General features: G+C 45.8%; 5 protein-coding genes and 4 pseudogenes across 10 annotated transcripts; 5 read left to right on the top strand and 4 right to left on the bottom strand.

The window, feature by feature from the left end:
* Window positions 1-14,833: 14,833 nt before the first annotated feature.
* LOC104672497 lies at window positions 14,834-15,360 on the top strand (annotated as a pseudogene).
* A 212-nt stretch (window positions 15,361-15,572) lies between these two features.
* LOC104672513 lies at window positions 15,573-26,120 on the top strand (annotated as a pseudogene).
* Window positions 26,121-61,868: 35,748 nt separating this feature from the next.
* On the top strand, window positions 61,869-65,702 carry LOC104672514 (annotated as a pseudogene).
* A 3,126-nt stretch (window positions 65,703-68,828) lies between these two features.
* Window positions 68,829-71,156, bottom strand: LOC115892856 (coiled-coil domain-containing protein 188). Its single transcript, XM_030915360.1, is given in 11 exon segments — window positions 68,829-69,003; window positions 69,079-69,128; window positions 69,377-69,434; window positions 69,598-69,663; window positions 69,767-69,840; window positions 69,899-69,949; window positions 70,174-70,278; window positions 70,351-70,464; window positions 70,637-70,947; window positions 70,950-71,106; window positions 71,109-71,156. Coding segments are annotated over 11 exon segments (1,209 nt in total).
* Window positions 71,157-99,822: 28,666 nt separating this feature from the next.
* On the top strand, window positions 99,823-101,305 carry LOC104672515 (putative POM121-like protein 1). The gene has a single exon (XM_010376315.2). It carries the CDS (start codon window positions 100,382-100,384, stop codon window positions 101,285-101,287), a length of 906 nt encoding a protein of 301 aa, XP_010374617.2. The 5' UTR covers window positions 99,823-100,381; the 3' UTR covers window positions 101,288-101,305.
* Window positions 101,306-108,194: 6,889 nt separating this feature from the next.
* On the bottom strand, window positions 108,195-114,680 carry LOC104672516 (breakpoint cluster region protein). The gene is made up of 5 exons (XM_010376316.2): window positions 114,392-114,680; window positions 113,203-113,337; window positions 112,153-112,258; window positions 111,514-111,675; window positions 108,195-109,666 (listed from the first exon to the last, which is right to left on the bottom strand). The coding sequence occupies exons 1-5, from the start codon at window positions 114,678-114,680 to the stop codon at window positions 109,624-109,626; spliced, it is 735 nt and encodes a 244-aa protein (XP_010374618.2). The 3' UTR covers window positions 108,195-109,623.
* A 5,426-nt stretch (window positions 114,681-120,106) lies between these two features.
* Window positions 120,107-120,915, bottom strand: LOC104672517 (annotated as a pseudogene).
* Window positions 120,916-121,432: 517 nt separating this feature from the next.
* On the top strand, window positions 121,433-267,754 carry SPECC1L (sperm antigen with calponin homology and coiled-coil domains 1 like). 6 transcript variants are annotated; one of them, XM_030914076.1, is made up of 18 exons: window positions 121,450-121,598; window positions 126,011-126,159; window positions 127,619-127,722; window positions 159,912-160,101; window positions 168,969-169,122; window positions 174,651-176,281; window positions 177,580-177,787; window positions 183,078-183,151; window positions 184,481-184,656; window positions 188,357-188,520; window positions 192,204-192,295; window positions 201,132-201,222; window positions 214,590-214,673; window positions 216,756-216,912; window positions 220,795-220,897; window positions 260,681-260,797; window positions 261,754-261,813; window positions 264,557-267,754. In XM_030914076.1, exons 4-18 carry the CDS (start codon window positions 159,949-159,951, stop codon window positions 264,644-264,646), a joined length of 3,354 nt encoding a protein of 1,117 aa, XP_030769936.1. In that variant the 5' UTR covers window positions 121,450-121,598; window positions 126,011-126,159; window positions 127,619-127,722; window positions 159,912-159,948; the 3' UTR covers window positions 264,647-267,754. The 6 variants fall into 6 exon arrangements, with proteins under 6 accessions (XP_030769935.1, XP_010374607.1, XP_030769938.1 ...); XM_030914075.1 differs by lacking the exon at window positions 126,011-126,159 and having other exon boundaries at window positions 121,433-121,598; XM_030914078.1 differs by lacking the exons at window positions 126,011-126,159; window positions 127,619-127,722 and having other exon boundaries at window positions 121,437-121,598; window positions 174,651-174,686; window positions 174,768-176,281.
* LOC104658131 (histone H3.3) lies at window positions 181,423-181,881 on the bottom strand. The gene has a single exon (XM_010358066.2). It carries the CDS (start codon window positions 181,879-181,881, stop codon window positions 181,471-181,473), a length of 411 nt encoding a protein of 136 aa, XP_010356368.2. The 3' UTR covers window positions 181,423-181,470.
* Window positions 267,755-270,418: the final 2,664 nt, after the last annotated feature.

Raw genomic sequence — 270,418 nt, 5'->3', positions numbered from 1 at the left:
CTCTCCAGGTCAATTCATTCTTGAGGAACAATAGTCTGAATTCAAACCCTACTTTGCTTCTGCCACTCCATATGTCCTCCAATACACACATAACACAAGTTAGGGATGCGAGATTTTGATCTCAACGAATATTGCACAATTTCACAGGCTGAAGTGTGATGGGGCGATCTCAGCTCACTGCAGCCTCTGCCTCCTGGGTGCAAGTGATTCTCCAGCCTCAGCCTCCCGAGTACCTGGGATTACAGGCGACTTCCACCATGCCTGGCTAATTTTTGTATTTTTAGTAGAGACGGGGTTTCACCATGTTGGCCAGGCTGGTCTCAAACTCCTGACCTTAGGTGATCCGCCCTTGGCCTCCCAAAGTGCTGGGATTACAGGCGTGAGCCACTGCTCCGGGCCTGTGCTGGTATTTTTTTTTTTTTTTTTTTTTTTTTGAGATGGAGTCTCGCTCTGTCACCCAAACTGGAGTGCAGTGGCCGGATCTCAGCTCACTGCAAGCTCCGCCTTTCGGGTTCATGCCATTCTCCTGCCTCAGCCTCCCCAGTAGCTGGGACTACAGGCGCCCGCCACCTCGCCCGGCTAGTTTTTTTGTATTTTTTAGTAGAGACGGGGTTTCACCGGGTGAGCCAGGATGGTCTCGATCTCCTGACCTCGTGATCCGCCCGTCTCGGCCTCCCAAAGTGCTGGGATTACAGGCTTGAGCCACCGCGCCCGGCCTGTGCTGGTATTCTTAATCAAAATTTTTCATTCTGAAGGGACCATGTTATTTAACATAAAGCCTTTCTGGCTGGGCACGGTGGCTCAAGCCTGTAATCCCAGCACTTTGGAAGGCCAAGGCAGGTGGATCACGAGGTCAGGAGATGGAGACCATCCTCACTAACACAGTGAAAACCTGTCTCTACTAAAAATACAAAAAATTAGCCGGGCTTTGTGGTGGGCGCCTGTAGTCCCAGCTACTTGGGAGGCTGAGGCAGGAGAATGGTGTGAACGTGGGAGACAGAGCTTGCAGTGAGCCAAGATCGTGCCACTGCACTCCAGCCTGGGTGACAGAGTGAGACTCCATCTCAAAAAAAAAAAAAAAAAAAAAAAAAAAAAAAAAAAAAAAACCTTTCTTAGAGCAGAATGTTTATTGCGAGGTCTAGATCAATATGTATTAAATTAGAGCTGTAAAAGTAAAATTCTTAGTTATAATCGTACTAATTGAAAGGAGGGAATGATGGATGGGCATGAGTTGAAAAACTATGCTCACTACCTGAGTGACGGGATCCGTACCCCAAACCTCAGCATCCTGCAACATATCCATGCAACAAACCTACACATGCACCCCTTGAGTCTACACTAAATTATTCAAATGTATTAAAATTACTTCTTTAAACATTTATTGAAATTATTTTTTAAAATCATATTAATTTATAGATACCTATTTTTAAATTTAAAATATTTGTCGTAATTTTATAATAAAATAATACTTGGGTGAAGACACAAACCACTCTCATTACAGAAATAAACCCTTCGTTTTACGAGGCTGCAATCTGGGTGGCCTGAACTCTCACCAGAATGTCCCAGTGCGCCACAGGACAGGGTTCACAGCTCTGGGAGCCCTGCCCAAAGTTAATTACACATTCACAGCCATACAGGAAGCTCCAGAGTTTACTTCTACAAGGAGATCACATAATTAAAACCTACTGAGGAAAACGAAGGGCTATCTCTTACCTTCCACATAAGGTAGACGCAATACTATTTAAAAATCAGGATGGGGCCGGGCGCGATGGCTCAGGTCTGTAATCCCAGCACTTTGGGAGGCCAAGGCAGGTGGATCACAAGGGCAGGAGATTAAGACCATCCTGGCTAACGTGGTGAAACCTCGTCTCTACTAAAACTACAAAAAAAAAATTAGCCAGGCGTGGTCGTGCGCACCTATAGTCCCAGCTACTCGGGAGGCTGAGGCAGGAGAATGGAGTGAACCCGGGAGGCAGAGCTTGCACTTGCAGTGAGCCGAGATCGCACCACTGCACTCCAGCCTGGGCGACAGAGCGAGACTGCCGTCTCAAAAAACACAAAAAGAAAGAAAATCAACTCACAGACTCTTTACTAGAAATGAAAATATTGGAAGCCATTTTATTTGTTTTTTTTTTTTTTCCCCAAGGGAACTGCGGAGGATATGCAAAGACCACCTAGGGTCCTACCTGGGGACTTTCTCCTGACCACACACTCTGCGATTTGTTCCCAACCTCCAAAGTTTCTAAAGTCAGTGTCTAATGGGCCCAGAGTGTTTGTGTGAAGTGGTGAAAAAGCTCTGCAGATGAATAATGGTTGTGGCTGCGAAACATTCTGAATGTACTGACTGTTGCTGAATCGCACTTACAAATAATTAAAACGGTAAGGAAAATGTTTATTTTACCTGCCTCCTCTATGTCACTTTTTCTGTCAACATTTTGAAGAGCAAGTTGGTTTACTCCTCATCCCATAATAAAAATACTGCATACTCTCGATAAAAGTGAACCTAGTTTAATTTTGAAATCGTTTAATTAATAACAATGAGAGAATAAGAATAGTATAGCAAGCACCATTTTCCCTCTCACTGTAGCAGCAACTCATTCCCTTGTGCTCTTGGGCCTCTCTATCCCTCCCTCTCCCTCTCAATAATGAACAACAATCTTCTCTCCAGTCCAAGCTCACACTTCCCCAGTTGTGCATGAATGTCTATTATAGCTGTTAATCTGTTTTCCAGGCAGAGTCTTCAAGATTCCCATGCTCCCATTTGGCTGTCAGCTGTCTGGAGCCAGCATTTCTCAATCCCATCATTTGTCATGAGAGATTTCTGTAAAACTTTGCACAAAGTTCCCCAAGCAAGGACAGTGCTCACTGTAGGCAGTAGAACTATTTCCACACAGTAGGACCGTGCTGAGTGTGTGTGTTGGGGGGGAGGGCAATGCACACCATGCCCACTGCTGGGCTCTGTATGCTGCTGACTCTGATCCTGTGCTTACTAGGACCATGTCCACAGCTGAGTCCACTGCAAATCTGACTCTCGGCGGGAAGGTCGGTCATAGCTTCTGGGCACTGAGTCTCACAGAGGGACAAGCATTGAGGATGCCCGATCCTAGATGTGCATATAGGTCAGTATCTGCTGATGGAACAGGAAGATAAAGGAAGCTGTGGCTGTAACGGAGGGGTCTCCAGCCCTCAGTCTCAGCTGCCTCCTCCTCCAAAACCTGCCCTGGGCTCTCAGGCTTCCTCCTTGCTCTGAAGATGCTTCCTCACCCTGTGCAAGGGGCTTCCTGCAGCACAGCCTCGAGAATTCTTCTCTCTCGGCTCCTCTCCTTTCCCACCATGAAGTCCAAAAGGAAACCTGCTCTGTGGTTTCTCATCCAGCACAGGGAAAGCTTCCTGTTGCTTTGTGCTGTGGTCCCTGAATGTGCAACTCTTCCTAGCTCTTCAAATGCAGGGACAGTGACAAGGAGCTTCCTGACTGACGCAGTCCCTGCTGTTTTGAGGAACACCCTCAGTCTAACTGCACCCCCATCTCCCATGCTGTGCAGGCCAATCTGGATGGAAGCCATTACGAGGAGTTTCCAGAAACAGCATCTTTATTAACCAACTAAATGGTAAGAATCTAGAAAATATTCAGACAAGAGCTGGGTTCAAAATTTATATTTTCTGAGCCAGTTGTTAAGCATAGCCATTATTACATTAGATTTGCACAAAAGTTAATGCAGTTTTTGTCATTACTATCAATGGCAAAAACCACAATTACCTGCATACCAACCTCATATATAGTTTGGCTTTTATGAACTTTTTTTCTTTTTTTTTTTTGGAGACGGAGTCTTGCTCTGTCACCCAGGCTGGCGTGCAGTGGCGCGATCTCGGCTCACTGTAACCTCCGCCTCCCGGGTTTAAGCAATTCTCCTCCTGCCTCAGCCTCCTGAGTAGCTGGGACTACAGGTGCCCACCACCATGCCTGGTTAATTTTTGTATTTTTAGTAGAGATGGGGTTTCACCATATTGACCAGGCTGATCTCGAACTCCTGACCTTGTGATCCACCCATCTTGGCCTCCCGAAGTGCTGGGATTACAGGCGTGAGTCACCGCCCAGCCCATGAACTTCAATTATATAGATTATATTGCAAACAAAGTAACCATTTTAATATATTTGTATCCAATAACACCATGTTGTGTACCTGAAACATACACAATTAAATTTACTTTAAAACCCAAAGGGTATTGTCTATTGTTGCATAAAAATCATTCCTAATATTCAGCATGTTAAGAGAACACGTTTGTGATTTTGATACTTTGGTGCACTTAGAATTGCTGAGCCACTTAGTTCAGTGGTTCTGGCTGTGTGTTGGTCATAAAGTTGCAGCCAAGCTGTCGGGCTGGGATGCATCCAGAGGCCAGAGAAGGTGGCCAGGCCCAACCGGAGGGAGGCTGCCACTGTCCCTAACCTCTTTGGCAGATGTAGATGAGCTCAGCGGAAAAGGAGAGAGTGAAGTGTAAGGTTAAAGAGCATCCCATGCATGCACCATTTCTTCTTTCCTGAGACACCCTAGGCATAGAGCACTGCCCCATTCATTCTAAGGCTACAGAGTATTCCACAGTAGAATTTTAGCCAACTCGACTCCAATGGTTATCGCCATGATTTTCATCTCACAAATAACACTGCAGTGAACATCCTTATGCAGACTTCTTTGGGTTCATGCGTGAATATGAACATATGATAAATTAAATTTCTAGAAGCCGAATTTCTGAGTCAAAAGGATGTGCACTTGTAATTTTTACTCATTATTCTCAGATTCCTCTCCAGAGGGGTTCTACCAGTTTATAATGCCAGCCAGAAATACCTGGTCAGAGTACAGTGTCGAAAGTTTGAATTTTTGCCAATATTTCAGATTTTAAAATGTTACTTGTTACACTTTTATTTTTGATTCCACCTATTCTGCTTGAAGTGGAGCATTTTCTCAAATGTTTCAGCGCTGTGTATTTTTTAGGATTCGGTAAACTTTTTCTTAAATATCCAGATAAGAAGGATTTTAGTCTTTGGTGCCCAAGACTCAACTCTGAGACTATTATGCAGGTACTTACACCATTCATGATGTAACCATTTAAAACTATAGAAACCACTCTGAGTTCTGTGGCCATAGAAACACATGTGGCAGGCAAGGGAAGGCCTATAGAATGTGGTCCCTTGTTTGCACAGTCATTTGAAATTTGAAAAGTCCACCAGCACATTTTCTAGGTGGAGGTCTCTTTGAGGGCAACCCTGTATTTCACCTCCCATAGTGGCCTGGGTCTCCATATATATATATATATATATATACACACACACATATGTACATATATATGAACATATGTGTATCATCTATTTGATTGGATCTTAGGTCTGCCCAAGCCAGCCCTGTGTCACAATCTCACTACTTTTATTTCTATCCATTTGCTTTGAGTTTCGGGAGAGCTTTAGTATACGAGGAATAGACTACCTCTATACGAGGAATAGACTCCAGGAGGCAAAACAGAGGAAGAAGGAGGGGCAAATGGGCAAGGAGGCTTGTACCAAGTCACGAATAATCCAGCGTAGGCTCAGAGAAAAAAGTCCTAAGATGAGCCTTGTATCTGAAACCAAAACATACAAGATCATTAAAGTTCTGGGGATTATAACAGGTAAGTAAATGAAGTTTAAGTTTTAAATGTATTGGACATTTATATAAAGCATGAAGACTGTAAAATTCAGAATATAACAAGGGAATAAAGAATTTGAGATTTTAAGATGTAAAGACCCCAAAGCAAGTTTCCAGGAAAAGTGTTTATGCTTCAAATTATTTTCTGTAAAAGCCTTTTTTTCCCTTTTCTTAGGTATAAGGAAACCTCTCATGGAACATTCTTTTTTATCCACTGTCAAGAACAATGTGACCCCATAAAGGAATTCTAACATTAAGTAGAAGACAATTGCACTTTTTTGTAATCAGTGAGAAGTTTCCTATTTGTACATAAAAATATTGATGCATAAATCACCCATCTTCTGACTTACATGTTAGACCTAAAACCATGAAAACCCTAGAAGAAAACCTAGACAATACCATTCAGGAAATAGGCATAAGCAAGGACTTCATGACTAAAACACCAAAAGCAATGGCAACAAAAGCCAAAATAGACAAATGGGATAGACAATAAAACTAAAGACAATTAAACTAAATAGACAATTAAACTAAACAGCTTCTGCATAGCAAAAGAAACTACCACCAGAGTGAACAGGCAACCTACCGAATGGGAGAAAAGTTTTGCAATCCATGCATCCGACAAAGGGCTAATATCCAGAATCTACAAAGAACTTACACAAATTTACAAGAAAAAAATCCAACAACCCTATCAAAAAGTGGGCAAAGGATATGAACAGACTCTTCTCAAAAGAAGACATTTATGCGGCTAACAGACACATGAAAACATGCTCATCGTCACTGGTCATTAGAGAAATGCAAATCAAAACCACAATGAGACACCATCTCACAACAGTTAGAATGGCAATCATTAAAAAGTCAGGAAACAACAGGTGCTGGACAGGATGTGGAGAAATAGGAACACATTTACACTGCTAGTGGGAGTGTAAACTAGTTCAACCATTGTGGAAGACAGTGTGGTGATTCCTCAAGGATCTAGAACTAGAAATACCATTTGACTAAGCCATACCATTACTGGGTATATACCCAAAGGATTATAAATCATGCTACTATACAGACACATGCACTTGTATGTTTATTGCAGCACTATTCACAATAGCAAAGTCTTGGAACCAACCCAAATGTCCATCAATGATAGACTGGATTAAGAAAATGAGGTACATATACACCATGGAATACTATGCAGCCTTAAAAAAGGATGAGTTCATGTCCTTTGTAGGGACATGGATGAAGCTGCAAACAATCATTCTGAGCAAACTATCACAAGGACAGAAAACCAAACACTGCATGTTCTCACTCATAAGTGGTAATTGAACAATGAGGACACTTGGACACAGGGCGGGGAACATCACACACCAGGGCCTGTTGTGGGGTGGGGGGAGGGGGGAGGGATAGCATTAAGAGAAGTACCTAATGTAAATGACGAGTTAATCGGTGCAGCACACCAATGTGGCACATGTATACACATGTAACAAACCTGCATGTTGTATACATGTACCCTAAAACTTAAAGTAAAAAAATAAATAATATTTTAAAAAATATATTGATGCTTAATGCTAAAATTGGAATTAGTAGTTTAATATCCGTACAAGTGATTTTCTTTGGACTAAACCATTTCTGTTTATGATTCATCATAGTTAACTTGGATGTATTCTACTCTGAAAACAATTCAACTTTTGGTATATTTTGTTTTCTGTATCAACCATTGCTCTTTTCTAAACACTAACAGAGATATTCCATACCTACTGATTATTAAATTTAATTTCATGGGCATTGGGATTATTATTTCAAGAATGCACAGACAGGACTTCCCCCACATTGAACTCACAAATGTTGCTGATGCTGACTCACGCTTTTCTTTCAAACTTAGCAAATAAAGTAGGCATTTTATTCTCTAGACACCCAGATGACAGCAGCAGAGAGAAGGAAACTCCCCAAAGCTGTTATCCTTTAAATTCTCAGGATGAATTACACCTGGAGAATCACTCACACTTGATTTACATTTATACAAATGAGAGTTGGGTCTTAGAGCTGATGCTGAGTTAGTGAAGGACTTGGGCTGTTGGGATGGGGTGAATGTGTTTCACAAGTGAGGAAGACACGAATTTTTGGAGTCCATAGGGTAGGCGATTATTGACTACATTGTGTCCCCAAAATTCGTACAATGAAACTCTAACACACAGTATATGACTAAGTTTGGGGATACGATCTTTAAAGAGAGGAGTGAAATTGAGGTCGTGAGAGTGGCTTCTTATCCAATCTGGCTGGTTTCCTCCTAAGAAAAGGAATTTGCACACACAGAAATGAGACAACAGAGACAAGCCTGCAGAGGGAAGATCACGTGAGGACACAGCAAGGAGGTAGTGACCTGCAAGCCAAGCAGAGAGGCCTCAGGGAAAACCAAACCCACCAACAGCTTTATCTTGACTCCCCAGCTTCAGAACTGTGAGAAAATATGTCCACTCTTTAGGCCAGCAGGTCTTTGGTATCTCATTAAGGAAGCACTAGCAAATGAAAACAAAACGGACCCCAAAGACCTTGGATGTGGGAGGAGAAGGAGACGGAGCAGGGTGCAGGAGGCAGGGTATGGAGGGGCTGGAAGTTCAGGCTCTGATGTGCATCTCCTGGATGGAATCTGGACTCCACTCAGTACTGTTTGGGGGACACTTGGGAAAACATTTAACCTCCCAATACTGATTTCCTAATAAACACTGGGCCTTGAGCACAGGGCTTGGCATCATCCTATTCCATGTTATGAAAGTCTTCTTGGGGTAATGTTTGTAAAACAATCACCAAGGCATCTGGCATATATTAAGGGTTCATACATAGTCACTGTGATTTAGTTATTTATAGAAAATTGCATTCATTCTATGGACACCAGGGGGCACTGTGAACCTTGGTCTGGGGACCCTAATGAGTCCAAGTTCCCCTGTGGTTCTCAAGTGCACAGGGTCTAACTGTTGCTTCCTTTGAAACTCCTCCTATTGGGCAAAATTCTGAAACCCACCTGGCCCTTCTGATCTGGAGAAATTACCCAGAGAAGGCCCTCAGGCTCAGGGCTCAGACAAGAACTGGGGCAAATATTTTAGGGAATGGAGAACAGATTTGCATCCACTATCCAAGAATTTCAGTACTGGGGAAAATGTCACACAAGACTGCTCAATTCTCTAAGACAGTGTAAAAGCGAGGTGAGGAAAGTTCAAACAGTTTTCAAATATTTTTTACTGGATCCAAAAATAAAAGACAAAAATAGAGAAAGAAATGCAAAAATATTTTGAGTCCAACAAGGACAAACGTACACGGTCTGCATCCAATCAACACTGTCTGCAAAGAAACAAACAAACAAAACATGCTATAAGAAACAAAAAGAAAAATTAATCCAAAGTGGCCTTTAAATTTGACAGATGATAAACTTTGCAGGCAGGAGCACAACAGCAATTCTCATAACTATATTCCACTTGATTATGAGGGTAGAGGATGGATTTACCAGGTTAAGTAGAGATATAGAAGACATAAGACCCAAGTTAAACTTTCAGAAATGATGCCTAAAATGTCCCTTTTAACACATAGACTGAATGAGCTTGATTACAGATTAAATGCTATCAATGAATAGATGAGTGAACTTAATGATGTAGCAATGGAAGCTATCCCCCAAAAAATCACCAAAAAAAAAGAAAAGATGAGAAAAGTAAATACAGTATGTGTGAGATTTCGGACATTATTAAACTGCCATAATGGTATAATTAGAGGCATAAAAGGAGATAAGATTACTGTGGTGAGAGGGAGGGTAGAAAAACAATTTAAATAGTGACCCAAGTGTTCCAAGTTTGGTTAAAAATATATACACACTATCCAAGAAGCTGAACAAATCCCAGACACACACACACACACAAAGAAAAAAACACACATAAAGAAAACAACACTCACTGTAATCAAATTGGGGGGGAAAATCTGTGATAAAATACTCTTAAAAGTAGAGAGAAAAGACGTGTTAGACTCAGGTGAACAACATAATGATAAAAGCAGATTTCTTATTAGAAACAATGCGGCCGGGTGCGGAGGCTCACGCCTGTAATCCAAGCACTTTGGGAGGCCCAGGTGGGCGGATCACGAGGTCAGGAGATCGAGATCATCTGGGCTAACACAGTGAAACCCCATCTCTACTAAAAATAGAAAATATTAGCCGGCGTGGTGGGGAACACCTGTAGTCCCAGCTACTCATGAGGCTGAAGCAGGAGAATGGCGTGAACCCGGGAGGCAGTGCCTGCAGTGAGCCGAGATCACACCACTGCACTCTAGTCTGGGCGACAGAGTTAGACTACCTCTCTCAAAAAAAAAAAAAAAAAAAAAAAAAAAAAAAAAAAAAAAAGCAGCATGCAAACAGGAGGCAGTGGATCTATATTTATACAACACTAAGAGAAACAACTTTTTTATTCAAAAATCTTGAATAAAAAGAAAAGCTGGCGGCATCACACTACCTGATTTCAAAATGTACTACAAAATATACTATAAATCCATAGTAACTGCAAATCTATACTATAATATCGAAACAGCATGGCACTGCCAAAAAAAAGGGGCAGGGGAGAGACAGAGACAGACAAATGACAGACATAAATCAAACAGAATAGAGAACTCAGAAATAAATTCACGCATTTACAGTCACCTCATTTTTAACCTAGGCATCAAGAACACACCTTCCAGAAGGACAATCTCTTCAATAAACTGTGCTAGGAAACACCCAACACCCACATGTAGAAGAATAAATCTAGACCGTTATCTTATCGTATACAAAAATCAACTCAAAATAAAGAGTTAAATGTAGGACCTGAAACTATGACACTACTAGAGAAGAAAACATAGGATAAATACTTAATGAAATAGTTAGGACAAGGAATTTTCAAATAGACATCAAAAGTACAAGCAACAAAAGCAAAAATAGACAAATATCATTACATTAAACATAAAAGCTTCTGCAAAGCAGAAGCAGCAATCAGTGGAAGAAACAATCCAGAGAATGGAAGAAAGTATTAGCAAACTATGCATCAGGCAAGCGGTTAATACATAAAATACAGAAAGCAAGACTACTCAAAAGCAAAAATACAAATAATCTAATTTAAAAATCAGAAAAAGATCTACCCCAAACCCTTTTCCCCCACCATTACTTCCCCACCTTCTTTTCCCGACTGCCTTCAGCCCCCTCCCTGTCAACACTCTTCTTTCTCCATCTACCCTAAAACTTTTCCCCCACCACTTCTCCCCCACCACCTTCTCACAAAGCCCTTCTCTCTACTCTACCACTCACTACCCTTTTCCCCACCATCTCTTCCCCTCTCCCTGGCCACCCTCTTTCCCCTCTCGCGCTCTCATCACCCTATTTTGCTCCTTCATTCACCCGAAAACATTTTACCCCATCTTTTCCCAAAGCCTTCTCCCCACTCCTGCTGCTCACCACCCTCCTTTCCCCTCTCCATCTACCCAAATACTTATTTTCCCACCATCTTTTCCCCACCGTCCCACCGTCTGTCTGCAACGCCTTCTCCTCCTTGCCATCCTTTTTTCCCTTCAGCACTCATCACTTTCTTTACCCCTCCATCTATCCCAAAACGATTTTCTCCCCTCCTACCACTTCAGCTGAGCTGCCGTCTCCATGGCCGCCACCAACTCCAGCAAGGCGAGGTGCGTCCTCACAGGCCCCAGCTTCCAACATGGGGCATGTAGTTCTCCCATCTCCCCGTCCTCTAGCCGGACAGGAGCAGCTCCCGCTGCCAGTGGCGCTCCTACTGTTCCAGCGGCCCTGCGATCTCGGTCACCACCACCTACCACAGCGAGGCGAAGCCAGAGGAAAGCCACAGTACCACGGGCTCCGGGCTCCAACCTCCAGCCTCCAGCGTGTAGTAGGTAGCTTCCTAAGGTAGCACGTAACACCTCCGCAGGTATACGCAGACAACTCTAGAATGGCCTGACTGCCCGCCTCAACATGCTTTATATACTGAGGTTAGGCAATGCGGTTCCTGGACTACATGTTCTGATTGGATGAGAGAAAACCTGTAGGCCTACTCTGATTGGACTTTATTATGATGTTCTGATTGGATGAGAGACAGTACTAGAACAAGCAATCAGAGCATGAAGATAAAGTCCAATCAGAGTAGGCCTAGAGGTTTTTCTCTCATCCAATCAGAACACGTAGTCCAGGAACCTCCCCCCGCCCCCTCCCATTGCGAAACCTCAGTATATAAAGCATGCTGCAGTGGGAAGGCCAGTCATTACGGGATTTTCTGCGTGTGTGTCCTTGTCAGTTTCTTGCTGGGTTAGGAAGCCACTTACTGCACGCTGGAGGCTGGAGGCCGGAGGCCGGAGGCTGGAGGCTGGAGCCCGCGGTATTGTGGCTCTCCTCTGGCTTCGCCTCGCTGTGGTAAGTCGTGGTGACCGAGACCTCAGCGCCGCGGAGTGGTAGGAGGACCACCGGCAGCGGGAGCTGCTCCTGTCCGGCTAGAGGACGAGATGGGAGAGCTAAGTGCCCTGTGTTGGAGGCTGGGGCCTGTGACATTGCACCTCTCCTCGCCTCGGTTGGTGGCGGCCACGGAGACAGCAGCAGCAGCTGAAGTGGTAGGAGGGGAAAAAACAGTTTTGGGGTAGGTGGAAGGGTGAAGAGGGCGGTGCATGCCAAATGGAAAAAAGGATGGCGAGCAGGAGAAGGCGTTGCAGACAGAGGGTGGGGAAAAAGATGGTGGGAAAATAAGTTTTTGGGTAGATGGGGAAAAGAGGGTGGTGAGCAGCAGGAGTGGGAAGAAGGCGTTGGGAAAAATGGGAGGAAAAGGTTTTGGGTAGATGGAGGAGCCAAATGGGGATGAGAGCGCTGGTGGGGAAAAGGGTGGTGAGTGAGGGAGTAGAGAGGGCTTTGCAAAGGGATGGTGTGGGAAAAATGGTGGGGAAAAAGTTTTGGGGGGTAGATGGAGAAACAAAAAAGGGTGGCGAGAGGAAGGGGGCCAAAGGCAGTTGGGAAAAGAAGTTGGGGAAATGGCGGAGACAAACGTTTTGGGTAGATCTTTTTCTGATTTTTAAATTAGATTATTTGTATTTTTGCCTTTGAGAAGTCTTTCTATATTTTGTGTATTAACTGCTTGCCTGATGTATAGTTTGCAAATACTTTCTACCATTATCTAGATTGTTTCTTCATTCTACTGATTGCTTCCTCTGCTTTGCAGAAGCTTTTAAGTTTAATGTAATTTCATTTGTCTTTTTTTGCTTTTGTTGCTTGTACTTTTGATGTCTATTTGAAAATTCCTTGTCCTAACCAATTTCTTTTTTTTTTTTTTTTTTTTTTTTTTTTTTTTTTTTTTTTGAGGCGGAGTCTCGCTCTGTCGCCCGGACTGGAGTGCAGTGGCCAGATCTCAGCTCACTGCAAGCTCCGCCTCCCGAGTTTACGCCATTCTCCTGCCTCAGCCTCCCGAGTAGCTGGGACTACAGGCGCCCGCCACTTCGCCCGGCTAGTTTTTGTATTTTTAGTAGAGACGGGGTTTCACCGTGTTAGCCAGGATGGTCTCGATCTCCTGACCTGGTGATCCGCCCGTCTCGGCCTCCCAAAGTGCTGGGATTACAGGCTTGAGCCACCGCGCCCGGCCTACCAATTTCATTAAGCATTTATCCTATGTTTTCTTCTCTGGTAGTGTCATAATTTCAAGTCCTACATTTAAATCTTTATTTTGAGTTCATTTTTGTTTATGATAATTGTCTAGATTTATTCTACATGTGGGTGTTGGGTATTTCCCAGCACAGTTTATTGACACAGTTTATTTATTGCCCTTCTAGAAGGTGTGTTCTTGATGCCTAGGTTAAAAATGAGTTGACCGTAAATGTGTGAATTTATTTCTGAGTTCTCTATTCCGTTTGATTTATGTCTGTCATTTTTCTGTCTGTCTCTGTCTCTGCCCTGCCCCCGCTGCCCCTGGATGGAGTTAATTCTCCATCCAGTTTTCCACATTGGTTACTTACTACCACCAGTTCGAGGCCATTTTTCATTTATATTACCCGATCATTTTATTCATTGTCACATTTCCAACAGTATATGCTGTTTCCAAAGCATACCATGTGAACAGTTTAAAATTCTCAAACTATAATTCTTCGTTGAAGCATTTGTAAGTTTCATACAAGCCCTCATATGATCTGTGTTTTGATTTTTAAGTCGTCTCTTCTATTTTATTTATATTTACTTTTCTTCTTGTGAGATTTAATCTTATACAAACTTTATAGATAGAAAGATGTTGGGAAACTATCATATGGTCTGTTACGTTTATTGTGTTATTTTAATAGGCCAAATTCATTGATGAAAAGAGAAATCTTGATAGTTTTTTAATTATGTAGGACGCTTGACTTTTTATCAGAAAACTATGTTGAAAATTGCTATGTTATGTATAGAGTGGCATGGATTCAACTTTGTATACGTGAATTCTATTTGTAATGTTTGAATAGTGGATTGCAGTTTTTTTTTTTTTTTTTTTTTTTTTTTTGAGACGGAGTCTCGCTCTGTCGCCCAGGCTGGAGTGCAGTGGCGCAATCTCGGCTCACTGCAAGCTCCGCCTCCCGGGTTTACGCCATTCTCCTGCCTCAGCCTCCCCAGTAGCTGGGACTACAGGCGCCCGCCATCTCGCCCGGCTAGTTTTTTGTATTTTTTTTTTTTAGTAGAGACGGGGTTTCACCGTGTAGGCCAGGATGGTCTCAATCTCCTGACCTCGTGATCCACCTGTCTCGGCCTCGCAAAGTGCTGGGATTACAGGCTTGAGCCACCGCGCCCGGCCGGATTACAGTTTTAACATGCTTTCGTTTCATTTGGTCCTGTTAGGTAAGCAAAGGACCTTGTGTGTTGGAAAAGAATTACTTTGGTGCAGCTGCCCGAGAGGAGCTGAGGGAGGACGTTGGCCCGCGATGCTCGTCGCAGACAACGTGGCTGCGATGTCCGCGAGCCAGGCGAGTGCCGCGGCGACAGCGGCGGGACTTCTGACGTGGCAGGGCGACATGGGCTTCGGCCTCCCTCCGGTTCCCTGGAAGCGGGCCCGCAGCAGCAGAGATGAAGGCTTCAGTGCCTGTCTCTCTTCCCCGTCAGCCTGAGCCAGGGGAGGCCAGGCGGCCCAGGTGTCTGGAGCGGGGGTCCGTGCCCGAGAATGAGAATTTTTTTCACCAGAACATGGAGACTGTTCAATCACCAGGAGCACAAAGTTTTCATTGTTGGGCTGGATAATGCAGGGGAAACTACCATTCTTTACCAGTTTTCTGTGAATGAAGTTGTACATACATCTCCTACAAGAGGAAGTCATGTGGAAGAGAGAGCGATTAATATACACGTTTCCAATGTGGGATATTGGTGGCCAAGAATCTTTTCATTCTTTCTGTAACACGTACTATACTAACACAGTTTGTAATAGTTGTTGTGGACAGTACAGATAGAGGATTTCTGTAACTAGAGAAGAACTCTAAAATGTTAGCGCGAGAAGACCTAAGAAAAGCTGGATTGGTAAGATTTGCTAATAAACAAGATGTTAAAGAATGCATGACCGTAGCAGAAATCGCCCAGTTTTTGAAGCTACCTTCTATTAAAGATCACCAGTGGCATATCCAGGCATGCTGTGCTCTAACTGGCGAGGGATTGTGCCAAAGACTTGAATGGATATCACGACTTAAGATTAGATGATCTCTACTGACCTCATAGACTTTGTATAAATGAAGTGCTGGACTTTACCTGAAAGCTGCAAAAATTAATGGTTTAGATATATTTATAATAAACTGATTTAAATTTTCTCTATAGGAGGACAAATTAAGACCACTTATTTGAAAGCAAAGATGGAGAAGGAGGAGGGAGAAGAGAAAATGGCCCAGCGGCGGCGGCTCTCCCTGTGGCGGACGATGGACAGCCAGGACAGGAAGGTGGTGGTGTGCGACAACAGCACCGGGTTTGTGAAGTGTGGATATGCAGGCTCTAACTTTCCAGAACACATCTTCCCAGCTTTGGTTGGAAGACCTGTTTCCAGATCAACCACCAAAGTGGGAAACATTGAACAAGGATCTTACAGTTGGTGATGAGGTAAGTGAATTACGATCAATGTTAGAAGTTAACTACCCTATGGGAAATGGCATAGTATGAAATTGGGATGACATGAAACACCTGTGGGACTATACGTTTGGACCAGAGAAACTTAATACAGATACCAGAAATTGTAAAATCTTGCTCACAGAACCTCCTATGGACCCAACCAAAACAAAGAGAGGACTGTACTGGTAATGTTTGAAACTTAGCAGTTTTCTGGTGTATATGCAGGCATCCAGATAGTTCTGGCTTTGTACGCTCAAGGTTTATTGATTGATGTAGTGGTAGACTCTGGAGATGGTGTGACTCACATTTGCCCAATCTATGAAGGTTTTTCTCTCCCTCATCTTACCAGGAGACTGGATATTGCCGGGAGGGATATAACTAGACAGCAAGTTGCTTCTATTGCGAAGATATGCCTTAAACCACCCTGCTGATTTTGAAACGGTTCGCATGATTAAAGAAAAACTGCTTTACATGGGATATAATATTGAGCAAGAGCAGAAACTGGCGTTAGAAACCAAAGTATTGGTTGAATCAGATACACTCCCAGATGGACATATCTTCGAAGTTGGGGGAGAGAGATTTGAAGCACCAGAAATTTTATTAGATCAATGTTGAAGGAGCTGGTGTTGCTGATTTGCTTTTTAACACAATTCAGGCAGCTGACACGGATACCAGATCTGAATCCTACAAATACATTGTGCTTTCTGGAGGGTCTGCTATGTATCGTGGCCTGCCCTCACCGTTGGAACGAGAACTTAAACAGCTTTACTTAGAATGAGTTTTAAAGGGTGATGTGGAAAAACTTTCTAAATTTGAGATCTGCCTTGGAGACACACCCCGCAGAAAGCACATGGTATTCTGGGTGGTGCAGTTCTAGCAGATACCATGAAAGACAAAGACAACTTTTGGATGACCCGACAAGAGTACCAGGAAAAGGGTGTCCGTGTGCTGGAGAAACTTGCTGTGACTGTTGGAAAAACTGCAAAGCTTGTTCCCATCATACCCGTAATGCTTTCTTTTTTCCTTTATTGCCAATCTTTGAACTTATTCAACTCCAGGACATGGTAGAGGCCCCTCTCTGCCTTTTAGACTGGAAGGGTCAAGTTTTATTCTGGTGTCTTGGGGAAGCTTTGTTAAATTTTTGTTAATGTGGATAAATCTGAGTTTCATTCAACTGCTTCCCTACATAGACAAGAGGGCTAAGGGTCCTGTCTGCTGCTTTGTTTCTTCAAAGTGGGCATTTAGATCATTCCTGTAGGCTTCCTATTTTCACTTTACTGCTCTAATGCTGCTAGTTGTAATCTTTAGCACACTAGGTAGTATGCCTTTATTACCATAAGAAAAAAAACAGGAGCTTTTACATAGTACTGAGATGGGGGGTGGTTCGGGATGGGTGGGAAGCTGCTGAACCCTTTAGGGCATTTTCCTCTGCAGTGTGGCACTTTCAGCTGTACTGCTGCGGCTTTAAGTACCTTAAAGCTTCTCCTGTGAACATCTTAGGGAAATGTTAAGTTCAAAACGAAAATGTTTTGGGTGGTTTTTGTTGGGGTGGGGGGTAACAGTGGGTGGTCTTCTGATTTTTGAGTTTTTCTCCCTGGAGTACATAAAGGAACTTTATTTACTGTACTTTGATTTGGCAGGTTTTCTTCTTGTGCTCTGCCTGGAGCTGTTTCCATGTGATATAAAAAGCACAAGTGTAGTATTCCATTACTGTGTGGCTTAGGGATTTATGTGTTTTTAAAAATCAACTGTTAGCTGGAACTAGACTTCCTACAACCTATCAGTGGAAAAGTAACATTTAAAAATCATTTTGGTAATTCAAGTTACAGATTCAAAAGTGCTTACGATCTGGTGTTTTGTTAATGCTTCTGTTTATCCCAGAAGCATTAAGGTGACATTGTCAAGTGTCATTCTTGCAAATTATTCTTTTATGTAACTGACCAGTGCTTAATAAAAGAAGCAGATACTTACAAGTAATTACTGGCAGTAGGTTATAATTGGTTTAAAAATAACGTTGGAATACGGGACTTGTTGCTAGTTGCGTAATTTTCATTAGTTTTTTTTGTTTGTTTTGGTCTGAAAACTGGAAGTAGAGTAAAATTTGACTGTTTAAAATGTTGGCCAAGGGGCCGGGCGCAGTGGCTCAAGCCTGTAATCCCAGCACTTTGGGAGGCCGAGACGGGTGGATCACGAGGTCAGGAGATCGAGACCATCATGGCTAACACGGTGAAACCCCGTCTCTACTAAAAAAAATACAAAAAGCTAGCCGGGCGAGGTGGCGGGCGCCTGTAGTCCCAGCTACTCGGGAGGCTGAGGCAGGAGAATGGCGTAAACCCGGAAGGCGGAGCTTGCAGTGAGCTGAGATCCGGCCACTGCACTCCAGCCTGGGAGACAGAGCGAGACTCCGTCTCAAAAAAAAAAAAAAAAAAGTTGGCCAAAAAAAAAAAAAATCAAGATTTAAATTTGTTATTTGTACTAAAAAACTAATCATAACTGTTAATTCTCAGCCATGTTTGAAATTTCAAAGAAGAGTCTTTGGTATTTTGTAAATGTTAGCAGACTTTCCTGCCAGTGTCAGATAATCCTATTTATGAATCCTGTAGGTATTCCTTGGTTCTGAAAAAAATATGAAATAGTACTCATATATGAGTTATTTCTACATTTGAAAAATAAAAAGAAATTGTATCACACTAATTATAAAATACAGGTTCTGGAAAAAATATTTTTCTTTTAAAACTTTTGTTAACTAATAATGGCTTTGAAAGAAGAGGCTTACTTAATTTGGGGGTGACTAAAATCAAAGACATTATTGACCTGAGGGTCTCTGTTTTGTAAGAATACATAATTAGATTAAATAAGCAGCAAAAGGTTAGTTTTAATTGTGTAGCTTCTGTTAATACTGTGTTTTTTGTCTGTTTTACCTCAATATGAACACATAAGTTTACCTGCATGTTGGACATGCCTCAGAACACATGAACAGCCCATAGTAGATCTTGGGAATGTGGATTTTAGAGTCACTTTGGAATAAGTTCTTATATAAATACCCCCAGCCTTTTGAGAACGGGGCTTGTTAAAGGACGTGTATGTAAGGCCAGCACCTACTGGCAGTTGAGTTCAAGGAAATGGGGTTGACTTGGCCTTTGGTCCTTTGGTCATAATTTTAAAATATGGGAGTAGAAAACAACAAAGAATGGAATGGACTCCTAAAACAATGAAAGAGCATTTATCATTTGTCCCTTGAATGTAGAATTTGTTTTTGATTTAATAATTCTGGTAAATGTGACAATTAAAATGGTGTATTATGTGTATATATATAGTAATTTAGAAATTCCATTTTATAATGTTACTATTTCAATAATGCATTTGAATTTGGGATTTGGGTGAAGTATTACGTTTCACTGGAGTTGTTGTCAAGTATGAATCCCTCGGAAAAAAAAAGTTCTGTTGTTAAAAAGCAATCTGATTCTTAGCTCTTGAAACTATTGTTACTTAAATTTCCAGTAATTGGCCGGGCATGGTGGCTCAAGCCTGTAATCCCAGCACTTTGGGAGGCCGAGACGGGCGGATCACGAGGTCAGGAGATCGAGACCATCCTGGCTCACCCGGTGAAACCCCATCTCTACTAAAAAATACAAAAAAAAACTAGCCAGGTGAGGTGGCGGGCGCCTGTAGTCCCAGCTACTCTGGAGGCTGAGGCAGGAGAATGGTGTGAACCCAGGAGGCGGAGCTTGCAGTGAGCTGAGATCCGGCCACTGCACTCCAGCCTGGGCAACAGAGCAAGACTCTGTCTCAAAAAAAAAAAAAAAAATTTTTCCAGTAATTACAAATTCTAAATTTTTAAATTAGAATTGCCAATACTTTGACCTTTGAGAAGGGTTTCTTAGAAATACGTTTAGTAATGTCCCCAAGAGTTAGTCTTACATTTAAACTTTTTTCTTTAAAACATGGTATTGGTTGTTCACTTTTACACAGTTCTGAGTACTGTTAGTATCTGGAAAGTATCTTGAGATACTTTCTCAAGATACTTTCTCAAGACTGTTGGAAAGCTCAACAGTCTAAATTTAACATGAAATACTTCTTTTTGATTCAGAAAATAAAATCAGATTTTTTCAAAGTCAAAAAAAAGCAAAGATGAAGTCTCACCTTCCAATTTGCCTTCTTGTTTGTTTTTTCCAAAGTAAGTTATTAAAGCTGTGATATTTTTCGCATAATGAATCCTCTCTGGGCATTGTGTAGCCTGTGGTAAGTACAAAGGGAGAGGAAGACGTTTTGAATTTTAAGAGCTTTTTTATCAGTATAACCCTCCCTAGTTGAATGTTGTTTTCTTCTTGTTCCATTAAGTCAAAATACAAATCAGCACAGATACTCAGTTTTCAATATTTTAAAATGTGATGTTACTTACGAAAAGTATCTTGGTTAAGGTTGTGGGTGTATTCTGTATATACCTCAATTTCAAGTTAATGGCATTGATTTATGTTCTAAAAATATATATATTAATAATAATCTTTGTTATAACCATAATGAGATAAGTACTGGCATCGGTGTTCAGTGCCATTTTATGCTTTCTCCCTATGTTCTCTGTATTGTACTAACCAACCTCCCAAATCATTGAGCTGTGTGTTTAAAAAAAAAAGGAAAAGGAAATAATCTGACATCATAATAATCTGACATTGTGTATCGATTTTTTGTTGTTGACCAAAATCACACACATGGAAACATGTAATTCAACAGAGTGGGATAGCGATCAGATTCTTGGCTTAGTATTACTAATGGGCAGGATTGTACAACGAGCAGCTGTCAGATTATTCCTTTGTGTTTCATATGGCATCTAAGTTACTGAATAAATTATTAATCCATTAATCATGGAATCAAATTATGATTGAAATTATTAAATGAATGCTCAACATTAATCGAAAACTGCTGTTTGAAACATGTCTACCCAGAAAAGTAACATTCTATAAATACTATTAAACAACTTAGGTATATGATTTTTAAGTATTCAATTATATGTCAAGCAGTTAAAGTGAATTCCAGAGTAAAAGTAAGGCATGTTTTTGAGCAACATTAATAATTCCTTAATTTGCAAATTTCTGCCTTCTTATTTGGGTACTTGGAATATAGTGTGAGATTTTTTATTTCTAAATTTTGTTGCATCTTCTATTACCTAAATGCATTGTTTGACAACTATAAAATGCAAGTGTTTTTTGAATGATTTTAAGAATTTGGCTTAAAAATTGATTGACACAATGTATTATTTGTACTAAGAAGTAACTTGACCCAGAACACCCTTTATGTTTACTTAGGGTATTTTTCTTCAGTGCCTGAAACTCAAAGGTATTCCTGTCACAGCTGGAAACAAGCTTATCCTAAATGTGTTAAAACATATTCTTGGGTACTCTATTTGTGTATCTTTCGTGCCTTGAAAATCTGAAGGTTAATCCAAGCTCACATGTTTTAGCATATTTGAGGAAGGAAAAAAACTACTTTTAGTAGCAGCCTTTTAAATTTCATGAAGATTTTGGTGAGGAATAATAGTATATACTTAAGTATTGACAAAACTTTGAAAGTTTCTTTCTATAAAATAGGAAATACTCAATATCTAAACCCAGGTCAGGCAGGGAGATCAGTATGTAACATTGTATGTTTTATATTTATAATGCTCAAAATGCAAGCGTAACATTTAATCTTTGTCCACATGGTTTTAGAAAAGTAAATCTTAAATTACCAAGCTTCTCTCATGTGTTCTCATACTTTCTCAAATTACTATAAAGAATTACTTGTTATCTATTGAAAAATCCCCTTCACTCAAATCTGTATTACGGTTTCACCAGACAAATATTCTGTGATGTAGTCCAGAAAATCCACACCTTTTGTCCTTTTTAATTTTTAATTTGAATAAACATGTGCTTAGTCCCTTGGATTGCTGCCACATCAGTTTAACACGGTATCAGCACATTCCCATATCATCAAGGTGTTGGCTCAGATTTATTCTTTTTTTTTTTTTTTTTTTTTTGAGGCGGAGTCTCGCTCTGTCGCCCGGACTGGAGTGCAGTGGCCCCATCTCAGCTCACTGCAAGCTCCGCCTCCCGGGTTTGCGCCATTCTCCCGCCTCAGCCTCCCGAGTAGCTGGGACTACAGGCGCCCGCCACCTCGCCCGGCTAGTTTTTGTATTTTTAGTAGAGACGGGGTTTCACTGCGTTAGCCATGATGGTCTCGATCTCCTGACCTCGTGATCCGCCCGTCTCGGCCTCCCAAAGTGCTGGGATTACAGGCTTGAGCCACTGCGCCGCCTGGCTCAGATTTATTCTTAATTGGATGTTTAAAGCTTGCACTACCTTGTTACAGTTGGTTTAGTGTTACATGACACTATGAGAAGATGTGGAGTTTTATACCACATTTATAAAACATGATTTTGTTTTCTACCCTTCAAGGTAAACATGAAAAATAAGGTGGTATCTGTGTACTTGTACATAAATCCAAAATTATAGTTGAGAAAAAAGAAATTGATATATGAAAATGTCAAAAAAAATTACTTTGGTGCAAGAAAGAAGGTTAATTGATGATTAGGGCTTTTGATAAGTTAGCAAATTGGATACTGTATTCAAATCTTGGATTCAATATTGGGCTGACAATAGTACTATTTTAAGGTTTCTATGAGTACTAAGTGAGAGAACTTACTAAAAATGCATTCAGTATATGTTTATTATGTCATTATCTCTTTACTCCCTTTGTGGAGTTTATGAATCCAGTCTCACAGAAGATTAAATCACTTGTCAAATGTAACCTATTTCAGAATCCCCGAGGACTTATGCTTTTTATTCTAAAAAGTGTTTTGTAAAATGTGGAATAAATGACCAGTGCCATCGTCCAGTCCAATTTGTTTATTTTACATCAGAAAAATCTGAGTCACAGAAGGCTTACTGTATCAGCCCATGGCCAGGCCATTAGGTTTTGAGTAGGTCAGAAATTGTGATGATGCCTACTTTTGTATTTTGAGATGTATTGATATTGTGAGTACAAAAATGATGATTTCATAGCAGAGTGTGGTAATCCAGCAAAATGCATTATAATTGTAAATATTGAAGAATATTACTGATTAAGTTTCTGTTTTGTTTTAATCTATGAGAAATATTGCATCTTACATTTGCCGTGTTTAAAAATGTGTGCGTATATACTCAAACATTTATTTTTTTCTCCTCCGAATAGCATCAGGTCATCTAACACAGGTGCTGTTCAGAGAAGAAACAAATAAATGTTTGAGTGAATGAATATTTCTACAAGATTAATATTTTAATATAATTTCTGAAATTAAAGAAAACAGTGTTACATAGATTAATCCATGCTTTCCATAACGATTAACCTGTATGCTTACGTTTCAAAGCAGAGAACCAAAACAAGATGAAAGCTGTTTATTCTTGGCAGTGTATGATTGATCAATCTAAGTGCTAGATGCCTTTTCTAGCGTTCATTAACCTTATCCTTTTTATAAAAATTCCTATGAGATGAACTGATAATTTGGAGCCTGTTACTTGCACAAAAGCGACACTTCTTGCCCTGTTGAAAGAACTAGACATGCAGTTATGTGAGAAGTAAAATAACCTTATATGTCTTTACAGAAAATGTATTCTGAGAAGAAACAATGTTTTGAATTAATGGTAAATTATTGAAGTATTCACCAGCTTTTCAGTTAAGCAATAAACAATACATTAGAATTGCTTTTGTTTATAATACAAATTTACAAATAATCATATGTGGAGAGAGTTATAGAAAGCACCTTAAGTAGACCAACAATTATAACGTGATATCAAAATACTGCCTTATAACTTATTATTCCAAACATAATTTGATACAATAGAGCAAATTTAGAGGAAAGAGCTTTATTCATATAGTAAGAGTTCTTTTTTTTTTTTTTTTTTTTTTTTTTTTTTTTTTTTGAGGCGGAGTCTCGCTCTGTCGCCCAGACTGGAGTGCAGTGGCTCAATCTCGGCTCACTGCAAGCTCCGCCTCCCGGGTTCACGCCATTCTCCTGCCTCAGCCTCCCCAGTAGCTGGGACTACAGGCGCCCGCCACCTCGCCCGGCTAGTTTTTTGTATTTTTAGTAGAGACGGGGTTTCACCGTGTTAGCCAGGATGGTCTCGATCTCCTGACCTCGTGATCCGCCCGTCTCGGCCTCCCAAAGTGCTGGGATTACAGGCTTGAGCCACCGCGCCCGGCCAGTAAGAGTTCTTAAAGGAATTTTTATAAGAATCATTAGGGATATTTTTGAAATTATTTTAAAAATTATTAATAGCTGTGTTAAAATACTCATAAAATAAAATTTATCATGTTAATGTTTAAGCGCACCATTCAGTGTTGTTAAGCCTATTAATGGCACTGTGCGCTCAGTCTCCAGAGCTCTTTTCATCCTGCAAAACAGACTCTGAACTCGTTATACAACTGTTCATTCCCTTCCCACCTTCAGTTCCTGCCAATCACCCTTCTTTCTGTCTCTAGATACCCCATGTTTAAGTGGAATTGTACAGTATGTGTCTTTTTGTGACTGGTTTAACATAGCATAAGGTATTTCATGTTGTTGGATGTGTCAGTATTTTTGACCTTTATAGCTGAGTGACATGCCATTGTGTATCTATACTATGTTTTTTTTTCTTTCTCTTTGAGATGAAGTCTCTGTCGCCCAGGCTGGAGTGTAGTGGCACAATCTTGGCTCACTGCAAGCTCCGCCTCCCAGATTCACGCCTTTCTCCTGCCTCAGCCTCCCGAGTAGCTGGGACTACAGGTTCTCGCCACCTTGCCCAGCTAATTTTTTGTATTTTTAGTAGAGATGGCGTTTCACCGTGTTAGCCAGGATGGTCTCGATCTCCTGACCTCTTTTGAACCGCCTGCCTCAGCCTCCCAAAGTGCTGGGATTACAGGCGTGAGCCCCTGTACCCGGCCTCCATGTTTTGTTTATGCATTCATCCATTGGTGGTTACATAGTTGCATCCACTTTCCCACCATGGTGAGTACTATTGCTATTAACATTGTGAACACTGTTGCTATTAATATGGAGGTACAAATATTCTGAGACTCTGCTTTCAGGGGTAGATTCCCAGAAGTAGAACTGCTGGATCAACAGTTGATTCTATATTCAGCAGAACTTCCTGGTGTCCTGCTGGGGCCTGGTTTCTGCCTGGGGCCGGGTTTCTACCTGGGGTGTGGGTATCTACTTGGTTGCTGTTGTTTACCTTGGTCCTAGATATCCTCCTGGGACCTGGTGTGCACCTGGGGCCTATGTCCATCTTGGACCTGTTGTTTCTCTGGGGCCTTGTGCCGCCGTGGGTGTCAGCCTGGTTTCTGATACCCACCTGGGGCCTCATAAGCCACCTGGGACCTGCTGGTCACTTGAAGCCTGGCATTCTGGGTCCTGATGTCAACCTGAGGTGTAGGTATCCACCTGGGTCCCAGGTGTCCACCTAGGGCCACAGGTCCAGCTCTGGTCTGAGTGTCCCTGTGGGACCTGATACTTACCAGGGGCCTAGGCATTTATTTGATGCCTGGTGTCCATGTGGAGCATGCCATCCCATGAGGATTGATGATCAGGTGGGGACTAGGTATCCACCTCGGGCCTATTGTCCTCCTGGCGCCTGAGTGTTTACCTGAGTCTGATATCCATCCTGTGCCTGCTGCCTACATAGGGCCTCATGTTCCCCTTGACGCTGGATGATGACCCGAGTCCTTGGTATCGTTTGTGGCACAACTGTCCACCTATGAGTTTGCATCCAGCTGTGGCCTGGGTATCACCCTAGTGCTTGATGTACAGCTTGAGACCGTGTCCACCAGAGGCTTGATGTCCATCTGGGGGCCGGTGTCTACTTGGGGCCTGATGTCTACATGGGGACTGAGCGCTTACTTGGGGCCTGATGTCCATCTGGGGCCTCCTGTTCACCTTGGGCCTGATATTTACCTGGGGTCTGGACATCCACTAGGAACCTGGAGTTCAAGTGGGGCCTGGTGTTCCACTGGGGCCTGTTTGTCAATCTGGGAGCTGACATACACCAAGACACCTGATGTCCCAGCTGGGATCTGGTTTTGGCCTGGGACCTGGTATGTACGTGGGGCCTCGTGTCCACCTGGGGCCTGATATTTAGCTGGGGGCCTGGTGTCCACCTCAGACCTGCGTATGTGCCAAACTGTGACCTAATTTGTCTACTTGGGGCCTGATGTCTATGCGGGGACTGGAGTCCCCTTGGGACCTTGTGTCCACCCGGGACCTGCTGTCAACGTGGTGTCTGATGTCCAGTGTCTGTCTGTGGCCTGATGTTTTCCTGGCCAAGCCGGCTGTCAACGTGGTGTCTGATGTCCAGTGTCTGTTTGTGGCCTGATGTTTTCCTGGCTCCTTGGCATCCACTGGGGCCTTATGTCCACCTGAAAGGGGTGTGTCCTCATGCACTGGCCCTTGCCCTGGGGAGAATGGGTGGGGAGTTTCCCTGGCCCTGCCCTTCATCATCTAAGAACTCTCTGTCCTACATGTTTTATGGGGAGATTACTGTGTTGCATTTGGCCAGAGTATACGTTACCTTTCGGTTGTAGAGGACTGGTGTTTCCAACTGGGGGCTCAGGATCCACTTGGAGGTTGGGTGTCCATGTGTAACCTGATGTACCTCTGGATCTGGTTACCCACATGGGTCCTGGTGTCCACCTGGAGCCTGATGTTTTCCAGGGGCCTGGCTAACCACTTGGGTCTCCATGTTCATCTAGGACTTGGTGTTCACCTAGGGCCTGATAGTCACCTGGAGACTGATTATGTACCTGGAGCTTCATGTCCACCTGTGGAGTAGGTATCTATGTGGGGCCTGTGTGTCAACATGGTGCCAGATGCCCACCTCTGGATTAGATGCCCCAGACGAATATCCAGTCCTAGGTTGACACACAGGCCTCAGGTGGACACCAGGCCCTAGGAGCACTCCAGGCCCCAGCTGAAGATCGGTGCCCTAGGTGAATGCTCAGGCCCTAGCTAACTACCAGTCACCAGGATTCCATCAGGCTCCAGGTTTTCATCAGGCCCCAGGTGGATACTAAACTGTAGGTGGACATCAGCAAATGCCCAGCTCCTAGGTCAAAACCAAGCCCCTGATGAACATCCCGAGCCCACATAAACATGAGGCTTCAGGTGGACACGTGACTCTAACTGGACACCAGGCGCCATATGGATAGCTAAAGCCCCGGTGAACATCAAGCCCCAGGTGCACATCTAGGTCCCAAGCAAACACCTAGGCTTCAGAAGTCCAGACATCAGGCCCCATGTGGAAATATGGGTCCCAGGAAGTCCTTAAGCACCAGGAAACACGCAGGCCTCAGTTGGGTATCCGGTCCCAAGTTGATAGCCAAGCCTTCTATGGCTCACGTGGACACAAGGTGCCAAGAAAAGATCAGGCCCCAGCTGAGGTCAACTCCTGGGTGGTTCGCCCACGACCTACCTAAATACCAAGCCCCAGGTTTATAGAGGGCCCTGGGTCACATTAGGCTCCAGGTAGACACTGGACTCCAAGTAGACCCAGAGTCACCTAAAACTCAACCCAGACACCAGTCCCCAGGTGGAGAATCTAGGCCCCAGCTGGACATCAGTTTCCAAGGAAACACCAGGCCTGATGACTTCCTGGGTTGTACTTGTCCATATGGGACCCAGTGACCTGATGTCTGGGGCTGGGAGTTTCCCTGGGGCCTGGGTGTCCAGCTGAGGTCTGATGTTCACCAGGGGCCTACATATCTACCTGGTCCTGCTGTCTCCCTGTGGCCTGGGTATCAGCTGGGAGCCTGATACCACCTGCAGTCTGGTATCGGCCTGGAGCCTCATCAGGCTGCCCGGTCTCTGGTGTCCACCTGGGGACTGGGTGTCTACTTGAGACTTTGTGTCCACCTGGTGGCTGCTGTCTACCTTCAGACTGGGTATTCACCTGGGAGCTGATGTAGACCTGGAGTCTGGTGTCCACCTGAGGCCTGATGTCCATTTGTATCTTGGTCTTGTCCTGGGGCCTGGTGTCTGCCTGGGGCTTGGTGCTCTCCTGGAGACTGAATGTTCACCTTGGGCCTGTTGTTCACCCAGGTCCTAGATACCCACATGGGATCTATTGTGCACCTGGGGTCTGTGTCTACCTTGTGCCTGTAATTCTTCTGGGGCCTGGTGTTTACCTGGGCCTCGTTTGTCCTGGTACCTGCTCTCCACCTGGGGCCCACATAGCCACCTGGGGCGTGGTTGTCACTTGCAGTCTGGTGTCCTCCTTGGACCTGATTTCAGCCTGAGGCCTAGTGTTTATTTGAATCTTCGTATCGTTGCAAGGCCCAGTGTCCGTCTGTGGTCCGGGTGTCCATATGGGGCCTGATGTTCAGCAGGGTCTCATGTATCCACCTGGGCGCCTTGTGTCCACCTGGATCCTGCTGTCCACCCAGGGCCTGCTCTTCACCTGGGGCCTGAAATTCTCCTGGCCTGCTCTTCACCGGAGGCCTGGGTGTCAACCTGGGACTGAATGTCCACCTGGGGGCCTGAGTGTCCGCTGGGTCCTGATGACTTCCTGGGGCCTGGATGTCCACATGGGATCTGATGTCTGGACCTCTGGGGTTTTGGTTTTGACTCGGGGCCTGCGTGTTCACCGCGGGCCTGATGTTCACGAGGGGCCTGGAGTTCATCTGGGGCCAGGTGTCCACTTGGAGCCTGGTGAACATTGGACAGCCAACACCAGGTTGACACTGTGTCTTAGGTGTATGCCAGTTCCCAGGTGGACTCCAGATTCCACATGGACATCGAGCATCAGGTGGACTTCAGGTTCCCAGTTAACAGATAGGTTCCAGGTGTACACCAGGCTCCAGTTGAACATCAGGTGCCAGGTGGATGCCCAGGCCCCACATTGACACCTACTCCCCAGGAAGACATGAGGCCCCAGGTGGATACTTACGTTTCTGGTGAATGTTAGGCCCTACATGGACACCCTGGCTCCAGGTGGATCTCGGGCCTCAGGTGTCCCTCAGGTCCCAGCTGGGTGCACACTGGACTTGAGGTATACATCAGGCACTGGGTTTACACCCGGGCCCCAGTTGGACAGAATGTCACAGATGGACTTCAGGCCCAAGGAGGATACCAGAGCTGCAGGCAGATACCCAGGCCTCATGTGGACCCTAGGCCTCAGATGAAAATTGGCCCTCGTTGAATACTTAGTCTTCAAGTGACATAATAATGCCCCAGGCAGACCGCAGGCTTTAGATGGGTACCAGGCTCCAGGTGGACAGCAAGCCCCAGGTGAACCCCAGACCTTAGGTGGACATCAGGCCCCAGGGGGACAGCAGGCCTCAAGTGACCACGAGGCCCCCAGGTGGCTATGTTGGCCCCAGGTTGACTCTAAGGGCCCAGGTGAATACCAGACTGCAGATGAACAACACACCCAGTGTCAGTGGACATCAGCCCCCATCCTGTGAACACCATGTCCCAGGTGGATACCCAGCCTGATGTCCACCTGCAGACCAGCGTTCACCTAGGGTCTGATTTCTTCTTGGGCCCTGGGTGTTTTTTTGGGACCTGTAATCTGCCTGAGGTCTGGTGTTTACCTGGGGATGATGTTTACCTTGGGTCTGGTGTCCACCTGGGGCCTGATGTTCGCCTACAGCCTGGTTTCAGCTTGGGGACTGGTATGTACGTGGGGCCTTGTGTCTGCCTAGGACCTGGTATTTACCTGAGGCCTGGTCATTCATCCACCTGGGTCCTGATATTTAGCTGGGGCCTTGGGTCCACCTGGGGCCTGTGTGCCAAACTGTGACCTGATTTGTGCACCTGGGACCTGATGTCTGTGCAGGGACTAGGGTTCCCCTTGGGATCTGGTGTCCACCCGGCACGTGGTGTCAACCTGGTGTCTGATGTCCAGTGTCTGTTTGAGGCCTGATGTTTTCCTGTGGCCTCTGTGTCCACTGGGGCCTTAAGTTCACCTGCAGGGGGTGTGCTCCCATGCACCTGTCCTCTTCCTGGGGAGAATGGGTGGGGAGTTTCCCTGACCCCGCCCCTCATCATCCAGGACATCAACCTCTCACCCTCCCGCACAGGCTGTGAGGAAGGCGCCATCGTGGCTCAGGTGGTGCCTGGGTAAGTTGCCCCTAGTGCTTTGCCCATGGCATGAAGATCTCAGCCGGGTGCTGACGTTGGGGTCCTGGAGCTGTGCCCCGCCAGACTGTCGGTGCCCAACAGTGAGAGGACCACACTGCCAGCCACCAGGACCATTTGTGAGCACGCAGGGTGGCTCCTCGAGAGTGCCAGGATCCCGGCCCAGGCCGCTCAGGTTGTCAGCGGCCACGCACCAGAGCTGAGGGAGGGGGAAGGGCTGATGCCTCGGGCCCTCCGGGAAAGCCGCAGAGCCAGCCAGTGGTGCCCAGGGACTGCAGGAAGCTTCTCCAAGGTAAGTTCCGGAATTGCACTGGTTTCTGTATCTTTTCCCAGTGGTGAATTTCTGCAAGGTGGGTCGGACATGTTGAGGGTGGCCTTTGCAATTTGTGGGCTTTTAAGTCATCTGGGAGAGACCCACACTTGAAAATCTAGAGAGATAAGGGCTTGATTCGGCCTGCCACATCATTTTGCAGTGTGGTTTCTAATGTTTCTTTGGAAACCGGGCCTGGGTTAGTTATTTCTCCATGTCACCCTTTCTTTCTTGGGTTTCTTGGCATGCATGGTTGCCTTTTCCTCTTTTCTTTCATTGCAATCCCAGGTCCCACATTTCCATTCTTGCCTTGTAATCTGTGCATCCTCCATGCAAAGCCTGTGGCGGGTCCTGCTCTGGGGCTAGTTGAGCAGTATTGCACTCGCGTTGGATGCGGAAGTTTCGTGGTTCTTTTGGTGTGTCTTTGGCTTCTATTAAGACTGTCTTGACGCGAGAATGATTGAGAAGTGTAGTTTTCAGGTTCCCAAATACATATTTTTTGGGGAGATGACTGTACTGCATTTGAGCCAAGAATATGTATGTCCTTTTGGTATTTGAGGGACTGGTGTGTACACCTAGGGGCTCAGTATCCCCTCGAAAGTTGGGTGTCCATGTGGAACCTGATGTACCTCTGGACTTGGTTGCCCACACATGGATCCTGGTGTCTACCTGGAGCCTGATGTGACCTGGGGCCCTATGTAAACTTGGGGCTTGGTATTTTGGTCCAGTTCGGGCGACCACCAAGGGGTTGATCTCAGTTGGGGCCTGACGTTTTCTTAGCGCCTGATGTTCACCTGAGGCCTGCGTGTCAACTTCGGACTGGATATCCAGCTGAGGCCTGGGAGTTTCCTAGTGACTGAGGACTTTCTGGGACCTGGATTTTCACATGGGGCCTGATGTCTGGAGTTCTGAGTCCTAGGTGTTTACTTGGGACCTAGATGTGCAGTTTGGCAGAGCCTCCCTAACAAAGGTCTGGGGCCACCAGGAGGCTGTGAAAAAGAAGCAGGGCACCTGTTTCCCCAGGTGCTTGTGAGTTTGTCAGAGCCTTCAGTGACAGAGCAGGTGCCCTGCACATAGGATCCGGGGCTCCGACCTCACCCCAAGGCCCACTTGTGCTCTAGGCTAGACTCTCCTGAGCCACCAGGGGGTGCGCGGAGTGGGGAGGGCATCCATTCATGTGCGGCGGCCTCTCACTCAACACCGCCATCCCTCTCCACAGCTGAGGTGCGGGACCTGTGGGAAGGAGGGGGAGGGCAAAGGTCATTGTCACACCACCTGGGCCGCAGGTGACAGACAAGTTCCCACTGAGGCTGCATGGAGGGCCCCACCACAACCCTGGTGGAGGGTAGGTTCCAAGGTGCAGCCCAGCCCCGCCCCAGCCTGGGGTGTTCACCTGGGCCCAGGGATGGGGGCAGCAGTCTGTGGGGCTGCTGTGTCCCAAGGGCTCAGGAAGCCCAGGGCTCCTTGTGGGTGGAGGAATGAAAACGATATACCTGAGTTTTCAGAACAGTCCCGGGCTTGCCCCAAGTTCTCGAATAAAGGTAGTTTCCCCGTTCCAAGACATAGCTAGTCAGGGCTGAGGGAAATGGAGGCAGGAAGGCACCAGCACACAGAGGCCCCCAAATCCCCAGCAAGGCCTCCTTACACAGGCCTCTGCCCCAGAGCCAGGGTCTCCCAGGCACCTCTGATTCAAGCGCAGGCTCCTGACCCCACGCAGGCTCCTGCCCTCGCCCTGCCGTCCTCCAGGCCGGCCCTCCTGCAGCATTCTTGCCCCTGACACTTCTTTTCCAAGCAACAACCAGAAGCACTCATTTAAAGTGGAGAAGATCTTATCTTCTCATCTTGTTTAACGCCACCCCACCCTGGGTTCCCATCATTTCACAGGAATGCCCAAAGTCCTGGGCCCCTGGCTTGGGCACGTCAAGACCAGTGAATCCAGGACGCTGGCTGCTCTCGGTAGGCTGGCCATGGTCTGCTCAGCCAAGCCCCTGTCCTTCCTGCAGGTGCCAGTCCATCCCCTCCTGACCATCACCCCCATGCCCACCGGCTCCTCCCTCCCTCTAGGGTGCCTGGCTCTAGGGAGCCTTGCAGCTCTGCCACAGCCACTACTAACACTCTCCTCCTCCTCCTCCTCTTCATCCTCCCCTTCCTCCTCACCCTCCCCCCTGCTTCCTGGTATTTGGTTTCAGTGCTGTGTCATTCAGAGCAGCAAGAGTTGCTGAGGCTAAGTCTACTGTGATAAAGTCACCACGGTCTCCCTGGCCCCGGGAGCAGCTCTGTGGGTCACCTGACTATATTCAAAGCCTGATTAAGTCAGTGACCATGGAGAGAGCTCGGCTGTATGGCCAACAGCATCCAGAGCCTCCCTGGGACTCCCCAGAGGTGCTTGGACCCTCAGGGGCAGCTCTTCGAAGCCTCCCTCACAGGAAAGGACAGGGTCTTCCTCAGGTCCCAGGAAGGGTAAAGGCAGAGCAGTGGTCGGTGAGCCGCATCCCAGAGGCCTCTGTATGAAGGGTCCTCAGCTGCCCTCTTTCCACCTGACTGCTCAAAGAGGAAACCCTGGGCCAGGACCTCTGCCAGGTGGCCTTCCCTCCCACTCGCTCCTGGGCAGCCCCACATGGGCCAGGGACTCCACACGTGCTGCCTGGGCCCCTGAGGCTGCAGCCCAGGGATGGGAACTGGCAGCCAGATATGCTCTGGCTGCCTTGTGCTGACCCAAAGATGTGACAGAGGAGGGTGGAATGTCACCATGTGACTAGGGAACAGGCAGGCAGCTCATGACCCCCGGCCTGCGACAGGGAGCTCCTGGGTCCCTGGCTTGGGCACCTCAAGACCAGTCATGAGGTCGGCCCCAGGACCTTCACGCCGAGACTCGTCTACAGCCAAGCAAAAGCCATCCCCAAGGGGGACTCACTCTCTATGCTAGGGCCGGGGCGGCAGCTAGGACTGTGCCCAGGGCAGAAACCCTCATGGCAAGGAACAGCAGACAGTGGGGACGGGGCCTCACGGGCCTCCATGACCCTGATGAGAAGGTCCTGTTCTGAAACCGCACAGCATACAGTTTGGATAACATGGGCCATGACCACACAGGTGTCTGTGAGGCAGCCCGTCTTCATGAAACAGGATCGTTATCTGAGAGGTCACCAGGCAGATGAGTTTCCGCTCAGCATTCCCACAGCTGTTGTGTTCATCCTCCAAGGTGGGCCACGCAGGAGAGACCGGGGAAGCCAGGGCCGCTCCCTCTCCTGCTCTGACACTCTCAGAGGCAGAACACCAAAGGCTGCTGCTGCGCTTTCCCTCCGTGAATCTCCACAGCACAGACTAGGCTCACACAGCCAAGCAGAGTGGCCAAGACAACCGCAGAGCACATGGCAGTGGCCAGAGGGGCAGCCGCGTCTCAGGGTGGACGGCCACGCGGCAAGGACAGGGCCACATCTCCAGCAGGCATCATGGGTTAGTCACAAGGAGACACAAATGGTGGTTCCCAGGCAGGTCAGGGATCCTGTTTCCACTGGAGGGGAGAAAGAACGCAGCTGATTCAGAACTGCCAGTGCCACACAGGAAATCTGGCTTTTGCCACCTGGGACGTTGCCACATCATGGCTCAAGGCACCACAGGGAAGGGGGGGATACATGGCACTGGCAGCCGTGGGGTGTTAGAGGAGGAAGGGCGAACCGGTGGATGTGGGGCCCTGATCAGGGTGGGGACCACATGCCCATGCCTCTGTAAAGCCGGGATCTGCTTCGTGCGCTCCCATCCCCACCTCGTCATCATGCCCAGGACATAGCGTGTGGAAGGGCACATGCTCATACACGTGGGCACAGCCCAGGACACAGGGGAAGGAAGAGCATCAAGGGGACGTGTGACAGAGAGGGGACAAGCACGAGTCCCCAAGGGGTCTTCAAAGACAGCAGGAAAACCCTGACCACCCACTCAGCCTCTACCGAGCTCAGCCCTAGGTGGCTTTCCCTGGGGACGTGATGCCTGTTTGAAACAAGCAGAGCATGGGGGTCCACGCCCCGCCCTTGTCCAACTCTTCCCTGAAGGGAAGCCTGGCAAGACCCTTCCTACTTGTACCCCCCCTACCCAGGTCCCCCAGTCCCTGCCTCCTCAGCCCCTCGCTCAGGACACAAACTGCACACACATCCCAAGTGAGCTGCCCCAGCCTGGAGACCAAGGCCCAGACCCCGCCTCCAGCCAGCCCTGGGCCTGCACAGCCCGACCGATGTCCCCATCCACCCGCTAGGAGTCGCCTCATGGCCCAGTCAAGAAGATACCTTGGGCCTTTCCCGTTCCCCAAGTCCTCAGCCTGCTTGGGGGATCCCTGGGACTCCTCTCCTGGGGTCAGGTGGGGCCCTGGCCTCGGGGAAGCAAGGTCCCACCCCTCCTCTGGGTGGGCACTGCCCTGTTGCACCTCCAGGCTCCCACCTCCTCCTTTCTTGGGAGGACTACTGAGACTTGCTTCGCCATGCACTCAGACGCCTCCATCCTCCCTGGACCTCTCACGGTTAGGCCAACACCACTCCCCATGGCCTTTATTTGGGACGGTGGCCTCAGCGCCTCAACCCACAATAGAGCCCATGGCCCTTGTGACAGGAAGCTAGGTTAGGAAGGTAGATCTCTAAGCAGTTCCCTGCACTAGAGTCTATGACTGGTCACTCCTGGCCAGGCAGGCCATGCTGCAGTGTGGACATCAGACCAGCGCTTGCAAGCCCAGCTCTATCCTCATGGCTCAGGCCCCTCTGAAGGCACAGTGCAACAGAGCTGGGTGGGTGTCCTCATCACACACTCCTGTGAGGACAGGAGGGAACCCTGCTTAATTCCCAGAGCTGGAGCAGGGACCATGCAGACAGTAGCTGCCAGCGTTAAGAGAGGTGCAGCCTTTGCAGGGCAAGGGACTCAGGCTCCTAAGGACACAGGTGCCCAGGACCACCCTTGGAGAGGAATTTTTCATACCAGAGGCGCCTGAGAGGAAAACCCCATTGTGAAACCAAGCCCCAATCCAGACTCCTTCTGAGGACACACAGGCCCATTGGTTATTCAACTGGCAGCTCAGCGAAGGCTGCAGTCAAGGGCCCAGGCAGCTGCGAGGCCCACAGGGCCTGCTAGGAACATGGGGGTGCTGGAACTGGAACACCCCACCTTCAAAACAGCCAATCGCAAGGCAGGGGCTGGGCTCCCCTGGCCATTCCTCCCCGGGCAGCTGGCAGCCGGCATGCTGAGACACGGCATGGACATTTCTTTCCTGGAGCTGGAGGCCTCATGTGACTGCCTTTCCCTCCCCTTCCCAGGCCAGCCACCTAGGGAGGGGCAGAGCAAACACCAAGGCCTGACAAGGTCCACAGAGGGCCTGTCCCGAGCCTCACGTGGGTCAGGCCCAGCTGCTGTTAGGGTGCAGGGGACCCAAATACATACGGAGACATAGGGACATCCTATCTTTACAAAAAAATTTGAAAATTAGCCAGGTATGGTGGTGCATGCCTGTATTCCCACCTACTTAGGAGGCTGAGATGGGAGGAGCACTTGACAAGCCTGCAAGGTTGAGGCTGCAGTGAACCATGACACCACTGCACTCCAGCCTGGGCAACAGAGCAAAACCCTACTTTAAAAAAAATGTTTGAAGGAAATCGAGAATATTTTGTGACACAAAAAAACTATATGAAATTCAAATTACTGTGGCCCTACTGAGGCAGAGTGAAGCCATTGTGGCAGGGAGGGTGTGTCTTAAGGCTGAGTCTGTGCTACCTGGCTGTTTACACAAACATTTGCTGAGCCGATGGGGGAGGTTCTGCTACAGCCTCTCTTCTGCAGGGACTCCTGAACCCCAGGCAGATCCCAGTGCCTGACCCTTGCCTGGCCTCTCAGCCTGCCCTGCAGGTGTGGTACCTCCCAGGCCTGGCCCCTGATCCAGTGTTAGTGGAAGAGGGAATTCAAGCCAGGAGCAGTGTGGCAGGCTGGCCTGGATTCGGCTCCTGGAGGTCACTAACCTGATACAGAGCCTCTTCCCTGGGCAGTGAGTGTAGAGGGCAGTTGGTACCACCCTGACGTGCCCTCCAGGACATCAGGACAGAACAAGAACATGGCTCTCCGCTTCCTGGAGATGAGGCTCATGGGAGATCCAGGCAAGACCAACCATTCTTTGCAGAGTGCAGACCAATCATTCTTTGCAGAGTTCATGTGCTGGTGCTTGTGCTCCATATTTGGTTGCTAGATGTACTTCTCAGGTCAGAAATCTGACCCCAGATTGTTCGAGTTCTATAGTGAATTTTGCTTGTGTTCCAGGTTTTAAAAGTTTTAAATCTTTTTTATAGTGTATTCAGTAGCGTGAGTTAATTTCTTAATTATAGGAAAGACGTGGTTTGTGTGTTCCTCCTGTAAAGGATGTTTCAGTACTTAGACCTGTTCCTCAGTCACGGTTGTTTATTCTTGTTCATAATGCTAACATTTGAAACATCTTAAACTTGACTACATACTGTGATTCTTTCCCCCACCCTCCACATGCGATGATCCTGTTCCGTGGTGGTTATTCCATGGTGTTACTAGGCATGGAAGAGAAAATGGGCTTTGGAAATAATGTGTGTGAAGAACTTAGCACAGTACTTGGCACATAGCAGATGTTCAATAAACATAAAAGTAAATTTTCCCACTCTTCATTGGGTTTGAGAGACCTGGGGATGATGAAATTGGTTGCAGTTTTGGTTGCATGCTCCGTTTTTAAATTAGGGAGATGAGATTGCCTCATTCCTCCTCCAATTCAAACTTCCAGCTCTCTAGACATTTCCGTGGCAGATTAAAAATGAAACTCACGTCTTGGACCTAGAAGTAAAAATAAGGAAAAATTGAGCTCTTCCTCCTGGATCATGCATTGCACTTTAAAGGAAGGATGGCAAGGATGGCACATGCCCTGGAAGAGTGGTACACCATTCAGTACAGAAGAGCAGAGGGTCAAAGTGGACCCTTTCCTGCATCTGTCAAGTAGTCCTGCAGGTGAGGATTTTGGTTGTCGTTGGTTTCACATGTCCAACTGGAACCAGATGAATTACCTAATTTCTCCTGGCACTGGCATCTGAGAAGTGGCCCAGGATGGTTGAAGCCTGACCATTGGCAGAGTGCTAGCTTTGCTGGGCCATGCCTCTAAACTGGGATCTGCTAGAAGCAGCCATTTGCCTCCTCCGGCTTGTAGCAGGTTCCATGTGAACAGACAAAAGAGCCCTCAAACCTAATGTTCTAGAAAAAGAGTCATCATTGGCTTATTTATGTTCCATAATATTATGGGGCCTGGCATTTTAATAATAATTATGCTTTGGATTTACTACTTGTTGCTTTTTATTGAGGAAGTGAAAGCTTTTTCATGACCTGTTATCTCATTGATTCTTTCTCGTCTCTGAGGTCGTCAAAGTTTAATAGGGTTTCTTATTCCCATTTTATAGGCAAAGAAATGGAGGTGACATAATTTTCTTTAAGTTGCAAGTGAGTTGGTCCCTGAATTGGGATTTGAATTGGATTTTTCTTTTTCTTTTTCTTTTTGAGATGGAATCTCGCTCTGTTGCACCCAGGCTAGAGTGCAGTGGCGCGATCTTGGCTCACTGCAAACTGTGCCTCCTGGGTTCAAGTGATTCTCCTGCCTCAGCCTCCCAAGTAGCTGGGACTACAGGCGCCCATCACAACACCTGGTTAATTTTTTGTATTTTTAGTAGAGACAGGGTTTCACCATGTTGGTCAGGCTGGTCTTGAACTCCTGACCTTAGGTGATCCGCCCACCTTGACCTTCCAAAGTGCTGAAATTACAGGTGTGAACCACCGCGCCTGGCCCAGGTTTTCCTTAAGTTTCACTTCGCTGATACCTTTAGGGGAAAAAAAATCCACACATCTTTTTCTTTTTACTTTCTTTTTTTAGAAGCGGAAGGACTTAAAGATACCAGATCATTGTGGTTTTCTGATGACTAGATAGTGGATGATAGTTAACATTTATTGTTTATCTGTAGGAATAGGTGCTGCATAGACATTACCTCTTTTATTCCTCACAGCAGCATTCAAGCTAGAACTTTTTATCCCCCGTTTTACAGATGACAAGGTTTTGTGAGGTCCTAGGTCAATGGAGTGATAGTGAGTGACAAAGCCTTGACTGAAAGCAGGGCTGGGCTCAATCCTGGGCTTTCTGATTCCAGAGTGTGTGCTCCTCCTAACCCGTGTGCTAACGGGCCTTAGGGATGACTAATGGGCAAGCCTGAGAGCCCCGACGCCTGCTGCTGCCACCACCCCAGGTCTGATGGGTAGTGGGAGTTGGACCGGGCTTTATGTTCTATTGCAGTACAGTTTTCACACCCTGGTCTTTGCGTTTGCTAGAAGCATTCGTCTAGCCAGGTGGAGGGTCATTACTTTAGAAAAAATAATCAGAACTGAGAAAACATCTGCATTTGCAGAGAATGAAGTATTTAATAAGACCAGATGGGCCGGCGCAGTGGCTCATGCCTGTAATCGCAATACTTTGGGAGGTTGAGGTGGGCAGATTGCTTGAGCCCAGTAGTTTGAGAGCAGTCTGGGCAACATAGCTAAACCCCGTCTCTACAAAAAGGACAAAAATTAGCTGGGCATGGTGGTGTGCACCTGTGGTCCCAGCTACTCTGGAGGCTGAGGTGGGAGGATTGCCTGAGCTCAGGTGGCCGAGGTTGTAGTGAGCCGAGATCACACCACTGTATTCTAGCCTGGGTGACAGAGCAAGACTCTGTCTCAAAAAAAAAAAAAAAAAAAAAATAGATGGGGAGATTAGGGACAGAGAGAACCAAAGAGAATCAAAGTGGTTTGTGGACAGAGGAAATTAGCGATACTCTGACCCAGAGGTCATCTTTAGTTTCCAGGCCATTTTGCTTAAGTTGCTGGTGGAATTGTGAAACTTGGAGGCAAGTAAATAAGGCTCTCAGTTTCTACTTTAGGTGGCAGAGTTGAAAATCTGATTCCTTTTTGGCCTTTAGCTTCCAGTGTACTTTAATGCAGTACCTTGTGGGCATGGTGGGCATGTGGTTCAGAAATTTACCTAAACTCTGTGGCGTTCCCCTTCTCTCCAGCCATGCCGTCTGTCATCTTTGGTCCCACTCTTCAGAATTCAGCTCTAATCCCATGGAGTTGGGGGGTGATGGGTGGTGTCAGACACTCAAGTGCTTGGGTTGCTCCGATGGAGAAAACAGCATTCTGCCTCCATGGGCCTCAGTTTTACGTGACTTGTTGTTTTCTTGAGGGTGGCCTTTAGCCATCTCTAGCTCTAAAGACACCAAGAGACTGGAAGGAATGACCAGGAAACTGTCACCCCAAACCCTGCAGCAGATAACGTTTTTTTTTTTTTAATTGAGACAGCATCTCACTCTGCCGCCTAGGCCGGAGTGCAGTGGTGCGATCATGGTTCACTGCAACCTTGACCGCCTGAGTAACTGAGACTACAGGCATGCACCACCAAGCCTGGCTAATTTTTTTACCAGAATGGTAATGGCGTGAACCTGGGAATGGCGTGAACCTGGGAGGCGTAGCTTTCAGTGAGCCAAGATTGCACCACTGCACTCCAGCCTGGGTGACAGAGCGAGACTCCGTCTCAAAAAAAAAAAGAAAAGAAAAGAAAAGGCTGGGTGCAATGGCTCACATCTGTAATCCCAGCACTTTAAGAGGCAAAGGTAGGAGTATAGCTTGAGACCAGGAGTTTGAGACCAGCCTGGGCAACATAGTGAGACCCTGTCTCTACAAAAATTTTAAAAATTAGCTGGGCATGGTGGTGTACACCTATAGTCCCAGCTGCTCAGACGGCTGAGGTGGGAGGATCACTTGAGGCCAGGAGTTTGAGGCTGCAGTGAGATATAATCATGCCGCTGCATTCCAGCCTGGGTGAGAGTGAGACCCTGTCTCTCAAAAGAAAAAAGGAAGACAGAAATCAGATTAAAGAAGAGAGAAGAAGTGAGACTGTTGGCTTATACCTTGATGAAAGGTGGAAGTGGAAGGGCAAGAGCTTCTCCTAAGTAGTGAGTATCTTGGCAAGGACAACAGTATCTTTTTCGTGTTCTGTTAGGCCATGTCTCCTTAGCGCCCAGCTCAGAGTGCACGTATGTTATGTATAAGGGAATGTAACAGAGGAGTCTTCCTGCATTAGGCACATTTGCAGGTGTCTGTTGAATTGTACATCTGCTGAAGGATTCAGTCTGGTTAACTCTGGCAGGAGAGGGACGGACAGCACAGCCACGTGGTTAACTAGTAGCTTTTATTGACTTTTCTTGTGTAAAGGCAAAATGAAACCTTGGTCGCAGCCTTCTCCTCTCTCCTGTCCATGTTTCTTTTTTTTTTTTTTTGGGTGGGGGGGATAGTGTCTTGCTGTGTGGCCCCAGCCGGAGCTGGAGTGGCGTGATCTCGGCTCACTGCAGCCTTGACCTCCCGGTCCCAGGCCATCTCCCCAACCTCAGCCACCTGAGTAGCTGGGACTATAGGCCCACACCTCCACACCCGACTAATTTTTAAATTTTGCGTAGAGACAAACTCTCTCTGTGTTGCTCAGTCTGGTCTTGAACTGCTGGGCTCAAGCAATCCTCCTGCCTCAGCCTCCCAAAGTGCTGGGATTATGGGCACCCCACTGCACCCAGCCCCCTGTCTCTTTTCGGTTGCCAGTTGAAGTCTGGAGGTGGCATGGGTCCCAGGAGGCCGGTGCCAGTGTTGGAAGCTTGAGAAGAGAGGAGGAGCAGCTTGGTCGGGGGGAAGATGGAGAGTGCTCACTCCCGGCACCTGCAGCCCCCGGGGGAATGGCAGCTACCCTTTAGCGTGGACTGTCCCCAGCCCACAGAAAGTCAGCTTGCAAAGGTTCTAGCATATTCCTTCCTCCCTCCTCCACCACCAAAGCTCCTTGCTGTGGCTGAGAATTGTCGGGCTGTGAGGGGACAGGGACGGGTGGGAACAAAGCCCCTTGCTGTGGCTGAGAATTGTCGGGCTGTGAGGGCACAGGGACGGGTGGGAGAGCAGCACCTGGCACTGATGAGCACCACAGCAACAGCAGCAGCAGAGATGCTTAGAGACCACTGGCCGTGCCACACTCTGTCCTGAGTGCCCATGTGTCTTAACACGCTCAGTCCTCACCACAGCGGACAGGCTGGGTGCTGTTATGATCCCTGCTTTTCACACTAGGAAGTGGGGCACAGAAGGCTAAAAAATGTGGTGGCAGCAGGATTTAGATGAAGGCATTGGGTTTTGGACTCGTGCTCTCGCAGGCCAGTTGAGGGCAGCTGACTTGGGTGTATTTCACAGGGTTACCTCCATCCTGGGGGTCACCCCTTCCTGTCTTCAGACCCGTCCTCCATACTTCCCTCTCTTCACTCTGGAGTTATCTCTGAAATGCTGGGAGAGGTGCATTGAGGTGAATTGGCGTATTCCTTGAAATATTCCTGGCCTGTTTCTCAGGGGGTGGAGTCAGGAGGTAATTCTGAAGCACTGGGAGGAGAACGTGGGTACAGTGGGGCTTCCCAGGGGGTCACTTAGGACACTGTATGTTCAGGGACCTGGGGCTGTACCTTGGGATCCAGAGAGTGCTGAGGGCAGCCCTGCTCCTGGAAAAGGTGAGGAAGCCCTTCCCTTCCTTCTGATACCCAAGTTGTGGAACCCAAGCAGATCCATTATTGCCCCAGCTAAACTCCTTTGTGATGATTCTTTTAAGAGAAGGAGCTGGGCTGCAGGTGGAGGAAGGTAAGAGGAGGGAGAGCATTAGGACAAATAACTAATGCATGTGGGGCTTCAAACCTAGATGACAGGTTGATAGGTGCAGCAGACCACCATGGCACACGTATACCTATGTAACAAACCCACACATTCTGCACATGTATCCCAGAACTTAAAATTAAAAAAAAAAAAAGAACAAGCCATCTGGGAATCCTAATCACTGTATATAATTGGAACATGAACTTATAGAACAGAACCTTTTACCCAGTTTGGCCATGACTAGTCAGAGTCATTTCCCTGAGAAAAAAGAAAAAATAAGTTTTTTGTTTTTTTTTTTGAGACGGAGTCTCACTCTGTGTCCAAGGCTGGAGTGCAGTGGCCGAATCTCAGCTCTCTGCAAGCTCCGCCTCCCGGGTTCATGCCATTCTCCTGCCTCAGCCTCCCGAGTAGCTGGGACTACAGGCGCCCGCCACCTCGCCTGGCTAGTTTTTTGTATTTTTTAGTAGAGACAGGGTTTCACCATGTTAGCCAGGATGGTCTCGATCTCCTGACCTTGTGATCCACCCATTTCGGCCTCCCAAAGTGCTGGGATTACAGGCTTGAGCCACCACGCCCGGCCAAGGAAATGTTTCAACTAGTGACATGGGCTTGGGTCAGTTTCTTTCCAAAACAGATAGGCTTTCTCAAAACCACCCTTGCAGGGGTAGGAAAAACAAACTTTCTGCTTTTGGTATTAAGCACCTTTAGACAGTGGGGCGTGTGGACAGTTACGTAAGAAAGTCGTAACAGTGATCGCTTCGCCTTCCCGTGGCCAGACTGCGCACACTTCATTTCTCATCTTCAGGTAGGGTCCTTTCACCCCGTTTTACAGCAGGGAAACTGTTCCAGTGAGGTAAAGGGCCAGAAACCCAATAATTTGCAAAGCTAATGACTCCAAATCCCATGAGATAAATGTTAAGGGAGCAAAAGGAAGAAGAATGGGGCAGAAAAAGATAGTATGAGGCAGGGAAAAAATTCACAGGTGGCAGCTTGAACTGGCCCTTAGGGTGTAGTGAGCACCGTGCTAGGCCCCTAGCAGAAGGTGGGGACACAAGCAAGCCCCTGGGCCTCAACCACCCTCAGGGAGCCAGGGAGCAGGGGGGATTCCTACTTTAGGAATGCTTTACACACTGACTTTTTTCAGCACATTTATTGAGCACCTGTTGTATGTAAGTTCCACGTGGTAAGACAGCCTGCGTCTGCAAGAGGTTGATATTTCTAAGAGGTTAGATGCATTGTCAACCATGCAAGTGCAGTAATCTGGATTTAACTGGCCAGGAAGCCCTGGACATAGAGTGCTAAGCAAATTTATGCTAACTAGTAAAATATTCTTCAAATGCACCTAAGACTGAGAATTTCTAGAATTTACCTATCCCTGTGGCTGCTGTTTGTGGAGTGTTTGTGTTTTGCAAATAGGATCATTTTGCAACTCCTTTCTGAGGACCAGCCCTGCAGTTTGGCTGCAGGAAAGGCTGGGACCATTTCCCTTGCCTGCAGGTTGCCCTCCGGCCCATCACTGCTTTGGATCTGGTGCCCTCAATGTGCTTGTCCTTGCCCAGCTACTCATCGAGAGGTGTAGGTGCCCCAAGTGGACTGGGCAGCCCTTCCTAGAGGAGTGTTTTGCGGGCTATGCCCTTTCCTAGGTGCTCTAGCAGCGGTGGATGGGAGCAGTCCTGGGCATGGAGGTGCCTCTTCCATGCTTTGGGCATTAGATTGTCCATGCTGCTTCTAGGGCTCCTTTCTAACTCTAGGACCATGGTGCTGTGTCTACCATGGCCTTGGAGCTGGTTGGAGCCTTGTAATGTCATCAGCCAGCACGGTAACAAGTCCCCCATTCCTCCATCTTCCTGACGTATTTCTTTGTCATGTGCTGTATTTGGAAGCTGATGTATTGTGGGAAAAGGCCTAATAGGACTTCTTACTACTGGATATATTGAGTGAGATCTAGTTTTTGCTTGGGTTTTAACCTTTTATTTTCTAAGACTTTGTATCTGTTTGATCAGGTCCATTCAAATGGAAATTACTTATATCTTCTAGAAACTTGAGTTAAACACCTGACTTCTGCTCCCTGCTGTATTAACTGAGCTGACTTGCTAACATGAAGGAAACTTTCGTTTTTTGAGATGGAGTCTCGCTATGTCACCCAGGCTGGAGTGCAGTGGCTCAATCTCAGCTCACTGCAACCTCCACCTGCCAGGTTCAAGCAATTCTCCTGTCTCAGCCTCCCAAGTAGCTGGGACTACAGGCACGAACCACCATGCCCGGCTAATGTTTTGTGTTTTTAGTAGAGATGGGGTTTCACCATGTTAGCCAGGCTCGCCTCGAATTCTTGACGTCGTGATCCGCCCACCTCAACCTCCCAAAGTGCTGGGATTACGGGCGTGAGCCACCGTGCCTGGCCCTGAAGGACACTTTTACGTGCTGCTCATGACAAGTTCCGTCTGTACATGACCACCAGCCCAGGGGAAGGGTTCATGGATTAAAGGTATCTCTTACCCTTCAAGCAAACTTGATGTATGGAAACGTGGATTTACCTTCAAAATAAACTAGTGTGTATCTGTACTTCTTGGCTTGAAATTAAATTCTTCACAGTAAAGGAATTTTGCAACAGAATTCCTTCTGTAGGAATTTAAAAATTTACCATGCTATAGACAACATTTTAGGCAATCTGATATCCCGCCATTGGTGGGAATGACTGCCTGTCACTTTCACTTGTCTGCCACTCTTTGTCCGCCTACAGCACATACACACATGCAGGCTCAGAGGCACAGGTGCTCCTGGCTCTGCCTGCAGCCTCCCAGCCCGGTCATCTGGGACTGTTGGTGCGGCTCTTGGATCTAAGTGCTGTCATGGGCTGTCAGTTGTAGCGCGTCCTGGCAGGGCCCGGCTGACCCAACCTCTGCTCATGCAGTATTCGTCTGCACGCCAGGAGCCGTCTGGACCATCTCTGCTGCGCTGCCCCACTCAGCTCCATGTGCAGTTGCTTTCCTTTCTTGCTTGTCTCCAGGCCATTTTTGTAAGCTTTTATGAGGTCCAGATGCTTAGGCACAGGCAGGAGGCAGGAAAATCCAGCAGGATATATATAGATCATTTCTAGTAGTAAAAGAGGTCAAGGGGTTTGGCTGAAAAGCTCACTTATATTGGGATATGGAAAAAGTGGAAGGGAACTGATTTCTCAGGAGTCCGCTTCATAATACGTGTCATGGCATGTTTGCTTTCAATTCTCATGACAGTCTTACAAAGTGACCCATGTGAGGCCCACTTGAAAGATGAGGCACAGTGAGGTTAGATGACTTGCTTGAGATCTCTCACCTGGTAAATGGCGGAGCTCAATCAGAGTAAGACAGTGAAAATGCGTTGTGGTTAAGAGCTTGGACTCTGGAAGCAGACTGTGCTGTACTATACCAGTTACTAGAGTGTGTGACCGGGAGTGTGTTCCTTATCCTCCCGAGACTCAGTTTCCTCATCTGTGCAATGAAGGACATAATGGTCCTACTCACCTCATATGGTCGTAAGCACTTAGAATCCTCCCAGGCACGTGGTAAGCATGCAGCGAGCACCCCAAGCATCAGCTGGTACTGTCACTGACTGGGGCTCCTGAAACTTGGAATTCTGAGGCTTGGGTCTGCCTCTCCTCCAGAAACAGTCTTCAGGGGAGCATGCTGGGTCCACACTATCCAGTGAGTCAGCACGGGTTTCTTTGCAGTGTTTGGATGGGTGAGAATGAACAGTACCACCTCCAAGAGGGAGTTCTTTCCTGTCTTGCTGGTCCTCTCCTCATCCCAGTTGCTCCCGCTCTCTAACTGCCTTTCTCATCAGTGTGAAAGCATCTGCAGAAGCCTGCTCTCTAGCTCACCCATGATCCCTTGGGGCTGTGCATTTTTTTAATTAGCAATTCTTTAAACCTCCTGAAATAACTTATTTATTAAAGTTGTATCCCTTGGTCCCTTCCTCCACGTGCTGTGTTGTCCTGGGCTTTAGGGCAGGGGTGGCTTCATGGAAGTGTACTACGACCTTGTCTCTGCTCATGACAAACCTGCCTGCTTCAGGAGAGCCAGGAGTAATGTACACAACAGTCATGGGGAAGGAAAGGGCCGAAATACCCAGATGGCATAGACAGTGTGATTGGAGAAAACAAGCGCACTGTTGCTTCTTAAAAATCTACTATACACCAGGCGTCGGTTCAGAAGCTTTGTATGCGTTGTCAGCTCTGCAAGTTAGGGGGTACTGAGTCATTCCCTCCTTACAGATGAGGACCCAGAGACAGAAGCAACTTGTGCAGGGGCACTTGGCAGATGGGTGAGAGGAGCTGAGGGTTTGAACCTGCGACCATGTTGACTTCCATGGGCCGACGGAGGAGATGCAATTTGAACTGTGCCCAGGCCATGGTGGGATTGTCTAAGTGAGATGTGGGGGTGCTGCGGTGAGTGCAGGCTCAGGGCTGAGAGTGAGCAGCATGCGTTCAGGGGCAGGGAGGAGGCCAGCCTGACTAGGCCAGGCTGGGGTCGTGTTCAGCGTTGGTTCTGTCTGTGTGATGGGAGATAAGTAAGGTGTGTTCCTTGCCCTCTGGGATCTTGCCGCAACTGGCAAGACAGACACACAACTAGATGATTTCAGTGCTGTGTGGTAAGAGCTATGATGAGGATAGGTATGGGGAGCTGTGGGAGCAGAGCAGAGGGAGCCGGGAGCGTTTCCAGAGCCTTGCCCTGACTGCAAGGGCGAGGTAAGGTAGCGGCAGGCTTAGTTGGAAGGCAGGAAGGGCTTCCTGAAAGGCAGAGAACAGCATGAGCAAAGGCATGGCCTTGAAGGCTTTTCTTGTTTATTCTCATGGTCGAATGGATGTCAGGGTACAGTGTGTGGGCTTTATGGGCATTGGGAAATCTGTCAGGGGTTTGAACACAGAGTGATGGCATGGAAGTCGAGGTTTAGGTCAGTTAATCTTGTGGAGGTGGGAGAACTGCGTCAAGCAAGATCAGCTGGGGAGGAGTCAGCAAACTTCTTTTCTGTAAAAGGCCAGGAGGTAAATGTTTTAGGTTCCACGAGCTGGTTGGACTCCGTGGCTGCCCCCCTCTGCTGTTGTGTGAAGGCAGCCACAGAGAGCACAGAAGTGGATGGCTGTGGCTGGATTCCAGTAATGCTTTTATTTGTGGCCTCTGAAATTTAAATTTTATGTCATTTTTTCATGTCACAAAATAGCCTCCTTTTAATTTTTTTTTACCAGGCCGAGTGCGGTGGCTCACGCCTGTATTCCTAGCACTTTGGGAGTCCGAGGTGGGTGGATCACGAGGTCAAGAGTTCAAGACCAGCCTGGCCAAGATGGTGAAACCTGCGTCTTTACTAAAAATACAAGAAATTAGCCAGGCACGGTGGCAGGTGCCTGTAATCCCAGCTACTTGGGAGGCTGAGGCAGGAGAACTGCTTGAACTCAGAGAGCAGAGCTTGCAGTGAGCCGAAATCGCGCCACTGCACTTCAGCCTGGGCGACAGAGAGACTCCGTCTCAAAAAACAAAACAAAACAGAAATGTTAGCACCATTCTTGGCCTGCAGGCTGGATCTGGCGCGTGGCTGGTGGTGTGCCCACCCCTGGGTCTGGCGTGTGGGTGGTTGTGTGTCCACCCCTGGCAGGTGGGGATGATTCAGGTGTGTGTGACACGACAAGGAACTGGAACAGGATGTTGGCAGTGGATGTGGAGAGGAAGGGACCTGATGCCAGATACATTTTTGGGAAGAGGACACTGATTAAGTAGAAGGAATAAGGAAAGCGCAGCACCCCAGATAATGCTGGGCAGGTGCCTTCCCAGCCCCCGTTGGTAAAGCTGGCCTTGTTTTCCAAGTGTCAGCAGTATGACTTGGTTCTGAAGAAAAACCCAGAGATGGCAGATGCCGCAGACTTCCCTCAGCATCGTTAGCTGTCCCCATCGTCTCCCTGGGAGCGGTGCTGTGCCGGTTTCTCTGCTGCCTTGGCCTCAGGTGGGATGGGCAGCAGGTGCCCCCCACTGTGACTGGGGCAGCATGCCCGCCTGTTTTTTGGGCCACAGGTAGTCACCTTTAGGGCAACTCTATTTTGATATAATTTCCTGTTTACAGAGAAGTTGCAGGAGGAGTACTAGGCACTCCCCATGTACTACCTGAATTTATTAGATTTGATCGTTTGACCCTCTTTGCTTTATCATTCTCCCAGTGTGTAGATGCATTTTTTTCCAGAGCAATTTGAAAGTTGAAGGCATTGTGCCTCTTTACCCTAATAATTCAGTGTGGGTTTATCAAGAATAAGGATATTCTTGTCCACATGACAGGATAGTGATCAGGCAAGTTCCCAGTGATAGTGCTGTTTCTGTCTTTGAAGCTAGCATCCCGGATTGCCCTTGCTCACAGAGTACCTGCCATAGGTAAATAGTGGCGTGGCAGCTGTTCCATACAGGTGGGAAGGTACCTGCCCATCTCTGCACACACACGCCTGCAGCGGTTCCCCAGCACCTATGCTAAGGCTGCCCAGAGGGCAGCAGACACAGCAGCGGCCTAAAGGGAGAGCAGGCCTAGGGCTCACGGATCACTTGTCTGGCGTGTCTGAGTTGCAGTGGGTGGGGACCGTGCTTTCCTACACAGAGCTCCTGCCAGTCCCTGCTGCCTCCAGGAAGAAGGCCATCTCCTGAACAGAACAGCCGCTCAGTTAGAGTTTCAAACACCTTCTCTTTCACCTTTCCTCTCCTCCATTGCCTATCAGTCTATGGAAGATGATTCTTCTTGTTTTTTTCTTTCTTCTTTTTTTTTTTTTTCAAGACAGGGTCTTGCTCTCTCACGCAGGCCAGAGTGCAGTAGCATGATCATAACTCACTGCAGCCTGGAACTCCTGGGCTCTAGCAATCCCCTCGTTCCTCAGTCTCCTGAGTAGCTGGGACTACAGGCGTGCACCCCTATACCTGGCCAATTTTTCTTTTATTTTAGTAGAGATGGGGTCTTGCTGTGTTGCTCAGGCTGGCCTGGAACTCCTAGTCTCGATGATTCTCCTGCCTCAGCCTCCCAAAGCGTTGGAATTACAGATATGAGCCACCACGCCCAGTTGAAAATGATTCTTCCAGGATGGATTTTTTTGTATGCTTATTCTGGAAAATAAAATGGAATTAAATTGGTGTAATCTACTTTGGAAATAAATGGGAGGAAAGAGGTGTCCTACCATTTTTGATGTAGGGACAAAAAGGCATTTTCTTTGGCTACTTAAAAGACTGAAACTAGAAATAGAGAAGTGTCTGATGCATATTCCTTAATTCCTTATGAGTAGCATACATAGTTCAAGGGGAACCATGGGAAAGAAATCTGGGCATTCTGCGCGTGATGAGACAGGAGTAGAGGGATGCATTTTTCTCTGTGAAGTGGGTGACTCACTGCATTTAGCTAAATTCTCTGTGACTTAACTAAATGCTCAGTCTTTGCCTTAAGCCTACTTAGATGGGATCGGGACCCTGTACTGTTCGGTCATTACTCACCTTTTTTTTTTTTTTTTTTTTTTTTTTTTTGAGACAGAGTCTCACTCTGTTGCCCAGGCTGGCGTTCAGTGGTACCATCTCAGCTCACTGCAACTTGCGCCTCCTGGGTTCAAGCGATTCTCTTGCCTTAGCCTCCCCAGTAGCTGGGACTACAGGCGTGTGCCACTACACTTGGCTAATTTTTGTATTTTTAGTAGAGACGGGGTTTCACTGTCTTGGCCAGGCTGGTCTTGAACTCCTGACCTCAGGTGATCCACCTACCTTGGCCTCTCAAAGTGCTGGAATTACAGGCATGAGCCACCGCACCTGGCCAGGTCATTACTCACCTCTTAAGAGTCATTCTTGAAGCCAGGCACGGTGGCTCACGCCTGTAATCCCAGCACTTTGGGAGGCTGAGGGGGGTGGGTCACGAGATCAGGAGTTCAAGACCAGCCTGGCCAAGATGGTGAAACCCCATCTCTACTAAAAATACAAAAATTAGCCACGCCATAGTGGCGGGTGCCTGTAACCCCAGCTACTCGGGAGGCTGAGGCAGAGAATTGTTTGAACCTGGGAGGTAGAGGTTGCAGTGAGCTGAGATCGCACCACTGCACTCCAGCCTGGACGACAGAGCGAGACTCCGTCCAAAAAAAAAAAAAAGTGATTCTTGCGTCCCAACATGTCTGAAATTCAAGAGTCATGAGTCCTCAGTGACTTCATTCCCCAGGGCCTGGGGCTGGGCCTGAGAGAAGGCGGGTGGGTCATAAAGGAGGGTGAAGATGCGAGTGGCCTCTGCAGGCCCTGATCTCTCAGTCTAGATGAGAAAGCCTCGATTCTGCTGCTGCGCAGTGAGCTCAGGTGAGTTACCTGATGGTTTTGCCATTTGTCAAGTAGGGTGGAATTGGCTGCCTACCAGTTTAAAGGGGCCTACTGAGAATAGAATTTGAATATAGAATTGGGCAGGCATGCTTTGAAAATACAGAATACAAGTGCCGTTTACTTACTGCTGCCTCCCCGCCCCAGGCAGAGGCTACTGCTCACCACTAGTGTAGGAGGACCAGTGACAGAGGTGTCAGAAGCTTCCCTGGCAGGACCTGCTCATCCTCCTGGACCTTGTAGTTTTGTGGAATCCACAAGGCAAGGCAGACAGATCCAGCAAACATCAGCTTGAAAGTACCAGGGACAAGCAGAGGGAGTAGAGGTCACGGGCTCTGTTCTCAAGAGTTCACGATTCACTTTGGAAGTCAAGCACAGCATGCGTGGGCATTCTGCTGCGCAAAAGGCAGGGGCTGTTCCCTCCCTCGCTGGACCTTCCTCCCATGCTCCAGGCATGCCCTGCCTCAGGGCTGTGGGACAGGCTCCCCCTCCCTGAAACACTCTTTCCTGCAATATTGCTTGCGAACTCCCTCAACCCTTCATGCCTTTGCTCAGATGTTACCTCCTCCAGGAATCCTCATGCCTCCCAGTTTAAAATTTCAGTGTGTCTCCTTCCCTCAGTGCTCCGGATTCCCTGTACTCTGCTTTGCTCTCCATTTTTCCGGAGCACTGACCGCTCTAGCATGCTGTGTTGCTCACTCATGCTTACTGAGAGGTGGCAGGGCCCGGGCTCTGGAGCCAGGCTGCCTGGGGTTGAGTTGTGGCTTCACTACTTGCTACTCACATGGCTTTGGGTGGATTATTTAATCCCTTTGGCCTTGGTTTCCTCATTTGTATGAACAATACCTAACTCAGAATTTTTGTGAGGATCAAGTGAATTTATATTTATAAAATTCATAGCATAACACCTGCCATGGAGTCAGTGTTATGTGTTTAATAAATACAGCTTTTATTGTCTATCTCCTTCCACAAAAATGGAAGCTTCATGAAGTCAGAAACCCTATTTGTTTTGTTCTCTGATGGATCCCTAAGCATTTTGAGCAGGACCTGGGGCAAAGCTGGCCATCTGTGCTCACCGAGTGAGTGACTGGGTCAGGGGAGGGTGTGGTCTGGGACAGTGCCAGGGAGCAGTGAGGTGTGGGTCAGTGCTGTGCACAGGTCTGCCCTGGGTCAGCTGGCTGAAGAGGCTGAAGCTGCTGTGTGCCAGTGTGTTTGTACACAGTCCGGGGGAGTGGGAGGGACAGTGCCGGGCTGGGGCGGAGGGCCTGGTTGCATTTGGAGAGTGCTGGGCTGGGTCCTACTGCAAGAGGAGAGAGAGGGTCTGACTGTCAAGGGCACAAAGAAGCCTACAGGGCCCAGTGTTTCCAAGTGCTCTTCCATCCACCTCCTATCCTGGCCTGAGCCCTCTTTGCTTGGGAGAGCAGAGGAGACCTTGTGCATTTAGCAGGGAGGGCATGTCCAGAGGCCTTGGTGAGGCTGCCTACACTGGGGAGGAACCTGGGCCCAGGTGCTCCAGGCTGCGGCTGGAGCCGGTGGAGCGCAGCCAGCCAGGCTACACAGACCAGTCGCTGCCCACCGGCCCTCCCCTTCCTGCCTACGGCCACCCCTCTGCCACCTGGCATCTTGCACTCTCCTGCCATGGACAGCAACCAGCCCGGCAGTGCCCTGCTGTGCTAACCGGGACCAGGAGGCCCAGCCCATCCTCCCTGACCACCTCACAGAGTCAGAGGACTGCGTAAGAAATGGATGCAGAAGCCAGTGCGGTGGCTATGCCTGTGGTCCCAGCTATGAGAAAGATCCACCTCCGGTGGCGTTCTCAGCCCAGGGTGATGGAGGATGTCCAGCACCCATAGGGGGCATCAGCCTTGGAGTTCCCGGCGGCCACTGCCAGGCACAGTGCGACCCAGCAGGAGAAGGGGGACTTGGGACACTTTTACATGCAGTCCCTGTGACCTCTGTTCACCGCCAGGGATGGCTGCCAGTAAGGGGACCAACTCCCTGACCAACTCCCTGCACGACTCCCGGTCCACACCGGCACGGCCCAAGCTCCAGAGGGGTGGGGACCTTTCCCAGAGGTGTGGAGTCCGGGGCGCCTTGCCGGGACCTCCTCGGCGGCACCAGCAGCTCCAGGGCTCGAGCAGTGGTAGATCCAGAAAACAGACCACGAAAGGAGTCGCAGAAACATGAATGTGACACTTTCAATTCCATTTAATTCCACTACTCTGAAGAATGCAGGTCTTTCTAAATCATAAAACAAAGCCCAGAAGCCATCAAGTAAATAACCTGACCACATAAAGTTCAAACAGAATTTATCTTTGCATACTGCATGACTGAGTGGAATGACAACAAACGGGTGTAGGGGCGCATTTGTGCAAGTATATTCGTGATGAGAACATCGTTCTCAGGCCAGCGTGGTGGCTCCCGCCTGTAACCCTAGTGCTTTAGGAGGAGGAAGAAGGATTGCTTGAGGCCAGGAGTTTTAGACCAGCCTAGGCAACATACTGAGACCCCATCTCCATAAAAACACACACGAAAAACAACAAAATCGATTTTGCATTACTTACTGTAATCACAAAAAAACGAAGAAGAAACCAGAGGCATTGAGAGGGGCCTAGTTAAATAAGTTCCAGTACACCCAAACAATGAAATACCATGAATTTGTGGGTTTTAAAAAATAGGATAAATGTTGAGGATGAACTCGTCCATGAAATACACTTCACCTCGCTCATACAAACAGTAACTGAAAATGGGTCATTGGCCGGGCGCGGTGGCTCAAGCCTGTAATCCCAGCACTTTGGGAGGCCGAGGCGGGCGGATCACGAGGTCAGGAGATCGAGACCATCCTGGCTAACACGGTGAAACCCCGTCTCTACTAAAAATACAAAAAACTAGCCGGGCGAGGTGGTGGGCGCCTGTAGTCCCAGCTACTCGGGAGGCTGAGGCAGGAGAATGGCGTAAACCCGGGAGGCGGAGCTTGCAGTGAGCTGAGATCCGGCCACTGCACTCCAGCCTGGGTGACAGAGCGAGACTCCGTCTCAAAAAAAAAAAAAAAAAAAAAAAAAAAAAAAAAAAAAAAAAAAAAAAAAAGAAAATGGGTCACTCACATGTTAAACATAAAACTATAAAACTTTAGGGGAGAAATTCTAAGAGAAAAAATGGAGCCCTAGAACTAGGTAGAGATTTGAGACTTGACACCAAAAGCGTGACCCATCCAAGTATGGATACATCAGAATTCGCCAACATTTAAAACCCAGGCTCTGGGAAACACTGGCTTAAGAGGATGAAATGAAAAAGTACAGACCAGGAGAGAAGACAGGCATTCCTGGGAGATATTGCGGGTTCAGTTCCAGGCTCCCACAATCAAAGCAAATAGGGAAATAAACTCCGTTACCCAATGTTTTCGTTTCCCAGTGCATATACACGTTATGTTCACACTATGGTGTAATCTATTAAGTATGCAATAGCATTATGTCTAAAAACCATGCACATTCCTTAATTTAAAAATACTCTCTTGGGCAGGATGTGGTGGCTCACGCCTATAATCCCAGCACTTAGGGAGGCCAGGGCAGGTGGCTCTCTTGAACTCAGGAGGTCAAGACCCGCCTTGGCAGTGTGGCAAAACCCTGTCTCCACAAAAAAAATTAGCCGGGTGTGGTGGTACATGTCTGTAGTCCCAGCTACTAGGGAATATAAGATAGGAGGATCGCTTGAGCCTGAGACGTCGATGCTGCAGTGAACCATGTTTGTGCCACTGCTCTCCGGCTTGAGTGACAGCACAAGACCCTGTCTCAAAAAAAGAAAAAAGAATATTGGTTTGCTTAATGAATTGTGATACAAAAAAAACTTTGCTAAAAAAATGCTAAGGATTATCTGAGCCTTTAGAGACCCCCTACATAATCTTTTTGATCTTTTTGCTGGTGGAATCATGCCATGAAACTGGCTGCTGACTGATGGGGATGGCGGTTGCTGAAGGATTGTAGGGGGAGGGGGTGCTGTGGCAATTTCTTAAAATAAGACAACAATGAAGTTTGCCACATCGCTTGACTCTCTTTCACAAAAGATTGATCTGTAGCTTTGTAATGCTGTAGAACTCCTTTCAAAATTGAAGTCAGTGCTCTCAGATCCTGGTGCGGCTTTATTAACTAAGTTTATGCACTATTCTAAATCCTTTGTTGTCATTTCGACAATGTTCGCAGCATCTTCCCCAGGAGTAGATCCTATCTCAGGAAACCACTTTATTTGCTCATCCCTAAGAAACAACTCCTCATCTGTTCAAGTTTGATCATGAAATCACAGCAATTCAATACCATCTCCAGGCTCTACTTCTAATTCTTGTTCTCTTGCTATTTCCCCCACATCTACAGTGACTTTCTCCACTAAGTCCTGAACCCCTCAAAGTCATCCATGAGGGTTGGAATCCACTTCTTCCAAATTCCTGTTAATGTGGCTAGTTTGACTTCATCCTATTTGATTACAGATGTTCTTAATGGCATCTAGAATGGTGAATCCTTTTGAGAAGGTTTTCATTTTACTTTGACCAGGTCCATCAGAGGAATCACCATGTATTGTAGCTACAGCATTATGAAGTATAATTTTTTAAATAACAAGGTTTGAAAGTCTTTGATCCATGGGCTGCCGAATGGATGTTGTCTTAGCAGGCATGAAAAAACACTCATCTCCTTGTACATCTCCAGCAGAGCTCTTGGGTGACCAGGTGCGTTGTCAGTGAGCAGTAATCTTTTGAAAGGTATCCTTTTTTCTGAGCAGTGGGTCTCAGAGTGGGCTTACAGAAAACCATGCTGTAAACAGATGTGCTGTCATCCAGGCTTTGTTGATTATTTATAGAGCACAGGCAGAGTGGATCTGGCACAATTCTTAAGGGCCCTAGAATTTTGGGAATGGTGGATAAGAATTGGCTTCCATTTAAAGTCACCAGCTGCATTGACCCCTAACAAGAGAATCAGCCTATCCTTTGAAGCTTTGAAGCCAGGCATTGACTTTCCTTCTCTAGCTAGGAAAGTCCTAGATTGCATCTTCTTCCAACAGAAGGCTGTTTTGTCTGCATTGAAAATCTGTTGTTCAGTGTCACCACTTCATCAGTGAACTCAGCTAGATCTTTTGGGTAATTTACTGCAGCTTCTACATTAGCACTTGCTGCTTCATCTTGTATTTTTATGTTACTGAGATGGTTTCCTTCCTTCATCTCATAAGCCAACCTCCTCTGCTAGCTTCAAACACTTCTGCAGCTTCCTTGCCTCTCTCAGCCTTCATAGAATTGAAGACAGTTAATGCTTTGTTCTGGATTAGGCTTTGTCTTAAGGGAACGTTGTGTCTGGTTTTATCTTCTAACCAGACCACTAAAACAAAACCTTTTCCATATCAGAAATAAGCTGTTTCACTTTATTACCATTTGTGTGTTCACTGGAGTAGGACTTAATTTCTTTCAAGAACTTTTCCTTTGCATTCACAACTTGGCTAGCTGTTTAGTGCAAAAGGCCTAGATTTTGGCCTCTCTCAGCTCTCAACATGCCTTCCTGGCTAAGCTTAATTATTTCTAGTTTTAGATTTGAAGTGAGGGATGCACACTTGAACACTCAAGAGGCCACTGTAGGGTTATTGATTGGCCTGGTTTCAATATTGTGTGTCAGAGAATAGGGAAGCCCAAGGAGAGAGAGAGACGTGAGGGAACAGCTAGTTGGTGGAGCATTCAGAGCACACACAATATTTATCCATTAGTTCACGGTCGTATAGGAGTGCAGTTCGTGGTACCCCAAAACAATGACAATAGTGATGTCAAAGATCATTGATCACAGATGATCATAATACATATCATTATAATGAAGAAGTTTGAAATGTGAGAATCACCAAAATGTGACAGAGACCCAGAGTGATCACATGCTGGCGGGACGATGGCGCCAGAAGGTTTCCTTGATGCAGGATTACCACGGCCTTCAATTTGTGAAAAGCAGATTGTACAATACAGCAAAGTACAATGAAACAAAGCATAATAAGATGAGGGCTGCTTGGATTTGCAGATTTCAGGTCCAACCAAGTGCTAGTATCTAGAATGTACCAAGAACTCTCAAAATGCAACAGCATTTTTTGAAAATCCAAATACAAAATAGACAAAGGACACTAATAGGCATTTCACCAAGAGTATATACAGATGTCAAGTAAGCACATGAAAAGATGGCCGCCGTCTCACGGGAAGGTGTCGTTATGAAGCGAATGTATATATCCCCCAGATTCATATGTAAAAGTCCTAACCCCCTGTGTGGCTGAACTTGGAGTAAGAAATAATTCATTAAGGTTGAATGAGGTCATAAGTTGGGGTCTTGATAAGACAGGATTTGTGTCCTTGTTAGAGGAGACCCCAGGGAGTTGGCTCCCATTCTCTCCACCTGCACACCACATCCTTACCAACGCTTGTAATTTCTGTTTTTGTTTTTGTTTTTTTTTTAAATAGTATTCATCCTAATGGGTGTGGTGTCATGTCTCATTGCAGTTTTGGTTTGCATTTCCCTAATGATTCATGATGTTAAGCATCCTTTGAAGTGCTTGCTGGCCATTTGTATACCTTTAGAAAAATGTCTACTTAAGTACTTTGCTTTTTTTTTTTTTTTTGAGACAGAGTCTCACTCTATCACCCAGGCTGGAGGGCAGTGCTGTGATCTCGGCTCACTGCAATATCCGCCTCCCAGGTTCAAGTAATTCTCATGCCTCAGCCTTCCAAGTAGCTGGGACTACAGTCATGCACCACCATGCCCTGCTAATTTTTGTGTTTTGTGTAGAGATGGGGTTTTGCCATGTTGACTAGGCTGGTCTTGAACTTCTGACCTCAAGTGATCCATCCTCCTCGGCCTCCCAAAGTACTGGGATTACAGGTATGAGCCACAGTGCCTGGCTGCTTTGCTCATTTTTTAAATTGGGTTGGTGGATTTTTTGTTGTTGAGTTTTAGTAGTTCTCTTTATATTCTGTTTATTAATCCTTTATCAGGTATATGATTTTAAAATATTTTCTTCCATTCTGTGGGTTGCCTTTTTACTCTGTTAATAGTGTATTTTGATGCACATAAAAATTTAATTTTCTTGAAGTCTAATTTGTCTACTTTTTCTTTTGCTATTAGTGCTTTTGGTGTCATATGCAAGAAATCATTGCCAAATCCAATGTCATGAAGCTTTTCCTCTAGAAGTTTTATTGTTTCAGTCTTACATTTGTATCTTTGTTCCACTTTGAGTGAATTTTTGTATATGCTATTAGGTAAAGATCCAGCTTCATTCTTTTGCATGTGTATGTTCAGTTTTCCCAGCACCAGTTGTTGAAAAGATTGTTCTTTCCCCCATTAAATGGTCTTGGTACCCTCATCAGAAATCATTTGACTACAAATCTGGGCTCTCTATCGGTCTCTATGTCTATCTTTATGCCAGTACCACACTGTTTAAATTACAGTAGCTTTGTAGTAAGTTTTGAAATCAGAAAATGTGAGTTTTCTAGCTCTGTTCTTCTTTTTCAAGATTGCTTTAGCTATTCAGGGCCTTTTGATATTTCATATGAATTTAGGAGAGGTTTTCCTATTTCTGCAAAAAAAAAAAAAACATGGTATTTTGGTAGGGATTGCATTACATTTATAGATTGTTTTGGGTATTATTGATATCTTAACAATATAAGGTCTTCCAATCCATGAACATGGAATATGTTTCCATTTATTTATGTCTAATATTCTAAGTTTTGTACTTTTCATTGTACAAGTCCTTCTCCTCCTCAGTTAATTCTTACTTTCTTTTTTTTTGGAGATGGAGTTTCGCTCTTGTTGCCCAGGCTGGACCCCATCCGGGGTCACTGGGCTGGAGGGTCCCATCTTTGGAACAGAGTGGGACTAGGGGCCATTCCAGAACAGTGCCCAGGAGAGAATGGGCTCTGAACCGGCCACCCAGCCCCCTCCTGCTGTGTGTGACTCTGTGCGGAGTGTATGGCCTCCCACCTCCCGGCCTGTTTGAGGGCTTCTCCCCTCCCCTCTCTGCTGCCTGGTCCCCTGGAGCTCTCCCTTTGCCGCCATGGGACTCAGTTAAAGAAAAAAACTGATCCCAGCAGATGAGGGGAGGAACAGCCTGGCTGGGAACAGAGGTGGGCATGGGGGGATGTTGTCTCCCCTGATGCGCAGGCGGTGGCTGGGGGAGCGTCAGGGGGGCGTGGATGAAAGCTCAGAATCCAGCTTGTGGGTCCCAGCTCTAGACTTCCCGACTCCCAGTTTCCCCAAAAGGTCTGTAGTGTCCTGGGCACCCAGGCCCCGATCTCAGATGGAGGGGGCACAGTGTCTCCCACAAGTGGCTCCGCCCAGCCTCAGGGCTCCTCACACACACCCAGGGCCTCTGGAGTGGGCAACTCGTGCATCCTCCACCTCCCTCAGCTCAAAACCAGGGCAGGTTCGAAATGCCTGCTCACCCTTCTTGATGCCTGCTCAGCGGAGCCCCAGGTTGGGGGTGGGGGTTGGAGGTGAGGCAGCCTCTGGCCTCACTGGAGGGAGGTGGTGGGCTGAACAAGCTGGCAAAGGACATGACCTACAGGGTGGGTTTGAGGTGGGGAGCGATTCAGGCAGATGCCTGTGTGGCCCTGCTGACCTAGCCCAGGCAGGGTGTGACAGGTCTGCCCAGCTCTGAGGGCACAGCTGTCTCCAGTCTCCAGCTCACTCCTGATCCCCAGGGCTACGTGTCCAGAAAGCCTGGGAGCTTGGATCAGCTGGACACAGATGGCCTGTCCTTCCAGCACCCTTGCTAGGAACTGGTTGGTGTAGACTCTGGGCAGCAGATGGCCAGGCTTTGCCCACAGGGTCCCTGGCTCCTCCCATGAGGTCACCCCATAGAACTGACTGTGCCCCTATCGAGCCCTCCCCGCTAGCCCCTCACTAGCCATCAGCTGCTCCCCCCCTCTCTTGCCCTTGCCCGTTGGGCCCTGGGGGTGATGGCTCTGCGGTCGCCTGCCCAGAGAGAGCACCACTCCCCATGCTGCCCCCCACCTGGCTACACCCTGAAAAATGTACCTTACCAAACCCTCCCACATGCACAGCCTGAGAAGTGGACTGTGCCTTGCTGGCAGCAGACTAACCAGCTGCCTAGCCCTGCTCAACTCTGCTTCTGCACCCCTGTAACTCCCTGTCAGCGCTGGCCCACACCTAACCAGCCAGCCAGCACCCAGAAGGGCGCCCAGCTTCCAGAGAGGAGGGCGCTGACCAGGGTGCTGACCGAGGTGGCAGACACAGCCGACCAGCCCGTCCCTCAGCGCTCCCTCTGCAGGCCTCCGCCCTGTTCCCACTGCACAGAACTGTAGGCAGGTGGAGGCCCAGGCCTCAGCCCAGAGCAACAGGGAACAGCTGGGCTTGGTGGCTGGAGAGGGTTCCGGTGCCAGAAGCCTCCAGGACAGCCCTGGCTCCCCATTTTCTCCCATGCCCATCCCATGCCCCAGAATGGCTACTTTGGCTGCTGCAGGAGGGGTGGGAGGGGCTTCAAACCTATGAGAGAGGGGGTGGGGTCACAATCTTCAGCTGTAGTGGGCCGCTCTGGGTCACTGATAATTGAAGTGACGCCTGTGCAGTAAGCACAGAAGTGTCTCTCAAGGCCTCTCTGTGAGCACGGAGCAGCCTGAGACTGGAGCCTGGTCCATCCCAGCGCTGTCCTCAGACTGATGGCCAATGCCACATGACTCGTCTGAGGATGTGAGCTATCCCTGTGGTGAGAGCTCAGTTCCTAGTCCGGGGGCTGCTGTGTGTAGGGACCCTGGAGGAAGAATCTTGTTTGGGGGTCAGGCCTTAGCCTCCCACTGGCTCTGTGAGCTTTGCCTGAGGTTCCCCATCTGTGCAATGGGTGACGACGTCTTGATGTGGCTATGGGAGGACCCGTTGAGCCACAGCAGGGGCTGAGATAGTGGCACTTGGCAGCCAGTACCCCCTGGGGAGGTGGCAGTGTGTGCACAGCCCACCCCTTCAAGAGGCTGGGGGCAGAGTGGCTGGGGGTGTCTGGGCCCCACCTCACCTTCTGTGTGGCTGGGAATGGCATGCACTCCGCAATGCCCTGGTAAGCCTAGGCTGGGACAAGGGTGATAGGGATAAAGCAGGCCAAGGTGATGAGGGCCACAGAGCAGCAACCAGAGATGTGTGGGCACACCAGGCAGAGGGCCCGGCCTGCCCAGCATGTCTCCGCCCTGCGAAGCTGCCTACCACTGGGCTGAGATGGGAGCACCAGGGCTCTGGTAGGTCCTCACTTCCTCTGGACAAGGTAGACAGGCCACCAGTCTTGTACCCTGCTCATCTCACTCAGGGCCACCTCCACTGCCAGGGTCAGGGCAGAGAGCACAGGGCTGCCCAGTCACCAGGTCTCTGTTTCATATCAGCAGACCTGGGCTCTGAGGAGGGCCATCAAGGCCTCAGGCTGGCCCACTCCATCCTTGAGTCAGGGTTCTTCAGACTGACACAGGCTGGCCTGCAAGACGTTCATCTGCATGGTCCTCTCATGCAGGGTGGGCCTGGGGAGGACCCAGCCCATCTGAGCTGACTTCCAGCACTCCTCCAGGTACGGGGCAGCCTGGCAGTTGTCTGAAGACCCCGGGATGCACTTAGGAGCTCATCAGTGAGGCCTGGTGGGTGCCCCAAGCAGAAAGCAGAGAAGGGACACCTGCACCCCTTGGGGTGTGTGCAGGGGCATCACTGGGTTCTCTGGCCCCATACGCCCCCTCCCCTGCCCCGTGGGGGTTGGCTTGATAGAGTGGGGGATACCAAGCAGGTGACCTCCAAGAGCCTCTTCTGGGTTTGGAGTCCACATTCCGCAGGAGGGGAGAGGTGGGGAACCCCTGAAGAGTTACAGGTAACATCAGGTCTGGATCCCTTCCCTGGGATGGTGCAGAGAGGACCACAAGGCCCAGGAGGCCCCCAGAACTCTCTTAAGCCTTGAGCCTGTTTCTTAGTGAAAAATGGGGTGATTGTGCTCCAGAAAGGGGTTTCTGTGCAGGGGGCCGGGGGAGGGGTTCATGGGTTTAGTGAGACCAGGAAGGGAGTGGGTAGGCAGAGGCCATCCCCAGGCCTCGGGACAAAGCACTTGCCCGCTTGAGGAGCAGGTCAACTTAGGCCGCCTCACCTCGGGCCTGCGCCCTGGTCCACTGCAGCCCAGGCCGCCATCCCCTTGGCCTCCTGCAGGGGCCGCCGCCTCTTCAGGAATCCACCGCCTTTGGGGCCGCGCCACCAGGGTGCACTGGGCTGGCTGAGCGCCTCCTGCCGCCTGGCCTGCAGCGCGCCCCGCTCCTGACGGCCAATGCCCCCGAGCTCCCAGCCTGCCGCAAGGTCCATTCCCGGCCTGTCGCCGACCCGCCCCAGCTAGCGGGCGGGGCAACTGGGCGGATTCCTTGCACCTCAAACCACCTGATCCCAGACGACTTTCATCCTGCTGGCGATCCAGGCTGCTGGCGACCTCGCCCTGCAGGCACGTGGCTAAGCCCAGCCGGAGCCAGGAGGAGGGGAGCGCGCCTAGCCTTGTCCCACGGCCAGACTGGAGCGGCTGGCGCCTGGATGTAGACCCAGTGGTGGGGAGACCCAAGGCGATTTTCGGTCCCCAAGGCGCCCGCCCGATCCCTACGATGAAGAGGGCGTCTGCTGGAGGTGAGTGTCCGTGGTGGGGGCCTGGGCTGGCAGTCAGGCTCTTGGATGGGGAAACGGGCAGGTTAGTGGGAGCCTGGAAGAGGCGGATGGGGCAGGTAGAACCATAGAGATTCCTGGTAGGACCTTGCCTGTGTGCACCCACAACTGGGAGCCACGGAGGGGAGCAGGGTGTCCTGGAAGGGGCTGACATGGGACGTCCAGGCTTGGCGTCTGTCCCTTGGCCAGCATTGACCTAGGCCAGGTGGGCATCTGCCCCCAGGAGCACTGTGTACCGGGATGCCTGGAATTCCACCTTACAGAGTGGAATTAGTCACTCTGTAAGGCCTGTGGGAAGACTTTGGAAGATTTGAGACCTGCTTGAGAAAGCACATTTTTCTTCCTTGGGTTGCATGAGTGCTCTGTGGTCACTGGAATGGTGGGCCACGCAGGGCGGTCTGTGATCACGAACGCTGAACAGCCCCAGGGTGCCATCCTTTCTTCTGGGCCACCCTGAGAGGCAGGCCTGTGGCTGGACCCCATGCACCTAGACCAGCCCCATCCTTAGGGTCTTCTCCTCTCAAGACTGATGTTCTTCCTAGAGAGTGTCACATGGTGGAGCAGTAAGTCTGGGCCTTCTTGGCCAAGGGTCTGAGTCTGCAGGTATGCAGGGGCGGTGCCTCTCAGGAGGAGGCAGCTCTGCTTGGAGATGAGGGCTCTGGGTACGTCATGTTCCTGGGACTCTTGGGTCCAGTGGGGGACTTGGGTCTGGTTGGCCAAGTCCATTGAGCCCACATTTGCCCTGATCCCTTTCTGGCTTGGTGGTTCCTGAGGCTCTTGTCCCTAGCCCAAGCCCAAGCCCATGCCCATATGCCCATCGCAGAGGCTAGACGAGGCTCATCCTCCCTGTGGCTGCCCTGAGTGGTGGGCCCCTGGGGCTGCATGGCTCAAAGGGTGGAGCCCTGGGTGTCTGCAGTAGCCAGCTGTGGCCTCCCTCCTGCTGCAGAGCCCCTGCCCCTCAGCCATGGATGCTCAGGGACAGGGCCGTGGGTCACTGTGTGGCTCTTATGGCTCCTTGAGGCCCAGTTCCTGAGGCCACGGTGCCAGGTGTGGCCCATGTGGGTGCTGACTGGCAGCTGCAGGCAGGGTGGCAGGTGGGCAGTGGTGAGAATGCCTTCTCTTTACAGGTTCCAGGCCCTGATGCCCTGACCCTGGGGGACGACAGCATCTGTAGCCTGAACTTTGTGTCTGAGCCAAGGCTGGACGTCCCTGACTATGGGCCCGGGGACCTGCACGCAGCCTACCAGCCATCCCTGTCACTTAGCGCCTCTGATGCCTTCTCAGCACTTTGCACTCCCTGAGCCTCAAGGCCTCAAGCTGGTGGGGCGGGGACCATGTGGCTCTGCAGCCCCTGCGCTCCGAGGGTGGACCCCCCCACGCCCCACTGTAGCATCTTTGCCCCCCATGCACTGCCCAACCGCAACAGCAGTCTGTCCTATGATAGTGTGCTCAACCCTGACCCACCTGGTGGCCACGCCTGCCCCACCCATCCAGCAGTTGGCGTGGCCAGATACCACTCACCCTACCTGCACCCTGGGGCAACGGGCGACCCACCATGGCCCCTGCCCCGCAGCTTCAGCCCTGTGCTGGGCCGCCAGCCCCCGGAGCCCTCGCCTGTGCACTACAACAACCTGTCCAGGGCCATCATGGCATCCATCCAGGAGCGCAAGGACAGGGAGGAGCATGAGCGCCTGCTGCGCTCCCGGACAACTCACTCTTCGGCGACTCGGGCGTCTGTGACGCACCCAGCTTCTACACCCTGCAGCAGGCCAGTGTGCCGTCCCAGGGCCCCCAAGGTTCCACGCTGCGTTACCGCTCCTGAGAGGACCTCGTGGCTGGGCCCGGCTTCGGCGGTGCCCGCAACCCTGCCCTACAGACATCCCTGTCCTTGCTGTCCAGCTCCATGAGCTGTGCAACTCGGATGTCGTCCTCCCTGCAGGCTGATAAGGCCAGCAGCAACACCCTGGGGCCCCGGTCCAGCAGTGACTCACACAGGTCAGTCACACTCCAGGGCCTGCCCTCCCTGACAGGCACTCCTGACTCACCGTCCTACGTGGGCCCCAGAAGTGTCGCTTTCATCCACATGGACCTCCCAGAGCCACTGCCCTCGCTGGCCGTGCAGAGGTGGGTGCCAGGAGGTGCGGGTGGGCTTCCTGGCACAGGGCAGCTGTCCACCCGTCTGCAGGGCCCCTCTTGGCTGGGCACTCGTAGGTCATCCCAGGGGCCTGAGTTTTTCTCTGGTGACGGGACAGGGAGGATGTGCCTCACCCTGCCTTGAAGGCCCTGGCTAGCCCGTGTGGCCCAGCTCTGAGGATGTCCTGGGCACGCTCTGGGGACAGGGTATGAGAATTTGTGTCCTCATGCCAACAACTCGTTCCCCCAGAGCTGGCGTAGACCCAGCATGTGGGAGGCCGTGGGGCTTTCTCCTTGGGGCAGGTGTCATGCGGCAACCTGGGCCTCCTTTAGGCCGTGGCTCTGGCTTCCTGGATCACAGTGGCCCTGTCCACCCAGGGTTCTCCCTGGGTCTGCTTTGCTGCATCTCTTGGAGGCTGGGGCTGAGGACATTACCTAGCTGCAAAATGTGCCACCCTGGGTGGCCAGGCCCTGGCCCAGGGCCCTGTGGGACATAGTTCCAGGAAGCAGGGACTTCCCTGTTCGTAGGTGGGGAAACTGAGGACTGGAGAAAGCAGGTGTGCTCCAGGCACCCAGTAGGTTGTTAACTGAGAAAGCAGGGTCAGCTGGCTCGCAGGCCCAGGTCCAGGTAGGAGAACTGCACACCTGCTGGGGACAGGACCCAGGCCGCGGTGCATGGTGTCCTCATGGCGTCTGTTGCCCCATCTGGGCCTGGAAACTTCAAGCACAGGCTCAGGTGTTTCCCATCGTCAGATGCAGCCCCAGGGGGAGAGCCCAGCCCAGCCTAGGCCAGGCCACTTGGCCACAAAGGGGCTGAGGGCACAGCAGTCCATCCAGCCCTGAGCAGACCTCCCCTACCCCACAGGGTGGGAGTCTGTTCAGCTTTTGTGGAGTTGGGGAGGAGGCTGCCATTGGCAGTGATAAATGGGGAGCCCGAGACCTAGAAGTGGGCAGCATTGCAGCCAGACAGGGATCGCAGCCCTGGGACAAAGGGCTCTCGCCTCGAGAAGGTTTAAGCAGCAAGGGTAGAGCTGCTGTTGGTCAGCACTGGTGGGCAGGAGGGCAGCCCCTCGTTTTCCTGAGAGAGAGCAGGAATGAGGCCAGGCAGAGTGACCAGGGTCCCAGGGCAGGGCAGGAGCTCCGGCCAGTGCCCACCTGGCTGCCCCATGCTCTCTGTGGCCAGTGCTGCCAGCTAGGAGGGACCCAGGGACCCGGGAAGGTGGTAGCAGTTCTGACGACATCTGTCTGTCCTGTGATGGCACAGCTGCTCCCCAGGCAGGCTCTGCATCTCCCACCTGCTTTCCAGGTGAACCCTCTGAGCCCAGAAGGCAGGGACTGCACTGGGCCCCCACGACATGGTTACACCAGTCCACGTCCGTGTCGTCTGTGTCCTGCTGCCTCCTCTGTTCTCTGTCCCGATGCATTCCTGTGTTCACCGTGTGCATGCGTGGATGTGCTTGTTTTGATGCAGGAACCACCCTCAGCTGAAGACTCCCCTAGGTAAGCTTAATGGGCAGTCCCCGGGTCTGGCCTAGCTGGAACCTGCCACGGGCCCCCCAGGGCCCTCTGCCAGCCCTATGCGGCACACGCTGGTTAAGAAGGTGTCTGGCGTGGGTGGGACCACGTACGAGATCTCGGTGTGAGGACTAACCACCACCCATCTGCTGTGGTGCCACAGGGACCAGGACCCCACAGCGCACCCCCCCCCCCCACCAACTTCTCTGCCCCAGGGACAAGAGGCCACCCTAGCCTGGTGTGGACCCATTGGCGGGAGAGAGTGCCATGCCTCCACACCTTGCCCCAGGCGCCCTGCCTGCCTGTCCACTCATCTGCCCATGGGGAAGTCGGCTCACTGGGAGAAGGGCCGCAGGGCTGGTCTGCGTCTGGGCCCATCCCATGGCTAGGGCAGTGCAGGGGCCTAGTCAGCCTCTTTGGGGCACCCTCTCTCAGCCAGGCTTGGCCCACTCCCATCACCCATGCACCCCAGATCATCGCCAGGCCAGTCCCCAACGGTCCCTTTACAGACGGGTCCCAGAGATGGACAGAGGCATCCAGGGCCTCTGCCATCCTTCCGACACAGCCTGTGGGCTCCCGGACCGAGTGTCCCCCACCAGGCTACTCCTAACTAACGCATTGCCTTTCACCGACCCCACTGGGAGCTCGTAGCTTAGCAAGGCCGATGCTTCTGCTCTGGCCTGTTCTGGGTGGTGCTGGATAGGTAGACAGATGGCCAGCCATGTGTCAGTGCTCCAGCTGCCACTGTCCCTTTCATCAAAGCCTAGACCTTTGCTTTATGCTCTTGTGGGAAGTGACAGGACAGGTGGGAGCAGGCATGGGGATGCTGCTGCCACGGGGCCTATGACACCCAGAGCCCCCTCCCCAGCCCTCAGGCCCTCCCTGCCAAACTGGAGAACCCTGCCCCAAGGCATGCCATGTCCCCAACCCTGCCCTGGCTGCGGTGCTCACGCCGTGGGAAAGCACACTGGGGAGGAGTCCGTGCTTCCCTTGGCGTCAGGGACCTGAGAGTAAGCACACGACAGCATCCACCTGCGTTGTGTCTGTTTTGTTTTTATATCTACATCTATATAGCTATAATTTTATTAAAAAAGAAAAACTTATTTTGATTCTTCCCTTGGGCAAGACCAGGGCTGTTGCTGCAGGACCCCCAGAGTTACGGGAGGGCAGAGGCCGGGCCCCGGAAGGGGGGTTGGCTGCTGTCTGGTGTGCAGGGGTAGGTGGATTCCTCAGGGGCATTTCTGTGGACTTGGGCTGAGTCAGAGGCTTGGGAAGAGGGCGTGGCCGATGGTCTGTGGCTAGGAAGTGTGAGGGTCTCTTGCCTTGGGTCTGCATCAGTTCTGGCAGTGATAGGGTGGGGGAAAGACTTTGGTCTGCCGCTACCCACAGGGGAATCCCAGGAACCCAAGAGCTTGGCGAAATGAAGTGTGGGTGCATAGGGGCCACATGCTGGCTCAGGGCCACGTGGGGGCCGCTGAAACTGCTGGAACTCTCCTGCCTGACAAATGCCAGGGGCAGGGCTGAGGGAGTGTGAGGGATGCGCAGCTGTTCAGGGCTGAGACAACCTGGGCTGGGGCTGTCCCATTGTGGGAGGGGTGCGGGCTGTAGGGCCCCGAAGCTGGTCCTGTGCTGACCACCTTTCTGCTTCTCTCTCACGGACGCTGCAGCCCACAGGGAGCGGATTGGCACCTGTACCCGTGGATGGGGGCAACGTGACCAGCCTTGGGTGTCTCCTGGGCTGCACCTATGCCACCTTGGCCACCTGGAAGACCGCCCAGCACTGCGGGCCCCCTGGAGCCCGACCACCTGGGGTGCCCCCACGTGGGGCCATGTGCCGCCTGCACTTGGCTACCTAGTCTTTTCCCCCAGCCTCCCCGGGCCCTAGCAGGATGACAAGTAGGCAGCTCTGGGGCCTGGGACAGCCCAGCTGGGGACCCAGGAGGTCAGACTGCCATGGATCCTAGGGCAGGGCTGGAGGTGAGCTGGGCTTTCTTCTCCACCAGCCACAGCTTGACAGACTCCCAGCCTGCCAAGGTCTGAGACCCTGTGTCCACGTGACCTCAGTGAGTCGTCCCCCACCTGCTGCAAGGGGTCCAGCACCCTACAGGGGGCAGCACCAGAACCTGCGGAGACCAGCACAAACTTTGCTGAGCCTCCCTGTCCAACCAAGCTCTTTAGACCAAGCCACTTCCTCCTCGGGGAGCCCAGGCCTCCGTGGGTTGGGCTGGGTGGGGGGTTTCAGGTTGCCCCCGAAGGTCTCTGCACTCCTGCCCTTCGCCTGACACATGAACAGATGCCTTAATTTCCTGGAGCCACCAGCATGGTGAGCCATTGGCTCCTGCCTGCCTCCAGGGTCCTATGGTCATGGCCAGCTCTGCTTGGGCCCCACTGGGGCTGCCTGCACCCAGAGACGATGCTGCCGGGCGCTCAGAGGGCCCGAGGCCTAAGCCCTGTGTCCTCCAGCAGAGGTATGGCCTGTGGCAGGGTGGCACTCCAGCCAGCCCTTCTCCAGCACAGGGTCCCTGTCCCTGGTTTACCCTGGGCTGCGGCTATTATTTCTCCCATTTTGGGATGAGAAAGCCACAGAACTCTCCTGCATTGTTCTTAAGGGCACCCCTGCTAATTCATTCCCCAAATAAAATTTTCGGTGTTGATCTCCACAGCTCTGTCTACCAATGTGGTGCCCTGTACCGGACAGGGCCCTGGGTTGGGAAGGTGACAGGACCTGGGCAGGGAGGGTGGTGGCCAGGAAGGGAGGGGAGTTGCATGAGGGGCATGAGGTCAGTGGATCAGCAGGTTCAGTGCTGAAAACCTGACCTCTGAGGTCCACGGGAGGGCCTGGCCCAGGGGGCAAGACCTGAGGACCCCCTAGTCCTTACTGCTGTTGCCTTTCAGTGGAAACCCTCCTAAGACCCCTTGGGGGTCAGAGCCCTGTGCAGAGGGGCTGACTTCTGGAGGGCAGGTGGGATGTGGGGTGAGAAGCCAGCCCTGAGGCTGGGGTCTCCACCCTGAGGGACCTTCGCTGTCGGATGGCCTGGGTGTCCCTTCCCCAATTTCCACAGAGACGTGCTTGCCGGTCATGTATGTCATGACTCTATGTCCAGCCACAGGCCCAGCCCTCAGGACAGACCCCGCCTCCACCCTTCTCTGCACCTCCTGGCAGGGATGGTGTGTAGTGGTGCCGACATGGCCACTGGGCATCTGGGGCAGTGCTGGTCGCCTGGCCTCCTCGCTGGAACCGCTGGGCCCCCAGCCTAGGACAGGAGGCCATCCACCTCAAGGTGCAGGAAGGGGTCCAGCAGGGCCTGGAGCTTCCAGATGGTGGCATGGCTCAGCAGGGGTGGCACCAGCCCCTCGAAGGGCCTGGGGTTCACCATGTACACGTAGGCGCCCAGCAGGGCACCCAGCAGCAGCCTCAGGGTCAGTAGCCTACAGGTGGTGGCAGTCAGGGGCAGGGGTACGCAGGGGGCCTGGGGAGCTGGGCTCTGCCGGACAGTAACCTACCAGAGCTGGCCTGCCAGGCCCTTGGAGCTTTCCAGCTTTGGCCTCCCTTTCTGTTGGGGAGCCCACCCTGATGGTCCAGGCTGAGGCCGGGGATCCCTGACTTTGGGAAACCCTCCTCAGACAGGGCTCCCCCCACCACAGCCCTGGCCCCTTCCTCCTGGACAGGTTCCTGCAGCCACTTTTCAGATGCCCCCTGCCCTGAACCTGCTCTGCTGGAGCCCATTTCTCCCCCTCGCCCAAGCAGAGCCCTGGGTGGGGGGCTGGTCTCCAGACCCAGAGGGGGGCATGGGGGGCTCACTGCCATGCTTGCCATCTGCAGCTCCTTCCTGGCCTGAGTGCGGCACTGGGCCCGCTCCCTGCAGAGGCCTGTCAGGACCCCACGCGCTCCACCCCCAGCCTGGCACCCACCCCCTGGCTCAGTGCTATGGAGGTGGGGGATCAAGGATGGATCTGCCCTGTCCTGACCAGGACTCCTTCCGAGACCCTACTCAGCCGACCCGGTCCCTGCCTCCATGTTACCTGAGAATCCCCAGCTAGATGTTCTTTTTCTGGTCCAGCATGCCCCGGATGTCCTTCTTGAGGTGTTGGGGGCCAGAGGAGGTAAGCACAGCAGGCCCCAGCCCCGCCCTACCCGGCCTCTCGCCTGCCCGGCCCCATCCTTCTGGGTGCTGCTCTGTGGGGACCTACCAGGAGCCTGGTGGCCTGGTTGTTCAGGGCCATGTACATCTCAGCCATGCTGTCGGGAGGATGGTGGGGTCACACCTGAGGAGGACCCACTGGGTGGGCCCCCAGCACCCCTCCCCCTCAGCCAGGCGGGCACCTCTGTGATGACCGTCTTCTCAAAGCACAGGCAGATCTGCTGCAGCTCGTTCTGAGGGTGGGGCCCAGGGTGGGCTTGGGCAGCATCAGCAGGGTGGCCAGTACCTCCCTGCCGGGCCCACCGGCCTGCTGCACGAAGGTTCCTCCCCTGACAGCCCTCCCCCAGGCCCACCGGCCTGCTGCATGAAGGTTCCTCCCTCCTCACTGAACACCCCCAGGCCCACCTGGAGTGTTGCATGACGGTTCCTCCCCCCACAGCCCCTCCTCCAGGCCCACCTGGGACTGGTGCACGAAAGCCTCTTGCCCCTAGCACAGTTCCTGCCACACCAGCTGCAGAGGTGCCCTGTTCCCCAAGGGCTGCATGCTAGCTGGGTCGGGGGGCTGTGGGAGAACCCCCAGATCAGTCCCAAGGCTGTGGGCTAGTGAGGCGTTGGCTGCAGGGGGTCCCTGGGCTCTGTACCAGGCCAGGGGAGTGCAGCTTGAGTGTTCGGAACACAGGGGCAGGAACTGCTGCCCCGGCCCCAGGAGGGCCCCTAGCTGCTCCCAAAGGTCCTGGTTCTGCCTCTTCTGGGGGTAGGGGGCAAAGAGAGGGGACTGGCTGTCATGGCTGCTCCTGGGGCTGGGGCAGGGGCACCAGGCAGTGGGTGGGTTGGGGGTGGGGGGCAGAGAGAGGGGACTGCCTGTCATGGCCGCTCCTGGGGCTGGGGCAGGGGTGCCAGGCGGTGGGTGGGGTGCTCACCAGACTGCGGTTCTCCTGCTCCAGCAGCAGGAAGGACTGTTCTGCAGAGCCCAGCGGCCTGCACTGCAGCTGGGACAGGGCTGCCCTGGGCGAGGCCAGGGCCCTTCTCTCCGGCGACAGGGATGGGCATGGACAGGGTCTGGGCCCTGAGCCAGTGCATCCCTCCTGCCTGGAAGCCCCCTGATTTGACCCTGGGTGCAGGGGCCAGCCCCACCTGAGCCTTGCCTCCAGGCTTCCTTGTCTCAGCCCCTCAGGGTTTCTTGCTGTCTGCTCCTTACTGGACAGAAAGATCGTGGGAGCCTCGCTCTCCACCCTGGGCCCCCTGCCCCTGGATCTGGGTAAGGTCTCTGGGACTGAACTGAGTGAGCAGAGGAGATGGGGACCAGACAGGGCCACCCTACAAATCCCTGTCAGTGCTAGTCCAGGCATCCTGCATGGCTGCTGGAGGCTGCGGCTGGCGGACATGGTGGGGGTGGGGGTAGGGGTGGCCGCAGGGGCCCAGGGTTTTCAGCCCCTCCATCCCTCCCTGCAACCCCTTCCTGACCCCAGGTCCAGGCTCTGGCCTGGCCCGACCTACTGCCCTCTTATTGAGGGCTCTGGGCGACCCACTGGCTCCCAGGCTGCCCCAGGCAACAGTCACAAAGGCCTGGGTGCAGCCAGGGAGGTCACAATGGGCCCCTTCCACCTGGTCCTGAAGCTGCCCCACCTGATGACCTCACTGTCTCTGACCCACTGACCCACCATGTGAATTTTCTTTTTTTCTTTTTATGGGAAGGGGCCTTGCTCTGTCACCCAGGCTGGAGTGCAGTGATGCAATGATGTCTCATTGCAGCCTCCAACTCCTGGGCTCAGGCAATCCTCCCACCTCAGCCTCCCAAGTAGCTAGGACTACAGGTGCATGCAACCATGCCCGGCTCATTTTTAAATTTTTTGCAGAGATGGGAGTCTCACTGTGTTGCCCAGGCTGGTCTCAAACTCCTGGCCTCAAGCGATCTCTTTGCCTCAGCGTCTGAAAGTGTTGGGATTACAGATGTGAGCCACTGTGCCCAGCCTCGTTATTTTTCTTAAGTTGTAAAACAGATAATACACACACAGTGTGGATTCAAAAAATATCAAACAATAAAAATGGCTTCCAAGCCTTTCCCACCTCTGTCTCCTGTCCCTGCAGCCAGGAGCCCTCCTCTTTAAGCTCCTCCTGGAGGTGGGCTGCCATCCCCTGCCCCTCGTTCCCACTGAAGAGGTCATCCCGTAGCCCAGCTTTTCTTTTCACCTGATGGATCTCTGAGGTTTTAAAACATTCTTTTCTAGCTATGTATTGAACACTTACTTTCTGCCAGATCCAGTACATGCCATTGTTACCCTCTGTTTACAGGTGGGGAAGCTGAGGCAGGAAGCCCTTTAGTCATTTGCCAAAGGCCCTGCTGTTACCAGTGGGACCGGATTTGGATGGCTGAAGAGCACTCATCCAACAGTGGGGTCAGATTCATGCCCCGGGCCCGTTCCCTCCTGCTCCCTGGTGCTCCTCACACCATCTGCCCTGCTGCCCCTCACTGCCCCTGAGTCCCAGTGCCCATGTCCTCCTCCTTGAACCCCTCAACCCTCAGTTAACCCTCAGAAAGCTGGCTTGGAGAAGTCCTCATGTGGTAGGAACAGAGCTGTTCCCTCCTCTCCCAGTGTCCTGGCCCCACTGCAAGGTAACTTCAACTCCTACATCAAGATGCGGGTCCCAGTCTCCACCGCTGGGCTCTGGGCCAGCGCACTTGACCAGTGGGCTGCTCCTAAGCTGCTGTGGGCAGAGGTTGGCACAACAGTTGTGCGCTGGGCCTGGACCTTTCTTGCTTGGCTCTGGGGACTGTCTTCCATGCAGGAGGCCTGGGCTGGGCTGCAGGATGAGAGACCATGGGGCAGGAGAGGCTTCTGTTGTCCCAGCCAGTCCCCAGCTGCCTGAAGATGGGTGGACAAGCCAAGACCCCCAGAGAACCAGCCCAGACGGCCAGCCAAGTGGCTGGCCATGTACTGCTGAGCCCCAGGCTGTCATGGTGGTTTTGCCACTGAGTTTTGGAGTGGGCTGTGACGTGGGAGGAAACACTGAGAGCCTTGCCAGGCGTGGCGGCTCATGCCTGTAATCCCAGCACTTTGGGAGGCCAAGACAGGCGGATCATGAGGTCAGGAGATCGAGACCACCCTGGATAATAACATGGTGAAACCCCGTCGTGGGAAGTCAGGGACTCTGAATGGAGGAACCAGCTGAAGCCACAGCAGAAGAACATAAATTGTGAAGATTGAGAATGTATGTTGCCTCAGGACCCTGTGATGATTGCGTTATCCGTACAAATTATTTGTAAAACATGTTTGAACAATATGAAATCTGGGCACCCTGAAAAGGAACGGGGTAACAGCGATTTTCAGGGAACAAGGGAGATAACCATAAGGTCTGACTCCCTGTGGGGCCGGGCAGAACAGAGTCGTCTTTTTCTTATTGCAGAAAGCAAATAGGAGAAATATCACTGAATTCTTTTCCCAGCCAGGAATAACCCTGGGAAAGGAATGCATTTCCAGGGGTAGGTCTATTGATGGCTGCTCTGGGAGTGTCTGTCTTATGTGGTTGAAGATAAGGGATGAAATATGCCCTGGTCTCCTGCAGCGCCCTCAGGCTTGCCAGGATTAGGAAACTCCAGCCCAGCGAATTCTAGTCAGACTGGTTGTCTGCTCTCGAACCCTGTTTCCTGTTAAGATGTTTATCAATGACAATGCGTGCCCAGCAGGACATAGACCCGCATCAGTAATTCTAATTTTGCCTTGGTCTTGTGATCTTACTCTGCCTCTCTGCCCTTGTGATCTTTTATTGCCCTTGGAAGCATGTGATCTTTGTGACCCACTCTATTCATACACCCCCCCACTTCTGAAATCCCTAATAAAAGCTTGCTGGTTTTGCAGCTCAGGTCACCATCACGGTCCTACCAATATGTGATGACCACCGGAGGCCCAGCTGTAAAATTTCTCTCTTTGTGCTCTTTCTCTTTATTGATCAGAATGGCTAACACTTAGGGAAAATGGAAAAGAACCTATGTTGAAATACTGGGGGCTGATTCCCCCAATACCCTGTCTCTACTAAAAATACAAAAAATTAGCTGGGCGTGGTGGCGGGCACCTGTAGTCCCAGCTACTCAGGAGGCTGAGGCAGGAGAATGGCATGAACCCAGGAGGCAGAGGTTGCCGTGAGCCGAGATTGCACCACTGGACTCCAGCCTGGGCAACAGAGCAAGACTCTGTCTCAATAAAAAAAAAAGAGAGAGAGGCCTCACAGGCCTAAAAGCATCTTATCCTGACCTCACGCCTGCTGGACATCGGGCTGGGGAGAGAATCAGGGCTGAGGGCATTTTCCCACAGGACTGGAAAGCCGGTCATGGTCCTCAGTGGTGAGATCTGGCCAGGCTGCCAGCCTTCTCTCTGTAAGCCTGCAGGGTCCCCTCTGATCCCTGCGCCTCTGGGGGTCACACCAACAGCAGGTGTTTCCTTCCTCACCGTGCTGGGCGCTTGGTGAGCATGTTCTGCCTTGAGACCTGGCATTTCTTTGATAACATTTCTTCTCATTTCCTGCTCATTCTGGAACTCCTGTCAGTCAGATGTTGGGCCCTTTGAATTGATCCTGTGAGTCCTTTCTACTTTTGCTTGTAGGTAGACTTCCTTCAATACAAACACACACTCTCTCTCTGCTTTTTAAAAAGTTGGTTTTGGAGCCGGACATAGTGGCTCACATCTGTAATCCCAGCACTTTGGGAGGCCAAGGCAGGCAGATCACTTGAGGTCAGGGGTTCCAGACCAGCCTGGCCAACATAGTGAAACCCCGTCTCTAGTAAAAATACAAAAATTAGCTGGATGTGGTGGTGTGCACTTGTAATCCCAACTACTCAGGAGGCTGAGGCAGGAGAATGGCTTGAACCCAGGAGGGGGAGGTTGCAGTGAACCGAGATTATGCCACTGGACTCCAGCCTGGCGACAGAGCTAGACTCTGTTTAAAATAAATAAATAAATAAAAATTACAAATTGGTTTTGGATTTTAGCAATCCTGTTTTTCATATCCAAGACATCTCCATCATTCCCCAACCTCTCCTCCTCTTGTTCCAGAGAATTCTGTTCTGCTCTTAGGGATAAAGTGGGTTTGGGGGAAGATGAATCTTTTGCTTTCCGCATTTTCTCTCTTGTTCTTTTTTGTTTTGGAACTTCCCATGAGACTCAGTGCTCAAATGTCTAGCTTTTCTTTCTTTTTGATCCCTGTTTATAGGGGAGGCAGGCAGAGCTGCCAGGCACTCCTCTCTTTAACTTGAGGAAGCTGGACAGCCAGGTCTTGGAAGGGAGGCCTCCTGCCTCCAGGCGGTGTCTCAGGCTGCAGGGCCGCAGTCTGGAGTGGGGACAGTACCGGCTCCCACTCATCTCTGGCTGCAGGGCTGCAGTCTAGAGTGGGGACAGTACCAGCTCCCACTGCTGTCCTGCCATGCTTGTTCGCAGCATACCACTGGTCTCTTCATACCAGTGACGAGGCCACTGCTTGCCAGCCACTTGCCTTCTTCCTGCCAGGCTGTCCTGTTATGTCAGCCTCCGCTCACCACCTCAAGAAGTGTCTCGAAATATTTTGTCTGCAGATGACCTCTCTCCTGTTCTCGGTGCCACGTGGGGCCTCCCCAGCAGAGGTGGCTGGACACCTGGTCCTGGCTGCTGGAGGCTGTCTTTTTAGCTGCCAGAAGGCAGCGGTAGCCTTCAGAACCCTCCTCTGGCCTCTGCCCTGTTGCCTTGCTGGAATGTCATGGGTCTCAGGATGTGCTGAACTCAGAGACCCCATGGGACAACTTGGTATAGGGGCTAAGGAAGGCCTCTTGGAGGAGCCCTGAGGCAAGATGGCCCTGGGGTGGGGTGGAGGAGGCCCTGAGCAGCAGGGGAGGGGACTGCCTCCTCCTCTGTGTCCCTGAGTGAGTGGGGTGGGGCTGCACCTCTTCTGTGTGTCCCCAGCCTGCCAGGTGCCCCACAGGGGCCAGGATGATGAAGAGGGAGAGATCATGGAGACAGGTGGCTCCTGTAATAAGGAAGGCAACACTGGCTTCCTGGGCGAACAGCAGGGTGGGGTCCTTAGATCCCACCACAGGTGCCCAGGCCCGGATGAGATTCCCCAGTGGCCCCAAGGAGGCACCTAGGACACCCTGAATGGCCCAGTGTCCTCCCGTCACCCTTGACCCTGGGCACTACCCTCCTTGGCCTGGAAACCCCAAGCTCCCTGACGTCCCAGCCCCTCTCCCCGCCTGTGCAGGGGATGGAGGCTGCTGCTCTGCCAGTCAGCCCTAGAGCCCCTCCTCGTCCAGCCCCTCGCCCCTCCCTGTAGTCCTTGCCAATCTCCCTGAGCCTAAGAAGGTGGGGGACTCTTGGAGAGATGGGGCCCTGGATCCCCAGCCCGGGGGTCCCCCACTCACAAGATCAGATATGCTAGCTTAACTGATCCAGGCCAAGTGCCCTGCCAAGCAGTGTCTTGGATTGCGGTGGGCATGGGGGTTTGTCTCAGGTCCAGGCTCTGGGATGTCGTGCAGGACAGAGCGTGGCTGCGGCAGGGGCACTGGCTGGAAGCCGGAACTCCCAGTCTCGAGGGAGGAATGTGTGGCCAGTGCAGCTTGCTGGGAGGGCCGTGGCCCCGTTGCCAGGCTGGCACCTCCCTGGACATCAGTTGCCATGGAAGCCGCTTCCTGCCCATGTTGCCATGGTGTCCAGATGGCCTTGGGGAGCCTGGTTCAGAGGAGCTGCCCTGTGCCCTTACCCCTTCTCTGCTGCCCAGGAATGGATTAGGAGGGCAAAGAGGAGGAGAGGCTGGGACGTCCAGCATGGAGACCTGAGTCCTTCCTGCTGGAGCCAGGCTGCAGCCCAGGGCAGGGGCCAGAAGGGGCTGTTCTGCTGTCCACACTGCAGCCTTGATGTTCCACGCCCTAAGCTCATTTTATTTATTTTCTATTTTTATGTTTTAAGACAGGATCTCACTCTGTTGCCCAGGCTGGAATGCAGTGGTGCAGTCACAGCATATTGAACCTCCACCTGAGCTTGAGGAATCCTCCCACCTCAGCCTCCTGTGTATTGGGAACCACAGGTATGCGCCACCATGCTGAGCTAATTCTTTATTATTTTATTTCTGTAGAGATGGTCTCGCCATGTTGCCCAGGATGGTCTTGAATTCCTGGCTCAAGTGATCTGCCTGCCTCAGCCTCTCAAAATGCTAGGATTACAGGTGTGAGCCACCTCGCCCGTGCTTGGCTATGCCCAAGCATATCTCAAAAGCCAAGAAACAGGCCCTGAGTGGGTGGAACTCGGGGTCACTGAGCCGGCCACAGCCCTCAGAGGACCCCATCTCTGTGCCCCCTAACCTGGGCTCCTGGCCCACACCCACCCAGGCTGCCTGGCAGGGTCTGCTCCCTCTCCAGCCCTCAGAGCTGCCCTACATGGAGGGTTGGGGGGTCCCAGAAAACTTGGGAGAAATGGCCGTGGGCCCTGGCGTGGGCACTACCCTTCATGTCCTCCCAGGGTCTGGGCTGTGGCCTGAGGTGTGAGCACTCCTTTGCCTCAGGAGGGGAAGAGGTGCGTGGTGGCCTTCGGTCTGGGCCCGTGGGGTTCCAAGAGTGGTCTTGGGCCTCCCAATTTCCCCTAGACTCACAGCCAAGAGGACAGGTCTACTGGGGCTATGTGAGGGATGTGGTGGCCTGCAGAGTGCCCCGCCCTGTCCAGGGCCAGGGTGGCGAGTGGACACATGCCCTGAGTGCCGGGCAGCCTCCTCTGCCTTCCCACCCTGTGGGGCACCCCTGAGGGGACAAAGGACAGATGGTGCCTGGGGCCTGGGAACAGGGTGTCGGGGAAGGGCAGAATGCTGGGGATGCTGGGCCCACGACCTCCCTGTCCCTGGGGCTTCCCCATGTCAGAGGCAAGGCTCAGAGAGGTAAGGGCTCACCCTTTGTCTGCCCTGTCCCCAATATGGCTAAGCCGTTCCCAGGGTGAAGGCAATGGCAGGCCATTTGTCTTCCTCCTGGGTGAGTCTCTGGACACGGCTTCTCACATTTTTTATTTAAGAATAAGAGAAATATAAGAATGTCAAGGAAAAATCCTCTCATGGACAATGCAACCCCAGTAAATGACTGTCAGCTGGGGTGTCCAGGGCTCCAAGGCTCCAGGAGGTGGCTGTGCTGGGGCTGCCAGGCCCCTGACTCCAGGGTCACCGGGGCTGAACTGAACATGCCCACCCCTGCCCAGGCCCAGAGACACCCTGCCCCTGAGGAGCCCACGGGTGTGGCCAGTCCACCTTCTTGGCACTCATTGCCCACCTGCCCCTTCTAGTCAGACAGCTGAGCCTGGGGGGACAGTGTGGCAGAGTGCCTGATTGTCGGTGCCAAGGTTATCTCCCAGGTCCTTGCTGGGGCCAAGAGCCAGGACTCCTTGCCCGTCCCCGTCACTGCCCTGTGCCCGCCCAGCACCTGCTGGGGACTAGGCTGCCCATTGGAGCAGGAAACAGTGCTGGGCTGTGAGCTCCTGGGGCCTGTCTCTGTGTCCTAGTACCAGGCTCCTGGGTTGAGCGAGAGACGGGGGGCGGGGCAGGTGAGGAACGGAGCGGCAGGGCCCGGAATCCCTCCATGCCCGCCCCTCCTTCTCCCGGACTTGTGTGCAGGTACAGGCTGGAGCTGTGGTGCAGTTCCCAGTCTCACCACCAGATAGCACCACGCCCCTGCAGACGCAGTGCCCAGAGCAGGCCAAGTGGTTCTCAGGAGCTGCAGCCAGCGCATCCAGCAGGGCAGGAAGCTCTGTCAGGGAAGGGGCAGTACTGGGGGAGCCCCCTCCCGGGGAGCCCCCTCCCCACTTGGATCCGAAGTTCCCATGGGGGCCTAGGGCAGGGGCTGGCCAGGAACTCAGAAATTCCCTTGCTGAGTCGAGGGTGTCTAGCCCACATTTCACGTGGTGACGAATCATCCCAGACACCCCGGCACTGTCCCGGGGCTGTTTGCTACCCCTCCCAAGGGGCAGGGCTCCTGTCTGGGGGCCTTCTCAAGCATAGTAGCCTTCGGGCAGCCCCGGCCTGGCCCCAAGTTGTCCCACTTGTCAGTGGGCAGCGGGCTCTGGGGGAGGGGTCCCAGCTCCTGTCCAAGGTCATGACTGCCCCTGACCAGGGTGTGGCAGCCACTGTGGCCTGGGTCAGCGAGGCTGTGGCCAGGGAGTGGCCTGGGTGTAGGTGCTGCTCTCAGCTAAGAGACAGCCCATCTAGAGAAAGAACCAGGAATCAGAGGGAGGGCCAGGTTCCCAGCCCACAGGAGGCCAGCTTAGGGTCAACAGGGGTCCCCTGCAGGGACTCCAAGAGGCAAACCACATGGAGAGTCACCTGAGAGGGAATGATGGAGGCTGGGGGAGGTGGAGACCCCACGAGTTCTACAAATATGGAAGGCTCAGTGACAAGGAAAGCAGGTGTTTAGCAATGGGCCAGGCATGGAAGGTGGGGAACATCGAGCTTATAGGAGATTGGATGAGGAAGGGGTTTCTGGGGGCTGCAATGCCCCGAAAGGACATCGTGGAGGGAAGGACTTGGGCTTTAAAGAATGAGAAGGACTGGTATAGAGGCAGGAAAAAAGACAGGTAAGACATTCCAGGCTGTGAGTGGGCCTGGGCTTGGGCAGGGCTGACCAGCTGAGAATCTGATCTGGAGCCCTGCCTCTACTGACAAGGAAGGAGCTTGCAAAGCTGCTCCTCACTCTTGGTGTTTCTGTCTTCATTTAGCACCTCAAGGTTGAGCTTCTAGACTCCGGAGGGACCAAGTACCAATGCAGCCAAGCTCACGGACTGATCTGTTTGTGACCAGGAATCTTGATTCCATTCCATGGCCACAGACTGACAAACACCCATCCCCAGATGTGGTGTTTGCTAAAGATGACAAGGAGAGGCAGGCAAGAGAGTGAGGGTGATGTAGTGGCAACCTGTGTGCCATGTGCACCTTCCGTTATAGGGGTATCGGGCTAGGCAGGGGTAGCAGGATGGACTCATATATGGAGGACCAATCTGTGGCTGATTGGAGGGCATTTTCCAGCTTTCATTTTCCTAGATGCTTTCAATATCATGCTCTGACCTGGTCCTTCTCTGAAAATAGCTGCAGGTGGTTGCACATTTCTGTGGGAACAATGCCTTAGACTCTGAGGCCCTGCTGAGGTGCCTGAGGACAAAATCCTCCAAGGAGCTGCTGACCCTCAGCTAGGTGAGGACGGAGGGGGCAGTTTTGGGGGCAGGGTTGCCCTTTGAATGGAGAGGTGAACAAATCCTACTGGTGTGTTATTTATTTGGATTTGGAACATGGAAAAGAGGAGGATTGGGGATACTTGATAACAGCTATAAAAAAATAAGTAGGGGTATAGAACCCTTGCAGGTAATTTAAGAAAATTGTTGGGGCAGGGGTGCAACTTAGCCTGGAGAAGATTCAGCAAAGTACAAGGCTTGTCTCTAAGTCCCTGAAGGCATCTCACTGGAGAGAGGGCCCACACTTGTTACGCATGCTTCCAGAAGCTGAAGTCAAGATCAGAAGCTGGAAGTTCTATTAGGAAGTCATTTCAGTTTTGTGTAACTAAAAGCTTTTCAAGACCTCAGTTGTCTGGAAAAGGACTGGGCTCCTTTAGAAGGTGGTGAGATGCTCACCTTTCCAGGTATTTAAGCAAAATCTAGCTGACCCAGGCTGACAAACTCAATCAGTGAAAGTTAATTGGACCGGGTGATCTTTTATGTCCCTTCCAATCTTGAGAGCCTTTGATGACAGTCTTTGAATGAACAAGATCATTATCTTTCAGATTTCAACATTTGCTAGTTATGTGGTGTGTACTCAATGTCCACTCTGAGCCATGCTAGAGACTCAGTGAAATGGATAATAAGTCCTGGACCCGATGTTGTGTTGAACTCTTTCATGTGCTCCTTACTACCCAAATCCCAAAACAGAAACCTAAAGAAACCGTGATTAGAGCTGAGTGTTGCTTTCTGAGACCCAAAAAATATCCAGGCATGTCCAAGGCACTGTGTCTCAGGGAGACATCTGAGGAAGGTGTTAACACCAACCTCTACAGTCCTGGCCACTCCATCTGCCACCATTTTTCCCTTTGCATTTGGTCAGTGGTTCACAAACTTGAACATGCATCGGGATCACCTGGAGGACTGGCTACAAGAAGGTTCCTGGGCTACACTCCAACCACAGAGTTTCTTATTGAGGACCTGAAGTGGGCCTGAGAATGTGCATTTCTAACAAGTTCCCAGATGATGCTGATGCTGCTGGTCTAGGAACCACACTTTGAGAATCTCTGTGCTAGGCTGTATTAGTCTTTTCTCATGCTGCTAATAAAGACATACCTGAGACTGGGTAATTTATAAAGGAAAGAGGTTTAATAAACTCACAGTTCCACATGGCTAGGGAGGCCTCACATCATGGTGGAGGGTGAAGGAAGAGCAAAGGCACATCTTACATGGCAGTGGGCAAAAAAAAAAAAAAAAAAAAAATCTTGTGCAGAGGAGCTCCCCTTTATAAAAACCATCAGATCTCATGAGATTTATTCACTATCATGCAAATAGCATGAGAAAGACCTGCTCCCATGATTCAATTACCTCCCACCAGGTCCCTCCCAAATATGTGGGAATTATGGGAGCTATAATTTGAGATTTGGGTGGGGACACAGCCAAACCATATCACAGGCCACTGTTTTTCTGAGGTGGATATTATTATTCCCATTTAGCAGATAAGAAAATAAGGCACAGACAAGTTTAGCCCCCTTGCCCAAGTACATGGCAGAGCTGCCAGGAACTGATATATTGAGCTGGGCCCATAGTGTTTGCTTTTACTTTTTTAGCACATTTAAGCCAGTGCTAGACTGGGTTGGCTTTGCTTGGCCAGGATTTGGGACAGCAGATTTTGTGAACAGAAATAGCTGCTGATTTTTTTTTTTTCCTTATTACAGAAAAAGGCTTTCCCTCAAGTGGTTGATGGTGCTTTCTTTCCTAATGAGCCTCTAGATCTATTGTCTCAGAAAGCATTTAAAGCAATTCCTTCCATCATCGGAGTCAATAGCCACAAGTGTGGCTTCCCGCTGCCTATGGTAAGAATTCCGGCTGTCCATGCTGCCACTCCCTCAAACTGATGCAGCTCTTGGCTTCAACAACTGGGCATTTCCACAGATGACATCAGCTGTTGTAAGTGCTGGAGCCCACCAGCCAAGCACACAGTGATCACCTTTCCTCTCTCTGAAAAAGGGTAAGTGAGGACCAGGCCAGTCACAGCAAGTGTCTGCCTTGCTCCTCATGTGATGAGGTTTAGGGTGGAAGAAACAACTACATAAAAAGGAAAGAGGGGATGGGTCCATTTGGTCTTTGTTCAAAAAATATTACAAATGATTGTTTCCAAAAAATGCAGTTACTACTTCAGAGTTGACATTCAGATAGGTTTGAAAGACTTCAGTTCTTTAAACATGTCATGTCTAGCCTTGGTACTGGCACCTTGACATCCAAGAATGCTGAGGTTGTATAAGTTGCAAAATTGTTGAATAATTTTATTTATTCAACAAATATGTACTAAGTATTTATTACAAGCTTATAAAAACTGAGCAGTTGGCAGCGAGCATGGTACCAGCTTTCTGGGAGCGCACACTCTAGTGGGGAGAGACAGATGAGACACAAGGTTGAGATGATGATTTCGGAGAGTGATAGATGCTATGAAGGGCCAAGTGGGGAGAGAAGGTATATTTAGGGAGACAACAGGTGGTTAGGAAAGGCTCCTCTGGGGAGAGATTGTTGAGTTGAGGCCCGGGTGCCAGGAAAGACCTATTATTTTTTTATTCCATGGTTTAGAAAGACTCTCTTCAATGGAAATAAACTTTTCATCTGTCCTCAGAAGAGTGGAAGCTTCAAATTCCTAATACTGTTGAAGCTCATGTAGACAGACTGACCTCCTCATTTTAAGCTGGAGGAAGTGGGTTTATGAAATAAAGAGGTTTGTCAAATTACAAAGCTAGCTGATGGCTGTGTAGAACCAGAATCCCGAGTTCATTGGGTTGTGAAAGCATGTTCTATCATTATTAATTTGACCTCCAGGGCAATGTTTTGAAGTGGGACTAGGGATTTTTGTCCTCATGTTGCAGATGAGGCCACTGAATCACAGCTCATGGCTTAAGTAAGTGCTTTCAGTGATTTCTGGGTGTGTATTAGAAAGAAGAAGGCAGGTGCTAGTGATGACAACCACCACTGTAACTACTATAGCCAGTGCCCCATGCCTTCCAGTGCCAAGCACAGGCCATCCAAGCAACAACTTGAAAACAGGCATGATTATCCCTATTTTAAAGAAACTGAGGCTCAGAGCAGCTAAAGTGGCTTTCCAACATCTCCCAGCTAATAAGGAGACACTGGTATATAATTTTTTTGCATTTAGGCTGTATCTTTTATTTTATTTTATTTTATTTTATTATTTTATTTTATTTTATTTTACTTTTGAGTCAGAGTCTCACTCTGTTGCCAGGGCTGGAGTGCAGTGGCACAATCTCGGCTCACTGAAACCTCCACCTCACGGGTTCAAGCAATTCTCCTGCCTCAGCCTCTAGAGTAGCTGGGATTACAGGTGCCTGCCACCATGCCCAGCTAATATTTTTTGTATTTTTAGCAGAGACAGGGTTTCACCATGTTGGCCAGGCTGGTTTCGAACTCCTGTCCTCAAGTGATCCACCCTCCTTGGCCTCCCAAAGTGCGAGATTACAGGCATGAGCCTGTGCCCAGCCTAGCCTCTGCCTTTAAATGCCGAGTTCTCTGCTTACCTGCTGTGTGACATTGGGGAAGTTGCCTATCCTCTCTGAGCCTGCATTCCTTCATCTGTGAAATAGGGTTATTTTTAGCACCTGCCTCACAGGTATACATCAAACAGCCTGGCATACAGTCAGTACTCAGTAAATGTTAGATATTGGAGTTACTCAAGTGACAGAATTTGTAGAGCTCAAAAGTCTGTGTGGGTGCTGAAATTCCATGTGAATTTGCAGTTAAACCCATTGCTAGCTGTTAGAAACCACAGGAAATTCCCCAGAAACAAATCCCAGCTCCTTAATGTACAGAGAAAGTTTTTAGTAGTTAAAATATGCTTGTGAGTAACTTGAATGACTCTGAGGGTCCCCTGAGATTCCAGGAGCTAGGTATGGTCCTAGTATTCATTTAAGTATTGGCCATAGTGATTCATTACCCCAAGATTTTCAGCAGAAAACATACCAAGAAAATTCATTTGTCAGATGGATAGTATTTCTGCTGCCACATGTCTTAAAGCTGTAGTTTCGCCAGAAAATGGTAATTTAACAAATAATCACATGAAGCACTTACTACATACCAAGTACCATTGTAAGAGCTTTACAAATGTCAACTCTCTCAGTTCTCATCACCACCCTGGGAGGAGGTACTTGTTGCAAACTCCATCTTACAGATGAGGAGCCTGAGGCAGGAAAAGTTGAGTCCCTTGCCAAGTTCTCAGCTGGTGAGGGCAGCAAAGGGAGCCTGTACTTTCAGCCACCAGCCTCACCACCACTGCCTGACCTCCCCCTGTGGCTTCTCAGAGGCCCAACCCACAAAGGTCTTTAGAAGGAGAACAACAAACACCAGTTTCAAAATTTTCTGGCTTCTCTTTGAACTTGGTGCCAAAGCTCAGTTGGGGCCTCTTAGGCAGTCAGGGCTGCCATAATTAAATACCACAGACTGGGAGGCTTAAAGGACAGACATTTATATTCTCACAGTTCTGGTGGCTGGAAGTTCAAGATCAAGGTGCTAATATTGGTTTGTTTGTCTAAGCTTTCCTTTCTCATGAGGACATCAGCCAGATTGGATTAGGGCCCACTCTAACGCTGCATTTTAACATAATCACCCCTTTAAAAGTACTATCTCCAAATAGTCACATTCTGAAGTGCAGGGGGTTAAGGTTGAATGTGTGAATTTTAAGGGGGCCACAACTTAGCCCATAGCGGAAGCCTTCCCACAAGGTGGCCACTCGGGCCCTACAAGGCTGCAGATGGAATGACAGGGAACAGCTGCCTTTTATCAAAAGTGAGAAGAAGAAATTAACTGACCAGCACATTGAAGCCACTTCCACACATGGCTGCCTGGGCTCAAGGGCTCCTGACCTTCCCAGCGTCCCCTGTGAAAGTCAGGTGCCCAGGCCCTCTGGGAGATGGGTTTACCTTCTGATGACCAGATGGCTTATGGAGGGCACTGCTTCTCTCCACAGAAGGAGGCTCCTGAGATCCTCAGTGGCTCCAACAATCCCTTGCCTCCGTCTGATACAAAACATCCTGGTGAGTAGCTTGGGAGGCTGCAGTACTCTAGAGACACATGCACTTAACGGACAGCCCTGGGTAACACTCAGCGGGAGCAGCCAGGCGCACTCACTCAGTCATTCAACAGCCCTTTACTAAGCATAAGTGTATTAGTCCCCTCCTGCACTGCTATTAAGAAACACTGGAGACTTGGTAATTTATAAAGAAAAGAGGTTTAATTGGCTCATGGTGCTGCAGGCTGTACAGGAAGCATGATGCTGGCATCTGCTTAGCTTCTGGGGAGGCCTCAGGGAACTTACAATCATGGTGGAAGGTGAAGGGGAAGAAGGCACGTCTTACATGGCCAGAGCAGGAGGAAGAGAGAGACGGAGGAGGTGCCACACACTTTTAAACAACCAAATCTCGTGAGAACTCTAAGACGAGAACAGTACCAAAGGGATGGTGCTAACCATTCATGAGAAACCGCCCCTATGATCCAATCACCTCCTACCAGGCCCCACCTCCAACATCTAAGGATTACAATTCAACATGAGATTTGGTGGGGCACACAGGTCCAACCTATATCAATAGACCCACAATCCCAATACACAATCCCCAACCTGGAAGAGTTCCAAAAACCCAGAGGCTTTTTGTAACCCACCCAGCAGCCAAACGGGACCTTGACTGATTTGTGGCTATCAGTCATTTTTGTTCTCACACATTCATTCATTTTATTTATCCCAGTATTCAGATGTTTCTCTGTGGATGCATTAATGTGGGTGTCGGGGTGTTGCCCCCACCCTGAGCTTGTGTGATAACATGCAACATAGGTGCTGCATTGTCTACCTACAGTCTGAAAAGCTCTGAATGCTGAAACACACATGGGACTGGGGACCTGTATTCACTACACACCAGCCAGGCATTGGGCCAGGTTCTGGCAAGACCCGTCATTCACTCATTTATTGTTCTATCAATAATTCATTCATTCACTGCACAAACTTAGCAGTATCTGGTCTTACTCTAGATACTTGGATATAGAGATGGATTGCTTTCCTTCCTTTCTTTTCTCCTTTTTCCATCTTCCTCATTTCCATAAACATGTATTCAGTGTGGACTCAGTGCCAACGTTCATTTTGTTCATTTGTCCATGGAACACATGTTTAGTGAGATTCCACATTCCCTCACATTTCCCTGGGCACTGGGGTGCGATGTGACATGGACAGAGATGACAAGACACTTCAATACAGCACACACAAAGCAGAGGAATGTCTAAGGCCCTGTGGTGCCCACAGAAGGGGACAGGTGGCTCCCTTAGAGAGAAGGGTTTGGAAGATTAATGGAGCTTGTCTGGTGATGGAAGGGATGGGTGGAGAAACTGGGAAAAAACAAGAGTACCAACTGGGAGCAGAGGAGTGTGAAGAGATCAGCTGAGGGTTGGCTGCAGCAGGAAAGAATGCTTTCAGCTGTTGTAAGCTGTGTAATGAGCATGAACTTCATCCTAAAGACTGAGAACAGAAGGAAGAAGGACATTCTTTTATTTCTACTTTTAGACAAAGCCCTCTGAAACTGGGCACAGTGGCTCACACCTGTAATCCCAACACTTTGGGAGACCAAGGCAGGAGGATTGCTTGAATCCAGGAGTTCAAGACCAGACTGGGCAACATAGGGAGACCTTGTCTCTACAAAAAATAAATAATTAGCCAGGCGTGGTGGTGTGCGTTTGTGATGCCAGCTACTTGGGAGGCCAAGGCAGAAGGACTGTTGAGCCTGGGAGTTTGAGGCTGCAGGATCTCACCACTGTACTCCAGCCTGGGCAAGAGAACAAGAGACTATGTCAAAAAAAAAAAAAAAAGAAAAGAAAAAGAAAAAAGAAAAAAAAGAAAAAGAAAACAGAAAGAAACACTACGGGCAGAGATCCCTCAGACCCCCTTGGTGGAAGGATGTTTGATGAGTTGCAGCTGTCTGATGATGAACTGGGACTAAGGTTTGAGAGATATTGATGATATAAGTCATATAGTGGAATTCTCAGGTGGATTGGAGATGGCCTCATGGAGAAGATGCTCATTGATCTGAGCCTTAGGGGAGGGGAACAACTGAGCAGAAGGATATTTCAAGTAGAGTGGAAAGTAGGTTGTGCCAGAAAGTGCAAGAGGAACGGAAGGGCATGTGTCTCTCCTAGGCGCGGTAGCATGCTAGGGGCTGCATTTCAAACAGTAAGTAGTTCTCTGATACAGAAGGCATAGCGTTGCTCCAGAACCCTAGGACTTTGCACTCTGACTGTCCTATGGGGGCTCACCTGAGACTCCACACAGCATCTATACCTACCTTGGACACCTCCAGCACCACGGGGTCTGCTGGTTATATGGCCAAAGAGGCCAGGCCCTTACGCCATAGACTGGACCTGCTGCAGAGGCCTCCCTTGCTGTGGCCTGATTAAAAACCACCAGTCTCCTGAGGACCCGATAAACGAGTCTGAGCAGCATTCCCCAATGTGATGTACACTGCCTCGCCTCCAAATTCCAAAGAAACCTATCAAGGGCTGTGCTGCTGTCTTAGTGGTAGGGGTTTGAGCTGCAGCACCTTTCCAGCATTTCCCAGAGCACCAGATCCCTGAATCTTCATAGAATTTACCATGCTGTCTTTGCCATTTGTGCTTGGGAAAAGCTGAGAGGGAGAAGCCTGGGAGGCAGGCTGGTGCCAGGTCAGAGAAGCATCAAATGTCCTATTAAGGCACTCAGCAGTGGGGCCTGGATGAACCGACAGGACTGAAGACCTGCTCTGGGCCAAGCTGCATGCTTTTTTCTTCATATCTTGTATAATCCTCCACATCCCTACAGATGAGGAAACTGGGGCTCCAAGAGACCAACTAGCTTAGGTACGATAATAGCTAAGGGCTGGAAGCAGCGCTGGTACCAGAGCAGGAGTGGTTTCATGGATGTTCTGCCTGTGTAGTCACAGAGGATCTTGTTGCTCAGAAGCGTCCTACATTTGGTTTAATGCTCCGCTGTCACCATCTTGACATTCTTAATGATTTTTGAATAAGGAGCCTATGTTTTTACTTTGCACTGAGCCCCACAGATGATGCAGCCAGTTCTGCGCATGAGTGACTCATTCTGCGACACAAGAGAAAGGCCTGTGGTCAGCAGCATGAGACTTGGATGCAAATACACTTGCAAAAGAATCATGGTTCTTCCAGTTGGTCACAACCACTTCACCTCTCTAAGCCTCAGTTTCTTAATCTGTGAATGGGGCTAGTTTTGATATTTGCCTCATAGGGTTGCTGTGTGGGTAAAATGAAGCAATGCGGGTAAAGCATTCAGAATCATACCTGCACAGGTGAGTGTTTATCGTATTGGCCATTGTGGTTGACCTGCATCTCTTATGATTACGACTTTTTCACAGCACGTCCTGCCCCAGTATTTGCACCTTGTGGCTAGTGAATACTTCCATGGCAAGCACTCCCTGACTGAAATCTGAGACAGTCTTCTGGACTTGCTTGGAGATGTGTTCTTTGTGGTCCATGGGCTGATCACAGCTCGATATCATAGAAGTGAGTCTCTGAGCACCCTGCTTCAGGTCCACAGCCCAGCGAGGCTGGCGGCCAAGGGGAGCTATGTTGTCTACTGACTGGCTGCCTCCTCTGCCTCTGTTTCCTCATGGAGAGGGCGTTCCCAGGTGTGCCTGGATGGAACTGTACCATGATGACCTGCGCCATTCACCCGCCTTTCAGAGTCTGGGAATGTTAATCAGTTGTTTCTGTTCCTGCCCCTTCCTCAGGACCAGATAGAAAATTCCCATTTCTCTATAATTTTCTGGGGGCCATCCCCCAAGAGTTTTTCTTTCTAGAAATGTCTTCCCCAGCTTCTTAGCCATACATAGTAATGGAACAAACATTTTAGCTATAGGAAGTAATGGAACTCTTAAAGTAATAGACTTTAAATCAACTATTTTAAATGCAGCCAAATATTCCACCCTGTAATATTAGATTCCACATTCTTCTCAAGTGCACATGCAACATCCTCCAGAACAAACCATATGTTACGCCACTAAACAAATCCCAATAAATGTAAAAGGATGGAAATCATGCAGAGTATCTTCTTCAACCACAAGGGAATGAAATTAGAAATCAATAACAAAAGGAAATCTAGAAAATTCACAAGTATTTATAAATAAAATGGTATACTCTTTTTTAAATTTTAAAAATTGTGGTTAAATATGCTTCATAAAAAATTTACCATTTTAACCATTTTAAGTGTATAGTTCAGTGGCATTAAGTACATTCATGTTGTTGTAAAAACACCACCACTATACATCTTCAGAATGTTTTTATCATCCCAAACGGAAACTTAGTACCTATTAAAAATAACTCCCACCCCTCTTTCCCCCAGACCCCAATAACCACCATTCTACTTTCTGTCTCTATGACTGAGTTTTTAGTTACTTTAATGACTTTGGTTACTCAATGTAAATGAAATCATACAAATATTTGTCCTTTTGTCTGGCTTATTTCACATAGCATAAGTTCTCAGGGTTCCTATACGCTGTACTATACATTAGAATTTCCTTCTTTGTTAAGGCCGAACAATGTTCTATTGTATGTATATATCACATTTTGTGTATCCATTATTCATTAATGGACATTTGTGTTGTTTCCACCCTTTGGCTATTGTGCAACAAATAAATGGGCTATTAACTACAATTGGCTATTGTCTATAATGCTGCAATAAACATAGTTGTAGAAATATCTGTTCAAGTCCCTGTTTTCAGTTATTTGGGGTATATGCCAGAGGTAGAATTGCTAGATCATATGTAATTCTATGTTTAATTTTTTGAAGCATTGTCATATTCTCCACTGTGTCTACACCATTTTACATTCCTACCAGCAATGCACAAGGGTTGCAATTTCTCCACATCTTTACCAACATTTGTTATTTTCTGTTGTTGCTGTTTTTTAAATAATGACTATTCTAATGGATTTGAAGTAGTATCGCATTATGGTGTTTTTGTTGTTGTTGTTGTTGTTGTTGTTTTAGAGACAGAGTTTTGCTCTTGTCACCCAAGCTGGAGTGCAATGGTGTAATCTTGGCTCACTGCAACCTCCGCCTTTTTGGATTCAAGCGATTCTTCTGCCTCAGTCTTCTGAGTAGCTGGGACTACAGGCATGCGCCACCATGGCTGGATAATTTTTTTAATTTTTAGTAGAGATGGGGTTTCATCATGTTGGCCAGGCTGGTTTCAAACTCCAGACCTCATGATCCACCTGCCTCAGCCTCCGCAACTGCTTTTCTAGCCATCCTGTAAAGGGGTCACTTACCCCTGAGTTGCTGGCTAACTCATTGGATAGAGCAGTCAGCCCTTGCAATGCCTTTGTCATACTTCCCTTAGGGGTAGTGTGGTTTGGGATGAAGGTGCAACATTGAGTTTTAATCATGATGCAAACTCCTCCTCTTTCTGCTAATATCATGTCTAAGACTATCCTATTTTCCCAAGCCATCTGGCTAGTAGCCCCTAATTGCTCAGCTATTCCTTTAACAGCATCTCTAGTGTAGTTAATAAATCGCTGTTGGTTGTAATAGATGTAGTTTATCCAATCTACATTTTTATTGTCACCCACCAAAATATTGACTCAAATCCTGCAGCTATTTGATTTCGGGCTTTAAACTGATCTGGTACTCCCCGTGGGACTCCAATTGCATCTAATTAGACATCAGAGTGGAAAGACCCATAAGAGGCTTCTCTCACTTTACGATGTCTTATTTTTCCTTCCTCTGGTTGATGAATTGCCAGGGTGAAAGGGATAGCCAATTGGACTAAAGCACAAGTGCCACTCCAGTTATCCGGCGGAGTGTCCAGTAGAGGTCCACCACAATACCACCACACATCCACCAGGCTAGTCCCATTCACTCAGCATAATACACACATGCACGCATGCACATGCCTGTTAACCATCCTGCCTGTTTCCCTAGCCAGCTGACCTTTGCAACCCTGGAAACAGCCCTGGCTCTTGGCCTATGAAGATTTTACGGTGCTCTGCTCCCAAAATATAAAAGGTAAGGATTAGTTATTCTCCTGATCCACAGATCAAACACATGCCCGCGTGTGACACCTGCCAATTCTGCAGACAGAGAATTTTTTGGCCACTCCTAGGTTTTGCCAGGGTCTGGCTGCAGCCTCTGAAGCCCATTTCTGGTTCATGACGACTTGCATATTTAATATATAGTTGCATTGTGAACTCATTAAGTATTTGCATAATTATAAATAGAAAACACATGAAAATAAAAGGAAAGGTTACAATATAAACAAACAAATGTAACTGACATTTAATTCACTGCTCTGATTAGCAGTGCACTTATTTATATCCGTAATTGAGTTTAAGACCATATGCATGCTTTTTTTCTTTGTCTCACATTTTTATTTTATTTTTTATTTTTATTTTTAAAATAAAATTCAGGCCGGGCACGGTGGCTCAAGCCTGTAATCCCAGCACTTTGGGAGGCCGAGACAGGCGGATCACGAGGTCAGGAGATCGAGACCATCCTGGCTAACACGGTGACACCCTGTCTCTACTAAAAAATACAAAAAACTAGCCAGGCGAGGTGGCGAGCGCCTGTAGTCCCAGCTACTTGGGAGGCTGAGGCAGGAGAATGGCGTGAACCTGGGAGGCGGAGCTTGCAGTGAGCTGAGATCAGGCCACTGCACTCCAGCCTGGGCGACAGAGCGAGACTCCGCCTCAAAAGAAATAAATAAATAAATAAATAAAATTGAATGTATTTAAGTGGACAGCCTGTTTTGATTCATATATATGAAAATCTACATATGTGTTTGTATATATATGCACACATAGTTAAAAAGTACTACAGTCAAACTAATGAACTCATCTATCTTCTCATATAGTTAGATGACAGCACTTGAAATACACTCTTCACAAATTTCTAGTATACAGTATTATTAACTATAATCACATAACCGCAACTTTGTACTCTTGGACTGATGATCCCCTTTTCTCCCACCTCCCTGTCCCTGGTAACCACCATTCTACCCTACTTCCATGTATTAAACTTTTTAAGATTCCGGCCGAGTGTGGTTGCTCATGCCTGTAATCCCAGCACTTTGGGAGGTCAAGGCAGGTGGATCACCTGAGGTCAGGAGTTCCAGACCAGCCTGACCAACATGGAGAAACCCAGTCTTTACTAAAAATACAAAAAATTAGCAGGGCATGGTGGAACATGCCTGTAATCCCAGTTACTCGGGAGGCTGAGGCAGGAGAATCGCTTGAACCCAGGAGGTGCAGGTTACAGTGAGCTGAGATTGTGCCATTGCACTCCAGGCTGGGCAACAAGAGAGAAACTCCATCTCAAAAAAAAAGAAAAAGCAATTAATAATAATAGTAGAGTACCTCAACACTCCACTATAATCAACACACCACTATCGTCAATGGGCAGATCATCCAGACAACAAAATATCATCATTTAAGCTGCACTCTATACCGAATGGACCTAACAGAAATTTACACAGCTTTGTACGACTCCACGACCTCACAACGCACATTCTACTCAGTAGCACGTGGATTATTTTCCAGGATAGGCTGTGTGTTAGGCCGAAAAGCAAGTAATGGCACATGTTTAAAAACTGAAATCATATCAACTATCTTTTCTGATCACAGTGGAATATTACTAGAAATCAGTAACAGCAGGAACTTTAAAAATTGTACAAATACATGAAAATTAAAACATGCTCACAAACCACCAATAAATGAAAAAATTCAAAATTCATTGAAACGAATAAGGGAAAGTAAAAATTAATTGAAACAAGAATAGAAACACAACAAAACAAAACCTGTGAGATGTGGCAAAAGCAGTTGTTAAGAGGTAAAGTGCATAGCCATAAATGCCTAATCAGTAAAGTAGAAAGATCTCAAATAGCCAACCTAACAGTACACTTCAAGTAATGAGAAAAACAAGAAAAATCAAATGCTAAAATTCATAAAAAGAAATACATCATGAAGATTAGAGATTTTAAAAATACTAATGAAAAAAATTACAAAAAGACAAAGGAACAAAGAAGTGGGGGATTTGTTTTTGAAAAAAAAAATTGAAAAGCTATAATGAGACTAGGAAAAAGAGAAAGAAAACTGCAGTAAAATCACACATGAAAAAGGAGACATTACAATTGATAACACAGAAACACAAAGGATCGTAAGAGATTCCTAAAAAAACCTATATATAAACAAATTGAAAAGATCTAGGAGAAATGGATAAATTTCTGGAAACATAGCAATTTCACAAGCTAGAAAAATAAAAAACCCAAACAGACTAATAATGAGTAATGAAATTAAAGCGGTAATAAAAATCTGCCATCAAAGAAAAACAGAAAAATTATGGTTTTACTGCTGAATTCTACCAAACATTTTTAAAAGAGATAATACCAATTTTATTCAAAATATTCCCCAAAAAATGAAGAGGAAGGAGTACTTCCAAACTCGTTCTATGAGGTCAGCATTACCCTGCTACAAAAAAAAAAAAAACAGACCAGGACACAACACAGAAAGAAAACCGCAGGCAAATATCCCTGATGAACACAGATGTAAAAATCCTCAAGAAAATACTTGGGGATTCTACTGAAAAAAAAAAAAAAAAAGAAAGAAAAAAAAAAAGACCCTCTTTGGGTCCTCTCCCTTTATATGAGAGCTCTGTCTTCACTCTATTAAATCTTGCAACTGAAAAAAAAAAAAAAGAAAAGAAAATACTTGGGGATTCATCGGAGGAATATGAGAATGATTCAATAAACACAAATAAATAAATGTCATACATCACATTCAGCGAATCATGAACAAAATCCATATAATCATTTCAGTAGATGCTGAAAAAATAAAATTCAACATTCTTTCATGATCAAAACTCAAAATGAGTACAGAAGGAACATAGCACAATAAAGGCAATATATGACAAACTCACGGCTAACATCGTAATCAGTGGGGAAAAGTTAAAAGCTCTTCCTCTAAGATCTTGTTCAAGTGTGGCTACTTTTACCACTTTTATTCGTCATGGTACTGCAAGCCCTAGCTAGAGCAATTAGACAGGAGAATGCAATAAAACCCATCCAAACTGGGGGGAAAAGAAGTCAAATTGTTCCTGTTTGCAGGTGACATGATCATATATACATAGAGAACCCTAAAGATTCCACAAAAAAACCTACTAGAAATAATGAATTTAGTAAAGTTGCAAAATACAATATCAATATATAAAAATGAGTAGCACACACATGCACCGATAGTGAAACACATAAAACAGAAATCAAGAAAGCTGTTTCATTACAGTAGCTAGCCCCCCCCCAAATAATGATACCAACGGATAAACATAACCAAGAAAGATCCTACAATGAAAACTATAAAACAGATCAAAGCAGACACAAGTAAATGGAAAGATACCTCTTGTCCATGCACTAGAAGAATATTGTTAAAATATCTCTATCACTCAATGTGATCTACAGAATCAATGCAATCCATGTTAAACTACAGGCATTCTTCATAGAAATAGACAACAAAAGATTCTAAAATTCACATGGAAATGCAAAACACCTCAAAGAGACAAAAGAATCTTGAATAAAAAGAAAAACTGGAGGCATCACACTTATTTCAAAATACACTACAAAATATACTATAAATCCATAGTAACTGCAAATCTATAGTATATCAAAACAGCATGGCACTGTCAAAAAAAGGGGCAGGGGAAGAGAGAGAAAGACAAATGACAGACAGACATAAATAAATGAAACAAAATAGAGAACTCAGAAATAAATTCAGGTATTTACAGTCACCTCATTTTTAACCTAGGCACCGAGAGCACACCCTCTGGAATAACAATCTTTTCAATAAACTGTGCTAGGAAAATCCAACACCCACATGTAGAAGAATAAATCTACATCGTTATTTTATCATATACAAAATTCAACTCAACATAAAGATTTAAATGTAGGACCTGAAACTATGAAAGTACTAGAGAAGAAAACAGGATAATGAAATTGGTTAGGACAAGATAGGATATGAAATTGGTTAGGACAATCTTAGGATAATGAAATTGGTTAGGACAATCTTAATGAAATTGGCTAGGACAAGGAATTATCAAACAGACATCAAAAGTGCAAGCAACAAAAGCAAAAAATAGACAAATGTAATTACATTAAACTTAAAAGCTTCTGCAAAGCAGAGGAAGCAATCAGTGGAATGAAGAAACAATCCAGAGAATGGAAGAAAGTATTAGCAAACTATGCATCAGGCAAGCGGTTAATACACAAAATATAGAAAGCAAGACTACTCAAAAGCAAAAATACAAATAATCGAATTTAAAAATCAGAAAAAGATCTACCCAAAACTATTGTCCCCCACCATTATTTACCCACCTTCTTTTCCCTACTGCTTTCGGCCCCCTCCCTCTCGCCAACCCTTTTTCTTTCGCCATCCACCCCAAAACTTTTTCCCCACCATTCTTCCCCCACCAACTTTTCGCAAAGCCCTCTCCACTCTACCGCTCACCACCATCTTTTCCCGTCTCCCTGGCCACCCTCTTTCCCCCACCGCGCTCTCATCACCCTCTTTTGCTCCTGCATCCACCCAAAAACATTTTCCCCCATCTTTTTCCAAAGCTTTCTCCCCACTCCTGCTGCTCACCACCCTCTTTTCCCCCTCCATCTACCCAAAAACTTATTTTCCCACCATCTTCTTCACCACCTTATGTCTGCAACGCCTTCTCCTGCTCGCCGTCCTTTTTTTCCCTTTGACACTCACCACCCTCTTTACCCCTTCATTTACCCCAAAACTATTTTCTCCCCTCCTACCTCTTCAGCTGCGCTGCCATCTCCGTGGCAGCCACCAACGGCAGCGAGGCGAGGTGCGCTGTCACAGGCCCCAGCCTCCAACGTGGGGCACGTTGCTCTCCCATCTCCTCATCCTCTAGCCGGACAGAAGCAGCTCTCCCTGCCGGCAGCCATCCTATCGCTCCCAGGACGCTGCAGTCTCGGTAGCTGCCACCTACCACAGCGAGGCGAGGCGTGAGCAGAGCCACAGTGCCCGTGGGCTCCAGCCTCCGGCCTCCAGCCTCCAGCGTGTAGTAGGCGACTTCCTAAGCTAGCATGGAACAGCTTGGCGGGCATAGGCAGGAAAGCATGGAGTGGCCTCACTCCCCACCTCAGCAGGCGTCCTATATTGATGTTAGGCAATGGGGTTCCTGGACTACATGTTCTGATTGGATGAGAGAAAAACCTCTAGGCCTACTCTGATTGGACTTTATTTTCATGCTCTGATTGGTTGTCCTGATGCTTGCTCTCATCCAATCAGAACATGATAGTAAAGTCCAATCCAGCTTGAGTTAATTTTTTATAAGGTGTAAAGAAGAGGTCTAGTTTCAGTTTTCTGCATACGACTCGCCAGTTTTCCCAGCACCATTTAATGAATAGAAGATCCTTTCTCCATTGTTTGTTTTTTGTCAGGTTTGTCAAAGATCCGATGGTTGCAGATGTGTGGTGTTATTTCTGAGGTCTCCGTTCTGTTCCATTGGTCTATATATCAACATCACTGATCATCAGAGAAATGCAAATCAAAACCACGATGAGATAACATCTCATGCCAGTAGGAATTGCAATGATTAAAAAGTTGAGAAAGAATAGATGCTGTCAAGGCTGTAGAGAAACAGGAATGCTTTTACACTGTTGCTGGAAATGTAAATTACTTCAACCATTGTGGAAGACAGTATGGCGATTCCTCAAGGATTTACAACCAGAAATATCCCAGCAATCCCATTACTGGGTATATACTCAAGGGAATACAAATCGTTCTACTATAAAGACATATGCACACAGTATGTTTATTGCAGCACTGTTTACGATAGCAAAGACACGGAACCAACCGAAATGCCCATCAATGATAGAATGGATGAAGAAAATATGGTACATATACACCATCGAATACTATGCAGCCATAAAAAGGAATGAGATCATGTCCTTTGGAGGAACATGGATGAAGCTGGAAGCCATCATCCTCAGCAAACACAGGAACAGAAAACCAAACACTGCATGTTCCTACTCATAAGTGGAGTTGAACAATGAGAATACAAGAACACAGAGAAGGGAACAACACACACCAGGGCCTGTTGAGGAATGGGGACCGAGGGAAGAGAACTTAGAGGATGGGTCAGTAGGTGCAGAAAACCACCATGGCACACGTATACCTATGTAACAAACCTACAAGTTCTGCACATGTATCCTGCTTGTTTTTTTAAAATAAAGAACAAAAAAAAAAAACAGAAAGGCCACAAAGGACCATGTATTATATGATTTCATTTATAGAAATTATCTAGCAGAAACAAATCTATAGAGATAAAAAGAATATTAGTGATTACCAGGGATTGGGGTAGGGAGTATAGAGGCTGGCTATTAGTGGATACAGGGCTTCTTTTTGGAGTGATGCAAAGTTCTAACATTAGATTATGGTGATAGTTGCACAATCTTGTGAATACATTTAAAAGCACTGAGTTTTACACTTTAAATAAGTGAATTGTATGACATATCAATTACATATCAATAAAGCTAAATATTAAAAAAAAAAACAACCTATTGAACAATATTGAACAAGGACTTCTGGAAAAAATATCCCAACACTGTAAAATACCTGATAAGGAGAAAGATTATGGTTTTGCAGAGGTCCAAGGGGGGAAAAGAAACACAGTCAAAGCTTTAAAGATGCTGAGCCTGGCGCGGTGGCTCAAGCCTGTAATCCCAGCACTTTGGGAGGCCGAGACGGGCGGATCACGAGGTCAGGAGATCGAGACCATCCTGGCTAACACGGTGAAACCCCGTCTCTACTAAAAAATACAAAAAACTAGCCGGGCGACGTGGCGAGCGCCTGTAGTCCCAGCTACTCGGGAGGCTGAGGCAGGAGAATGGCGTAAAACCCGGGAGGCGGAGCTTGCAGTGAGCTGAGATCGGGCCACTGCACTCCAGCCTGGGCGGCAGAGCGAGACTCCGTCTCAACAAAAAATAAAAATTAAAAATTAAAAAAAAACACAAAAAATTAGCCAGGCGTGATGGCGTCCGCCTGTAGTCCCAGCTACTCCAGAAGCTGAGGCAGGAGAAAGCCTAGGGAGACTCCGTCTCAAAAAAAAAAAAAAAAAAAACAGAGTCTAGCTCTTTTGCCCAGGCTGGAGTGCAGTTGCCTGATCTCGGTCCACCACAACCCCTGCCTCCCGGGTTCAAATGAATCTCCTGCCTCAACTGCCCAAGTAGCTGTGACTACAGGCGCGTGCCACCATGCCTGGCTAATTTTTGTATTTTTAGTAGAGATGAGGTTTCACCGTACTGGCCAGGCCGGTCTCCAACTCCCGATCTCGTGATCCGCCTGTACCAACCTCCCAAAGTGCTGGGATGCATAAGCCACCACGCCTGGCCTCTTTTTTTCTTTTCTTTTCTTTTTTCTTTTTCTTTTTTTCTTTGTAGACGGAGTTTCACTCTTGCTGCCCAGACTGAAGTGCAATAGTGCGATCTCAGCTCACTGCAATCTCCACCTCAGCAGGGCAGCAGGAATCTTCAGTGATCCACTGGCGGATCTGCAGCCATTGAGCACCCCTCCTCTTAGGATGTCTTTTGTGCTCGCGCCTCTCTTTCCAGTACCTACTGCAGTAGCGTCCCCCAGCCTCCTGCTATTGCCAGCAAGTGCTGAGATCCGCCATTGCACTCTAGCCTGGGCGACAAGATCGAAATTCCGTCTGAAAAAAAAAAAGAAAGAAAGAAAGAAAAAAAAAAAGGATGAAAATTTTGGAAAAATACGGAAGAAACCGAATGGATTTCTAGTTCAACTAAATCGTGATTATTCAGTATCTATTTTTTGCAAGAAACCATGTATTTCCTGTCCACAGTCAGGGCCACAGTCCCAACTCTCAAATGTGAGTGTTTCCTAAGCAAATTGAAGAACACAGGCATAAAAGTGCATTAAGTTAATAACCATTTACCTCTTTTTTTTGTTGTTGTTTTTAAGAGGGAGCCTGCCTCGCTCTGTTGTCCAGGCTGCAGTGCAGTGGCGCGATCTCGGCGCACAACCACCTCTGCCTTGCGGGTTCAAGTGATTCTCCTGCCTCAGCCGCCCGAGTAGTTGGGACTACAGGCGCGTGCCACCATGCCTGACTAAATTTGTATTTTTAGTAGAGACTCGGTTTCAGTATGTTGGCCGGGCTGGTCTCCAACACCTGATCTCCTGATCTGTCTGCCCGACCTCCCAAAGTGCTAGGATTACAGGCATAAGCCACCACGCTCGGTCTCTTTTTTTCTTTTTCTTTTTTTTTATTTTGAGACGGAGTTTTGCTCTTGTTGCCCAGGCTGGAGTGCAATGGTGTGATCTCAGCTCACTACAATCTCCACTTCAGCAGGAGAGCAGGAATCTTCAGTGATCCACTGGCGGATCTGCAGCCACTGTGGGCGCTTGTTCTTCCTGCGACCTTTGTGCGGGAGTCTCTCCTTCCACTACCTATTGCGTACCCACCCCCACGCCCGCCTCGCGCCATTGCCAGCAGGTATCTTGCACAGGTACCTTCCCGCGCTAATCCGTTAAGGTCGCTCTGTCACTGGCAGCATTCTGTGCAGGCCACCCACTCCCTCAGGTTTAAAAGATGCGTTGCCTGGCAACCAGCAGGTGCCTTTCCCGCTATTATCTTGCCAGGCTAATCCCTTAAGGTCCTTCTATGACTCGCGCCATTCTGTGCAGGCTCACCCACTCCCTCAGGTTTCAAAGGCGCGATGCCCGGCAACAGAAGAAACTGCTCACTTAGCCTTTGGCGGAGTTGGCAGTTCCACGAGGACCTCAGAGCCCAGTTCTTGAGAGTTCAAGCGTTGGACGGTTCCCCACTGCTCCCAGGAGCGGTTACCTGGGCACTCTGTGCCCCTTATTCCTGTCCCAGCCTGGGGCTGAGGACCTGCTGGTAGGGCTCAGTTACTTGGAGCCCGTTCAGCCCATCCCACAGTTCACTTTGTTTGTGGGATCTCCCCGTTGCTCCTGTCCCTGGACGGAGTGGCAGGCCATCGTACAAGCATCCAGACACTTGGCATCAGTGGTGTCAAGACAACTCCAAGAAGGTTTTCCGTGATCCTGCAAGCCCTGTGTTCCTTCCTGGTGATCCTGCCTTCAATTTGATCGTACAGGTACCACAGCAAGCCAGTGCTGTGTGCTCCAAATTCCAGGGCGTCCTGCAGCTCAGCCACTGCACTGAGCACAAGGAATCTCTGTGGGGCCCAGGAGCAGGGAGTCACCCCTTTGGGACCCGCAACACCCGGCTGTCCCCAGACTCGTGTCCAGGGAAGATCTTGTTGAGGGGACCTCAAGGAGAGCGGGTCAGGGATGCCTGAGTAGGACAAGGACCCCAGAGACCAAGAGAGTCCTGATGATCAGAGAAGGGTCCCCATGGTCACTGGAGATGCACGGTCTGCATTTCAGCCCCTGCGGGACAATGGAGGCCCCTCTCCTTTTGTGCCCAGGCCTGGGCCACTGCAGAGAGACCTCCATGCCCAGAGGTCAGAAATCAGATATAAACAGAGATCCCAGACCTCCTGGACGAGCTCGTGCACCAAACGAAATGCCATCTCAAGCTCCTACAGCTCCACGGGAGGCTTCCCGTGGCTAAAGCGGAGGAGGACGGAGGGGCCAGCCTCATCCCACTGTCAGCTGACCCTCAGTTCCTCAAAGACAGTGAGTGAGGCCAGGCCTCAGGCTGTCCCTTCGGGTCACACCCAGTGTGAAAAGGCAGCAGATACAACACCAGGGCAGACACTCGCCCCCAGGAATGGCTCCCCCAGATCCCAGGCCTCTAGACCCCGTAGACGCAAGTTTCCCCTGCTGCCACGCAGGCGAGGGCAGCCTCTGATGCTGCCACCTCCCTTAGAGCTGGGGTTCCGGGTCACTGCTGAAGACCTGGACCTGGAGAAGGAGGCGGCATTCCAGTGTATCAACAGTGTACTGCGGGGTGAGACCAAGGCCATCTGGGACTGCAGACCCTCCTGGCCTTCCCACACTTTGTCCTCACTTGCAACAGGGACTTGTGGTCTGTCTGCTGTTTCTAAAGCACCCAGGATGGATGCACAGCAGGAGAGAGACAAGTCCCAAGATTCCTGGGGCCCAATGGCCCCCCTAGCATCTGCTGCAGAGGCTCCCTCTACAGCACCTGTGTCTGGGAAGAAACATAGACCACCAGACCCCCTGTTCTTCTCGGATCCCTTTCCTGCCACTTCTTCCCACTCCCAGGACTCAGCCCAGGTCACTTTGCTGATTCCTGCCCCCCCTTGCCAGCTGCAAGCATGGAGGGCAGCATGAGAAGCCCAAGGCCTGGCACTTCTGGAGCCAGTTCCACCCCTGCAGCCACACCCACGGGCTTTGGGAGCAGAGAGGCAGCCCCAGCTCCGAGTTCCCTCAGAAGAAAACAGGCAAAGAGAAAGGCCCTGAGCACCACACATGGCAATGGGGCATGAGGGGGCCTGAACACCAGGGGGCCCCCAGGCTGAGCACATCCATGGTGACTGTGGGACCTGGCGCAGGGAGCAACTCTGTTGGGTGGCACTTTTGTCTTTACTTTCCATCACATCCCTGGGGGACCATTTAAGCAGACACCCCCAGTTGCAAGTCGGGGACCCAGTGCCATTGCAAATAAGGCAGGCTGCACGTGCAAGTCTGGGCCGGCCTCTCACCCTAGCAACACCACTTCCTGCGTGGGCACAGCAAGGGGGAACCTGGCCTCTAAGGTTCCCTCGTGCGCTGTCAGGGGGTCTGCTGGACACAGGTCCAAAGGACCATCGTCCCGCTCATCCTTCTCCATGTTGGGCTTTTGAGCCCGTCATAAATTCCTTGCCTAGAGTGAGGTCTAGAAGAGTTTTCTCCTTCCAGTGTTTTTGTAATTTTGTATCTTAACATTCAAGTCTTGGATCTATCTTGAGGTGACTTTTGTATATGCTGAGAGATAAGGGTCCAGGTTCATTCTTCTACATGTGGCTATCCAACCCTCCCAGTACCATTCATTGAAGAGGGGGTCCTTTCCCCAGTGTGTGTTTCTGTCAACTCTGTCAAAGATCAATTGGCTGTGAACATGTGGCTGTCTTTCTGGGCTCTCTCATCTGTCCCATTGATCTAAATGTCTAGTTTTATGCTAGGATTATACTATTTTGGTAACTATACACTTGTCAAACATTTTGTAGTTGCAATTTGCAGTGAAATGGAATGCCTCTAGTTTTGCTGTTTTTGCTGAGGATGACTTTGAGTCTTTGAGCTCTTTTTTTTTTTAGTTCTTTTTTTGTGAATTTTAGGACTTTCTAATTCTGTGAATGGTGACATTGGTATTTTGGTAGGGGTTGTATTGAGTCTCCAGACTGCTTTGGGCAGTGTGGTCATTTTGATGCTATGAATTCCTACCATGAGCATGAAATGATTGTCCATTTCTTTCTCTCCTCTTAAACATTTTCTCAGTGTTTTGTAGTTTTCCTTGTAGAAATCTTTCACCTCCTTGGTAGAATTTCTTCTGTGGCGTACATTTTTCCATTTTGTTGCTATTGTAAATGGGATTGCCTTCTTAATTCTTTCCCAACCAGACCATTATTGGTGTCTAGAAGTGCTGCTGATTTTTGTCGTCGTCGTCGTTGATTCTGTATCCTGCAAATAGCTGTATTAATTTATTAAGTCTAGGAGTTTTCTGGTGGAGCCTTTACATGTTTCTAGATCTTAATCACATCTTCATCAGACAAGGATAATTTGATGTCCTCTTTTCCAATGTGGATGCCTTTTACTGTTTTCTCTTGCCTGATTGTGTGATGTCGAATAGGAGTGGTGAGAACCGGCATCTTCATCTTGTTCCTGTTTACAGAGAAAATGCTTTCAACTTTTCCCATTGTGTAGTAGGTTAGCTATGGCTTTGCCATATGCAGCTTTTATTGTTTTCACGTATTTTTTTTTTATTTTTGTTTTTTGAGACAATATCTCACTCTTGCTGCCCAGGCTAGAGTGCAGTGGCATGATTTCGGCTCACTGCAAGCTCCACCTCTGTGGTTCACCCATTCTCCTGCCTCAGCCTTCCGAGTAGCTGGGATTACAGGCGCCCACCACCACACCAGGCTAATTTTTGTACTTTTAGTAGAGATGGGGTTTCACCACCTTGGTCAGGCTAGTCTCGAACTCCTGACCTCAGGTGATCCACCCACCTCAGCCTCCCAAAGTGTTGGGATTACAGGCATGAGGCACTGCGCCCAGCCCAGCCATTTTCAGATATGTTTCTTCTATGCCTAATTTGTTTGTTCCTTCTTTCAAGACATGGTCTCACTCTGTCTTTCATGTTGGAATATAGTGGCACCATCAGAGCTGCAGCTTTTAACTCCTGGGCTCAAGCCACTTCAGCCTTCTGAGTAGCTGAGACTACAGGTGCACGTCACCAGAGCGGGCTAGTTTTTATTTTTATTTTTTTTGTAGAGATCTCTGTTCCTCAGGTTGGCCTTGAACTGTTGACCTCAATTGATCCTCCCAGCTCAGCTTCCCAAAAGCACTGGGTGGACAAGCATGAGCCACCGCCTGACCCAGAGTTACTTTTTAACATCACATCCTCACTGCTGGGCTCAAGTTTTGGCAGTGACTGAAAACCCTCAAGGAGAGTTTCTGGTCAGGCCCTGCCCAGTCTGTGCATAGGAGGGGAATGGAAAAATGGCCTGTGGATGGTTCTTTTGGAGAACTGGCCAGACAAGCGCTGAGATGCCATTTCCTGGAATACAGGGCCGTGTGATGTCCAGCCCAGCTGCAAGGTCCAGGGCCCTCGGCACCATCTAGTTTGGGAGCTCATCCAGAAGTGGCCTCGTTTGCCCAAACCAGCTTGTCTCCCTTCCAATCTGGTCCCATTTGAGAGATGCAACTGGGCTCTGTCTTCCAGGAAAACATTTCAGTGTGTGCCTGTCTTTGTCCCTGCACTGGCTGGCCTCTCTGTACCGTGAGAACTTGGGTTATGCAAGGCTCTGCCAGTCAGTTAAGTATCATGAAGCAGCTCTCTTCTGTTCCAATGAGGCCGACCAGGCTCCAACACCCCTGCCCCGGGTCTGACCATTCTCCCCTTCACCCAGAAGCGACCCCCAACCTGATCCTGCTCCCTGTCTTCTGGCAGCTGCTCTGGGGAAGGGCATTTTGGCCTCAAGGGCTTAGCGTGTCATTTTCTGTTTTCTGTTTATCTTTCCAGAGCTGTCTGGGACAGCCCATGCATTAGTCCATGTACTGCTTCTTTGGAAGGCAATCGGGGCTTTCTTTCAGGGGTGGGTATAAAAGTTCTTGTGGCTGGGCACGGTGACTCACGCCTGTGATCCCAGCACTTTGGGAGACCGAGATAGGCAGATCGTGAGGTCAGGAGATCGAGACCATCCTGGCTAACATGGTGAAATTCCTCTACTAAAAATACAAAAAAATTAGCTGGGCATGGTGGTGGGCACCTGTAGTCCCAGCTACTTGGGAGGCTGAGGCAGAAGAATGGCAAGAACCTAGGAGGCGGAGCTTGCAGTGAGCCGAGATCATGCCACTGCACTCCAGCCTGGCAACCGAGCAAGACTCTGTCTCAAAAACAACAACAACAACAAAAAGAAAACAGTTATTGTGATATTTGTGTATGAAATCAACCTTTGCTACATGGATAGGACCAGCACGCTTCTGCGGCACGACTCTGCAATCTTACTTATCTATTTTTTTATTTTGTATTTTATTTATTGATTTCTTTTGAGACAAAGTCTCACTCTGTTGCCCAGGCTGAAGTGCTGTGGCACAATCTCGGCTCACTGCAACCTCCATTCCTAGGTACAAGCAATTCTCATGTCCCAGCCTCCCAAGTAGCTGGGACTACAGGTGCACATCACAACACCCGGCTAATTTTTGTATTTTTAGTAGAGATGGGGTTTTGCCACATTGGCGAGGCTGATTTCGAACTTCTGACCTCAGATAACCAACCTGTCTTAACCTCCCAAAGTGCTAAGATTACAGGCGTAGGTTTATTTATTTATTTGAGATGGACTCTTGCTCCACTGCCCAGGCTAGAGTGCAGTGGCATGATCTCAGCTCACTGCAACCTCAGTCTCCCAGCTTCAAGTAATTCTCCTTCTTCAGTGTCCTGAGTAGCTGGGATTACAAATGCCCGCCACTGCACCTGGCTAATTTTTGTATTTTCAGTAGAAATGGGGTTTCACTGTCTTGACCAGGCTGGTCTTGAACTCCTGACCTCATAATCCACCTGCCTTGGCCTGTCAAAGTTTTGGGATTACAGGCCTAAGGCACTGTGCCTGGTCACATTTATTTGTTTGTTATATAGAGACAGTGTCTCTCTCTGCCACCCAGGCTGGTGTGCAGTGGCACCATGTCAGCTCACTGCAGCCTCTGCCTCTGGGGTTCAAGCGATTCTCATGCATCAGCCTCCTGAGTAACTTGGACTACAGGCATGTGCCACCAAGCAGGGATAGTTTTTTCAGTTTTTTTGTAGAGACAGGGTTTCACCATGTTGACCAGGCTGGTCTCAAACTCTTGAGCTCAGGTGATCTGCCTTCCTCGTCCTCTCAAAGTACTAAGATTACAGGCATGAGCCACTGTGCCCAGCCTCTCACTACATTTAAATGATGCAGTGGTTCACGCCTGTAATTCTAGCACTTTGGGAGACCAAGGCAGGTGGATCACTTAAGGTCAGGAGTTCAACACGAGCCTGACCAACACGGGGAAACCCTGTCTCTACTAAAAATACAAAAATTAGCCAGTTGTGGTGGCATGAGCCTGTAGTCCCAGCTACTTGGAAGGCTGAGGCAGGAGAATCACTTTAACTGGGAGGTGGAAGTTGCAGTGAGCCAAGATCACACCACTGGACTCCAGTCTGGGCGACAGAGTGAGACTCCATCTCAAAATAATAATAATAATAAAATGCCTGATGCCAGGGCATCTCGGCCTGGGTGCCTGCACGAGCACAGCCATGTCCAGGCCAGGGCTGCCGGTCAATGTCCAGCCCCTTCTTGTCCAGCAGAAATGGAGCGAGCTTGCAGGACCCAGGCTGGGGTACAAGATCCTAGGATCTCAGCCTCTGCTCATGGATCAGCTCTGAGACCCTGAGTAAGCTGGGGGTGCTCTGTGCTCATTGGTTTTCCCGGCTGTCAAGTAAAGGGATTGGATGAGGAAGTCTTGTCAAGGTGGAATGATCTCAGATTTGGGGCAGCAGTGAATGATCCTGCTCCCCGGGTCATGCCAGTGGTCCGGCCTCGGCTGAACACAGCCCCAACATCTGGAATGGGGATGAGGGGGCAGTCAACTCTTGCTCCTAGTAAGAGAGATGCAATAGGGCTCTGTGGCTGAGCTGGCTGCATTTCCTTACACCTGTAATCCCAACTCTTTGAGAGGCCATGGCGAGAGGATTGCTTGAGGCCGGGAATTTTGAGAATAGCCTGGACAACATAGCCAGACCCCATGTCTACAAAATAACAATAATAATAAAACAGGTGCAATGGCACACAGCTCTAGTCCAAGCTACTTGGCAGGCTGAGGCAGGAGGGTCCCTTGAGTCCTGGGATTGGAGGCTTCATTGAGCTATGATGGCACCACTGCACTCCAGCTTGGGTGACAAAGTGAGATCCTGTCTCTAAAAAAAAAAAATTGTCCTGTGAGTGTGGGTTTGATTTTCTTTTTTCTTTTCTTTTTTTGAGATGGGTTCATGCCATTCTCCTGCCTCAGCCTCCTGAGTAGGTGGGACTACAGGCGGCTGCCACCACGCCCAGCTAATTTTTTGTATTTTTTTGGTAGAGATGGGGTTTCACCATGTTAGCCAGGATGGTCTCAATCTCCTGACCTTGTGATCCGCCTGCCTCGGCCTCCCAAAGTGCTGGGATTACAGGCATAAGCCACTGCGCCTGGCCGGGTTTGATTTTCAAACAGGACCCGGAAGGTAGGGGACAGAGAGTGCGGTCACCCTTAGGTGCTGAACACTCAGAAATGGGCCAGCAGCAGCCCTCAACTTGCCTGCAGACACCAGATTGGGCAGAACAGCACACGGCACTCGCAGCTCTTGCAGCGAGGGCAGAATCCAGTGTCGACCCTTCTGCCTGTGGGAGGGGCTGCTGAGGCCTGCCAAGAGGCCAGGGTGGAGGCTCGTCCCCTTGTCCAGCCCTTGGTGTGGTCTCTGCCAGGTCCCCAGCCCACCAGTGCAGGGCGCCCCTGGGCCTGCTGCTGCCACGGGCACTGTCTCTACCCAGGACGTCCCCACACCCTCGCAGTGTCAGGAAAATGGTCATGGTGGGGGTAATACTCCCCAGGCAGGACTGTTGAGAGAAGCTGAGAAGGGTCACACTGCAGGCAGGGGCACGTGTGACAAGCCCCTCTCACCCCGAGAGAGCTGACCAGGCAGCTCACGAGCAGAGCCACGTCCCGAGAGTATGAGAAAGGTTCTGGCTGTGCTCAGCCACCTCACTGGCCACCGGCAGCCTTTGTCATGTGAGCCTTGCTCTCCTGGGGAGGCTGAGGCTGACGGCTGATGTGGGCGTTGCTGAGGGTAACCTGTGGCCCAGTGGATGTGGTCGGGTCTCCTCAAGCTGCGCTCATAGGACCCAGGCTGCACGCCCATCTCCAGCCCAGGGCAGCTCCCCTGTAAGCTGAGTGAGCTACTGAAGCCAAGGCGGGAGGCGGCTGACAACACCCATAGCCCATGCAGAGGTGGTGGAAAGGCTGGACTCAGCAGCAACACCAAATCCCAGACCAAGCAGAAACCACCCAAGACTGAAGGGCTTGTGCCAGAGCGGCTGCCACAGGTAAGAACCCGGGGCCAGGCTGTGTGTGGTGGGAGTCCTCCCTGTCCCAGGGCTCAGCACAGCAAAGGAAGACCAGCTGGGTCACCCTGGAGGCCATCTGTCTCTGTCCCACCTGCAGAGTCAGAACAGCCTCTCCCCAGTGGGGATGGTCTTTCTCTGCCAAAGCAACAGTGGTCCCTGCCCCAACCAGACTGCCCCACTCCGTGGAGTTAGGCTGCTGCTCCAGCGTCCTAACGCTGCCCAGCTGGCACTGCCTGTGCTCACCCACACCCCCCAGGCCGGCCTTCCCTGCAGCCTGGGCTTGGCCACCTTGGCCTGATTGAGCACTTAGGCCTCCTGGGCACCCAGCCCCATCACTGCACCTGCTGCTTCCAGCCCCACCCCACCGGCTCAGGGATTCTTCCCAGCGGCACTGATCATGAAATCACCATGCACGCAAGTCGTCTCAGGGAACTTTATTGAAAGTGTCGGCAGTTCTTTCCCCCACGGTGGTGCATAGGTGGCTGAGCTCAGATTGCAGCTGCTAAGACACCAGCCACTTACTGAGAGAAAGCCAGGCTGCTTCAAACCCAGGGCCCGAGGCAAAAAAGCATCACTTCTGGTCAGGGAGTCTTGAAGCCATGCCTTGTGGGAGGTCACACTGGCATCTAGGCCTTTGTCTGCATTGCAGAAGGAAAGCCGGGTCCCCTCCTGGAGAACACTGCATTTCCCAGTCCCATACTGGTTTTGCCACCACACAGGCTTTTGAGGCAGAAGCTGTAGACCCAAAGCGACCATCAGCTCTGAGGCCCTGCAGGAGAGGAGCACTTTTAGAACATGGAAAAGTGTGGTCATCTCATCATTAGACAGCACACATCGTACATAAATAAAAAGTCACATGGGGAAGGAGGTTGGGGAGGGAACAAAAAATTGGCACAGACACTAATAGATTGGTTTCCAGTTTCAAGGTGACAGATGCACATCATGAGACCAGAGGAGACCGAGACAAGCGCTGGATTTGGCTTTTCTAAGAAAGATGTGTTCCGTTGCAGGGCTGGATGGTCACTGAGACAGAGATGGAAGCCAGGACAGGGGAGCCCACAGGGCCCAGATAGGTACAGAGAGCAGAGGCTCCTATTCTGTCCTCACCACCCATGAGGGTGACACTGCTTACAAATGGTGGCCGTGCTCTCCCAGCAAGAAAAAAGCACAACAAAATCCCCACCGCACACAGACACAGACAGAAAACCTTCAAGTGACTCTGTTTTCTGCTCCCTGCCTCACCAGGTCCACAAGCAGAGAGGAGTGTCAGGTGCACGGCCCCGCTGTCAGCCTCCCCGATGAGCTGCAGGCTCAGCAGGAGCTGCCCATTGACACACAGGGGAAACCCACTGCTTCCACCTTGGGAGCGGTCGCCAGACAGAGCCACACTGGGTGCTGGTGTCATCCACGGACCCCACACACTCTCTTGAATTTGATCCTGCTTCCCTCTGGGCAGCTGCATCCTTTCCACCTGCAGGACCATCAGGAAACTCGACTCTGCTCTCCCTTCTCTCCTCTCCCTGCCCCAAACCACTCTTTCTAAAAAAGTGATGCAGTGTTCATGGGGTTACTTCTTGAAAATACTTGGTGGTCTCCACGCTTCTGTTTTCTTTGAGCCAGGTGGTCATGAGGATTTACAAAGAATGCCTGGGCTCCCCCGCAGGTGCCGGCAGAAGGGGTAACGAATGGTCCTGTGCCTCCACCTGCTCTGGGAGGGAGTCTTCCATCTCTAAGGCTGGCCCCTTCCTAACCCTCCACGTATCCTGTTCTCCAGAGGCTTCGGAACCCACTCCTAAGAGCAGTGGGGCCAGGCGCTTAGAGGAAGAGCAAACGCTGCCAGGACACGGATTATCCCCAGAGTACATTCCAGCATTGTATTAGGTATCTGGATCTGTTAGGAAAAAAAAATTAGAAACTATGCATAAAACTTGAAAATATTCAAGTATCAAAAGGTTATTTAGGTTGAAAGTTTTAAAACAAGTCATCAGCAAGCTGCTACCACCAAGTGGAGACTTTTACAAAAGTTGAGCGAGTCTGCTGAGCTGAGAGGACAGAAATGAAGTCACCTGTGCTGGGGCAGGGGCAGGGACACCTGTGGCAGGGAGTGTGTGGGCAGAGAGAAGCCAGAGAAGTCCAGGCCTGTGGAAGCCAAACAGAAGAGCGTGCGCCGGAAGGGTGGTCAGGATCCCGGGACGAGGTCGCTCTCCCTGCAGAACGAACCCTAAAGTGCGTAGCCTGGGACTCCCTCCCTGGGGGTCCTGTCCCCCAACATTTCACAGCCTGCCTGGAGCTGCCTTCCAAGGAGGACAAACACGGCAACAAAAGACCCATTTCTGCACAACAATCCTTCTGGAAAGAAAAAGAAGCCAAGAATGGAGTCAAAACACTACCCAGTGCTGACTAAGCCTCTCAAAGCCTGTTCTAAATGGAGTGTGGTTTCTAAGTCAGGGAAATGGAAGAGGCCCCACCCACACAGGGACAGGGCCATGGCCCCACAGGATGAAGCAGCAGCGTTTATTCAAGATACAACAGTGAGGGAATCTGGTCACGTTCCCTTCTCCCTTGAGAGGGCGCATCTTGACAAGTGATCCAGTAGACACCTTTTAAACTCTGTAAGTTAAGTTCATAAAAACCACTGTCTTCACCCTGTCTCCCAGGGCCCGGCCTGGACTCTGAGATGCACTGGCTTGGCGCGCCCTCAGGTGGCCACACACACAAAAAAACACAGTCTGAGGGCAGCCTGGGGTTTTCAGACTTGGACGGGATTTGCCCAGGCCCAATGTCCTTCTGCTTCGGGCCACTCTCTCTTGGCAGATGGCCTGACAGGCCCAAGGATACCTCAGAAAATCTTGATTCCCATTCTATGGATGGCCCTATTAGCCAGAGGTTTCCAGGCCGTCTGTCCGCCTCCTGGAGATGGACTGGGGCCTTTAGACTTCAGTGGAGAAGGGGATGCTCTGTCTCTTGCTGTCCAGGGCAGGGATGGCCTCCAGCTGCAGGAAGTACAGCAGCACCTGGACCTGCCCAGGCAGAGTGGGGAAGAGGAGAGCGGCTCAGAGGGGAGCTCACAGCAGCTGGTGGGGAGGTCTGTGGGGCCTAAGCCTCCAAGTCCACCTCAGGTGCTGGAAACCCCTGCTGGTGTCATGAACCCCTTACAGTGAGACGGGGGTGGGGTGGGGTCCTGACAAGGCATGACTTGGTGGGGGGGGGTGTTTATTTCAGAGATGCACAGGGCCTTGCTCTATCCCCCAGGCTGGAGTACAGTGGCTCCATCATGGATCTCTGCAGCCTCTAACTCCTGGGCTCAAGCGATCCTCCTGTGTCAGCCTCCCAGGTAGCTAGGACTACAGGTGTATGCCACAATGCCTGGCTAATTTTTCTTTGTATTTTTTCTAGAGGTGGGATTGCTACATTGCCCAGATTGGTCTCAAACACCTGGGTTCGGTTATCTTGCCTTGGCCTCCCAAAGTGCTGGGATTACAGGCATGAGCCACCACCACACCCGAACACTTGAGGTGATTTTAAGCTTCCAGCAAAGTGCACCAGCAGGACCAGGAGGTGGCCTGGGCCCGGCCGCATCACTCCCATCCATGCAGACCTAGGCAAGTCCCTCTATCTGGATCTCTGCCACCACTACATACAATGCAAGTAGAAAGATGGGCAGGACTGGGGGTGGAGAAGGTAGAGGCCATATCTGTCAGACTGGGGTGACATGGGCTGGAGCCTGTCTTCCCATACCTGGGACTGACCTCCAAGGACCAGCTGTCAGTCATGATGATGGGCTGGCTTGGATTGGCAGGGAGTTTGCTCTCCTTCTCGGAGGGATGGAGCAGTGTGGGGCCAAAGACAGTGGCGAGGTTGTGCAGGGACATCTTATTGACTGCCTCCTTCTCTGCCACCCTGTAGAGGACTGAAACAGCGGGTGCTGTTTCAATACCACCACCAGGAGAGAGACAGAGGGTCTGTGCCATGCTAGAGTCCTCAGGGACGGAGCAACCTTGATCCTGGCTGTGCTGCAAGCTGACTCCAGCCCTGGTACTTCTGAGTCTCAGCGGCCCAGGAAAAAGGGCCAGCTCTGGGCTGGTGGAGAGGTCTCCTCTATGATGTGACTGGGAGGGAAGAGGGGGGTTCAAGTGCACTGCTGGCCATGGCCAAAGCTCTGAGTTCTTTGTTAAGGCCACAGTGCAGAGGGAGGAGGGTAGCAAAGAGGAGAGGCAGGGGCAGGGGTGGCAGTGGTGCTAGTCCTTGGAGGCAGTAAGTGACTGCAGACAGGGATCAGGGGAAAAGGTCCTCAGTCTGGAGGTCTGGTGGGAGCAGAGGGGCACCCCATGACCTGGAGACCTGGAGGCCCCCGCAGCCATGGGAGAGCTGGGCTACCTTTTCAGGTGGTCCAGAAGGAAAAGGAAGGTGAGCAGGTTGGCCTCCGGCAGGGACAGCAGCAAGTTGAGCATGCAGCTCTCCTTTGCAACTGGGTCTGAAAGAGCTGCAGGAGGCGAAGGGTTACTCTTCTGGGTCACAACCAGCCAGAGACCTCTCCCGAGGTGGTCACATGGAGCCCCTGGGGCATGAGTCTCTGCGCAGTTTAGGCTCGTCATCATCCCCACACCCACAGCGCTGGCTCCCAGTGAGGACTCTGTGAGGGGCACCTGTGTGGGATGTGAACCACCTGAACACCTTTTCTCTACCTCACAGGGGTCAGCAGCACCCAGCAAACAGCAGCAGGAGGAGCCATGAGAACAGCCGCTCATGGGCAGAGCTGCCCTTGGGCAACTCCCGCCACCACCCCCTCCCCAGGGGAGCCCAACGCAGGGGAGGCTCGGGCGTGCAATGAAGCAGAGGAGTGAGGGACACAAGGAGGTGGGAAGTGGGAGGGCCCCAGCCCCACCAAGTACGCAGAGACTGCCTCATCGTCCTGGACACCACGGCCATCTGCATGCTGGTAAAGCAGGTCTTCTGTGCATGGGCCTGGGGGCAGACTTGCCCTAAGGGTCATGGAGAGGCTACAGGTGCTGCATGTGTCAGCGCCTGCTTTAGACATCAGCCTGCAGGTTGACTAAGGGTCAGGCCATGTTTGAACCCATGCTTGACTGGACCAGGACCCGTGGCTAGAGCACCTGGTCACCAGCGTTTAGCCCTGGTCTGCAGGAAGGAGGACAGCAGACTTTAGGACCCCACAGCACAGCAGTGATGACCATTTCACCCTCTTGGTCTCCTTGAGGAAAAGGGACGGGGAGCCCTCTGGGGATGGGCGAGGCCTTCCAGGACAGGCTTGATTTTGGTCCCCTGCTTTCTGAGTTTGGGTTAAAACACCGACCATGGCAGAGGGGGCACAGCTCGGGTTCCCACACCTCACTTTTCACAGCCTCCAAGGGCAGCAGTGCACGTGGAGGAGACGTCTCCCACAAGGCCAAGGCCTCCAGTGCTCACCGATGCCCTCGGCGAAGTTGGGGTAGAACTCATCAGTGAAGAGGGGCTCGGGCAGCTCACGGAAGTACAGCTTCAGCGTGCCTGCGATGGCGTTCACGTCCATCTCGCTCATCATCACTGACACGTCCTTGTTATCCGGAAAGAGCACGGAAATGCAGCGGCCTCCTTCAGGATCCCAAGTGAGTCTCCCACCATCCCTGCCTTGGCTAAAGCACCATCCCTGGCATGCTGACCACTGTGCAGGTCTCTCCCGGGCTTTGAGCAGCTCATCTGACCCCTCCCAAGAGCTGTGCATAGTTCTGTGTCTGCAGAGTTGATGGGGGTGCATGGGCATTCCCATTCCTCTCCCCTGCTTGGCCGGATGTGACAGCCAGGAGGAGGCCAGCACAGCAGGACACAGCACCTTCATGGGAATGGGGTGGCTCTGCCCTGTACATAGTAATCACCCTTGCACCAGTGTCTTCTGATGGCAGGAAGACTGTGGGAGAATCTGATTGGTTTCAGTGTTTGAACCGGTGTCTTCCTTTGGACCCAATTGGCCACTGGTGCTTACGTCCTCACCACAGGCCAGGTCTATTCTGGGCCCCTAGAGGGAGCTGAAACTACCACAGGCCCTCCCAGGGGTGCTGGGCATTCTAGGGGTCCTGTTCAGGGTCGGTGGTGAGTGCTGCAAAGAAGGGTCTTCAGGCACAAAATCCTGTTGCTTTGAAGATGCTGGGAAGGACCCTCTGGGGTCTCGGTGCCCTCCCCTGGCATTTGAGGCAGGTCCAGGTCCTTCAAAGCCTGTGAGAGTTTGTGAGATGGAGGCGGGGATGCTGCAGCCCTGGCCTGAGCTGGGTCCCATCAGTGCCCTCTTCACATCGCATCCTCACACAGGGCAGTGGACAGACCACACTGAGTCCTGGGCTTCCACCTCCTGTCCACCCCCAAGGCAGGAAGGCCAAGGCCCCACAGAAGCCCCTGGTTCACCCCAGCAAGTGGCATGAGTGGGTACGATGGTGTAAAAACTGGCTTCTATAGAAGCTTTTTCTACAACTCTTGTTTTCTCTTTTTTAAAAATAATAAAACAGTAAATGAAGAAAAGATACAGAGAAGGATGTGACATGCCCAGGCCTTGGAGCACTCTGAGATCTCATCGCCAACACCACCGCCCACACCTCCATCCCGTCCTGCGCAGGCCGACACTCACTGACGTCAAAGGCTGCCTTCAGTGCCTGGATGTCCGTGGCCACTCCGGACACGCGGTAGATGCCCACCTCCTCCATGCCTCGGTGCTCGATCTCCTCCACACACTGGCGTACAATGTAGGGCACCTTGGACCTCTCTCTCCTGCGGGAGGAGGAAATGTTCTCAGTGTCCTGACAGCCCTGCTTGGGCCACAACACAGGAGACCTGCCCCCTCTCTGCATACCCAGAGGTGGGGTGAGGATGGTGACAAAGGCGCCCAGGTCTGGGGCTGCACACAGAGCCTTCTGCATGTCTGTGCTCCCTCTGCAAGCTCTGTCCTCATTGCATATACTTTCTCAGGAACCTGTCAAGCAGCTAGAATCCCTGAGAGTCACACATGATCTTCGTGGGAAGGTCAGGAGGCCTGTCTAAGTAAAGTCAGCACAGGAAGGGCATCTGACTGATTCCAGGCCTGGGGTTAGCAGCCTGTGCCCTCAGCTGGGAGATCAGACCTGGTGTTGGTCCTGCCACCCATGTGCTTTGTGAGAGGAGAATCTCTGACCCCTGCTCTGGGCGTGGGCCTTGACACACATCCGACGAATGAATGAAGCACTCAGCACCAGTGCTCCAAGTCCTGTGATGCTAAGTGCTTTTCTCATCTGAGTCTCAGCACTGAACAATTCCAATACTGCCACACAGGACACTAGAGTAAGAATACTTCAAAGTGAGTGCTGTGCTGAGGTCTTAACTTTACTTTTGTTTTGCAACTAGATTTATCAGCACATCAAAGCTGCTTCTCAAGCCACCCTCATTAGCAGGTGCTTATTTGGGGGAGCTGCTGCTGGAGTCCTGGATGCTCATGCCCAGAGCCCTCCCAGAGTGCTACGCAAGTGGCTGCTGTGCAGTTGGGGGTGGGTAGTGGTGTTTAGACACAGAAAAGAGTGCGGGGTATGATTGATGGATACCCCAGCCTACATGACTGGCAAGTTCAGGGACCCAACTGGATTCCATCCTAGGGAAGCAAATGAATTCTCAGAGTAAGTGGTCTGTGGCTGCAAGAACTGCTCTCAAACCCAACAGGCTTCTCTTGGCAACTGACTCATGACAAAGGATTCAAGATCATTTGAAAAAAAAAAAGGGGGAGCGGGGAGGCAGTGGGTCCTGGAAAAGTAAATTGTTTATTTTACAGTAAGAAAGTGATTAAATATATATTTTTTTACAATGGTGGAAAATTAGAAGTGATTGTGAAAATGATGTCTACCCATGTTGCTGATGAGTAGGATGTGATCTGGCTCTTTAGGAAAGTGAATATGTAGAACTTAAGAATATTGATTTATAAAGGACATGGCCTTTGACCCAGTCCATCTTATGCAAATCTGGATGCCATAAATAATATTTAAAAATAAAAGTATTGGGGTGGAGGTTGTAGTGAGCGGAGATCACGCCACTACACTCCAGCCTGGTCGACAGAGTGACCTGTCTGTCTCAAAACAAACAAACAAACAAAAATAAAGAAGTCATTCCCAATGTTGCTCATCACATTATCACCGTAAATATCCAGGATCAGACTAATGGCTAAAGAGACGGTGACGCATCAACACCAGGCAGAGAACAAAGCAGATTTTTTTTTTTTGGAGAGCCTCTAGGAACTTGAAAAATACATATGCCACATTCTTAAGACCCAGTGGTTCTTAATCAGGAGTGTTCATTAAAATGCCAGAAAGCTGAAAAGACTTCTAGGTCCCATCCAAAGAGATTTTGCTTCTGATTGGCTAGTGGCCTGGCCACTGGTATTTTGAAAAAGCCCTCCAAGTGATTCTTTTACTTACACCCCAGATAGAAAACCCTAAATTAAAGGTGGAAAAAAACTAGACACCAAGTGGCATTTAAATAAATGTCAACTTTAATGCCACAAAGCATCTTATTGCATGTGGACAGAAAGAGAAGGAAAGAGGGCCCTATATCTGGATAACTTAGAAATATGCTCCCCTAGCAAGATATCTACCAAAATTAGAACCACATTTGAGGATGCTAGTACTGCGAGCAATATATAAATGATGCGTGTAATGCCATTTAATATGATCGTATTTTTAAAAATGAGTTGAGTGGTGTTTTCTAGCTGTTAGTTTTTCCAAACATCAATATAGAAATTAGTCTTCTGCAGCTGCAGAGGCAATTCAGTTTCCAGCTTGCTTGCATGTGGCCTAGAGCCATAATGTGGCCCAGAGCATCTCTGATCCACCCCTCCCACAACCACCAAAGCCAGAGACAACAGAATGCCTTGGACCATCTGGTGAGAGAGTAGCTGCAGTAAGAGTCCTGCTCTGAAGTGACAAGAGACTCAAGGCCTAGTTTTGACTTACTGCTAACTTGCTGACACTGCACACTTCCTGAGTGATCTTGGGTGAATCCTTTCACCTCTCTGAAGTTCACTATGAAATGAGAGGTCAATGGTCAAACTTAAACACCTTCAGATGTTGGGTAATATCAGTGAGTAAAATGGACCAGGCACAGCACAAAGCAGAATGGTGCAGACTGTGGCAAGTTGAAAACTTATGCCTCTGGGCCGGGCGCGGTGGCTCAAGCCTGTAATCCCAGCACTTTGGGAGGCCGAGACGGGCGGATCACAAGGTCAGGAGATCAAGACCATCCTGGCGAACACAGTGAAACCCCGTCTCTACTAAAAAAATACAAAAAACTAGCCGGGCGAGGTGGCGGGCGCCTGTAGTCCCAGCTACTTGGGAGGCTGAGGCAGGAGAATGGCGTGAACCCAGGAGGCGGAGCTTGCAGTGAGCGGAGATCGCGCCACTGCACTCCAGCCTGGGCGACAGAGCAAGACTCCGCCTCAAAAAAAAAAAAAAAAGAAAACTTATGCCTCTGTAAAGGGGCAGCCACCACTCAGTTCCTGCAGATTACTCTAACTTTGCTGAGGACAGTTGCCCAGGTAGTGTACTGCAGAAGGGTAACACTTTAGAGGGGTGTCATTTGCATCATAGATGCAAAATTCACAAGTGAAGACTGATGTAGTTTATCCCTAAAGTTTTGCTTTGATTTGCAGATATTTATCCATGGCAGTTTCCTGGAAGATGTCTATAGAAGGTTTTGAGGAATGGGCACCTTGTAATTTGCTATTAAACTAAACCCCAAGGGCCCATTATAAGCCAACACGGTCCTAGGGATTCCACACTCATTCAGTTCCTTTTTATCATAGGAGGTGGGTATTTTAATATCAGGTCCACTATAAGAGGTGGAGGCCGGGCATGGTGGCTCATGTCTGTAGTCCCAGCACTTTGGGAGGCCTACGTGGGCAGATCACTGGAGCCCAAGAGTTTGAGACCAGCCTGGGCAACATGGTGAAACTCTGCCTCTACAACACATACAAAAATTATCCGGGCTTGGTGAAGTGTCCCTGTAGTCCCAGCTACTTGGGAGGCTGAGGTGGGAGGATTGCTTGAACCCGGGAAGTCAAGGCTGCAGTGAGCTCAGATTGCACAACTATACTCCAGCTTAGGCCACAGAGCAAGACCTTGTCTCAAAAAATAAAACAAAATAATAGAAAGAAAGAGAAAGGAACAGATCAATATGTATAATAAAGCACCATTTGTATTTTTTTAAAAAAGCAAAATAACATATTTATTTGGATATTTGTTCATATTCATAAATTATCTCTAGAAAGATACCAAGAAACTGAACATATTTGGTTGCATCTGAGAAACTACAGGAATAGGGATGGGGTTGAGATGGTGCCTTCTGAATTTTGAAATATACAAATGTATTGTCTATTTAGAAATAAATGGGCCAGGCGTGGTGGCTAGGCCGGGTGCGGTGGCTCTCGCCTGTAATCCTAGCACTTTGGGAGGCCAAGACTGGCGGATCACTTGAGGTCAGGAGTTTGAGACCAGCCTGGCCAACATGATGAAACTCCATCTCTACTAAAAATATAAAAATGGCCAGGCGTGGTGGCTCACCTCTGCAATCCTAGCACTTTGGGAGGCTGAGACGGGAGGATTACCTGAGGTCAGGAGTTTGAGACCAGCGTGACCAACATGGAGAATGCCCATCTCTACTAAAAATATAAAATTAGCCTGGTATAGTGGTGCACGCCTGTAATCCCAGCTACTCAGGAGGCTGAGGCAGGAGAATTGCTTGAACCCGGGAGGTGGAGGTTGGGAGGTGGAGGAGGCCGAGATTGTGCCATTGTACTCCAGCCTGGGCAACGAAAGTGAAACTCTGTCTCAAAAAAACAAAACAAAACAAAAACAAAACAAACAAAAAACCCCACAAAATTAGCTGGGTGTGGTGGCGAGTGCCTGTAATTCCAGCTACTCGGGAGGCTGAGGCATGAGAATCGCTTGAACCTGGGAAGCAGAAGTCACAGTGAGCCAAGATCAGGCCACTGCACTCTAGCCTGGGCAACAGAGCGAGACTCAATCTAAAAAAAAAATGATAAATAAATATTATTAAGACAAAAATCATAATGACATTACATAAACCAGGTTATGCCAGTGATTTTTGAAAATATCAAAACAGTTTTATGGAAAAATATAACTTCAGGTCAGGTGAGGTGGCTAACGCCTGTAATCCTAGCACTTTGGGAGGACGAGGTTGGTGGATCACCTGACCTCAGGAGGTCGAGACCAGCCTGGCCAACATAGTAAAACCCCAACTCTACTAAAAATACAAAAATTAGCTGGGCGTGGTGGCTCATGCTTGTAATCCCAGTTACTCAGGAGCCTGAGGTGGGAGAATCACTTGAACCTGGGAGGCGGAGGTTGCAGTGAGCCGAGATCGCGTGACTGCAGTAGAGCCTGGGCAACAGAGAAATTCTGTATCAAAAGAAAAATATAACTTCAAAAAATGAAGTAGGAAGAAACAGAAAAGTTTGTCTAGATCTAGAACCATTAAAGGAATTGAAGGGTTATTTTAAAATCTGCATCCCATCCCCTCAAAAATCTCACAAAAAACAAAACCAAAGAAAAGCACCTGGCTCAGATGATTTTATAGACATGTCCAGCAAACATTAAAAAGAACATAAAGTTTTTATCTTCTACATAATTTTTTAAAATTAATTTTTGAGATGAAGTCTCCCTCTGTAGCCCAGACTGGAGTGCAGTGGCATGATCGCGGCTCACCGCAACCTCCACTTCGGAGGTTCAAGTGATTCTCCTGCCTCAGCCTCCAGAGTAGCTGGGATTACACGTGCACCTGGCTAATTTTTTGTATTTTTAGTAGAGCTGGGGTTTCACCATGTTGGCCAGGCTGTTCTTGAACTCCCAACCTCAGGTAATCTGCCCACCTCAGCCTCCCAAAGCGCTAGAATTACAAGCGTGAGCCACAGTGCCCAGCCTACATCATCTTTCAGAAAAAGAAGCAAATGGAATTCTCCCCAACTCATTGTGAATTTAGTATAGGCTTAATACCAAACCAGACATCAATAGTACAAGGAGGTAAAAGTACAGACTAACTTCTTATGGACATATATGCAAAAATGCTAAATAAAATATTAGCAAATAATCCAGCAATGGATTAAACATGTATCACAACCACGTTGTGGTTTTTCTAGGAAACTAAGATGATGTAATAAAAGAAAAAACTATTAAAGTAGTACAAACTATCAAAGGAAAAAAACCTGTATGATCATTGCAACGGGGTCATTTGCAACATTATATAATTTTTTCTTTTTTTTTTAAGTTTTTTGACTCTAAGTTTATTCAATGCAAAATAATCCTTTTCAATTTTAGTGAGGTGGCTGACCGCGTCCACGACCAAATCCGCCTGTAAACTGGAATTCGGTTGCTGACCCAGCCCCAGCCTCGGCTTTCTTGTCGGCACCAGGAGGCACAGCACTCCCTCTGTATGTATCTCTGTCAGCCTCCCCTCTTGTGAGTCTTGCAGGTCGCTCACCCTCCAGACCTTTAGGACGAGGCCTGCCAGTCCCTGGACGGCTGTAGAGTAGGGTGGCAGGCACAATATCCGGGGGCAGATGAAGATAATCACAGAGATACTGGATACTCTCATTGATAAGGTACCAGTAGAAATGTCTCCAGGCAAACTGTTCCTTCATGTAGTAGCCTTGGGACTTGAAAGACTGCATGGCCTTCATGACATGAATGTTGAGCACATTCTTTTTTTTTTTTTTGAGATGAGTCTCACTGTGTCGCCCAGTCTGGAGTGCAGGGGTGCGATGTCGGCTCACTGCAATCTCCGCTCCCTGGGTTCAAGCAATTCTTCTGCCTCAGTCTCGCCACTAGCTGGGATTACAGGTGTCTGCCACAGCACCCAGCCAATATTTTTGTATTTTTAGTAGACACGGGGTTTCACCATCTTGGCCAGGCCGGTCTTGAACTCCTGACCTCGTGATCCGCCCGCCTCGGCCTCCCAAAGTGCTGGGATTACAGGCGTGAGCTACCGCGCCTGGCCAGGCACATTCTTGTGCTGCCAGTTCCAGGTGCTTATGGCAGGTGGACATCCTTCTTGACCTCGGTGACTTCCTCCTTAAAAAGGAGTTCATAAATGGCAAGCCGGCTCTTCTTAGGCATAAGCATTCTGGGGAGCAGCAGCCGCTAAGGCGGCAGGATGGCCCGGATGGGGGCCGATGGAACTCGAACTCTACCAGAATTTCTTTAATATTATATGTATATATTGCTCGCTTTATTTTTTTTTGTCTGTTCCCTATGTACCCGGAGCGCCAGTAGGACAGGGCTTTGTGTTTTCCTCACCACTGTCTGGCTCATGCCTAGGACAGTCCTTGGCACACGGTAAACACGCTGATGAGCGCCTTTGGGACTAGCGGACTCTGAGCATCATTCGGCAGGGTCCAGGTAGGCCTCTGAAGCACCGGTCTTGCCAGGCTCCAGCCCAAGACCTGACGCATGCGCACCGGCTGGCCGGCTTTTTTTTTTTTTTTGAGCGACCGAGTAGCAGGGCGCCTGCGCGACCCAGTGCCGGAGGGACGCGAGCTGGGGATTGGGGGGACAGCGGCGCCAACGCAGTGAAGGAAGGTGGGCGGGGCCCACACGGCGCCTGCGCAGGCGGCCGCAGGCCCGCTGGGCGCGAAGGGGCGGGCCAAGGGCGGGGGCCGCGAGGGAGGCAGGGCGGGCCCGGCCAGCGGCGCCGCGGGGTTGGCTGCTGCCTTGAGGCCGGACTCAACGGGTCTCTGCTGAGCCACCGGGTGAACTCTCCGCCCAGCCCAACCAGGAGATTGCGAGGGAGCGATGCGGTGCCGCGCGGTAAGAGCCACGGCCGGGTTCCCGCAGTGTTCGCTGGCCTGTTGGTTTATCGCCTCAGCGCCGCCCGCGCGGCCGCGCCTGGGCGTCCCCGCAGACCCCGGCAGGCCCCGCGCCTGCGCCGTCCTTACTCCTGGGCCCCTCCAGTGTGTCCCGCGCCTGCGCCTTTCTCTTCCCGCGCCGTCCTCGTTCTGGGCTCCGGGGCTCCTGGGACAACCCGCAGCCTTCGCCGTCTAGAGCCACGGGCCTCCGTCCGTTGGTGTTGGGGTTCAGCTGGTTCTGCGACCGTGCTTGCGGCTCGTCTGTGTGCGGACAGGTCGGGTGCGACCCTCGTGCTTGCCTTTCGGGCGCTACAGGAGAGGCTGGGGCTGCCGCCCCATCTCCTGGGTCCTCTGCCTGGGGCGGGGACGGCGTTGTTCAGTGGCCCCAAGGGCGCAGCGCGGGCAGCAGGGGCCACGGGCGGCGGACCCCAGGCCTGCTGCGGGTGCTGCTTCTGCTGTGGCCGGCGCCCCAGGCGGACGGAGCGTCCTTTCTTCTTGAGACGAGGTTAATTGCATCAGGTTGGATGTGAATAATCCGGTGCCTGGCTGAGGAATTTTGCGTTTCCAGGAATTTGGTAATTGTAGGACCTTAAGTAGTTAAGTCTAAGACATCATAGTCACCCGGCACGTTGGGCAAGCTGTCCTGGAGATGACGAAAAGAAATCAGTTTCCAGTAGTTTTAGCACATTTACAGAACATGCAAAAATTCTGTGATCATTCAAATGCAGGGAACCTTGATTTGTTGATGTCCTTGATCATTTGTCCCAAGTACAGGAAGGGCAAGGAAAAGATTCCCTTGAATACTGCCCAGGTGATTTCAGGGAACAGTGTTTTCTTTTGTCCAAAGAGCCTCTTAAGCCATTGATAATATTTCCCAAGCTTATAACAGATACAAGCCTTTAAAAAATGACAATTGCTCTAACCCAGTAGGACACATCCTGCGATGAAATCAGAGCTATAGACTTTGTAGACAACAGCAGTCATTTCTGGTGGCTTCGGGGAGTGGAGGGGGACTGCAGTTTTGCCTATGTAGGTGATACCAGAGGGACTTTAGTAATTTTTTCTTCATAATTAAAAGCCGAGCCAGGCGCGGTGCCTCACGCCTGTAATCCCAGCACTTCCGGAGGCCGGGGCGAGCGAATCACCTGAAGTCAGGAGATCAAGACCAGCCTGACCAACATGGTGAAATCCTGTCTCTACTACAAATACAAAAATTAGCTGGGCGTGGTGGCGCGCGTCTGTAATCCCAGCTACTCAGGAGGGTGAGGCAGGAGAATCGCTTGAACCGGGGAGACGGAGGTTGCAGTGAGCCATTTTGCGCCACTGTACTCCAGCCTGGGCGACAGAGCCAGACTCCGTCTCAAAAAAACAAAAACTAGACATAACAAGACAGAGCATGGTGGCTCACACCTGTAATCTCGGTAGTTTGGGAGGCCGAGGCGGGCACATCACTTGAGGTCAGGAGTTTGATAACAGCCTCATCAACATGGTGAAACTCTGTCTCTACAAAAAATATAAAAATTAGCCGGGCGTGGTGGCACATGCTTGTGATCCCAGCGGCTCCAGAGGCCGAGGCAGGAGAATTGCTTAGGAGGCAGAGGGTGCAGTGAACCGAGGTCTCACCACTGCACTCCACCCTGGTCGACAGAATGAGACTCCCTCTCAAAAAAGGAAAAAAAACCCCAAAACACAGCCGTTACAATATACATGCATGTTATAAAATAAACCAATATAGAAGGGTATATAGTGAAAGGAGAAGAATTGTTGGTAAAATTGTTTCTATGAATAAATGGCTAATCCAGTATTTTATTCTCCATAAAAACACCTTTTCCCCTTTGATTTAGTGTACACCACACAGTGTCGCCTAGCCGACTCAGCGACTTTTTAGATAGCTGGAGAATGCTTCCTAATGGTTGGAGGTGTGTAGGGGTTTTCTTGACATTTTCAGTAAGAAAGTGAATGTTGTGCCATAGGAAAGCTTTATCAATGGTGCACGTTGGGAGCCAACCAAATACTTGAGTGTCAAGTATGGTATCTAGTGAGTGGAGAATAACTGTAATAATTACAATTACAGTTGTAGTTAAAGTGAAGTTTGTATCAAAATTTCTGTTTCAAACATGAACTTTTAGGAGGTGTATCTGCAGTGTTTCCTCCTCAGATGTGATTTCTCTGAAGCAGTGGTTCTCTATAACTGACTTGACACACACTGCATCTGATATTTCAAATGATTTAAGTGATAGTATCAAAATTACTGTCATATACATATTTAAATCACATGACTAACCTGCATGTGGTATTACGCAAACTGCTCAGCTCAGTAAGGGAACAGAAATAAGAAAAAAAGGACAATATTGGGAGACTTTTTATACAATTAAATTTATTCGATTGAAGGACTGTCCTTTCTAAAAAAGAAGTCCTGCTTTCTTGGTGTTAAAATAAAGCATCTTTTATGAAATGATGGTGATACTAAATGGTGATATATGGTAAATGTAAGTAGCAAATACAAGGTTAGTTGTGATTTTTAAAAATAAAGAGATCCAAGAGTCTCTTGTTTGCTGCTGTTAGGGAGTTCAGGAAAAAGTTCCTGGAGCTTTTGCTTTTAAGAAGATTCAAATTTAGATTATTTCTTAAGAGTAAATATGAGTTTATTTCAAGGTCATTTGTCACAGTCTACTGAGAAATCTACTGAGAAAGCTGTTAAGTTTGCCTGGCATTAAAGATGTTCCTATTCTGATCATTGTTAAATAGATCTTTTCTTATTAGATATAAAATGTCAGGAGATATTTTATTTTGAGACAGAGTTTCACTCTTGTTGCCCAGGCTGGAGTCCAATGGCTCAATCTCGGCTCACCACAACCTCCACCTCCCGGGTTCAAGTGATTCTCCTGCCTCAGCCTCCCAAGTAGTTGGGATTACAGGCATGTGCCACCACCCCTGCCTAATTTTGTATTTTTAGTAGGGACAGGGTATCTCCATGTTGGTTAGGCTGGTCTGGAACTCCCGACCTCAGCTGATCTGCCCGCCTCGGCCTCCCAAAGTGCTGGGATTACAGGCATGAGCCACCTCACCTGGCCCCAGGAGATTTTTTTGTGTTGTGGTGTGCCAACAAAATAAGCCTAGGCAGGGAAATTCCTTCTGGTGGTAGGAATTGTTAATACTGAATAGACTAGCTGCGAGGTAACGAACCCCCATGGGGTTTTCTGTCAACTCAGAAATCATTGTGACCTCAGTCTTTTGCTGTGAAATAACATGACCATTAAGAAAGCAGGCTTAAACAATGTATTTTGGGTATGTTGAGGGGGAGGGACGGTTACAATCTGTTCCAAAGTGAACATAAGAGATAATCCCTGTGTCTGTCAAGCCTTTAAAATTTATAGTGCTTTTCTCTTAATCTCAAATAAGGTTTAGAGTTATTGTGACATAGTCTTAAAACCTGCAATGTATCAAAAGGCACATTTTTGAAGCATCTTGAATTGAAATTAATAATGTCATATCTGCTTCTTCAGAATAGTAGTTTTTACATTCTGAAGACTTGACTGCTCTCAGCCACTTCTGAGTTGTCTATTTTCAAAGATAATCGGCCGGGCGCGGTGGCTCAAGCCTGTAATCCCAGCACTTTGGGAGGCCGAGACGGGCGGATCTCGAGGTCAGGAGATCGAGACCATCCTGGCCAACATGGTGAAACCCCGTCTCTACTAAAAAATACAAAAAAAAAACTAGCCGGGCGAGGTGGCGGGCGCCTGTAGTCCCAGCTACTCGGGAGGCTGAGGCAGGAGAATGGCGTAAACCCGGGAGGCGGAGCTTGCAGTGAGCTGAGATCCGGCCACTGCACTCCAGCCTGGGCGACAGAGCGAGACTCCGTCTCAAAAAAAAAAAAAAAAAAAAAAGATAATCTGGTAACTCCATAAAGGAAATCTGTAAATAAGAGAAGAGAGTGAATATCTTTTAACAGTGTTTTTCCTGATCTTTTCTAACATCTTCGTTGTGGTTCTGTCCTTTATTTTTTGGTTAAATCCTGAGGTTTACTTCTGCCTGTATCTTCCCAAACTATTAATCTGTTCACAGTCATTCTCCCATTTAAACCCTTCAACAGCCCCCCTACCTTCATAATAAGGTCTCCTTAGCTTGGTATCCAGAACACTTCAATACTGGGCTTTGACCCCTGTTCTCCTTCCCCATCTCTGTTTAGGTGCTTCACTGAGCTGCAATGAACGGCTCTTGGCCCCTTGAAATCTCTCCAGTCTCCTTGTCTCCCTCTGCTGGAATATTCTTCTCTCACTTCATCTGATCATTGCCTTCAAAACTCAGCTCATTTTCTTATTTCTTTGCCCTTTTCATGTCCCTTGTTTTCTTCCAATTAAATTAATGTTCCAGACTCAAAAGAAAAACAGCTCAGCTCAGGCATTACCTTGTCTGGAAGGCTTCCTTAGTCCTCCTGCCTCCTGCAGACTTGTCTGGCACCCTCTGCATTTGGGATTTGGCACACTATGTCTCGTCTGCGGCCTCCACTGGACGATGTGACCGTAAGTGTGTGGCTTGACAGAAAGTTGTTCAATCTTTTGTGCTGGTACAGTGCTGGGCACGGCAGTGTTACAGAGGAAGTGAGCCACTTAGTTCCTGCCCTTAGGAACATTTATTCTAGTTGCACTTGACCCTGCCAGCTGTGAGACACCTCCCAGTAGTGCATACCAACTTTCAAAGTTTATTTAATTGTATCTTAGTGTCTGATTCCAGTCTTATTTCTTGAAGGAGGGGAGTGTCTCTAATGTCTTATTTTAGCACCCAGAAACCAGGTAGGCATCATTTTTGTCCCAAATTCTGGAAGGAATGTGCATTTGGCACAGATTACTTCCCTTTTTTTTTCTTGTACACCTTTCACCTTTTTTTTTTTTTAAGTTTGATGTGTTTGAACAGTAAGGGTTTAAGAGATTAAGATTAAATTTCAACTTTGTCTGTTGTGCGTATAGCCTAAGGAAAACAAAAAGTTAAAGAGGAAAAATACATTGCCTCTAAAAAGAAGACTCATTATTAAACTTTTTTTATTTTTAATTGTTTTCAGAGACTGGGTCTCACCCTATTACCCAGGCTGGAGTGGTGAACACAGCTCACCATAGCCTTGAATTCCTGGGCTCAAGAGTTCCTCTTGCCTTAGCCGTCTCACTAGCTGGGACTGCAGGCCCGCACCAGCACACCTGGCTAATTTTCAAAAATTGTTTTGGAGAGTCAACGGTCTCGCCGTCTTGCCTGGGCTGGTGTGGAACTCCTGGGTTCAAGCAAACCTCCCGCCTTGGCCACCCTAAATGTTGGGATTACAGGTTTTACCCATTGTGCCTAGCCTAAACTTTTTTTTTTTAATGCTGAGCTGTGCACAAAAGAAAGTAAAGGTGTTGGTCAAGCCTCGGAAAGAAGTATGCAAAGAAACTGGTGACAGCCTGGATGTGATGGCTCATACCTCTGATTTCAGGGCTTTGGGAGGTGAAGAGGAGAGGATTGCTTGAGGCCAAGAGTTCAAGACCAGCCTGGGCAACATAGTGAGACCCTGTCTCTACAAATAAACATTTTATAACTAGCCAGGTGTGGTGGTACGCACCTGTAGTCTCAGCTACTTGAGAGGCTGAGGCAGGGGGATCTCTTGAGCCCAGGTGTTTGAGGCTGCAGTGAGCTAGGATCACACCACTGCCCTCCACCCTGGGCTACAAAGTGAGACTCTGTCTCTAAAGAAAAACATGCTGGTGACATTGTCAAGATTTGTCAAGAAATAGCCATGACACTGGGCCCAGTGGTGTGCACCTGTAGTGCCAGCTATTCAGGAGGCTGAAGTGGGAGAATCTCTTGAGCCTAGGAGTTTGAGTTTAGCTTGGGCAGCATTACAAGACCCCAGTCTCTCAAAAAATAAGTCAATAAGGTTTATTTTAATCAAACAAGAAAAATAAATATCTGCTAAAATTTAAAGCTATTCTGTTCTTCCTCTCTCTCTTCTAGTGTTCTCAGGGAAGATCCCGACTAAGCCATTTTCCAGTGGCACCTCTTCCACCATGAATTCCTGAGGCAGTCTGATGGGGCTACTTTATTCCAGAACAATCACAGTGAGACCTTTTCTCCCAATAAATGCTACTTTTCTCTCCTTAATATAATCTCTTGCTTACAAAACACTGGTGTCTCCTTATCATGGTTTGGTTCTACCCCACTGGGCCCAAGAATTCTTGCCCGGGAGCAATTGAATTTTCTTCTTTCATGCTTTTTGAAACTTTGGTGGGGTAGAGCCAATTTTAAATCTTCTGCCCCATTTTTTCATTGTTTTTCTCTCCCTTCTGCATTTTCTGCAAACTCCGTTGAATCATTGCAGTTACTTAGGTTTGCCTCCTCTCCCCCATTACAAACTACTTGCTGAATTTTTCAACCCTAGTTCCCTCATTTTTATGATTTATGCTCATTTCTTTGTACACTTAGAATTTCTCCGTCCCCCAACCCATGGCCTCTGGCCCTGGATTATTGTTTTAGCCTTTTATTTTTTGTCTTTTTCTACCCCAACACTTACTTTCCTCTCCCAGTCTCCTGTACCCTATCACCAGGGTTGTCATTAACCTTTCATATTATTCCTCATTATCCATGTATTCATTTGCAAATAAGCATATACTAACAAAATAACAGGTTTATGGAGATAAAATTCACATACTTTAAAGTTCAGGCTTTTAAAATGTACCTTTCAGGTGGTTTTTGGTATATTCACAAAGTTATGCATTGATCACCACTATCTGATTCCATAACATTTTCAATACCTCAAAAAGAAGTCTGTACTCATTAGTAGTCATTTCACATTCATCACTCCCTCTGGCTCTGGGCAGTCACTGATCTTTGTGTCTCTATGGATTTGCCTATTCTAGGTATTTTATATAAATGGAATCATTCAACATGTGACTTTTTGTCTGGCTTTTTTCATTTAGCATAATGTTATCAAGGTCTGTCCCTGTTGTAGCATGTATTAGCACTTCATTTCTTATATGGCTGAATGATAGTTCATTATTTGTTCATCAGTTGATGAACATTTGCGTTTTTGCCACTTTGGGCTGTTATGAATAATGCTACTGAGAACAAGTGTATACAAGTTCCTCTGCAAATTTTTGTGTGGACATAATCCTTTCAGTTCTCTTAGGTATATATGTAGGAGTTGAATTGCTGGGTTGTGTAGTAGCTATGTTAAACATTTTGAGAAACTGCTAAAATGTTTTCCAGAGCTGTACCATTTTACATTCTGTGTATGAGGATTCCACGTTCTCCACTTTCTCACCAGTGTATAGATTTTGGGGTATACTTTTAAAAAAATGGGATTAGGCTGGGCACAGTGGCTCACACCTGTAATCCCAACACTTTGGGAAGCTGAGGTGGGAGGATCACTTGAGCCTAATAGTTTGAGACCACCCTGGGCAACATAGGGAGACCCTGTCTCAACAAAAAATTATTTAAAATAAATTAGCTGGGCGTTGTGGCACACACCTGTAGTCCCAGCTACTTGGGAGGCTGAAGGAGAAGGATTCCCTGAGCCCAGAAGTTTGAGGTTGCAGTGAGACATGATGGCACCACTATACTATAGCCTGGATGACAGAGCAAGACTCTGCTTCAGGGAAGAAAAAAAAATTGTGGGATCGTATTTTTGACACTTTTCTTCTTGTTTTCTTAACTTTGTACTTCTGGAAATTCCATTAAATTAGCTGGTATCACTCTAACTCATTGTGTTTAATGGCTTCATAGTAATATTGCATAATATAAATATACCATTCATTCATCAAAGTTAGCAGAAATTGACTGTTACGAGCCAGGCACTGCTCTAAGCACTGAACAAAACACACAAAAACTTTTGCATTCTTAGAGTTTATTTTCCAATGGAGGGGGTGGAGGAAGGTAAGAATTCAGGAAATAAATTAATTACATATATAGCATAGGGTTTCACCAGTGAGTGCAGCTTGAATCATTGGTGGCTTTCTTAATAGTATAAATAAAGTACTAAAGACAAAATTACTCCAAATGGTGTTACTTAAATTACTGTAGTCGGTATTAGTATTAGTCACTTTGCAGGTGAAAGTAGAAACACTATTATAAAATGAAAAATAGAAAACAGCTGGTATATGTGGATCTGGAGTTTTTCTAGGACATAAACTGATGAGCTAGAAAAGTAAATGTGTCCATCCTTGGTAGCAAAGTTTGTACATTTATAAATTTTATTCAAATCCTCTTAATCTAGTGATTAATAGACACTTCACAAAAGGATGAGTGAGGTATATGTGTATGTGTTGGAAGGTTTTGATGGATGCAACTAAGAGTAGTTTGGGGAACATGGCAGAACTTTTGGGCCCATTCAAGAGTCTTGTTTTCTTCCTGAGCTTTTATGTATTTATTATATCACCCTATTAATTATTGAGATTGTGCCTTACAATAAAACCTGCTTTAAATGGTTGACGCTGTAATTTAAAATAATCTGGGTCACCTAGAGTGGTTAAGCCTGAAAGAAAGTATGTCCTTCCTGCCAGGGCAGATTGTATATAGATATGCCTGTGCTAACCCCTACTCTGTTGGGCCTCGAAGTAGTGCAGTTCAACGTTTCTGTTCTGATTTTTAAAAACATTTTGACTTTACTTTTTATTTTATTTTATTTTTATTTAGAGATGGGGTCTCACTATTTTGCACAGGCTGGTCTTGAATTCCTGGGCTCAAGTGGTCCTCTTGCCTTGGCCTCCCAAATACTGGGGCTACAGGCATGAGCCACTGCACCTGGCCTTAACTTTGAAATGAAGTTAGAAATGTACATTTTATTATTATTATTATTATTATTATTATTTTAGAAACAGGTCTTGCTCTGTTGCCCAGGCTGGAGGGCAACAATGGTGCAATCATAACTCACTGCAGCCTCCACCTCCAGGGCTCAAGTGATTTTCTCGCCTCAGCATCCTGAGTAGTTGGGACTACAGGTACTTGTCACCACAGCTAATTTTTATTTTTGTAGAGACAGGTCTCACTATGTTGCCCAAGCTGATCTCGCACTCCTGGGCTCAAGTGATTCTCCTGCCTTCGTCTCCTAAAGTGCTAGGATTACATGTGTAAGCCACTGTGCCCAGCCTAGAACTGCATGTTTTAGACACACATTTACTCAGCTTTCCTCTTGGCTGCCCAGGACTATCCAACTGTATTTTTGTGCCTCAGAGTCCTTTCACATGTTCTGCTTTTACTGGGAACTCATAGGCAGTAAGATCAAATGCTGACCTTTGAGGCATCTACACACTTCCAAAACCTGCTTCCTCTCTCATTTACCACTGTATTTATTTATTTTTTGAGATGGAGTCTCACTCTGTTGCCCAAGCTGGAGTACAGTGGCACGATCTTGGCTCACTGCAGCCTCCGCCTCCTAGGTTCAAGTGATTCACCTGCCTCAGCCTCCTGAGTAGCTGGGATCACAGGCGAGTGCCACCACACCCAGCTAATTTTTATATTTTTAGTAGAGATGGGGGTTTCACCATGTTGACCAGGCTGGTTTCGAACTCCTGACCTTGGCCTTCCAAAGTGCTGGGATTACAGGCGAGAGCCACTATGCCTGTCCTTATTTGCCACTTTAAATTGGAGGAGATGAAAAAATTAAGTATCCCCAAAGGCTCAGGGTTTCCTATTTGGGACTTCAGTTACAGAGATTCATTTCTTTGTTTCCAGGCTGGGCACAGTGGCTCACACCTGTAATCCCACCACTTTGGGAGGCCAAGGAGGGAGGTTTGCTTGAGCCCAGGAGTTGAAGACCATCTCGGGCAACATAGTGAGACCTCACCTCTACTAAAAATAAAAATAAAAAAAATTAGTCGGGCATGGTGGCACTTGCCTGTGATCCCAGCTACTCAGGAGGCTGAGGTGGGAGGATCCCTTGAATCTGAGAGATTGAGGCTGCAGTGAGTTGTGATTGAAGCACTGCACTCCAACCTGGGTGACAGAGTGAGACCCTGTTTCAAAACAAACAAAAATATTTGTTTCCAAATGGCGCACAAGGAAGGTAGTAATCCCTGAGTGTTAAGTCAGCAGATTTTGCCACTTCAGTTTGTGTGCTAATTCAAGAAATCAGGACACCTGATGAGTTGAGGCGTTCAAGCTAAAACTCTGCTATGCTCCCTCCTTCATAGGCTGTTCTGCTTGGGCCTCCCAGTGATGGAGGACTGCCTCTTTGCTTGCTAGAGTCTCTATAGTTTAGTTTTCTTTTTTTTTTTTGGAGATGGAGTCTTGCTCTGTCACCCAGGGTGTGGCACAATGTCGGCTTAGTGCAACTTCTGCCTCCTGGGTTCAAGCGATTTTCATGCCTCTGCCTTCCGAGTAGCTGAGATTATAGGCATGTGCCACCACGCCCGGCTAATTTTTTGTATTTTTAGTAAAGACGGGGTTTCACCACGTTGGTCAGGCTGGTCTCGAACTTCTGACCTCAAGTGATCTCCTCCTCAGCCTTCCAAAGTGCTGGGATTACAGGTGTGAGCCACCATGCCCGGCTGTAGTTTTCCATTCACCACAGTTTGTGACAGTCTCCCCATTGTGAAGTGACAAGTTCTGTTCCCTTTCCCTTCTGCCCCTCATCACCTTTTTCTTCCTCATTTCTTTTTTGAATTATGCTGTTTCTTGAATTGGTGTCTAAAGGATGACAGCAGACAAGGGGACTGACACACGCATTAACTCTCATGCGTTACTGAGGAATTTCTCAGTGCTCTATCTTCATCATCTGCTCGCTCTCTCCTTCCTAGGTGCTGCCTGCCAACCTGCTTTGAGAAATTGGAAATGAATTGGGGTGTCATCAGCCTCCCCTTGTACATATAGAGACAGCATCTCCAATGCCTTGATTTGCATAATAACAAATAGTGTTTTGCTTACCTACTTCCACACAAACTGCTGATATGGTTAGGATTTGGGAAAAGGGAAGAAGGGAGTTTTGGGTTTTGAGGAGTAGCTGGGACTTGAACAAAGAAGAGGTAGTGATGAACATTCCTGGGGTGAGGGAATTAGCTGAGGGAGAATAAGGCATGTAATAAATTAGGGATTGACAGACTGTCTGTCAAGGGCCAGATAGTAAATGTTTTAGTCATTGAAGACCTTAACGTCTGTGTTGCAACTAATCAACTCCATCATTGTAGTGCAAAAGTAACCACAGACACTACAGATATGAATGAATCTATGTTTCCATAACTTTTTTTTTTTTTTTTTGAGACAGTGTCCCTTTGTTGCTCAGGCTGGAGGGCAGTGACGTGATCACAGCTTATTGCAGCCCTGACTTCCCAGGCTCAAGTGATCCTCCCACCTTAGCTTTCTGAGTAGCTGGGACTACAGGCACACGCCACCACGCCCCACTAATTTTTGTATTTTTTGTAGAGGTTGGGTTTCACCATATTGGCCAGGCTGGTCTTGAACTGCTGAACTTCGGGGCTCAAGCTATCCACCCTCCTCAGTCACCCAAAGTGTTGGGATTACAGGCATGAGCCTCTGTGTCCAGCCCAAAATAGTCTTTTGATTCTTTTTTCCCCCAACCATTAAAAGTGCAAAACATTCTTAGTTTTTGGGCCGAAAAAAGATAAGTGATGGGTCAGATTTGGCCCTGGATTGTGGTTTGTTGACCCCTGTTGTAGAGGAACAGGAAGCAGAGAGGACTGGTTATAGGGCCTGGGAAACCAAGCCAGGGAGTTAGGCTTAAGGTAATGAGAAAGAGGAAACCATTTTTGTAATATAATAAAAATTTTAAAGGAAGGATATTTTGTATTTATATGTGTTCCTGGAAGCATCTCAGTTTTTATTCAAAACATACTTTCACTATGGAAAATTTCAAACATTTACAAAGTAGAGAGAATAATGAAATACCAAGTGATGTATTTATCGTCTACCTTCAACTATTACCAGTCCTAGGTCTTTTGCATTTCTGTGTTTTAGAATCAACTTATCACATTCTACAAAAAAGCTGGCTGAAATTTCTGTTGGGATTGTTTTGAGTCTGTAGATAATTTGGGGGGAAGAATTGACTTCATAATAAAATTGAATTTTCCAACCCATGACCATAGTATACTTCTCAATTTATTTAGTTTCTCTTTAATTTTTCTCAACAATATTTTGTAGTTTTCAGTGTAGAAATCTTTCCAGTTTTTTGAAGGGATGTGGTCAGATTTACTCCTAAGTATTTCGTATATTTTGATACTGTAAATTTCAGCTTCCAGTTATTCATTGCTGATATATAAAAATACATTTGGTTTTTGTATATTAATTTTGTATCCTGAGACCTTAATGTAATTCATTGTCAAAGCTTTTTTGTGGATTCCATTGGCTATTCTGTCAATGCTGTCTGTGAATAAAGACATGTTTACTTTTTTCTTCCCAATCTGAATGCCTTTTATTTATTTATTTTTTGCTTCCTTTACTGCACTGGCTAGAACTTCTAAGTACATAATGAATAGAAGTATAACTGCCCAATGGGTTCACCTTGCCCACCACCTAGACAGAGCCGATTCATCAAGACAGGGGAATTGCAATAGAGAAAGAGTAATTCAGGCAGAGTCTGCTGGGTGGGAGACCAGAGTTTTATTATTACTTAAATCAGTCTCCCTGAGCATTTGAAGAGCAGAGTTTTTAAGGACGGCTTGGTGGGTTGGGGGAAGCCAATGGGCCAAGAGTGCTGATTGGTTAGGGATGAAATCAAAGGGAGTTGAAACTGTCTTCTAGCACTCAGTCAGTTCCTGGGTGGGGGGCCACAAGATCAGATGAGCCAGTTAATCCATCTGGATGGTGCCAGCTGATCCATCAAGTGCAGGGTCTGCAAAATATCTCCAACACTGATCTTAGGAGCAGTTTAGGGAGGGTCAGAATCTTGTAGCCTTCAGCTGCATGACTCCTAAACCATAATTTCTAATCTTGTGGCTAATGTTAGTCCTATGAAGGCAATCTAGTGCCCAGGCAAGAAGGAGGTCTGCTTTGGGAAAGGGCTGTTACCGTCTTTGTTTTAAACTATAAACTAAGTTTCTCCTGAAGTTAGTTCAGTCTACACCCAGGAATGAGCAAGGACATCTTGGAGGTTAGAAAGCAAGATGGGGTTAAGTTAGATCTCTCACTGTCTCAGTCATCATTTTGCAAAGGCAGTTTCAATCGTGATAAGAGTGGATTTCCTTGTCTCATTTTTGATCCTATGGGGAAAATATTCAGTCTTATGTCATTAAGTATCATATTTCATATATGCCGTTTATCAAGTTTAGTAGGTTCTCCTCTGTGGAGTTTTGTATTTTTTTATTTTTATTTTTTATTTTTTTATTTTTTTTTGAGACGGAGTCTCGCTCTGTAGCCCGGGCTGGAGTGCAGTGGCCGGATCTCAGCTCACTGCAAGCTCCGCCTCCCGAGTTTAGGCCATTCTCCTGCCTCAGCCTCCGGAGTAGCTGGGACTACAGGTGCCCGCCACCTTGCCCGGCTAGTTTTTTGTATTTTTTTAGTAGAGACGGGGTTTCACCATGTTAGCCAGGATGGTCTCAATCTCCTGACCTCGTGATCCGCCCGTCTCGGCCTCCCAAAGTGCTGGGATTACAGGCTTGAGCCACCGCGCCCGGCCTGTATTTTTTTAAATCAGGAATGAATGTTGGGTTTTGTTTAGTGTTTTTCTGTGTGTATTGAGAAGATCATATGACTTTTCTGTTTTGGTTTACAATGTGGTGAGTTATATTGATTTTTGATTTTTGATTTTTTTTTTAAGATGGGGTTGCACTCTGTCACCCAGGCTGGAGTGCAGTGGCATAATCCCGGCTCACTGTAACCTCTGCCTCCTGAGTTCAAGCAATTCTCTTGCCTCAGCCTCCCAAGTAGCTGTGATTACCACCATGCCTGGCTAATTTTTGTATTTTTAGTAGAGGAGGGGTTTTGCCATGTTCGCCAGGCTGGTCTTGAACTCCTGACCTCAGGTGATCCACCCACCTCAGCCTCCCAAAGTGCTGGGATTACAGGCGTCAGTCACTGTGCCTGGCCGATTTTTTTTTTTTTTTTTTTTTTTTTTTGAGATGGAGTCTTGCACTGTTGCCCAGGCTGGAGTGCAGTGGTGCAATCTCAGCTCGCTGCAAGTTCCTCATCCTGGGTTCATGCTATTCTCCTGCCTCAGCCTCCCTAGTGGGTGAGACTACAGGCGCCTGCCACCACGCCTGGCTAATTTTTTGTATTTTTAGTAGAGATGGGGTTTCACCATGTTAGCCAGGATGGTCTCGATCTCTTGACCTCGTGATCTGCCCGCCTTGGCATCCCAAAGTGCTGGGATTACAGGCATGAACCACCACGCCCAGCCTGTTCGGTTGATTTTTGAATATTAAACCAACCTTGCATTCGTGGGATAAACCCTACTTGGTTATGACGTATTATCCTTTTTTTCTAGATTGTTAGACTCAATTTGCTAACATTTTGTTTGTAATTTTAACATTTATTTTCATGAGAGATATGGATCTGTAGTAATGTCTTTGTCAGATGTTGGCATCAAAGTAATGCTGGCTTTATACAATGAGTTGGGAAATATTCTCAGTTTTCTGGACGAGTTTGTAAAGAATTTGTTTTATTTCTTCTTTAGTGGAATTCCTGAGTGAATCCATCTACGCCTGGGGTTTTCTTTGTAGGAAAGTTTTTAACTACAAATCCAATTTCTTCAATAAATATAGAACTATTCAAGTTATTTATCACTTTTTGAGTGAGCTTCGATAGTTTGTCTTTCAAGAAATTCATTTATTTTATCTAAGTTCTTGAATTTACTGGCATAAAGTGGTTCCTACTAGTCCCTTATTATCATCTGATAGCTGTAGAATCTGTAGTGTTGTCACCCCTTCCTTTCCTAATGCTGGTAATTTGTGTCTTCTCTTTTTTTTCTGAGTGTGGCTAGAGGTTTATCAGTTTTATTGATCTTCTTAACCAATTTTTGGTTTCATTGATCTCTGTTTACGTTTTCTGTTTCATTGATTTTTGCTTAGATGTTTATTCTTTTCTTTCTTCTCCATACTTTGTGTTTCATTGCTCTTCCTTTTCTTGTTTCTTAAAGTAGCTGATTTGAGTCTTTTCTTCTTTTCCAACATAGATGTTTAGTGTTATAAATTTCCCTTTACTGCTTTAGGGGTAGCCCACAAATTTTGATATGTTTTCATTTTAAGTTCAAATCACGTTCTAATTTCTCTTTTGGTTTCTTCTTTAGTTCATAGATTTAGAAGTATGTGAGTTCCCGAGTATTTCAGAATTTTCAGAGATATTCCATTATTTTCTAATTTAATTAATAGAGAATTTTTTTTTCTTTTTTCTTTTTTTTTTTTTTTTTTTTTGAGACAGAGTCTCACTCTGTTGCCCAGACTGGAGTGCAGTGGCATGATCTTGGCTCACTGCAAGCTCCGCCTCCCGAGTTCACGCCATTCTCCTGCCTCAGCTTCCCGAGTAGCTGAGACTACAGGTGCCTGCCACCGTGCCCGGCTAATTTTTTTGTATTTTTAGTAGAGATGGGGTTTCACCATTTTAGCCAGGATGGTCTTGGGATCTCCTGACCTCGTGATCCGCCCACCTTGGCCTCCCAAAGTGCTGGGATTGCAGTCGTGAACTACTGCACCCGGCTGAGAGTCTTTTAAAAAAATTAAAACCACAATGCTGTTATTCCATCTTTAAAAAGCAACAGTTCAGAAAGAAGGAGGACAATTTGAAAGAATACAGAAAGGATCAGAGAGATCTGTGTCAGTCAAGAAAGCCTAATAAAAGGCCAGTGGAGTGACTCATGCAGAGTAGAGGGAGTGGATGAGAAGAGAAAGGGAGAGACACATAGTCACCAGGGACAATCAAAGGAAAGGTAAGCGTAAGTTTGTAGTTGATTGAATGAGGAAGATGGAGGAAGATAAAAGAAAGCTGTGTTGAATTAAACTCTGGAGTGATCAAAGTGGTGGTGGTTAGGCTTGGGAGAGGGTGGCACACACTTAGATTGGAGTAACGAAGTTTGTAGTCAGAAGAACCTCTGAAGTTTCTCTGCTTAAGTTGGAGTTGAAGCAGCCCTGGGGATTGTAGTGGAAAGGGAGAGGTATATGTCTAAGAAAGAAGTAAGTTTAGGATAAAGGGAAATTTGTCATTCTGGTTGTAGTGGGAAGGAAAGGAGATGGATGCTTATTGTAATTCTATGTGCTGAGCATTTTCCTTGTTAGTTTCCACACATTGTTTGATGTGGTTCTTATAGCATCCTATGTGTTAGCTGTTTCTACTTACAGACGAAAGACTGAAATTTATGAGTAATACGCCCAGAGCCAGATAACTAATAAGTGGTGGAGTTGTTAGCATTTGAACCCAAATTCTACCCAACCACAGTCTGAGTTCTTTCCACTTGGTATGTAAATTCATGAATATATGCCAGTAAATGTGCCAGGCTGCTCCTATTCGAAGAGCTGCCTTCTGCGTATCACACGGTCTATGTTAAGTGTTATGACCTAAAACAATACCGCTGTTTTTTTGTTTTGTTTTGTTTTGTTTTTTGAGACAGTCTTGCTCTGTTGCCCAGGCTGGAGTGCAGTGTTGCGGTCTCAGCTCACTGTGAACTCCGCCTCCCGGGTTCAAGCGATTCTCCTGCCTCAGCCTCTCAGGTAGCTGGGATTACAGACACCCACCACCACGCCCGGCTAATTTTTGTGTTTTTAGTAGAGACGGGGTTTCACCATGTTGGCCAGGCTAATCTCGAACTCCTGACCTTGTGATCTGCCTGCCTCAGCCTCCCAAAGTTCTGGGATTACAGGCATGAGCCACCGTGCCTGGCCCGCTGTTCTTTTTTAAAAAGAAAATCTTGATTTTGTGTTTTGAAGTCCTTAGAAGGGATTGTTGTTTATTGAAGCTAAAACAATCAGGTCACTCATTTATTCAGTAAATCAGATTCGACAGGCAACAATCTCAGAGGCATGTGTATATGTGTAGGGCTTTGGTGATTTTTTGGTGGTGTTTGTAACCTAGAATATAGTTTGAAAGGCTTAGATTTAAGACTTCTATCTGGTAAAGTGGGGGTAAGTGGCAGTGAAATCTGCATGGTAGTCTATTCTTAATACCTGCTGTTAGTAAACTTTTACTGAAAGTCAGAGTTTGTTTATGTCATACAGTATTGTTCTGAAAGTTTACTTTTTAAAAATGAGAATGAAATATTGGGAAGAAACATCATAGTTATTTTACATGTTTTGGTTTTTTAGTACCTGATTGGTTATGTTATATTGACATTCTCACATGTAATTGCACTTTACTGCTTGAACTTGCAGTACTTTGCTCCTGAGATAAAGACATAGGTGAAGCTTATCCTAGGTTGGCAACAGCAAAATCAATGTATTAATAATTGAGTCATATGGTATGTTTCGGCATTTTAACAAGGAGGTACGGACTATGACATTTTGAATTTGAAAGGAAGTACTTTTTACTGTTTTCCTCTTTTTCTGTCTTATGTCTTTGTCCTACCACTAAGAAGTAAGTAAAGTTCTAGACTCAGTTATAGGATGTCTTAATAACAGGCTGTGAACTGTGTCACTGATTAACTGACCTATCTAGTCAGAGTTAGAATTTACTTCTGACATTCATGTACTTTTCAACAGTAATTCAGGCTATTCACATCATAGCTTTGCTTTTGTCTGTCAAGTAACAGGCAGGCTGAGGCAGAAGAATCACTTGAACCCAGCAGGCGGAGGTTACAGTGAGCTGAGATCACGCCACTGCACTCCAACCTGGGCTACCGAGTGAGACTCTGTCTCCCAAAAAAATGAAAATTAAAAATAAGTAAATGTGAATTTCAGATAAATAGTGATGACTTTTTTGGTTTAAGTATACACTAAATGTTGTCTGGATAAAAGACACTTAGATGAGTGCTATGGCCAGAAAGGTAAGAGGGATGGGGGGCCAACTAGAGACAAGGGAAGGTATTACTAAGGACACAGCAGTGGAGCTGAGTCCTGAAGTGACGCATGAGCAGTTATTTGTCAGGGAAGAAAATGGTAAGGGGTTTTCAGGGGTAGGAACAGTAGGAGCCAAAGTGTGGGTATGTGAAAATGTGTGGCTATGTGTGCACGTAAAATGGAAATGAGATGGAGGGATGGGTTGGAGCCTGGATTTGAAGAAGCACGTATCGGCACTGGGGTATTTGGCCTGGGACAGGGAGGCATTTTTTACGGGAGACTGGCCTGGTGGGATGTGTGCTTTACAGTGTGGACAAACAGCTGTGGCACAGGATTGTTGGCAGGGGAGGGCGACAGGAGGCTGCCAGAGTTGTCCAGCTGGATTTCTTTCCTGACACAGACAGGCTGGCATAGGATTGGTGGGGGAGAGGGAATGGGGAGAAGGGAATGCCGCGAGGTCAGGAACTTCCTCCAGTTGCCAAGAGGCGTCTTGACTGTTTGAAAATGTCTCTGAAAATTTCACACACCAAGGCCCTCTATAGTCCCAGGGTATAGGCCACCCTCAAGATTAGAAAGAAACCCCTGGGAGCTGTGGTGGGATGGGTGTGGCTTTTGGAGGTGCCCCTATTGAGACCCCTGCTCTAGCATTTGCCGGCTATGGAAGCTTTGGGATCACTTTTTACAGTGGACCTGATATTATAATACCCACTTCCTATGATGAAAAGGAACTGAATGAGTGTGGAATCCCCAGGACCGCGCTGGAATATAACGGGCCCTCGGGGTTTAGTTTCTTTCCTTCTTGCCAGTGAGGTTTCAGAGGGACTGGAGAACAGTGGATTTTGACCATCCATTTGGGGTTGTCAGTCTGTGCCAGGCCAGCTGGGGACTACAAAAAGGAGGTACAGGTAAGCAGTGAGGCCCTGTGGTTCATTCTCAGATTTCATTCTGGGAGATCAGAGAGAGCCCTTCCTGGAACTGTATCCTTTCCTGGGGAATATGGGTGGAAATCTGAGGGCCCTGTGCATAGATTTTCCCTTCTGTTTCAGCTCTGCCAGCTGCCAGAACTGCGGCTTTCTTAGCAGATTGTCTGTACACATGAGACCTTATTTATGGGATGGTTTACAGAAGGACAAACCCTTCCTTCCAAGTTTAACCAGTCCTCTTATACCAAGGTTTCCCAACCCTGGCTGTATTGATATTTTAGGCTGTATAATTCTTTGTTGTGGGGGGCTGTCCAATGTTTTGTAGGAAGTTTAGCAGGATTCCTGGCCTTTTACACACTCACTGTCTATAGCACCTTGCCTCCCACCCAGTTGTGACAACCAAAAATGTCCACAGACAGTGCCAAATATCCCCTAGGGTACAAAATTACCCCCTACCCCTCATTAAGTACCACTGCTTTATGCTCACTAGACACATGGAAAAAGAACTTCTTAGCATTTTTTATTAGTTTCTTTTTAACCTAACCAGTGAAATGCTTGTCGAAAAAAAGACTTTGTTTTTACTACACTGAATTTGAATTCTATTTTAACTTATTTAGTTTAGAAAGACTTCTCAAATCTAAACTTTTAAGCTTTTTTTTTTTTTTTTTTTTTTGAGACATAGCCTTTCTCTGTCGCCCAGGCTGGAGTGCAATGACGTGATCTCGGCTCACTGCAACTTCTGCCTCCTGGGTTCAAGCGATTCTTCTGCTTCAGCTTCCTCAGTAGCTGGGATTACAGGTGTCCGCCACCACACCCGGCTAATTTTTGTATTTTTAGTAGAGACCGGTTTTCACCGTGTTGGTCAGGCTGGTCTTGAACTCCTGACCTTGTGATCTTTCTGCCTCCGCCTCCCAAAGTGCTGGGATTACAGGCGTGAGCCACCGCTCCCGGCCAATTATAAGATTTTTAGAAAGGATTTTTTACATTGTTATACTTGAACCATTAATGAAGTGCAAAATGAAATGTTTCATTTAGTATTTCACATCAGAGGTTGTTATAATTGTACAAATAGATTGATGTTTTGAATTAAAACTATGGCCGACAGTTAATTTTATCGATACCGAATTGTGCAAGTTTAAACTGCCTGCCAAGAGTCTGAGCATAAAGCTGTGGTTTGAAAGGATCCTGAATAAACGTTTTCTTTTTGTAAATATTCAGAAACTTTGGCTAAGGAGGTGGTGGCCAGAGGAGACTCAAAATTTCTTGCCTTCTGGCAGTTTGAACTTTGGGAACCAATGTGTTTTGGACTAAATCTGGAAAAATCACTTACGTACTGTTGCCAGACATTCTTTTAGGCTGTCCTTTCCAGGCTTGTCACTTGTCTGGAATGTTAAGTGTTGTCAGTAGTTTAACGTCCTTTCCAGCAGCTTGCATTAGAATGAGAGAAGATCTCCAGAAATGGATCTGAAGAGGTCTTGGCATAAGATTAGGATTTTTATTTCGTTGTTTTTCAAAAAGTAGAAAGAAGGAGACTTATATGGTTCTAAATTTAAAAAACCCAGGAAGCTTCTAATCGTTTCTAATTATTTTCTTGTGTTAAGCCTCATAGAATAATAGAGAGAAATCATAAGTTAGTATGAGTGAGCTTTTCTTTGGCCCAAACAAGTGGGAATACAGTTGTGCTCTTTAGTGACCGTTTGAATTGGTATTACTGATAACTACCTCCTTTTTTTTTTTGTAAGCATCCTGTATGTAGTTGTGGTTGGTCTAGCATCCTATATGTAGTTGTGCTTGCTTTCCTCTCTAACCAAAGTTTCTTTCTCCTTTCCATCCACGTGGGGTTATTATGAGAATCAATGCCCTAGTATTTGTGCAGTGTGGGCTTTCCACATTGTCTGGCTGATGCTTTCCAGGCAGCTTACTTTCATAGTTAAACGACAATGGCAACATCAACAAAGTGTCTCTGCCTCCTCATTACCCCCGGCTCTCTCCCCTTTGTACATTTTTGAGAAGTTCTTTATCATTTTCTTTCCTACTCAGCTTTTTATTCCACTCCACTGCAGCATGACTTGGCCTCTATCCCTCCACTGGGGCTTCATTGGCCCTGCCCACCATCACCACCTTATCTTGATTAAAGTGGCCACTCAGGTATGACTGAGCAGTCTTTCCTCTGTGGATTCACCTTGAGACTTCCTTAACTGGTTGGACAGGCAGAAAGGAGGGAATTGTGAAAAGATTGCGATTGAAGCAGAAAGGAGCTGCATTTTCCTTCCGTGGCCATGAGGGTGTTTAAGGGGGAGTGCCTATCTGGGGTGGAGAGAAGATACAGAGTACAGTTTCCTTCGTCTTGGAGTTGGAGGTAGAAACAGGGGAGGTAAATGTGGATGCCATCTTTCCTCATAAGTCATAATCAATATTGTTGATTCCTGGAAATGGGAAACTACCCTGTTAAATGTACTACACGTTACAATTTTAGGCATAGTATAAAATCTGTCTTTAAAAATTAATAAAGTACTGTCTTATAAAAACAAGCATTTAAAAGTTGTGCCTCCTCAGTCAGTAAGCATTGAAGTTTTTTGAGCAGTACTGGACTTCTGTCTGGATTCAGACTGAGCAGAGAATCACATATCTGAAGGCATCTTACCCCTGCCTCTTTCTCCCTCATGTCTGTTTCATGCACTTTGAATATATGCCGACTTGCACGTGTGCAGTTTTTTGACATGACAAGGCTCAGTCTTTCTCTCTTAGTAGTCTTTGACTTTTTCAATGGAGTCTCACTCCAAGTCTTTAAAATGTGTACACAAAATGCACCTTTCTGAATGTGTATCATTATTCACCGTAAGAAAGGTTATGTATATGTTGAGGAATATAGGTTCAATCCATTACATTATGATTTGATTTAAACACTTCTTATTGAGTTTCTTTTTTTTTTTTTTTGAGACGGAGTCTCGCTCTGTCTCCCAGGCTGGAGTGCAGTGGCCGGATCTCAGTTCACTGCAAGCTCCGCCTCCCGGGTTTACGCCATTCTCCTGCCTCAGCCTCCCGAGTAGCTGGGACCACAGGCGCCCGCCACCTCGCCGGGCTAGTTTTTTGTATTTTTTAGTAGAGACGGGGTTTCACCGTGTTAGCCCGGATGGTCTCGATCTCCTGACCTCGTGATCCACCCGTCTTGGCCTCCCAAAGTGCTGGGATTACAGGCTTGAGCCACCGCGCCCAGCCATTGAGTTTCTTTTGAAAGTTTTGATTGGCTTTTGGTAAGACATATGATTTTATCAAAGCGATTGTTGATTTTGCTTCATTTAGCAATATTCACTTTCTGACTCTGATGTGGCCCTTTCCCTGAGTTGCAGTTTGCCTTGACTGTGTGATTCTTTCTCCTCAGTGTTTTAAGTCTGTTCTTAATTTACAATTTAATATGATCTCTACATTTTGAAAATGAAGTTTGTGAAATAATAGAGATAAATACATTTAGATTGCATAGGTTAAAAACCCTTTTTGGATTTTCAGTGGGTATTGATAGGCATAAAAAGTCATAATTAATAAGCTGTTTCTCCTAAATTGTTTGATTCCATGTTCTGAAAGTACAGATTAGGAAATGAAATTTTCGAACTTCTGAAAGCTACTAATCCACTCTCCTTTATAAACAAGGCTCACAGAATGTGGGTGACTTGCACAAGGTCACGTAGATGGTGCCAGACCTGGGACCACAATCCAGGTCTCTTGATTATTGTTCCAGTGGACTCCCTACTATATATTTTCATAATATGTAATTTTCAGTGAGAAAAACCCGGAAGCTAATGTTGTTTGTTGACAACTGTGGGCCATGGTATATAATTTAATACAAGTAGTAGGTAAAAACAATCTTTAGTCATTCCTTATAAAGGGTTTCTTTTACAAAGTGTCTTTTGAATTGCTGCTTTTATTTTAATAAGGCAGTAGTCATACATGGGGCATGCAGTATATTCTTCTGTAAATGATTATAGCTTATGTTATCTGGTCTTTACTGTGGGCTGCCATCCTGCTAACCACTTTAGGTTCATTATTTCATTGAATCCTCTCAACATCCTTATAAGGAAGGTACATAGTATTACCAGCCCCATATTACAATGAAGAAACAGATTTCAGAGAGGTTAACTTACCCAAGGATACAAAAGGATACAGATTGGATCATACGTGGTTGGGCAGTCTCCTGGATAGTAGTATTTTTTGTTGTTGTTGTTTCGTTTTTTTGTTGTTGTTGTTTTTGAATCAGCACAGATAAATATTAATTAAATAGGAAATTTAAATGGTTTTAAATAGCAGTACATCTTGGAAACATGCAGTGGAAAAGAATCTAATGGAGGTGAATAGGAGGAATTTAAAGGAAAAAGTTAGTGACAGCAATCAAGATCCTGGCGTGACTACAGGATGGAGGGATTGGGCACTGCCCCTGTAGTTGCCAAGAAGAGTTCCTGTCCCACCTTGTGCCAGGGCTGAAGGTGCTTCTCAGCCAGGGAATGGCCTCGGAGCTCCCTTGTGGTTTCCAGGACAATTTGTGTTGTTCTTTCTTCAGGATGGATCCTTCTGGATGCAGTATGACAGTAAGATAAATTTATAATGTCCTTTTGGCATATTTCTGAAACTTGACTGGTGTGTTTTTCATGGGTGGATGGTTGGCAAGGGTGGGGTTTCTGAATCACTGAAATAAGTTGCTGTCCCTGACCTTGGATTGTTGTACCATTTTTCCTTTGACCTTTGATCTGTGATGAAGTAACTTCTGGGACTGGGGTATCAGGAGTTACGTTCTTGTTGATTTACACATGTTATTTTTTACAAGAACTCTATAAATTAGATTTTATCAGTTCTTTTTTATAGGAGAAGAAACAGATTTGCAGATATATAAAGTGATTAAGCGATTTGCCCACAGTCACACAACTTGTATGGCAGAACTGGAGCTTGAACCCAGGTCTCTTGACCTTTAAGTTCAGTTCTCTCCTCACTGTATGGGAGACCTCGAAAGAGATTCTTTTGGTGTATCACATAGCCTTCCCATTGCTTTGTCCTCTGTAACGCCATCATTATGTGAATTATCTGACATGACAAGAGTCAGAAGGTGTCGTAGAGATGCCTTAGAATCCAACTTCCTTTTTATTGTAGATGAGAATACTGAGTAGCCAAGTGACTTAGATTGAAGACAGCACTTGCTAGAAGGAAGACTCATGAGTTTCAAGTCAAAGTCAGCATTTAAAAGTATCCTAAAGGCTGGAATCTTGAGTTGATTTACCAAATAAAAATTTTAACAGATAAAGGTTTAGGTTTTTTAGAATACAGATTACACAGCAATGAAGAGGAAAAGCTGGGCAAGGTAGTGTGCTCCTATAATCCTAGCTACTTGGGAGTCTGAGGCAGAGCTCAGGCTGTAGCGTGCTATGATCAAGAAAAAAAATTAAGAAGAAAAGGAAAGAAGTGGGGTGTTGCTTACTGTACAATTTTTTCAACATTTCTACATGTTTGTAAAATTTCAAAATAAAATGTTAGGGGAGGCTGGGCGCAGTGGCTCATGCCTGTAATCTCAGCACTTTGGGAGCCTGAGGCAGTCGGATCACGAGGTCAGGAGATGGAGACTATCCTGGCCAACATGGTGAAACCCTGTCTCTGCTAAAAGTACAAAAATTAGTGGGGCATGGTGTCATGTGCCATAGTCCCAGCTACTCTGGGGACTGAGGCAGGAGAATCCCTTGAACCCAGGAGGCAGAGGTTGCAGTGAGCCAAGATTGCGCCACTGCACTCCAGCCTGGCGACAAAGCGAGATTCCATCTCAAAAAAAAAAAAAGGAAAAAAGAGAAAAGTAGTTTAGCAAAAGTTTGTGTGGAAAAAGACTTGAAAATGTTAGATAATGATGAACTTACTATGAGCCTCTGGAAGCTCCTAGAAAAGCAGATTTTTTTTTTTTGTTTTCTTAGATTAAGGTAGGAGCAGCTCAGTGTCTAGATCGAGGGAAATAATAGTCTTGCTGAGCTCTGTACTTGCCAGACCAGATCTTGTATCTGTGTCCACTTCCGAGGTGCCTGTTAAACTATGAAGCCAGTGAACACAGGGTACTGAAATCTGGAGGAGTGGATGGGGAATGCGTGGTGCTGACTTGGAAGAAGGGCCAATTTAGGGAAGCACCATGGTGGTTTTCAGATACTGGGGGAGTTGTGGAGTGAGAGTGGTACTTTTATTTTGAATATAAAGCTTAGATTAAGGGAGAGCAGAGACATTACAGGGAATGAGATATCCATTCTGCTTTCCTCATCCCCGACCCTCCCATTCTGTACCGTCAGTACAGCAGCCCAGGTTAGTCTTTAGGAACTGCAAATCAGGTTGTAGGACTGCACGGCTTTTATTACCGTCCTGTGTCACATGAAGTCCAGGGCTTGACTGGTCTTCTGGCCCTTGCCGACCAGTCCTCACTTTGACATTTCTGTGTTCTAGCCCTACTGTATTCTAGCCAAGTCCTTAGAGTTCTTCAGTTGAACCTGTGTTTACTCTCACACCTTTGGGGTGTACCTCCTACTTTATTCCCCGAAGTAAGGCAGAATTGGGGATCTTTATGCTCCCATTATATCCTGTACATATACTTGCCCTCTTTTTTGTTTTTTTAAAATAGATTTATAAAGGATGGGGACTGGTTTTGTTCATTTACATGTCCTGTTTCTTCCTCCAGACTGTGAACTCCTTGAAAGTAGGTATTTTTGTCCTAGTCTTTTTTTTTTGAGATGGAGTCTCGCTCTGTCACCGAGGCTCAAGTGCAGTGGCACGATATCGGCTCACTGCAACCTCTGCCTCCCGGGTTCAAGCAATTCTTCTGCCTCAGCCTCCCGAGTAGCTAGGATTACAAGCATGCACCACCACACCCAGCTAATTTTTTATATTTTTGGTAGAGACGGTTTCACCACGTTGGCTAGGCTTATCTCGAACTGCTGACCTGAAGTGATCCACCCGCCTCTGCCTCCCAAAGTGCTGGGATTACAGACATGAGCCACCGTGGGCAGCCTGTCCTAGTCTTTATATGCCCATATATTTGAGCCCTTCTTGACTAGGTTCCCAGAGAATTGGTGCTTGGGCTTGCCTGGACACAGAATAAACGTTTATTGATAAATAAATGTTGTGCCCACAATGACTTGCCTCATAACTTTTTAGTAGTCAGGATCCTGCCACAGTAGACTTTTGTAACTACAAGAATATTTTTTTGTTGATGGTGTTGCACGTAGAGTTTCCTATAAAATGGCTTCCGAGATATTTTTCATTTCTAGTAAAGAGTCTCTGAGTTGATTTTTAAATAGTATATGTCTACCTTATGTGGAAGGTAAGAGATAGCCCTTTGTTTTCCTCAGTAGGTTTTAATTATGTGATCTCCTTGTAGAAGTAACGGAAACTCTGGAGCTTCCTGTGTGGTTGTGAATGTGTAATTAGCTTTGGGCAGGGCTCCCAGAGCTGTGAACCCTGTCCTGAGGAGCACTAGGACATTCTAGTGAGCGTTCAGACCACCCAGATTGCAGCCTCGTGAATGAAGGGTTTATTTCTCTAATGAGAGCGGTTTGTGTCTTCATCCAAGTAATGTTTTAATATAAAATTATGACAAATATTTTAAATTTAAAAATAGGTATCTATAAATTAATATTATTTTAAAAAATAATTTCAAGAAATGTTTAAAGAAGTAATTTTAATACATTTCAATAATTTAGTGTAGACTCAAGGGGTGCACGTGCAGGTTTGCTGCATGGGTGTGTTGCAGGATGCTGAGGTTTGGGGTACGGATCCCATCACCCAGGTAGTGAGCATAGTTTTTCAACTCATGCCCATCCATCATTTCCTCCTTCCAATTAGTATGATTATAACTTAGAATTTTACTTTTACAGCTCTAATTTAATACATATTGATCTAGACCTGGCAGTAAACATTCTGCTCTAAGAAAGGTTTTATGTTAAATAACATGGTTGTTAGTCCCATCAAAATGGAAAATTTTCATAAAGAATACCAGTACGGGCCCGGCGTGGTGTCTCATGCTTGTAATCCCAGCACTTTGGAAGGCCAAGGGTGGATCATCTGAGGTCAGGAGTTTGAGACCAGCCTGGCCAACACGGTGAAGCCCCGTCTCTACTAAAAATACGAAAATTAGCCAGGTGTGGTGGCAGGCCCCGCTAATCCCAGCTACTCGGGAATCTGAGGCAGGAGAATTGCTTGAACCCGGGAGGCAGAGGCTATAGTGAGCCAAGATCGCGTCATGACACTTCAGCCTGGGGGACAAGAGCAAGACTTCATCTCAAAAAAAAAAAAAAAATGTATACCAGCACTGATGACAACATTGGACAACTAGACAAATCTGGAAGGGACAGGTTGAGCTGTGTCGTTTTAGTGTTGTTACAATTTGTTTATATGTTGTGAAATATTCATTGAGATCAAAATCTCGCATTCCTAACTTGTGTTATTGGAGGACATATGGAGTGGCAGAAGCAAAGTGGATTTTGGGTTCAGACTGTTGTCGCTCAAGAATGAATTGACCTGGAGAGACTTACTCACAATCTCTGATCCTTAGTTCCTTCATCTAGAGATACCCACTTAGGCTGTTGTGAGGATTCAGTGAACTGTACGAGGTACTGCACAGGACATGGTGCTTGCTGCCTGGGAGAGGCTCAAGGCCTTCAGTGCCTTTCCCTGTTATTTTGGGAGCAGTGCATCTATGTTGGTGTTTTTAAGAAACACTGTTTGACAAATACATGGGGCATACATGGACTATTGTTGTTTCAGATTATTCTTAGAACACAGAGGCAGGATCCACAATGTTTTTATGAGGAGAGCTACTTTTTGTCCCCCCCTCCCCCGCCCCAGACCTTGACTTAACTGGACTAGAGGTTTCAGTGATGTGTGCTGATGTCATACCCTTGAGCAAAGTTGGAGAAGAGATAGTGGTAATTTCCACCACTTCCTCTTCTCCAAGACACTGGAAGTGCTGTGAACTGTGCTCCTTAGCTCCTCCGCTCTGTAGTCTCTGCCTGGGGGCTCCAGAGGGGCTCTAGGAAGGAGTGTCAGCCAGTGATTCCTCCCCCTTGACCAGGTGGGGACCCAGAATCTTCTGGTGAATTCTGATTTGTATTTTTATGAGCCTGAGGGTCGTTTTAGGAATTTGTGGAAGCATTTGTGATTGTCTCAATGGTTGATGGATGCTATAGGCATTTATTTAATAGGTAGGGCCTGTGGAATTCAAGGCTTAATGTGGTGACAGTTCTGTAAAGTAGAACTTTTCATGTGATCTGCACAGCTTTATCTTTTTTTTTTTTTTTTTTTTTTTGAGACCGAGTCTTACTCTGTTACCCAGGCTGGAGTGCAGTGGTGCGATCGCAGCTCACTGCAACCCGGGTTCAAGCGATTCTTCTGCCTCAGCCTCCCTAGTAGCTGGGATTAAGAGGTGTGCCACCACACTCGGCTAAGTTTTGTATTTTTAGTAGAGAGGGAGTTTCACCATGTTGGCCAGGCTGGTCTCGAACTCCTGACCTCAGGTGATCTGTCCACCTCGGCCTCCCAAAGTGCTGGGATTACAGGCATGAGCCACTGCACCTGGCCTAGAATATCTTGCTGAATAATTTATGTAGATAGAAAAAAATGGTTTAAGACTGAACCTGTAACTGAATTCCATTTACCTAAAGGATTTTTTTAAATGTAATTTTAGTATAAATGGAAATTTCAGGAAATGGAATTAGTCTAGACTTTGAAGGGAAATTACCTCGTTTTGTTCTTAGTTTTACTAAGTGTATTACTAGTCTTGGTTCTCTTAAGAAACAGAACTGATAGGATATATTTATATATGTCGTATATTTATATGATTGTCTCACACGCATCCTATTGGTTCTGTTTCTCTGGAGAAAATGTAAGTATTCACTAGTTGCTCTTTATCTATGGTTTTGCTTTCCATGCTTTGAGTACCTTATGGTCAACCACTGTCCGAAAATATTAAATGGAAAAATTCCTGAAACAAACAGTTGGTAAGTTTTAAATTGTGGACTGTTCTGAATGACATGATGAAATCTCGTGCTGTCTCACTGTCACACCTGCAAGATGAGTCCTCACTTTGTCCGATATATCCATCCTGTGTGTGCTGCCTGCCCATTGGTCCCTTAGTTTTGGTTATCACATTAACTGTCTGGTATGACAGTGCCTGTAACCCTTATTTCTCTTAATAATGGACCCACAGTGCAGGAGTAGTGATGCTAGCATATTGTACAATTGCTTATTTCATTATTAGTTATTGTTGTTAATCTCCTACTGTGCCTAATTTATCAATTTATCATAGGTGATATGTATACATTGTCCCCAACTTACTGTGATTCGACCTAAGATTTTTCAACTTTATGATGGCATGAAACTGTTACGGTTTTGATGTAATGTATAGTATTCAATAAATTACATGAACTGTTCAATACTTTATTATAAATTGGGCTTGTGTTAGATGATTTTTGTCCATCTATAGGTTAATGTAAGTGGTCTGAGCATGTTTAAGATAGGCTATGCTAAGCTATGACGTTCAATAGATAAAGTGTATTAAATGCATTTTTGACTTGGGATATTTTCAACTTACGATGTTTTTATTCCATCATAAGTTGGGGAGCATCTGTATGTATAGGAAAAAGCATAGTATATATGGAGTTGGGCAATGTCTGCATTTTTAGGCATCCATAGGGGTTCTTGAAACATATCCCCCTCAGATAAAGCGGAAGCATTCTATATATAAAAAGATACTTAATATAAGGAATTGGCTCGTGCAATTATGGAGGCTGAAAGTTCCCAGATCTGCAGTTGGCAAGCTAGAGATCCAGGAGAGCTGATGGTGTCATTCTGGTCTGGTTCAAAGGCCTGAAAACCAGGAGGGCTACCGATGTGAGTTTCTGTCTGAGATCCAGCAGGCTTTAGACCCAAAGAAAACCAATGTTTGTTTCACTTCGAGTCGTTTGGCAAGCAGAGATGACCCAGCTCAGCAGTCAGGTGGGAGGGGTTCCCTCTTACTTAGCGTTTTTGTTCTATTCAGATCTACAGTTGATGAGATGAAGCCCACCCGCATTAGCGATGTTAATCTGCTTTACACAGTCCATTGAATAAAACGTTAATTTCATCCAGAAACACCCTCACAGAGACACCCAGAGTAATATTTGACCACGTCTGGGCCCCCCATGATGCAGTCAGATTGACACATAAATTAACCATCACACTAAGAGTGATTCACTTTTTTAGGTACATAAAAAATCAATCACACTATTGATAGCATTCACGATAGAGAGTGTGGTATCTGAGTTGCCAAAATGACATACCCAAATGAAGAGTATTTGTAGCTGTGAAAATCAGTGATTCAACTTAGAGATGTGGATTTCTGACCATTTTAGTCTTGATATAGTCCTGCCTGAAAATTTACATATTGAAATTTATATTTCTTTTATTAAAAATTGTTTTTATATTATAGTTACTGTGTTAAGTAGATATTTTTGGAATATATATGTAATAAATAAGTGATTTCTGAATTCATTTCAGGATAGTAAAGGTATATTTTCAATAGTTTTTAAAGAAAGGGGGTGAGGCATGTTGGTTCACACCTGTAATCCCAGCTACTCGGGAGGCTGAGGTGGGAGGATCCATTGAGCTTGGAAGGTCAAGGCTGCAGTGAACCCTGATTGCACCACTGCACTCCAGCATGGGTGACAGAGTAAGACCCTGTTTTAAAAAAAAACGTGCACAGTGGATATTTTGGTCTGATATGGCTAGAACCAGTGGCCTAAGTGATCTCAAGCTGCCAGCCTCCTTGAACAGTCTGCATCTCAGCATCTTTAAAGCTTTGACTGTGTTTCTTTTCTCCTCTTGGGCTTCTGCAAAACCATAATCTTTCTCCTTATCAGGTATTTTACAGTGTTGGGATATATTTTCCAGAAGTCCTTGTTCGACGTTGTTCATTAGGTTGTTTTTTTTTTTTTAATTTTAGCTTTATTGATATGTAATTGATATGTCATACAATTCACTTATTTAAAGTGTAAAACTTAGTGGTTTTTAATATATTCACAGGATTGTGCAACTATCACCATAATCTAATGTTAGAACTTTGCATCACTCCAAAAAGAAACCCTGTATCCACTAATAGCCAGCCTCTATACGCCCTACCCCAATCCCTGGTAATCACTAATATTCTTTTTATCTCTATTGATTTGTTTCTGCTAGATAACTTGTATAAATGGAATCATATAATACATGGTCCTTTGTGGCCTTCCTGTTTTTTTGTTCTTTATTAAAAAAAGAACAAAAAAAACAGGATACATATGCAGAGCATGCAGGTTAGTTGCATAGGTATGTGTGTGCCATCGTGGTTTTCTGCACCTATTGACCCGTCCTCTAAGTTCTCTCCCCTCGGTCCCCATTCCTCAACAGCCCTGGTGTGTGTTGTTCCCTTCTCTGTGTCCTTGTATTCTCATTGTTCAACTCCACTTATGACTAAGAAAATGCAGTGTTTGGTTTTCTGTTCCTGTGTTTGCTGAGGATGATGGCTTCCATCTTCATCCATGTTCCTCCAAAGGACATGGTCTCATTCCTTCTTATGGCTGCATAGTATTCCATGCTGTATACGTACCACATTTTCTTCATCCAGTCTATCATTGATGGGCATTTGGGTTGGTTCCATGTCTTTGCTATTGTAAACAGTGCTGCAGTAAACATACCGTGTGCGTGTGTCTTTATAGTAGAACGATTTGTATTCCTTTGAGTATGTACCCAGTAATGGGATTACTGGGGTATTTCTGTTTCTAGATCCTTGAGAAATCACCATACTGTCTTCCACAATGGTTGAACTAATTTACATTCCCACCAACAGTGTAAAAGCATTCCTGTTTCTCCACAGCCTTGCCAATATCTATTGTTTCTTGATTTTAATCATTGCAATTCTGACTAGCATGAGATGTTTTCTCATTGTGGTTTTGATTTGCATTTCGTTGATGATCAGTGTTGTTGATATATAGAACAGTGGAACAGAATAGAGACCTCAGAAATAACACTACACATCAACAACCATCTGATCTTCAACAAACCTGACAAAAACAAGCAATAGGGAAAGGATCTTCTATTCATTAAATGGTACTGGGAAAACTGGCTAGCCGTGTGCAGAAAACTGAAACTGGACCCCTTCCTTATACCTTATAAAAAATTAACTCAAGGCCGGGCACAGTGGCTCATGCCTGTAATCCCAGCACTTTGGGAGGCCGAGGCAGGCGGATCACAAGGTCAGGAGACAAGACCATCCTGGCTAACTCGGTGAAACCCTATCTCTACTAAAAATACAAAAAATTAGCTGGGCATGGTGGCGGGCGCCTGTAGTCCCAGCTACTCGGGAGGCTGAGGCAGGAGAATGGCGTGAACCCGGGAGGCGGAGCTTGCAGTGAGCCGAGATCGCGCCACTGCGCTCCAGCCTGGGCGACAGAGCGAGACTCTGTCTCAAAAAAAAAAAAAAAAAAAAAAAAAAACTCAAGATGGATTACAGACTTAAATGTAAAACCCCAAACCATAAAAACCCTAGAAGAAAACCTAGGCAGTACCATTCAGGACATAGACATGGGCAAAGACTTCATGATGAAAACACCAAAAGCAAGTGCAACAAAAACCATAATTGACGAATGGGATCTAATTAAACTAAAGATCTGCACAGCAAAAGAAACTATCATGAGAGCAAACAGGCAACCTATAGAATGGGAGAAAATTTTTGCAGTCTACTCAGATAACAAAGGTCTAATATCCAGAACTTACAAGTAACTTAAACAAGTTTACAAGGAAAAAACAACCCCATCAAAAAGTAGGCAAAGGGTATGAACAGACACTTCTCAAAAGAAGACATTTACGTGGCCTTTTTTATTTGGTATAGATGCTCCTTTTTTTAGCATGGGGTTACATCCTGTAAACCCCTCGTAAGTTGACAATGTCGTGAGTTTAAAATGCACTTATCATACCTAACATACTGAACATGGTAGCTTAGCTTAACCTACCTTAAACATGGTCAGAACACTTACATTAGTCTACATTTAGACAGAATCATCTAATACAAAGCCTATTTTATAATAGTTTTGAATATTTTATGTAATTTATTGAATACAGTACTGACAGTGAAAAACAGAATGGTTGTATGGGTACTCTAAAGTGTGGTTTCTAAAGATTTATTGCTTTCACATCATTGTAAAGTTGAAACATTGTAAAGTTTAAAAATGGTAAGTCAGGGGTCATCTTTTCATTGTTTTCAAGGTTCACCCTTATTATAAGATATATCAGTGTTTTGTTCCTTTTTGTGGCCGAACAGTATTCTATTGGATGAATATACCACATTTTGTTAATTACGTTTTGTTTCAGAGACCGATAGAGCAGCAGGAAAGTAACAGTCTATTTCATTGTCCAGTATGGTAGCCACCAACCACCTGCAACTTTAAATTTAAATAAAATTTAAAATTTGGTTCTTGGTCGGGTGTGGTGGCTCACACCTGTAATCCCAGCAATTTGGGAGGCTGAGGTGGGCAGATCACCTGAGGTCAGGAGTTTGAGGCCAGCCTGGCCAACATGGTGAAACTGTCTCTACTAAAAATACAAAATTAGTTGAGCATGGTGGTGTGCACCTGTAGTTCCAGCTTCTCAGGAATCTGAGACAGGAGGATTGCTTGAACCTGGGAGGCGTAGGTTGCAGTGAGCCGAGATTAAGCCACTGCATGGTGACAGAAAGAGACTCAGTCTCAAAAACAAACAAACAAACAAAGTTCAGTTATTCAGTCACGCTAGCTACATTGTTAAGTGTTTAGTAGCCACAAGTGGCTAGAGGCTACCATTAGTATAGATAGATACATATAACGTGTGCGTTTTTGCAGGAAGTTTTTTTTTCTTCTTCTTCTTCTTTTTTTTTTTTTTTTTGAGACAGAGTCTTGCTCTGTCGCCCGGGCTGGAGTGCAGTGACCGGATCTCAGCTCACTGCAAGCTCCGCCTCCCGGGTTTACGCCATTCTCCTGCCTCAGCCTCTGCAGTAGCTGGGACTACAGGCGCCCGTCACCTCGCCCGGCTAGATTTTTGTATTTTTTTAGTAGAGACGGGGTTTCACCATGTTAGCCAGGATGGTCTCGATCTCCTGACCTTGTGATCCGCCCGTCTCGGCCTCCCAAAGTGCTGGGATTACAGGCTTGAGCCACCGCGCCCGGCCTTTTTCTTCTTAAGTTAGAGTCTTGCTCTTGTTGCCCAGGCTGGAGTCCAGTGGCAACATCATAGCTCACTGTAGCCTTTAACTCCTGGGGTCAAGGGATTCTCCTGCCTGGCCTCCTGAGTAGCTAGGACTATAGGTGCATGCCACTTACACCTGGCTAATTTTTTTTTGTTTGTTTGATACTCTGTAAAAGGGATTTCACTATATTGCCTAGGCTGGTCTTGAACTCCTAACCCCAAGTGATCCTCCTGCTTTTGCCTCAGAAGGTGTGAGCCACTGTGCTTGTCCTCCCCTCCCCTCCCCTCCCCTTCCTGTCCTCTTTTTCCTTTTCTCTCTCTCTCTCTTTTTTTTTTTATAAGATGGAGTCTCACTCTGTTGCCAGACTGGAAGTGCAGTGGTACGATTTTGGCTCACTGCAACTCCACCTCCCAGGTTCAAGCAATTCTCCTGCCTCAGCCTCCCGAATAGCTGGGACTACAGGTGTGTGCCACCACTCCCAGCTAATTTTTGTATTTTTTTTTTTTTTTGAGACGGAGTCTCGCTCTGTTGCCCAGGCTGGAGTGCAGTGGCGCGATCTCCACTCACTGCAAGCTCCGCCTCCCGGGTTCACGCCATTCTCCTGCCTCAGCCTCCCGAGTAGCTGGGACTACAGGCGCCCGCCACCACGCCCGGCTAGTTTTTTGTATATTTTTAGTAGAGACGAGGTCTCACCGTGTTAGCCAGGATGGTCTCGGTCTCCTGACCTCGTGATCCGCCTGTCTCGGCCTCCCAAAGTGCTGGGATTACAGGCTTGAGCCACCGCGCCCAGCCAATTTTTGTATTTTTAATAGAGACGGGATTTCACCACGTTGGCCAGGATGGTCTCGATCCCTTGACCTCGTGATCCGCCCGCCTCAGCCTCCCAAAGTGCTGGGATTACAAGTGTAAACCACCGCCCTGGCTTTTTTTTTTTTTTTTAAGAGACAAGAGTCTCACCCAGGCTGTAGTACAGTGATATGATTCTAGCTCACTACAGCCTTGAGCTCTGGGGCCCCAAGCAGTCCTCCCACCTCAGCCTCACAATTATCTGGGGCTATAGGTGTGTCCTACCATGCCTGACTAGGAAGTTCTATTAGACAGTGCTGGTCTAAAAAATGTTAATGTTTCTTTCTTTTTCTTTTTTGAGACAGAGTCTCACTCTGTTGCCTGGGCTGGAGTGCAGTGGCACAATCTTTGCTCACTGCACCCTCAGCCTCCTGGGTTCAAGTGATTCTCATGCTTCAGTTACCTGAGCATCTGCAATTACTGGTGCGCGCCACCACACCCAGTTAATTTTTGTATTTTTTTTTATTTTTATATTTTGAGACCGAGTCTTGCTCTGTCGCCCAGGCTGGAGTGCAGTGGCGTGATCTCGGCTCACTGCAAACTCCACCTCCGGGGTTCACGCCATTCTCCTGCCTCAGCCTCCTGAGTAGCTGAGACTACAGGCGCCCCCCACCACGCCTGGCTAGTTTTTTGTATTTTTAGTAGAGACGGGGTTTCATCATGTTAGCCAGGCTGGTCTTGAACTCCTGACTTAAAGTGATCCATCCGCCTTGGCCTCCCAAAGTGCTGGGATTGTAGGTGTGAGCTACCACGCATGCCTGGTCGAAAATGTTAATTTGACAGAGGCTGGAAGGGTAGGCTGAGAATGGTTGAGCATCTGAGTGGTACAGTAGAAAGGAGTGCAGGCATGGAAGGTGGTAGAAAGGTGAGAAGAAAAAAGTTTGGGGAGCCATTTACAAGACATAAGACTTACAGAAGAGTAGCTAAAAAGTGAGAAGTTGTCTAGGTGCAGTGGCTCGCACCTGTAATCCCAGCATTTTGGGAGGCTGAGTGGGGCAAATCACCTGAACCCAGGAGTTCAAAACCAACCTGGGCAACATGATAAAACCCTGTCTTTACTAAAAATACAAAAACGTAGCCAGGTGTGGTAGCGCATGCCTGTAGTCCCAGCTACTTGGGAGGCTGAGGTGGGAGGATCAGCCTAGGAGGCAAAGGCTGCAGTGAGCTGAGATCACACCCTGGCACACCACCCTGGGTGACAGCGAAACTGTGTCTAAAATAAATAAATAAATAAATAAATAAATAAATAAATAGTGAGAAGTTGAGTAAACAGTGAGAAGTTGAAGGAAAGGTTCTTAATAATTTGATTTGGTTTTTCTACAGTACCTAGAGTTAGTGAATGCATCCAGTCTAATTCTTTCATTTTAGTAGGTGAGAAAAGCATATGTTACTGGTTAGCAGGGATCAGTATAACTATGTTATACCTGTCAGCAGATGCTGCTTGAATCTCTCTTGGTCATTTTCAGTATCCCCTGGAATGGGGTAGGAAATAGATGAGAGAGCTGAACTAGAGGGACTGCTTACCTTGGGCAGATTACTCAACTGGATTAGGAAAGTAGAAAGCAAAAGGGTTAAGAGTAGATAGATAATTTGATGATTACCATATGCATCATTTTCTGTAAGGGATAACTAGGAAGTTGGGGAAAAGCTACAGGAGCATCTCTGAGGGTTTGTTGTATTTTGATTGAGGTTAGTGGCAGCATTCTTTTTCTCCAAGGCCTTACCGTGTTGAGGGTAGAGCACAGGCCCCTTCACGCTGTCTCACTATCCTCCCACCAAACCAGTTGATACAGACTGTTTTATGTAAAGGCAAAATAAATCTGGAGTGCTCAAGCACAGTCTAGGTAGAACATTCAGTAAAGCCATTGGAATGAGCCTTTGCCAAAAGGTTATTTCCTTTTTATTAGTGTATAGAAATCCTCATAAAATAGACAACTTCTTTTGATGCTCAATATGGTTTATCAGAGTCGTCATACGTAAACCTTACATTTACGTATAGGCTCTCATTTTGGTAATTTTATTACTCAACCCAAAATGATCCAAGATGTCTTTCTAAACATTATTACGAGACTGCTTTTTCTAGTTCAGTTAACAAATGTATATTTAAGAGCTTATCTAGCTTCAGCTTTGTGTGTTGCCAGTGTTATATCAAGTCCTCTTAGCTGTGAAATCAAGTATGTACCACTTAGGTGGAGGAAAACTGTTGCCGTATTCCTCCAAGTATATAGAATGGTTTTGTTTTCTGAACCAATATTGGGGCTGATGTTTTGAGAAAGAATTTCTGGCTGGGCACACTGCCTCATGCCTATAATCCCAGCACTTTGGGAGGCCGAGGCAGGAGGATCGCTTGAGCCCAGGACTTCGAGACCAGCCTGTGCAACATGGCAAAACCCCATCTCTACAAAAAATTAGCTAGGCTTGGTGATGCATGCCTGTAATCCCAGCTACTCGAGAGGCTGAGGTGGGAGAAGCACCTGAGTCCAGCAAGTCGAGGCTGCAGTGACCTGTGATTGCAACAGTTGCACTCCAGCCTGAAGTAAGGCTGTCTCAAAAAAAAAAAAAAAAAAAAAAAAAAAGAATTTCCCTGCTGCCTCTTGATGAGAGAGGTATACTTGGAAGTAGGTTTAGATCCTGAATTTTGGGATTTCTGAGACATTCTGCTGACTTATAGGGGATATCACAGCAAATATTTGAAATAAGGACTTCGCTGGATAATTTGGAAAGTATGATCACTTTTAGATAACTGCAAATGGCTAATTCTGAAATGCCAGGATGATTATTGCTTTATTAAATGCTGAAGATAATCTACACTGTGTTATATTTAGTCATTTCTGTTAGAGATCTAGGACATTCTTTTTACTAAATGAGCTAGATGTACAAAATAACTTCAAAATAATAATATTCAAGGATAAAGCCTTAAATAAGGTGTGTTCTGATTTGTATATCTAAGAATTTTTCGGCTGGGCATGGTGGCTTACACCTGTAATCCCAGCACGTTGGGAGGCCAAGGTGGGCAGATCACAAGGTCAGGAGAGCGAGACCATCCTGGCTAACATGGTGAAACCCCGTCTCTACTAAACATACAAAAAATTAGCCAGATGAGGTGGCGGGCGCTTGTAGTCCCAGCTACTGGGGAGGCTGAGACAGAACGGCGTGAAACCGGGAGGCAGAGCTTGCAGTGAGCCGAGATCACACCACTGCACTCCAGCGAGGGTGACTGAGCGAGACTCCGTCTCAAAAAAAAGAATTTTTCAACTTTTCTGTAGTGACATCTAGCCTTCAAACAGTTTTATCACATGGTAAAATTCTTTGAAAACAAATTTCTAAAGAGCTTTCTTCCAGTTACGTTCTCAGTGTAATGCCATTTTTTCCCACAGATTTGCTTGTAAATGCATCACGAAGAGGCAGCCCAGAATGAAGAAAGCAAGCAGGAGTGTTGGCTCAGTGCCTAAAGTGTCTGGAATAAGTAAAACGCAAACAGCAGAAAAAGTTAAACCTGAAAACAGCTCTTCAGCATCTACGGGAGGCAAATTTGTAAAACCTGGAACAGCAGCATCATTGTCAAAGGTATTCATGTGGTGATGTTTCAATACATGATGGGTTTTTGGAGGACTGAATTTAAATATGATGTTTAATATATTAAATGAGCATTCTTATGGATGTGCCCTCTTCTGGTGCTGGGAACACTTGGCCTTTAAAGAGAGCTTACAGTGGGGTGGACATAATTGGTGTTTTTGGTCTGTCTTTTTGAATGAAACCAGACAATAGGCTTGTTCATGAAACAATAATTAAGCACCTGCCTTGTGCAGGATGCTGTAATTGTGTGAGCTGGAGGTACACTGCCTTCAGGGAGCTTGTGGAGGAAAGGATGGAGGCAAGGCACAAACATGATTAATGAAAATACCCAGGGAGAATGTCAGATGCCCTGGGAGAGCAGTAAAGCATTGTGAACAGTTTCAGGTAGGTAAATAATTGTTTCAAGCCTGGGAAGGTTTTATGAAAAGGGCATGTGAGCCAAGTCTGACAGTCCTGTGACGCTTAGACAGGTGGTTTTATCTGCCTGTCTCTCTCACCTTCACCACCACAAATTGCTGTTCTTCTGGCAGCTGGTCCATGATGATGATGATGATGATGATGATGATTACCATTTTTTTTAAAAGAGATGAGATATTAGTATTACCTTTTTTTTTTTAAAGGGATGAGATATGTGCTGTCCAGGCTGGTCTCCTGGGTTCAGTGGATCCTCCTGCCTCAGCCTCTCTAGTAGCTGGACTAGGGGTGTGCGTACGCAAGCACAACTGGAAACATGATCTATTCAAAATCCTTTTTTCCAGGCAGGGCCCTGATAGATCATGGCTTAATTATTTTAAGAAGGAGATGAGGAACTTCCTTATATGTGTTGAAAGATCTAACAGGAAATGATGGTTTTTCTATTCTAAGGTTGTTGGAACTGAACCCAGGCTTATTCCTTTGGCTTGGAGATGCACACAGATTTTCTCCTTGCTATGGCCCTGATGAATTGTTAGGTATCATTCTGTGACCTGGAGGATGGTACCAGGAATAGACCCTTGCCCAGCTTCCATTGTCTCAGTGAACACACTGAATCATTTTGTTGGTGGCAATGCTGCTGCCCTTTGATGTAAGACAGGTGGCATTTTCTGACCTAACTGGTTATTCAGTTGCTGGGGCTCTCTGACGTGGAGTGCCTGTGTGACTAGGTGACCTGTTATTTATGTGACTGGAAGAACAGGTTGAAATGTTGGCATTGGATGTGCACTGCTGCCTTCCTTCTGTGGCTTCTTCGCCAGTGGCAGGCAGTGTCTTTGGAGGTTTACTATGGAATGTGCACTGAGCAGGCATGTTACATCTTTTGAGTCTTGAATCTGGAGTTGCTGGGAGTTAGGTCTTGAACAGTGAGTACTTTTCCACTGTAAAGCAAAACTGTACACTTACTCTTGCCAGCACATGCCAGCTGTCCATAGCTTTGGCTCTGCTGTGTTGACAGGTTTGTTTAAGTAGAGTGTGTGTGTGTGTGTGTGTGTGTGTGTGTGTGTGTAGCAGGAAGGTCAGGGCAGAGGTAAAGCTATTTGGCAACACTTTTCCTGGAGTGGAGCAATTGCCTTCACTTAAGAGGGGAAGGAAAAAGTCGTTAAATGGAGATAAAAGTAAAAACAGAAGGAAGAGGAAAATCGTGAAAAGAAACAATGGAAAACATTGAAGGGCTTTGAGACCCCACAGACTAAAGTGTTATTTTATTTTTCTAACTTTTTAAATTTTACTGTGCTTCTCTGGCACCTAGTAGATACTTCCTACAATTTGAATTCCTTTAACTGTCATGGAGCATTGATGATTAACCAGATGAATGAAGTGTTTGGCTTAATTATTGAGACAGCATGTGCACACACCCATTCATTTATGGACACCCACACCTGTGTGTCTGTCACTGCAAAATATTCTCATGACTCTCTTCTTGTAGTGACAGGATATGCATTTTTTCACCTCTCTCATTTCAAGTATTGTTTGAGGCTAGATGTAGTTGAGGGTTAAGGGGAAGGATACATTTGATCCAGAACGCTTCACTGCTGGTTGCAGCTTTTGTAAGTACAAAACACTACTGCTGCTCACAGTGAGTTTTGGGGACATTATTCCCACTTTTGTCAGGAGCTGTGTCGTTGGGCTTGCAGCCTTTGTATGCTTAATTCTTCTTTGTCACAGTCAGTGGAGAGGATTATGTTCCATGTAGAGAGGGTTTCCTGCATGCCTGCGCTTTGCAGCGTTCACGTACTGTTCAGATGTTCATGATTAGTTCTTTTGAAGTAATATACTTTTCCATTATACTGATGATAATTTTTTCCAAAAATTAAAGATATGAATTAATAAGTTTCAATTAGAATCTATAATTGATAACTCTCCATGATTATTTGTGGTCATACAGTGTAGACGTTTAACAGTGTGAACAATCCACCTCTGAAACTTGAAAGGTAAAATTTGATAACAAATCTTCAAATTTGAGAGAGAGATGCAGGCTGTGAAACTCCGGCTTGACCTTGAGAAGTATATGTACCTGGTTGTAGTATTTCATTATTTGTGTCTGGAATGTTTGTACCAAATTATTTGCATTTTGCATCAGTTATAGATAGGCTGAACATTTATTCTTCCATCAATGTCATGTTTTTAGACTTGCCGATGGGGGATGTTTATGTGTGGGAATGCACATGCCTTTACAGAATTTTGTAGCAGAAATTAAAAGAAATAGGGAAAAATAGCAGAGAGCCTGCTAGTAGCTTAGGGTAAAAGGTAAGTTGGAAAATGCAGAGTTGCATTTTGTTTTATTGTTACTTTTTTTGTTGAAGTAAAGCATACATATAGCAAAGTCCACAAAGCATAGGTGTTGAGCTTAGTGAATCATCTTAAAATGAAACATATCCTGCAGTCACCACCTACTTCAAGAAACAAAACATACGTGCCCCTCAGAAACTTCCACCATGCCTCTGCTTAATCATTGCCCTTCCTGTCCCTCCGCAAAGTAACTACCATTTTCTTTTTTTTTTTTTTTTTTTTTTTTTTTTTTTTTTTTGAGGCGGAGTCTCGCTCTGTCGCCCGGACTGGAGTGCAGTGGCCCGATCTCAGCTCACTGCAAGCTCCGCCTCCCGGGTTTGCGCCATTCTCCCGCCTCAGCCTCCCGAGTAGCTGGGACTACAGGCGCCCGCCACCTCGCCCGGCTAGTTTTTGTATTATTTTAGTAGAGACGGGGTTTCACTGTGTTAGCCAGGATGGTCTCGATCTCCTGACCTCGTGATCCGCCCGTCTCGGCCTCCCAAAGTGCTGGGATTACAGGCTTGAGCCACCGCGCCCGGCCATAACTACCATTTTCACTTTTAGCACCAGAAATGAATTTTGCCAGTTTTTGGTCTTGACAGGAACGTAGTCATACACTATGTTCTTAGCATGTCTGGTTTCTTGTCTGTCCTGTTGTATCTAGCAGCGGTCACTTGCTTTTCATTGCTGGATAGTAATCCATGGGATGAATATACCACAGTTTGTTCATCTCTTCTATTGACAGACTTTTACTACTATTGGCAGACTTTTGGAGTTTCTTCTTTGTGGATATGAGTATAATTGTTATGAACATTTTTATACGTGTGTATTAATACACATGTGCACCCATTTGTGTTGGTTCTAGAACGAGGAGTGAAATTACTGGATCATAGGGTATACCTATGTTCAGCTTTAATATTATAGATAGAAGAAAATCACTTTTCACCTTGGTTTTAGCATTTTTTTGGCTAGTTCTTTCCCAAATCAGTTAGTACTGAGATTTTTGCCACATGGTACGTTTTCTAATTCTGTCATTCCTTCTAATGTATTAGTTGGCATTCTGCTACAAGGAAGAATTTTTACTTTCCCTTGTTTTATATATTCATTTATTTTATTGTGAATTCATAGATTCTTACTCAGTGGGGTATAACTTATTAGGATCATTTAGTTTCATGCCTAGATTATCCCTGATTTGTCCACTGGGAGCCCCGTCAGGCTGGTTCCTGTGTCCTTTTGACATGTTCCTGTTACTCTTTGAACACTTCCTTCATTTCTGGCACAATAAGTTTTGTACCTTTTCAGTCCCGACCCTAGAATCAGCCATTTCTTCAAGGAGGCCTTGTTCCTTTTAGCGGAGGATTGTACTTAGAAACCAAGACCTGGAGGTTAGATGTGTTAATTGCTTTTGGGACACACACACACACCCCATGTCAATTTCCGTATCAGTATCTATTGAAATGTGTGAGTTCACACTGATATTTCCAATTCCGTTGACTTAAAGGGTTCATAACAGCCTTTCCACATCCTATAATTGTAATCCATTTATCCAACACTGAAACACCTGGCTTTTCCAACCTGTATTTACTTATTTTCTGTACCCTAGAATGTACAGAAAATAGTTTTAGAATTATCTGTACAACTGTGAAAAACAAATTTATCAACTGAAGTTCAATTTTTTTTTTTTTTTTTGAGACGGAGTCTAGCTCTGTCGCCAGGCTGGAATGCAATGGTGAGATCTTGGCTCACTGCAACCTCTGCCTCCCAGGTTCAAGCGATTCTCCTGCCTCACCTGAGTAACTGGGATTACAGGCACGTGTTGCCACGCCCAGCTAATTTTTGTATTTTTAGTAGAGACAGGGGATTCACCATGTTGGCCAGGCCGGTCTTGAACTCCTGACCTCATGATCCGCACAGGTGTGAGCTACTGCGACTGGCCTGAAGTTCAATATTTGCATACTTTTGTCTTTGGCTTGAGAGTTTGAGGATTTATGGTGAAAATACTACTGTGTTGAAAAAATACTTGGGTTATGTTGTTCATTTGAAATATAGTTAATCTGTTTGTTCCTATCCTATTCCATTTTAGGCTTCTCCTATCTTTATTTAAATTTTATTTATTTGTTTATTTTAAGCATATGAAACACTAATATGGCTCCATGAGTTAGAACTATATGAGAAGATACAGTCAGAAAAGTGTCCCTCCCCTTCTTACCCATTCCCTCTTACGTGGTTCCCACCCACCCCAGAGGTTAACAGGCAATTTAGTTTTTGTTTATTCTTCTCATGTTTCTTTTTGCATAAATGAGCAAATACACATTTTTTACTTCCTTTTTTACACAAAAGGTGGCAAAATATATTCTTTTGAACTCTGTTAATCTTTTCACTTAGTGTACTCTAGAAATTTCTCTCCATACCAATTTGTAGCAGTCTTTCTTTTTATTGCTGTTTAATACCTCATTGTATTCACTGAATTGTACTGCTATGCCTTCCTGTGTATATAGGCCTTTAAGGCGTACCAGTATTCTGCAATAAAAAACAATGCTGCAGTGACTAATTAGCCATGTGCATATGTATTTTTGTGTTATTGGAGGTGTATCTTCAGGTTAAATTCCTAGACGTGAAGTTGCTAGGCAGAAGGTAAATACATGTGTAGCTTTGTTAGATATTGCATGATTCCTTTCATAAGAATGTGTCAAGGTGCATCCCATCAGCTACTAAGGAGAGTGCCTGTTTCTCCATATTCTTCCCAAAAGAGCGTGTTTACCAGTCTGTTAAGTGACAAGTGCTGCTTAATTTGCATTTCTCTCATTATGAGTTAGGTTGATCATCATTTTCTCTCTCTCTCTCTCTGTCTGTAAATTGATTGTGTGATTCATTCATTTTGCTCATTTTTCTGTCTTTTTTTGGTCTTTTTCCCCTCAATTTTAAAGCATTCTGTATGTATTAGGGACCTTAACCATTTATTTGTGAGATATTGCAAATATACTTTCCCATTTTTTTATGTTTTAAAATCATATTTATGATTTTTTTGGTTGTACAAAACATTTTAGCGTTTTTTAATTAAGAGAGTTTTTTATTTTTAAGATTTTAATTTGTATGTAGTCACTATCAAGTCTTTGTTTTACAATTTTAGATTTAAAATCATAGAAAACCTTGGACTTTATGTTTGATACGGTGTGAAGTAGGTCTCAGCATTTATTTTTGCCCCCATTGTGTATACACTTGACCTAGCACCATTTTCTGGAAAACTCTTGTTTTCTGCACTGCTGCTTTGCTTATAAATCAAGTGTGTATAAATACGCAGTTTCTTTATGGACTCTGTTTCACTAGTTTATTCTTGTTCCAGTGCTGTACTATCTTAATTATTACAAGTGCAAAGTTTGTGATTTGGTGCCCTTATGTATATTTAACTTTGTCATTACCCAAAGGCAAATTGTAACCAGAGAAGTGTGATGAGTCATCCACTTAGACATGACAATGTGGGGTGATTTTCAATGTAATTATTATCAAATGGAAGAATATTTAATTTATGGAGGAAGAAAGATTAGTTCAAAGATAATTTTACTTTTATTAGCAGGATATAGAAGAAGATTGAAAATACAAGAATGTGTCAAGTTTATTTACTGGCTAACAGAGGAGGGACAAATTGGCAGGAAAGTGGTATGACTTTCATTGTGTGACTTTTCGGCATCATAGTTGATGGCCAGTTTTTGTGAAAAGAAACAAGTCTTAAAGAATATGAACAGGCTAGGCATGGTACCTCACACTTGTAATCCCAGCAGTTTGGGAGGCCGAGGTGGGTGGATCACTTGAGGCCAGGAGTTTGAGACCAGCCTGGCCAACGTGGCAATATCCCATCTCTACTAAGATTACAAAAATTAGCTGGGCATGGTGGCACATGCCTGTAGTCGTAGCTACTCAGGAGGCTGAGGTGGGAGAATTGCTTGTACCCGGGAGGTGGAGACTTGCAGTGAGCCGAGATCGTGCCAGTGCACTCCAGCCTCGGTGACAGAGTGAGACTTTGTCTCAAAAAAAAAAAAAGAAAAAGAATATGAACAGTCCTTGAAATTAATGCAGTGTCTCCCTCTCTTTTTATATATTCTAGATTTCATAATGTAACAGCCCTAAATTACCAGAGTTGAATTCTGTTTAATTCATTGAAAATATTTATCCCTTTTTCTGTCTCTTTCTTGGGGGCGTGGGTGGGGAAAGGATCTCACTCTGTTGCCTAGGCTGGAGTATAGTGGTGTGATCACAGCTCAGTGCTGCTTTGACCTCCTGGGCTCAAGCGATCCTCTCACTTCAGCCTTCCCAGTAGCTGGGACTACAGGCATGTGCCACTTTGCCCAGGTAATTAGTTTTTAAATTTTTTGTAGAGACAGAGTCTCCCTATGTTGCCCAGGCTGGTGTTGAACTCCTGGGCTCAAGTGATTCACCTCAGCCTCCCAAAATGCTAAGATTACAGGCGTGAGCCACTGTGCCCCGCCTTTTCTGCCTCTTTTTAACCTAATGGTACTGTATTAGAACTTTCATAATTGAATAACAGAAATATGCTCCATGTGGAGTCACTGACATTTAGAACTGGAAGAGACTTTAGAGATTAGTTACTTAAGAACTATCTTAACTTGTAGAAATGAATTCAGCATGATTATCTGAGAGAGGGCGCGGTTCCAGATTGAAGATAGTGTAAGTCAGTTGGCTAACTCATGCCAAAGAGAGAAAACTTTTGGTTTTTTTTTTTTTTTTTTTTTTTTTTTTTTTTTTTTTGAGAAGGAGTCTCGCTCTGTCGCCCAGGCTGGAGTGCAGTGGCGCGATCTCCACTGACTGCAAGCTCCGCCTCCCGGGTTCACACCATTCTCCTGCCTTAGCCTCCCGAGTAGCTGGGACTACAGGCACCCGCCACCTCGCCCGGCTAGTTTTTTTGTATTTTTTAGTAGAGATGGGGTTTCATCGTGTTAGCCAGGATGGTCTCGATCTCCTGACCTCGTGATCTGCCCGTCTCGGCCTCCCAAAGTGCTGGGATTACAGGCTTGAGCCACCGCACCCGGCCAAGGGTTCTTTTGTTAAAAAGTAGTTTTTCTCTTTTTTTCCCCCCACATATCTTTATTTTATTTATTTATTTATTTTTTTTGAGACGGAGTCTTGCTCTGTCACCTAGGCTGGAGTGCTGTGGCCGGATCTCAGCTCACTGCAAGCTCCACCTCCCGGGTTCACGCCATTCTCCTGCCTCAGCCTCCCAGGTAGCTGGGACTACAGGTGCCGCCACCTCGCCCGGCTAGTTTTTTGTAGATTTTTTTAGTAGAGACGGGGTTTCACCATGTTAGCCAGGATGGTCTCGATCTCCTGACCTCGCAATCCGCCCGTCTCGGCCTCCCAAAGTGCTGGGATTACAGGCTTGAGCCACCGCGCCCGGCCTACTTTTTAGAATAATAAATTTACAGCCAGTTTATTATCCATAGTGTTTTTTTTTAAGGCTCATATTTTTAAAATTTCCTTTATAAAATATAAATATTGCAAATGGTCTTTCTTAAGTAATAATGATCGTTTAGACAGCAGAACCCTTGCTCAAGCTGTAAAGTCTCTAGTTTTGTAATTAATATGTTATGCATGTTTTAGAAAATACCTCCTTTCAATTGTGACTAAAATTTGACTACTACAGAATTACAAAGTAAAAAAAGTAAATTTCAGAATAAATTCTTTTAGATACTGGTCTCATCATGGAATCACTTTAGAGCAATGAAGATTATTTGACTCTCAATGATATTTCTTTCTAGAAATTGCAAGATGACACTTCCTGTGGCATTACAGGACTTCCCCAAGATATCATGTGCTATCCCCCATCATCTGAATCTGGCATGTGTGGACACATAGCAGGCTTCCATAAAGTCTTTGATTACATGTACGATTTTATTATTTTAAAAAGAAGCATGTGATTGTTTATAAACCTCTAAAGAAGTTCTGTTTCTGTAACACAGTATGGTGTGCTACTTACTACCTGTCAGAAAGTTTTGGTAATAGGGCTCTTGAACTCAGTATAAAAGTCGTGAGCTTTGTTGAGTCTCATAATATCTAATCTTGCTTGATCTAGTAAATTTGTTTTTATTTTCTGTTGCTTCTAGACCAAGAGCAGTGATGACCTTTTAGCTGGAATGGCTGGAGGGGTAACGGTGACTAATGGTATTAAAGGAAAGAAAAGCACCTGCCCATCTGCAGCACCTTCAGCATCTACCCCTGCCATGACCACCGTGGAGAGCAAATCCAAGATTAGCACAGGTATGGGTGACACTCAGTCTGAGACTTAACTGCTTTTTTGTTTGAATAGGCAGGATGCATTGGTGTTTACAGTGTTCCATCTGATTATAGGAAATTTTAGACATACAAAGGTAGGTGGATTGATATTTCAGCCCAATATACTCATCATGCCCATCACCATTATCAACTCACAGCCAGTTGTAACTCCTTGATACCCACCTTCCCCTCTTGTTATTTTGAAGCAGATTCCAGACATCATATCATTTCGTCCATAAATATTTTATCTTGGAAAGAGAAGGATTCTTTTTTTTTTTTTTTTTTTGAGACGGAGTCTTACTTGGTCATGCAGGCTGGAGTACAATGGTGCGATCTCAGCTCACCGCAGCCTCCGCCTCCCAAGTTCAAGTGATTCTCCTACCTCAGTCTCCTGAGTAGCTGGGATTACAGGCATGCGCCACCACGCCTGGCTAATTTTTGTATTTTTAGTAAAGATGGGGTTTCATCATTTTTGCCAGGCTGGTCTCGAACTCCTGACCTTGTGATCTGCCTGCCTCAGCCTCCCAAAGTGTTGGGATTACAAGCGTGAGCCACCGTGCCTGGCCAAGGGGAAGGATTCTTTCAAAAATATAATCATAATACCATTATCAGTCCTTAAAATAACTGATAATCATTCCTTAAATCATAACTTGAATATTGGATGAGTATTTAAATTTCCAACAGTCTTATAAGTATTTTTGTTTTATTTACTGTCTATGTTTGGATCAGGACTCATGTAGGTCCATATGTAATTGGCTGATGTGTCTCTTAAATCTTCTTTTTTAAAATCTATGGATTTATCCTGATTCTTACAGTTTAATTTTTGTGGAAGCTGGTCATATGACCTATAGAATTTCTGAGTATCTGGATTTTTATATCACAATATCCCCATGATGTTTTTGCCCATCACCCTTTATTGTCTGTATTTATTGTAAATGGCATTGGAGCCTTATGGGACAGATTCAGGTCCCCATCACCCCATTTTGAAAACAAAACAACCAAAATACAAGACTCCTTCGTAGGTGGTGGTGTGTCCATTCATCAGGAAACACATAGTTTCTGATTGTCCCTCTTTAAATTATGTTAGAAGCCTCTGATAATTAGTGCCTAGATCCATTCATTCTAATTCTGCCATCTTTCTTCATTCAGTAACAGGTATTTGTTTCTAGATTTGATGGAGTTGATGAATTAATTTATCCTACAGTCCAAGGAGTATGCTCTCATATTTTACTTCTTACATTTATAGAAAAAGAACTTTAAAACTTCTAGTAAACATAAGATCAAGTATTTGTAATAAAGCTTATGAAGGCAAATTGTAAAAATTACATCAGATCCTTTTCTGTCATCGTAATTTAGGCTGTTAGCCCCTCTTTTGTGTATTAGACTTTCCTAGCCCAGGACTACCTACTGTCTTCATTTTTGCTTTGACTTTATGCAGATTCTTCCTTCCATTTCAGATTGGGCCCACCTGTTAATGATAATCGTTGTGATTAACAAGAAGGAATATTGAAGTCCTTACTTTGTGATTTACAGGCATGATTTCATTTTATCCTTACTGTAGCCCTATGAGAGAACTAGTATCCTCATTTTAGAGATGAGAAAGCTTAAGTGTCTTGGCCAAGGCCATGCATTTATTTGCTTAGTAAATATTTACTGGGGATCTGTTTTCACAAGGCCACAAGGCTGGTGGTGGGGCAAGGTCTTTTACTCCCAAGCCTGGGGTCATCGTCACATTTAACATTGTAGCTGATGTGGTAGGAAGGAAATTAAATACTCTTGCCATTTATATGTCTTCTGGTGTCCTGCCTTTAGAATTGTACTGGGAGAGATTCCATGTGTTTGTATACTTAGTTTATTGCTGACTGATGTTACCTGACCTCAGGATTCAGTTATCACCTCTCCGGATTAGCTGCCCCGGTATGGCTTTGTATGTTTATTTTATTTTGCTGGGGATGTCATAACAAAATACTACAGACTGGATGGCTTAAGCTGTAGAAATTTATTTTCTCAAATCTGTAGGCTAGAAGTCTGAGATGAGGGTGTTAGCAGATTTGCTTTCTCCTGAGATCTCTTTTTTGGCTTGCAGATGGCTTCTTTCTCTGTGTCTTCACTGGTTTGTCCCTCTGTGTGTGTGTCCTCATGTCCTCCTCTTACAAGAACACCAGTCGTATGGATTAGGGCCCACCCTAATGACTTCATCTTACCTTAATTACCTCTTTAACTTAATTATCCTATCTCTAGGTGCAGTCACATTTGTGGTTTGGGGGTTAGGGCTTCAACATATTAATTTTTTGTGTGTGGGGAGCACAGTTCAGCCTATAACAACATCCTTATTCTTCAGTTCATCTGCTCTACCTTTACCAGTGACAGTTTCCTAAGACTGTTTGATTTCAGTGTATCAATTCACTTGTCTTTACCTCAGATTATTCTGTCTACTCATTACAGTAATCCATAGAGGAGTTTTTCTTCTTTTAGCTTTCAAACTTGAACAGATGTTCTTTTTTGTAAGGATTTTTGATTTAGATAAGGATGAAGTACCACTTACAGAACTAGGGAGAGGAATTAATGTTGGAGGAAAAAGTTACCCCAGCCAGGTGCGATGGTGCATGCGTGTAATCCCAGTACTTTGGGAGTCCAAGGTGGGCAGATCACTTGAGCCTAGGAGTTCAAGACCAGCTTGGGCAACATGCCCAACATGGTGAAACCCCGTCTCTACAAAAAAATACAAAAATTAGCTGGATATGGTGGCGTGTACCTGTAGTCCTAGCTACTTGGGAGGCTGAGGTGGGAGGATCACCTGAGCCCGGGGGGGTGGAGTTGCTTTGAGCTGTGATGGCACAACTGCACTCTAGCCTAAGTGACAGAGCCTCAGAGAGAAAAAAAAAAAAAAAACCGTGTTATGCCATCTTTTTCCATTTTTGGCCTCCATATGCAGTTGTTTCTCCGAGTCTGGTTACTTTTGCCTTTGATATCTGTCACAGATTTCTTGCCTCTTCTCTATTCTTACTGCTGCCCCTCAATGGAGGACTCTCTTACCTGCCCACATTCCTCCTCTGCTGCTCTGCTTTCTTCCTGTGTATTCCACTTAGTATCTGTATTAGTCCCTTCTCAGTTTGCTGTAAAGAACTACCCCAGACTGAGTAATTTATAAAGAAAAGAGGTTTAATTTACTCACAGGTCCACAGAGATGGCGAGGCCTCTGGAAACAGAATTATGGTGGAAGGGGTAGCAAACACGTACTTCTCCACATAGTGGCAGGAAGGAGAAGAATGAGAGCCAAGCGAAGAGGAAGCCCTTTACCATCAGATATCATGAGCACTCACTATCATGAAAACAGCATGAGGGTAACAGCTCCCATGATTAAATTACCTCCCAACAGGTCCCTCCCGAAACACATGGGGATTATGGGAACTACAGTTCAAGATGAGATTTAGGTGGGGACACAGCCAAACCATATCAGTATCCTCTAGATTTTCATAAAATGCACTTTTCCTTACATTTCTTCCCAATTCAGGATCATTTATTGACTTAGTGTGCCTCACTGAATTCTGCCTGTCTTTCAGAACTCTGTATGAACATTCCCCAGCAGCTTCCGTTAACTGTGTCACTGTACTTTTTCTTTCTGTGTGCCATGTTCACTTCTGCTTCCTCTCCTTATCTATCTTCTGGCCAGCCTGAATTCTGCACCCTCCTGTACCCCTATTCTGTTAGCGGCTATCTCCCTATATCCATGGAGATCATTCGCTCCCTGTTACCTCTACAGCCTGGATCCCACCACCTAATGAACCAGCAGGGTCTTTAAAAATACTTATTGATTAGATGTGGATCTTATTTTTTAGCATAAAAATTCATTATTTCTTAAGTATTTACAGGTATCTAAACATATTCCTGGCCAGGTGCGGTGGCTCACACCTGTAATCCCAGTACTTTGGGAGGCCGAGGCGGGCAGATCATTTGAGGTCAGGAGTTTGAGACCAGCCTGGCCAACATGGTGAAACCCTGTCTCTACTAAAAATACAAAAAAATTAGGCATGGTGGCACACACCTGTAATCCCAGCTACTTGGGAGGCCAAGGAAGGAGAATCGCTTGAACCTGGGAGGCAGAGGTTGCAGTGAGCCGAAATTGCTCCACTGCACTGCAGCCTGGGTGACAGAGACTCCATCTCAAAAAACAAAAACAAAAAAAAGAAAACTTCCTGTTCTTGGCCGGGCGCGGTGGCTCAAGCCTGTAATCCCAGCGCTTTGGGAGGCCGAGACGGGCGGATCACGAGGTCAGAAGATCGAGACCATCCTGGCTTACATGGTGAAACCCCGTCTCTACTAAAAAATACAAAAAACTAGCCGGGTGAGGTGGCGGGCGCCTGTAGTCCCAGCTACTCGGGAGGCTGAGGCAGGAGAATGGCGTAAACCCGGGAGGCGGAGCTTGCAGTGAGCTGAGATCCGGCCACTGCACTCCAGCCCGGGCGACAGAGCGAGACTCCGTCTCAAAAAAAAAAAAAAAAAAAAAAAAAAAAAAAAAAAAAAAGAAAACTTCCTGTTCTTTTTGTATTAAACAAATGATTGTGTCAGTTTTCACAGCTTTAAAATTTTAGTAGTTAAGTAATCATGTGATTCACAGATTTGATTGACACATCATCATTATTTAACATTAGTGCTTTGTTGTTTTTTACATTTAGAGAGACAGTATAACATACTGGTTAAGGTGCAAATTCTGGAACCAGACTGCCTAGGTTTGAATTTTGACTCATCTATTTATTACCTGTGAGATGTTGGCAAATTATTTAATATCTGTGTCTGAGTTTCTTTATCTGTAAAACAAGGCGATAATAGCACCTACCTCAAGTGTTTAATGAGACTTATATAAGTTAATGTATGTGAAGTGTTAAAGTATTTATATAACCAAGTGCTAGGTATGTGTTAGCTGTTGTTATAGTTGTTACTATTTATGCGGCATTTTATGATGTGAAAACTTTTTTGCATTTACTTTGGTCAGAGTAAAATTTTTGTGTTTCTTGTAGGTAGCTTAGATTTTTGGTTTGCCCACAGACTGCTTTTCCCTTCTTGCCCGCCTGTGATCTCCCTTCACTATCTGTGTACAGTTAGTTTATCACCGACTGGCTAATCCTGGAGTCATCTTCGCCTGTCTTGCCCTAGAATATTATGCCTCTGGCCAACTAGTTAAAACCCTGCTTCTGGATTCAAGCTAATGTATATCATTTAAATATCAGCTTTATAGAGATGTAATTCACATTCCTTAAAATTTGCTCTTTTAAAAAAAATATAAAATAAAGTGTATAACTTATTTCTCCTTGATAATTAAAAGATGAATGATCTTCTGGTTTTGAAGACATTGAACTTTAAAGTAACAGACTCTAACGCAAGATTATTGTATATCTAAATCATTGTGTAAATCCTGGATTTCATCTCATTACACCTGGGGCAGGAACTGTATATTCTATGTAGCCTTTTATTGCTAACATTTTTGCCTTACATTTTTTGTATTAAACACATAGGCACAGCTTCTTCAACCAAGCGGAGCACTTCTACAGGTAATAAAGAATCCAGTTCTACTAGAGAAAGATTACGTGAACGTACCCGATTAAACCAGAGCAAAAAACTACCTTCTGCAGGTCAGGGAGCTAATGACGTGGCATTGGCCAAACGTTCCCGCAGTCGAACTGCTACAGAATGTGACGTTCGTATGAGCAAGTCTAAGTCAGACAATCAGATCAGTGACAGAGCTGCTTTGGAGGCCAAAGTGAAGGATCTTCTCACACTGGCAAAAACTAAAGATGTAGAAATTTTACATTTGAGAAATGAACTGCGAGACATGCGTGCCCAGCTGGGCATTAATGAGGACCATTCTGAGGGTGATGAAAAATCTGAGAAGGAAACCATTATGGCTCACCAGCCGACTGATGTGGAGTCCACTTTATTGCAGTTGCAGGAACAGAATACTGCCATCCGTGAAGAACTCAACCAGCTGAAAAATGAAAACAGAATGTTAAAGGACAGGTTGAATGCATTGGGGTTTTCCCTAGAGCAGAGGTTAGACAATTCTGAAAAACTGTTTGGCTATCAGTCCCTGAGCCCAGAAATCACCCCTGGTAACCAGAGCGATGGAGGAGGAACTCTGACTTCTTCAGTGGAAGGCTCTGCCCCTGGCTCAGTGGAGGATCTCTTGAGTCAGGATGAAAATACACTAATGGACCATCAGCACAGTAACTCCATGGACAATCTAGACAGCGAGTGCAGTGAGGTCTACCAGCCCCTCACATCGAGCGATGATGCACTGGATGCACCATCCTCCTCAGAGTCGGAAGGCATCCCCAGCATAGAGCGCTCCCGGAAGGGGAGCAGTGGGAACGCCAGTGAAGTGTCGGTGGCTTGCCTGACTGAACGGATACACCAGATGGAAGAGAACCAACACAGTACAAGTGAGGAACTCCAGGCAACCCTGCAAGAGCTAGCTGATTTACAGCAGATTACCCAAGAACTGAATAGTGAAAACGAAAGGCTTGGAGAAGAGAAGGTTATTCTGATGGAGTCTTTATGTCAGCAGAGCGATAAGTTGGAACACTTTAGTCGACAGATTGAATACTTCCGCTCTCTTCTAGATGAGCATCACATTTCTTATGTCATAGATGAAGATGTAAAAAGTGGGCGCTATATGGAATTAGAGCAACGTTACATGGACCTCGCTGAGAATGCCCGTTTTGAACGGGAGCAGCTTCTTGGTGTCCAGCAGCATTTAAGCAATACTTTGAAAATGGCAGAACAGGACAACAAGGAAGCTCAAGAAATGATAGGGGCACTCAAAGAACGCAGTCACCATATGGAGCGAATTATTGAGTCTGAGCAGAAAGGAAAAGCAGCCTTGGCAGCCACGTTAGAGGAGTACAAAGCCACCGTGGCCAGTGACCAGATAGAGATGAATCGCCTGAAGGCCCAGCTGGAGAATGAAAAGCAGAAAGTAGCAGAGCTGTATTCTATCCATAACTCTGGAGACAAATCTGATATTCAGGACCTCCTGGAGAGTGTCAGGCTGGACAAAGAAAAAGCAGAGACTTTGGCTAGTAGCTTGCAGGAAGATCTGGCTCATACCCGAAATGATGCCAATCGATTACAGGATGCCATTGCTAAGGTATTGTTTAAATAGATTAAAATGTTCCGGACAGCATTAGGCAGCTGCCATGCACAGTGTTTACTGAGAACCAGGGTCACTGGTTTGGTTTGGTGTGTTATTAGCTTTTTTATAAAGCTGATATTTTTAAAACTTGAGAATGGTTTCCTTTTATTGGAATACAGTGAAAAGTATTCTTAAGATAATGTCACTTTCTCTCACTTGTATTTTGTTTCTATTTTCCTGCCTGTGAGAGGATGTGGCTGGTATTACAGCTAAAACCAGAATTTGTCCCTAGTTCTGAGTATGCCTATGGAGCGGGTCGTGAAATTTTACCTCCCCCTACCTCATCTCAAATCTGTTCTGGTGTACTATAGGTGGAGAGTCAGTATTCCAGTCTGTAGCATCAGCAGTGCATGTTTCCTCTTCTCCTGCTATAAAAATAGTTTTTCAAATAGAAATCTGTTGAGAGTTAAAAAATATTTTTGGCATATAGAGGCTCCTGTTTCTCAGAGGCCTGTGATTTATTGCTGGCAGGGACCTTAGTGATTATCCATCCAGCCCCTTGTTTTACATGCATGCAGCATAATAGTGAGGACTCAGTTGGAACTGCTACCCAGTGCCGCTGGCATTCTGGACAGGGATCTGTACCCCATGTGGTTGCTGATGAACTGTTTATTTCCATGAGTTATCTAGTTATTCTAGCTTACATTTTATTTGTTTGTTATTTTAGTGCAATGATTTTAAAATAAATTTTAATATATCTTTGGCCAAAATGTAAATAATTTAGGTTTTAGGGTTTTTTTAGTGATCACTTTTAAAGTTACAGTTTAGGAGATTTGTATTATTTCTTGGCACATGTATGTTGAGAGGCTACTGTGAACTAATATAATACTTTTTGTAAAAACACTATTTGAGCATTGTTTTTCCCTTTTTCAGTTTGATACTGGAACTGTCACAAATATGACACTATTTTTGTTAGGACAACATGTTATTCATCAAACGTACATGCTTTCAGTCCAAACTTCAGAGAAACGAAAATTTCCAAAGTTTCCTTGTAAATAATCTGATTAAGTTCAATGATACATCAATATAATTTCAGTCAGTGTTACAGCAACAGTTTACGTTTAAGCGTATTATATAAAATCTTACCATGGAGTGCTTTTTCATACTTTTTAACAGTTACTATACAGGTTGTTTCAGTTTATCCATAGTGCCTCACACTTAGTTCCCCTTAGAAACTGTGTGTACCTCAATTCTGGAACTTACCTTAGAACAATTCTTAACTTTTCTAAATCTACACCATCAATTTTATATAGGTAGAGGATGAATACCGAGCCTTCCAAGAAGAAGCTAAGAAACAAATTGAAGATTTGAATATGACGTTAGAAAAATTAAGATCAGACCTGGATGAAAAAGAAACAGAAAGGAGTGACATGAAAGAAACCATCTTTGAACTTGAAGATGAAGTAGAACAACATCGTGCTGTGAAACTTCATGACAACCTCATTATTTCTGATTTAGAGAGTAAGTGATAAGAACTTTTCATTCTTTTTTGTCTTACTGTTTTAAACATGTGGGGATAATTTGCATTTAGTAATAAAATAGGGCTAGGCACAGTGGCTCGTGTCTGTAATTCCAGCACTTTGGGAGTTCAACACCGAACCAGGCCAGGCACAGTGGCTCACGCCTGTAATCCCAGCACCTTGGGAGGCCAAGGCAGGCAGATCACTTGAGTTCAGGAGTTTGAGACCAGCCTGGCTAACATGGTGAAACCCCGTATCTACTAAAAATACAAACATTAGCTGTGTGTGATGGCAGGTGCCTGTAATCCCAGCTCCTTGGGAGGCTGAGGTGAGAGGATGGCTTGAACCCAGGAGGCAGAGGACTACAGTGAGCTGAGATTGTGCCAGTACACTCAAGCCTGGGCGACAGAGTGAGACTCTATCTCAAAACAGAGAAGAAAAAGTCACAGATTGATCCTGTGTCCATGGTAACTGCCTGGCAATATCAGCATGATTGATGGGATATAACCAGAGCGAGAATGGATTATTTTTTGTCAGAGAATAATAGGGTTCATAATCAATAATGGGACTCAAAGGTTATGAACCCATTGTTAAATGGGTAGGGCAGTGCCCGGAGTTGTTCAGAACAAAATTGGTCTAATAACATTGAGAACAGCAGTTTGCCTGATCTCTAGAATAAAAATAGCATTGTAAAAATTGAATTATAATTTGTAATTTAAAAATAGGAAGATCATAGTAGTAGTTCTTTTCCTTGGTAGACTTGAATGTTGCTTTTGAGTTGAAGACAGTAGATGGCAGTGTCTCCCACAGGAGGAACACTGAAGAGGAAGGAAACTGCTGTTAGAGGTTCGAGAGTCGAAGAGTAATGCTGCTTTCTTGTGTGACCACAAATCATGGTAGATGGCAGTTTTGCAAACTAGTCTTCACAACAAGAACTTAAGCACAAATTCCTTTGTTTCCAGGAAAAAAAAATACATTCCGTTTCAGAAGTAAAAATATAGACATGATTGTAAAGATTGTAAAGTTTAAGTCAAATCCCTACAGACACTTTTAGTGTACTTTATTCTGTCTGAATATTTCCACTGGCTGCCACTTTCCCTTTTATTTAAAAGGATTTATTTATTTATTTATTTATTTATTTATTTATTTATAAGAGGTGACAATAATAAAAATGTAGTGCCAGGGGGCAGAAAAACACCTTTTAAAGAACAGTGATTATGTGAATTCTGTGCCCATGAATGAAAAGGTCAATAAAGAGAAAAAGAGCAAAAGAATGAATGCAACTTGAGGATTTACGATCAGTCTGAGATGATCATGTAGCTTAAAATGTCACTTGAGAATCAGAATGCCAAATGTTAAAAGTGAACTGTCCTGAGATTTGCTGTCATTTGTCTTGCGTACATTATGTTTAACAATAAGTAGATGTGTCGTGTCCTTTGTGACAAGAAAAAGAAAACAAGTTTTAGCACATTTCAAGAGAAATTATGCTCCTAACATTTTTTGTTTGCTTGCCTGTTTTTTGTTGCTTGTTTGCTTTTTTGAGATGGAGTTTCACTTTTCTTGCCCAGGCTGGAGTGCAATGGCACCATCTTGGCTCACTGCAACCTCTGCCCCCTGGGTTCAAGCAATTCTCCTGCCTCAGCCTCCTGCGTAGCTGGGATTACAGGCACCTGCCACCACAGCCGGCTAATTTTTTATTTTTAGTGGAGACGGGGTTTCACCACGTTGGCCAGGCTGGTCTCGAACTCCTGACCTCAGGTGATCGGCAGATATTACAGGCCTGAGCCACCACTCCTGACTGCCTGTTTTGATTATGAAATATTTCTTGCATATAAATGGATACAATGTAAATGAAAGGTGTAACTCTTAGTGTTTTCAACATTAGAAATTTTTCAGCTTCTATCCTTACTCCTCATCTATGTCCAAAACCCTGAATTTGTCTATGTATGAGGTCTCAAGGAACCAAGTTCCCGTGATGATTCCAGAGCCATGCTTGCCTCCAGAGATAAGGATCAGGGCATTAGACTCGCCTACTCAGCTTGGTGTCTGCTTTACCCAAACCAGATTAGATTTGACCCTTAGTTTGCAGATTGAGTCTGAAGTAGCTTATATATGAGACAGGCTTTAAAGTTTAATCTTTTGCTTATGAAGTCATCTACCTTTGTTGTCTCAACACAAGACTAGCCTTTCTGTCTCTAAGAGGATGAAGATTATATCTTTTTCCTTTCCTTTACATCTTAAGCACTTAGAAAAAAGCCTGGTACAAAGTTGGTACATATGACACATTTATAGAATTAAAGAGTAAATTTTGAACCTTTTTATTTCACAGGACCTGCCCTTTGTTACACAGTTTTGGGGCAATGAATGAGAGCAAGTTAACTACTGGCTACCAGAATTGCTGCTGCCACCAATGTTTAATCTCATTTATTTCTGATCCAGCTTTAGAAAATATAGCATTATTATTTATTTGTAATAATTATTATTTCACGTATAATTGTTATAAATATTCTAGGCTCTATGTTGTTAAAGTGAATTCATGCCACTTAAAAATATCAGAATACTAGCCAGGTGCGGTGACTCATGCTTGTAATCCTAGCACTTTGGGAGGCCAAGGCAGGTGGATCATGAGGTCAGGAGTTCAAGACCAGCCTGGCCAAGATGGTGAAACCCCGTCTGTACTGAAAATACAAAAATTAGCTGGACGTGGTGGCAGGCGCCTGTAATCCCAGCTCCACAGGAAGCTGAGGCAGGAGAATCGCTTGAACCCAGGGGACAGAGGTTTCAGTGAGCTGAAATCACGCCACTGCACTCCAGCCTGGGCAACAGATTGAGACTATGTCTCAAAAAAAAAAAAAAAAGAAAAAACCCCCAAAATATCAGAACACACACATATACCAACATCAAATGTAAAGCATAGTGGCAAAAAGATTTTCAAAGAGAAGGTTCTAGTGGAACAGGGATAAAGAAGATGATGAGCCATATAAGAAAAAACATCAGCATACTCATACTTTCGGGTCTTGGTTAAAAGCCAATAAATTGTTAGCTAGAGGAAGAATTTTTTTATTACATGTGTCATTGCAAGCTAGTGTTCACTATGCCTGAGTTCCTGCTACTAAGTATAAGGAATGGGAGAGAATGTTATTTACCCAGAAACACTAATGTCTATAGTTACTTTGTCCCTAATGATAAATTGTTAAGTTCTATCAATAGGATACTTATTAAAAAAAAGAAAAACCCTAGGTAATGATTTCAGCATTGCTTTTTATTACTGCTACCATCAGCTGGCACATTTATATATTTATTCTTTTTTTTTTTTTTTTTTGCCGTCAATAAGAAATTTACTTGTTTTAAAAAAATCCAAATGCTGGCATTGTCCAGAAAAAGTTAACAGGTTTATTTATAATTATTATAAAGTTGAACCACTGAAACTTGTTCACTGAAACATTTTAACTTGCATTAATGCTGTACGCTTCTGCGTTTATATTAAAAATTCACACACAAATGAAAATGGAAAAACTGCCAATACCTGATTTCTGTCCCCTATTTTTCCACTCGCAATCATATACTTAGGTACCTTTTGACCCCATGGGAAAAAATTACCTAATGTTCAGAACTACCAATAACAGGAAGAAGAGATTTTTTTTTTTTTTTTGAGAATGAAATGTTTCCCATCATAGTGGATTCTTAAGCACGTTCTCCACGTATGCGGCGTGCTAGCTGGATGTCTTTTGGCATAATTGTTACGTGTTTGGCATGGATAGCACACAGGTTAGTGTCTTCAAAAAGGCCAACCAGATAGGCCTCACTTGCCTCCTGCAAAGCACCGATAGCTGCGCTCTGGAAGCGCAGATCTGTTTTAAAGTCCTGAGCAATTTCTCGCACCAGACACTGGAAGGGAAGTTTGCGAATCAGAAGTTCAGTGGACTTCTGATAACCTCTAATTTCACGGAGCGCCAGAGTACCAGGCCTGTAACGATGAGGTTTCCTCACCCCTCCAGTAGAGGGCGCACTCTTGCGAGCGGCTTTTGTAGCCAGTTGTTTCCTGGGTGCTTTACCACCTGTCGATTTGCGGGCAGTCTGCTTTGTACGAGCCATGGTGCAGAGACCTCCTTACTTACCCCCCTTCTCCTTCGGCTGGAGCTCGGCGAGCGAGAGGTGGCACTGGCGTTGGAGAGTGACGGCCTATTCCATTTTTAAGATACCATTACTCCAACTACTGAGTCTGTGAGGTCATCACATGGCTTCTTCTGCCTTTGAAGTGTTTTTAGTCTAGTGGTCGAGACAGGTGTGTCAAGAGATGTGGTAATGTTGGCGGCAACATGGTACAAGGCTGCGTAAGACACAGTTGGAACACAGAGAACAGCCAGTGATCTACTGGGGTGGGGCTGTAGGTGAATGAGGGTAAAGGATTTGCCACCAGTTGTGTAAGTACCCTTCTTGTCCTTAACCAAAAAGTGATTCGTTCCTGAGCTGTCAAAAGTAATCAGCCGTGAGCGGTTTACTTAGTGGCAGCTATCAGCATAGCACCCTCCTAAGGCATTTCTCTCTTATGCTTGGATTTTAGAGTAGAACCTCCAAAGAGAAGGTGACTTCCCTTTATGTTTCTGGTTCCAGGGAGACTAGCCTGTGCTACACTTTCATCTTGGTATCCTCACTCTGTTCAGAATGGTACTTTGCATCTTATTGGTGTTCACTGAATGCTTTTAGAGTGAATGAAATTGTTGTAAGAAAATTCACATTATGGGATAATTTGAGGAATTATTGATTTACTTTATAAATATATTCTTTATTTTTTAAAAAGATTTTTATAGGATTAATTTAAACAGCAGCTACCCTGGGTATTATATTTTTTACTAATTTTGATTTTACTAATTCACTTCTGGAATTTATTCCAGCGTGTAAGGAAAGACATGCTTATATAAATACTGCAGATTAACAATGTTTATGATTCAAAGTTCATATTTTAGTCACAGTCAATATTGTTTTGACTGGTTATGTACCAACAAAGTGAATTTCTAACGGTTTTACTTTTTGTTTCAAAATTAAGATACTGTGGAAGGAAGTGATTTAGAAATTGTGATTTTTTAACTTGATATTTTCCAAAGAAAGTAATATTGGTTATTACTTGGATTGCACATTTTTTTCTATTAAAGTTTTGTATTAAAATTTTTTTGTAGTCTTTGGACAGGATAACTTCTTTCGAATGTCATATTTAAGTACCCCTTTTCTTTGTATTATTCCTTTGAACTTTGTTGTGAGAATAGATATTTAAACTTTGGTGATCTTTTCAGATACAGTTAAAAAACTCCAGGACCAAAAGCACGACATGGAAAGAGAAATAAAGACACTCCACAGAAGACTTCGGGTAGGATAAATCTTCATGTATTATCTTGTTAGAAAACAGTTTTCTGAAATTTGAGGTGTAGTCACTGACCATGTTATTCATCTTAAGCTTTGGATACAATGATAATACTGGCCTCATTGGGTTTTGGGCAGAAAGCAAATGCTATCATTTCAGATTGGGATTGGTGCTAGATTTGGGGTACAAGAATGTACTATAGGTTGAGTATCCCTAACTAGACATTCTGAAATCTAAAATATTCCAAAATTTGTGACTCTTTGAGTGATGGCATGATGCTCAAAGGAAATGCTTATTGGAACATTTTGGGTTTTGGATTTTCAGCTTTGGGATGGTTAGCTGTTAAGTATAGTGCAAATATTCCAAAATCCAAAAAATCTTAAATCTGAAATGCTTTTGGGTAGGTGATACTCGACCTGTAGAAATTTATGGTTAGTAATTTTAGAAAGATAGATTTGGGGAAAAAGTGTTGTATTTTGTAAAGAAAGGTTGTTAGCTTTTGATTATAAGGTGCCCCAAACTAGTCTGTTTTCATACATTTTGTGGCTGTGATCTGTCTTGCCAATAGCAATGCAGCCATGATGCAGGGAGTGGGGAGAAAGCTACTCAGTCGTTTGGGTCATACCACAGTTGCTCAGGCTGCTTTCATGGTGTAAGAAAATTGCTTTAGGGGTGAGGAGGGCATGGGGCTCAGGCATGGCCCAGCTGTGGCTCTGAGGGAGGTGAGTCCCAGGGAGACTTCCCCACCCGGCCACACCCGCATCCTCCATGACTGTGGGAAGCAACAGACCACGTAGTTCCTTACCGCCTCTTTGTATAGTTTTGCCTGCCTATATTGAGTTTAGTGTTTTTCTTCTGGCTTCCTCTTCCTCTTCCTTTTCTTTTGATTTTTTTTTTTCCTGTTAGGTTTTGATGTCAGAATATTTATAGTTTTTCACTGTATGGTTCACATACCATTATATACCTTCTTATGCTTTTCAGAGGTAAAGATCCATAAATTCTGGATGATGTTTATTTTCATAAGAACTGCTTTGAAACTTGCATGAAGAAGGGAAGCTTGACACTGTTTTCATTAATATCTATTGAGCACTCTGAGTACTTGATGCCTCAGTAGGCAGATCAGCTGGAAAATCTTTTCCTTGTTAAGAACAAGTTCACTAATAATAGTTGCATTGCCTGTTAGAAATAGATAATAGCAATTCTCTGGGATTAAAAAAATGAATCATCAATTGGAAGCATTAGTGTGTTATAGCAATCCAATCATAAATTTTATTGCTTTTAAATACAACTTGATTGCTCTCTTTTGGAAATAAAAAGTTAGTTTTTTTAATATAGGAAGAATCTGCGGAATGGCGGCAGTTTCAGGCTGATCTTCAGACTGCAGTAGTCATTGCAAATGACATTAAATCTGAAGCCCAAGAGGAGATTGGTGATCTAAAGCGCCGGTTACATGAGGCTCAAGAAAAAAATGAGAAACTCACAAAAGAATTGGAGGAAATAAAGTCACGCAAGTATGTTCTGAGAAACCAGTTGTGTACTTATGTTTCGGTAGAGAACATTTAAATCCCAATTTTGGATGTGGTATTATGGAAAAAATGTGGAGTTTGATACTTACTGAGTTTGGATCTGATGGAAGTTACTCAGCTTTTCTGGGCCTCATTTTATGGCACATGTGAACTAGTGCAGTCTATGTGGATCTTTCAGAGTTGTCAGTATCAGTGATCCACAACTCTGAAGGGAGTGAGGATGGTCTCTCACATGATTCTCCTTTCCCCCAGCCCCACAGTCCAGCCCTGTTAGTTTTCTTTAGATTATAGCCTCATGACTAAGGATGTGGACCCTGGAGACAGATATTCTTGGCTCGTGTCCAGCTCTGCCTCTTACTAGCTATAATCTTGGTTAGGAATCTTGACTTCCCTGAGCCTCAGTTTTCTCATCTTTAAAATGACACAATACTACCTGCTTTACAGTGTTGTCATAAGGATTAAATAAGATAATGCCTGCCAAGTGCTCAGGGCAATGGTGAGTATACTTCAGCTAGTATTTTTGGAGACCCAAGTAAAGAATGCAAATGAGTTTCTCTCTGTCACTCACTTGAGGAATTTTCACTTGTTTTATCTTATAATCAAATGAATCTCCACAGTAGTTTTTTTTTCCCCCATGTAACATAGACATCATTGGAAACTGATGAAAATTATTAGATGAAATGACATTTGTGACATGCTCTGAGCTCCACAGTGAAATTCCATCTCAGAGTGGGGGATAGTATTTTTGTATTTGAGGTTATTACTAAGAATTTGATTATTCCTTAGTTTGAGTAATTATTAAGTAGGCATAGGAAGAAATTTAGAAAACTAACAGTATATCTTTAAAAAATGGTCTTATTATTGCCTTGCTCTATGAATGGCTCAGAGGAAAGTATTGCTAAGCATTTTTCATTGGATTCCTTAAGCAGGACATAGAATGAGACAGATTATTATTTCTCTACTAGTATAAAACATGTATTACATTACTTTTTTCTTTGTATTATTAAATGAATAGCATATCAGAAATGCTTCATTCTATAGTTATCCTGAGTGAATGAAATTCTACTGTTAAAGTTGCATTCCTTTGGATCTCAAAAATTCATAAGACTTTGAGACACATGTTTTTAAAATGCCTTCTGAAAGAGGTAGAATCTTGTAGGGCAGTGGTTCTCAGAGTAAGGCCTGCAGATTCCTGGATGTCCCTAAGGCCCTTTAGGGAGTCTGTGAGGTCAAACTGTCTTCATAATACCATCACATTGTTTGCCCTTTTCACTGTGTTGACTTCTAAACTGTTAGAGAAAAGCAAGTGTAAACTGTTGATGAACCAGGATCTTGGCAATAAATTGCACTTATGGTCATTATACTCTTCACCACCACATACTTGCGTTTTTTTTTTTTTTTTAATGCAGGTTTCACTTAAAGATGTCCTTGTAAAACCGTAAAGTATGAATTTTACTACATCCCGGTCCTTGAGTACACTCTTTAGCGTTCTGTGTGACAAAATGGGAAGTACAGAAAAAGCACTTCTGCTTAATCTGCTGTATACTCAAGACTATACTGAAGAGTGAGGTCACGTTGAGGAAAATGCTGTGATTAGTTTGAGCTGCTTTCTTTTTTCCTTGAATGCCATTTTTTTACTTGAGAATGACAGACAAACTGTGGATGATTCAGACTTTGGTATTATTTGATGGATATTTTGTGAAAACAGTTAAGACAGCCTATCACTGAAAGGAAAACAACAGACAGTATTCATTGCCAGTGATAAAATGTGGGCTTTCAAGTGAATGTTAGGATTTGGGAAAACTTGTTATTTACCATTGGTGAGTTTGACAGCTTCCCATAAAGTGTCTTCTGATGAGATCATTACGACTTAAAAAAAAAGTGTAATGACAGCATTTAGAAAATCTGTAAGTAAAACAGTATTTTCCTTACAGCCAGTCTATGATGTTAAACAAGATTGATGAGTGGATTTTAGTGGACAGAATAGGAAAAGTTCACTTATATGGTTTCAGATTCCACATTGGAGCTAACTTTTAAGTTACTACTTGTTGCATTTTAGTGCAGTTATCAAATAAGAACAGCTACAGTTATCTAAAAGGGCTATGAAAATCTCCCTTTTCCACCTACCTTATCTATGTAAGACTTGCTTTTTTTCATATTAAAATAGGTTCAATACAGAAGAAATGAGAGTTTAGCTGTGTTCTCTTAAGCCAGACATTAAAGAGATGATTTAAAAATGCAAAGCACTGTTACTCTTCTTACGGATTTTTTGTTTTGTTTTGTTTTGGAAAGCATAGTTATTTTTCATAAAAATATATTAATAAGCCCTGTATTTATTTTAGTTTTAGATGAATTAAATATTTTTGTATATTCTTAGTTTTAATGTAATGGAAGACAGCTCTTATAAACAAAAGGTTTTGGGGGTCCTTACTCATTTTTAGGAGTAGAAAGGGGCTGTAAGACCAAAAAGTTTGATAATCACTGTTATAGATTCTTTATTAAAAGTTCTAATCAGCCGGGTGCAGTGGCTCACACCTGTAGTCCCAGCACTTTGGGAAGCCTAGGTGAGCAGATCACCTGAGGTCGGGAGTTTGAGACCAGCCTGACCAACATGGAAAAACCCTGTCTCTACTAAAAATACAAAATCAGCCTGGCGTGGTGGCGCATACCTGTAATCCCAGCTACTCGGGAGGCTGAGGCAGGAGAATCACTTGAACCCAGGAGGCGGAGGTTGTGGTGATCTGAGATCACATCATTGCACTCCAGCCTAGGTGACAAGAGCGAGACTCCATCTCAAAAAAAAAGAAAGTTCTAATCATGACAGCTAAATGACCTTACGATCTTGTGGTACATCTTGAGGCAGAATACTGTCAGAAGGCCAAATGGCCACCAAAGACGAATTTTTCCTAAGGACTGGCTTAATTTTTGTTCACATACTTGATAGTTATATGACATGTACAAGCTCTGCAATTGTAGTCTCATTCCAGATGAAAGAATTCTGTGTTAGTCAGTGTAGTGAATTCAGAATGGGCCAGAAATGAAATGGAATTGATTTTTTCAGATGACTCAGGATGCATCACCCTGAGCTTCTAGGGGACTCATGTTACTAATATGGGTCTAGGCCTTTTTTTTTTTTTTCCTTTGTAGAATTCTATTTGAAGACTACACCACTTGCCTTGTTCTTATTTTTATTTTTTTAAAGAGTGTGGGCTTTGGTTTCATTTCTTTGTATTTCCATATCTAAGCATGACATATTAGCTAGAACCAGTATAAATTAATATTATACCACTATAAATTAATATTATACAGTATCATGTACTGGTGAACCTCCGGACTCCTGAGAAGGGCCTTCTCGGCAGCACAGGACCTGGAGAGTCTCAGCTCTGAGCCAGTCTACCTCCTATTTTACTGCCAATTGATTACTGATGTCCTTACCTTACACTTACTTAGATGAAAATGGAATTTGATGGTTGTTTAACTTACTTAGGATAACCTGATATAAAAATTTCAGTATCATTTCCTGGTATTTACCAAGCAAATGAGAACATTGGACCAGGTAATCTACTAAGCTCAACTGATACAATTTTTTTAAACTGATAGTTTTTAATGCTTTTCAGCTGGGAGGGGAAAATGTATATGTTCTAGTACCTGTGTAAAAATGCTCTGATTTCAATATTATTTTCAGGCAGGAGGAGGAGCGAGGCCGAGTATACAACTACATGAATGCCGTTGAGAGAGATTTGGCAGCCTTAAGGCAGGGAATGGGACTGAGTAGAAGGTCCTCGACTTCCTCAGAGCCAACTCCTACAGTAAAAACCCTCATCAAGTCTTTTGACAGTGCGTCTCAAGGTAATTAATTTCTCCTGCATTGTGCCAACTGCATGTGGTTGTGTTTACTTACCTTATATTCTCTGGTTTAATTTGATATTCTTTACTGTCTTAGTCCCATTAACTTTCATATAGTATTAATGTACTAAACTTAACAGAAGGTGATATTTAATAGGTTTGAGATCTCTTCAGCTTCAGAGGTGTTAGTCTCAGACAGAAGCCTTAATCCCATGCAGAGATGTGTCTTCTCACCCTCGGTGGATCACACACATTACTGTTACTTTAAGTATGTTCTCTATGCCTAAGAACTTCCAGATGTATAACTTTAGCTCTTCCCTTCCTCTGAACTCCTCAGTCATATCTATCCGGATGCCTACTTGACATGAACCCTCAGGTGTCTCCTGGACATCTAACGTCCAAAAAGCAAACTCTTGTCTGCTGTCTTCAGCCTTCTCCCGGTGCATAAATGGCAGCATCACTCCACCCAGTTACTTAAGCCAAAAGTCTGGGGATCTTCCTTAAATTCTTGTTCTTTCTTACTGCTACATCTAGTCTATTACTAGCAAATCCTGTTGATACAGCCTACATCATGGATGTCTTTGCTCTGTCTTCTCTCCATCTCTAGCGGCACAAGCTTTAGTTCAAGCCACCATCAATCACTAATTTCATTAACCTCCAAATTAAATCTCCCTTTTTCATCCCATGATAGAAAGATCTTTTCTTGTTTAAAATCCTTTAGTTGCTTATTAGAGTTGAAACAAAATTCAGATACCCAAATGCCTCCATGGTCTGACCCCTGCCTAGTCTTTGCCTCAGTTGAACCACTCTTCCCCCACTCACTATAGTCCTACACGGCATTTCAGGTTCTGAATCAAGCTGGGCTTTCTTTCATACAAGCTCTAGAAGGCTTACTCTCCCCACTTTCAAATGACTGACTTTTTTTCATCTAACTTCCTCAGCCCTGGGAAAGGAAAAGGGATGTGGTGTTTTCGAACAATTAATTGTAATATGTCCTAAAGCTCAAATTTTTGTCTAGAAATTCTTTAAACTTTATTAACAGGCTACTAGAATCTGTATTCTGTGATTATACACAAATGAGTTCTCATTGACTTAAAAACACAGCAAAATTCACATATATAGTCCTACACACTGTTGGTATAGACATTCTGGAGGACTGTTAGGCAATACCTTCCAGTTTAAAATGCCATGTTCATAGACTCTGAAGTTGTTATACTTAGTACTGGCACAAGTATTATGTATAAAGATAGTATTATGTATAAAAAACTCTGTATATGTATACATACACAGTATGTATACCATTGTTTGGAAAAATGGAACACCTAGAAATCACTTAAATGCCTATTAAAAAAATTAAGACAATTATGGCCAATTAATACAGAAAAATACTATGCATATTTCAATAAGGATGACATGGATCTCAAAGTACTGATGTTGAAACATGTCTGTGATCCTTTATTCAAATGTGCCACCTGAGCAGTCGCTTTGTGCACTGCAGTCCTTTATAGTAAGTTGCAGGCCAGTACATATATACAGATATATGTATATATCTATATATACCTGTGTGTGTGTGTGCGTATGTATGTATATAATGTGGGTGGTCTTGTTTTTTTAAGGTACGTAGATAGCTAAGTGTATTTGCATTTAAAGTGTAAGAAAGATGTACTCAGAACTGTTGTTAGTGGCCACCTCTGGGTAATATGATGGGGTAAGATGAAAGGAGAAGTTTAAAATATATATGCTTTGAGCTGACAAGTGCCTGTAGTTCCAACTACTTAGGAGGCCGAGGCAGTAGCATGCTATCACTGCACCTGCTAATAGCCACTGTACTCTAGCCTGGACAACAGAGCAAGACTTTGTCTCTGAAGAATAAAATATATATATGTTTTGAAAATCAAAATGATAATGGAATGTCTACATTAAATTAAAATTATACACCTATTCAAAATGTTAATAAAGCATGCTTTAATGCACAAAACTGCTTCATAGTAAAGTTTTTAAAAAGCCTTATATGTTACTTTATAATAAAATATATGTAAATGACCTAGCAATTCCACTCCTAATTATACATTCAAAAGAACTGAAAATAGATAATCAGACAAATACAGTCCCTGACTTAACGATGCTTTAACTTTTGATTTTTTGACTTTACAATAGTGCCAGTAATACACATTCAGTACAGCTTTCAGTAAATTACATGAGATATTCAACACAGCCTATTTAGTATAAAATAGGCTTCATGTTAGATGATTTTACCTAACTGTAGGCTAATGTAAATGTTCTGATCTTGTTTAAGGTAGGCTAGGTTAAGCTGAGATCTTTGGGAGGTTAGGTGTATCAAATGCATTTTTGACTTGCTTGTGATGGTTTTATCAGGACATAACTCCATCATAAATTGAGAAACATCTGTGCTTGTACATCAATGTTCATAGCAGTTCTGCTCACAATAGCTAATGGATGGAAGCAACCCAAGTATCCATGCATTCAATGAATGGATAAACAAAATGTGGTATATTCATACAATGGAATACTGTTCAGCCACAAGAAGGAATGAAGTAGTAACACATACTTTAACATGGATGATTCTTTACAACATTATGTTAATTGAAGGAAGCCAGATACAACAGGTCACATATTGTAAGATTCCATTTATGTTAAATATTCACACTACGTCAATCCATAGAGACAGAAAGCAGATTGCCAGAGGCTGGCGGGACAGTGGGTAGGAAGTGACTGTTGGGATACTAGGTTTTTTTTTGGAATGATGAAAATGTTTTGGAACTAGGTAGAGGTGATGGTTGCATAATATTGTGAATGTACTAAATGCCACCGAACTGTACATTTTTAAATGGTTAACATTATGTTTTGTGAATTTTATCTCAGTAAAGAATACATCTAAAGATACCAATTCTAAATGTAAGTAAATAGATTTGTGTTTATATTAGCCGCATTAAAAAAGTCTACAGTGATCTGCTTCATCTTGCCACACTGTGTGATAGGCCTGAGTTCATTCTGTATCCCATTTTTAGTTTAATTCAGCATCAAACGAAGAATCATTTTTGCAGCCTTTACCAGAATCTGTGCTATGCTCAACTGTCTAGAAATTAATAAATTCTAAAAACATAAACTACTTTTCAGCAGTTTATTCTAGAGAGACTGATATGCCAACAAGTGATTCCACATCCCCGTGTTAAATACAAATCAGAAAATATATGTGACGTGATGGACTCCGCAGGAGGATTTGAGGAAAGACAAGCAGGAGTTCCTCATTCTTTTGTTTAATATGCAACTATTGAACATCCTTTACCTGTCAGGCTTCTTACCTGATAGAGTTATGTAAATACTCCTCTTGGGTTTTAATACTTGAATTTCATTGCTTTATGGAGCATTTTAGCTTATAACAAAATGTTATTTATAATTAAATAACAAAAACGAAATGACTACCATAACATGGGTTAGAAATAAGCATGACTACTCTACGGATGCAAATAATTCACCTGATGGGAGGAAAAGCACCTGTGTGCTAAGACACAGCTACAAGTGTTCAGCAGAGGCTAGACATCAGCCAAGACAGTGTCCAGGGGGGTTTGAGAGCGTTTGGTAATCAGGCGAGTCCTTAAGTGGAGACTAGTTAAGCTTCCACTGTACAGTGACATTATTTCCCTTTTTGTTTGTTGTTTTTGTAGTACCAAACCCTGCTGCAGCTGCAATTCCTCGAACGCCCCTGAGCCCAAGTCCTATGAAAACCCCTCCTGCAGCAGCTGTGTCCCCTATGCAGGTGAGTGCCTGGAACCACAGGAGGCTCTTATGGCCTCAGAATCTGAAAGTTGAGGCCTTTTCTTCACACTCATTTACACCTATATTCGCTGGGTAAATGACTACCTCAGCAGGGATGTATCTAGAATTTGTTTCCTAAAATACTGTAAATATCTTTAATTGAGATAAATTATGTAAGTGTAAATTGTGTTGTTCTGATAGACTCTAATAATGATAGCTAACAACAGTTGAACACTTGCTATGTGTTCTACACTGTTCTGAATGCTTTATAATGTTAGCTCATTTAATCCTTACAACTCTTGGGTATTAGGTGCTGTTCTTATCTGTATTTTTCGCATGTGGTAACTGAGGCCCAGAAAGGTTAAGTAACTTGCCGAGGTTCAGCAATTAAGCGGTAGAGCTGGGGTTCAGAGCTAGGCTGTCTGGATTCAGTGGCTTTAGTCACTACACTAAGACCCAGAGGTGTCTGTGAGTAGAGTGTGTGGTTGCCATGTCTCAGCCTTACTGCATAGCAAATCACTTCAGAACTTAGTGGCTTGAAAGAACAATTTTATTAGTTTTTACATTTCTCTGAGTTGACTAGGCAATTCTTTGCTGGCTTTCCTGGGCTCATTCCTGCAGTTGAATTCACAGAGAGGATGGGATGGGGCCTGGGCTCAGCAGGATTCCTGGGCCGCTTTCTCCATGTGATTTGTCTTCTCAGGCTCCTTCACAACATGGTATCTCCAGCTCCAGGAGACTGAAAATGGAAGTTAGCAAAGCCTCTGAAGACCTAAGCTTGGAACTTGGACGGTGACACTTCTGTCCTGCTATTTTAATCCAAGCAAGTCACAGGGCAGCTGCGATTCAGAGTGGAAGGGGTGCACAAGGCATGAATTCAGAGAAGCGAGATTCATGAGGGCTGTTTTGTAACAGGTCCAGCACAGGTCATTATTGATACATTAGAAACAAGTTTCAAAAGTTGCTCTTCTGTGCCATTGGGGAATACAGATGAGAAGCAGGGCAGAGGGCTTTTCGGTAGCGCTCAAGAGGCCCCTCATTGTGCATTTTATTCAGCCGCTTTTGGACAGTATAGCTGAGGCGGAGTATTTCCACATAGGTGAGAGTAGCCAAAGGAAACATGGCCTAACCCCCATTATCCTGTGATACAGTGTAGCCCTGGCTGCACCTCTTCCCTAAAATAATGGTGCTGGGGAGCATTTTCATTTCCAGTTGAGACATTTGTACTGTGTTTACTAGCGTGCTCCTTTTGTATTTATATTATTGTGAGTTAGTGGCTTTGCATTTGCATGTATATACAAGATGTTACGTCTTTTTTTTTTTTTTTCCCCCAGATGGGGTCTCACTCTGTCACCCAGGTTGGAATGTAGTGGCACGATCTTGGCTCACTGCACAACCTCTGCCTCTCAGGCCCGACCAGTCCTCCCACCTCAGCCTCCCAAGTAGCTGGTACCACAGGCGTGTACCACCCATACCTGGCTGTTTTCTGTGTTTTTGGTAAAGACAGGGTTCTGCCATGTTGCCCAGGCTGGTCTTGAGCTCCTGAGCTCAGGCAATCCACCTGCCTGGTCCTCCCAAAGTGCTGGGATTACAGGCATGAGCCACCATGCCTGGCATTATGTCATAATTTAAAAAGAAGGGAAGGGAATACCGTATTCCACCAATTTAATGACTTTTTTTTTTTTTTTGAGAAGGAGTCTCACTCGGTTGCCCAAACTGGAGTGAAGTGGCATAATTTCGGCTCACTGCAACCTCCACCTCCTGGGTTCAAGTGATTCTCGTGCCTCAGCCTCCAAGTAGCCGGGATTACAGGTGTGCACCACCACACCCAGCTAATTTTTGTATTTTCAGTAGAACAGGATTTTAACCATGTTGGCCAGCTGGTCTCAAATTCCTGACCTCAAGCAATATGCCCACCTCAGCCTTCCAAAGTGCTGGGATTACAGGCGTGAGCCACTGTGCCCAGCTGATTTAATGCTTTTTTATGTGCTCCCTACTAATCAAACTTCATCTAAAATTCTGAAATACAGATAAAAGCAAAATAAAGATGCCAAATGTAATAAAATTCAAATAAGATGAACTTTCTTTAAGTGGTGTTTGTCACTTTGTAAATCTTTGTAAAGTTAGGAGGTGAAAAATATTTCTATAAGTTCCAAAAAACTAATACTTAGGAGCTATATTCAGTAGCTTTTTAGTACATGATTAGTTAGTACAGTGCTTCTCAAACCTAATTGTATATAAAAATCATGCAGAGAGTTTTTAAGCACATAAAATTGCCAGACCTCATCCTGGTAAACCAGAATCTCTGGGGACTGGGGCCCAAGATTGGGATTGTTAGTTTTTCAAAACTCCCTAGGTAGGAATTCTACTCCTACCTATGTGGGAGTAATAGGCTGGATTATTCTGCCATCACAAACAACTATTAATAGATGGACAAAATATAGGAAGCAATTATTTTCAGACATTGTACATAACTGTGATCCCTGAACAAAAATTTTAAAATGAGGTAAGTCCTACTGTGGTTCACAGTATTTTCCTGGAGGCAATTCCAGATGGTGGTGCAGGGAAGATGAACCTACATGGAGCAGGGAAGAGAAAAACAATTGGATCTGAGTAGACACAAATCAACATTCGAGGAGAATGAGACTGCTCAAATTTGCAGGGCAGATACTTGGAGGAGGGAGCTGCATGGAGAAAGGAGTATAGAAACCTGCATAGGCATCCCTTTGAGTCTTTGTCTGAATACCAGTCTGTACCTGCATTGGGTGAAACCCCACAAGGCTGGGCAAGAATAATTTTCCAGAAACAATTTCCAGGAACAGGGAGCTATCAGGCAAACACTTCTGGTAGTTTCCCTAGGGCAGGAAATCATTTGAGTTCCCACCAGCCGCTGTGGAGACACCTCTTTGAATAGATGGCATTCAGTATAGACTCTTAAAGGACCACATCTGAAAGTATCATAGAACTAAATAGCCTCAGAGTAAATACTATTCTAGATCTGCCCTAAAAGATCTTTAAAAATAAGATGCAGAAGGACCAAGGAGGTCCCTAAGTAGCTGTAGTAGGCAGCCTTTAAAATGTTCCCCAGTGATCCCCAATTAGTGGTAGTTGCTCCTTGTGCAATTTACTCTTGTTGAGTGTTGGCTGCAGCTTGTGATTTGCTTCCAGTGAATATGGCAAAGCAAAAGAAGTGGTAGGATAAGGTTATCACTTCTAAAATACAGTTATAAAAAGCTTTGCTTCTGCCTTGAATGCTCCTCTTGCTATCACTTAGAGCCAGTTACTCTGGGGAAACCCAGTTCCCATGTTGTGAGCCAGCCCTGTGGAGGGGCCCACATTAGGAAGTATGGAAACAGATCTCCTGAAGCTTGCCAGCAGCCATGTAGATGAGCTTGGAGGCAGATCTTCCTCCAGTCGATCCTCGAGATAACTGCAGCCCTGCTGACAACTTGATTGCCTCCTCGTGCTAGACCTTGAGCCAGAGACACTCCGCTAAGCTTTCTGACCCACAGAAACTATGAGATCATAAATGGATTGTTTTAAGCCACTAAAGATTTGGAGTAATTTGTCATGCAGCATAGATAACTAATACAGTAGCGTACTTATTTGCCAAAGTAATAATTTTTAAAGGAACACAGCAAAATATAAGGCTCCATAGTGTGAAATACATAATCTGGCATGCAATAAAAAATTACTAGACAATGAAGAAGCAGGAAAATGTCACCTGTAACCAGGGGAAAAATCACTCAATAGATGCAGACTTCGAACGGATAGAAATGATAGGATTAGCATGCAGCAATGTAAATATGATCTCTGTGCTTGAGTATGTGAAGGGAAGCATGCACAGATGAAGAGAGAAGTGAAAGATATGAAAAAGAATAGAAGAAGGCCAGGTGCGGTGGCTCACATCTGTAATCCCAGCATTTTGGGAGGCCGAGGCAGGCGGATCACCTGAGGTCAGGAGTTCAAGACCAGCCTGGCCAACATGGCGAAACCCCGTCTCTACTAAAACTACAAAAAAAAATTAGACAGGCACGGCGGTGTGTGCCTGTAATCCCAGCTACTCAGGAGGCTGAGGCAGGAGAATCGCTTGAACCCAGGAGGCGGAGGATGCAGTGAGCTGAGATTGTGCCATTGCACTCCAGCCTGGGTGACAGAGCAGGACTCCGTCTCAAAAACAAACAAACAAAAAAAACGAATAGAGGAAAAGATCAGTATATTTGAGGACATAGCAGTAGAATCTTCCATAATGAGTAACAGAGAGGAAAAAAGGCTGGGGAAAAAAATGAACAGAGCCCCTGACTTGTGGGATTAAATTAAGTGGTCCTACATACCTGAAATTGGAGCCCAAGAAAAAAAGGCAAGTTGGGGGGCAGAGTGGGAAGTGTGTCTGAAAAAACATTTGCAGAAATAGGCCAGGCGCAGTGGCTCTCACGCCTGTAATTCCAGCACTTTGGGAGGCCGATGTGGGCAGATCACCCGAGCTCAGGAGTTCGAAACCAGCCGCTGTGGAGACACCTCTTTGAATAGATGGCATTCAGTATAGACTCCTAAAGGACCACATCTGAAAGTATCATAGAACTAAATAGCCTCAGAGTAAATACTATTCTAGATCTGCCCTAAAAGATCTTTAAAAATAAGATGCAGAAGGACCAAGGAGGTCCCTAAGTAGCTGTAGTAGGCAGCCTCTAAAATGTTCCCCAGTGATCCCCAATTAGTGGTAGTTGAAACCCTGTCAACTACTAAGAGACATGGTGAAACCCTGTCTCTACTAAAAATATAAAAATTCAGCCAGGCATGGTGGTGTGTGCCTGTAATCCCAGCTACTCAGGAGGCTGAGGCAGGAGAATCACTTTAACCTGGGAGGCAGAGGTTGCAGTGAGCCGAGATCACACCACTGCACTCCAGCCTGGGCGACAGAGGGAGACTCCATCTTAAAAAATAAAAAAAAAAATTTTTTTTTGAAGAAATAATAGCCAAAATCCATCCAAATTTGTTGGAAATTATATACTCATAGATCCAAGAAAATTAGGAAGCTAAAGCAAGATAAGCATATATAAATATACAAACACCCTCATCCCCATGTCCAGTAAGGCATTGCTGAAAAACAGTGACAAGAATTTCTTAAGGACAGGCAGGTAAGAATAATCACAGACTTCTGGTTAGAAACTGTGCAAGTCAGAAGACAACAAAATGGTTGGGGTTTTTTTTATTTGTTTGTTTTTGTTTTTGAGATAGAAGTTCTGTCACCCAGGCTGGAATGCAGTGGCGTGACCTTGGCTCACTGCAACTTCTGCCTCCTGGGTTCAAGTGATTCTCCTGCCTCAGCCTCCTGAGTAACTGGGACTACAGGTGCGTGCCAGGGCACGCGGCTAATTTTTGTATTTTTAGTACAAACATGGGATTTCTCCATGTTGCCCAGGCTGGTCTCAAACTCCTGGACTCCGGTGATTGGACCTGCCTCAGCCTCCCAAAGTGAGCCACTGTGCCCAGCCCAAAATGGCATCTTCAAATGCCAAAAGAAAAACCCTGTCAACTTAGAATTCTATATATTAACAAAAAGATAAAATTAAAATTTTTTAGACAAACAAAAGCTGAGGGAATTCATTATCCACAGACAGTTGGGAGACAGTGAATTAGAAGTATATGGGACTTTGCTGTACTATCTTTACAACTTCCTGGGAGTCCATAATTATTTCAGAATAAAAGTTTAAAATAAAAAGTCTTCCCACATAGAAAATTCCAGGCCCAGGTGGTTTTACTAGTGAATTGAATCAATCCTTTGTGGGAGAAATAATTCCAGTTGTATATAGTCTTTCAGAAAACAGAAGAGTAAAAGGACTTTCCAGTTCATTTTAGGAAGGTAGCATTACCTGATAGCAAAACTAGACAAAGACATTGCAAAAAAAGAAAACTGCCAGCCAATATTCCTCGTGATTATAGATGGTTATAGAGGCAATATAAAAGCACACATTAACAAAACTGAATCCAGGAATATATAAAAATGATAATTCATCATTACCAAGTGTGATGTATCCCAGGGGTGCAAGGTTAAAATTTGCCTCAACACAATAAAAGAGAAAAAAAAAAAATTAAAAAAATCATTAATCTCAACATCTTTAGAAAACTATTTGACAAAATTTTACATCTGTTCATAGTAAAACTCTTTAGCAAATTAGAAATAGGAGACCTGTGGGAACTCCACAGCTAACATCATACTTAATCTGGAGACTGAATGCTTTCCCACTAGGACCAGGAGCAAGGTAAGGATACCCACTCTCACCACTTTTGTTCAGCATTTTGCTGGAGCTCTTACCCTGTGCAATTGCATAAAACCAAAAAGAAAAAAAAAAAAAGAAAAGAAAAAAAAGAAAGCATACATGTTTGGAAAGGGTAAAGTAAAACTGTCATTGTTTGCAGATAACATGATCATTTATGTAGAAAATCCTAAGGAGTCCACACAGAAGCTTTTTGAGTTAAGCAGTGTCAAGGTTTACACGAAGTCCTATACAAAAGTTATTTGTTTTTCTCTACATTAGCATGAATAATTGGAAATTGAAATACTTAATAAATATAATGAAATGTATGCACAACCTGTGCAATGAAAACAATAAAATATTGCTGAGAGAAATTGAATAAATGGAAAGCGATGTCATTTATAGATTGGAAGACTCAATGTTGTTAATATCTTGTAGTAGTCCTTTAAATTGGTCTGTGGATTCAACACAATACCAATTAAAAGAGCAGTGCTCTTTGGGTAGAAATTGACATGGTAGTATTAAATTCATATGGAAATGCAAGATCCCTGAATATTCAAAATGTTGGGGTCAGGGGATACGGGTGGAGGTCAAATTTGGAGGACTTGTACTACCTGATTTCAACATTAGATCAGTAGAACAGAGAGTTCAGAAGTAGGCCAGTTGATTTTCTACAAAAATACCAAAGTAATTCAATCGGTAAGGAATAGTCTTTTGAAGAAAACATTCTGAAATGACTAGATAACTGTATAGAAAAGAAATAACCTCAGCCCGTACCTCATGAAATACACAAAAATTGAAATGACCTATCGACTTAAAACTAAAAGTTTTAAAGCTAAAACTACAATTTTTACGTGAGAACGTGAGAGAAAATCTTCATAACCTTTAAGACTGCAAAGATTTATTAAGATGTAAAAAAGCATGAACTATAAAAGCAAGTTGATAAATTGGGCATCAAAACTTAAAACTTCTCTGAAAGACATTAAGAAAATTAAAAAGCAAGCTACAGACTGGGGAGAATATATTCATAATACATTTACCTAATAAAAAAGATTTACATTCAGTAAGAAGACAAACAACCCAATAAATAGTGGGTATAAGATTTGAAAAGGTCCTTCCAGGAGAATTACAAATGGCCAATGGCACATGAAAAGATGATCAACATCATTAGTCATCAGAAAAATGGAAATTAAATCCACAATGAGATTCTATTCTATATTATTCCTAATGGCCAAAATCTGAAAGGTTGATGAGCTGAAGTGTGGCCAGAATGTGGAGAAGCTGGACCTCGTCCACATTTCTGGTGGGAATATGAAATGAATAGTTAGAAGTTAGCCAGATAAAAAGGACTGGGGGAAAGCTGTGGGAATGAAGCACAAGAAAAACATAGACAAGCAACCTGGTCTGCATGGTAGTAAATAAGTAGGTTCGTGGTGTTTGACCATCAAGTAGAGGTGGCCAAGATTGCTGAGGGGTTTTAAGTGTTTGTGGTAGATTCTTTTTTTTTTTTTTTTGAGATGGAGTCTCACACTGTTGCCCGTGCTGGAGTGCAGTGGCACGATCTCGGCTTACTGCAACCTCTGCCTCCTGGTTTCAAGCGATTCTCCTGCCTCAGCTTCCCGAGTAGCTGGGATTACAGGCACCCACCACCATACCCAGCTAATTTTTTGTATTTTTTAGTCGAGATGGGGTTCCACTATGTTGGCCAGGCTGATCTTAAACTCCTGACCTCGTGAACCGCCCACCTCGGCCTCCCAAAGGGCTGGGATTGCAGACATGAGCCGCTGGCCCTGGCCATGGTGGATTCTTCTGGCTGCTTGCATATGCAGAAGTCTGGAGATGAGGAAGCCAGTGACAAGCCGTTGCTGTAGTGCTACACTGAGATGACAGGCTGTACTGGGCAATTGTTGTAGTAGCATTAGTAAGCGGGTGGCAGAATTGAGATCTATTTGAACCAGGACTTGAATGACCAGTACAATTACAAAAGGAGCACATCTGCATTTCATTTTGGAACATGTTTTTATATTTACTGAATTGGTTTGTGATACTTTAAAGATTCTCTTCCAACAAAATAATGAAACCACATTCAGAATACCAGTGGTTGCCAGGGGTCAGTGATATGGGGTTGGGGACGGGGAGAGGGGTGTGATTGTAAAAGGGCCAGGTAGGATCCTTATGGTGATGGAAATGTTCTTTATCTTTACTGTATCAATAATATATAAATGACTATATAAGATATGACTATATCAGTATTTTGGCTACTGTCAAAATCTTGCTGGTGGTATTTTACTATAGGTTTATAAGATATTACCATTAGGGGAAACTGAGTAAAGGGTACATAGGATCTCTCTATATTCTTAACAACTGCATATGAGTCTATAATTATCCCATAATAAAAGTCTAATTTTTTAAAAAGTATATTGATCACAGTCCATGCCTGTAAGGTGTGTTACAACCTTAATATAGTAGTATGGAAAGAATTAATACAGATTTATAACTAAATACCTACTCTCTGCAGCATTTACTTTGTGAGTCCCAATACTCGATTTAACTTTGATATTGTTTATCTTATGATTTCAGAGACATTCCATAAGTGGACCAATCTCAACATCCAAACCCCTGACAGCCCTGTCAGATAAGAGACCAAACTATGGGGAAATCCCTGTTCAAGGTACATGTAATATGCCATAGCATTTCACCTTTTTTGTCAGTTTTTGAATTGTTCTGGCTTCTTTGGCAAACTAAATTATTTTCTTTGCTCTTGATATTATTTCAATCAATCTGGTATACCTTTGTATCAGAAGTTCATTAATAAATATATCTGAATTCCAAGTGGAGAAAGTAGTTGTTAATGAATGCATCTTTCCTGACAGCTGTCATAATGGGTAATAGAGAGTGTACACCATTACTAGGCAGTTTTCACAGTTCCTCATGGCATATGTATTATTGTCATCCTCATTTTACAGATATCAAAAATGAGGCTTAAAGAAGTCAACTAAGTCAATTCAGGTTAACACAGTTACTAAGCAGTAGCCCAGGGCAGCCTGACTTCAGAGCCCATTCCTTAGATCTCTGGGCTGTGTTTTGTTACCCTGAGGGAGCTGAGACTCTGGAAGATGAGGCTCAGCAACTCTTTGGAGCCCTTGGGAGGAACTTGCTGTTTTCACGCAGGCTGGAGTGCAGTGGTGCAATCTCGGCTCACTGCAACCTCTGCCTCCCAGGTTCAAGCGATTCTCCCACCTCAGCCTCCCGAGTAGCTGGGACTACAGGCGCACACCACCATGCCCAGATAATTTTTGTATTTTTAGTAGAGACAGGGTTTCACCATGTTGGCCCGACTGGTCTTAAACTCCTGACCTCAGGTGATCTGCCCACCTCAGTCTCCCGAAGTGATGGGATTATAGGTGCAAGCTACCACACCTGGCCTTCCATGTAACTTTTTATGGCAGAGTTGGCACCAGAACCCGAGTATCCCACCTTTTGAGGTTGAGGCTCCTTCTCTTACCCCGCACTGCCTCTTCATGTGTGGTACTGAAGTGTATTGGAAAGATGAACTGCAGCATCGGGGTGTGGTGCTGGGAAAAGCAGTGCTTCATTTGGGGTGGGTGTGGGAATGTTCCCAAGTGTCCCCTCAGGGCCTGAGGGCTCCTCTTCGCTGATGCAGGCCAGTTACTTCCATGCGTCAGGAATTCTTGGTTGTGCAAGTTAAGCTCTGTATGTTAGACTAGAAGGTTTCAACAGATTTTGGGTCAGAAGTAAGCAGACTTGTGAAAAGTATTCAATTAGAGAACCCAAAGGACTGGCTCCATGGGCTCCAGTATTGTACCAGTGCCTGAAGAGTTCAATTTGGTTGTGGAACTGGCCCTACGCCTGTCATCTTCAGTGTTCTGATAAGCTGGTTGTGTACACATTTAGGGGCAATGGAGCACAAGATGCTGCTGCTACTTCCTTCCTGGCACAAAGACTTGCCTTCTGCCCTGCTTCTTGGCTCTGGTTCATTTGTAAGTCATGAACTAAGCTCTTTTCTCACCTCAGAAGATTTTGCTAAGGGAACAAATAGTGGAAGGTTTAAAGTTTTCTTAACCCAAATACTCTGCATCTCTCCTTCCTGTCTTTACATCCCACCTCCCAGATGAACCTACAAAGGATTTTCATGTGTGCAATGCAGAGATCTTGGCCTCGCCATGGCCTGGTTGTTAACCTCAACCTTTTTGGTGCTGTCTCCTCACCTGTAAATTGATAGTGAATACCTAGCTCACTGGGTTACTGGGCTCTTAACACCCGCAGCTGCTGAGATCGTCAAGGACTGCTGTGTCCCCAACCCAGCCAGCTCAGTCGTAATCTGATATGACCTGTCAGTGGCATTTGGCACTGCTGAGCACTCTCTTCTAGGACATTCTTTTTGGTTTCCCCAATACCACACTCCTGTGCCTTCTCCTCTCTGTCAGGCTGCTGCTTCTCCCTCTCCTGTGTGGCTTTTCTCCTTTTTTTTGGTTTCTTTTTTCTGTTTCTTTTTTTTTTGTTTTTTTTGAGACATTTGAGTCTCACTCTGTCGCCCAGGCTGTAGTGTAGTGCAGTGGCACGATATCAGCTTACTACAGCCTCTGCCTCCTGGGTTTAAGTGATTCTCCTGCCTCAGCCTCCCGAGTAGCTGGGATTATAGGCGCGGTGCACCCCACCCAGCTAATTTTTGTATTTTTAGTAGAGACAGGGTTTTGCTATGTTGGCCAGGCTGGTCTCGAACTCCTTACCTCGGGGTGATCTGCCAGCCTCAACCTCCCAAAGTGTTGGGATTACAGGCGTGAGCCACTGCACCCGGCCTGGCTTTTCTGTTCTTCCCGACCCGTACATGGAGGTGTGGCCCAGAGCTCAGTACAGGGCCTTTGTTCTTTGTCCTCACTTTCTTTGTTATTGTATCCTGTCTCATGACTTTAAATACTATTTTTGTGCTGAGGACTGTCAGATTTGCATCTCTCGCCTGTTCTCTGGACTCTAGATTCATGTATCCAGTTGCCTACTTGACATCTCCCATTTTGATATTGAATATTCTCAGTGTCTCCAGGACAAGATTTCCCCCATTTTCCAAACTTGTTCTACATGTAATCTGCCTTCCCCATCTCCATTCATGGCAGTTTCATCCTCAGAAACTTGGGAGTCATCCTTAACTCCCTTCTTCATCTTAGACTTGTTCAGTTGTTTAGGAAATCCCACTGTCTCTACTTTCAAAATATGTCCAGAATAAGAGCATTGCTCTTTTCTCTACTGTCACCTCCCTGGTATAAGCTACCATCACCTCTTAGCTGGGTCCTGGCAAAAGATTCCTAATCATGCTCACTGTCTGTTCTTGACACTGTAGCTTGAAAAACAGGAATCAAAACCTACTAAGCTAGTCAAACTCTCTACCGCTCCCCATTTCTTTTAGAGGAGGAGCCAGAGTTCTCTCAGGGGCCTCCAGACCCTCACAGCCTGGCCTCAGTGTCCTCTCTAGCCTCTTCACTTTCTTGCTCACTCTGCCTCACCACATAGGCTTCCCCACTGTCCCTGAGCAGTTGGGCATATTCCTGACTTGGACACCTTGCACTGGCGCTTCCTTTGCTGGAACCTTCTGCTGATCGAACCTCCTCAGCAAGGCCCTAAGTACCTTATTTAAAGATAGAAACCACTCGTTCTCCCACACACCCCTTTCTCTGCTTGCTCTCCTTATCACTGGCCCCCTTCTAACATCCCGTATGGTTTGTCTATAATTTTTATTTTTTTCTCTCATTTCCCTAAATTGTAAGGCCCGTAAGGCAAGATTGGTGTCTGTTTTGTTCACTGAGGCATCCTTAGCACCTGTAGAAGTACTGGACTCTTGATAAAAAATTGTGAGATGAGTGAAAGAAAGAAGAGTTAAAGTTTGTAAAGTGCTTAGCAAAAATTCTTTCCCGTGGTAAATCTTTGCTGTTTGATTTTATTACTATATGTGTGAACTTTTTCTGAGTAGCTCAAGTGGCTGAGAATGATAGCTCTCACTGGCCCATAGTCAAATATTTTAGACGCCTGAGTTGCCTGCAGGATTTTGCTTAGCTGCCAGCAAATAACTAAAGTTGTGTCCTTGGCATCTTTAAAAAGCTCTGTGTGTTGAAGGCAGAGATGAAAACCAGGAATTCAGGAACATTTTCACTCTGCTGCTTGGTAGGTATGCCCTAGTTCTGTCAATAGTCAGCCTTTTGACCTTCTTCAGTCTGCGTTAAGTGTGGTCAGAGCCAGTGCAAGCATGCAGCAGCCTCTGAGAGTAAGTGTAACCCTGTGGCAGTGCCCTAAAGCTGTGAGTCCAGCCTGGGCACAGTGGTGTGGCTTCAAGCCTGAGAAAGCCCAGGAGGAGAGACCCCTATCTGAGGGCACTGAGGTGATCCTGGGGCTTCAGAGCACACTGATGCTCCATGTTCCAGGTGGCCTCTGAGGAGAGTGGAGTGCTGCACTGGGAAATGACTCAGGGTCTTCCCATATCTCCTGAGCTCAGCTGAAGCCAACCCTCGAGGCCTTCTCCACTCTCCACTGCTGCTTTCCAGGCTTATCCTGATGGGGTCAGAGCAGGGCGAGATTTACCAGGGGAAACCAGCACCAGTAGTGTGTCTCAAGTTTACCTGAGTCACTTGTTAAAATATAGAATCTCGGGCCTCCCCTCAGATCTAGTGATGTAGACTCAGTAGTTTGGATATGCCATTTTCACAAGCACCCCAAGTGACTCTTAGGTATAAATGAATTTGGAATATTATTGGGCAAATTTCTGTTACCTTGGCTTTTGTGGGTGGAGAATGGGTGTGGGAGGTCTGTAGGCCAAGGTTATTGAAGACACAGATTAAATGCGTTAAGATTCTATTCCTGGCTCTCATTTTATCATCTGGTGACGCATCAAACGGTAGTGCCAGTGGCATGGGGTACATGCCGTCAGTCTACGTAAAAACTGGTCTCACTCTCCACTTCAGTCTGTTGTCATGCCTTAGTGGAGCCTGGTTGAGACATTGCAAATACAGGAGAAAGGAAACACACTTAGGTGAATCTATATCACAGTAGTTGATACTGTAATCTTTTATCATAAATAGTCATTCAAGAAAGGAACCACTCAGAAAACTAAGAACAACCAAATGATTCGTGGCCATAAAAAGCCACTGTGGTTTTCCAAATTGTGATGAGAGTAGGATTTCTGAGCTCTGTCTTGAACTGCTTTTCTTCCTTGGTTGTCTTATTTACTTTGGGATGAATTTAAAAATACAGTATGTAGTTTTCATTTTAAAAATTTTGGTGTCCTCATTACTGAAGTTTAAAAACATGCTGCCAGGCCGGGTGCGGTGGCTCAAGCCTGTAATTCCAGCACTTTGGGAGGCCAAGACGGGCGGATCACGAGGTCAGGAGATTGAGACCATCCTGGCTAACACGGTGAAACCCCGTCTCTACTAAAAAAAAATACAAAAAACTAGCCGGGCGAGGTGGCGGGCGCCTGTAGTCCCAGCTACTCGGGAGGCTGAGGCAGGAGAATGGCGTAAACCCGGGAGGCGGAGCTTGCAGTGAGCTGAGATCCGGCCACTGCACTCCAGCCTGGGTGACAGAGCAAGACTCCGTCTCAAAAAAAATAAAAATAAAAAAATAAAAACATGCTGCCTCTTGGAAAATGGCGTGAACCTGGGAGACAGAGCTTGCAGTGAGCCGAGATTGCGCCACTGCACTCCAGCCTGGGGAGCAGAGCGAGACTGTCTCAAAAGAAAAGATGCTGCCTCTTGCTCTACAATAGTTTTTTAATCTATTATCCTTTAGCATCATGCACTTGCAGGAAAATGTTTCATACCAGAGAAATCTTACTATAAATGCACTTAATCAAATGCTCTTTTGTTGGTGTTACCAGCAGTTGAATTAAATGGCTAGGGTCGTGACTGGTGCCACCTTAGCGAATCTTTGTAGATAGTATATGAATATTAGCATTTGTGCCCCAAGCTGAAAAGCACAGATTCTGCTACCAGGTACATGGATACAGGTAGTTGAAAAGTGTACAGTGACCAGATGAGCTCCAGAATGTTAAGCATAAACCTCAGCTGGCTGGTGTAAATGATTGAGAAGCCTGGGATTGCCCAGTGTCAGTGTGACACTATCACTGTGTCTCTCAGCTCAGGCATATAGATATCTTAAGAAGTTGGTTAGTCCAAGTGTAGTTGTGTTCTGTAAGGAAATTCATACCATTATTATCTGTCTAAATTGTGTTACTTGAGGCTAAAGATTTTTGTAAACTGAGTATTTTGAAAAAAAAAAAGATTTATGTTAAGGATATATGCCATAAATTTATATAAAGTTAGGAGGTTTTACTGGAAAGTCAAACCTTCTGTTCAAAAAGTTTCACAGAATTGTCTTTTTTACTCTAAATCAGATTTTGCCTCAGCTTTAGATCTAGCCTTAGGCCATGAAAGTCCCAGGATAAAATGAGATAGAAATCCTACCCTCGTGTACTTTACAGTCTAATTGCATATTTAGTCACTCCCCCTTCTTCTTCCTCTTCCCTGTGGTTCTTGGTAAAAATCAGAATATCTCAGCTCCTGTTTTCTCCCCAACATATTATGATGAAAATTTTCAAACATAAAGAAATGTTGCAAGAAGTTGTGCTGTGAATTATCCACATACAGCCTAGATTCTGTGGCATTCTTTTATATTTGCTTTATCACAAAGTAAGTTATAATCACTACCCTTCAGCATGTATATCAGTATTTAAGGTGTTCTGTCTCTCTGTATGTTTAAACTCTTCCTTTTGAAATAAGTTTAGACTTAACAAAAATATTAGAGTTCCCTTCCAGCTTCCCTTATAGGAACATCCTACATAACTGTAGAACAATTATCGAAAGTAGGAAATTAATATCAGTAAAATATTATTAACTAACCTACAGAATTTATTTGGATTTTACCAGTTTTTCCACTAATGTCCTTTTTTAATTCTTGGATCAAATCGAGGCTCCTACTTTCTATTTAGTTGTCTTATCTCATTAGTCCCCACCAGTCTGCAACTGCTTCTCTCTCTTTCCCTGTCTTGCATGACCTCAATATTTTGAAGAATACCTGTCAGTTATTTTGCAGAATGTCTCTTAGTATGGGCTTGTCTGATATTGTCTTCTGATTTAAGTTGAGTTTATGGGTTTTTTTTTTTTTTTCGTTTTTTTTTTTTGTTTGTTTGTTTTTTGAGTTTTTTTGAGATAAGGTCTCACTCTGCAGCCTCCGCCTCCCGGGTTCAATTCTCGTGCTTTAGCCTCCCGAGTAGCTGGGATTACAGGCGCATACCACCACACCCAGCTAATTTTTTTGTATTTTTTGGTAGAGGTGGAGTTTCACCATGTTGTCCAGGCTGGCCTTGAACTCCTGACCTCAAGTGATCCGCCCACCTCGGCCTCCCACAGTGTTAATACTACAGTTGTGAGCCACCGTGCCCAGCCTGAGTTTATGTTTTAATGGAAGGGATACTGCGGAGGTGATGTGTCCTTTTCAAGTTATTTTATCAGGAGTACATGAGATTGACATGTCCTGTTACTTCTGATGTTAAATTAACCTTGTTCACTTGGTTAGGTGATTGTCTGCTAGGAATTAGTAAATATCTTTGTGTTAGTCCATTCTTGGATTACTGTAAAGAAATACATTAGGCTGGGTAATTTATAAAGAAAAGAGGTTTAATTGGCTCACAGTTACGCAGGCTGTATAGGTGGCATGGTGCCAGCATCTGCTCAGCTTCTGGTGAGGCCTCAGGAAGCTTACAGTCATGGTGGAAGACAAATCAATATCTTTAAAAATATATATATTAATCATAGTTATTTTAAATGCCCTATAGATCCAACGTCTGTGCCATTTGGTTTTATTGATTACTTTGTGTCCTGGTGTAGTGAGCTGGGTATGTTGGCTTTTTCTTGGCTTTTTGTACATTTTACAATTCTTTATTGAAAGCTAGACATCTTACATGGATAGTAGATTGATTTGATGCCTTGAAATGGACACCTCTTTTCTTCTACTTAGGTCTTTAAATGTGGGAGTTTGAGTTAATCTGCTCAGGAGCTGGGCTGGGTTTGAGGTTTGTTGTTGCTGTGATTGCCCTCAGTGCAGAACAGGCTTCCAGTTTCTCCAGTAATACTTTGTGTTTAGAGTGGGGAATAGTTTTCCAGAGGGCTTTTCTTAATGCCTGTTCCAATTTCAGTTTTAGGCTGTAGTTTGCATTTCATCTCAGAACCCTCTTACAATGCTTTCCGCTGAGTTTTCCTATTTATTCATTCACTGAGGGCGTATTTTCCTTTATAATATTGGTCATATTTGTAATAGCTGCTTTTAAGTTCTTTTCTGCTATTTCTAGGACATAGGCCATCTTCAGGTAGGTTTCCATTTCTTTTGAGTATGGCTCATTTTCTTTTTTCTTTGTATGTCTAGTAATTTTGAGTTGTGTCTTGGGTGTAAGGATCACATATTGTAGATTTTTTTTTGTTTTGTTTTGTTTTGTTTGAGGCAGGGTCTCACTCTATCGCCCAGGTTGGAGTGCAGTGGTGTGATCCTCACTCACTGCAGTGTCGACTTCCTGGGCTCAAGCTGTCCTCCCACATCAGTTCTCCAAGTAGCTAGGGCTACAGGTGTGCACCACCATGTCCGGCTAATGTTTTTATAGAGATGGGGTCTTGCTGTGTTGCGCGGCTGGTCTCAAACTCCTGGGCTCATGCTCCTCCTCCTGCCTCAGCTTCCCAGCGTATTGGAATTACAGGTGAGAACCACTGCACCTGGCTGAGAGACTTGATTCTATTATGTTCCTCTGCAGAATATTGGTTTTTGTTTTAGCAAGCAGTTAACTTGGCTCACCTCAGACTCCAAACTCCCTACAACTGAAATACTTGTTCGATTATTTTGTCCATAATTCAGCTCTTTGGAGCACGAGTACTTGTGGACTTCACAAGTCAGTGAAGGATTTGGACAGAGTTTATATACAAACTGTTGGCTCTGTTTTCGTGGCTCTCCCTTTCTGGTATTTTCCCCACACCCTCACTTTCCAACTGCTGTGGTTGTCCCAGGATATGTCGTCTAGTTCTTCAAGACAGTAAGACTGGGTTTTCTACCAAATTTTAGCTGCCCCACTTGGCTTCAGTCAGCAAAAGCTACTATTTTAAAATCTATTTGCCTATAAATTTGATTTGGGAAACGGTAAAGGGAAAACTACCTGTAACTATTTATTTCTGCAATTAGAATTAACTAGCAGACCCAGTATGCCCATGTTACGTATCTGTCTGAAGTAATCAGAATGTATCTTTGTTTACGTTTATCCCTTTATCTGAGCCCTGGATCTGCTCCTCTTGGACTTTCTCACATGCTGTTAACCTTATGTTCTTGACGGATTATTTCATTCTCCTGTATCTTCAACTTTACCCTCTTTACCGGCTAGCTCCTTTCTGTCATTTAAAAATACATCTTTCCTTTGTTAAGAAGAAAAAAGATCCTCCTCTTGCCCGCCAGCTGCTATACTTTCTTCCTTACTCTTGCTCAATTTATCTCCACATCTTTCCTGTCTCCCACTCCCTCCTAGCACATTCTAATCTTATTTTTGTCCCCACCAGTATATTGAATTAATTGCTGTGACCAAGATTACCAGTAACCTCCATGTCACCAAGTACACTCCCACGCCATCACCTGTGTGCTTACAGTTTCCAAACGATATATTCACATCAGACTTTTCTTTTGCATTCTCTCTCATTGCCTGGTCCACATCTTTCCCTGGGTATCTCAAAAGGGTTCTCAAATTAAGTGTATTCACGTCTCTTCCTTCCATAATCCTCCTCACCTGTCTTACCTCTATATGTGGTACCTCCTTCCTTTTTACCTTCATATCTATCTGTCGGCAAGTCTGTTATTTTCTGCTGCATCAAAGAGCCCTTGAATCTGTGTACGTCACATAGTCACTGGTACCACCCAAGTCCAAGTCACCATCATCTCTTACCTGTACACTCTAACTCATTTTCCTATATAAACCGTTACCCCTCTCCAATCTGCTGCAGCCAGAAAAATGCTAACGTGGTAAAACCTCCATTAGCTCCACTTTGCCAACTAGATAAAGTCCAAACACCTTACCCTGGAGTTTGCCAATGTGACTCACACTTGCCTGAGCTGGCCCTCTGGCCTACCTTTGAAGGCTTACCTCACTTTGCTCTTCCCCTCCCTCTGAACATCACCACAGTGCCCTAGATTTCTTTGGGGGTATGCTAAGCACTCAGTTGGGAACACTCTTTTTCTTCTAAGCTCTCCTTTGCCTGCATAAAAACTATTATCCTTCTAATCTCAACTTTGCTGTCATTTCCTGAGGAGACCTTTCCTGTTCTCCCCCTTAAGACCAGGTCACGGTGCCCGCTGTGTTCCCAGAACCCCTTGTTTTTTTCTTAGCATCCCTCACTCGTAATGACTTTTTGAATGTTTGCTTCTACTCTAGACTCCAAGTTCCATGAGATCAAGTTTGCTGTCTCCTTTCTTTTTTTCTCTGACCTTGGCACCAAGCCAAGTGCCTGGCAAGTAGTGGACACCCAAATGATTTTTGTTTAATGAATGAATTAAGACAAGAATAGCTCCACATGGCAATAGAATAGAATCTGTTACTATAAATATAATATCTCCTGCCTGCTACACTCAATTGTAATACACTGATCTTATTTCCTGAAGAGAGATAAACCAACAGTTTGACATGAACATGGAAGCCAGCCTACTTAGTAGAGTAGTAAATGAACCTGTGTTTTTACTGTGACAAATGCCTCTGGGCAGATTTGATTCTCACAGTGGAAATACTTCATGAAATGGCAGCAGTCTGGATTGTGGCTGTTAAAATTTAACACAAGTAATTTTTAAAAGAATAACCTATTTGGGTTCTCAGTGCGTTTTTGTGTATTTTCAAAAAGTAAGTGTGGGGCTGTGATAAAGACAGTCTGTCAAATTGAGGCAGACTTGGATCCTTAACCATGCAGTAAGAAACAGACTCAGCCAGCACTGGGCACAAGTATCAGCAATACATTTCATGAACTTTTTTTTGCAATTGTGCCTATAGTGTGCATTGCAAAACTTAGACATGTTTTCATGTAGAGAATGACCAGGGCTTATGCCTGTGTCCATAGCAAGCACCTTATTTTGATTTATTTGTCTTTTCAACCTTCGTTTTCACTTTCTTAACTTGCTGTGTTTTTCTTTGGGAGACTAAAATTTTTAGGGAAATAACCACAGTTTCAAAATTGTAGAATGAAAAATCTGATTAAATGTAAAACATTGATTTTTGTTTTCTACTATTTCCATGTTCTTTTGACTTTGTTTTGTCTGTCAGATTTTGTGCATAATATACTCTTCCTGTATGGATAAATGCCAACTGCCAACAGAGTTCAGAATTCTGATTGATGCTTGCTGATGGGCTCTTTGCACAGAGATGATGTTTGTTCAAGATAAGAACACTGTAGGGACTCTTAAGCTATATACATCCCATCTTTGTTAAGCTCATCCTTCCACTCCCCTAGGCCTCCAAAGTAGTGAATAATTATAACCAAATGTTCCCCATACACTTAGAAAATAAATTTTAGCTGGGCTTGGTGGCTCATGCCTGTAATCCCAGCAATTTGGGAGGCCAAGATTGGAGGATTGCTTTAGCTCAGTAGTTCAAGATTAGCCTAGGCAAGATAGGGAGACCTCATCTCTGCAAAAAATTAGCCAGGAATGATGGTGCATACCTATAGTCCCAGCCCCTCAAGAGGCTGAGGTGGGAAGATCACTTGAGCCTGAGAAGTCAAGGTGGCAGTAGCCAGGATCATGCTACTGCACTCTAGCGTGGGCAGCAGAGCATGGTCCTGTCTTAAAAAAAGAAAGAAAAAAAAAATGAGGCTGGGTGCAGTGACTCACTCCTATAATCCCAGCACTTTGGCCAACATGGCAAAACCCTGTCTCTACTGAAAATACAAAAATAAGCCTGGTGTGGTGGCAGGCGCCTGTAATCCCTGCTACTCAGGAGGCTGAGGTGGGAAAATCACTTGAACGCAGGAGGCTCAAGAGTTTGAGACCAGCCTGGGCAACATGGTGAAACCTCGTCTCTACAAAAAGTACAAAAATCAGTCAGGTGTGGTGACTCACACCTGTAGTCCCAGCTAGTTGGGAGGCTGAGGCAGGAGGATCACTTGAGCCTGGGAGGCAGAGGTTGCAGCCAACCAAGATTGCGCCACTGCACTTCAGCCTGGACAACAGAGGGAAACCCTGTTCCCCCCGCACCACCAGCCCCCCCAAAAAAACAAAAAACAAACAAAAAATGAAAGAGAGAGAAGAGAAAGAGGAAGGAGGAGGAGGAGGAGGAAGAAAAAGAGAAAAGAAATTTTGGAGTGAAGAATATATGTTATCCTTAAGAGATAGCATGATATGCCATTACTTTTGACATCATTATATTTTTAGGAGGGATCATGTTTAAATTGTCAGTTCTTAAAAAGGATTGGTGGACGTTCTTGGCTGAGAGTCTATATTACATACAAGGTTTGATGTTTTCTCTTAGCCCAGTCACACACCAGACCCTGACCAGAAAGAACAATTCTGATTGTCCTTGTGACTGCCTCCCTGTGTCCTGGTCTGAAGAGTCTTGTCAGGCTGTAGCCCTAGGTAAGAAGTGTGCAGGAAGAGAGTCAGCAGGGCAACTCCGGTCTGTGTTTGGCGGGTGCTGGCAAGGAAGCAGGTCCCAGGGAAGTGATGTTCAACTGAGACCTGAAGGGTGATCACGTTAGCCAGGATTAGTAGGGAACAGAGGGCCGGGCGTGGTGTCTCAAGCCTGTAATCCCAGCACTTTGGGGGGCCAAGACGGGCGGATCACGAGGTCAGGAGATCGAGACCATCCTGGCAAACACGGTGAAACCCCGTCTCTACTAAAAAAAAAAAATACAAAAAATCAGCCGGGCGAGGTGGCGGGCACTTGTAGTCATAGCTACTTGGGAGGCTGAGGCAGGAGAATGGCGTAAACCTGGGAGGCGGAGCTTGCAGCGAGCTGAAATCCGGCCACTACACTCCAGCCTGGGCGGCAGAGTGAGACTCCATCTCAAAATAAAAATAAATAAATAAATAAAAGTAGGGAACAGAGGAGGAGGCAGGGGGACAGCTGGTGCCAATGCTCAAGGTACTAAAGGAACTCCCAAGACAGCTTGTATTTAGAGAACAAGGGAGGAGTAGAACAAGCTGAGGCTGCAAATGGAGATGGTCGAAGCAATATCTGATTGTGTCCTTCCCTGAAGGCTCAGAAATGTTTGACACTTCTTTGTTGCCCTCAGACTAAAGTCCACATGTCAGGTAATGAAGGTTTTCCTCAATCAGCCTCATCCTCCTTTAAAGCCTCTTTCTGTGCTGTCCTGTTTGTTTTCCACATATCCCATGTTTTAGCCATACTTGGCCTTTATTCTCTAACTTGAATGTCTTTGTACCTTTCTCTGATTGTTGTCGGCTAAAATATAGTTCCCCACCTCTTTTCAGTAAGGCCCAGCTTAATGTCATTGGTTTTTTTGAAGCGCCTTCCCTGCTGCCTGAAATCAAAGAGAATGTCTTCTCCTCTGTGGTTTGATAATACTTTATTCATTCTGTTACTCTAATTATCCCATCCTGACTTGTCTGTGGTTGTATATATTAATATGTGTAGCTTCCACACTAACTGTAGGCACATGAAGGCAAAGCTTTTATTTAGTTTGTAGCATAGACCTAGTTGCAGTAGAGGATCTTTGAATTTTGGTGGAATTGCATCAAACAGGTAAGTGGCAGCGTGGGATTTAGAAGTATTCATCTGTGTGGGGCGTCTCATTCCTAGAGATAAAACATTGAATGGAATGTTCAAGTGTGTTCTGTGTATACACGAGTTGTTTTGGATCAACAGACTATGGGAAATTGTTGAAGTTCCCTGGATTGAGAAGGATGAGCTTCAAGATTGAAAGGAGTGAAACTCACCTTCTTTGTACCTTTATTACTTTAAAGTTCAGCATCAGATTTCTTTATTGGGATCCTTTCTACTTTGTACAGAGCATCTGTTAAGAACATCTTCAACCAGCCGGCCTGCTTCCCTCCCAAGAGTGCCTGCGATGGAAAGTGCCAAGACCCTCTCAGGTGATGACTTTGATCTGGATTTTTTATTTTTTGTTTTTTAGAGACAGGATCTCAGTATGTTGCCCAGGCTGGTCTCAAACTCCTGGCCACAAGCTATCCTCTCACCTTGGCCTCCCAAAGTGCTGGGATTACAGTTGTGAGCCACTGTGCCCGGCCTAGCTAGGCTTTAAATCAGTGGGAGGTCCTGTGCTCAGCTAAAATTACCATCCCAAAGCCTTTTTCCGTGTGTGTGTTCTTCAGATTCTTTCTCAGTCTGTTTCCTCTATTTTGTATAAAGTTCTGAGAGGTTTTCTCATCCAGGTTCCTAGCACACCACTTAAAAGAAACTACTGATTTAAGGACTATAAAGAACTGAGATTGAACGAAAAAGAAAACATAATTATAAAATTATGCCAGAAATATATAAGCATGTCATTTGAAGATCATGTAATAGGAGAAAATATTTGTGCCCTTTGGATCTTTAAGGACATTGCTTTACTAATACAGAGTTATATTCTGCTTGTGGTTATCCTAAAATCATTGAGAAAATTTTAGCCAATGAAGCGGGTGGGGGTGGGTGGGTGGGGGCAGCAGTTCTCAGTAATCAGGGGAAAACAATTACTGACAGGTAACATTGATTGCATTAAATCAGCCCAGGAATGATAGAGTTAATGGCTCCTGCAGATCCACCTTCTTCTGAGGTGAGAAAGAATCTGAGGTCAGGAACTTTGTCAACTATGTAACTTGTCACTGTGCTCAGCCCTGCGTTCTGAGCACCTGGCAATACTCAATGCTGCCTTTAGAAAGCTGCTGTTGTGGATCTGATACCAATGACTGAAGTGCCTGCTCCCACTCAAGGGTTCTCAGAACATTTTGTAATTCTAATAAGGTAGTACAATGTCTTACTATGCCAGACTTCAGTATAGGACTTTTCCAAAAGATTGTTGCTATTTCCCAACAGTTGACTTGATACATTTTGGTTTTCTTATTGATTTAGTTTTTTAGAATGTGCCCTGAGGCCAGTTGCGGTGGCTCATGCCTGTAATCCCAGCACTTTGAGAGGCCTAGGTGGGCGGATCACCTGAGGTCAGGAGTTCGAGACCAGCCTGGCCAACATGACAAAAACCTGTCTCTACTGAAAATACAAAAATAAACCTGGCGTGGTCGCAGGCGCCTGTAATCCCAGCTACTCAGGAGGCTGAGGCAGGAGAATCGCTTGAACCCAGGAGGCAGAAGTTGCAGTAAGCCAAGATGCGCCACTGCACTCCAGCCTGAGTAACAGAGTGAGATCTCTCTCAAAAAAAAAAAAAAAACCCCAAAGTACCCTGAACTAGCATTACATGTAGCCCTATAATAAAGCATGTGTTTCCTTTCTGTCCCTTTAACAGTGTTTTTGGCTGAATTTAGAAGGTTTGTGTTGTGTGTGTTGGGTAGGGCTGAGTAGTTACAAGTCTGGTTATAAATCACCTTTGGTTTTTAGTTGTATTTGTAATTAAATAGCTGTTTATGTAGTACTCACTATGTACTTGGTAGGTACTGTGAGGGTTATAGAGATGGATAAGGCACACTCCTTGTCTATAAGGAATATGGAGTTCAGTGCATATTTCAACTATGCCTTTTCACAGTTGTTTTCTGTTTGTTTTTTGTTTTTGAGACGGAGTCTCTCTCCTTCTCCCAGGCTGGAGTGCAGAGTGGCGCAGTCTTGGCTTACCACAACCTCCACCACCCCAGTTTAAGCAATTCTCCTGCCCCATCCTCCCATGTAGCTGGGATTACAGGCATGCGCCACCATGCCTGGCTGTTTTTTGTATTTTTAGTAGAGACAGGGTTTCACCATGTTGGCCAGGCTGATCTGGAACTCATAACCTCAAGTGATCTGCCTACCTCGGCCTCCCAAAGTACTGGGATTATAGGCATGAGCCACCGCGGCTGGCCTCACAGTTTTTTTAATGGAAAAATAAGAAATACTTTCCCGTTATTAGTATTAGTTTTTCCTCCTGTATGGTAATATCTGTTGTTTTGGAATCTTCAGAAAAAAAAAAATCTCAAGAACTCAGTCTAAAATGTTTTTGCTATAAAGTGCATAATGACTATTTCTCACAGTGTCTCGACGAAGTAGTGAAGAAATGAAACGGGACATTTCTGCACAGGAGGGAGCGTCGCCAGCCTCTCTGATGGCTATGGGAACCACGTCTCCACAGCTTTCCCTATCCTCTTCTCCAACGGCATCTGTGACTCCCACCACCCGAAGCCGAATAAGGTAGAGAACAGTAAATATTCATGCATTTCGTGTGTACCTCTCCTGGCCTTTTGACAGTAAATGATCAAGTTGTAAAATGATGGCATTTGAGCACTGTGATATTTCTTTTTCTGTGTGTTGTTTGCTAATCTTTACTATATCCAGAATTGGGTAAATGATATAGAAGACACTGACAAAGTAAAAGTGATAGCTGTATCTTTTTTTTTTTTTTTTTAATTAGAGAATGGTTACTTGCAAAAGGAAGTATTACGAAATTTAAATACTGAGGAATGGGTGGAGTGTTAGGGAAGGCATCCTCCCAGAAGGTTAGAATTTGAGTGGGGCCTTGAAGGTTGTAGACAGGGAGGGTGGAGGGCATAGTTGGCAAAGTCAGTAACTTGAGGGAATGTACGAAAGGGATGAATAAGTGAGGAGTATGGAGGGGGATGCTGTAGGTAGGTGGTTCTATAAATTCAGTAGAGTGATACAGAAGGCCAGAGGAAGGTATACCTACCATATCAGGGAACAGTAGAAGAAAAGATTGACTAGGCAGGGGATGGCAAAGTGATGGAACTTTTTAAAAGTCAAATTGAGTCACTTTGATGTAATAGAAGCTGTAAAGTGGTGTAAATAAATTACCATGTCTGGATCAGTGTGATAACAGTGGAAAAGAAGTGAAGAGACGGTTGGACCCGGGAGATTTCTCATAAAGAAAAATGATTTCAGCAACAGATCTTTGTAAAAGGAATGCAAGAATGGATGATATCAAAGATGGCTATATTTGTTTACACTGGGAGTCTGGGAACGTGGAGCTACATTAATAATTGATAAAAAGTACATGAAAATCTAAGTATATTTTATTCATTGTTCTCTTAGGACTAAGATATTAAGAACTTAGGGGGAAATACAGATGTCAGAAATTTAGCATACATTGTTTATAGGGGTGAAGAAAACTGTTGACAAACATTAAGAAGAATGAAAGGAAGCGGCCGGGTGTGGTGGCTCATGCCTGTATTCCCAGCACTCTGGGAGGCCCAGGTGAGCAGATCACTTGAGGTCAGCAGTTCAAGACCAGCCTGACTAACATGGTGAAAGCTCATCTGTACTAAAAATACAAAAATTAGCCCGATCTGGTTTTGTGCACCTGTAGTCCCAGCTATTTGGGAGGCCGAGGCACTAGAATTGCTTGAACCTGGGAGCCAGAGGTTGCAGTGAGCGAGATCGTGCCACTGTACTCCAGCCTGGGCTTCAGAGTGAGACTCTGTCTTAAAAAAAGAGTCTTGGCCAGGCGCGGTGGCTCATGCCTGTAATCTCAGCACTTTGGGAGGGCGAGGCAGGCGGATCACGAGTCAAGAGATTGAGACCGTCCTAGCCAACATGGTGAAACCCCATCTCTACTAAAAATACAAAAAAAAATTAGCCGGGCGCGGTGGTGGGTGCCTGTAGTCTCAGCTACTCGGGAGGCTGAGGCAGGAGAATGACGTGAACCCAGGAGGCAGAGCTTGCAGTGAGCCGAGGTTGCGCCACTGCACTCCAGCCTGGGCGACAGAGCGAGACTCCGTCTCAAAAAAAAAAAGTCTTAAAAAAAGTGAGTTTTATGTAGAGCCATGACAAGTTTTTGTTTTTTGTTTTTGATGTGCCTTTTTGCATCTATTCACATAACTGTGTCATTCTCTTTCCCTGTGTTTAGTGATAGTATAACAAACTTCTTGGAATCCTTTAAAGCAGGCTTCTCCAACCCGCAACCCAGGACAGCTTTGAATGCGACCCAACACAAATTTGTAAACTTTCTGAAAATATTATGAGATTTTTTCTTTTTTGCAATTTTTTTTTTTTTTTTTTTTAAAGCTTTTCAGCTATTGTTCGTGTCAGTGTGCGTGGCCTAAGACAATTCTTCTACTTCCATTGTGGCCCAGGGAAGCCAAAAGATTGGATGTCCCTGCTTTATTTAAAGCAAAGCAGGAATGTTACAGGTTGGCACACAAAAATGTGTATTTCCTTCAAGGAGGCAGTCTGACTGCACGTAGAAAAGTAGTATTTTTCCTTTTGGTTCTTAGATCAATAAAAATTGTTACTATTTCAAGGCTCCTGTCAGTTAGAAAAGCTTCTGTTGTAAATGTGTCCTCTTTGATTTCCTAGCATACTTTGGAGGGTAAATGCTAACAGAATAAATATACTGAGGAATACCAAGCTGTTTATAACATATGAACCTTTAGGATATTTATTGGGCTGCTAAGTTCACAGAACATGGGACTAGAGTCTCCACTTTGCTATAATCACTGAAAAATAGGCCAATCTTTTAAGCACAGGCTGCTAGTCAAGCTGAGGTTATATTACACAGCACTCTCTTTCTCTGGGGTATTCCTTGGTGTTCTGTTCCACTTCCAAAGTGTGACCAAAAGGGAAGATACGATGCAGAATGAGTAGAATTGTAAGTCTCCCCTGCCCCTTTACCAGGGGTGATTGCAAAACTTTTTTTGATTAAAGGTCTGGCCTAAGGCAGGATATTTATTTTGACTACAAGGCAGTTGACAATGCCATAAAGTACCCTACATAGGTTTTTTTTTTAAATGAATCATATGTATAGCCACAGAATTTTTTTTTTTTTTTTTTGAGATGGAGTCTCGCTCTGTCGCCCAGGCTGGAGTGCAGTGGCCGGATCTCAGCTCACTGCAAGTTCCGCCTCCTGGGTTTACGCCATTCTCCTGCCTCAGCCTCCCGAGTAGCTGGGACTACAGGCGCCCGCCACCACGCCCGGCTAGTTTTTTGTATTTTTTAGTAGAGACGGGGTTTCACTGTGTTAGCCAGGATGGTCTAGATCTCCTGACCTCGTGATCCGCCCGTCTCGGCCTCCCAAAGTGCTGGGATTACAGGCTTGAGCCACCGCGCCCGGCCTAGCCACAGAATTTTAATCCCCCAAACTTCTACAGTGTTTTTACTTACTATCATTTAGTAAACTCTGAAGTTCCTTTAGGGGATAGGGGCACTGTGTTGTTCACCTTCAATTACCTACTGCTTGCACATTGCCTGGCACAATAGTGCTCCATAAGGAGATGTTGAATAAGTGAGTTTACAGAGAAATTCCATTTTTGAGCAAGGCAAAATTCTAACTGCCTAAAATCAAAAAACAGTGTACAACATAGCACTAAATACATCTGAGACATTTCATGGAAGTTATAAATATTGTCCATGTTTATTGCCATTTTTTGTCTGTTTGCTTCCCCCATTGTAGACCCCTTGAAGGCAAGAACTGTTATGCCTTAGAATCCTGCACCTTGCATAACCTTACCCTGTATATTTTACAATAAGTAATTTTTAAAATGGTGAGATGATAAAGGACATGAATGGTTATTTTATTATTTTTTGAGACAGTGTCACTCTTGTTGCCCAGGCTGGAGTGCAATGGCGTAATCTCATCTCACTGCAACCTACATCTCAAGGTTTCAAGTGATTCTCCTGCCTCACCCTCCCAAGTAGCTGGGATTGCAGACACCCGCCACCATGCCCAGCTAATTTTTATATTTTTATTAGAGATGGGGTTTCACCATGTTGGCCAGGCTGATCTCGAACTCCTGACCTCAGGTGATCTCTCTACCTCAGGCCCCCAAAGTGCTGGGATTACAGGCGTGAGCCACAGTGCCCGGCGCATTTTATTAATTTTAAATGCACTTTGTACTGTCTTTGCCACTTTCTATGTGGGTGATTAGTATAGAGTCCCTTTCTTCAGTTAGCAGAGAATTCTGACAATAGTGCATCTATGGGGCCATAAACTAAAAATCAAATGTATGAAAAACTATGTCTTGCCTTTGTATTTACATTTCTCCTGTTTAAAAATGCAAACTAAGACTTTTCTCTTACTCTGGTAGCCAAACAAAAAATGTTTCAACTTTGGGTTGTTTTCAGAGAAGAAAGGAAAGACCCTCTCTCAGCATTGGCCAGAGAATATGGAGGATCAAAGAGGAACGCCTTGCTGAAGTGGTGTCAGAAGAAAACAGAAGGCTATCAGGTAATCGTATGATTCTTTTGTCCCATGTGAGAGTAATTGCCAAATCAACTGCTGGAGTGTCGTAGCTTACTACCTGTCACACATTAGAAATGATAAGTCCTGACCAGGCATGGTGGATCACACCTATAATCCTAACACATTAGGAAGCTGAGGCGGGTGGATCACTTGTGCCCAGGAGTTCAAGCCTGGGCAACATGGCATAATGCTGTCTCTACAAAAATAAAAATAAAAATCAGCAGGCGTGGTTTTGTGTGCCTGGAGTCCCAGCTACTTGAGAGGCTGACGTGGGAGGATCACTTGAGCCTGGGAGGCAGAGGCTGCTGTGAGCCGATCAAGAAGAAATGATGAGTCCTATACAGAATGTTAGGAACACATTCTCAGAGTCCAGCCGTAACTTGACTATCACTTGGATGAAGTAAGTTTGTTACCTTTCCACAGCACCCAATATTTCCAGTATTACTCATCTGTTGTAGCACTTTCTTATTTAAGTCCAGGTTAAATGCTTTTTTAAAGTTACATTAAATATAACTTTGGAGAGTGAACTCTAATTCTCCATACAAAAGGGAAACCTGTAGAATTCATCCGTTCTGCTAAAAAATACAATTTCGATTTCTAGTGTCCTCACATACAGTATTAGTTACAGAGATTCTCCCCAGCTTGCAGCTGATACTCTTGATTGCATTTCATACTTGGGCACAAATGCACAGAAGTACAACACAAAAAGGGAATGGAGTTCTATGTTCCTGATCTCTTCACATCAGACCTCACCTCACCAAAATGGCATAAAAGGTATAGCTACAACATTAGTATACAAATTTCATGCAAAAGAGGTAATAACGTAGTAGAGGAACAGATTGATTAAGAAGATCTGCCATTAACAGGTCCCTTTTGGGTGAATTTGTACATGACTTTAAGTGATGATCCTCAACTCATTTAAGATTAAAGAGCCAAGCATATTGCAGTGGACATACAGAAAAGTCATGATAATCATTGAGGATTTACTAAGACTCTCCATGTCTCAGCTTCAAGCCAGTGGCAAGTAAAAAAGAGAAGAGAAAATAATTTTTAAAAAAAGAATCTCCATGCCAGTTTCCGCTGGCTAACAAAGGAGATAAGTAGTGTTGGCAAAGATGCGGAGAAATGGGTAAGCTTATGCTTTGTTGGAGGGGACCTATAAAATGTTGTAACTGCTGTGGAAAATAGTATGGCAATTCCTCAAAAAAGTAAACAATTACCCTGTGATCTGGCAATTCCACTTCTGGGTGTACACCGAAAAGAATTGAAAGCAGAGATGTGGAGAAATATTTTAGGCACACCCATTTTCGTGGCAGTGTTATTCACAGTAGCCAAAAAGTGGAAGCAACCCAAGTGTCCGTCAATAGATGAATGGATCAGCAACGTGTGTTATATGATCGAATGGAATACCATTATTCCTTAAAAAGGAAGGACATTCTTACACATGCTACAACACGATGCACATTGAAGACATTGTGCTAAATGAAACAAGCCATATACAAAAGGACTAATACTACATGATTCCAATTATATGGAATACCTAGAGTTAGTAATATTTATAGAGACAAAAAGTAGAATGATGGTTGCCAGGGGCTGGGGGAGGGAAAAAAGAAAGGGAGTGGTATACAGTTTAGTTTTACAAAATGAAAAAAGTACCAGAGATGGATGGTGGTGATGGTAGCACAATCATATGAATATACTTAATGCCACTGAACCATGTACTTAAAGATGGTTAAAATGATTTGTTATGTTTATTTACCACAATAATAAAACTCCATTGCAAAAAGGAAAAAAAGAAATGATTGAGATAAAACCAGATAGATAACCAGCAAGGGAATAGAAGACTTGAATAGTACTGTATACTAAGCAGACCTAAAGACATTATACAACACTGCACCCAATAATAGCAGAATACACATTCTTCTCTCAGGTGCACATGGAAGATTGCAGGTTAGGCCCTATGTTAGGTTTTAAAACTAGTCTCATTAAATTTAAAAAGACTGAAATTGGCCAGATGCGGTGGCTCATGCCTATAGTCCCAGTATTTTGGGAGGCCAAGGTGAGAGGATCACTTGAGCCCAGTAGTTTGAGACCAGCCTGGGCAGCCTCAGGAGGCCCTGTCTCTACAAAGATCAAAATGAAATAAATGAAAAGATTGAAAGCATGTAAATGTTCTTCATTTTTTTCTGATCACAATGAAAGATTAGAAATTAATAGCTGAAGGAAAATTGGAAAATAAGTGAAAATTAAAGCACACACTTTAAATAACCAATACAAAAAATTAATCACAGGGGAAATTAGAAAATACTCCGAGAACAAAAATGAACACAGCATACCAAAATTTATGGGAGGCAGTGAAAGCAGTTCTCAAAGGGATTGATTGATTGATTGATTGATTTAGAGACAGAGTCTTATTCTGTTGCCCAGGCTGGAGTGCAGTGGTGCGATCTCGGCTCACTATTATTCCTAAATAGGTTATTCTTTCTGATGCTGCTATAAATGGAAATGTTTTAATTTACTGTTACTGTAAATGCAAGTGAATTTTGTATATTGATCTTTCGTCTTGCAACTTTTCTGGATTTACTAGTTCCAAGTTTTTATGTGAATTCTTAAAGGTTTTCTAGATATAAGCTGGATGTGATGGCCTACACCTGTAGTCCCAGCTACTCAGGATGTCAACATGGGAGGACTACTTGAGCCCAGAAGTTTGAACCCAGACTGGGCAACATAGTGAGACCCCATCTCTTAAAAAAATCTAGATATAAATCACATCATCTGCAAGTAGAGATCATTTTACTTATTTTCCTATCTGGATGCCTTTTGTTTCTTTTTTCTTGTCTGTCTTAGCTAGAACTTGCAGAAAAATGTTGAATAGAAATAGTGATAAAGAACATTCTTTCTTGTTCCTGATCTTAAGGGGAAAGCTTTCAGTCTTCACCATTAAGTATAATGTTAAAGCTGTGGGTTTTTCTTTTTTTTTTTTTTTTTTTGAGACAGAGTCTCACTCTGTCACCCAGGCTGGAGTGCAGTGGTGTTACCAGCTTACTGCAACCTCTGCCTCCCGGGTTCAAGTGATTCTCATGCTTCAGCCTCCCAAGTAGCTGGGATTACAGGTGTGTGCCACTACACCTGGCCAGTTTTTGTATTAGTTAAAGATGGAGTTTTGCATGTTGTCTAGGCTGGTCTTGAACTCCTGGCCTCAAGTGATCTGCCCGCCTTGGCCTCCCAAAGTACTGGGATTACAGGCATAAGCCACTGTGCCCAGCCAACTGTGGGTTTTCATAGGTACCCTTTCTTAGACTGAGAAAATTACCTTTTATTCCTAGTTTGTTGAATTTTTTAAAATCATAAATGGTTGCTGGATTTTACCAAATGCTTTTACAGTGTGTAGTGAGATGATCATGTGTTTTTCCCCTTTATTCTAACAATATGGTATTAGGAGGCACAAGTCTAATATACTGAAAAATACAAAACATTGCTGAAAGAAATTAAAGAAAATCTAAATAAATGGAAAGACATCCCTTGTTCATGGATTAGAAGTTTTGATACGTGCTGCAACTTGGATGAACTTTGAATAATTTATGCTAAGTGAAAGAAGCCAAACATAAAACTTCAATCTAAAAAGGCTTCCACACTCAGGCCTGAGAAGTCTCATGCTTTTTGAACAGCAGGAACGTGAATGCTGGCAGTTTCAAGTTGGTTATAGATTTGAAACCTCAAGCATAAATGAAAATTACACACTTACTTTTTTTTTTTTTAAGAAAGAACATTTTTTATTGAGATGTGCCACACAAGATACAATTCATCCACTTAAAATGTACATTTCAGTGGGCTTTTTTTTGTAAGTGTATTCAGAGTTGTATAACCATTACCACAACCAGTTTTAGGATATTTTTACCACTCCATCAAGAAATCCTATACCCATTAACAGTCATTCTCTATTTACTACAGGCAACCACTAATCTACTTTCTATCCTGTAGATTTCTTTATTATGGACATTTCTTATAAATGGAATCACACAATATGTGGGCCTCTGTGACTGACTTCTTTCACTTAGCATCATGTTTTTAAGGTTCATCCATGCTGTAGCATATACTAGTACTTCATTCCTTTTTGTGGCCAAACAATATTCCATTGTATGGCTATGCCACATATTTATCCGTTCTTCTGTTCAAGATGGTGTTTGTGTTGCTTACACTTTTGGGGGAGTTATTATATATGTCACTGTTATGAACTTTTTTTTTTTTTTTGACATGAGGTCTCACTATGTTTCCCAGGCTGGTCTGAAGTGATCTTTCCACCTCAGCCTCCCAAGTAGCTGGATCTACAGGCACATCCCACCCTGCCTGGTTTGTTGTAGACATTTGTGTACAACAGATTTTTACATAGACATAAGTAGTTTTCTCATCTTCTTGTCCATCTTCTAGCCTACTACCAAAGTGTTTTTGAAATTGATCTTGTTACTTCTCTTTAAGCTGCTTCATTTGTTTCCCCTTTGTCATTTGGTTAAAGTCCATGATCTTGGCTTGAAGAGGCAAGACTCCATAGTTTATTGAACATTTTAATTTTAAACCCACTCCTTGATCTGTGAGCGGCAGAATGGATGTTATATTAGCAGACAGGAAAACAACATTAATCTCCTTGTATCATCACTAGAGCTCCTGACTGACTGGTTACATTGTCAGTGAGCAGTAATATTTTGAAAGGAACAGTGGGCTTAAAATGTTCAATAAACTATGCTATCAGCAGATGTACTGTCATCCAGGCTTTGTTGTTTCATTTACAGAGCACAGGCAGAGTAGATGTAGCGTAACTCTTAAGGGCCCTAGGATTGTGGGACTGGTAAATGAGCATTGGCTTCCACTTAAAGTCACCACCTGCTTAGCCCCTAATGACAGAGACAGCCTGTCCTTTGAAGCTTTGAAGCCAGGCATTGACTTCTCCTCTGTAGCTATGAAGGTTCTAGATGTCATCTTCTTTTAATAGAAGGCTGTTGTATCCACATGGAAAATTGTCGTTTAGTGTGGCCACCTTCATCAGTGATCTTAGCTAAATCTTCTGGGTAGCTTTCTGCAGCTTCTGTATCAGCACTTACTGCTTCACCTTGCACTTGTATGTTATAGAGATGGCTTCTTTCCTTCAATATCATGAGCCAACCTCTGCTAGCTTCAAACTTTTCTTCTGCAGCTTCGTCACCAATCTCAGCATTCATAGAATTGAAGAATTAGGGCCTTGCTGTGGATTCAGATTTGGCTTAAGGGAGGGAATGTTGTAGCTGGTTTGATCTTTTATTCAAAGCATGAAAACTTTCTTCATATCATCAGTAAGGCTGTTTTGCTGTCTTACCATTTGTATATTCACTGGTGTAACACTTTTAATTTCCTTCAAGAACTTTTCCTCTGCATTCACAACATGGCTAACTGGCACAAGAGGCCTAGCTTTTCAGCCATTTGACTTTTGCCATGCCTTTCTCAATTAGCTTAAGCATTTCTAGATTTTGATTTAAAGTGAAAGATGTGCGAGTCTTCCTTTTACTTGAACACTTAGAGGCCATTGTAGGGTTATTAGTTGGCCTAATTTTAATATTTTTATGTCTCAAGTAGTAGGGAAGCCCAAAGAGAGGGAGAGAGACAGAATAACTAGTCAGTGGATCATTCAGAACACACAGAATTTTACAGATTAAGTTCACTGTCTTATATGGGCACAGTTCATGGCACCCGAAAACAATTACTATAGTAACATCGAAGACCACTGGTAACAGTTACAATAATAATGAGAAAGTTTAAAATATTGCAAGAATTACCAAATTTGACCCAGAGACATTGAAGTGAGCACATACTGTTGGCAAAATGGTACCAACAGACTTATTTGATACAGGGTTGCCACAAACCTTCAATTTGTAAAAAACACAGTATCCATGAAGCACAAGAAGATGAAGTACCATCTAAGGTGTGTCTGTATTTTCTTCCATGCTGTTAGGTGTCTTCATATAACCTAAGTTTTAAATTTTGCTAGACAATAACTTAAGTAATTTTAGAACATTGTAAATTACTTCCGCCTTGAAGGATCGCTTATGCTTTGAGACCAGCCTGGGCAACATAGTGAGATCTTCTGTCTACTAAAATTTTTTTAAAAATCGCCAGGCATGGTAGCAGTCCTCCCACCTCAAACCAGCTATTTGGAGGGCTGAGGCAGAGGGATTACTTGAGCCAGGAAGTTGAGGCTACTGTGAGCGATTATCGCGCCACTGCACTCCTACCTGGATGACAGAGCAAGACCCTGTCTCTGAAAAAAAAAATTTTACTCCCTCTTTGATTATAGAACTTTCCCATGGATCAAGTTGATTAAATGGAGATAATTCAAACATTAATTTAAGTCAATTATTCCATGCCTCTTGGGTTCTTCTATGTTTACCTTAATACAGAGACAGAATTATATATACACACAAATCAATTAATAATTTGAAGTTTTTTCCATTTGGTACTTAAAATGCAGGGGGAAATATGATATAGGATAGTTAATCATACATAAGGAAAATTCTTTTTGTACACTTGACAGTCTTTGCTACAAACCCAATTATCTGCTTTCTTCCTATGGACACTTTGATGACACGTATGTATTGCTTGTGAGAGGCAGTTGGCTTTTGTTTCCTGTGAGACAGATATCTATCTGTTCCTTCCCTTTAGAAGCAAAGAGCATACTGGTTCTTTCATTTCAAGATCTGTAAATTAAAATTGGACAGCCTGAAATGCATAATCTTTTTGTTTGTTTGTTTGTTTTTGATAGGGAGTCTTACTCTGTCATCCAGGCTGGAGTGCAATGGCACAATCTTGGCTCACTGCAGCCTCCATCTCCTGGGTTCAAGCAATTCTCCTGCCTCAGTCTCCACAGTAACTGGGATTACAGGCGCCTGCCACCATGCCCAGTTAATTTTTGTATTCTTAGTATAGATGGGGTTTCACCATGTTTGCCAGGCTGGTCTCGAACTCCTGACCTCAAGTGATCCGCCCTCCTCAGTCTCCCAAAGTGCCAGGATTAAAGGCATGAGCCACTGCACCTGGTTTGAAATGCATAATCTTTTAAAACTGAAAGCCATATCTAATAGTGCTCTTAATTTGTCAAGAATCATATGAGAAGTGTCAGTGCCCTTTCCCTGTCTAGCTATAAATGGATGATCATGCCCATCCTTTGGAGCCAGCAGTTTTGGTTCAGTACTTTGGTCTCTTGACTACTCACAGTCTACAGAAAAGAGCAGGTTGTGACACTTATCTCGTTTATGAGAGCAGAAGCTGTTACGTGACACTTAGCACATACTGCTCCCAGAGGCCCCAGATGGATCATTAATGCTTGGAACGTGCGTGCTTTATGAAGAAGCCGTCTAATCAACGGAGATAGATTCCCTAATACCCATATCATCTTTCGTTAACTCTCTTAAGAGTCACCCTAAAATTACTGTGCTGATCACTGTAATTTCATTAAGCATCCATTACAAAACAAGCCCTTATGAGTTTAGCTTTTATTTAACATTTTTCTCTTTTAACTTGTGCCCTGCCATTTATCATACATTGAAGCTTTAGAATAGTAGAATATTCATGTTGAAAATGTCTTGGCATTCTGGTTTATTATCAGGTTTACAGATCTGGGACTGAAACCCCCCACAAGGATAAATGGCTGCCTCAGGGGTGTCTTGTGAGTCCAGGGCATTATGTAACCAGCTTTCAGTACTATTGCTTTAAGGGTTGGGTCTTCCTTTTTTTTCTCTTTTTTAAAAATCAGTGCCTGTGTTTATACACAATTATGTTTTTTATTTAAATTTGGGACTAACTAATAATTTTTAAGAGCTTATCGTGAGAAGTGGTAATCCAATTCCCTATTTCCTTATCTTTAAAATTTCTGCTGTTCAGAGACAACCACTTTTAATTTTTTTAGCTGTTGTCTTTAGGGGTTGATGGTACAAGGTTGATAATACAAGAATAACCAACTGAAATAGGGAAATTATTTATACTTTCAGTAAACTTTTCTTTGGTTTTAGATTTTATATCTAAGAGCTTGTGTTGCATCACTGTTTTCTTGCTCTGGAAAACCCTAACTGAATGTAATCAAGATGCCCCTAAAGGTTGATTTGAGACCTTTATTTTGAATGAAAAATCTCATTGTTTTCTGATTAAATGCTAGACCTAGAAATGGATTGGTTAAATCTAAAGAATAATGAAATCACTTAATCTAGTACAAAATAGTTTTAATAAACGAACAAAATATTTTAGTACTGCCTGAAGTAGTTTAATCTCAGATTAACATTGAGAATACAGTTTTATTGGGGGATGTACTTCATTAATATGTGGGCCACTGAAGAAAAGATTAGATATTTCTTACTGGAGATAAGTAGAATTAAAAGAATTAATGGGCTGGAATGGGTTTAGCAGGTATATATTTATGTGTTACGCTTTACTTGCATTCTAAGCTCTTTTTCCTAATATAAAAGCTAATAATTGGCTGGGCGTGGTGGCTCATGCTTGTAATCCCAGCACTTTGGGAGGCCAAGGCAGGCGTGTCTCGAGTTCAGGAGATCAAGACGATCACGGCTAAGATAGTGAAACCCCATCTCTACTAAAAATACAAAAAATTAGCCGGGCATGGTGGCGGGCACCTGTAGTCCCAGCTACTCAGGAGGCTGAGGCAGGAGAATGGCATGAAACCAGGAGGCGGAGCTTGCAGTGAGCCAAGATCACGCCACTGCACTCTACTCTGGGCAACAGAGTGAGACTCTGGCTCCAAAAAAAAAAAAAAAAAAAAAAAAAATAGCTAATAATTTATCAAATAGTAAGTTCTGTGTCAAGTAGTGTGCTGAGTGTTTAAATAGAAGTTATGGAAAAACAATAGTTTCTATTCTCAGGAAGTTTATAGATTAGTCAGTAAAAAAAAATATGAGTAATTAAAACTTAGTAAAGTAAAACTTTTGTTTATGGTTATAAAAGAATATCAGACCAAATCTCTGACGAGACTACTGTAAAAACTGTTTAAAATACAAAAATAAATATCTTTGAAGGTACTGGGGACTAACCAAGGCAGCCAGGTCAAATTAGGCAGGAGCCAAAATTGTAGAGAAAAATTCTATTGAGTCAGAGCCCATGTTTACCCCTGCTTTTTTCCCTTAGGGCGGTGGCTAACTTTTCACATGGGATAGAGGCCAGACAAAGCAGTGGTCCAGAGTTTTTTTCAGAATCACTGAGTAGCAGGACTAAAATTTGAATTGAGGGATTCTAAGGCAGCCAAGATGTTGAGGGCCCGAGATCCCAGGAAAAAGACAACCTCAAGAGTAATGAGGCCGGACATGGTGGCCCACACCTGTAATCCCAGCACTTTGAGAAGCCGAGGTGGGCGGATCACGAGGTCAGGGGATCGAGACCATCCTGGCTAACACAGTGAAACCCCATCTCTACTAAAAATACAAAAAATTAGCTGGGCACAGTGGCGGGTGCCTGTAGTCCCAGCTACTTGGGAGGCTGAGGCAGGAGAATGGCGTGAGCCTGGAGGCAGAGGTTGCAGTGAGCCGAGATCACACCACTGCACTCCAGCCTGGGCGACAGAGTGAGAGTCCGTCTCAAAAAAAAAAGAGTAATGAACTCAGCCAACATGGTGGCACATGCCTGTAGTCCCAGCTACTCAGGAGGCTGAGGCAGGAGGATTGCTTGAGCCCAGCAGTTCAAGGTTACAGTGAGCATTGATCACACGACTGCACTCCAGCCTGGACCAACAGAGTGAGACCCCATCTCTTTGGGAAAATAAAGAGAAAGAGAGAGAAAGAGGATAATTAACTCAACATTTGACTTAGCTTTTGCTGTTAAGGTATTTTTCAAATTCAGAAGGAGAAATTCAGTAGAGAGCTATTACCAAAGCCTAAAAAACTTAAGCACAGTTTTTGTTCTTATAGGAGTAGGTAGACAAAAAAATTAGATTTCAAGGCCAGCCAAAGAGGAATGACCATGGGAAATATTCCAGGCCTTTGGTTGAGACCTCAAAAGAATTATGTCCTACAAATAAAGGTTGACCAGAAGGTATCAGCTTGAAATCCAACTTCAAAATTTTGATTGGATGAGGTGATCAGCCCTTATTCTAGTTACCTGCCAGGAGAAACTTAGCCTCTATACTCTTTGAAACATGGTATCCTGCATTCCATCAAAATACCAGGCGTGACCAGGCACAGTGGCTCATGCCTGTAATCCTAGCACTTTGGGAAGCCAAGGTGGGAGGATTACTAGAGGCCAAGAGTTCAAGACCAACCTGGCCAACATAGTGAGACCCTGTCTCTATAATTAATTAATTAACAACAATACCAGGCATGCCAATAAGCGGGATCAAATGAATGAAAATCAAGAGAAAGAATGAGTAACAGGAAAAGAAGAGGTGATCCAGATATTGGAACTCTTAGATTTTTTAAATAACCAATTTATGAGTTTAAGGAAACAGATGAAGAGAGAGAGTTTTACCAGAGAACTGGAATCTGTAAAATAGAATCAAATGAAAATTTTATTTTATTTTTTGATTTTATTTTTTGAGACAAGAGTTTTGTTCTTGTCGCCTGAGTACAATGATGCGATCTCGGCTCATTGCAACCTCCGCCTCCCAGGTTCAAGTGATTCTCCTGCCTTAGCCTCCTGAGTAGCTAGGATTATAGGCACCCACCACTATGCCTGGCTAATTTTTTTTTTTGTATTTTTAGTAGAGATGAGGTTTTGCCATGTTGACCAGGCTGGTCTCTTAACTCCTGACCTCAGGTGATCTGCCCACCTGGGCCTCCCAAAGTGCTGGGATTACAGGCGTGAGCCACCGCGCCTGGCCAAGTGAAAATTTTAGGACTAAGAAACACATTAGCTTGAGTTAGGAACTCCCATACATGTGTTTCACAACGATTCAACACAGAGAAGATTTGTGAATTAGAGGATAGATCAGTAAGAAATATCCACAGTGAAGCACCGAGAAATGAAAGGATAAAAAAACATTGTGTAATGGAGACAAGGGACATAATAGAAGGGTTAAGACACATACAGTTGGGTTATACTAAGAGAAAAGAGAGGGCTAGGAGTGTCATCATAAAGTGCTAAAAGTCAAGGACAGTGAAAAAAATCTTTATTTGCTAGAGAAAAAAGATATTAGGTTAAGAGGAATAATAAGATTGACAGCCGATTTCTCAATAGATAACAAAAAGAGGATTTGTCAGGCCCATTCTGAAAGAAAAAGGAAGTTCTTGTAGCAGAAAGAAAATAATCCCATAGGGAAACAAAATTTCAGGAAGGAATAAAGAACAGTGGAAGAGTAAATGTGAAGGTAAATATATATGAATATTGACTGCAGTGTAATAAAAATATTGTTTAAAGATATATGTAGGTTGAAAATTTAAGATAAAATGGTTCAAAAGTTAGGAGGGGGACAGTAAATGTAATTAAGGTGTTGCAAGGCCTTTGAATTTTTCAGAAGGTTAGGAAATTAATTTGCCATAGACTGAATAAGTGAAGGGTTGCACATTGTAAATCTCTAGGGCTGCACTCTGCTACAGTCGACATTGGCTGCATGGAGTTATTGAGAACTTAAAATGTGGCTATTCTGAATTGAGATGTGCTGTGATTATAAAACACTAGATTTTGAAGACTTAGAAGACAATATAGAAAAAAAGAATGTAAAATACCTCATTTAAAAAATACTGATTACATGTCGAAATGATCGTATTTTAATATATTTGATAAAATATATATAGTTTTGAGTTTTTCAGTGTGGCTACTATAATATTTAACATCACATATTAACAATTAAAGTAATAAAAGAATGGAAAATAAGAGGCTAATAGAATATAAATAGAATATTAATACTTGATTCATCCAAAATAAGGCAGGAGAGAAAAGGAACAAAGAACTAAGGGTATAGTAATAGATGTGAACCCAAATATGTAAAAATCACATTATAGGTAAATAGGCTGAATATTCCAGTTAAAAGACAAAGATTTTCAGATTAAAAACAATAGACCCAACCATGATTTGTGTACAAGAGACTCACTTTAAATGGAAAGACTGAAAGTAAAAGAGTTGGAAAAGATGTACTATGCAAGCACTAACCAAAGGACTGCTGGAAGAGCTATATTAATTTCAAAGCATCATTTCTCAGAAAGAAATATTACTAGAGATAGAGATTGTCCATAATGACAAAGGATCAAAACAATAACAATAGCCAAGGCACTCTTAGAAAACAACATTGGAAGACTTCATGCTGCCCAGTAAGACTTTATAGGCACTTAGAGCACATCGTAAATTCATATGTATCAGGTAACATAGCCCCAGAGAATATAAAGGAAAACTGATAGAACTAAAAGGCAAAATAGGCATATTTGGAGATTTTAACACACTTCTCTCATTAACTAATAGAAAAAGCAAATGAAATTTAGTAGAGCTATGGAAGATGTAAGTAATGCTATTAAATACTTTGTCCTGACTGATCTATAAAACACTGCACCAGACAACAGTGGATTGCACATTCCTTCTAATTGGCCACAGTATATTCATCAGAATTGGCCACATGCACTCTCAAAAGATTTCAGTGAATTAAAGTCCTTCAGAGTAAGTTATCAAAATGGAGGGGAAAATGTGATCTAATCAAAGTAGATGAACAAAAGCATTTGATAAAATTTAACTCCTGTTTATTTGTTTCAAAAAAAAAAGCGCCACAGAAAAATTTCTAACAAACTGGCAATAAAGGGACTTTTCAAAAGATGATAAAGGGCATCTACAAAAAATAATATTTATAGTGAACATTAAGCTTAATGGTGACTTATTGAAAGCTTTCTTCCAGAGATGAGGAAAGAGACAAGACCCTGCTCTCATCACTTCTATTCAATGTTGTATGTAAAGCTCTATTGGGAGCCTGAGGCAGGAGGATCCCTTGATGCCAAGGGTTTGAGACTTGCCTGGGCAACATAGTGAGACCCCCGTCTCTACAAAAAGTTAAAAAATAAAGTTCTAGTCAGGGCAGTAAGGCAGAAAGAGAGATAAGAGGTATAACAATTGGGGCCGGGCACGGTGGCTCAAGCCTGTAATCCCAGCACTTTGGGAGGCCAAGGCGGGCGGATCACGAGGTCAGGAGATCGAGACCATCCTGGCTAACAACGGTGAAACCCCGTCTCTACTAAAAAAATACAAAAAACTAGCCAGGCGAGGTGGCGGGCGCCTGTAGTCCCAGCTACTCGGGAGGCTGAGGCAGGAGAATGGCGTAAACCCAGGAGGCGGAGTTTGCAGTGAGCTGAGATCTGGCCACTGCACTCCAGCCTGGGTGACAGAGCGAGACTCCTTCTCAAAAAAAAAAAAAAAAAAAAAACAATTGGAAAGAAAGAAATAAAATTATATTTCCAGACATGAGTATGATGTAAGAAATACTAACAAAGATGCATGTAAAATATGAGAATAGGAAGCAAAATAATTTCAGGATTTAATTTTTTTTTTTTTTTTTTTTTTTTTTTGAGACGGAGTCTCGCTCTGTTGCCCAGGCTGGAATGCAGTGGCGCTATCTTGGCTTACTGCAAGCTCCACCTCCTGGGTTCATGCCATTCTCCTGCCTCAGCCTTCCAAGTAGCTGGGACTACAGGCGCCTGCCACCATTCCCGGCTAATTTTTTTTTTGTATTTTTAGTAGAGACTGGGTTTACCATGTCAGCCAGGATGGTCTCTATCTCCTGACCTCACGATCTGCCTACCTCGGCCTCCGAAAGTGCTGGGATTACAGGCATGAGCCACTGCACCTGGCCCTCAGGATCAAATTTTTATTAGCGTTTAAAAAATAAATTATAGCTAGACTTTGCTATGCCTGCAGCAGATTAGACACAGAATGCCTGATTTAAAAAGCTGATAATACCAAGTGTTGACAAGGAAGCAGAGGAAAAAGAACACTTGCACCCTGCTGATAGGGCTCTAAACTGTTCTAGCCAGTTTGGAAAACTTTGGCAGTATCTGCTGAAGTTGAATAGTCTCCATAAGAATCAAAAGCTGGAAACAACCCAAATAATCATCAAGACGTGAATGGATAAATGAATTGTGATAGATAAGGTACTACAAAACAAGCAAAAAAAGAGAACAAACTGTTGCAACATGCAGCAGCATGGATGAATCTCACACATGTAATATTGAGCTGAAGCAGCCAGATGCACAGGAGTCTAAACTATAGTTCCATTTGAGTGAAGCCAAAACAGTGGTGAGGTTAATCTATTATGATGTCAGAATAGTGGTTATCTTTAGGGGAATCGAGGAATCCTTCTGGGATTCTGATTACATTCTGTATCTTGATTTGGGGGAGGCGGCTACATGGTATATTCACTTTGTGAAAATTCTTTTACCTGTACGTATCATTTGGGTACTTCATGTATACTGAGCAAAAATTAAGGGAAAAAAATTTTTTGGTATTGTCAGGAATGTTGTCTCCGCTATTATCTGTGGTTTTGAGGTTTTTATGTCACATGTTTCTGATATTTTATACTTCTTCATTTATTCCAGATGATTTGTTAAGATTCATTAGATTTCATTTTCTTTTCTATATAAAACAAATAATTTTTAATACTGTATTCGTTTTCTATTACTATTGAAATTACTACAGATGTAGTAGCTAAACCACATATTTTTCATCTTAGAGTTGTGTTTGTTAGAAGTCCAACATGGCTCTTACTGGACTAAAATCAAGGTGTCAGCAGAGCTGTGTTCTTTTCTCAAGGCTTTAGGGGAGAATCTATTTCCTTGCCTTTTCCAGCTTATAGAGGCAACCATGTTTCTTGGCTTGTGACCCCTTCCTCCATCTTCAAAGCCAACAACAACTGGTCAAGTCATCACATTGCATCACTCTGACCGTAGGTTATCTGCTTTTAAGGCCTTGTGTGATTTGATTGGGTCCACCTGGACAATTCAGGCTCATCTTCCTCTCCTTAAAATTCTTAATCACATCTGCAAACTCTCTTGCCAGGTAAATAAACATGTTCATAGGTTCCAGAGATTAAGACATGAACAGCTTATGGGCCTACCACAGATGTCTTATAAAGTTATCTTCTGAGAGTTGAGTTTCTCAGATTTAGTTGTTATTTTTTTTATAACTCCCATACCATACAACTCACCAAGTTGGACAGTTCAGTGGTTTTTAGTATATGCACATAATTAATTGTATAACCATCATCACAATAAATTTTAGAATATTCTCACCACCTCACAGCCCTAGGCAGCCACCATGGGTTTGCCTGTCCCAGACATTTCACAAAACTGGAGTCATTTGTGGTCTTCTGTCACTGGAGTCTTTCACGTACCACATTTTTGAGGTTCTTCCACGTGGCATATGTTAGTATTTCACTCCTTTCTATAACTGATTTTTTTTTGCAGGGGGGGGGGACAGAGTTTCACTCTTATCACCCAGGCTGGAGAGCCAATGGCACGATCTTGGCTCACTGCAACCTCCGCCTCCTGGGTTCAAGTGATTCTCCTGCTTCAGCCTCCCGAGTAGCTGGGATTACAGGTACCCGCCACCACACCCAGCTTATTTTTTTGTATTTTCAGTAGAGACAGGGTTTCACCATGTTGGCCAGGCTGGTCTTGAACTCCTGACCTTGGGTAATCCACCCACCTCAGCCTCCCAAAGTGCTGCGATTACAGGCGTGAGCCACTGCACCCGGCCAGCTGAATGATACTTTATTGTGTGGATATATACCACGTTTTGTTGATCAGCTGATGGACATTTCCACTTTGGGCTTTGAGCTATTAAAAATAATGCGGCCGGGCGCGGTGGCTCAAGCCTGTAATCCCAGCACTTTGGGAGGCCGAGACGGGCGGATCACGAGGTCAGGAGATCGAGACCATCCTGGCTAACATGGTGAAACCCCGTCTCTACTAAAAAAATACAAAAAAACTAGCCGGGCGAGGTGGCGGGCGCCTGTAGTCCCAGCTACTCGGGAGGCTGAGGCAGGAGAATGGCGTGAACCCGGGAGGCGGAGCTTGCAGTGAGCTGAGATCCGGCCACTGCACTCCAGCCTGGGCGACAGAGCGAGACTCCATCTCAAAAAAAAAAAAAAATAAAAAAAAAAAAATAAAAATAATGCTACTGTGAACACTTGTGTAGAAGTTTTGTTTGTTTTGTTTTTTTGAGACAGGGTCTCACCATGTCACCAGGCTAGAATGAAGTAGTAGTCACAGCTCACTGCAGCCTTAACCTGCCAGGCTCGAGCAGTCCTCTCACCTCAGCCATCCAAGTAGCTGGGACCACAGGTGCGTGTCACTACGCCTGGTTAATTTTTAAATTTTTTGTAGAGGTGGGGCCTTACTGTATTTCCCAGGCTGGTCTCAATCTCTTGGGCTCAAGCAGTCCTCCCGTCTTAGCCTCCCAAAGTGCTAGGATTACAGACGTGAGCACCATGCTTGGCCTTCTTTTTGTTTCTCAAGAGACAAGGTCTCACTGCTCTGCTGCTCAGGCTGTAATGCAGTGGTGTAGTCATAGCTCACTGTAGCCTCAAATTCCTGGGTGCAAGTCATCCTCCCACCTCTGCCTCCCAAATAACTATGACTGCAGGCATATGCCATCACACCCAGCTAATTTTTTTAGTTTTTTAATTGTAGAGTCTTGATATGTTACCCAGGTTGGGTTTAAACTCCTGGCTTCATTTGGTCCTCCCACCTCAGCCTCCCAAAATGCTGGAATTGTAGGCATGAGCCACTTAGCCCAGTTCATGAATAATAATATATATATATATTTTTTTTGGAGGCAAGAGTCTTGCTGTGTCGCCCAGGCTGGAGTGCAGTGGCGTGATCGCGATCTCAGTTCACTGCAATCTCCACTTCCTGGGTTCAAGCAATTCTCCTGCCTCAGCCTTTCAAGTAGCTGGGATTACAGGTGCACACCACCATGCCCAGCTAATGTTTGTATTTTTAGTAGAGACAGGGTTTCACCATGTTGGCCAGGCTGGTCTCAAACTCGACCTCAGGTGATCCACCCGCCTCGGCCTCCAAAGTGCTGATTACAGATGTGAGCCACTGTGTCTGACCAATAATACTTCTTAGTTTGTTGTTTACTTTTGATTGATTTGCCCTAAAATGGTAATTTGTGACACTTTTGTCCGGGTTTATATTTGTGTTTTGGGAGGGGGGTTGGGTTTCTTTTTTTTTTTTTAGGGAAAGGATCTATCTGCCTCTTTGCTCTACCACAGCCAGAAGTTTCCTAGCATGTGTCGTTTTGGGATTCTTTCTTATTTTCCCCACCCTCTTTCCTAAGCAAGGAAAAGAAGTAGTTACCTGTATTCTCCCAGAATTGTGTGTCCCCCTAGATTGAAGAATCAATAGAGTAAGAACTAGTGAACAAATAAAAATATCTCAGTCCTTCACAGCTTCCTTTGTAATAATACGAATAGGAGACAAATAGGAGAAAAAGGAAATGCTCTTTATAAATGGTATGAAGTATTAAGTATGGTGCTTGCTACCTGCACAGCGCAGGCATGAGATTGGTACTTGGTGTTACTCATACTCCCTTAGGCCACTACTCATTCCCACCATTTCAAAGCCTGTGGGTTGAGTAGATTCTTATAGAAAGGTGACTTTCCTGACCTAAAGAGATTGGGCCTGAAAGCACAAGTTTCTTCTGATTCTTCCTAGACACTACATACTGGAAAAGACAAGGGAATAGAGACACTTCCTTTTCACATGTGATCCCTCTTTCCCTTATGTGTCTAGCCTTGAGGGGGAATGTTATTTCTACTCATCCCCTACCCCACTTTAAAAAAAAAAAAAAAGGACTTTAGTTTCCTCTCTGGAAAACATTCCAGAATGCCACTCTTCCTTTTCTCACCCTTCCACCTTCCTAGCATCCTCTCTCCGTGAACAGTTAGGACTGGGCTAGGGGTGGGTGGGATGAGAAAGGTTAGAGAAAGCTGGGAGTTCTTCCAGTAGACAGAATGCCATTAAAATAATGCATTAGGAATTCCTCATAGTCCAAGCAGAGCTTAGTTGGTTTAATTTCCTCTTCTATAACTGGAATCTTAGGTCATAGGAATGACTTCCCAGAGTTAAAAAATAAAAAAAGGTGCTGGCAGTAGATAAGACTTTTGATCTGAATCAAGTCTAGGTTGAAAGTCTAAATCTTTTCATTTTACATTGTCACTTGCATGGAAACTAAGTATACAGAAAGATCTTATTGTTTGTAAATATCACTGTGTTCCAGGGGTTAAAAATACTTGAACAAAGGGGAACAAGAATGGCCAGCCTTGCCGTCCCACCCATTCTTTATGTGGACTGTGTCTATTCATAAGTTCTCCACAGTGAAGCAATAAAAACTCCTGGAGTCTAATCATTTTCTTTCCTGATGACAAGATATCTTCATCCAGAAGGCTCAACCGTTGACCAAGAGCTTCACATTTCTTGGAGCCACCAGGGAATAGAAACAGCTTGTATCTCAAGGCTTTTCTTGGGCCTGTTTTTTTGGGTTTTTTTTTTTTTTTTTTTTTTTTTGAGTCAGAGTCTTGTTCTGTCACCCAGACCGAAGTGGAGCTTTCTCGGCTCACTGCAACCTCTGCCTCCTGGGTTCAAGCGATTCTCCTGCCTCAGCCTCCCAAGAAGCTGGGATTACAGGTGCGTGCCACCACACCCGGCTAATTTTTTGTATTTTTAGTAGAGACAGGGTTTCACCCTGTTAGCAAGGATGGTCTCGATCTCCTGACCTCGTGATCCACCCGCCTTGGCCTCCCAAAGTGCTGGGATTACAGGTGTGAGCCACCCTGCCCGGCCAGGCCTGTGTTCTTTACTATACACAGCAGAAGTTAAGTGAAGGCTTTTCCGTCCCAGTGAAGTGAAAGAACTCTTTCCTGTTTTCAGGGCATTCCTTTTAATGTCAAACATAGCAGCTGGGAAACAACGTTTTCCCAGAATCACAATGTACTTACTGCATTCTGTTTAAACATGATCTTGATAGCTACTATTAATATCTATTTCCAGAAATTTCAGGGCTGTAATTTTAAAAATCAGTTGCTTAGTGCCATTACCATAAATGAGTTTGATCAGTGTATTTTGTGTGTGGTAGATGGGACTACTCAGTCAAGGCTTTTCTCCCCTGGCTGACACAAATTAGATCTTCCTAAACAGGAGAAGGAGTGGAGGCCTTGCATACAGTACCAGTCCTTAAATGTTCATTTCACTCCCCTCACTGTGAACATCTTTCAGAGCTGCATTCAGGACCAGTACGTTTGGATTTGGAAAGATAATTAGGAATGGCACCTGGCGGAGGCATGGTCTGTTGGCAGCAATAGCAGTAGCTTGGATGTACCTCTTGTTACTTCACCAGCTAGATGGGCTACTGGAGGTGGTGGAGGTGGGCAGGCCTGAGCAGTTTGAATGGAACTCCAGAGGTTTGTCTTCCCTTTAGCTCAAGGTTTTGTTCCTTTTTCTTGCATTCTTTTTCTATTTAACTCCCACTAATGACATGGGGAAAACCTGCTGAATGTAATAAAATGGTTTGTTTGCCAATGCTCTTGGTTAGCTTTAAGATAATTGTCTCAGGATGCATTTCCTTGGATAAAATGTGAAGTACTTCATGTGAATCAGCACCCACATTCCATTCTCAGAAGTTAGAGGAAGTCAGACTTCAGACAGCCCCTAGGAATCACAAACCCAGGGCTTCCATTTCACATCTGCAAATCAGAAAAGGGCCATGCTTGCGTGAGACCATACAATTGGATCTCCAAGCTCCCAGCCACAGGCTCTTTCCACGGAGCTATCCAGCCTCCACGGCAGTGTCCCAGACTCTTCAGTAAGTTTCCAGTAAGTAGGTATTATTATTATGAGTAATGCTGAAATATAGAAATCAGATAAGTAACATTTTCAAGAGCTGCTTAATTATTTTGCTAAAAGCAGAATCATTACATTCTCTGGGTCAAATAATCTTTCTATATCATCTCAAACAACAGGCACAGTTCTTGACTTCTTGCATCATGAGAAATCATTGTTTTCTTGTGCTTCATCCACTTTGGATGGGATGACAACATAAGGATGTGGCCTCCACAGACAAGTTGGAGTTCAACAGGTTGATTTCATTAGATACATGATTGCTCTGGATTTTCACAAATGAGTTTAGCCTGAGGTCATTCTGGCAATTTATGGTGACCTCTCCATTTGAGAAGCAGCTTATTTGTAAAGATGCCCTGTTGCTGCGTCATGATAAATGATTATGGGAAGGGTAATTAGCCATTAGACAACGTAGGGCGGGGGAGAGAGAAACTAGTTTCCTTTCTGAATGCACTCTTTAGATTCAATGAAAGGAGACTGGTTATCTATAAACACCACCCAGAACTTAATGGCTTAACATAATGACGTCTATTTATATCCTGAGTCTACAGTTTGGGTGGGGCTTAGTGGGGATATCTCATCTCATCTCTGCTCTACTCAGCTCAGTGCCACTGGAGGTGGAACTAGCTCATGGCTCCCTCCCTCACAGGTCTGGTGGCTGTTGGTGGAGACTTTCACTAGATCTGTGGCCAGAGCACTTCTATGCAGCCTCTCCCATATTTGGCTTGCGCTTCCTTAAAATGTGGTGGCCACATTCCAAGGACAATTGTCGAGAGAGAGAGACAGGCATAAGCCACCCCACCTTTGATGACACAGTCTTAGAAGCCACGCAGCATCTGTTGTACTATACTGTTTGTCAGGGCAGTTACAAGGGGAAGGAAATAGGCGCCACCTTTTGATGTGGCACAGCAGACTTCTGAAGAGGATGTGGGGCCAGAAATACTGCTGTGGTCATTTTTGGAAAATCCACTCTGCCACAGAGACTGTTATCTCTTACTTAAGTAACTAGAGAAGCTAATAATGTGACACTGACCTGAAGGAACCTTATGATGCTTTTTTAATGTTGCCTCACAAATGAGAGGGCATCTGGGTAGATGAGGCAATATGAAGGTGAGGTTAAGTGGTGGTGTGGGGAAGAATGCTACATGATGTAAGCCAGGTGTGTTTGCAGCAGCAGCGCTTTCTAGTGATTCACCTAAGATTTAGCTTATACCCTGGAACACACAACATGACTATCTGCCAGTTAGTGTCCACCCTGGGATATCTTCCATCAGACATCAGCTTTTCACCAGGGTCCCTTGGACTGTGCCTGGACTGTATCCAGTTCTGCCATGGTTTACACCTGTACTACATTCAGTTAAAAAGCTCTACAGAGAGAGACTGTGTGGTACCTAATTGTGTTTGTGGCCCTGGGCTTCCTTTTTTCTAATAGTTGTATTTAGGGCCGGGTGCGGTGGCTCATGCCTATAATCCCAGCACTTTGGGAGGCCGAGGCGGATGGATCACCTGAGATCGGGAGTTCAAGACCAGCCTGACCAACATGGAGAAACCCCGTCTCTACTAAAAATACAAAAATTAGCCAGGCATGGTGGCGCATGCCTGTAATCCCAGCTACTCGAAAGGCTGAGGCAGGAGAATCGCTTGAACCCGGGAGGCGGAGGTTGTGGTGAGCTGAGATCGCACCATTGCACTCCAGCCTGGGCAAAAAGAGCTAAACTCCATCTCAAAAAAAAAAAAAAAAAAAAAAAATAGTTGTATTGAGGTATAGTTGACATATAATAAATTGTGTATATTTAAAGTTTACAATTTGATAACCTTTGACATGCATATACATATATGTCACATATATATACCTGTGAAAGCTGTCACCACATGACAGACACACCATCACCATGAACATTTCCTCTTCCCGTTTATACTCCCATCATCCTGCTTCTCCCCGACATCTCCCATCCCCACACAGCGACTGATCTGCTGTTGCTGTATATTGTTTGTATTTGTTATAATTTTACATAAATATAATTGTAGTGTGTACAATTTTAGGGGAGTTCTGGCTCCTTTCACTTAGCACATTGAGATTCATTCATGTCATTGTGTGTAACCGTAGCTCATTTCCCTTTTTTCCCTGAGTGTTAGTCCATTTTTTGGGTATACCACAATTATTAGGCCATTCAGCTACTGGTGGACATTTGGATTGTTTCAGTTATTGCTTATTGTAAGTAAAACTCCTACGAACATTCACGTGCAGATGTTTGTATGGTGTCTTAGTCAGTTCAGACGACTGTAACAAAGTACCATAGCCTGGGTGGCTTATAAAGAACAGAAATTTATTTCTCACAGGCCTAGAGATTGGAAGTCTGAGATCAGGATGCCAGCATGGTGAGATTGTTATGAGGGCATCTTCCAGGTTGCAGACTGCCGTCTTGTGTCTTCACATGGTAGAGATAAAGAGAATGAGAGAACTGTCTGGGGTCCCTTTTAAAAGCACACTAATCCCGTTCATGAAGACTCTACCCTCATGACCTCATTACCTCCCAAAGAACCCCAACTCCCTATATTATCACATTGGGGGTTTGGATTTCAACATAAGAATTTGGGGAAATAGGAGTATTCAGTCCATTGCATATGTATATGGACATCTGAAAAGTGGACTAGCTCCTGGATCATGTGGTAGGTATAGTCTTCCAGACTGGCTCTACCCTGTCACTTTACCACCAGCAGTGAAGGAGAATTCAGTCCTTCAGATCCTTGCCAAGACCGTGTGGTCAGCCTCTAGACATTCAGAAGATGTGTAGTGCTGTTTTACGGTTTTAATTTTGCAGTTGCCTAATAACTAGTGGTGTTGAGCATCTTTCCACATGCTTATTTGCCACCATATATCTTCTTTGTTTTGTTTTTTGTTTGTTTGTTTTGAGGGATTTTTTTTGGAACAGGGTCTCGCTCTGTCACCCAGGCTGGAGTGCAGTGGTACAGTCATCACTCACTGCAGCCTTGAACTCCTGGGCTCAATCAACCCTCCTACCTCAGCCTCCAAAGTAGCTGAGACTACAGACATGCACAATCACAGCTGGCTAACTTCTGAATTTTTGTAAATAGGGTTTCGTCATATTGCCCAGGCTGGTATCAAACTCCTGGGCTCAAGTGATGCGCCTGCCTCAGCCTCACAAAGTACTAGGATTACAGGCATAAGCCATAGCACCTGGCCAGAAATTCTTAATTTTAATGACATGCAATTTATACATTTTTTCTTTTATGAAGCATACATGTTTTTGTGTTGTGAATAAAAAATGTTTGCATAACCCAAGATCACAACGATTTTCTCCTGAAAGTATAATTTTATACATTTGGGTCTCTTCCATTTTGAGTTCATTACCCAGTACGATGTGAGGTGTGGATTGAGGTGAACTTTTTGCCCTGTGGACTTCAGTTGGGAAGATTGCATGTGATAGAGTGAAGGATTTAAGAGCACCTTTAAAACAGCCTGGTCACGCTGATACATACTAGATGCCCCAAAATACCAGAGAGGAACTGAGGGGAAAGGAAGAGGACATGTCTTCTCCAAGGAAGGGATATTTCATCAGGGTCAATGACAGCTGCTCCAGAAAAGACAGAGGAAGAAGAGCAGATTTGTTTAAGAGACATTTTCATGGATTGCAAAGGAAAGGATTTGGAGATCCACACTTTTTATCTCAGTCCTCTTCAGATAAAATAATTTTTTTTTCTTTTTTTGAGATAGAGTCTTGCTCTGTCGCCCAGGCTAGAGTGCAGTGGCGTGATACCAGCTCACTGGAACCTCTGCCTCCCAGGTTCAAGCAATTCTTGTGCCTCAGCCTCCCAAGAAGCTGGGATCAACAGGCATGTGCCACGATGCCTGGCTAATTTTTTTGTATTTTTAGTAGAGACAGGGTTTCACCATGTTGGCCAGGCTGGTCTCGAACTCATGGCCTCAAGCAGTCCATCCCCCCCCGCCTTGGCCTCTCAAAGTACTGGGATTACAGATGTGAGCCACCACGCCTGGCCCAGAGAAAATACGGATTAAAAAAAAAAAAAAAGGCTTTGATCTTCTTGGGCTGGATGTTAGACCTCAAGTCATCAAGTAAGGCAAGATTCTGCTCTTGGCCTTGGGTGTCAAATGACAGAGTGATTCTTTGGGTTTATACCTCCTGCGGGGAACTGTCAGCAGATGCATCTTTGCAATGCTGGCTCTCTCCTTTAGGCATCTAAACTTGTGGAAATTTTTCTTTTAATGCTCTAAACCAGTCATGAAATACATACTTAACACTTGCTGTGCACAACCAGAGAGGTAAATACAAGGAGGAATAGAATGCAGTCTAGAGCATGAAGAACTTTCTGGGTTTTTTTGTTGTTGTTGTTGTTGTTTGTTTTGCGTTTTTCGTTTTTGAGACAGAGTCTCACTCTGTTACCCAGGCTGGAGTGCATTGGCTCACTGCAACCTCCGCTTTCCGGGTTCAAGCAATTCTCCTGCCTCAGCCTCCTGAGTGGCTGGGATTACAGGCGTTCGCCACCACACCCAACTGATTTTTGTATTTTTAGTAGAGATGGAGTTTCACCATGTTGGTCAGGCTGGTCTCGAACTCCTGACCTCAGGTAATCCACCCACCTCAGCCTCCCAAGTGCTGGAATGACAGGTGTGCCACCACCCCCAGCCTCAAAGAACTTTCAAGATTAATTCTGAAACATATTATTTCCAGGTCTTTTAAAATTATGCCTTTTCCAGGGAATAACCTTTTCAACCTCCAGTTTGTGATTAAAAACACTAATTTACTGTACTGCATAGAAATTGAGTTTCACGTGGCCTCTGTACTTCTGCTGCCATTGTGTCCCTCCATAGGGTCCTCAGTGCTCTTTATCTGGCTGTACCCTACTATGTTTTAATTCCAAGGCAACAATAAGAAAAGCTGGTAAGCAACTCGTATGTAAAATGAAACCCAAAAAAATAAGTATGGGGTCAGGAGTAAAGTGCCACGCAGGGCTGCTCTGCTTGAACACTGGCTCTTCTCTGGGGTCCTGGTGACAGCCCTGTCAGTCACTTTCTTTCATATTTGGTCCAAAGTAAAGTGTTTTATGGTTTCCCTTCATTATTTATTGCGCTAAAGGAAAAGTAAGTAAACCATTGAGCACTGAGTTGAGGGCTCTGGAGAGAAGTACAGGAGGGTGGTGCCACAGGTGTGCACCTTTTTTAGTTGTTTTGCCATTTTCCCTCTGCCAAAACAGTATCTGGTAGGTGTAGAAACTAATACACTGACAGATTGAAAAGAATGCTTCAGTTCCTGCAGTAAGCAATAAAATAAGTTCATTGTAAGGTGAGCACACTATATTGAGCATCTCTTTCCTGATATCATTTCCTTCCTAAGCTGCTGCAAGACCATGGTGCATTTCACATCCAGACTGCTATACTCAGATGGCCTGGATGTCCCAGGTCAGACTAAATGCACTGCCTGTGATTTCAGAAATAGGAAGTGTTGTGCCAGGGAAGACCAGTTGTCCTTCTAGGCTCCCATTCTGTCTCAGCCCGTGTCAGGTGCTTGGAGGGTGAGGTGTGTGGGTGATATTCCTCTGAGATACCAGTACCAAGAGAGACTAATGATGCATTCAGAAAGTGCATAAGGTTTCACCATCGATGCAGTGGTCTAAATCTTTTTGCTCTATATTAAATTAATAAAATACTATAGTCTCAGTTTGGTAGTATATCCTTTGTTATAGGTTATATTTTTCAAATATTAGTATTTGAATGAGTCCAAATACATTCTTTGCCCATCCTGTCTGCTTTCTAAAGTGTCCTCATATTTTTTAGCAGACCTCATTTTTAGAAGTGAAGCATGTTTTTTTCTTTCTCTTTAAATTCTCTGGAGTTTGTTTCTGGATGCGGTTTTCTTACACCAACATGTTATTCAACAAACCTTTGTTTGCCTGAAGAGTGTGCCAAGTTTACCGTTCAGCACTTGGTCAAGATTAAGCTCACCCCTGAGCAGCCTAAGAGAGAGAAGCAGAGTCATGTAAGTGCAGTAAATTGCAGTCCACACCCTGGAGACTGTGTGACAGAATTTGCTGTGGCTGCTCACAGAGCCATCAGATCTTCATCTTTGGCACATGGTAAGATCTCCTGAAATTTGGGGGTACTGACTAGAGAAAGGGACTCAGGAACCAGCATAGCTGTCTTCTGGTGTTCAGAGGCCTCTCCTGGGGCCAAGGGTACAATCTTGTGTTTCACACTTTTGTGTCGTAGAAAGTGGAATCAACACCATCTCGGGCAAAGAGCAGGGATTGGGGGAGAAGAGGACAGGATGTGTGGAGCTTCACCTGGAGGGCCTTACAGATGTCATTTTGTCAAATCTTCCTCATTCATTATTTTTTCCATTGTGCATATGAGAAGAGTGAGACTGATACAAGCTAAAAACGGTGTGCTCACAGTCCTACAGGCAGGACGAAGTGCCACCAACAATCAAAGTACAGATCCGTGGGACTTTGAAACCTAGGATACTTCAGTGACACCACTCTGCTTTTCCAGTGATCTACAGAGACATGGCTTTCAAATCAGTATAAAGAATTTCCAAGGACTTAAGATGGAGGAGGAGTCAGCCTTGAAGCTTCTTCCTGTGACCACAAGGTTCTAGCATAAACTAAAGAGGCCTTTCTCAGAGAAGGCATCTGAACAGGGTTTCTTTGTAAGTCATGGCTAGTGACACCACTCAGATTCTACCACATTCATCTCTTTGAGCGTGAAGACACAATTGGTGACATTTGTCGTGAGGGTAAAGTAAAGAAGGCCCCCCTGGATGTTTTGGAAGGCCTATTTTTTTCTCCTCAAACACTCCAGTTCCCCTAAAGAGGCCAGGAAAGCTTTTGGGGGTTAGGATGAGGACATGACTCTGCGCCGTTACCTCCTTTCCTCCCTCACCCAGTCCCTTCCTCAGAGCATGCACCAGGGCAGATCTTGCTTGAGGATTTCCACGAGGGTCTTTTTCAGTTGAGATTGCATTTTAGTAATACCCCTGCCAAAGCTAAACTAAATCTGTGGGAAAAGACAGTATTCTTTCCTAAGCTGCTAATAAAACTGCTCACGACATGCTCAGAGTTCATCAATCAGCTGTGACCCAGCCAGTGGCTCCTGCCTGACACCCATCTCTGCCTGGTGGCAGTTTCCTGAGTTATCAGAAAGCAGACATCATGATTCCTGTGTGCTTCTCCATGAAACGTCTCCCTCTGGAGGGGTTTATGGGGACATTAATCCCTATCTCTTAGGGTGACATTGGCTGACCAACTTATTCTGAACTGTCCCCTCAAAACGTTTTAAGTTCATTTGACTAAAAAAAAGTTAAAGCATGTTAAATCCAAAACATATTATACTATAGATTTTGGTTTTGTGAAGCTTCAATATAGTTGAAGCTATGTCTGAGAAGTGTGCTTGCCACTTTGAGCATATGGGCAACGTAGTTGTGGTTAAATATGGTTGCTTCTTTCACAGATTCAGGGATGGCTTCCCTTTCTCAGGAATAGCCATTTACAGAGGATGACATATATCAGATTCCTTTTGCCATACCAGAGGTGCTCAGTTTCAAGCTGACTGATACCGTGCCTCCTACCCTTAGCTGCCTGTTTATTTTTAAGAAATATATCTATTTTTAAATTTTTTAAGTAGAGCTGTAATAAATTCTCATAGGACCCATGCTCATGCATCATCTGAGTTTTAATGTAACTTCTCAGTAAACACTCTAGGATAATTTACTTGCTTATGAGATCCTCCTAGTTTATAGAGTTACTGGGCATAAACTGTACTTCAGAACATCTGGCAGCCTTTTTTATTTGAGTAAAACATATAACAAAAATTTACCATTTGATCATTTTTAAACATGCAATTCAGTAGCATTAAGTGCATTTGCAATGTGTATTCATCACCACTACCTAGTTCCAAAACTAGATCACCCCAAATGGCAACTGCCTACCCATTCATCAGTCAGCTCCTTCCCCTCCCCAGCACTTGATAACCACTTGTCTACTTTCTGTCTCTGGATTTGACTATGGATATTCATATAAATAGAATCATACAATATGTTGCCTTTTGTGTCTAACTTTCACTTAGCATAGTGTTTCAAGATTTATTCACGTTGTAGCGTATATTTTGTACTTTCGTTCCTTTTTATGGCCAAAAAAATACTCCATTGTATGGATAGACCATATTTTGTTTATTCATTTGTCAATCGGTGGGCATCTGGGTTGTTTCTACCTTTTGGGTTTTGTGAATAGTGCTGCTGGGAACGTTCCTATACAGGTATTTGTTTGAACATCTGCTTTCAGTTCTTTGAAGTATAGACGTATAGACGAGGAGTGGGATTACTGGGCCGTGTGTTAACTCTGTTTAACTTACTGAGGAACTGCCAAACTCTTCCTCAGTAGTGGCATCGTTTGCCATTCCCACCAGCAATGTCTAAGGATTCCAGTATCTGCATCCTCACCTCGTTTTTCTTTTCTTTTAATTAATAGCCATCCTAATGGGTGTGAAGTGTCATCTCATTTGCATTTCCTTAGTGACTAAACATGTTGAGCCTTCTCATGTGCTTGTTGGCTATTTGTATATCTTCTTTGGGGAAATGTTCTATTTACGTCCTTTGCTCATTTTTATGTTTAGGCAACTGGGTTGTCTTTCTCTTGTTGATCGAGTTCATGTTTGTTCTTAATGGAAATTTTCAAATATGCACTAAAGTCATTAGAATAGTAAAACAACCCTCCTGTACATACCCCTAGTGACAAGTCATAAGCACAGGGTGCTGTCCCCATGCCCACCAGGAGGATTCGGAAGCAAACACCAGCCACTTAATGTCACCCCACACTTAGAGCTCACTCCTCCGATTGTGTCATAATCAGTTTGCTTGAATTAAGATCCAAACAGGATTCTCACATTGCATTTGGATAATATGTCTCTTTTAGGTCTCTTTCAGTCCATAAATTTTCTTTTTTTTTTTTCCTGTCAGTTTCTTTTTGAAGGAACAGGATTGATTGTGCATCCTATAGAGTGACCCACATTTCAGATTCTGTTGGTTCCTTCCCGATGCTGTTGTCTGTGGTGTAAACTGGTAGGCAGAGCTGGAGGGTAGATCTGATTCCAGTTCATGTTTTTGGCAGAAACACCTCAGCTGTGGAGTTCTGTCCATTCGCAGCAGGACTGGCTGCCTCTTTCTGTGATGTCACTGCCTCTGATAACGAGGTCAGTCATTCTGGGTAATTCTGTCACTCCTTCATTAGGCTTCGTCTTTACAGGGAAACCCCTTTGTCAGCTGTTCAGCTGCCTTGACTATGGTTTGGTCAGAAAAGTTCTATCAGGCACTTGTTCCTCTCCCTTGATTTTCCAGCACTAAGGTTCACGAGTGGTTTCCAAGCCAGGCTGGGTGTGCCTTTGTAGGTATCACCATAAACTCATCAATGTCACATTTTAGATGTACCACCCCATTGCACTTAACACGTACCTTCAGGTTTTCAAATGGCGAGCCTTCCTCTTGGCTGTAGACTCGGATCACCTGGGGACCTGTAAAGAAAATTCGGCCCTAACTCGCCCACACCACGGAGTGAACGTCCCTGCCATGGGGCGAGCATAGGAAAACCCCAAAAATCTCTGCAGTGATTCTAGCACACAGTGAGGATTGAGGGTCCATATTAGATCAAGAGCAAAGATGTGCAGGGCCTGTCTCCAGAGGCTGCCGGCTGCACCTCGGCCTCCTGCCCTGCCTCCCTTCTTGCTCCCTCTTTACCACGTAAGTACCAACACCTGGGCTCCATGATGAGCCAGGCAAGACTCTCCCTGAAAATGTGCTGCTTCCTCTTCCCCTTTCCTTCCCTTCCCCTTCCCTCCCCATCCCTTCTCTCCCCTCCCCTGACCTGGAGCAGAGATTGGCCCTGCTTCAGGGAGGAGATGAGCACTGTGGTCCCCAGGGCAGCACCCTTAGATCAGCAGCTAGAGGGCCTGGCCAGGTTACCCGGCAGGCACCGCTGGCCCCAGGCAGGTGCCTGTTCATCACTCCCAGGGCATCCTGTGTTTAACTGCCACTACCCAGAGATATCAATCAATAGTCTTGATGGTTTTTTGACTCTCTTTCAGACATTGTGTCTTCTCCCACCATACTGTGCAGAAAAGGAACCTCACCCACCTCATTCAGGCTCCCAAACTCTGCCCCATAGTATAGGGGTGCGCTGTGATCCAGGGTTTTGTGAGTAACTCACTCTTACCTCATGAGGCTGGGCTGTGATCCCCAGCAGGTTTCATTCTGAGTGCACCGGGTTGCAGCTCAACAGTGTGGTGTCCTTGTGAAGCTGGAGGACCAGTGAGGACCACCTCTGCCTGAGTGTGGACCTGGGGACAGCACTCTGCGCGGCTCAGACAGGCATGAGGAAGTGGATGCTTGCATGTGTCAGCAGAGCGATGAATCAGAGCCCTTGGCTTCTTGCCCTGTGCCCATAAAAGTGGCATTTCCTTAAATAGAGCAGAACCTTAATAGCTATTTAAAGAGCATGTGGTATTTGGGAGTATATTTTATGGCCCTTAATTAAACTTCAAACAAATTAAAACATTTAGAGATCTTTTATGACATATTTTTAATCTTTTTTGTGGAGATTTGTATAATCTCTTGGCTTTCACATCCCACCCTAAGGCCACAGACAGAAGGCAGGATCAGATCTACAGTTGGGGTGTCCATCCTTAGTCAAAAAGCAGTGAGTGGAAACCACCCAGCCAGTCCCTTGGAGGGGCGAGGCTGTCAGGAGTCTTTATGAGGGTAGAAAGGACAGCAAATGGCACTGTGAAACAGGCCCTGTCTGTCCCCTGTCACATCTCTTAGTCGACATTTCCTGGATGAAGGACGTGTGCCCTTAGGAGAAAATGGGGCAGTGCTTCACGTTTGAGTCTGTGCAGAGGCCGTTTTGAAAGTTTGTTCTGGCACATGTCATCTCTCTTGTTTTGTCGACCCTAATCCAAACATAGAATTATCTCTAAAATGACCTGAAAAAACTAAATGCAAAATCTGAATTCCTCAGTAAGAAACGTGCATTATAATTAGTAAGTAATATGTTTTCTATGACTGTTATTTTTAAAAGGTCAATTTTTTTCTTCTTAGAGAGATTGGCACCGTTGCCCATGAATAGTGAACAATAGAAATTCCTTGCATTAGTGTGCGTTTTCCCCTCTAATAAGTGTGAGTTTTGGCTTTAAGAATAGTTTACTTTAAAGGGCTCTGCTGGCCTCCACCAGAAGCTGTCTCTATAGGAGTCAGGACATAAGTGCAGAGTGGAAGGCCCTTGACCCTCCAGCCCCTCCGCTCAGCAAAACATAAATGGCCTTCTCTCAGAGGGAAACCCTTGGAAGATAAGGACTTTCCTTATGTACTGAAAACGCCACTTTTACAAAATAGAAATGCCATTTCTAGGCAAGCTCTGTGAAATAAACTCGTAAGAAGGGATATCTGTGAAAGTTGTAACGCCATTATAGCTCATCTAATTTCATGCTCTTCTGGCTTCTGAAAATTTGATTTGTGAGGCACACGCCCAGAGTCCCAGCTGCTTGGGCAGCTGAGGCAGGTGGAACCCTTCAGCCCAGGAGTTCAAGCCCAGCCTGGGCAACATGAGAGACTCCCTCTCTTTTTTAAAAAGCACACAGAACTGATTTGTGACTGCTCTTCTCTTTATTCACCGTTGCTCCTAATGCTTCATGGCAATTCATATGTTTCTAACTGCAGGAGATTGGAAGTCCTTGTGGCCTCTCCACATCACTGCTGCGTTGACCACTCTCTCCTGTTTTAAATACACTCTTCCTTTGCCTTCCGGTTTTTTTCCCCCAACCCCCAGCCCTTCCCTGTGTTCCATTAAAGGCTGTTCTCCTCAGCATGGCCATTACTTGTTGGAGTTCTGAGGGGCTGGATCCGAGGCCTCCTTCTTGCTTATGGCCTACTGTGACCATCCCTAGGGGATCCCACACAGGACTCTGATGATGCCGCACTTTCTGTCTCTCTGCACTGCTCTTCTGACTCATGTGTCAGTACCACCAAGCACCTTTGGTTTTCTCCAAGGTATCTTGAACTTAAGGTGACAGAAACACACCCCTCATCTGCTCAACGCCCACCTTTCTCCAGTGAGCTCTGCCCCTGCGAAGGCCACCACCAGCATCTGGTTCTGCCCACAGAAGCCAAAGGCCCATCCCAAGCACTGCATGCGCTCTCCCTCCTCATAGCCAGTCTGTTGCCAAGTCTAGTCTGCTTTAGCTGCCAAGTATCTCCGGAGCACTCCTTCTCCCACCCACCACTCCAGCCCAACCTGATAAGGACCTCTGCAGCCACTGACCAGCTGGCCTCTGACTTTCCTCCCCCTGCTCCTGGCTGTTCTTCTGACCCCAGTCCAGCCACACTTCCCTTTAAACCTCCTTGAGCCCTGGCCCTTGTCAAGTCTGTGTGTCAGCCCTGTCCAACAAGATGCCCACCCAGGAAACCCCAGGTGAGGACTCATTGAGTGTGCAAATGAGTCCTCAAAAAGAGCAGCCCATCCCCAGGCCCTCTGCCCTTTCCCACAGGCTGTCCCTAGATTTGTGGCCATGGCCACGTCCACCTGTGGATTCCATGCTGGGGCCACAGATTTTAGGGTGTCACTGTGTCTCCTGTTCTCCAAGGTGGAGGTTCCCCGTTACTGTTAGTGGAAGAACACTCCAGGGACTCCAGGCCCTTCATTCTTCTGTTTGTATGCCAATCCCAATAAGACCTTTGCAGGCCTGCAGAAAACACATCCACACACTGGGCGGCCATGGCCCTCCTGTCAGGATGGAAAGCTCTGCCTCATGGCATCCAAATGGCTTTGAAACAAGTGATTGTAGAGCATGTTTCCTACCATTGTGTTTTGAGTGAGAACTTCCAGCAGTTGGGATTTCGAGCTAGTTTGTTATCTGAGTTCCTCGTCCAAACCCCCTTAGAGAGAAGGGGAGAGGGAGGGAAGGAAGGAACCACACACCAGGGCACTGGTGTTGCTCCATGTGCAGCAACACATGGAGCAGTGGAGGCAGGTGGAAGTTTACAGATCACATGAATATGATAAGGGTCAGCAGAACTGGGGCCACATGCCTAAGAGCAGGGCTCCAGGAAGGAGCAGCCTAGGGACATTCTCAGTGATTCTGTTGCGTATTGGTGTTCTGGTTTGGATTCATGCCATCTGCAACATAGCAGCTCTCTCCTCTACAGTAAGCAAACTAAACCCTAAAAATACCTTACAGGCCGGGCACGGTGGCTCACGCCTGTAATCCCAACATTTTGGGAGGCCGAGGCGGGCGGATCACCTGAGGCAGGAGTTCGAGACCAGCCTGACCAAATGGTGAAACCTCATCTCTACTAAAAATACAAAAATTAGCCGGGCATGGTGGCGGGTGCCTGTAATCCCAGCTACTCAGGAGGCTGAAGCAGAGAATTGCTTAAATCCGGGAGGCGGAGCTTGCATTGAGCTGAAATCGCGCCACAGCACTCCAGCCTGGGTGACAGTGCGAGACTCCGTCTCAAAAAAAAAAAAAAAAAAAAAAAAAAAAAATACCTTACATGTGTAAAGCACATCACAGTTTCAGAAGGGGTTGAGGACTCGTCATCTTGTGTGGGCTGGGATTTGCACACCCGCTTCACTGAAGTCCAAGAGAGCCAGGGTGGTGTGCCCAGGAAGTGTCAAACCTGGCTCAAACCCCTGCCCCCAAGATTCATACTGGTGGTGGTGAGTTGTTTTTATCCAAAACATAAAAGCTTTAGCTTTTTTCCTCAATTGCCAAGAAGATCCAAGGTAACTTTAGCCTTCCTGGGAAGGTAGGGATCACAAGTTCCAGGGGCCACCAATCCGCAGGCAGATTCACCTGCCTGTACCTGTTTCCACCTTAGAAAGCAACAGAAAGTTTAGTTCCAGACCTCATGCAGATGGAGACAGAGCACCAGGCTGCTCCCAGGCTCTTCTGTGGGGTCCAGGCATGGAGCAGAGTAGAGGCATGAGGGACAGATGGCAAGAGGCAGGTCTGGGGGCCACCTGCAGACACTTGATGAGGGCCCCAGGATCAGGGGAGGAGTGCTAAGCAGGCAGTAGGGAAGGTGGGGCAGGAACCCTTACCTCAAGCGTCTTGTGAGTGGTACCTCACTATCATTCTCACAGTTATCCAGAGCAGTCTGGAAGGAGGCCGAGGCTCCGAGAGGCCAAGCACAGAGCTGGTCTGTGGGATCATTCACCTCTCCCTGTGCTCCCCTGGCAGCCCGGAGCCCACTGTGGTCTGGGTTTGGGAATAGCTGGCGGGTTGTATGAGTGGTGGCGGCTGGCAGGTACGGGGTGGAGGAGGCCTCACTGGGTGCTGTTCACACCTGCAGAACAAGGGTCTTGACTGGCTGAGGAAGGGAGAAGCCATTTCTCTGGTGATTCCATGCAATTTTCTGTCGTTTCATGTGTTTCCTCTCCAAGATACTGATCCTGTCATAATAGTAACAGGCTGTGGTAGCCATGTGGAGGGGAGCTCCCTGCCTTCCTGCCTGGTGTTCTTGCACCGTGCCTTCCGAAAACCCAGCTTCGTTGTTCTTATATTTAGTCAATATGACTTCATTAGCAGCTAGGCTTTTCAGCCTGGAACATTTCAAACCATGCAACAGCCAGTGATGTTGGGAGCAGAGGGTTGCGGGCTTCTTCCTCACTTCCCTGGAGGAACGCATTTTTCAGAGCCTGGCTCATTCTCCCCACATGATCTCTTTGGATGCGGGAGGAGGCAGAGCAGCCAGCAGGCGCTCAGGCTTCACTTGGACTCCCTACTTTCTGGCTTCCAGCTTATCACATAGGGTGCCTTGGAGCCATGTGGAGCAGCCTGGCCTGGCTGCCCTCCAGCCCACCAAGGGTTAAGGGAGGTGGGGCCCCCAACCAGCCTTCTTTTTGGGCTTTAGTTGTATTGATAGGAAATTTCTGTTGTCAGGTACTCAAACGTGAACTTCCTCAGCCTGGAACTGAAGGAGCCATTGTTTTCCTCCGGTTCAGGTCACTGTGGCATGCTTTGTAAATGAAGCCTCTCTTCCCAGAGGTTCCAGGTGGGGCGGGGGTGCTGGAGCAGCAGCTTCTTCCCTGGCGTGGTGTTGGGTTTATCTTGAGGAAGTGGAGGGGGAAGGCAGGGGTTCCCACAGCCAGGCGGATGGGACACAGGAGCCTCTGCCTCCAGGCGCTGTGAGGCAGTGAGGCCAGGCACGTCCGCGACCCTGCCAGAGCTGCCTGCATTTCAGGGAGCAGAAGGGGCGGCTGTGGCAGGAAGTGAAGATTTGTTTTCCTCCAGAAGTGAATGTGACCTCTGAGGGCCAGGCGCTGCCATTGGCCTCGCACAGAGCTCCACACGTTATTAAGAAACTTCCTGGCCCCCTCTCCCTGCAAGGATGCCTCTTTCATCAACCACTTAGTCCCTTAAACCTGGCTCTTTTTTTAGTACCTTTGATAGACTTTTTCCTTTGCATTTTGAGCAAGGGGACCTTGCATTTTCGTTTTGTAGTGGGCCCTGCCAATTATGGAGCAAGTGAGTCCCAGCCCATTCTCCATGTCTTGCATACTTCATTCCTGCCTCTTCTCCGTACCCCAATTCTAGACTTACTTCACCGTGGAAAGGTGCACAGAGCATTAGGAAATCTTACCTAGACGACTAAAGGAAAGCAGGCCCATCCTCCTATAATACACCTCACTTTGAATGATCCCATAGACCCGCTCTGTGGCCTGGGTGAGCGTCTTGGCCTCTCGGAGCCTCACCCTCCTTCCAGACTGCTCTGGGTGACTGTGAGAGTGAAAGTGAGTACTGCTCACAGGATGCCTGGGGCAAGGGTTCCTGTCCTGTCCTGTCTTCCCTGCCGCCTGCCTAGCGCTACCCCCTGCTCCTAGTTTCCTCCGCAAAGAGCTGCTTTCTGAGATTCCGATGAGATCAAAGAGATGAGATTGCATGCATGTGCATGCGTTCAGGGGTCTTCAGTCAGCAGTAACTGTCAAGCCCTGTTTGCCGCAAGGCAGCTTCTTTGTTAGGTCTTCAGAACCCTTTATGGGGTGGTAACTGTTAAATCATGGCCAGAGCAGAGAGCCGCCTGGAGGGCGGGCCAGGCCTCTTGGGAATGTAGCAGGTCTTACTCTCAGGACTGCGTCTTCGTGGCCAGAAAGTGTGAGGACTACTACTGAGGCAGAGAGGATTCTCACCTGGGCCAGGTATTTGGGGAGGGCTGATGTCAGTGAATGCCTGGTGGCACACACTTAGGTAGCCAGATCAGACTGTTGGTACACCAACCACCACAGGCTTGCTGCCACCTTCCCCTGCGACTCTGGGCAGGTTTGCATTTCCTTGTTCCTTAATCTGGTCACTTTCCTCACAGCAGTTTATAACAGTGTCTCTGGGTCGTATCAGAGAAGCTGGAAGCAGCAGATGGTCAGGTCAATGAGAGGAAATGGCCTATGAAAGTAACTCTTGGTGCTGCTGTCCTTTGGAAGGCCCATGCTTTGCACAGCCACTGGAGCGTTCTGGGTATGTGCAGTCAGGAGCCAGACAATAAATACATCTTGATGATACAGGTGATGAGAAGTCAGCCTCGTGCTCCTCCACGTGGTCTGCTGCTTTGTGAGGACACCCGCCTAGAGCTGTGAGGCTGGACTGATGTTCTCCCTCGCGGGGGCGGCCTGCCCAGCCTTTACTTGGGTCCTCGCTGGGTCGGACACATCCTTGCAGTTCCGAGCCTGGGTTCCCATGGCCTCCACCTGCCCCTGTCTCTGAGCCACAGGTCCCTGACTTGATGTTAGGTCCTAACAGTATATAAAGAGGGGTCAGGATTCGTAAAGTGCTTTGTAAGCTTTGTAAGACTCTATACAGATACAGTTAATAATATAATGATAATCATAGTGTTAATGTTGTTCTGTGAATCACTCGTTCCCGGGAGGAGGATAAAATGCTCCTCAGGAGCTGGACGGTTTGCCTTGAATAGTAAAATCTGGGCTTTCTCAGTCACCTAGGAAGCTGGCTCTTGGTGCAGTTGAAGGTGGTGTGAAATAATGAAAGTGGGACAGGGTGGTGGGGAGGTGTTCTTTTTCAGCTTGTGGTGTCTGCGTAAAGTATGAATTAGGAAAATTGAAATGTGTAGATTCATCTTCATAAGGACTCTTGCAAATAAGGGTAAAGGCTACATACCAGCTGAGTTGCAGAATATTTTATATGATAAAATACTCTGGGCCAGGCAAGGTGGACTGCACCTGTAATCCCAGTACTTTGGGAGGCTGAGGTGGGAGGCTTGAGCCCAGGAGTTCAAGGCTTCAGTGGGCTATGAGTGTGCCACTGCACTCCAGCCTGCAGACAGAGTGAGATCCTATCTCTTTAAAACCTAATAATAAAGGCCGGGCACGGTGGCTCAGGCCTGTAATCCCAGCACTTTGGGAGGCCGAGGCGGGTGGATCACGAAGAGATCGAGACCGTCCTGGCTAACACGGTGAAACCCTGTCTCTAATAAAAAATACAAAAAATTAGCTGGACGTGGTGGTGAGCGCCTGTAGTCCCAGCTACTCAGGAGGCTGAGTCAGGAGAACACAGCGTGAAACCGGGAGGTGGAGCTTGCAGTGAGCCGAGATTGCGCCACTGCATTCCAACCTGGGTGACAGAGCGAGCCTCTGTCTCAAAAAAAAAAAGTAAAAATAAAATCTGAATTATATATTCCTTTTATAGTTACAAATACTTTAAAATATGGAATAAGGTGCCCCTTAAAAGAAAGTCAAGGCTGGGTACAGTGGCTCATGCATGTAATCTCACTGCTTTAGAGGCTGAGGTGAGATCGCTTGAGCTCAGGAGTTTCAGACCAGCCTGGGCGACATAGCAAAACCCCATCTCTACAAAAAAATAAACAGAATTAGCTGGACGCGGTAGCACGTACCAGCCTGCAGTCCCAGCCACTCAGGAGGCTGAGGTAGGAGGATTGCTTAACCCCAGGAGGTCGTCAAGGCCGCAGTGAGCCAACTCCACTCCAGCTTGGGTGACAGAGAGACCCTGTCTCAAATTTTTTTTTTTTATTTTTTATTTTATTTTTTTTTTTTTTTTGAGGCGGAGTCTCGCTCTGTCGCCCAGGCTGGAGTGCAGTGGCCGGATCTCAGCTCACTGCAAGCTCTGCCTCCCAGGTTTACACCATTCTCCTGCCTCAGCCTCCCGAGTAGCTGGGACTATAGGCGCCCGCCACCTCGCCCGGCTAGTTTTTTGTATTTTTTAGTAGAGACGGGGTTTCACGATGTTAGCCAGGATGGTCTTGATCTCCTGACCTCGTGATCCACCCGTCTCGGCCTCCCAAAGTGCTGGGATTACAGGCTTGAGCCACCGCGCCCGGCTCAAAAAATTTTTAAAAGTCGAGTTGGTTCCCCAAGAGTTGGCATGGAGAGCACACAGCCAGCCTTAACCGGCTCCTAATGCAAGATGGGGGCAGTCAGATGGTGACACCTTCAGTTACAGAGGTGTTTTGGTTTATGGTTTGTGTTTTTTTGGAGATGGGGGGTCTCACTGTGGTGGCAGGCTGGGGTGTAATGGCTGTTCACAGGCACAGTCATACCATGCTGCAGCCCTGAACTCCTGGGCTCAAGGGATCCTCCTGCCTCAGCCTCCTGAGTAGCTAGGACCACAGGCACGTGCCTAGCAGCAAATTGCAGAGGTTTTTGATGGACTGCAAGTCTTTGCTTAGAGTCCCTGATCTGGGAGGTCAGGCTGAGTCATAACTTTTCTTAACAGAACAGCCCTGCCCCACTCCTGTGCCCCACGCTTCTCCCTGGCAGAGTTGAGGCCACAGCCTGCAGGGCTGAGGAGCCCTGTACACATCCCACCTCCCCATACCAGATATTAACAAGACCAACTCACAGAGGATCAAGGCATTTAATCAGACCAATAAATTGCCTCATCAAAGACATCTTTAAGTGAAACCTGTGTTTTCAGATAACGTTTTTTAACCACGAGTGTGTGGTGGGGTACACTACAGCAATCTCCAGGACATGTGGTGCGCGGCCTGGAACAAAGTTCAGGGGGCCATGTTGTCGCTCTCGGCTTCTCACCATCCATCAGAGCAGGTGCCATTGCAATGAAAAGGGCAGAAGGTGTCTTCGTGTATGGGCACACTTTGAGATACACCCTGACTTGGAGGATCTTTTACGTGCTTCAACAACCAATGGAGAATGAGTTGTATTTTAATACATGGTGCTTTAAAGGTCATTGATTACTGGCCGGGCACGGTGACTCACGCCTGTAATCCCAGCACTTTGGGAGGCCGAGGTGGACGGATCAAGAGGTCAAGAAATTGAGACCATCCTGGCTTACATGGTGAAACCCTGTCTCTACTAAAAATACAACAACCACAAAAAAAAAAATAGCCGGGTGTGGTGGCACGTGCCTGTAGTCCCAGCTACTCGGGAGGCTGAGGCAGGAGAAATCACTTGAACCCGGGAGGTAGAGGTTGTAGTGAGCCGAGATCACGCCACTGCACTGCAGCCTGGCGAAAGAGTGAGACTCCATCTCAAACAAACAAACCAAAAAAAAAAAAAAAAAAAAAACGGTCATTGATTACCACCCATGTCCTCTGGTCTGTACTGTCACCCCAACAGGTCATGGTAGAGGCCAGCTTCAGCAGCCTAGGGGCCTCTCTTTGTATGCAACAGCTAGTAAGTCAGCAAGACGCCACGTGTTATACCAGGCCCAGGCGTGACCACGCAGGGGCAGCCATCTACAGCTGGTGGGTGGGACGGGTTGGGGAGTCATAGGTACCAGGTAGCCCTTGGACACGGCCGCCCTGCCCTGGGTTTGGTTTTGTGTTTAGGAGGCTGTGCAGGATCTGAGGCCTCCTGTGTCCTCCTTGGCATCTCCTAAGAGGGTCCCAGCATGTGTTGGTTACATGTTTTTCTTCCTTTCCTTCAGAATATTGACATTACAAACTTCAGCAGCAGCTGGAACGATGGGCTGGCTTTCTGTGCCCTCCTGCATACGTATCTCCCTGCCCACATTCCGTATCAAGAACTGAACAGCCAGGATAAGGTAAGCCATGGAGGGCCAGCTCCTGGCACCCACCTCACAGGGTTGGAGGGCTGAGAACCAAGGATAGTGCCTGCCATCAGCAGGTCACATGCCACAGTGCTGGCTTGCGATTGCCTCATGCCAGCTGGGTCTTATTCTGGATCAGGTCATTCATGCTGAGCCCACCAGTCCCTGACCCACCTTTTGTGGAGTATTTGGTTGGTTCAGAATTCCCCGAGTGATATCATTCCTGGTGGGAGCAGCCAGTCCTTCCTGAGTGACTACATTTAGGATGAAGAGCTTCACCAGGAGGGGGCCAAGAAGGCAGGAGTAGTCAGGCAGTGCTCCTGCCTTCTTGGCAGTGCTGACCAGGCCAGGCCAGCCTCCTGCCACCTTGAGGAGGGCTGTCACTCCATGGCCCGTTCTGCACTGTGGGCCTTAGAACTGGCAAGAAACACCAACCTGTGCACTCCAGGGCATGGTTTGATGTTTCATCCAGAGAGTTCCTTGGGGACAGGGTCAGGGAGAAGCCCTGCCCAGAGGGCCACTGGAGAGGATCCAGGCCCGCAGCTCCCACCCCTGTCTCCTGCTTCCCCCATGTCAGCCCTCAGCTCTGCAGACAACCCTTGAAAATCCCTGTGGGGAAAGCTCATTTGATGAGTGTTCCTAACTAGCTTATGGGGGCGCTTGTTCAGGCGCCATAGCATTGGTGCGTCAGAAGTGGGATTCTTCAGGAGTGAGGAAAGAACAGGTGTTGGTGGGTCACTCTGCAGCAGGTTGGGAGGGGAGGGTGGTCGGGCCTGATGCAGGGTACTTGGTGCAGACGCAGCAGCTCAGGCTCCCAGCATAGGTTTATTGTGGCATCAGGTAGAGGTAAATGTCATCCTTCAGGTGCATCTGTCCCAGGCCGTTGTGGAGACCATGTGACTTTCTCCGTGCCTTGTTCATGCACTCCTGTGACATGGTTTCTTTTACAGAGAAGGAACTTCATGCTGGCTTTCCAGGCAGCTGAAAGTGTTGGCATCAAATCCACACTGGTGAGCCCTTGTCCCCCTGAGTCACTGGCAGGGCCCTCCTGGCTACGAAGAGTTCAGTCCTGTTTAAGCTGAATCCTCGTGGGCGTGGGGTGGTGTGGCTGCCTGGTAAAAGGCAGCTACGGGGTGCTCTGGGGCCAAGGGAGGGTCCCATTAAGGGTGGGTACAGATGTAGGATCTTGCATCCTGGCGCCCAGCACTTTATCTCACGTGAAACGCCCTGAGGATCCCCCTGAAAGGGTGGGAGGCCTGAGACCATGAGCCCAGCCAACCTTACCTGTGATGGCTCCTCGCAGTCACCTCTTCCATAAGAGAATCCCTTGGGTCAGAAGAAAAATGTCACATGTTTATAAATCTCGCTGTCAAAAACACCACGCCAGCAGGTCCGTCTGCCTTGTCCATCTAGAGGAGAGAGCAAGGCAGCTCCCAGCCAAGGCAGGCGACTTTAGAGGCTCCTGCACTTCCTCGTGAGGTGTGGGGAGCCACCACTCACAGGACAGAAGTGTGGAAACCCGGCGTGTTCTCAGGTTTAGGCCTCTCACGCTTCTACCTTGCCGAGCCCGACTTTCCGGAAGAAAACACAGCGTCCGAATCCAAAGCCAAAGCTTCTATACCCAGAGACACTTTTATTAAGTAAACTGAGTGCTGCAGCATCGCACGGGACACACAGACCATCAGGGGATGTTCAGAAAGGGCGGAGAGCCCACAGGCCAGGCCAAACCCCAAACAGTCCTAGATCTGGGGCCCTCCAGGGCCACCTCCTCATCCCCATGCCCCTACCCTAACTTGTAGCAACTGGAGGTGCTGTGAAGAAGTGTTTACACCCATGTTCATTCAGAGTGTTCATGCCACAGGTACATCTAAATCCCTGGAAATGTGCTTTTTTTAGGGCGGCCTCTGTTCAACTGTTGTACAGGGAAAAATAAGTTAAATATTTCCCCATTCCTGAATATTTTACAACACATGTGTAAAGTTCCAATATATTAAAAAGCGGGCCTTTTTTCCCACCCTCAAAAGCTCCTATAGTCAAGATTCTTGGATTAACCAGACAGGTTTTCGTTTTCTGCACCAAGTCACCAAGGGCGCCCTCCTGATCCTGCATGCTCAGCTGCACGTCCTGTGCTCCTCACCCATGGGAAGGGAAGGATCTCTCAGGCCGGCCCCTTGGGACACTCCCCATGCCTTCAGCAGCAGCAGTGTATCACTTTTTGAGGCCTTCTGTCGCGTGTTTAAGACTGTGAGAGGCCGGGCGCGGTGGCTCAAGCCTGTAATCCCAGCACTTTGGGAGGCCGAGACGGGTGGATCACGAGGTCAGGAGATCGAGACCATCCTGGCGAACACAGTGAAACCCCATCTCTACTAAAAAAAAAAATACAAAAAAACTAGCTGGGCGAGGTGGCGGGCGCCTGTAGTCCCAGCTACTCTGGAGGCTGAGGCAGGAGAATGGTGTGAACCCAGGAGGCGGAGCTTGCAGTGAGCTGAGATCCCGCCACTGCACTCCAGCCTGGGCGACAGAGCGAGACTCCGTCTCAAAAAAAAAAAAAAAAGACTGTGAGACACTGGAGTGGGATGGGGGTGGGTCCATGGTTTCCCAAGTTTGTTTTCCTACAACATCAGTTCACCGGTCACAGGTCACTGGCGTTCAGCAGAGCACAGTTACAGGGCAGAGTCTTGGATGATTTCAGACTGTTGCCCATGGTGAAAGCCATCAGAGTTGGTTCTGGGAACCCCCGACACAGAAAAATTCTCCTAGGCCAGTGCCTGGGGCTGAGAAGGGCTCTCAGAAGGGCCTCCCAAGGAATGGTTTAAGAAGAGAGGCGGAGGCCGGGCGCGGTGGCTCAAGCCTGTAATCCCAGCACTTTGGGAGGCCGAGACCGGCGGATCATGAGGTCAGGAGATCGAGACCATCCTGGCTAATACGGTGAAACCCCGTCTCTACTAAAAAATACAAAAAACTAGCCGGGCGACGAGGCGGGCGCCTGTAGTCCCAGCTACTCGGGAGGCTGAGACAGGAGAATGGCGTGAACCCGGGAGGCGGAGCTTGCAGTGAGCTGAGAGCCGGCCACTGTACTCCAGCCTGGGCAGCAGAGCAAGACTCCGTCTCAAAAAAAAAAAAAAAGAAGAAGAAGAGAGGCGGGTGCGGGGAGGAGGGAGGAAGTTCCCCCGCCCAGACTGGATGAAACCCCGTTCTGCAGAACCGTGAGCAGGGAGGCACCTTGCCTGTGGCTCTGGGGCTGGGGTGGATGGCCTGGGTACAATGCTGATGCTCAGGGAGGAGGTGCTCTTGACCAAGCTTTAAAAACATGTAATTAGGGCCGGGCGCGGTGGCTCAAGCCTGTAATCCCAGCACTTTGGGAGGCCGAGACGGGCGGATCACGAGGTCAGGAGATCGAGACCATCCTGGCTAACACGGTGAAACCCCGTCTCTACTAAAAATACAAAAACTAGCCGGGCGAGGTGGCGGGCGCCTGTAGTCCCAGCTACTTGGGAGGCTGAGGCAGGAGAATGGCGTAAACTCGGGAGGCGGAGCTTGCAGTGAGCTGAGATCTGGCCACTGCACTCCAGTCCGGGCGACAGAGCGAGACTCCGCCTCAAAAAAAAAAAAAAAAAGAAAACATGTAATTAGTCCTAGAAAATCTTTCAAGGCCCCATCCAACCCCAGGAGCCCATGTTGCTGTGGCGGAGCCCATTGGGACAGCCTGGAGGTGACCTGCAGTTCTAACCAAGCCTCTTCCTTGTCTGTCAGGACATTAATGAAATGGTACGGACTGAACGACCCGATTGGCAGAACGTGATGCTGTACGTGACGGCGATCTACAAGTACTTTGAAACCTGAGCATGCTGGGAGGAGCCGCCCCAATAGTGGGGGTACCCCTCCACAGTGACCGAGCGACACCAACGCCATTAGCTACGCACCCCTGTAAAGCTTCCAGCAACTCCAACTCTGGGCTGCCCCGCAGCGTGTGAGCCTCCAGCTTGGGGCTTCCATATTGGCAGAACTCAGCCGTGCGGCCCACAGCTCCCACCAGGGCCCCTCCCACGTGACCCATCCACTCAGGTCACGTGGGCTCAGCACACATCCCACAGGCCAGTGGCTGCTGGAGTTTTCCTTCTGAAAAGAATATTGAACTACACTAGTGCTCCAGGGCACCAAACAAAAAGGGCTTCGTGCACAGCTGAACTTGGGAAAAGGGATTCAGTTCTGTGGGAAACTCACTGGGGTTGATGAAGGCTCGGCTGTGGCACTTCCTGACTATTGGCTGGGGTGGGTTCCAGCGCTGATGAGAACGCAGGAGACTCAGCGCCTGGCAATTCGCAGTGCCCTGGGCCCTTCACTGTCCTAGTTGGGAGAAGCATGTCACCACAGACGGGTCAGCTGCCCCACACCTGACAAGGCTGTCCCGGCCGACGCAATCCAGGCGTTTTCAGCCTGAACTAGGAGAGTATCTAGAGGGTGTGGTGCAGGCGGGCCGGGGCTGGGGGTGCTGCTGCTGCTCTCGCGCAGCTGGGCTTTCTGGCAGGAAGCAGTCCCACGGTCCCCTTGCCTGGAGACTGCGACCTGTCTTCCAGCCTGGAAGGGGTTTAGAGTCCCAGCTCTGGCTTTAGATTTCTTCATCATAGGGAGTTTTGTTAGTTAAGATTGTTGTTTTGTTACGAGCAATACTGGAAAAAGTCGCTCCTGTTCTGTTAGTACCAAAGTTACATTATTTCAATAAGCTTAGAAATCTAAACAAGATCTGTACCTTAGCATGGTGAGAGCAAGGAATGAAGCAGGAGATAGGAGAAAAGTAAACAACTTCAGGGAGCCCAGGCAGTGTCATTTAAACTCACTGAGTCACTAAGACATCATCCTCCTAGGCCAGAGTTTAAGAAAGTGCCTTAACTCTTCTTGTGAGGGCAGCCACTGCCCTCCATGGCCAAGGCAGGGGCCTCGTTCAGGGCTCAGTGGTTGAATTGTCTCCCACCACCATGCCCGCCCTCCCCAGGTACTGGGTCCTTGCCCCCTGTGCCCACCCTCCCCAGGTGCTGGGTGCATGGTGTTTGAACCAAAGCCTTATTTAAAGGTGGTCACTGGAGATGCTTTCAGGCTGGAACTCAACAGCTCTTTTTGGGAATACGGATCTCCCGTGTGCCTAACACAGTAGCTATTGGTTTGAACAATGTCCAGACAAGACCTGTAGTTTTGAGAATACAGCTGTGTGTGGCACCTGCAAAGCACCATGAGGAAGACCAGCCACCAGTGGAAGCAGGTCACTGCCCCACAGACTGGATGCAATCAGGGGCTCCCAGGAGGCCCAGCCAGCCCGACTGTGGGCTGAGGGGTCTGCATTCAAGCACGATGTTCTAGACTAGGAGTTTAACGTGTCTGCGTAGCCTAGAATGTGGTTATTAGGAAAGGGGCTGTGTATGTGGGTGCGGCTGCCAGCACACCTGGTCACCACATGGCCAGGAACTGCCCATCAGCCCTGTCCAGACGTCAGCCTGGGAGCTCAGGCTGCTGCCGCCAGCTGGATACCCTTTGGTGAAATGCCCGTTTTCAGCTAAGGAGAGGCCAGGCAGGCAAAGTCATGCCACAGAGCATACCAGAGACCCCCGCAGACACCTGGCCCAGTCCCCCCGTCTGAGTTGTGTTCTTGTTGCTATTCCTCTGTTGATGGCCAGCTCTGCTATTGGCATGAGCCACTAATGTTCGTGTGAGAATTTCTGTTTTTATATGTCTCTCCATTTCGGTGTCCTCAGTTCCCATTTTTGCTCTCATTTGCCTTCACAGAGGCCAGTCCACCTGTCCAGATCCAGCTGACTGGTCATGGTTTGGTTTATTTATTTTGTCCTTCAGGGGCTGTTTTGCCTTAAGAATGAGGGGACTTCCCTGGGTCTGCAGTTCCCAACTTTATCCTTTGCTGGCCATGCGAGCCCAGCCCTGGTGCATCATGGGATGGAGGGGTAGGGGTCCCCAGGATCTTCTAGAGGAAGGTGGCCATGGATGGATGGGCTATATCTGTGTTTTCCCTCTGGGAGTCTCATGAGTCCAGCATCAGGCCTGGGGTCAGCAACAGGGGAAGAGGGTGGGCATGTGGAGGGCCTGACCCCGCCTATCTAGAGGCTTACCTCGGGCCCCTCCTTGGGGAAGGTTTGCATGTGGAGCTGCAGGGGAGAGGGTTCCAGAAGCATTGCCTTTTGCCTCATCTAGTAGGATCCTTAGAACACTGTGGGCTTTAGGAATGACTATAGATGCTCACACATGTTTAAGGTGACATTTGGAGATACTCTTAGTCCTGTGGCACCTGGCACGAAGCCTCCAGGAAGCCTCTTTGCCTCTTCTCCCTTCAAGCACAAGCTTTACTGCAAAAGGGCCAGTCGCATTTCTATTTCTCTCGATCCCAGGCTTCTGTGGACTGACGATGCTTTTAAATGTTGTTCTGGTAAATATTCTTGAATGTATTAAAATGGCTGAAACAACAAGCTTGGGCTTTTCTAGCTTGCCCTCCCCTCCTTGTCGTCCCTCTGGCATCACATAAACCAGAACCCAGCTGCCTCCTGGGACTGGCTGTGGAGAGGAGGGCATCTCTGAGCTACCCTGTGGCCCTACCCCAAGGCACACTTCCTCGTGTGGAAAGATCCTAACCAGGAGTCCAGGGTGGTCTCCCCTGGGCCACAGCACATCACCCTGTGGCCTGGGGCTGTGGGACAGGGAGCCCTGTAACCACTGGGGTTCTGTGACAGATGACAAGACCTCAGAGACCGTGGCAGAGCTGTCCCTAGGAGAGTGGAAGCCCCTACATATCCCCAGACACATGCCTTCCCCAGGGACAAGGGGAGTGTGTCTGGAGGGGTTTTGTTTGTTTTGAGGCATGTATCATCTTGGAAATAATTGTCAGGATGTATAAAATAGAGAAGAAGAAAAAAAGTATACTACCCAGAGGCAACCATTGTTTTTTCTGTGCATTGTTTTTTTGTTGTTTTTGAGACGGAGTCAATGACGGCTCAGCACAGCCTTAACCTCCAGGGCTCCAGCAATCCTCCCGCCTCAGCCTTCTGAGTAGCCGGGACCACAGGTGTGTGCCACTATCTCCAGTAGGTTTTGTGTGTGTGTGTGTGTGCGTGTGTGCGCGCGTGTGCGTGTGTGCGCGCGTGTGCGCGAGTGTGTGCGCGCGTGTGCGCGAGTGTGTGCGCGCGTGTGTGTGTGTGTGTAGAGATGGGCTTTTCGCCGTGTTGCCCAAGCCGGTCTTGCACTTCTGGGCTCAAGCAGTCCTCTTGCCTCTGCCTCCCAGAGCCTTGGGATTACAGGTGTGAGCCACTACAGTAATTGTGAATGCACTGAGCTGGCCTGGAGAACACTCGTCACCTTGTCTGCGTCACGTACAAAAGGCCCATGGTGGTGGCACCTCCTGCATACGAGGGCATGTCGTGAATGCCCTTCCCCAGTGGACTCCCCAGGGTTGGGAGTCCAGCAACTGCCTTGCCCCTGAGTAAGCCGGGCGTTGTGCTATGACCTGCAAGTGCTCATGAGCTGCACCCCTGGGTGCCAACAGCCGCAGGCACCCTGGGGTGGGCAGCGAGCAACAGCTGTAGAGCTGGGAGCTGGGCGTGGAAGGACTGGGGCAGGACTGGGCTTGGATTCAGCTCCTCCTTGCTCAGCATCCCCTGCGTTGTGTCTTCTGCTGTGTGGAAGGGGTTCTCCCCTAGTGGTCAGCAAGCATCTGTGGAGCGTGCAGGGCAGGCCCTGTGTGCAGTGGCTTCCACACGTCAGCAAGGGACCGCCGTCCCCGTCAGCGCACCTGGGCCTTGTCCTGGGCAGCACAGACTCCTTCTCCGCCATCCCCGGGGGGGGGGGGGGGCAGTCACTCCCAGACCCTCCTCCCGTCCCACCTGCAATGCAGCTGCCTTGGATGCTGACTAGGGTGGCCCTGAGGGGATCCTTCTGTCCCCAGTTACTGACCTGCGGGGCCTGTCCACAGTTGCCGCTCCCCTCAATTTGGAGCTGGCTCTGCTGCTCCCCAGGGCAGCACCTCTGGGGAGGGCATCTTTTCTACCTTGACTCAGAGAAAGTTCCAGGATCTCTGCGGGGCAGCTTAATAGGTGGAAGGGGGAAGCTGTGAGATTCCAGGGAGAGGAGAGATTCCAGAAGGATCCCTTACACCCCTTCAGCACCCTCAAGAGCCTGCGGTCCTGGGCCCAGATGCCATGCCCTGCCCAGTAGCCCTGCCTGGCCAGCTCTGTGGCCCCAGCCCCACGGGGCTGGCACTTCCTGCAACCTGGGGGTAGCCTGGGTTCTATTTTAGGTTGTTCCTTAAGTGAGGAACCGGGGCAGACAGAACCGGTCTCTACATGCTCACAGCCGCTTCCTCATACATCAGGTGAGGATAGACTCCTGGGTTACTCAGATTCGGGGCTCTGGATTCCAGCAAGAGCTTTGACTCCAACAGGTCTGGACCTCACTGGGCATCTACAGGAGGCTGGGCTGGACACAGGAAAGGACTCCACCTCCCTGGCCTGACTGGCCCCCTCAGGCTGAGAGTGTGTCGGGAGCAGCCTGCTGTGAGGCAGGGGAGGGGTGTGGAGAGACCAGGCCCAGCCTGCCAGTTGACCGCACCAGGCCCAGAGCAGGAGCTGAAAGGTCTGGTCTTTTGTCTCCACCCTCCCGTGTGTGTGAGGAAGGGGTGGCAGGGGGTCTGCAGTCTTAAGAGCCAAGCAGAAGGCCGGGCGCGGTGGCTCAAGCCTGTAATCCCAGCACTTTGGGAGGCCAAGACGGGCGGATCACGAGGTCAGGAGATCAAGACCATCCTGGCTAACCCGGTGAAACCCCGTCTCTACTAAAAAATACAAAAAAACTAACCGGGTGAGGTGGCGGGCACCTGTAGTCCCAGCTACTTGGGAGGCTGAGGCAGGAGAATGGCGTAAACCCAGGAGGCGGAGCTTGCAGTGAGCTGAGATCCGGCCACTGCACTCCAGCCTGGGCGACAGAGCGAGACTCCGTCTCAAAAAAAAAAAAAAAAAAAAAAAAAAGCCAAGCAGAAAAGAAGGGCCAGGGCAGGCACCCACCAGGCATGAAGCAGATGTGCCCGAGGGTAAGGACAGGCCATCACAGGACTGGGTTGCACCCAAGACTTCCGCCAAGACGAGCACGGAGGAGGAGTCGGGACACAGGTCCTCCCCAGGTCAGCCACCGACACGGGATGTACAGGGGTGGTTTCCATCTCTACGAAGCGGGGCCCCCTTCTGGGCCCTCCTATCAGGCACCCTCTCTGACATGGGGTACAGAGGCCTGGCGGGTCATGGGGCTGGGGCCACAGGGAGAGTGGGCAAGTGGCTTAGAGCCATCGGGGTGATGAGTGGCGAGCCCCAGCATGAGGGCTGAAGAGGACTGTCACTGCCCACCCTGGAGCCCGGGCTCCACTCCCCTTGGGGCCTGCTTTCCCATCTACGCCAATCATCCCCAAGGCCGGGTTGCTAGCAGGTTGCTGTTTGTCCTCACACCCAGAAGCAGAAATGGGGTGAACATCTTGAGTGGGTGGGGGCAAGTTGGAGGAGGATGGCCAGTGACTCGATCACTTCCTCCGTATGTTTCTTCTGCCTTTGCAGGACCTCTGTTAGGATAAACTGGAGC

Source organism: Rhinopithecus roxellana, chromosome 13 (assembly GCF_007565055.1).
Source record: "Rhinopithecus roxellana isolate Shanxi Qingling chromosome 13, ASM756505v1, whole genome shotgun sequence".
NCBI classification, from domain to species: domain Eukaryota; kingdom Metazoa; phylum Chordata; class Mammalia; order Primates; family Cercopithecidae; genus Rhinopithecus; species Rhinopithecus roxellana.
The sequence above is the reverse complement of the archived record's forward strand: the minus strand, read 5'-3'. Positions and strand labels throughout refer to the sequence as shown.

Excerpts from the sequence above, each read along its gene's own strand:
- LOC104672515 (XM_010376315.2), top strand. The coding sequence starts at position 100,382 with ATGGTCACTGGAGATGCACGGTCTGCATTTCAGCCCCTGCGGGACAAT.
- LOC104672516 (XM_010376316.2), bottom strand. The coding sequence starts at position 114,680 with ATGCAGAAGGCTCTGTGTGCAGCCCCAGACCTGGGCGCCTTTGTCACC. Across the intron at positions 112,259-113,202 it reads CAACTTCGCCGAGGGCATCG|CTCTTTCAGACCCAGTTGCA; the intron begins GTGAGCACTGGA and ends CGCCTCCTGCAG. Across the intron at positions 109,667-111,513 it reads TCCTTGGAGGTCAGTCCCAG|ATCCAGATACCTAATACAAT; the intron begins GTATGGGAAGAC and ends TTTTCCTAACAG.
- SPECC1L (XM_010376305.2), top strand. The coding sequence starts at position 159,949 with ATGAAGAAAGCAAGCAGGAGTGTTGGCTCAGTGCCTAAAGTGTCTGGA. Across the intron at positions 214,674-216,755 it reads AAGTGCCAAGACCCTCTCAG|TGTCTCGACGAAGTAGTGAA; the intron begins GTGATGACTTTG and ends TATTTCTCACAG. Across the intron at positions 220,898-260,680 it reads AGAAAACAGAAGGCTATCAG|AATATTGACATTACAAACTT; the intron begins GTAATCGTATGA and ends CCTTTCCTTCAG.
- LOC104658131 (XM_010358066.2), bottom strand. The coding sequence starts at position 181,881 with ATGGCTCGTACAAAGCAGACTGCCCGCAAATCGACAGGTGGTAAAGCA.